The sequence below is a fragment of the Hyla sarda genome, chromosome 9 (assembly GCF_029499605.1).
Source record: "Hyla sarda isolate aHylSar1 chromosome 9, aHylSar1.hap1, whole genome shotgun sequence".
Lineage (NCBI taxonomy): Eukaryota > Metazoa > Chordata > Amphibia > Anura > Hylidae > Hyla > Hyla sarda.
Window position 1 is genome coordinate 149,582,927 of NC_079197.1, and position 282,750 is coordinate 149,865,676.

General features: G+C 44.3%; 4 protein-coding genes across 18 annotated transcripts in view; 1 reads left to right on the forward strand and 3 right to left on the reverse strand.

The window, feature by feature from the left end:
- Positions 1-1,156: 1,156 nt before the first annotated feature.
- LOC130290254 (HHIP-like protein 1) lies at positions 1,157-27,634 on the reverse strand. The gene is made up of 9 exons (XM_056537620.1): positions 26,045-27,634; positions 23,151-23,797; positions 18,716-18,859; positions 17,731-18,059; positions 9,828-9,954; positions 7,353-7,495; positions 5,493-5,574; positions 3,957-4,039; positions 1,157-3,145 (listed from the first exon to the last, which is right to left on the reverse strand). Exons 1-9 carry the CDS (start codon positions 26,306-26,308, stop codon positions 2,253-2,255), a joined length of 2,712 nt encoding a protein of 903 aa, XP_056393595.1. The 5' UTR covers positions 26,309-27,634; the 3' UTR covers positions 1,157-2,252.
- A 16,240-nt stretch (positions 27,635-43,874) lies between these two features.
- LOC130290255 (zinc finger FYVE domain-containing protein 1-like) lies at positions 43,875-68,958 on the reverse strand. Its single transcript, XM_056537621.1, has 11 exons — positions 68,803-68,958; positions 60,004-60,508; positions 59,694-59,911; positions 55,513-55,619; positions 53,181-53,289; positions 51,587-51,684; positions 50,377-50,494; positions 48,452-48,622; positions 46,868-47,045; positions 45,452-45,559; positions 43,875-44,371 (listed from the first exon to the last, which is right to left on the reverse strand). The coding sequence occupies exons 1-11, from the start codon at positions 68,896-68,898 to the stop codon at positions 44,139-44,141; spliced, it is 1,941 nt and encodes a 646-aa protein (XP_056393596.1). The 5' UTR covers positions 68,899-68,958; the 3' UTR covers positions 43,875-44,138.
- Positions 68,959-122,777: 53,819 nt separating this feature from the next.
- DPF1 (double PHD fingers 1) lies at positions 122,778-240,571 on the forward strand. 5 transcript variants are annotated; one of them, XM_056537626.1, is made up of 12 exons: positions 122,778-122,928; positions 170,323-170,483; positions 172,562-172,669; positions 198,802-198,929; positions 199,325-199,414; positions 201,409-201,487; positions 207,408-207,539; positions 215,683-215,733; positions 228,928-229,047; positions 231,141-231,253; positions 232,748-232,833; positions 239,832-240,571. In XM_056537626.1, the coding sequence occupies exons 1-12, from the start codon at positions 122,831-122,833 to the stop codon at positions 239,896-239,898; spliced, it is 1,233 nt and encodes a 410-aa protein (XP_056393601.1). In that variant the 5' UTR covers positions 122,778-122,830; the 3' UTR covers positions 239,899-240,571. The 5 variants fall into 5 exon arrangements, with proteins under 5 accessions (XP_056393601.1, XP_056393597.1, XP_056393598.1 ...); XM_056537622.1 differs by lacking the exon at positions 239,832-240,571 and having other exon boundaries at positions 232,748-232,853; XM_056537623.1 differs by lacking the exon at positions 239,832-240,571 and having other exon boundaries at positions 199,328-199,414; positions 232,748-232,853.
- Positions 240,572-264,534: 23,963 nt separating this feature from the next.
- The window catches only part of SIPA1L3 (signal induced proliferation associated 1 like 3), a 215,151-nt gene continuing 196,935 nt past the window's right edge, over positions 264,535-282,750 (reverse strand). For 10 of the 11 annotated variants that reach the window (XM_056537654.1, XM_056537652.1, XM_056537646.1 and 7 more), the window contains 6 exons: positions 279,594-279,759; positions 274,207-274,396; positions 272,237-272,374; positions 270,356-270,476; positions 267,572-267,653; positions 264,535-265,046 (listed from right to left, as the gene is read on the reverse strand). In XM_056537654.1, coding sequence (XP_056393629.1) covers positions 264,897-265,046; positions 267,572-267,653; positions 270,356-270,476; positions 272,237-272,374; positions 274,207-274,396; positions 279,594-279,759 — 847 coding nt within the window. In that variant the 3' untranslated portion in view covers positions 264,535-264,896. The remainder of the gene's footprint in view (positions 265,047-267,571; positions 267,654-270,355; positions 270,477-272,236; positions 272,375-274,206; positions 274,397-279,593; positions 279,760-282,750) is intronic. The other variant, XM_056537653.1, reaches the window with a different exon arrangement.

The following is a 282,750-nucleotide window of genomic DNA, read 5'->3' on the forward strand; positions in this document are numbered from 1 at the left end:
ATGCCCGGACAGCCTTTGGCTGTCTGGGCATGTTGGGAGTTGTAGTTTTACAACAGCTGGAGGCACCCTGGTTGGGAAACACTGGCTTAGGTGGTTACAGGCTTTTACCCATTTCGAAATAACTTTACTGTTGTCACTTATTGTGCGTCTTATGTTCACACGGTCAAAAATTTGGGTGCAGCAAGTGCCGATAAATCAAGGACCGCTTGGAAATGCACTCCATAGACTGCAATGCATTTCTAAGCTGATTCCACAGAAAGAATGAACATGTCAGATTTTTCTGTGGAGGCCTGAATCGCAATTCCTCTTTGTGCATTGTGTTACAGAATCCCACTGAAAATAATAGGATTCTGCTTCAACAGAATTTCCAAGCAGATTCTGCTTGGAAATTCCACCTTGTGAATGAGGCCTAAGCCAGAAGTAGATTCAAAAGGAAGGGGAAATATAAAAAAAGGACTTCTGTTGCCTCATGGATCCACCTCTGGCTTTGGTTAAAGGGGTACTCCCGTGGTAAACTTTATTTTTATTTATTTATTTTTAAATTAACTGGTGCCAGAAAGTTAAACAGATTTGTAAATTACTTCTATTAAAAAATCTTAATCCTTCCTGTACTTTTTAGGGGCTGTAAGCTATAGAGGAAATGCTTTTCTTTTTGGATTTCTCTTCTATCAGGACCACTGTACTCTCTGCTGACCTCTGCTGTCCATTTTAGGAACAGAGCAGGAGAAAATCCCCATTGCAAACATAGGCTGCTCACGACAGTTCCTAAAATGGACAGCAGAGGTCAGCAGAGAGCACTGTGGTCGTGACAGAAGAGAAATCCAAAAAGAAAAGAATTTCCTCTGTAGTATACAGCCCCTAAAATGTACTGGAAGGATTATAATTTTTTAATAGAAGTAATTTACAAATCTGTTTAAATTTCTGGCACCAGTTGATTTAAAAAAATAAAAATAAAGTTTTCCACGGGAGTACCCCTTTAAAAACTGCAGCCTAAGTATGCTGAAAGTTGTAGTTTTGCAACAGCTGAAGGCACACTGGTTGGGAAACACAGCCCTATACTATAGATAGGAAATAACTTTATGTTGCAGCTATGTTATAAGTGATTTTAAGGGGTCACATGACCTAGGGAGTGGGTGCAATAAAACAATTACGGCTCTGATTGTTCAGCTGACTATAAATTTTATTACACCAAGAGGACAATTTGTTCACTTTTGTCACCACAACAGGCAGTACTGCAGTCCCCACAGCTGACATGTGACCATCCAGCCACAGCTGAGTCATTTGCGCCTGAACTACGCTGAGCGTGCATCATATGACATAGAGGTTCGGGTGTCATATATATCTCGGCTTTCATCAGCAAAAAGCAACAATAACACTGATCCAGCAGATGGGCACAAAAGACAAAGAGTTGCAGACCTGCTGCGTTACCAAAGAGTATACATTACATTCCGCTATACTGTATTCACCCCATTTGTTTGCTGGATGTAGCGTTGCCCTGAGCCCAGCTAGGGACATTGTTCACCTTTTGAATAGGTAGTAGCATCTTGACACCTCTCTGTGTAAAGCGCAGCTTCCACTTTAAAGTGGACTTGTGGCCAACCCCCTAAAAATTAGATTACATTCGTATAAAATAGCACAGGGTACCCTGATCACATACCCTTTTATAGTTTCTTGATACGCCCTTCGGTTCCCAAGATAAGTGGATTTATAATTTGTCTGACAATTCAGTGAATAGTCAGGAGGGTGTGAACTTAATTTTAATATTGGGAGTGACTATCAGGTAATGGGCAGGGTTATACAGTCAGGGGGCGTGTATTAGGCATATACGCCCCTCAGTGTACAACATTCACACCCCCTGACTGTATAATCCCGCCCATCACCTGATTATTAAAATTAAGTACACGCCTATCTGACTGATTCCCTGAATTGTCAGACAAAATATAATCCCTGATATCTCCGGAACTGAAGGGCGTATCAAGAAACTGTAAAAAGGTGTATGATCAGGGCACACTTGGCTATTTAAGGACAGTTAAATCAGAATTTTTGGGTTGGCCACGGGTCCTCTTTAATGACCTCTCCTTGCTCGTTCCTTTGGTTCCTGAAGACATTTAATCTATCCCATCTTTCTAGTTTGGAAAAGAAGCTTTATATGGGAGAAAACCTTCATATATGTTGGATAATCTAGGGTAAGGGTTAAAAAAATCCACAAATTTTTATCAGTCTGAATGTCTCAGGAAAAAAAAAGTTATTCTCTATGTTGATTGGTCCTTGTCCAAGTATATGTCCTCCATCCCACACACCACACCAATGTCCTCATCATGGGCACAGTCATGTTCACCAATTTTCGATCGTTTGCACTCCAAAAGGGTTTTCTCCCACCCGTGACATTTCACTTCATCCAGAAGAATTTTCAGTCCCTTGCCCTCCCCGAATTCCGCTTTTCTGGCCACCTTCAATACATAGGGGTAGCCCAACTGCCTGCACACAACAGAGCCCGCCTTGCTGTCAAATCTGTCGTTGCAGATTGTCCCCCATTCTCCATTGATGTGGATCTCCACCCTTCCTCGGTCAGGTTGTTTATCTTCATTGACCAGACGGACAGTCCCATGTTTGATTTTCTTTACGATCTTTACTGTTTGCTTCTTCATGACTTTCTTCCTCATCCGCCTTCCCCCTGGACCCCTTTTGCCTACTTTGGTCCTTCTTGTAGGAGGTGGTGATGTGGTCTTTGAGCGGGGTATGGTTCTTGACTGTGACGATCCCTGGTTGGGAGTAAAGGTTGTGTCTGATCTTCCTTTAGGGGTGGCGAAGACATCTTTTAGTTCACTCTGCCAACCCTTGGTGGGAATCCACTGACTCCTAGGTCGGGAGGTCACGGTGACCCTCCCTCCCTTCTTAGCCAGAGTTACTGATTTCTCTGCCTTCGGGGCTGGTGTTGTTCCTTTCCTTGCTGTTGGTGGCTTAGGAACAGGAGCGGCGGTAACATATCCAGGGGTCGTCATTCTCCTGTGTGTTGTGCTGGCAGGAGATGTGGCAGTCAAGTGAGGTTCTAATGTTGTGCTGAACCTGGTTGTACTGTGCAATCTGTCTGAGCTTGAGGTTGGAGTAGATGCAGTTGTCAAGGTTTTGGACTTTCGAATGAGTTCTGTGGAGATCGAAGAGTGGACACATAAAGTTATTGTAGGATAACGGAGTCATATTCCACATTTTTGCATAACTCTGTGGATTTTCTTAATTGAGATACCCAGTAATATAGGATGTACAGTACAGCAGCTTGCCTTATCATTACTTAAAGAGGTATTCCGGCTTTATTCATCTACATAAGATATATGATTGCAGGCGTCCCACCGCTGGGGACCCCTGTGATCTTGGTGCAGCCCCAGGCATTCTGTGCCGGGCGCTGCCTCCGAGACAGGTAACTGCCACGCCCCCCTAGTTACATCATCTCACAACCCCTCCATTCATGTCTATGGGAGGGGCGTGACGGCCATCACGCCCCTCCCATAGACATGAATGGAGGGGGCGTGACGTCACTAGGGGTCTTGGTCATGACGCCACGTCCTTCGGATAGGGGATAAGATGTATAAAGCTGGAATACCCCTTTAAAGAGGACATTTGGCCAACCCCCATAAAATAAGATTGCATTATTATTTCATAGATTGGGAAGCCTTGATCACACACATTTTTACATTTTCTATATATTCAAGATATTTTGTCTGACAATTCACTGAATCAGTCAGGTGGGCGGGAACTTAATTTTAAAAATGGGAGTGAATATCAGGTGATTGGTGGAAATAAGAGTATACACCCCTCAATGTACCCCGACTGTATAATCCCGCCCACCTCACAATTTATCTTATGCTAGCTTTTCGTACCTTCCGCCCAGTCTTCAAATACAAACACATACAACATGACTACACCTGTGTCTGGATATTATCCCAGAAGACGTTACTCACTTTGCCTTGGATAAAAATCCACCAGTTTTCCTTTGACAGGAACAGATCGAGGATTAAGAGCACATTTTCCTGGAGTAGCTCTTCTGTGAAGACAAATGAGGAGAGAAGTCATCTGTTTGGGAGATGAAAATGTATCTGCATGAATAATGTTACTGTTAATAGACCTCAGAATTTATTAAATAAAACATTCTCCAAGGACAAAAAGGCAGTGGTCCATCACAACTAATGCATCTCCTTGTAACGGTCTGAGTAGTGGATCCGCTGTACCATTGGAGAAAGCCGCACCAGGGAGCGAAGTCTCAGGAGCCGCTGGTTTCCACCAGAGCCCGCCGCAGAGTGGGATGGACTTGCTGCGGCAGGCGAACTCCCAGGTCGCTACTCCTGGTACAACTAACCCACAGTGGTGGCCGAGGTGAGGCGTGATCCAATTCATAAGGAAATTCAGAGACATGGACTGGCAGGAAGGTCAGGGCTGGCGGCAAGGAGTGTGGTCAGGAAACGTAGAAAAACTACTGGTACACGGTATAGACAGGTCACTGCAAGATCCGCTTTCTCAATGGCTACAAGGCACAAAGATCTGGAAGGGGTCAAGAGGAAGTGCAGACACTTTATAGGGACAGCACCCAGCAAGGACCAATTACTGGTGCACTGGCCCTTTAAATTTCAGAGAGCCGGCGTGCCCGCCCTAGGAAACGGGTATGCGCAAGCTGGCAGTCAGAGCAAGCAGAGGAGCCAGGAGTGCGGTGAGGTAAGTAACCACTGTCTGACAGACGGCGCTGGCCATCCCTGAAGCTGTACAGGAAGATGGGCTGTGAGTACGCCCACGGCCAGCATGACAGGCCGCGGCACGACTCATAACATTCCTTTTTATAGAAATTACCCCTAGGACCACTAGGGGTCCCCATACCATCCAGAACATAATTCTGTCTGTCTGCAGCATCATCTTTGTCCAAGCCAAAATACAGGCTGGGACAAAGTCCAGGATGTGAGGGCGGGACTAGCACTCCTCTGTGCTCACTCCTGTCCTATCAGAATGCAGCATGAAAACACAGAAGATGGGGTTACAGCCTGAGGATAAGATGAAGAAACCCAGTACAATAGACGGAGGGAGTAATAAATGCATGGAGAGTGAGGGCGGGCTCAGTGCTTGCCTCAGACACTCCCCTTCTGAGAAGTGGATGTCAGAATGTGTGAGCAGCAGAACAGAGGGATTTGCGAGCTAAATACAGAAGCGAGACACATAAAAAAGAAATGTAAAGCATCTGCATGACGTAGTGAGTAACATAAGCATTATTTTTTTTTATATATGACAGGTACACTCTAAACAAGCGCTAATCTACTGTAGTCTTCTAGCTCCATGTACTGTACTGAATCATCCATAGCAGCTACAGGACTGAACATATGGACAATATAAAGAGATACGGTAGTAAATGTGATAAAATGTAATATTGTGACTCTATAAAATGAGCTCCTCCTATACCCAATGTACAGTGAGCCATTAAATATTGACCATTAAATACATGAGTAAAATAGTACTTTGCTGGGTCCACTATTTTGTACATGACTCCGGCCGCTACAGAAGCACTGGGCGTTCCCGTGGACAGGAAGTAGAGTTCACCTTTAAAGACAAAAGAAAGAATTGAAGATATAATTTGTGTTGTAATAAGTTCCTGTCCTTTAATAGTCAAAACTAAAAGACGAAAGCAAGAAACTGAGATGATATAACTCTAAGTCTTGATGCTTTGTATCTGGTGACCAGGACTGGCTTCAACTTAAAGGGGTGATCTGAAAAGAGTATTGGGAGTCTGAAAAGATGGTGCAAGACATAATAATTCCCTTTATCTGTGGAGACCATGGAACTTCGGAGAAACCGGGAGTTTTCGCGGAGCTGATCGGGTGTGTACGTCATGATAAAATTCCTTTAATGACCAGAATGCGACGTGTTTCGCTACGCTTGTGCAGCTTCCTCAGGCATCAAGAATGCCTGAGGAAGCTGCGCTTGTGCAGTGAAACACGTTGCATTCTGGTCATTAAAGAAATTTTATCTTGACGTACACACCTGGATTGTCTTTGTCCCGATCAGCGCCACGAAAACACCCAGTTTCTCCGAAGTTCCATGGTCTCCTAAAGTTTATGCGGGAAGGTTGCAGATGGGTCTCCGAATACATTGTTATTCACTAAGTGCTGTCCATTGTTGTGTATGTCGGTACACAACCAGAGCGGGTAAGAGGCTATCGCGGCGCCTCTGTATTATTTCCATTCAGCACGTGTGATCCTCCACAGGGAGCGCCTTTTGTAGCTTTTATATTCTAGCTTTATCTGTGGTGGCACTGTAGGTGAACAGAACAGTTCCTTCCAGGTTCCACCATAGAAAACTGCTGATTCCTGACATCTCACTACATTATCTCCGATATGTTCTCCAACTCTCTTCTGCTGCTCTATATAGCAATAGGTTTATTCCATATTTCTCTCCATATACTGTATATGTCCCTTCTTTTACACTCCACACATTACTACCTAGTTTACAGAAGCATAACTTAAAGGGGTATTCTACCCCTAGACATCTTATCCCTTATCCAAAGGATAGGGGATAAGATGTCTGATCACGGGGGGTCCCGCCGCTGGGGACCCCACGATCTCCCTGATGTATTGGGCGTTCATTAAGAGAGTCGGGTGCGGCGTCAGAGGCTTGTGATGTCATGGCCGCGCCCCGCTCGTGATGTCACGGCCATGCCCCCTCAATGCAAGTCTTTGGGAGGGGGCGTGATGGCCGTCACGCCCCCTCCCAAAGACTTGCATTGAGGGGGGCATGACTGTGGCGTCACGAACCTCCGCATAGCCAGTCATACGGATGTCTGGGGTGCCGCAGGCGAGATGGCGGGGACCCCCGCGATCAGACATCTTATCCCCTATCCTTTGGATAGGGGATAAGATGTCTAGGGGCGGAATACGCCTTTAAAGCTTCTAGGCCCAATGCAATATCTACTTACTGTATGCCGTTCATATGTCTGGGGACTTTATATATGCCAGTGAGGCCTTTGGACCCTCTATGGCATATGGGGTTATCCAGGAATAGAAAAACAGAGCTAATTTCTATTTTTTTTTCTTTTTCAAAAAAGCTTCACGTCTGTCCCCAGGTTGGGTGTGGTTTTACAATTTGGCTTCATATAGTTCAATGGAACTGAGCTGCAGAACCACCCCCAACCTGGGGACAAACGGGGAGCGATTTTTGAAAGAAATTAGCTCTGTTTTTGTATTGCTGAATAACCCCTTTAAGACCCAGGTGAGACTTCTACCTCTGTCCCCCATAGCTCTACCCTTACTATGACTTATAATCATTCCATTTATTTCCTTAGAGTATATATATATTCCATATGTATATAAGTAATGTGTTACCTGCCTCATCCTCCCCAAATGATATGATATAAGGGTAGTAGGCGTTGATGAGTTTTGGGAAGTTGCAGGTTTGACCGTTTCCCATACAGATTTCCGTGTAGTGCCACTTTCCATCCTTGTCTTCTTTTAGAGACATTAGACGTCTGGAGCAAAGTAAGAAAACGTGTCACTCCTTGATGGTGGGTGGAGATGTCTGTGTGTCTTAGGGTACTTTCACACTACGATTGTATTGTACGGTTGCCCCGTATACAGTTTTCTGACCGGACCTAAAACCGTGGTATACCACGGTTCTAGGTCCGGTCAGAAAACCGTATTCGGGGAAAAATGAGACAACCAGAGTCAGTGGTTGACTCCGGTCGGCTCATTGAAATGAATGGGGTTCGGGCCAGATCCGGCTGGGATACCGGAGCGGCCGGTTTTCGCCCCTCCCAACCGGATCCAGCAACCATACACTACAATCATAGTGTGAAAGCACCCTTACTGAGCTCTTACTGACATATGGATTATCAATAAGATTTACAAATCTTCCAATATGGCTGTTACATGGTTATTATGCAGATTGTACAATGTGAACTTTACAGATCCCTGGAATTATCTCTTTATGGTGTATTAACGCATAGAGTATCTTGCACATATTTGATGCGCAGAATTTGAAGCTGCAGATTTGATGCTGTGTTCAGTTATTTAGTTTACATTACATCTGCAGCTTCAAATTCTGTGCATCAAATATGCCCAGGATACTGTACATGTGAATAGACCTTTAAAGGGTAAAAACCAAATTTGCATTCTTTTTAATTGTTCCAATACGTCTACATTGGAAAAAAAAAAAATCCAATAAAAAAAAAAAAAAAAATCTGTTGTTTTGTGTAAACAGCTCCTAAAGAGATCTATTTGTCTCCATGGTAACAGACTAAAAAAAACTAAAATGTGCAGTCTGATTCTACATTCATATTTCCATCCATTTGCTAAATAATTATTCTTAAAGGGGTACTCTGCCTCTAGACATTTTATCCCCTATCCAAAGGATAGGGGCTACGATGTCTGATCGCGGGGTCCCACCACTGGGGACCCCAGCGATCTCTCTGCTGCACCCATTGTTCTTTTAGAGTGTTGGGTGCAGCGCCGGAGGCTCGTAACGCCATGGCCATGCCCCACTTGTGATGTCGTCACGCCCCCTACCATAGACTTGCATTGAGGGGACTTGGCCGTGACATCACGAGCAGGCCGTTACTGTGACATCACGAGCCTCCGCTCCACATCGCCAGTCATCTGGCACGGAGAAAAGTTCGCTTCATGCACCGGATGTCTGAGGTGCCGCAGCCGAGATCGCGGGGGTCCCTAGCGGCGGGACCCGCGCGATCAGACATCTTATCCCCTATCCTTTGGATAGGGGATAAGATGTCTGGGGGCGGAGTACCCCTTTAAAGGAGTACTCTAGTGCAGAGTATTTCTGCTCCGTCCTGCCCGGGCTGCAAAATAAATGAAAATAAACCATCGCTCACCTCCCTGGGTTCCCGCGGAACGCCACTACAGCTGATCGGTCCTCCGGTCCATCCTCTTCATACTTCCGGGTGTAACGAAGCGTCACATGCTGCTCAGCCTATCCCCGGCCGGCGATAGGCTGAGCGCCATGTGACTCTTCGTTACACCCGGAAGTATGAAGAGGATGGACCGGAGGACCGATCAGCTGTAGTGGTGTTCCGCGGGAACCCAGGGAGGTGAGCGATGGTTTATTTTCATTTATTTTGCAGCCCGGGCAGGACGGAGCAGAAATACTCTGCACTAGAGTACTCCTTTAATCTACCAAATGTATTTTAGTAAAAGTTCCACAGTCAGATGGAAAAAGTGTAAAACTGCACGATCAGGATTTGCATGCAATACGTTACCATGGAGACACATAAATCTGCACAGTAGACCCAAAATTCATATGATACTATTTGCCAAACAGATTCACGTCTAATTGTAGATGCAACAGAAAAATAAAAAATGGTTGTTAAGGTGGACCTAACCTTTAATATAACTTCTTTGTACAATAATGTCCTCTTAGACATAAAGTACATGGGTCCTGCTTATTCCTGGTTCTGCGGGCCAGCTATGACAATCGGGTCCCACCCCGGTACACTATACTGACTGTGACATTGTGGGGAGCAATGGGGGAGATTTATCAAAACCCGTTCAGAGGAAAAGTTGCTGAGTTGCCCATAGCAACCAATCAGATCACTACTTTCACTTTTGAAAAGGCCTCTGAAAATGAAAGCAGCGATCTGATTGGTTGCTATGGGCAACTTTTTCCTCTGAACAGATTTTGATAAATCTCCCCCAATATCTTTACATCTGCCATCATGTCCAAGACTTTGGGGATTCTGTGTGTTGATCCATAAACCTCTCTATAAGGAGTTGTGTGTGCACTTCTGCCTATAAGAACATGTTATCCAGGATACTAGTACTCAATGCCTTAGTCATAGGTATTCTCACCCACTCATGAAGTCCCCAAAGATGTAAAGTCCTACAAGATTGGGCATTTGACATCCACGGTAGATATAGCCTCCAGTCACTGACTTCCCAATTGAATGGGGATAGGCGAATATTGGTAAGATATCATCTGAAATAGAAAAAAATCTGTAAATGATAATTGTGGGTAAAAGCCAGGAAAACATACAAGCGGTCTTCAATCTGTGGCTACAGCTGGCCGTCAGGGAATTTAGTGAGTTGTTGTTGCACCACAGCTTTAAAGGGGTACTCCCCTGGAAAAAAAAATCTTTTAATCAACTGGTGCCAGAAGAGATGGTCAGGCTGGTGTGTGTATGTATATGTATATGTATATATATATATATATATATATATATATATATATATATATACACACACACACACACACATACACAAGCCCGATCACTACTTCTCGGATGGAGCGGTGGCCTGTAACCTGGGCAATGAGCTGTCAACAAGGGGAGTAAAGGAGCAGGAATATGATTAGAAGAAAGCAAATTTGCTAAATCAATATTGCAAAAATAGTACCCTTAATGTGCCCTACAGGTTTATCTTCATTGGTTGGGGTGAGAATACCCCTTTAATGTATATAAGAGTATCTTGGATTCCTTGCTTTATCTTTAGTGAATTGCAGGACAAGGTTTTACATGCAATAGACAGATGTGATGATGCTCAGTGACGTGGCTCAGTGTTGCAGGATGTACTGTACACTAAGACGATGGTGGACAGGTTGTGTAATCTCCCCCAGATTTTAGGAAATGCTTTTCCGTGACTCTGGATGACAGATGACTTTGTTGGATCCATATTGTACCACACTGTGTGCACGTCTGGAATATATCAGCTAACTGTACTGGGCATACCTCCAGTCATTCAGACATTTCAAAGCCAGAAACAATTGTGATAATCTTTATATTTTTTTTCTTAGACTTCAGGGAATGCCTGGTGTAAAGCAGTGGTCTCCAACCTGCGGACCTAAAAAAGTTGCCTTTATCTAGAGTCCCACTCCAATAATCGATGGGAAACCATGTTCTTACACTAGTCAGGGAACCAAATGCATTGCCCGAGGCCCTGGACCCTGAGAAGTTGCCTATTTACTTCTATCCCTCCTTGGACTGCACCAGACGATCCTCCAGCAGGCCCCGATTCTTCCACACAAAAAAAAAGGCCTCTACAACAACAGGGCCATATTGGTCCAGCAGGAGTCAACCCCATTTGAAGCGGACATTGGACGCAGTCACTTGTCTGGTTTATTGCTAATGGGCTGAATCACCAATAACCTATCAGTTCTTTTCGTGGAATAGTAAGTGCAAGGTTTTAATCTACTAGATTCTATTTTTGGGCCACTATCATACACATTAGCTAGTTTCCTTAAAGGAGTATTCCAGCGCAAAATAAATTATCCTCTATCCAAAGGATAGGGGATAAGCTATAGATCGCGGGGGGTCCGAGCGCTGCCCCCCCCCCCCCCCCGGGATCTCCTGGACGGGTTCACGGCAGTCTGCAGGAAGTGAAGTTTCGTCCCTAGCAGAAAGCCGTGGCAGACACGCCCCCTCCATGTATCTCTATGGGGTACATGGAGGGGGCGTCATGCGGGGACGGAACACCCCCTTTCCAGCATACTGCTGCGGCCCCGTCCAGGAGATCCCGGGGGGCCCCAGCGCTCGGACCCCCAGCGATCTATAACTTATCCCCTATCCTTCGGATAAGTTGTATTGCACTACAAATCTCCTTTAAAGGGGTACTCCGGTGAAAAACTTTTTTTTTTTTTTTTTTTTTTTTTTTTTATCAACTGGTGCCAGAAAGTTAAAGAGATTTGTAAATGACTTATATTAAAAAATCTTAATCCTTCCAGTACTTATTAGCTGCTGAATACTACAGAGGAAATTATTTTCTTTTTGGAACACAGAGCTCTCTGATGACATCATGACTGTATGGACATCTCTGTGTATTTTAGGAACTGTCCAGAGTGGGAGAAAATCCCCATAGCAAACATATGCTGCTCTGGACAGTTCCTAAAATGGACTGAGATGTCAGCAGAGAGGATTGTGCTCGTGATTCAGCAGAGAGCTCTGTGTGCCAAAAAGAAAATAATTTCCTCTGTAGTATTTAGCAGCTAATAAGTACTGGAAGGATTACGATTTTTTTATGAGAAGTAATTTACAATTCTGTTGATATAAAAAAAAAAGTTTTCCACCGGAGTACCCCTTTAAATGAAGAGTATATTGGCGAGCTTTTCTCTAGCGTGTATCAGGCATGGCTTGTTTTGGAGACATACAAGTAGATCACCATCCGGTGTGTAGGTTACCTAGCCGAATAGGCATAGGTAGCCCTGACTGTGGGGACGAAAGGGTTAAGAAGCAGGAAGAAACAGCAACCCTCCCACTCCAGTACCTTGGGGAGGGGTTTCCAAGGGGTGTACGCCCAGGGGTATTTACTGGGTGTCCTGCAAGCAGCTCTCCCTCTTGTGTTCCAGCATCCAAGGTGAGAGCATCCCCTGTGATGGCTGACGAACAGTTTTGGTGTGGTTTCCGGGAGCGGGTGCTGGCTGATGCTTCACTTATCCCCCGCATTTTAGCGGAGCTCGGGGACGCTGCTGCGATGCGTGCCCCGGCTCCTGTTAGCTCCCCTATTGCAGCCCCTGTTAATTTACTGTCGGCTCCGGCGGCGGCCCCGCGGGGCCGACGTACTTCTAGACAGAGGCGTCCCCCTTCCAGGCTTAGCCCCAGTCCCCCTCACCTTCCTAGCGGATCCCGGGCCTTCGCTGCCAGCATTGGCCCGGCGAGGTGTCGGGCGGTAGCTCCGCCCCTTCCGGTTTCGGCTCCTGGCACTTCCCGGCGCGCTGTCTCGGCTGCAGCTAGGGCTGAGCGTAGCTCCTCAGTGTTAGATCAGGTAATGGGCGCACAGGCCTCTCATAACTCGCAGGCATCCTCATCAGCTGATGAGGTGCCTGGTACCCCCCCTGTTTTCCAGGGTCCCAGTGTGATTCCAATAGCAGGCAGCAGCTCTACTAGTCTCCCTGCAAATGCCCCTTTGCTGCCTGCTGCAATAGATTCCATGGATGTGGGTAGTGAGCCTTTATTTGAAGATGCTGTAGAGGTGGTGGGGGTGGGGCAGGGTTTGCTTCCTCCTATCTCTCAGGCTACATTTTTAACCCCTGCACTACAGCCACATAGTGCCCCCAGCTCCTTGCATAACCCCCCCCCTCCTCCCCCCCCTCCCCCTGTGGTTGCTGCTGCACAATTGCCGGCGCCTATAGTCAGCCAGCCACCGCGTGACCGTGATGGTTGTGGGTCTGTGAGTCGGTCCCGTGGGCGTCGGTCCCGATCGTCCTCCCGGGGTTCTGGCCGATCGCGCAGGAGCAGAACTGCTGTGTCGCATCATGGGTGTAGGAGACGTTGTCGCCGGGAGTCCAGGAACAGGGACAGGTCCCGCAGGTCCCGTTCATCCCGCTGGCGTTCGCCCTCCTCCTCGGGGGAGAGTTCTTGGAGTTCCGTTAGCCCGGACAGGAGGTCTCGTAGGCGTTCGGGCAGGCGACACAAGTCCAAGCCTGCTCGGAGGTCTTCGAATGGAGCTGACCGACCTGGGGCTGTAGATACACCTGCACCCGTGGAGCGTGTGGACCCTGCTCCGGTTCCTCAGTGTGGACCTTCATCTTCTCCGACTGTTGTTCCTGCGCAGACGGGTGAGTTCAACTTTGCTGGGGTTTGGGGTGATGCGGGTTCTGATCTTTTGCCTACTCTTAAAGCGGTTTTGGCCAGGTTGGAGGGTTCGCAGGCTAGTCCGGCTCCCGTGGTTAGGAAGGTTTCCCCGGTACGGGCTGGGGTACATAAGGAGTCATTCTTTTGTGGTGTCAGTCCCCTAGGATCACATGTTGAGTTGGCTGTGAAAGAGAAGATTTGGGGGAACCAGTATGTTGATGTCTGGTCGTTGGTGTCGGTGGATCAGCACACCATTGATAAGGAGCGCAGGCCTCAGCCTGAAAAGTCTTTTCCAGCTAGGCCAAAAGTAGCTAAGACTATGGGAAATTGGGTTCAGGCTTTTGCTGTTTTGGGTTGTATAATGGGTGAAAAGCATCCTGAACGTTGTTCGGAGCTTTTTATTTATATGGACTCGGTATATAATGCCTACAAGTCTCATGGGGGTTCGGCCTGGTGGCGTTATGACGAAGAATTTCGTCGTCGCCTGGCTTTGGCGCCTGAGGTTGGTTGGGGAGTTAAGGCAACTGATGTTTGGTTGCGCTTGATGATGGCCCAGAAGGGAACCCCCTTTCAGTCTGGGGCCGCTGGCCCAGCGGGGACACCAGGGTCAGTGGCCGTGCGGCGTCCCGGCGCATGCTGGCTATTTAACGAAGGACACTGCAAGCTCCTTAACCTGTGCAAATACAAGCACGAATGCTCCGCTTGCGGAGGTGGCCACGCTGCAACGCGTTGTCCACGGGCCCCGAAGCTCCCGGGGCGTCCCGCAGCTGCTGGTGAGGGGAAGGACGCCGGTGAACGTGTCCGCGATGTCCCCGTGGTTAGAGCAGTACCCCAATAGGGAGTGCGCCCGAGTTTTGAGGGATGGTTTTTCTCAGGGGTTTTTTATCCCCTTTGTTTTGGGTTCTGATGCTGGGGAGTACCCTGACAATCTAAAATCAGCCAGGGAACGCCCGGATGTGTTGAGGGAAAAAATTGGAAAGGAGGTGGCCCTGGGGCGCTTTATGGGCCCGTACCGCCACCCTCCGCTGGCTATGTTTAGAGTTTCCCCGTTGGGTGTGGTGCCTAAGAAGGAGGCTGGAAAATTCCGAATTATCCATCATTTGTCCTACCCGAAGGGTACATCTGTAAATGACGGGATTCCGAAGGAGGATTCCTCGGTTTCCTACGTGTCTTTTGACAGGGCAGTGGCGCTAGTGCGGGGAGCGGGGCCTGCGGCCTTAATGGCGAAGTCCGATATTGAATCGGCTTTTCGCTTGCTCCCTGTACATCCGGAGTGTTTTCATTTGTTGGGTTGTCGTATGGATGGTGATTTCTATTATGATGTTTGTTTGCCCATGGGTTGTTCTATCTCATGTCACTATTTCGAAATGTTTAGTACGTTTTTGGAGTGGGTAGTACGTTTTGAGACGGGCTGTTCATCGGTGATTCACTATTTGGACGACTTTTTGTTTGTTGCCCCTGCGGGTTCCCCCAGATGTGGTTTCCTGTTAAGTACTTTTCGTTTTTTGATGCTGCGTTTTGGTGTTCCGCTGTCTGCGGACAAGACGGAAGGTCCGTCCACGGTAATGTCCTTTTTGGGTATTGAGATTGATTCGGTGGCTATGGTTTTTCGTTTGCCTCCTGCTAAGTTGGAGATTATGTTACAATGGGTTGAATGTTTTTGTGAGGCGAAGAAAGTTACTCTTCGGCAGATGCAGGTGCTCTTGGGGCACTTGGTTTTTGCCTGTCGGGTAATGCCGATGGGTAGGGTTTTTTCTAGACGTTTATCTTTAGCGACCAGGGGAGTTGCCCTACCTGGTCACCGGATCCGTATCTCTCGGTGTCTGAGATCTGATTTGTTGGTTGGAGTTTCTGCGGTGTTACAATGGCCATACCTGTTGGCAGGCGGAGGAGGTTTGCAGCGGTGAACTGCAGCTTTTCACGGATGCTGCAGGGTCGGTTGGTTTTGGAGCCTTTTTTGCTGGTGAGTGGTGCGCGGAGGCGTGGCCGCCGGATTGGGAAGAGAGGGGTTGGTGCCGGAACTTGGCGTTATTGGAACTTTTTCCTATCATTGTGGCTGTTGAGCTGTGGGGTGGTCGTTTTAGTAATCAAAGGGTTTGCTTTTGGACGGACAACGCGAGTGTGGTGCATTGCATTAATGGCTTGTCTTCCTCTTCTCTTCCTGTCTTATCGCTTTTACGTCACTTGGTTCTTCGTTGTTTGGAATGTAATATTTGGTTCCGGGCTCGGCATGTCCCGGGTGTTGATAATGTTATTGCTGATTCTTTGTCTCGATTTCAGTTCCAGGACTTCAGGAGGTTGTGCCCGACGGCAGAGCTGGAGGGTCGAGCGTGCCCGCCTTTGGTCTGGGGCCTAGTGACAGGAGATTGATGCCACTGCTGGAATCATCGATGGCGGCCTCTACGTGGTCAGGACATGGTAAGGCGTGGAAGGAGTGGTGTCTTTTGGTGTATGGGCGAAATGTGTCTGGGTGTTCTGATTCGAGATTGGAGGTAACTGTGGACTACTTATTGTCATTGCGCGCTTTACAATTTTCTGCTTTAGTGGCGCGGCGCAGGCTGGCGGGGGTTAGTTTTTATTTTCGCTTGCTGGGATGGGAAGATGTTACAAAACGTTTTTTGATTCAGCAATCACTGAAGGGATGGCAGCGTACTCATGTCCGCAAGGAACAGCGGCGCCCGGTTTCTTATCCTTTGCTTGTCTCGCTAGTACAGGCCTCGGTCAGTTGCTGTTGTTCCCCTTTTGAATCTGCCTTATACTCCGCTGCTTTTTGTGTTGCGTTTTTTGGTGCTCTACGGGTGGGGGAGCTGGTTCCTTCCTCTAAGCAGGGTTCTGGTGGTTTGCGTTTTGAGGATGTGGTTTGCTCCAACGGTGTTTTGCAGCTACGTATTCGACGGTCAAAAACCGATCAGGCGGGAACGGGAGCTTGGATTCGCCTTCAGTCGGTTGATGGCCCGGCCTGCCCGGTGCGGGCTGTCTCCTCCTATTTGTTGATTCGTGTTTCTGGCAGACAATTTTTCTCTCATGCTGATGGTTCGGCTTTATCCCGTTTTCAATTTCAGTCGCTGTTCAAGCGGTGTCTGCAATACGCGGGGGCTCCCCCTTCCGAATTCGGAACGCATTCCTTTCGGATTGGGGCGGCTACGGAGGCGTCCAGGGCAGGATTGTCCGTGTCTGATATTCAGCGTATTGGGCGTTGGCGCTCGGATTGCTATGCTGGTTACGTGCGCCCTGAATTGTTGCTTTAACCTGTTTTTCCTTTTAGATCCTCCGGTTGCTACGGTTGTGTTCTTGGGCCACTCCTATGTTCATCGGGCGGCACAGCGAGCGTCCTGCCGTCCTGGAGGGAGATCGTTGGGTTTCCATCAAGTCGATGCCCAATGGAGGGGGATTCCAGGTATGAGATGGCCTCAAGTGCTCTCGGAGACGGTGGACCTGTCCGTTAGGCTGAGATCGGGAGTTGTTTTGGTTGTCCACGCGGGTGGCAACGACCTATGTTTCACTAGGGTCCCCGAGTTGATAACCATTATGAAAGCAGATGTGGAACGGCTCGGGGGTTTTTTCTCCGAAATGGTTCTGGTGTGGTCGGAGATTGTTCCGCGGGTCAAATGGCAGGGTGCCAGGGATGCAGAGGCGATTGAGCGGTCCCGCCGTTTAGTTAATTCCAGGATGGCGAGGTTTGTTCGGTCTAAGGGCGGTGTGGTGGTTAGGCACAGGGAGCTTGAAGGGGATAATAGGAGGTTTATGATCAGCGATGGTGTCCACCTCAACGATATTGGGCTGGACATCTTCCTTTCTGGTCTTCAAGATGGCGTTGAACAGGCCCTTTTTGTATTGAGTGGGGGTCGGAGCTCCGTGTAGGAGTACACGGGCTCCTTCTGTGGCGTAAAGGAAGTTTATTTTGGGGAGTTTTGAGGTGCCGAAGGCAGCACATGCACGCTGTGGAGACAGTGGGGCATACTGCTTCGGCTGAAGCAGTACTTCGGCAATAAGAAGTTGTGTATTTCATGGTTACTGCTATGCAGTGTTATATTTATTTAACAGAGTTACATATATTTAAATAAACGAGCTGTGACCACCACCCAGCCCACTTAAAAGGTTCATGAGTGTCAGTGTTTTATTTCAGAGTGGGAGAATTTAGATTTAAGATCTGTTTAAAAGGTGTGTCCGTACAGTCTGAGAGGACTTACCAAGTGAAGCGTTGTTACATAACTTCTTATCGTAACACGAGAACCCTTCCTTTGCTCTCCAGCCGTAATTTCCTCCCTTCTGGATAAGATCCACCTCTTCAAATTTGTTCTGGCCCACATCACCGCATATAATGCGCCCACGACCCTTCCTGGTTATTGGATCTCCCCTATCCACTGAACATCTCCACATATTCCTGGCCCCATAGGCAAACACCTCGGGCCTCGCTGTCCGTTCTCGCAGAAAGGGATTGTCGACCGGTATGCGGTACGGAGGACCCTTGTCATTCCCGGTCACATTAATACGTAGAACTTTTCCCAGGAGAGAGGACCTGTTAATAGACACAGATTATGGGAGGATAGCTACAATGTGGGCGCATATCCCTTATCTTTTTCCTACTCCATAAGAAGCATATGGGGGAGATTTATCAAATCCTGTCCAGAGGAAAAGTTGCCCAGTTGCCCATAGCAACCAATCAGATTGCTTCTTTCATTTTCACAGGCCTTTTCAAAAATGAAAGAAGCGATCTGATTGGTTGCTATGGGCAACTCAGCAACATCTCCTCTGGTAGGTTTTGAGAAATCTCCCCCTAGATCTTTATTTCCTTAAATATATTTTTATTTTTTATGAGGGTACCAAATATTCAGTTTAAAGGGGTACTCTGCTGCCCCAGCGTCCAGAATATTTTGTTCCAAATGCTGGGTGCCGGCGGCGGGAGTCGTGACGTCACGGCCACACCCCTCATGACCACACACCATGCCCCCTCCATGCAAGTCTATGGGAGGGGGCGTGGCGAATGCCACGCCCCCTCCCATAGACTTGCATGGAGGGGGCATGGCCATGATGTCACAACCCCGTCCGCCGCTACCCAGCGTTCGGAACAAAATGTTCCGAACGCTGGGGCAGCGAAATACTCTTCAAAACTGAACACATTTCCCTATCTTCTTTTTTCTTAAGTATTCATACTGCAAAAACTATTTTACGCACTTGTTTTGCGCGTTCCCAAATTCTCCAAATGGGTCTCCAGCTCGTCCACCATCCCCAGTGAATATGTACAAATATCCATCTACTCCGAACAGGATCTGGCCGCCATTGTGGTTAGATGCAGGTTCTGTCACCTCTATGATGATTCTATGAAGAAGACATATTAGGTTATTGTTAGTAATATAAAATATTTAAATGATATTCAGATCTGAGGCCACAATTATGCATAAAAATTAATAATATCTGGGTAAACCTCTGATCATATAACAACATGGATGATGCGTAATGATTTCACATAATGGGGGTTGCTAGGTTTACAAAATTCACTTTCTGATGCTCTGTTAAATGGGCGCTGTCAGATACAATAACTTTTGATATGTTATAAAGCATGCAAGAACAATATGTTTTGCAATTGCTTTTATAGGAACATTTTCAGAATTTCATACTGAAAAAAGACAGTCAAAAAAGTGGCCACTAGGGGTGCCTCCTGGGACACATACCAGTCCTGCAGTGTCCAGTGGTCATCGACACGTCATGGACACCATGAGTGATTGACAGGGCTGCAGGCAGGTCTAAAGCTGCTGTGCTTGCTCCCGACCCTCTTTGAGTCAGAGCAGAGTGAGGGAGGGGGAGGAGTCAACACAGTGAGGAGAAGAGAGGGACACGCCCCATGCCTCTGCATGGACCAAAACCTCACATGGCAATGATGGCAAGTAAATAAAGGTAATTCTGAGAGAAATATAGGTCATTGACACATACAAATTAGATGTAAATGATCAGGATGAGGTACTGAGCAACATATAACAGTATTATTATTTTTTGTTTTCTTTTTTTTTGGGGGGGGGGGGATCTGACCGGTGCGCTTTAAGGAATTCTGAAACAGAGTTCTATACAGGACCTACAACAAAACAAAATCACTATAATGAAATCCTAATTTCATAGGTGATCTGAGGCAAACCTGGTGCCCGATATGGTGCCCATAATGTCAAAACTCTTTAAATGCTACTATAGGCCCCAATAATGATTCCATTACCCCTCATCCATGTATTGCCTAAGCAGGTTCCCTATAAAACGTGGTTTCTGGACAAATTTTTTTATACATTTCTCAAAATCAAGTAAATTTACACAACAGTCAAACGGTGAAAGACAGAAAAAGAAATCCTAGTGTATAATGTGTGAGGCGTCCTTGGTTATGTGCGGAGCTTTCTCCGCAGGCTGGGGGTATTTGCTGAGAACTGCATGTTGAGCTGTCCCTCCATCCTCCCTTCCTGCCCAGTATACGCAGACTCCTCACCACAAAGTATATATTACATCCATCCAGACAATTAATATGGAAACAGTCCCGTCACATTCCTCCTCTCGGATTACCCCAAGAAATAAATCAGGCAGTTCTCTGCAATTGTCACATACCAATGGCTATGCTGGCTGATATAGTGGCTAAAGGACTGGGGACAGACCACAGCTGTGGGCATTCTTAAGCCTGAAAAACCAAATTCCTCATGTATATGGTAATACGGCAAGACAGAGAACAGGCATGGTCTGTGTGAAACTAATGCGTCTCTTGTAGGGTTGCCTCCTTTCTTACAAAAAAATACTAATTTGCATCATTAATTATATATGCGTGACATCACAGGATACACATATGCGGGGGAAATTTTGTCCTATTCTGACCCCCATAACTTTTCTATTTCTCCTTATAGGGGCCTGTATGAGGGTCATTTTTTGCGCCCTGATCTGTAGTTTTTAACAGAACCATTTTTGGTTAAAGGGGTACTCCCGTGAAAAACTTTATTTTTTTTATTTTTTTTATTTTTTTTTTAATCGACTGGTGCCAGAAAGTTAAACAGATTTGTAAATTACTTGTTAAAAAACCTTAAAGGGTTATCCAGGAAAAAAAAATGTTTTAAATATCCACTGGCTCCAGAAAGTTAAACAGATTTGTAAATTGCTTCTATTAAAAAATCTTAATCTTTTCAGTACTGAGCTTCTAAAGTTGAGTTGTTCTTTTCTGTCTAAGTCCTCTCTGATGACACGTGTCTCGGGAACCGCCCAGTTTAGAAGCAAATCCCCATAGCAAACCTCTTCTAAACTGGGCGGTTCCCGAGACACGTGTCATCAGAGAGCACTTAGACAGAAAAGAATAACTCAACTTCAGAAGCTCATAAGTACTGAAAGGATTAAGATTTTTTAATTGAAGTAATTTACAAATCTGTTTAACTTTCTGGAGCCAGTTGATATATATAAAAAACGTTTTTGCCTGGATAATCCCTTTAATCCTTCCAATACTTTTTAGGGGCTGTATACTACAGAGGAAATGTTTTTCTTTTTGGATTTCTCTTATGTCACGACCACAGTGCTCCCTGCTGACCTCTGCTGTCCATTTTAGGAACTGTCCAGAGCAGCATATGTTTGCTATGGGGATTTTCTCCCGCTCTGGACAGTTCCTAAAATGGACAGCAGAGGTCAGCAGAGAGCACTGTGGTCGTGACAGAAGAGAAATCCAAAAAGAAAAACATTTCCTCTGTAGTATACAGCCGCTAATAAGTACTGGAAGGATTAAGAATTTTTAATAGAAGTGATTTACAAATATGTTTAACTTTCTGACACCAGTTGATCTAAAAAAAAAAGTTTTCCACAGGAGTACCCCTTTATTGTGACTTTTTGATTGCTTTTTTTTTTTTAATAAAATTTGGGAGTTCCAGTTAGTTACTAACTACAACTCCCAGCATGCCCTGATACAGTCTGTGGCTCATCAGCTGCCCCAAACGAAAACTACAACTCCCAGTATGTTGGACTATATAGTAATATATAGTGTAGGTCAGTTTTTTACAAACAGGGGTGCCTCCAGCTGTTGCAAAACTACAACTCCCAGTAGTATATAGTATAGGTCAGTGTATCTCAACCAGGGGTGCCTCCAGCTGTTGCAAAACTACAACTCCCAGCATGCCCGGACAGCCGTTGGCTGTCCGGGCATGCTGGGAGTTGTAGTTTTGCAACAGCTGGAGGCACCCCTGGTTAGGAAACACTGGTATAGGTTATGGTGCAACATTACAGGAGTTGGAGGATTGGTTGGATAAATATCGGCCATTGAGTTGCCGTTACTTTTAATATGAAGATACCGGCAGGGTGGCCAAAATACTGGCTGTGCCGGTAAAATACCGGCCAGGTGGCAACCATAGTCTCTAGCCCTTCACACTACCTCTGGAATCATAAATCTGGATAAGGCTATGTTCACATGGTGTATTTTTCTCATGGGGAATATTACACCATACAAGACATGACAGAAACCTGAATCTACCATCAAAATAAAACGCACTGCAATTGACAGTGTGACCTGAGATGTGAATTTCCATTGAAAACAAAATGAATGCCTAAGTACTATGATTTAATCTTAATAAATGTGCATGTTTTATCCCACGGAGCATGAACATTACGACCTTCAGACACATTAAGAATTAGAAAAAAATCAGCCAAACGTGCCGATATTGGTGGAGTAGGCCGACTGCCAAATGTGCATGGGGCCTCCCAACCCTCACCCAACAGATGATGTCAAGGGAGAGAAGGAAAAGGCATGTTGGATTTCACCTGTCCGATCTTTTTATTCTCAAAGTCATAAGTTATTGGAAGCGGCCTACGTCTCGGGGGGGTTGGGAGAGATAGACTAGTCTGGAAGGTATTGCATGTGTATGGTCACCTTAAGTGTTCATGCATGTACTGGTTTTCCTTAGTGAGAATCAGTATTTCTCCCAGGCATCTATTTCTGTCATTGGACCTGACGAAGAGGGGATCACGCCCCTTGAAACGCGTAGTCCGCCACTATCTATGTTTCAATAAACTTTTTTATTTTCTAAGTCCGTGCCTATGGTTAAAATTATTTATCACTGCTGGAGGAGCGCCAGGAAGACATCCTCTTTTTTTGCTGTGGGAACAGCATTCTCCTACCTGATTCTCAAGACCGCCCGAAGGACGGGATCGATGTCGGCAGCACCCCAGCTTCAGTGAGCCACGAATTTGGTTTGCTATATGCACAGAGTGGTGTAGTACCCAGAGTACAACACAACAGGGTGAGCGTACTTCACTATAGTACATTATACACCTCTAACCTATAAGGATTAACCGCACATAGCTGCGCTTCTTTCTGTCTTATTTTCTCTATACACGCATCCAATACCTTACAATGACATACGTGCATTATAGGGGTTGTATGAAATTAGAAAAAAATTTAATTTTTCCCCCCCATAAGCAGCGCCATTCAAGTCTACAGTATAAGATGTTTCTGAGCCTTATTCATTAGAACGGGAATGAGCTGCAATACCAGAAATGGCCCATTCACATGACTTGTCTGGTGGTTTCCATGATTACAATAACTATCTCTTTATAAGTCATGTAGGACCTCTCTTTACCACCATTTAGAGAAACTATGTATAAGTATATATACCGTTCAGAGTTGTGATCAGCCATGTTCATGTCTTCTGTAGACAGATGGAACTCAGAAATTCGTATCCTTTCCTCCTTCTTTGCGTAGATAGAATAGTAGACATAGAACTTCCCATTGTGCCGAAAAGAAGGATGCATGGCAATACCCAGAAAACCTCTTTCATCTCCAGCCCAGGGGGAGGTAAGTACAGCTTTGGAAACATTAAGAAAAGGCTTGTCCACTCTTGAACCATTTGGGAGATAGACCCATACATAGCCCATTTGCTCTGCTATAAAGAAGCGATGGGTTCCATCATTGGCGTGCACCATAGCAACTGGATTCCGTAGCCCATTGGCCACTTCTTGTAAGCACAGCTGAAGACATCCTTCCTCATCCTCTTTGGTGTTCCCAAGGTCAGTGTTTAGTTCTGCATTGGTCAAGACATTGGGGTAACAGTAATTTACATCATCTAATGTCAGGAGACGACAGAATTTACCGACATCATTTTCTATGTTGGATAGGTCCCGGTCCTCAATGATCAGGCTTAGTGTAGACCGGCATCGGAACCAGAATTCTGTACAGTAGTTGCCACATAGACCGGGAAGGTCACGGAGAGGAGTGTTGGCGTCTTCTGCATCATATAAATGAGCTGCGTAGGGTGAACATTCCTAGTAAACAAGATGACACCAGCTTATAATGGAGTTTATGGGTGTACCAAGGCCAACCAAAATGTACACATTTATGAACAGTAATATTAAGAACAATACAGAAAGAATGGTGATGTCCTGTTTCAAGCGCCAACCCCTAATCCTGTCCACCTAATATTTAAGGCCTTTTCAGTTCCTATCCCATGTTGGGAAAGCCTTTTGTCCAATCCCACCATTGCTTACTTACCTTGCCATGGTTCTTAAAAGTTAGAAGCCCAGCCCAGGTTCATACCAACGATAGGGAACATGGCACCAACCTAAGTGGCACATAATGTAGCTAGCTACATTGGCTGTCATTATGGTATATAGATGACTACTTATTGTTAGTACATTGGTAAAACTGTAGACAGATAATGTTATAGATAATGTTTTTTTCCGGGTATTTGGTATAGCAGGTGTAGGCACATGTTAAAATTGCCTGTACTTATTACTTATGCTATTACTATTTCTGAAGTGCTAGGATTAAGCAATCCCAATAGACAGCTGTTCCTGGAGGCGCAGGCAAACACGGAGTAGAATGAAAGAGACTATAGGACCTGCACTTATAATGGAAATACGGGGAAACAAACACTTGTTACTGGTTATATTCCCTGCAGGGGTCCCCCCCACCATCAGCCCCTTTCTCTAGTCTCTGGCCCCTGTGTATATATTTGGCTTCCAGATATAGCTTTCCTCTCATCCTCTCACAAGGGGTTTCCGTGAAGACCACAATGGGGCCTTGTGCTGCGTACTCTTTTACATGCAGAATATTCCCTGTCCGGACGCCAGCTGTAATATTAACTTTACAATCTGCTCCGCTGCCTGTGAGATGCAGTATAACGGAGTGGAAAACTGGGGAAACTCATCAATTATCCTCCGTGTCTGAATGAGACCAACAAATTACAACTTTACATGGTGCATCATATAAATAAGCTCACAAAGGTCTCACAGTCTACAAACCAACGTCAAGAATGGAAAAGTAGGAACGAAAGCAGCCAGGAGAGGTGTAGAAAGTGTAGTCGCTGGGATAGAAAGGAGGGGGTGAGGGACAGGACCAAGAGGGGGTCAGAAAGGCAGGATGGAGTCCCTCGCTCTCAGATGTGGGAAAAGAAACAGAGGGAAGGGTTTTTTTTAGAGGAAGCGGAGGAGGAGGGAGAGAGGCTGGATGAGAAGAAAGGAGAACAAGAGGGAAGGCAGAATAAAAGGATAAGGGGTGATGGCGGTCTGCTGTAAGACTACAAAGATATAAATGACAGGACCCCGAGAAGCGATATCATATCTACTATTCCTTCATGAACCTAGACTGCTGGAAACACTGAACCCAAACGCCTATAGGAATCCTGGACTGATTTATCCTGCTCCATCTCTGGAAGGAAAGCAAAATGCTAACTTGCATGGATAATCTATATTTACATGGTTACGAAACTATTGGTTTAGGCAAGAGGGGTGTTAGATGTTATTATGGAGTGAAGGGAAATTCGAGAGACAATGAAGAGTAGGATAATGGAGTTGGTGGGGTCTTCAGACGAAGAGACAGGTACGTGAGTTTACACTATGGAAAGACAAGGAGTGGTAGAGGCTAGAGGTCAGGGAAAAGGGAAAGGGGCAAGAGAGGCAGAGGAATGAAGACACGACATATAAAAGTGATCATGGGTGTAGACCGTGAAAAAGTGGAAGGGGAATTTAGAGGAAGGGGGAGTCCAAGAGAAAGTCAACTGAGGAGGTCCGATGAGATAATATGAGTGAAATATAAGATAAACTTTATTACATTTACAACATATCATACGGAGACATGTTAGAGAGAGGAGAAGGATTTGACCTAAAGTAGGGTTTGGAGGATAACTGAAACATGGAGTAGTGGTACAGCAGCTTTATCTATATAACTTGACTAGAAATTCATAGAAGTGGTCGGGATGGAAGTGACAGAAAAATTGTGTGTCTGGGGGGAGGGGGGGGGGGGCGAGAGGGTATAAGGGTAACCAGGCCAGGAAAGATGAAAGTGGAATGAATGTATTTATTTCAGAAGACACTGATGGCATGGGAGACACGCCAGGAATTCGATACATAAGAGATGGGTGAGAGGCACAGATGAACAGAAGAAAAGGGGATACATTTTTATATTTTGTTTGGAAAAAGGAATAACAAAGACAAAACTAATATTTAGAGTAATGGATGATTCATAGAAGATCATTGCCTCTGAGGGGGAGGGTTGAAGGATAAGTTCAGTACCTGGCAAAGGATGTTCCGGATATAGTCTCCACAGACGTTGACCCCAGTTTGGTCCAGGAACTCAGTGATGTAGCGGAACCTGTCAGCGATGGCTTTGTCCTGATGAACATCACAGCATCCAAAGGAGGAATAATCTGTGCAAAAGGCCAGGGGTTTTGATGGCTGAAATGGGGGTTTATAATCCAAACACTGTGGGTGGCCTCTCACCATCCAGGTGGTAGTGACCAGCACTAGCCAGAACGTGAGACCTGAAGGGATTGTCATGGATGCCAGCTGAGGTTTCTAGGAATGGCACAGTTTTTGTCTCCAGATGTCTATACGTCTCCTCTGACTTTTCGTGAACCCAGCTGCACTTTTCTTTGTTCCTCCCTTAAATTACTCATTCTCTTCTGCCTGCCTCCATCATATCTGTGGGAAACGCTCCCTCCATCCCTTCTGCTCTGATGCTAAGAGACAGACGTTATGCTTGGAGAACCCAGTGAGACACCGTGCCACCTCGTCGTCTATAGAAGTCTATCATTCCCATTCATACTCCTCTCCTCCCTCACCCCAGACTTCTCTTCTGTCCTCCCATCTTTCACACTGTTATATGACTACGTGTGTTCCTGTCTCTCCCGCACCTATTTCTCTCTTTCACTGACTTTTTGTAAGCTCCCTCTCTCATCCTCCCCATCTGTACATGGGGCTGCAGAATATGATCCAGTCCCCTCCTTCTCGTCCTCTTTAATCCAGCCCCAATTGTCTCTCATCACCTTTCTAGTGTATGTCTCATCACAGGCCGGGTCTTCTGGGAATACTGGTGCTCTAGAAATCCTTACACATTAGTATCCTGCTTTAGCATGTCACCTACTTAACTAAAATGACATTTAAAGGGCAAGGAATCAAAAATTTACATTTTACAAAATATGCTACTTACTGTATATCAAGTGTGTGTTAGAGTAGGGCTGCATGGGTAAAATTTATGGTTGTGCTAAAGGGGTTATCCAACATAAAGTGAATTTAGTTATTAAGTGTCATATAGTAATGGGCGTGCTTACCAAGGATCTGTGCTTGTGTTAGTGGTAAATGGCCATGTCCTGTGTCCCCCATCATGCTGCTAGCTTGTTTTTGGAAACTGTCTTCTTCCATGTTTCTGTGGCCTCCCTCAGACCACAATCCCCAGAATCCTTTGTTTCAAAGTGGGAAGTGACTTATTTCCCTCCCACAAATCGGCCAGCCCACCCATTGCAGCACAGCTATGCTCCCTTTGATCACATGACTTGCCAGACATCACCTGACACACAAGCTGTGGATCTGCGTGATGATTATTGCATGCACATGTCATCACGGGGCCGGCTTCACACAAAACAGACAAAGCAGCCAAGCTCCCTTTCAGCACCTGACTTGTGATGTATTGTCTCGGTCCACACAGCAAGCTGGGAAAGGTCAGAGACAACACTCATTTTATAGGCTGCAAAAAATAAAGACAAAGATATTATATACTGGCCACCAAACACAGGTAAGTGAAGTATATTAGTAACTAGACTAACTCTGCTGCCCCTGTCTTACATTCTAAGAATAAAAAATCCTGGAATATTCCTTTAATCACATATTGTTGCATTATCATGATTCAATTCTCTGTGTATTTTTTTTTAACTGAATAATATCTGAATAAATATCTGCCCCCCAAAGCCAACAGTTGTATTGTTAGGTACATGTACTTTGTCTGTGGTTGTTATGGGCCCATATTGTACTTCCATGTGTGTTCAATCTCATGTAAAATTCTGAACTTGAGAAACTGAAATGTTAATCCATTCTGCATTTCTTCGGGAAAAGAATAGAAGGCACTATATGGCAGAACATGGAGGCCCTATATGGCACTATATATGGCAGAACATGGAGGCCCTATATGGCACTATATATGGCAGAACATGGAGGCACTATATATGGCAGAACATGGAGGCACTATATATGGCAGAACATGGAGGCCCTATATGGCACTATATATGGCAGAACATGGAGGCCCTATATGGCACTATATATGGCAGAACATGGAGGCACTATATGGCACTATATATGGCAGAACATGGAGGCCCTATATGGCACTATATATGGCAGAACATGGAGGCCCTATATGGCACTATATATGGCAGAACATGGAGGCACTATATATGGCAGAACATGGAGGCACTATATATGGCAGAACATGGAGGCACTATATGGCACTATATATGGCAGAACATGGAGGCACTATATGGCACTATATATGGCAGAACATGGAGGCACTATATGGCACTATATATGGCAGAACATGGAGGGGTCTTTTTCATTAATAGAGATCATAGGGACTACTAGGTACTACTGCACAGAACCCAGACTGATGTCAGTATAGGGTGCATTCACACCACGTTTTTGCAGTACAGTTCCCGTATACGTTTTCAATGTTAAAACCGCACGGAACCGTATTGAAAACCGTATGCATTGACTCTACATTGAAAACCGTATGCCAAATGATGCATCAGGTTGCATCCGTTTTGCATCCTGTATGGTTTTGTCAGTTTTTTTTTTTCCTGTACCCAAAACAGTAGCCTATCACAGTTTTTGTCCGGATGAAAAACTGCATTAAACCATATACGTTTTTTTTTTGTTTTTGTTTTTTAACATGGGAGTCAATGGGAACCGTACAGAACTGTATGTGCATACGGTTCCATACGGTTTTGGACTTTGAACAGTTTTTTTTCTTGGAACTTCAATCAAACAAGTGAAACATTATTAAAAAAGGGAGTGAAAAGTTAAAAAGGTATACGTTTTTTTTTTTTAAACGGATGCAACCGGACATCATTTTTCAAACCGTATACGGTTTTTAACTGTATACGGGTTGAAATTTGTACACACGTTTTGATACAGTTTAGTCCGGTTTTGAGGAATCCGTTTTTCATCAAAAACCTGATACGGGAACTGTATTGCAAAAAACATGGTGTGAATGCAGCCTAAATCTACAGAAATTGCATTGTTGTGTACAATGAGCATAAAATCAGGGCAGCTGTGTTGCGGCCTCTTAGTGTTTTAGCTATGTACATTTTGACGTCCTAAATCCAGTGCATCTTTCTTCTAGAATAGTGTTTCCTATGTAGGGTGCCCCCAGCTGTTGCAAAATTACAACTCCCAGCACACCCGGACAGCCAACGGCTGTCCGGGTGTGCTGGGAGTTGTAGTTTTGTACCAGCTGCAGGCACCTTAGTTGGGAAAAACCATTCTATGAGTTAACCTCTATTGCCACCTATTTGTCCTATCATGTTCTGGGACAGGAAATACCTGTGAGGTGGTGATGAGTTTGTTAAAAACACAGTCACAGGAATTTTACATGAGTCAGAAAGAACTTTTTTTTTTTAACAAGCAACGCAGGGGTTACTGAACAGGCAATGGGCACAAACGTTTACCAGTTACATAATTGGGTGGAACTCTGACTTGAACGTTAGTAGGAACTTACTGAACAGAACTTTAATGCTAATACAGTGGGACAAAAAAGTATTTAGTCAGCCACCAATTGTGCAAGTTCTCCCACTTAAAAAGATGAGAGGCCTGTAATTTTCATCATAGGTATACCTCAACTATGAGAGACAGAATGAGAAAAAAATCCCTAACATCACATTGTCTGATTTTTACAGAATTTATTTGCAAATTATGGTGGAAAATAAGTATTTGGTCAATAACACAAGTTCATCTCAATACTTTGTTATATTCCCTTTGTTGACAATGACAGAGGTCAAACGTTTTCTGTAAGTCTTCACAAGATTTTCACACACTGTTGCTGGTATTTTGGCCCATTCCTCCATGCAGATCTCCTCTAGAGCAGTGATGTTTTGGGGCTGTCATTGGGCAACACCGAGTCAACTCCCTCCAAAGGTTTTCTATGGGGTTGAGATCTGGAGACTGACTAGACCACTCCAGGACCTTGAAATGCTTTTTATGAAGTCACTCCTTCGTTGCCTGGGCAATGTGTTTGGGATCATTGTCATGCTGAAAGACCCAGCCACGTTTAATCTTCAATGCCCTTGCTGATGGAAGGAGGTTTTCACTCACAAGCTCACGATGCATGGCCCCATTCATTCTTTCCTTTACACGGATCAGTCGTCCTGGTCCCTTAGCAGAAAAACAGCCCCAAAGCATGATGTTTCCACCCCCATGCTTCACAGTAGGTATGGTGTTCTTTGGATGCAACTCGGCATTCTTTCTCCTCCAAACACGACGAGTTGAATTTTTACCAAAAAGTTCTACTTTGGTTTCATCTGACCATAAGATATTCTCCCAGTACTCTTCTGGATCATCCAAATGCTCTCTAGAAAACTTCAGACGGGCCCGGACATGTACTGGCTTAAGCAGGGGGACAAATCTGGCACTGCATGATTTAAGTCCCTGGCGGCATAGTGTAATACTGATGGTAGCCTTTGTTACTTTGGTCCCAGCTCTCTGCAGGCCATTCACTAGGTCCCCGTGTGTGGTTCTGGGATTTTTGCTCACCGTTCTTGTGATCATTTTGACACCATGGGGTAAGATCTTGCATGGAGCCTCAGATCGAGGGAGATTATCAGTGGTCTTGTATGTCTTCCATTTTCTAATAATTGTTCCCACAGTTGATTTCTCCACACAAAGTTGCTTGCCTATTGCAGATTCAGTCTTTCCAGCCTGGTGCAGGTCTAAAATGTTGTTTCTGGTGTCCTTCGACAGCACTTAGTGGAGTTTGGAGTGTGACTGTTTGAGGTTGTGGACAGGTGTCTTTTATACTGATAACAAGTTCAAACAGGTGCCATTAATACAGGTAACGAGTGGAGGACAGAGGAGACTCTTAAAGAAGAAGTTACAGGTCTGCGAGAGCCAGAAATCTTGCTTGTTTGTAGGTGACCAAATACTTGTTTTCCACCATAATTTGCAAATAAATTCTTTAAAAATCAGACAATGTAATTCTATGGATTTTTTTTCTCATTATGTCTCTCCTAGTTGAGGTATACATACCTATGATGAAAATTACAGGTGTCTCATCTTTTTAAGTGGGAGAACTTGCACAATTGGTGACTGACAATACTTTTTTGCCCCACTGTAAATTACACTTGCAGGCCGATGTTGATCCAAAGAGCACTGTGCCCACTACACACCACCCCAAATTGCTCAAGCTAACCTATCCTATACTTTCAGACTGGCAGCCAATACAGTAGAAAGGGTCAGTACAAGACTCCTTATCCAGGAATAGAAAAACAGAGCTAATTTCTTTCAAAAACAGCTCCAAGTCTGTCCCTAGGTTGTCTGTGGTATTGCAACTTGGCTCCATTCACTTCAGTGGAACTGAGCTGCAGAACCACATCCAACCTGGAGACAGACGGGGAGCGGTTTTTGAAAGAAATTAGCGCTGTTTTTCTGTTGCTCGATTACCCCTTTAAACACTAACCCTTCCTTCTGTTCCCACTTGAATCATCATTCCAAGGCCAAACCCACCACGTAACACCCAGGCCTCAGGACGACCCCCTTTTGGGATTAGCTAGCCAGCAACAGCTACCTAGGTCCTGGCAGTGGACTCCTCAGGGTGTGGGCTATTATTTTGCACTCTTTAGCCTGGCACCTCTTGTAAACCAACAGACTCTTCCAAGACTCAACCCTTCAGATGGCTGAAGGAACCCCTCTGTCACCTACCTTACTACCTATCCACCTATCTACCTAATCCCCTCATCCTTAAGGGGTTAGGTCCTACCCTCTTAAAGGAGTAGTCTGGTGATATATAACTTATCCCCTATCCAAAGTTTCTCAATCTCTTGAACAGGGCCCCGGCAGTCTGCTGGAAGGGAGCGTGCTAACCCCCGCACGGAGCGCCGTCCGACACGCCCCCATCCATTTACCCCACACAGATACATGGAGGGGAGTGTCAGCCGCGGCTTCCTGCGGGGTTGAAACAGACATGTCCGGCAAACTGCCGGGGCCCCATGCAGGAAGTCACAGGGGGTCCCAGCACTCGGACCCCCCACGATCTATAACTTATCCCCTTTCCTTTAGAAATGGAATAAGTTATATTTCACAAGACTACTCCTTTAAGGGTGCAGGGATTTTTAATTCTTTTCCACAGACCTCTTGTCACTCCCAATGGACAGTCACCACAGCTGCCAGCCTCTCGCCAGCTAAGAATGGGCAAACCACATTAGGCCCCACTCACCCTCTGCCGAGGCAGATGGCCCAACACATTGGAGACATATGTTTCTAATGCTTTTTAGTTTACTTTCAACTAACAAACATTGATTGTTTACATTACAATCCCCTTCCAAGCCCTGAGACCCCAGAAGGTTTATTCAGCCCTTTGTATAGTGCAGCTCTGCCCGTAGGCTTCAGCCACATCTTGTAGCTCCCGGATTATGTGCAGATCATAGCCGCATTATAACTCATAGTCACAAGTATACTGCAAATCAGGACACCACCATGTAACAATATTTTTTATTATTCCAATGCATCTAAAATAAAAAATAAGGAAACGTTGCAATAGTCTTGATTGAAAAATGTACAGCTTTATTTTGTGCAGATCTGTGTCTCTATGGTAACAGACTACAAACAAACCCATTGTGTAGTCTGATCCTGCAATCTTATGATGTGTTAGCTTACCACGACTTACATGAAGTTATAAAACAATAAAAAAAAAGCTAAGTTTAGTTCCTAATTGTGCAGAAAAGAAGGGGTTAAAAGAATATGTGGCCTGAACTTGTCCAGGTGCCAAAAACTTCTTTGTGTTGAGCTCATCCTCCCCCTTCTTTGTCTGTACATCTACTACTCCGCTGAGTCAGTAACCTGAGGGAGGTCATATCTCATGTGCTTCCTGTGTTCATGCATGAAAAATGTTCTAAGAGGTTTCATAAGAAGAAAAAAAAGTGAGGAAACCTGATCCTCTATATCAGTGGTCTCCAAACTGTGGACCTCCAGCTGTTGCAAAACAACAACTCCCAGCATGCCCGGACAGCTAACGGCATACTGTAATATACTTGTAACCTATATACAAATACACAATAATTGATGCCTCACTCAGGCCTTGAGCCTGACATTTAGTAGTTGCTTTATTTATTTAAAGGGGTTGTCTCATCTCCTGATTACCTCTCTCTGCAGCTGTCTGTTCACACTTCCGAAATTGCTGGTGGACGGGCTGAGGTCAAAGGCAGGTCATTTGCTTTTGTGTCCGAAAGCTCCAAAGCTAAAAGGACTATGCCTGCAGCTGTCAGACATGAAGATTGTGCCGAGATAAGCCCAAAGCAGGGAGCACAATGTGCACTCAGGAGCTACTCCGGCCACAGGGGGTGATGTCACCACTGCTTCTAAAGCAGAGCTGGTGGACTGGATCCCAGGCAACCAGTTGTCAACAAGAGTGAGATAAGAAGAGATATCTACAGAATCAGGCAAGTTTGCTAAATGAAGCCAACTGCTAACTTGCTAATTCTGCCATGCTCTACACATAGAGACATGGTTAAGGAGATAGGAATGCCCCTTTAATTCAATCAACCTCACACACATCAAGCATGTTATCATAAGCAAATGACAGCATTTCTAAGCTTAAAGGGGTACTCCCGTGGAAAACTTTTTTTTTTTTAAATCAACTGGTGCCAGAAAGTTAAACAGATTTGCAAATCACTGCTATTAAAAATTTTTAATCCTTCCAGTACTTTTTAGGGGCTGTATACTAAAGAGAAATTAAAAAAAAGAAATACATTTCCTCTGATGTCCTGACCACAGTGCTCTCTGCTGACCTCTGCTGTCCATTTTAGGAACTATCCAGAGCAGGAAAAAGTCCCCATAGCAAACATATGCTTCTCTGGACAGTTCCTAAAATGGACAGCAGAGGTCAGCAGAGAGCACTGTGGTCATGACATCACAGGAAATGCATTTCTTTTTCGGATTTCTCTTTAGTGTACAGCCCCTAAAAAGTACTGGAAGGATTAAAAAATTTTAATAGAAGTGATTTACAAATCTGTTTAACTTTCTGGCACCAGTTGATTTAAAAAATAAAAAAAATTAAAAAAAAGTTTTCCACGGGAGTAACCCTTTAAAGGCAAGGGCTCCGGAAAAAACGTATTGCACGCGATGTGTGTTTAACCATCACCTTAGATCTGTATAGGGGAAGCATTTTTATTTCCACAAAGCAGTATGAGAAAAGGTAAATGGGATTTACATTACCTAGTGAAGATTTCCAGCATAACCCCTAGATCAGTGTTTCCCAACCAGGGTGCCTCTAGGTGTTGCAAAACTACAGCTCCCAGCATGCCCGGACAGCCGAAGGCTGTCCGGGCATGCTGGGAGTTGTAGTTTTGCAACACCTGGAGGCACCCTGGTTGGGAAACACTGCCCCTAGATCATCCTGCTTATTATATATACTGACAGCTGCCTATATCCTGATGTAGTCTGCAGCTCCATACAAGAGGAAAAACATGATCAGTATCTAAGAAAGTAATGAGGTGCCAGAAAGTTGGAAGAAATTTATTTTAAGACCCAAAAAAAAACCACACATAAAAACATAAAAAATATCAATGACTTTATACACAGCAACACAGATAAAAGGAATGTATCACTGATTGTATTGTGCATGTGTGACAATGTTCTTAAAGAAACAATGAAGACGTTCGCAACTACGATATGTGAATATCTCGGACTTCACAAATCTTTCCGTGGCTAAACTCAGGAGATGAGCGGAGAAAAGATACTGCATGTCTGATCTCTTTTCTCCGCTCAACTCCTGTAAAATATTGGAACCCGACCGCCCCCATTCAGGTCAATAGGATCGGTCGGGAGCCTGAAGTGTCTGTTGTCCAAGGGTTCGTTTTGCAACGTTGTTACTAAACGGGACTGTGCACAACAGCAGTGTGAATGGACCGTTGGGGTGCATGCACACTACGTTTCTTAAGATACGGGACCGTATACGGCTGGGGAGAGGGGGGCGGAGAGTCGGGGGCGGGGCAACCGCACGCTGCCGTATGCGGTCCCGTATCTAATGTATTTCAATGAGTGGCCGGAGTGAAATGCTGCCTCCGGTCGGCTCCGTGTTGCCCCGTGTACGGTTTCCCGACCGGACCTAAAAACGCTGTTGACTACGTTTGTAGGTCCAGTCGGGAAACCGTATACGGGCCAAAACGGAGCCGACCGGAGGCAGCGTTTCACTACGGTTGCTCATTGAAATACATTAGATACGGGACCGCATACGGCAGCGTGCGGTTGCCCTGCCCCTGACTCTCCGCCCCCCTCTCCCCAGCCGTATACGTTCCCATATCTTAAGAAACGTAGTGTGCATGCACCCTTAGATAACAAAGGACCAGCAAATTATTCTACAGCTGGGAGATCCCCCCCCCCATACACAATACATTGCTAGATGATCCTGCCGAAATCTTTAAAGGGGTACTCCGGTGCAAAACTTTTTTCTTTTAAATCAACTGGTGCCAGAAAGTTACAACAGATTTGTAAATTACTTCCATTAAAAAATCTTTACCCTTCCAGTACTTATTAGCAGCTGTATACTACAGAGGAAATTCTTTTCTTTTTGAATTTCTTTTTTGTCTTGTCCACAGTGCTCTCTGCTGACACCCGATGCCCATATCAGGAACTGTCCAGAGCAGGAGAAAATCCCCACAGCAAACCTATGCTGCTCTGGACAGTTCCTGACATGGACAGAGGTGTCAGCAGAGAGCACTGTGGACAAGACAATAAAAGAAATTCAAAAAGAATAGAATTTCCTCTGTAGCATACAGCTGCTAAGAAGTACTGGAAGGATAAAGATTTTTTAATAGAAGTAATTTACAAATATACAAAAAGAAAAATAGCCAGCACAACTACCTAATACACGGGTGCACGCTGCTGTGGCAAATACAGTATTTTAAGTTGATAATGGATCCAGCATGTCACCCAGTCAGAGGCTATATGCCCAGTAGAGGTGAGTGTTATGAGCATTAGGCTCAGTATGTGTGTTAGGGTCCCATCCGAAATGAGGCCACCTCCATGTGGTGGATGGGGGGACACACACGTTTTGATCAAAAAGTGCGCTAAAAGCCTCCATTTTTTTTTACCAAGAGTGCTGCTGCAACCTTCTTTTTTGTATAATTTACAAATCTGTTTAACTTTCTGGCACCAGTTGATTTCAATAAAATAAAAACATTTCCACCGGAGTACCCCTTTAAGTTCAGCAATGTGTGTGTCCAGTTATACGAATTGCCGACAGCATTTGGCACAGTGGTCAGTGTGTCCGCCCACAGTGCTAATGGTCATAATATACCAGTCTATTGGTAGACGACACAAGCTCCTCACTGAGAACGACAGGGTCCCGTACCGGTGATGGCGGGGGGGCCCCAGCGTACGAATCCCCTGCGATCAGCTACTTATCCCCTATGCTGTGGATAATTTTCGCCTAAGTACTCCTTTAATCTAATACATTTTTTCCAGACTCTATTGTAGTCCAGATGCTCGGTCACCATTTTTCGGGCTTTATTGCCGATATTTCCGATTATTCACTACTGCATCACTGTCTTCACTAGTTCCTTAATGTAAAGAAATGGTGCGGTCGGCACTACTAGTCCCAGCACTCACCTGGCTTTTCCTTGACTGTCTTCACTGGTGCTTTGCTTTCTAGGTAGTAGAAGGTAAACCTAATGGGTAATTCTCCAAACTGTTGACTTCCAGCTGTTGCAATACTACAACTCCCAGCATGCCCGGACAGCCAACGGCTGTCCGGGCATGCTGGGAGTTGTAGTTTTGCAACAGCTGGAAGCCAACAGTTTGGAGACCACTGGCTAATGCATTACAGAACCTCAGATAAACTATTAGGGCTGTGTCTGTCATCAAGCTTGTTGACTGTTTCCGCCGACAACCAGCAGAAACGTGACTACATCTCTAGACTACAACTCAGGACTGATACAAGAAAAGTAATACAATGTACTGACAATGTTACTTAAAGGGGTTTTCCAAGAAAAAAAACTCTTTTTTTTATATCAACTGGCACCAGAAAGTTAAACAGATTTGTAAATGACTTCTATTAAAAAATCTTAACCCTTCCAATAATTATCAGCTGCTGAAGTTGAGTTGTTCTTTTCTGTCCGGCAACAGTGCTCTCTGCTGACATCTCTGCTTGTCTCAGGAACTGCACAGAGTAGAAGAGGTTTGCTATGGGGATTTGCTTCTACTCTGGACAGTTCCCGAGACAGGTGTCATCAGAGAGCACTTAGACAGAAAAGAACAACTCAACTTTAGCAGCTCATAAATACTGAAAGGATTAAGATTTTTTTTAATAGAAATAATTTACAAATCTGTTTAACTTTCTGGAGCCAGTTGAGATATATATATATATATATATATATATATATATATATATATATATAAATTCCTGGATAACCCCTTTAACTTTTTACACTTTATCATATGGTACTTATAGATACTTTACACCTATATCATTGTGAACGTTAAAGGATGCCTTTCCCCTTTGAATTAAATTTATTTTACCATATAATCCCACACAAAGTGCCATCACTGCCGAAGCTTCATTTCATCTACAGGAAACCCATTTTTCCCATCATTTTCTGTTTTTCCCGACCATGAAGAATGAGATGAACTGACCTAGACTTTCCACATATTATTGTACATCTATAAAACCTGAGCTGGGATTGTTTAAAAATGATTATAGAACAATACAAAGCAAAGATAACAATCACAAAACCAGGATATTTAGTGATAAGTCCCTATAGGTCATGCATAGAGTTGTGCTAGGACCCCCTACGGCAGCCCACCCTTCTCTTTTCTCCTGGGCAACTAGCCTAATATTAGAGGCATAGGGGGCTCTATTGCAAAGATCAATAGGGGCCCCGATTACAGTGCGAGGTTGTGCTGCCCAGGACAGAAGGGTCTAGTGCAGTGGTCTTCAACCTGCGGACCTCCAGATGTTGCAAAACTACAACTCCCAGCATGCCCGGACAGCCGTTGGCTGTCCGGGCATGCTGGGAGTTGTAGTTTTGCAACATCTGGAGGTCCGCAGGTTGAAGACCACTGGTCTAGTGTTTATTTTTTACACTTTCCACTGCCTTTGTGCATGTTCCCAACAATACAGTAAGGCTTAGTTTCCACTTCCTTTTTTTTTTTTTTTAAATGACCAAAAAAAAATAATAATAAAACGCCACAAATGCCACACTGTGTTTTTTTTGGGTGGGAAAAAAAAAAAAACGTCACAGCTAGCTGTTAGCTGCAAGTCAGTAGGGATTTATGAAACCCCATTCCTACGTTCTTTGGCATTTTTTCACTCCTCTTTGGTGTTTTTCAGCATTTTTATGCTCAGTAAACGATTTTTAAAATCGCAGCATGTTGATACAATGGCGTTTTTTTTCCCCCCTATGAGATCTTCTATAGCAGTCTATGGGAATGCAAAAACGCCATAACAAAAAACGCCATGTGGGTTTACCATTGGCATTTCCCCACCCCTATTTTTAAAAATCATAACCCTTTCAATTTTGCACCTAAAAATCCATATGATGGCTTATTTTTTGCGCCACCAATTCTACTTTGCAGTGACATCAGTCATTTTACCCAAAAATCAACAGCGAAACGGAAAAAAAAAATCATTGTGTGACGAAATTGAAGAAAAAATGCCATTTTGTAAATTTTGGGGGCTTCCGTTTCTACGCAGTACATTTTTCAGTAAAAATGACAACTTATCTTTATTCTGTAGGTCCATACGGTTAAAATGATACCCTACTTATATAGGTTTGATTTTGTCGTACTTCTGGAAAAAATCACAACTACATGCACGGAAATTTATACGTTTAACCTCTTCAGGACACAGGGCGTATGGATACGCCCTGCATTCCGAGTCCTTAAGGACGCAGGGCGTATCCATACGCCCGTGGGAAATCCGGTCCCCACCGCTAGCCGGTTGGGGACCGGAGCCGGATGCCTGCTGAAATCATTCATCAGGCACCCCGGCACATTGCCCAGGGGGGTCCTGAGACCCCCCCCATGTCGGCGATCGGAGAAAATCGCATGTCAATTCAGACATGCGATTTTCTCTAATTCCGGGCTGATCGGGTCTCTGGTGACCCGATCACCCGGAAAATAGGACTGATCGGAGTTGTCAGCAACAGCCCCGATCAGCCTAATGGATAGGAGTGAGGTCGCAGAGCTGCGATCTCCTCCTATCCCCTGCCATTAGTCAGAACAGAGTTCTGACCAATGGCAGTGCAGGACCCGCCCCTGGATGTCAAGGGGATCTGGGAAGAAGATGGAGGCCGTACCTGCAGAAAAAGATGCCTGGGGACCTGGGATCTTCCCTGGAGCCTGCTGGATACTGGATCAGGTAGGGAATCGTTGTGGGGGGGGGGGAATTGAAAGTGAAAGTAAAACGATCTTTACTGTGGCAACCACTAGGAAGACCAAACTGCAACTCCCAGCATGCCCAGACAGCCAAAGGCTGCCTGGGCATCCTGGAAGTTGTAGTTTTGCAACATCTGGAGGGTCACAGTTTGGACACCACTGTTACAGTGGTGCCCAAACGGTAGCCCTCCAGATGCTGCCAAACTACAACTCTCAACATGCCTCGACTGCCCAGGCATGCTGGGAGTTGTAGTTCTGTAACATCTGTCCTTTCAAATTTAGCAATTTTCATGACATTTTTGAAAATTGCTGCTCTACTTTGAAGCCCTCTAATTTTTTCAAAAAGCAAAAGTATGTCCATTTTATGATGCCAACATAAAGTAGACATATTGTATTTGTGAAGAAAAATAAAATTTATTTGGAATATCCATTTTCCTTACAATTAGAGAGTTAGAAAAATGCAAAATTTTCCAAATTTTCATGACATTTGGGGATTTTTCACCTAAAAAGGATACAAGTAACGCCGAAAATTTTCCACCAAAATAAAGTAGAATATGTCACGAAAAAACAATCTCAGAATCAGAATATTCGGTAAAAGCGTTTTCGCGTTATTAATTCGTAAAGTGACGGTGGTCAGAATTGCGAAAAAGGGCTCAGTTCTTAAGGTGAAAAAGGGCTGCGTCCTTAAGGGGTTAAAATTGTCATTTTCTAACCCCTATAACTTTTTTATTTTTCTGCGTATGGGTTGGTATGAGGGCTCATTTTTTTTCACTTTTTTTTTTGCAGTGTTATAGCTCCCATAGGGACCTATAAAACTGCACACACTGATCTCCTATGCTGATCCCTGCAAAGCCATAGCTCTGCACGGATCAGCGAGTTAGGGGCTCGATTGCTCAAGCCTGTAGTTCAGGCTTGGAGCAATCAAACCCCGATCGGACGCCGCGGAGTCAGGTAAGGCTTTTAACACCAGGAGCGGGCTCAGGACATACAGGTACCTCCTAAGTCCTTAAGGGGTTAAAGGGGTACTCCAGTCAAAAACTTTTTTTTTAAATGAACTGGTGCCAGAAAGTTAAACAGATTTGTAAATTACTTCTATTTAAAAATCTTAATCCTTTCAGTACTTATTAGCAGCTGTATGCTACAGAGGAAATTACGGTTTTTTATTTATTTCTTTTTTGTCTTGTCCACAGTGCTCTCTGCTGACACCTCTGTCCGTGTCAGGAACTGTCCAGAGCAGCATAGGTTTGCTATGGGGATTTTCTCCTGCTCTGGAAAGTTCCTGATAGGGGCATCAGGTGTCAGCAGAGAGCACTGTGGACAAGACAAAAAAAGACATTCAAAAAAGAAAATAATTTCCTCTGTAGCATACAGCTGCTAAAAAGTACTGGAAGGGTAAAGATTTTTTTAATAGAAGTAATTTACAAATCTGTTTAACTTTATGGCACCAGTTGATTTAAAAAAAAAAATATGTTTTCCACCGCAGTACCTCTTTAAAGAGTACCTATCATGATCTTGCTATATTTTATAATCATCCCAGTTCACTGCCCCCATCATGATAAACCACCCCCTGCCTTTATTTTTATTATTTTGTAGACCCTCAGACTGGGAAGGGGCGTTCCCCAGCAGGCATGACATCATCTGAAGCCATACAGGGGAGAACTTCTTCCCTCACTCTGCTACACACAACCCAGAGCAGTTCAGTGTGATATGAGTTATGATTGGCTAAGGCTGCACACACCCCTCAACACTCCAGACTGCATTTCCAGATTTTTGGACTTCTGCCAGGCCAGCAGGTGTCCAAAGTCTGTGCAAAACATGGGGGGAAATGTGCTCTGGACAAGTAGGGAGACACATAGTGGCAACTTTTTTAAATACAAAACATAGAAAACTTTATTTTTTTAAACAAAGTGCACTAGAAAGATTTTTTATTTACCATGAGGAGTGCAATAGCAAAAAAAAATTTTATGACAGTGCCCATTTAAAGAGTACCTTTCATCAAAAAAATGTTTGATTATGTTGTAGCTTATTGTATGTATATAGAACAACTTTCTTTTACTCTATTTTATAAAATGCTTCCTTTTAGGTGTTTTTTCATTTTGAATATGTGGCCACTAGGGGTCTCCCTAGGAGTCCCTGGCTGCAAGCTTTTGCATTGATTTTGGACTCACGCCGGCCTGGCAGCGAGTACGAAATCGCAGAGCACTGGCTGAGCACGTGACAAGCTCAGCGCAGCTCCCATGTCAATCAGACAGGCGGGAGTGCTGTACTCACTCGCATACCCTATAGGGGTGAGGACAAGCAGGACTCTGTACAGTGAGGACAAGCAGGGATCTGTACACTGAGGACAAGCGGGGCTCTTTACACTGAGGACAAGCGGGGCTCTTTACACTGAGGACAAGCGGGGCTCTGTACACTGAGGACAAGCAGGGTTCTGTGCAGTGAGGACAAGCAGGGCTCTGTGCAGTGAGGACAAGCAGGGCTCTGTGCAGTGAGGACAAGCAGGGCTCTGTACACTGAGGACAAGCAGGGCTCTGTACACTGAGGACAAGCAGGGCTCTGTACACTGAGGACAAGCAGGGCTCTGTACACTGAGGACAAGCAGGGCTCTGTACACTGAGGACAAGCAGGGCTCTGTACACTGAGGACAAGCAGGGCTCTGTACACTGAGGACAAGCAGGGCTCTGTACACTGAGGACAAGCAGGGCTCTGTACACTGAGGACAAGCAGGGCTCTGTACACTGAGGACAAGCAGGGCTCTGTACGCTGAGGACAAGCAGGGCTCTGTACGCTGAGGACAAGAAGGGCTCTGTACGCTGAGGACAAGCAGGGCTCTGTACACTGAGGACAAGAAGGGCTCTGTACACTGAGGACAAGCAGGGCTCTGTAGACTGAGGACAAGCAGGGCTCTGTAGACTGAGGACAAGCAGGGCTCTGTACACTGAGGACAAGCAGGGCTCTGTACACTGAGGACAAGCAGGGCTCTGTACACTGAGGACAAGCAGGGCTCTGTACACTGAGGACAAGCAGGGCTCTGTACACTGAGGACAAGCAGGGCTCTGTACACTGAGGACAAGCAGGGCTCTGTACACTGAGGACAAGCAGGGCTCTGTACACTGAGGACAAGCAGGGCTCTGTACACTGAGGACAAGCAGGGCTCTGTACACTGAGGACAAGCAGGGCTCAGTACACTGAGGACAAGCAGGGCTCAGTACACTGAGGACAAGCAGGGCTCTGTACACTGAGGACAAGCAGGGCTCTGTACACTGAGGACAAGCAGGGCTCTGTACACTGAGGACAAGCAGGGCTCTGTACACTGAGGACAAGCAGGGCTCTGTACACTGAGGACAAGCAGGGCTCTGTACACTGAGGACAAGCAGGGCTCTGTACACTGAGGACAAGCAGGGCTCTGTACACTGAGGACAAGCAGGGCTCTGTACACTGAGGACAAGCAGGGCTCTGTACACTGAGGACAAGCAGGGCTCTGTACACTGAGGACCCTGTACACTGAGGACAAGCAGGGTTCTGTGCAGTGAGGACAAGCAGGGTTCTGTACACTGAGGACAAGCAGGGCTCTGTACACTGAGGACAAGCGGGGCTCCTTGCAGTGAGGACAAGTAAGTGAGAGCTTAAGTTCACATGGGCATATAAGTTTGGACATTAGTGCTTTACAAATAGGGTGCCTCCAGCTGCTAGTAGTAGTTTTGCAACAGCTGGAGGCACCATCGTTTTATAGCTGTATATAGGAAGAAGGGCAGAAGTGAGCCCGGCAAGGCTTCACATGACATTGTGCCTGCCGGGCCACTCCCCCTTCCTTCCTCGCACACAGCAAAAGGACTGAGCAGCCACAGTGAGGGGGAAAAAGGTATTTATTATCATTTTTAAATAGAAATAAGGACAGGGATACTGTTGGTGAGTGTCAGGGACAGATGGGGGCGGGGGGATTAGGGACAGTGTAACTGATGACAGGTACTCTTTAAGCCACATGATGACTTATGATAAAAAATACCAAAGAAAAGGATTTTTTTTTTTTTTAAAAAGGCACATTGGGAGCAAGAAATGACAGGGCAGTTTTTTGTGGCGTTTTTTTTTTTGGTAAAAAAAAAAACGCAAAGAGAAAACAATAAATAAGTGCAATCCTAGCCTTACTCAGGTGAATCCCGCACAAGGTTGCCAAGTGCATGGCACCAAACAGGGCTGGGACCCTCTTTCCAAGGGTCCCACTGAAGCTACATAGTTTGGATCTATAGTATGTACACTGTTCTATAGTATGTAAGTACCGTGTACGGTAGTTATGTAGCACATGATTTAAAGCTAAGCCTACCTGTATTCCCATTGCATAGGTGGTTAGTGCTTATATCTAAAGGGTTCATAGTAAGTTCCTCTATATCAGTGTTTCCCAACCAGTGTGCCTTCAGCTGTTGCAAGACTACAACTCCCAGCATGCCCGCACAGCCGAAGGCTGTGCGGGCATGCTGGGAGTTGTAGTTTTGCAACAGCTGGAGGCACACTGGTTGAGTTACACTGCTCTATATAGTGATCCAGTAAATCAGGAAGATAGGAAGAACATATTCAGGGTACCTGATTCCAGTTATTAAGATCATATGAATTATCCCTGACAAATAGATCAGAAGTGCACGGCAAGAAGCATGGTAAGAGGTTACGTGTCCCACAGCCGGCAGGTACTACAGGTGTCCACTAGGATTAATTCAGGTCTGTATTATTAGTTGATTAAGGATTCCAAGAGCCGCCCCCATCCGCTTTACAGGTCTTCCTTCTTAGTGTTACAACTCTTGCACACCCGGACAGGATGATACCACCCACGAGAAGGGACCGGTCGCTGGAAATCCGAGCACCCCTGGCAGAAACCCTGGCCGCACGCCCGGCAGTGATGTCTCGACAATTTAGGTGTGAATGTTTTTTTGCACCCATGGCAGTGGGTGATCTCTTGGTCCGATACCCAGTAGCTGGGGCGTGCCGCTTCCTTCACATAATCTGTAAATTATTAGAGAAAACCCAATGAGTTCAATTGAATGATTCCCCCCAAAAATACCACAGTGAGGGTGCATTCACGTCATGTTTTCACTCTCCGGCAGCCAGATACTTTGGGAGAATTTGAAAACTGTATAACATGTGTTCATCCTTTCGGCAGACCCCGAAATCCGAAATTTCGCCCTTTGCACGGTGCAACGGAATCCCATTGAAAACATTTAGACACTGTATCAAAAGAATTTTCAAGCTGAAATTTTCTGATAGATTCTGTTCGCCTAAATACTGAGCTATCTTGTCTGCTTCTAGTCATATGTAAGTGAATATTTAAAGGGGTATTCCAGGAAAAAAAACTTATATATATATATATACACACACACACATACATATATATATATATATATATATATATATATATATATATATATATATATGTGTGTGTGTCATCTGGCTCCAGAAAGTTAAACAGATTTGTAAATTACTTCTATTAAAAAATCTTAATCCTTCCAATAATTATCAGCTGCTGAAGTTGAGTTGTTCTTTTCCGTCTGACAACAGTGCTCTCTGCTGACAACTCTGCTTGTCTTGGGAACTGCACAGAGTAGAATAGGTTTGCTATGGGGATTTGCTTCTACTCTGGACAGTTCCCAAGACAGGTGTCATTAAAGAGCACTTAGACAGAAAAGAACAACTCAACTTCAGCAGCTCATAAGTACTGAAAGGATTAAGATTTTCTAATAGATGTAATTTACTAATCTGTTTAACTTTCTGTAGCCAGTTGATTATATACACATATATATATGGACATATATATATATATATATATATATATATATATTTATATATAAAAAGTTTCTTTCCTGGCTAACCGATTTAAACCAGTTTTTCCCAACCAGTGTGCCTCCAGCTGTTGCATGTAACAGTTGGAGGTACACTGGTTGGGAAACACTGATTTACACCCAAAACCCTGTGTGAAGCTTGACCCCCCCCCCCCCCCCTTTCTGGCCATAATAGTGTGAGTTTGTTGTGTTTCTTTATAAATTTATAAAATGATACTGAACATAAAAAGAAAGAAAAGAACATTACACAGAGGATATTCGATGACAGAAGACACCACGTTCAGCGTGCCCTGAGCCATCTCAGTCACTTTGCGAGGTAAGAGATTACTCCCATCATCTTCCCGTGCTGGACGATCTGTAAAGGACAATCACAAACATAGCAAAACAAAAATATATGTATGAATATATGTCCTGTTATATGTTATGTCATCATGCGGTTTTCACATCCCAGATTTACTTTAATAAAGAGTGACCATGAAAATGAGAACGAGAAGCCCTATTCTCAGTCTTGGCAAGGGCCATAGTGGCAAAACCATGCAGCTGCCATGGGTCCCTGTCTTAGGCTGGGTTCACACTACATTTTCTCCCATACGGGAGCACATATGGCAGGGGGGAGCTAAAACCTCGCGCTCTCGTATGCCTTCGTATGCGCTCCCGTGTGTCATTCATTTCAATGAGCCGGCCGGAGTGAAACGTTCGGTCCGGTCGGCTCATTTTTGCGCCGTATGCGCTTTTACGACCGGACCTCAAACCGTGGTTGACCTCAGTTTTAGGTCCGGGGGAAAAGTGCATACGGCGCAAAAATGAGCCGACCGGACCGAACGTTTCACTACGGCCGGCTCATTGAAATGAATGACACACGGGAGCGCATACGAAGGCATACGGGAGCGCAAGGTTTTAGCTCCCCCCTGCCGTATGCGCTCCCGTATGGGAGAAAACGTAGTGTGAACCCAGCCTTAGATGGTTCCTTTCCTTTGTCTAGGAAAATGTGGCAAGAAACTGTGCAGAATTTCTCTTTCCTTGGGGAACAATCAGACATCATATTAGGAGGCCCGTTTCTATACTTGTCTTGGACTACTCTGGAACCCCCAACCAACAGAAGAATGGTGATCCCCTCATCATATTCTGCATGTTAAAGCAATACTCCCCTGGAAACTTTTTTTTTTAATCAACTGGTGGCAGAAAGTTAAACAGATTTGTAAATTACTTCTATTAAAAAATATTAATCCTTCCAGTACTTATCAGCTTCTATTTGCTCCACAGGAAGTTATTTTCTTTTTGAATTTCCTTTCAGTCTGACCACAGTGCTCTCTGCTGACACCTCTGTCCATTTCAGGAATTGTCCGGAGCAGGAGAGGTTTTTCTATGGGGATTTGCTCCTACTCTGGACAATTCCTAAAATGAACAGCAGAGAGCACTGTGGTCAGACAGAAAGGAAATTCAAAAAGAAAATAACTTTCTGTGGAGCAAATAGAAGCTGATAAGTACTGGAAGAATTAAGATTTTTAAATAGAAGTAACTTACAAATCTGTTTAACTTTCTGGCAACAGTTGATTAAGAAAAAATGATTTCCAGGGGAGTACCCCTTTAAGGCTGCCACATACAGAGATAACAGAAACAGAAAGATCCCTTGACTTCACGTCACCATCATTCTGCCCCTCACCTTTCCCATGCCCTTTACTGTGACACTTTTCACAGACGCGTACAGGCGATGGACCCCAGCCTCTCTCAGGAACAGGCATTTTCTGATTGGAGCAGGTATGACAGAAGCCCTCGCCACACGCTCGGCAATGATGTTTCTGCTCAGCTGTCTGGAAGACTTTCTTGCACCCGTGACACTCCTTAAGGATGTAAAAAAGTAAAATGGAGAAGATATATTTTAATGGAAATATTAAACCATTTTCCTCACCTTTTGTTTTTAGGTGTGCATGGTGCTAAGCACCCTCTCACTTCCTGGTTTCAGTGGGGAGGGCTCTTGCACTGTGATTGACACCTCAGACACACTGGCTAGTTGTGTGCAATCTACTAGCACTTTGCATGACTCACTGGCAACTTGCACACAAGCAGCAGAGCAGAGCCCGTGTGTTTGAAGATAAGGTTCCTGGCAGATAAGGTGACAGGGGAGCCAGTGTATATGTGTAGGATCCCAGTCCTCTCCTGCTATAGGGAGAAGATGGTACATGAGCAGCAGCCCAGCCAATTTGATAAGAGCGGTAAATAAGGGACAGAGAGGAGCAACAGTAACATGAAAAGGAAGCAAGTTTGAAAATGATATAGATATTTACCACAAGTGTACAACTTTACATGCCCCACAATTTAAAAACTGATTATGGAGATGGGAATACACATAGGTATTCATTATACAGTGGTCCCTCAAGTTACAATATTAATTGGTTCCAGGACGACCATTGTATGTTGAAACCATCGTATGTTGAGATCATAACGCTATGGAAACCTGGTAATTGGTTCTGAAGCCCCAAAATGTCCTCCAAAAATTGGAAAAAGTGAGGATTAAAGAAAAATAAGTAGATAACTAATATAGATAAAGCAAATCCTTACATATAAAAGTAAGAAAGATCTGCTGGGAGCTGTAATCACTGTCTACTTCAGTGTTTCCCAACCAGGGTGCCACCAGCTGTTGCAAAACTACAACTCCCAGCATGCCTGGACAGCCGAAGGCTGTCCGGGCATGCTGGGAGTTGTAGTTTTGCAACAGCTGGAGGCACCCTCTTTGGAAAACACTGGTCTATGTAGAGGACAGAAGCTTCTTCAGGGTCCTGTACAGAACACGCAATGTCCTAAAAAAGTAAAATGGTGCCGCCCTCACCTGATGTCCAAAAGGAGCAGCTAACCCTGGTGCAGGTAAAGAGTACAGAACATGTAATACCTCCCTGTACTGTAGGGGGCGCTACCAGACACCAGTCAGTGCATGCACTTTAGGACTACAGGGGTTTTACCAGTGAAATGCCCATTCTGATTGGTCGGTTCTTCCAGCCATTGACACGTTTTGCAGATTCCATAGCATTGTATGTTGAGTCTGGTTTCAAGTTACAATGGTCCAGAAAAGACCATTGTATGTTGAAACTATTGTATGTTGAGGCCATTGTAAGTTGAGGGATCACTGTACTTTGAATATTAGAAAAAGGTAGAATTATAGATCACTGGACCAGATTAAGCACTGGAGGTAAATGGACCATAACCGCTTGCATGGTTTTATCATTTTTCCCTCTATAAAAGTAAAACCTACTGTAATCTCTGCATTGGGTCGCCAGTAGGAAGGAGCCACACGGTCAGTGACCCAGGAAGTGACTGCACGGGTGGGCCCGGCACTGTACTCATTCACTGACTGAAAGACGAGAGTCACCCCGTCCAGTACCCGCTGAGCTGCATTGTGTTGGTCCACGGAGCAAGAGTCACTCTGCAGGGAAATAAATAGATTTACGAGAATGAAACAAGCGGTCATGTTGTATTGGGCGATAGTTACTAGGTACAGATGTGACACGTGTGAGAAGGAACGCAGCACCCATTTTGAGTGCCTTGTCGTAACACAGGTTTACATGATTGGAAATCTTGTTTTGGTTTTGAGCCCTCGTAACAGCTGACTGTACCATAAAAAGGATGGGGAGAATAGTTCTATAATATGTGCGCTGGAAAGAGTTCCGGGCCATTATGCCCAGACTGGTTGATGGGGCGCAATGCAGTACACGGCTGCTCAGACTATCCTCGACCAAACCGCACATATTTCAGCATGAAACTTGTCCTATAAAGGGGTTCTCCACTGCTCAGTGTTTGGAACAAATTGTTCAGAACGCTGGAAGCTCGTGACGTCATAGCCCCGCCCCCTCATGACGTCCCGCCCCCTCAATGCAAGTCTATGGGAGGGGGCGTGACAACGTCACGCCCCCTCCCATAGACTTGCATTGAGGAGGGTGGGGCGTGACGTCATGAGGGGCGGGGCTATGACGTCACCAGCTCCCGGCACAGGCTCCAGCGTTCAGAACAGTTTGTTCCAAACGCTGAGCAGCGGAGAACCCCTTTAATGTTAAATGCCTTAAGCATTAAGAACTTCCCCCAGCCCTCCTCTAGCTCAGTGTGTGACAGCTCTAGCATCCAATCAGAAGACTGCAAGGGCTGTCACTTAAAAGGGAAAGAGGAGGGGCTCAGTGCACAGTGATCTGGGAACTTATGAAGGATCCGTCTACAGGGCACATGCGGGGGACATTACAAGATAAAAAAAAAATTCCGGTCATAGAGAAACTATGAGGGGAATTCATCAAGCTATTTAGAACCTTTTTTTAGTCTAAAATTGTCAGACAAAAAGTCTCAGTCACTTCCCATGTAACTTGTGTGAGACTTTTGCTTTTGACCATATTTGATCCACCATTTGCAGTGCTTTAGACTAGTTTTATGCAGTGGGCACTGATTCATTATGTGCGACTTTTCTCAGAAAGTCGCAAAAAAGTTGCAGCGGTCGTCTAAACGGGTACCATGGGGGTAGGAGCCATTAAATTCATCAAGTGGCATGCGACTTTTGATACATTTCGTGCAGGAAGGTAACATCAAATGTGACTTTTCTGCTCTAAAATAGTACACATACTAGACAACAATTGATGAATTCCCCTCTATATGTCTTAAAGGGGTTATCCAGGAAAAAACTTTTTTTATATATATATCAACTGGCTCCAGAAAGTTAAACAGATTTGTAAATTACTTCTATTAAAAAAATCTTTATCCTTTCAGTACTTATGAGCTTCTGAAGTTTAGGTTGTTCTTTTCTGTCTAAGTAATCTCTGATGACACCTGTCTCGGGAACTGCCCAGTTTAGAAGAGGTTTGCTATGGGAATTTGCTTCTAAACTGGGCGTTTCCCAAGACACGTGTCATCAGAGAGCACTTAGACAGAAAAGAACAACCTTAACTTCAGAAGCTCATCAGTACTGATAGGATTAAGATTTTTTAATAGAAGTAATTTTCAAATCTGTTTAACTTTCTGGAACCAGTTGATATATAAAAAAAAGTTTTTTCCTGGATAACCCCTTTAAGCTCTTTACCTTTCCTCTAAAGGGAACTGATATGAGGGATCAAAATTGCTAACAGATTCCCTTTAAACAGGGACTGAACATGATGTCTATGAAGTTAAACTAGAGAGCTAAAACCAATATTTCACAAGTACCTCAGACCAGACATGTCGAACCTCCTGTCGAACAACTGATCCATCTGGTTCTTTATTTCCATACCAATACTGTCGACTGCGGTAAACAATCCCACACACTCGGCATTCAAGAACATACCTAATAAAAAAGGGTTATGTACTTAAAGGGTGACTCCAGGTAACTAAAACGTATTCCCTATCCAACCATTGGGGCCCCAAGCAATATTCTGTGAGAAGGGCCCAGATACTCAGCTGTCCTCAGAGCAGTTTCTATCCTACCCTATGCTGGGGGTGACAACGCGCTTCATTCCGGAGATCAGGGGGTGGCGGGCCGAACACCCCCCCCAAAATACTGCTTGATGGGCTCCCTGTTAAGGAGCAAACTGGGCTATTGTCCAAAGCTCCCCAGTAACCCCAAGGGCTTTAATCAATCAGTACATTTTTTAGTGGAGTATGGTGGCATTATTTCATATATAATTATTTGGTATATATATATATCATAAATTTGAGTAGCCGTATTAGTCCAGTGATGCAGATGGAAATCATAAAATGTTGCAGAATCCTGTAATACCTTTTTTATTGGACTAACAGAATTTTGTAGAGACAAGATTTCGCAATTCCTCACTTTATCAAGTTGATAAAAGGAGGAACCGCGAAAGCTTGTCTCTACAAAATTCTGTTAGTCCAATAAAAAAGGTATTACAGGATACTGCTACATTTTATGATTTGCATCTATATAAAATTAATTTGCTACTGCTTATTATTCTTGCGCTATATGACAGTACACTTTGGGCTGAAACTCAGAGAAAAACTGTCTGAAATAGGGCATTAGGAGTAAGGAGCGGCTGTAAATGTAGCCAAATACCCCATTTTCTAAAAGATCTGCAATGCGCTCCATGTAGAGGATTTAGCACACAGCAAACACTCGTTACCTGTCAGCAGGAGAGGTGATAAATGTCTAATATGTGGGGGATGAACCACTGGGTGCTATACTTGGTTATCTTTATCTTTAGGTCTATAAAGTTAAATAAAGCGGCAACATATGTCTGACTGCAGCACCATTAAACCAGGGGGACATGGGACCCCAATCTTGTAATCAGTACGGGTCCTAGCGGTTGCACCCCCCCCTGATTAGAAGCACAACACTTGCTAGATGGGTGATGGCAGATTTCTATTAGGGCCAACATTTGAGAGGGTTTGCCTCTAGTATAAACACACTTTTGAAACTCACCCGGACCAAGCATACTTGGCCAAACCCATCCATGGGCTGTCTGTGGATGCCACCGTCTTTGGGATGACCAGCATTTCTCGTCCACTCTCATAACAGCGCTGTGAGAAAGAGACAGAATTAATAGGACATTTATTTAGTTTAATACTCACTTAACTGCCCCAAAGGTCCTTTTATGGGGCAAAGCTTTGGTTCTGAACAATATTTTTTTTCTCTTTTATTGTAATTCTAAATGTATGCAATCTTCCCCCGTAAGGAAACTAAATCTTAAGCACAAACTTTAGGAAATACAGAAAGGGGCTGCAAAGTGACCATGTGATGCGGCCCACAAGTGGACCAGCTAAGCACACATAGGGTGTTCCTAGACCTCTCTCTAAATGGCGCTCATTTACATAAAAACTTGAGCCATCAAACACGACTCTAAAATAAGGCTGCATTCACACCACATTTTTGCAATACAGTTCCCAGGTTGAAAACGGATTTCGGTTGAAATTCCGGTTGAAAAAATGATGTCCGGTTGCATCCGTTTTTTTCTTTAAGTTTTTAACTTTTCACTCCATTATGAATAAAGTTTAACTTGTTTGATTGAAATTCCAAGAAAAAAAACTGTGCAAAGTCAAAAACCGTATGGTGAAAACCAGATGCAACAGTACGATCATACGGTTCTCTACGGTTCCCATTGACTCCCATGTTAAAAAAAAAAACTTATACGGTTTCAATACGGTTTTTCACCCGGACCAAAAAACAGTGTTAGGCTACGGTTTTGGGTACGGAAAAAAAAACTGACAAAACCGTACAAGACGCAAAACGGACACAACCTGATGCCTCGTTTGATCGTTTGGCATATGGTTTACAATGGAGAGTCAATGCATACGGTTTTCAATGGAGAGTCAATGCATACGGTTTTCAATATGGTTCCGTACGGTTTTCATATTTAAAACGTATACGGGAACTGTATTGCCAAAACGTGGTGTGAATGCAGCCTAAGAGTAATGAAGGAAGAAACAAGCAGGAGAGAAGGACAGGTTGTAGTCTGTGAAGAGGAAGACAGACTCCAGGCCTCTCTCCAAGAGGGAATAACTAGGAAGCTTCAGAAAACATGACAGCCCCTCCAGCAGAGCGGGGATACAGAGGGGATCATTCTAGTAAAAGTAGCATGTGATCTTATACAGTCTTAGGGTACGTTCAGACGAGCGGATTTACAGTGTATTTTACGCTGCAGATCCACCGCTGAAGGATCCTTTACATATGCCTGCTAGGAGCGGCAATACGCTGCTACGTGCAGACACAATGAAGCGAAGTGCGAGTCGCTGTGCATGCGCGGTGTACTCACACACATCGCAGCCGCTCCCCCTGCTCAATGAGCCAGGCCGAGAGCTGCCCCCATGTGCGAGTATACTGCGCATGCGCGTCAACTCGCACATCGCAGTGTGTCTGCTCGTAGCGGCATATTGCCGTTCCGAGCAGGCACATGTAAAGGCAGCATACAGGAGGTCCTTCAGCGGCGGATCCGCAGCGAAATCCGCTCGTCTGAACGTACCCTTATAGCAATGCCCTCTATGTTCCTCTTTTTGTGCTGCTTACTCCTTGCACTCACCCTGCATATCAAAACTTTGTTGTTATATTCATGGGCATATTGGCACAGGCCATCTGCTCGGTGGGGGACGCCGTCCTTCAGATGGTTCATCCTGTTCTTGCATCGAGACCTGTTGGTAATAAATAACACATTTACAATAATAAGAGAGGAGGCAGTGACACAGGGAACTCATCCACCCACGAAATGTAACAGTTTCCCGTAATTAGATCCAGCAGGATTCCAGCTTCCATGTTTACTCGCTGGATAAGACATTTTGTTTCAACGTGGAACTAGTTAGTCAGGAGTTGGATGGTCATCAATGGAAAGAATTCAACATGATAAAAACTAGTAAAAAAAATTATAAATAAATATATTATTACAAAGGAAATCAACATTTTCTATCCCATGAACGAAGGTTAGGACTTTGCCTGACAATGTAATGAATCAGCAATCAGCTCCTCTGCCCCCTACTGGACGCTTCATTGCATCTAACCAACGATTGTATCACAAGGTGCCCAATCTGGACTGGCTCATAGAATGTGGTCTCAAGTATGTGGGGGGCTTCACGTCTCATATGTATATACACAGGGGGTTGTCATAGACATCAGGAGGTTGCCCATAGACATCATATCCCCTATACAAGGCATAGGGGATAAGATATCTGATCGCGGGGGTCCCGCTGCTGGGGACCCCCGCGATCTCGGCTGTGGCACCACAGACATCCGGAGTACAAAGCGAACTTCGCTCCGTGCCGGATGACTGGCGATGTGCAGGTTCATGATGTCACAGTCACGCCCCCGCTTGTGACGTCACGGCCATGCCCCCTCAATGCAAGTCTATGGGAGGGGGCGTGACGCCCCCTCCCATAGACTTGCATTGAGTGGGCATGTCCGTGACGTCCAGAGTGGGGCACAGCTGTGACATCACGAGCCTTCGGCGCTGCATTCAATGCTCTAAACAAACGCCCGATGCAGGAGGAAGATCGTGGGGGTCCCCAGCGGAGAGAGACATCTTATCCCCTATCTTTTGGATAGGGGATAAGATAGGGGCGGAGTACCCCTTTAATGAGCATGACTGCCCTGGAACGCCAATAGATCAGTAAGTTATAAATCTGCTGTTATGTTGTACCTTCATTTTTACAAGCATTTTGGAAAATCACTACAAAAACAGCTAAAATGCAGTACAGATGTGTGAAAAATGCATTACAAAATACACATGTGAACACAGCCTAAAGCTCAAATTTTCATTAACCACCTCAATTGTCATAATAGGTCAAATCATTTCGGCCTCATGGCAATATTTCTCTAAAAAACTAACTCTGAGAAGAAAACGCATCATAACTGCACAATGTGAACTGACAACAACCCACTTATGAATCTAATAAGTTGCCGCGGGTGACCGTACTAGCAGCCTGATGAGATGACCAGCTGCAGTGATCAAACACCACACCCAAAGCCAGAGGATTCATGGGAAATTGTAGGCTGAATTACAAAGTCAGGTCATCATTGATCAAGGGGGATCACCAGAATCTGACCCCCAGGAACCCGCCAATCAATGAAGTGATCTGTACATGTGACTGTAGCTTAGACCCATTTAACAACAAATCATTTTAGTACCTGAAACAAAAATGACTATTATTAACAATTGTAAAAGTGGCTTTTTAGCTACAATCCCTTTGTCTATGGCCTGCCTCACATATAGTAAGTTAAGGGGGTACTCCGGTGGAAAACTTTTTTTTTTTAAATCAACTGGTGCCAGAAAGTTAAACAGATGTAAATTGTAAATTAATTCTATTAAAAAATCTTAATCCTTCCAGTACTTATTAGCTGCTGAATACTACAGGCGAAAATTATTTTTGGAGTTCCCCGCCTCCTACCCCGCTCCCCCGCCTGTTAGACCGCTATGCTGGCTGGACAAGAACAGACCTGACTGGTGAGTCTGGCCTCTGTCTTTCTTTGTTTTTGAAAATGATTTTCTTTTTGGAACACAGAGCTCTCTGCTGACATCACGAGCACAGTGCTCTCTGCTGACATTTCTGTCCATTTTAAGAACTGTGCAGAGTAGGAGAAAATACCCATAGCAAACATATGCTGCTCTGGACAGTTCCTAAAATGGACAGAGATGTCAGCAGAGAGCTCTGTGTTCCAAAAAGAAAATAATTTCCTCTGTAGTATTCAGCAGCTAATAAGTACTGGAAGGATTAAGATTTTTTAATAGAAGTAATTTACAAATCTGTTAAAATTTCTGGCACCAGTTGATAAAAAAAAAGAAAAAAAAAAGTTTTCCACCGGAGTACCCCTTTAAGACTGTCTCCTTATAAAAGTAATAGTTAATAGCTGAGGCACAGGATTACCGGCAGCTCAGACAACGCAGAGAACAGGTGAAGTATTCGTCTGGGAAGAAAGAGGTGATATGAACCTGCTCGTCTGGAATATTCCCTGAGAAACGTTCGCTCAGGCTCTGCAAGGAAAATACAGGAGTTACTTAAAGCTTAATCATTGTAGAGTTAAATGTTTAAATGGGCACTGTCAGAATCAAAACCCTTTTTATATGTTGTACATCTTGGCAAAACATTAACCTTTCTAATATACTTCATAAAAATGTTATCTCCTTTATATAGAAATCATGGCTTATAAAAAAAAGACCACTAGGTGTCCCCATACCACCCAGAACATTATCCTGTCTGGCTGCAGCATTATCCTTGTCTCAGCTGAAGCGCAGGACAATGTCAAGGAAGTGAGGGTGGGACTATTACTCCTCTGTGCTCACTCCTGTCCTATCAGACTGCAGCATAAAAGCAGAGAGGAAGGGCAGCCTGCAGTGATTGGATGAAGAGATCCAGCACAGCACAGCAGACTCAGGGAGGAAGTGACTGCATGGTGAGGGCGGGCTCAGTGCTTGCCTCGGACATGCCACTTCCTGGGCGTTGGATGTCAAAATGAATGAGCAGCAGAACAGAGGGATTTTTGAGCCAAATACAGAAGCTAGACACATAAAAAACAGGTGTAAAATGTCTGCATGACCTAGTGAGGAACATATAGAAGCATTAGTTTTTTCTGTGATATGACAGGTATGCTTTAAAAAACTGTGTCTATCTTAGTGTTTTAGGGGGAGATTTATCAAAACCTGTGCAGAGGAAAAGTTGCCCAGTTGCCCATAGCAACCAATCAGCTCGCTGCTTTCATTTTTAACAAGGCCTCTGCAATATGAAAGAAGTGATCTGATTGGTTGCTATGGGCAAATCTCCCCCTTAGTGTTCAGTGATTTATGAAATCTGTGAGAAATATCATCATTGTGTTGTTTCCCGAGGATATGGGGGGAGATTTATCAAAAAGTGTGCAGAGAAAGAGTTGTGCAGTTGCTAATGGCAACCAATCAGATTGCTTCTTTAATTTTTAAAGAGACCTGAGAAAAATGAAAGAAGCGATCTGATTGGTTGCCATGGGCAACTGCACCACTCTTCCTTTACACAGGTTTTGATAAATCTCCCCCCATGGTGCCTCATAGAGCCTTACAGGTCGCGACCAAATATATGTACCAAATAATGACAAATGGAAAAGAAAATGACTGCACGATCAGACTACACAAGGTTTGTATGTAGTCTGTAACCATGGAAACACTCGGCTCAGCATAGGAGCTGTTGACACAATACTGTATGGGGTTTTTAATAAACATGATTTGCAAAGTTGTTTCATTTATTTATTTATTTTTATTTAGATTTGAAGAGAAGATGGCTGCAAAATAAAACATAGATTTTAAAGGGGTTATCCATGAAAAAACAATTTTTTTTTCATATCAACTGGCTCAAGAAAGTTAAACAGATTTGTAAATTACTTCTATGGAAAAATCTTAATCCTTCCAATACTTCTTAGCTGCTAAAGTTGAGTTGTTCTTTTCTGTCTGACCACAGTGCTCTCTGCTGACACCTCTGTCTGTCTCAGGAACTGTCCAGAGCAGGAGAAGTTTGCTATGGGGATTTGCTGCTACTCTGGACAGTTCCTGAGACAGACAGAGGTGTCAGCAGAGAGCACTGTTGTCAGACAGAAAAGAACAACTCAACTTTAGCAGCTGATAAGTACTGGAAGGATTAAGATTTTTTTTTTTTTTATAGAAGTCATTTACAAATCTACAGAAATGCGTGCAGCTCACAAACCACAATCCGAGGATATAATTGGTTATATGCCGAAACCCAACGGCCGGAAGAAAAATAATATACAAAGTGTATAACCAATCCTACAGGATTCTACCCCAAAAGGTACATAATGATGTTTAAATAAAATATAATAGCATAGGATGCTTTAGTTAACAGTTTTATTCAATATATAAAATGGTATATTATACCATATAAATATATTATTTATACCATTTTATATATTGAATAAAACTGTTAACTAAAGCATCCTATGCTATTATATTTTATTTAAACATCATTATGTACCTTTTGGGGTAGAATCCTTGAGGATTGGTTATACACTTTGTATATTATTTACAAATCTGTTTAACTTTCTGGAGCCAGCAGATATGAGAAAAAACATTTTTTTTTTTCATCGAATTAACCCTTTAAAGGGGTACTCCAGTGGAATAAATTTTTTTTTTTTTTTTAAATCAACTGGTGCCAGAAAGTTAAACAGATTTGTAAGTTACTTCTATTAAAAAATCTTTATCCTTCCAGTACTTATTAGCTGCTATATACTGCAGAGATATACTTTTCTTTCTGTCCAGGGTGCTCTCTGCTGACACCTCTGTCCGTATCAGGAACTGTCCAGAACAGGAACAAATCCCCATAGCAAACCTATGCTGCTCTGAACAGTTCCTGATATGGACAGAGGTGTCAGCAGAGAGCACCGTAGACAGAAAAAAAAAATATCCAAAAACAAAGGATTTTTTTCTGTAATATACAGCTGCTAAAAAGTACTGGAAGGATAAAGATTTTTTTTAATAGAAGTAATTTACAAATCTATTTAACTTTCTGGCACCAGTTGATAAAAAAAAAATGTTTTCCACCAGAGTACCCCTTTAAGTCCTAGAGTTGTCGTTTTGCAACAGCTGGAGGCACACCGGCTAGGAAACACTGTCCTAGGGATATGGAATAAGTCTTTATTGGTCAAGGTCTGAGTGTTCAAGAACTAGAGTTTTTCTCCCTAGTCTGTGTCTATGTGGGCGAGTCGATCCTATACACTTACAATATGAGACCTTCTTGGTCACGTGACACAAATTCGGGAGAGAACATGCTAATCGTGTTAGGCTCATTCTAGCTATTGGTCGGGGTCTGAACACTCACACCCCGACCAATCTAAACTTTTGATATGTCTATAGGACATATAAAAAGTGTTTTAGAATGACCCATTTAAAACAATTGTAAAAATGAGATATTACTGTTAAAATTATTATTTTGCGCCAAACTATTAATATTGAGAATATGGTGGTCAGAACGGACTCCAAGGGTGGAAGAATGTGTAAATTTGGTAAATGATATAAATAAATATGAAGTATTATTGGCCAATAGGAATGGGAGAAGGGAGACCAGGGTTAGAAGGTTATGGGAGATATGGGAGGAAGGCCTGTTGTTAAAATCAATATAGAGAATTAATTAAATAAGGGTTTTTTTTTTTCTCTTTTTCTCTCTTTCCTCGGGCTAGGGTGGGGTGGGGGGGGTGTCTGTTCTTTTTTGGTATGTGTAATTTTGTATATTGGATGACTGTGAGCTGATGAGTATGATATCCCTACAATTGATCCTTTTTCTTTGGATGTGTATTACTTAAAGGGGTTATCCAGGAAAAAACTTTTTTTTATATATCAACTGGCTCCAGAAAGTTAAACAGATCTGTAAATTACTTCTATTAAAAAAATCTTAATCCTTCCAATAATTATCAGCTGCTGAAGTGGAGTTGTTCTTTTCTGTCTGGCAACAGTGCTCTCTGCTGACATCTCTGCTTGTCTCGGGAACTGCACAGAGTAGAAGAGGTTTGCTATGGGGATTTGCTTCTAAACTGGGCGGTTCCCGAGACAGGTGTCATCAGAGAGCACTTAGACAGAAAAGATCAACTCAACTTCAGCAGCTCATAAGTACTGAAAGGATTAAGATTTTTTTTAATAGAAGTAATTTACAAATCTGTTTAACTTTATGGAGCCAGTTGATATATAAAACATTTTTTTTTTCCTGGATAACCCCTTTAAAAAAAAAATAAAAATAAATAAAAAAGGGGTTATCCCCGGACGCGTCAAACTTTGCCCATTCTTAACTGAAATTTTTGCATCATAATTCTTTTAATTGTTCTACAATAAGGTGACATTTCATTGAATTCTGGAGCGCTGGTTTATTCTATTTTTCATGCATTGTCTGCTGCTTCTTTGTATCCCCCCCAAAGGCACATTAGTAGTGAGCTTATTGAACTGTTTGTGTGTTTTCCTAGGAGATTAGTGTAGTCTATGCAAACCCCACCCAAAAATGCCCATTTAAAAAAAAAATAAATAAATAAATAAAAAAGAATAAACAAGTGGCGACCACAAAGTGTTCAGATTCTTTCATCGTACCTGTAAGGCCGTAAACATGTGGGCCAGCGGCCTGGATGACCGAGTGGATGTATCCAGCACCTGCTTCTTAACAGTCTCTTTTAACTTGGAGAAATCAGTGGGGGGCACTACTGTCTTGGCTCCCACATAGTGGATTGAGCTAAAGGCCTCTGGAGGGGTCCCGAGTTCGTGGAATCTCTTCAGAAGGTCGGTCTCTGCCTGTCCATGCACCTTACTGCCTGTAGAACAATGAAAGACAATGCACACGCCTATAAGGTTACCATTATAGACTACCGGATCTTCAATAGAGAGTAGTTCACAGGATTCTCACCGTGACCCAGTAGATCGGTCCTTGACGTCTCATGGAAAATAAGAAGAGCCGGACCAAGACTGGACAACGTGACCTCCAGACCACAGCGACTCGATAAGGCTTTTAGTTCCGGGGTAAAGAACTTCAGGTAAGCCTTGGAAGCATTTCCCAGAAACTGGAACATATCATTGTGTAACCTCTCGGCCCGCGTCCTATAGATCACCAGATCGGACACCGCGAGGACCTTCAGAAGGAGACGCAGCCTCTGATTCTGTTTATCAGTCATCCCAAGAAGACCTTCGGTGTCCAGCAGGACCAGAGACAAGGGTGGGTAGTACGCAGCCCACACACCTATGGTGCAAGAATCCTGAGAAGGGGATGTACTGAAGACCTCACGGCCCCCAAAAAACATATGGTTGAGCGTATGGGACTTCCCGTCTCCGGTGTTGCCAAATATGCTGAGGACTTTAACTGGTTCTTGTGGACTACAGCCAAGTTTGGTAAGGAGGTCTGACACATCTTTCACCTAAAAGGCAGAAAATAAAGAAGTTCTGCTGGTGGGTCCAATTCTTCGATGGTAGTCTACGTCATGGGTTCTTATATAACTTAAAAGGGGTATTCCATGAAAAAATTTTTTGTCTCCAGAAAGTTGGACAGATTTGTAAATTACTTCTATTAAAAAAATCTTAATCCTACCAGTACTTATCAGCTGCTGAAGTTGGGTTGTTCTTTTCTGTCTGACAACAGTGCTCTATGCCGACACCTCTGTCTGTCTCAGGAACTGTCGAGAGCAGGAAAGGTTTGCTATGGGGATTTGCTACTCTGGACAGTTCCTGAGACAGACAGAGGTGATAGCAGAGAGCACTGTGGTCAGACAGAAAAGAACAACTCAACTTCAGTAGCTGATAAGTACTGGTAGGATTAAGATTTTTTTAATAAAAGTCATTTACAAATCTGTTTAAAGGGGTTATCCAGGGAAAAAAAACTTTGTTATATATATCAACTGGCTCCAGAAAGTTAAACAGATTTGTAAATTACTTCTATTAAAAAAAATCTTAATCCGTTCAGTACTTATGAGCTGCTGAAGTTGAGTTGTTCTTTTCTGTCTAAGTGCTCTCTGATGACACCTGTCACCTGACACCTGTCTCGGGAACTGTCCAGAGTAGAAGCAAATCCCGATAGCAAACCTCTTCTACTGTGCAGTTCCCGAGACAAGCAGAGATGTCAGCAGAGAGCACTGTTGCCAGACAGAAAAGAACAACTCAACTTCAGCAGCTGATAATTATTGGAAGGATTAAGATTTTTTAACAGAAGTCATTTACAAATCTGTTTAACTTTCTGGAGCCAGTTGATATGAAGAAAAATGTTTTTTCATGGAATACCCCTTTAAAACTCCTGGTGTGCAATGCAACGGAGCCCCAGCAACCATGTGCTGTTTATAAATGACTCTATATCGTATCCTCTCATGGCTTCTATGGGCCCCATATCCTGGATCCTTATGATACAGATATGTAAGATGCTCATGTGCTTGAACCCTAAAATGTAGATATTAGTAAGGATGTGCTTGATGGTTAGTGAACAACTATATGGACAACTGCAAGATCCATTAGATTTCCATCCCATTCTATAGAGCATTACTATACAAAGGTTAGTCCAATACTGGGCCCTTGCATACTACAGAAATTCTGGTCAGAATATTCTACTTGCAGCAGCCTCTGGCGCAATTGGCGCTTAAAGGAGTACTCCGCTGCTCAGCATTTGGAACAAACGGTGCCGAACGCCTTTTGGATTTCTTTTCTGTCACGACCACAGTGCTCTCTGCTGACACCTCTGTCCATGTCAGGAACTGTCCAGAGCAGGAGAAAACCCCCACAGCAAACCTCTCCTGCTCTGGACAGTTCCTGAAATGGACAGATGTGTCAGCAGAGAGCACTGTGGTCAGACAGAAAGGAAATTGAAAAAGAAGATAACTTCCTGTGGGGCATACAGCAGCTGATAAGTACTGGAAGGATTAAGATTTTTTTTTATAGAAGTCATTTACAAATCTGTTTAACTTTCTGGCACCAGTTTAAAAAATAAAATAAAAAAGGAAAAAGTTTTCCACCTGAGTACCCCTTTAATGTAAACTAAATGAATGAACACAACATCAAATCTACAGCTTTAAAAGGGGTACTCCGCTGCTCAGCGTTTGGAACAAACTGTTCTCAACGCTGGAGCCGGCGCCGGGAGCTTGTGTCGTCACAGCCCCGCCCCTCATGATGTCATGCCCCCACCCCCCTCAATGCAAGTCTATGGGAGGGGGTGTGACAGCTGTCACACCCCCTCCCATAGACTTGCATTGAGGGGCGGGCCGTGACATCATGGGGGGCAGGGCTGTGATGTCACAAGCTCTTGGCTTGTTCCAAACGCTGAGCAGCGGAGTACCCATTTAAATATGACCCCAATTTTTGCAGGATTCTGATATAAGTATCAGGGGCAAATTATGATCCCATAAAGGCTATGAGCACTGGACTATGGCTCTGCAGCTGTAACAATAAGGGCCCAATAGAGAGAACATGGACTTGTGATACAGATTATATAAATATACAGTGACCCCCCGACCTACGATGGCCCCCGACGTACGATCATTTCACCATACGATCACTCTCAGAGGCCATCACATGTTGAAGGCAGCATCAACATACGATGCTTTTGTATGTCGGGGCCATCGCATAAGCGGCTATCCGGCAGCGCAGACTTCTTCACCTACCACCGGATAGCCGTTTACGGTGCCCCGTGTGGTCCGCTGACGATCACTTACCTGTCCTCGGGGCTCCGGCGCATCCTCTTTGGGGTCCCCTGCATCGTCGGCGCTCTCCATCATCGTCATCACGTCGCTGCATACGCCGTCCCATCATCCAATAGGAGCAGCGTGCATAGCGACATGATGGCGGCAACGGAGAGCGAGGATGCCCGGGAAGCAGAGACATTCCGGAGCGGCGGGGACAGGTGAGTATAACCTCCAATACTTTACATTGCACGGATCCCTCAACATACGATGGTTTCAACAAACGATGGTTCATTTGGAGCGGATTACCATCGTATGTTGAGGGATCACTGCATTTAAAAAAAAATCTGTTCCAATGGGTCGCAGATGCATCAGTACATTATATTAAACGTGTCAGTCAGTGACCCCATAAATGCCAGTGAGTAGCGTTTCTTTTGTTCCGATCCGACCAGGCAGGCGTCTCATGCTCAGCTGAACCTACAGCCCAGTTTTGTGTTTCAGATTCTCGCTGACAATGTGATTCCGATGAGCAGATCCCCCAGTGTCATTGTTCATCAGTGCATTTCCTCACTGGGACCCCACTAATCCCAGATGGCTTTCCCCAGGCTCAGTCCAAATGATTTGCAAGAATAAAAATAACCAAAATTCTAATTGTGAGCTATAAAAAACCAGAGAACATCATCTGTCCTATTTTCTTTATGACACACTTATAGGTTTCCAGAGCGCAGTTTGCTTCTTTTTAAAGGGGTTATCCAGGAAAAAACTTTTTTTTATATATCAACTGGCTCCAGAAAGTTAAACAGATTTGTAAATTACTTCTATAAAAAAAAATCTTAATCCTTTCAGTACTTATGAGCTTCTGAAGTTAAGGTTGTTCTTTTCTGTCTAAATCCTCTCTGATGACACGTGTCTCGGGAAATGCCCAGTTTGGAAGAGGTTTGCTATGGGGATTTGCTTCTAAACTGGGCGGTTCCTGAGACACGTGGCACTTAGACAGAAAAGAACAACCTTAACTTCAGAAGCTCATAAGTACTGAAAGGATTAAGATTTTTTTTTTTTATAGAAGTAATTTACAAATCTGTTTAACTTTCTGGAGCCAGTTGATATATAAAAAAAAATGTTTTTTCCTGGAATACCCCTTTAATCTAAGAAACTCATCTTCTATTAAAGGGGTACTCCGGTGCTTAGACATCTTATCCCCTATCCAAAGGATAGGGGATAAGATGCCTGATCGAGGGAGTCCCGCCGCTGGGGACCCCCGGGATCATGCACGCGGCACCCCGTTTGTAATCAGTCCCCGGAGCGTGTTCGCTCCAGGACTGATTACCGGCGACTACAGGGCGCGCGGCGTGTGACGTCACGCCTCCGCCCCCGTGTGATGTCACGCTCCGCCCCTCAATGCAAGCCTTCGGGAGGGGGCGTGACAGCTATCACACCCCCTTGCATTGAGGGGCGGAGCGTGACACCACACGGGGGCGGGGGTGTGACGTCACACGCCGCGCGCCCTGTAGTCGCCGGTAATCAGTCCTGGAGCGAACACGCTCCGGGGACTGATTACAAACTGGGTGTCGCGTGCAAGATCACGGGGGTCCCCAACGGCGGGACTCCCGCGATCAGGCATCTTATCCCCTATCCTTTGGATAGGGGATAAGATGTCTAAGCACCGGAGTACCTTTTTAAGGGATGGACCAGATACCCCCATTCCCCATACATTATATCAGTATTGCCTAGTGTGCCTCCAGCTGTTGCAAAACTACAACTCCCACCATGCCCGGACAGCTAAAGGCTGTCCGGGCATGGTGGGAGTTGTAGTTTTGCAACAGCTGGAGGCACACTGGTTGGGAAAGACTGGCTTAGACTGCCTTGACAGGTTTGGTCGCATTCATTTAGTGTGTATGGCCAAGGGTGCGTTCACACTGCGGAACCTCCGCTCACTGAATTTAGCGGGCGGAGATTCCGCCTGGCGGACGCTGCCGTGGATGCCGGGGCACTGAGCCGTCACCATTGACAGCTATGCAGTGCTTGCGGAATCCGCGCAAAGAATGAACATGTTCTTTCTTTGCGTGGAACAATTCCACCGCTGAAATTCCGCAGTGTGAACGGGTCACGAGTAGACCCATTCACACTAATGTTAAGTTCACACCGCGGAATTCTGTAGTGTGAACGTACCCTAACCGGTCATCAGGTTGTACCCTATATAACTTGTGGCAGTGATGTTAGTGGTGTCCAGGCTGTCAATCATGCCTAGTAGGCGGGGTTACAGTCCGACCAGCAGTGACTTACAAGTCAATACCAAACACTGTGGGACCATCCATTATCGCTGAAGGCCTGGAGGACATGGTAAAAATGCAGATTTTGCCTTATATAACATGTTGCCACCAGTTATATAAGGTAAAACCTTATGACAGGTTCCATTTAAAATGTACCTGTCCTAAAAAAAATTAAAAAAAAATTTTACATGTCAAAAGTTTTGATTGGTTGGGGGACCCCCACCGATCAGGAGAACAAGCGGGGTAGCGAGCTTTACTCATGCTGTCTTTTACACTTATAACAGGGCAGCAAGACAAAGATTGTTGATAGCTACCACACACTTAACCCCTTAAGGACCCTTAAAGGGTAGCTCCCACCATCCTATTTTTTTTTTTTTGCTAGCCCGTCCCCCCCCCTGCTACGGCACTAGCCCATTCCCTCCTCCCCCCCCCCCCCCCCGCCCCGCATACCCCGTTCCCTCATTACACTTGCAGTTACTGCAGAGTCTGGCAGCGGGCGTGCAGGGACAGCGGCGGCAACAAGGCGGCGGCGATGTGCGGGAGGAGTGGCCTCCCAGCCAGTGGCCGGGGAGCCAATGCGCTCGCTCCCGCCTGTCTGATTGACAGGCAGGGAGCGAGTGCAGCCTAACTGAAAAAGGACTGATTGCCACTCCAAAATCAGTCCTTTTTCAGTGCTCGGTTTTTAAATGTAAATGAAACCTTTTTAATGAAAAAAATTATAATAAAAGTATATTAGAGATATGTTGTAGTACATAAGTACTACAACATATCAAAAAATAAAGTTGGTGACGGTGCCCATTTAAGTTTTTTGCATTTTCATTTTTTCTTCAACACCTTCTAAAAATCATAACCCTTTCAATTTTGCACATAATATTCCATATTATGGCTTATTTTTTGTGCCACCAATTCTACTTTGCAGTGACATTAGTCATTTTACCCAAAAATCCACGGCGAAATGGAAAAAAAATTCATTGTGCAACAAAATTGAAGAAAAAATTTCATTTTGTAACTTTTTGGGGCTTCCGTTTCTACGCAGTGCATTTTTCGGTAAAAATTACACCTCATCTTTATTCTGTAGGTCCATACGGTTAAAATGATACCCTACTTATATAGGTTTGATTTTGTCGCACTTCTGGAAAAAATCATAACTACATGCAGGAAAATTTATATGTTAAAAATGTTCATCTTCTCACCCCTATAACTTTGTTATTTTTCGGCGTACGGGCCGGTATGGGGGCTCATTTTTTGTGCCGTCTTCTGAAGTTTTTAGCGGTACCATTTTTGTATTGATCGGACTTTTTGATGGCTTTTTATTCATTTGTTCATGATATAAAAAGTGCACGGTAGCTGGTTGTGGCTGGTACTGTGAGGGCACTAAGGAAGGTACTGTGAGCACTGTGACTGGTACTGAAGCCAATGAGGAAGGTACTTTGGGCACTGTGACTGGTACTGAGGAAGGTACTTTGAGCCGTGATTGGTAGTAGGAGTACTGTGGCTTGTACTGGGAGCACCGTGCCTGCTACTGGGAACACAGTGACTGGTACTGGGATCATTATCATGGGGCAGTATGGTTGGTATTGGGGGCACTGTGACTGATCAGGGGGCAGTATGGCTGGTACTGGGGGCACTGTGACTGATCAGAGGGCAGTATGGCTGGTACTGGGGGCACTGTGACTGATCAGAGGGCAGTACAGCTGGTACTGGGGGCACTGTGACTGATCATTGGGCAGTATGGCTGGTACTGGGGGCACTGTGACTGATCATTGGGCAGTACGGCTGGTACTGGGGGCACTGTGACTGATCAGGGGGCAGTACGGCTGGTACTGGGGGCACTGTGACTGATCAGGGGGCAGTACAGCTGGTACTGGGGCACTGTGACTGATCAGGGGGCAGTACGGCTGGTACTGGGGGCACTGTGACTGATCAGGGGGCAGTATGGCTGGTACTGGGGGCACTGTGACTGATCAGGGGCAGTATGGCTGGTACTGGGGGCACTGTGACTGATCAGGGGGTAGTACGGCTGGTACTGGGGGCACTGTGACTGATCAGGGGCAGTATGGCTGGTACTGGGGGCACTGAGACTGATCAGGGGGCAGTATGGCTGGTACTGGGGGCACTGTGACTGATCAGAGGGCAGTATGGCTGGTACTGGGGGCACTGTGACTAATCAGAGGGCAGTACGGCTGGTACTGGGGCACTGTGACTGATCAGGGGGCAGTACAGCTGGTACTGGGGGCACTGTGACTGATCAGGGGGCAGTATGGCTGGTACTGGGGGCACTGTGACTGATCAGGGGGCAGTACGGCTGGTACTGGGGGCACTGTGACTGATCATTGGGCAGTACGGCTGGTACTGGGGGCACTGTGACTGATCAGGGGGCAGTACGGCTGGTACTGGGGGCACTGTGACTGATCAGGGGGCAGTACAGCTGGTACTGGGGCACTGTGACTGATCAGGGGGCAGTACGGCTGGTACTGGGGGCACTGTGACTGATCAGGGGCAGTATGGCAGGTACTGGGGGCACTGTGACTGATCAGGGGGCAGTATGGCTGGTACTGGGGGCACTGTGACTGATCAGGGGGTAGTACGGCTGGTACTGGGGGCACTGTGACTGATCAGGGGCAGTATGGCTGGTACTGGGGGCACTGAGACTGATCAGGGGGCAGTATGGCTGGTACTGGGGGCACTGTGACTGATCAGAGGGCAGTATGGCTGGTACTGGGGGCACTGTGACTAATCAGAGGGCAGTATGGCTGGTACTGGGGCACTGTGACTGATCAGGGGGCAGTATGGCTGGTACTGGGGGCACTGTGACTGATCAGGGGGCAGTATGGCTGGTACTGGGGGCACTGTGACTGATCAGGGGGCAGTACGGCTGGTACTGGGGGCACTGTGACTGATCAGGGGGCAGTACAGCTGGTACTGGGGCACTGTGACTGATCAGGGGGCAGTACGGCTGGTACTGGGGGCACTGTGACTGATCAGGGGGCAGTATGGCTGGTACTGGGGGCACTGTGACTGATCAGGGGGCAGTATGGCTGGTACTGGGGGCACTGTGACTGATCAGGGGGCAGTATGGCTGGTACTGGGGGCACTGTGACTGATCAGGGGGCAGTACAGCTGGTACTGGGGGCACTGTGACTGATCAGGGGGCAGTACAGCTGGTACTGGGGGCACTGTGACTGATCAGGGGGCAGTATGGCTGGTACTGGGGGCACTGTGACTGATCAGGGGGCAGTACAGCTGGTACTGGGGGCACTGTGACTGATCAGGGGGCAGTATGGCTGGTACTGGGGGCACTGTGACTGATCAGGGGGCAGTACAGCTGGTACTGGGGGCACTGTGACTGATCAGGGGGCAGTACAGCTGGTACTGGGGGCACTGTGACTGATCAGGGGGCAGTACAGCTGGTACTGGGGGCACTGTGACTGATCAGGGGGCAGTACAGCTGGTACTGGGGGCACTGTGACTGATCAGGGGGCAGTACAGCTGGTACTGGGGGCACTGTGACTGATCAGGGGGCAGTACAGCTGGTACTGGGGGCACTGTGACTGATCAGGGGCAGTACAGCTGGTACTGGGGGCACTGTGACTGATCAGGGGCAGTATGGCTGGTACTGGGGGCACTGTGACTGATCAGGGGGCAGTACAGCTGGTACTGGGGGCACTGTGACTGATCAGGGGGCAGTACAGCTGGTAGTGTCTTTGTATCTGCCCCATGTGAACAGAAGTGCTGTGCCCTGTGGCCTCTCCTGGCAGACATGGTAATGCACTCTTCTCTTACCTGTAAGTTCTCGTCGTCGTCCACCAGTAAGAAGCTGCCCTCCCCCTCCTCCTCACTCTTCATCATCAGGGGATGCTCCAGGAGTACGGCAGACATGGTCCAGGCCGGGTCCAGGAGAGGAGACCACCTCTAGCCCGTACAACCAGCAGACATTGCCCTCTGTACTTTCACTTTCAGTGTTTACAAAACAGGGCTGCCTACAGTGCCATCTAGAGGCCAGCCAGTGTTACTACAAGGACGGCTGCTCACCTGGAGCAGCTTCAGTCATGTGCTCTGAGGTTATAATAATAATAATAATAATAATTACAACAGTGGTCCCTCAAGTTACAATATTGGTTCCAGGCCGACCTTTGATTACTTTAGTCTGCGTAAATTAGTTCAGCTTTCCAAGGCCTCTGGTTGCCTGGAAATGTCCGGAATGACGGTCTTAAAGGAGAACTACGGGATTTAACATTTTATCCCCTATCCTAAGGATAGGGGATAAGTTTCAGATCGCGGGGGTCCGACCGCTGGGGCCCCCCGCGATCTCCCGTACGGGGCCGCGGCTCTCTGCATGGAGAGCGCGGGTCGACCACCGCGCGAGGCGACGGCTGACACGCCCCCTCCATTTACTGCTATGGGAGAGCCGAAGCGCTGCCTTCTGCAATTTCCGGCTCTCCCATAGCAGTGTATGGAGGGGACGTGTCGGCCGCTGCTTCGTGCGGTGGTCAACACGCCCTCTCTAACCAGAGAGTCGGGGCCCCGTACGGGAGATCGCGGGGGGGCCCCAGCGGTCGGACCCCCCGCGATCTGAAACTTATACATTTTTCAATCCCGTAGTTCTCCTTTAAGTTTCCCAGGTCTGTATCCACCTTTTCCAGGCAACTGGAGCCCTTGGATAACTGAACTAATTTATGCAGATGTGGTGAGCTTGGGGGTGTAGGGTTAACAGGGGTGATGCTGAGTAGTGTTGCTGAGTATAGGATTATTTTAAGAACACTAGGAGGCGACTAGGGGCTATCCCACCAGGAGATCCCTATCATTACCATGCAGCACCTTTGTACTCTAGTGCAGTAAGGGTGTATACACACATAATATCCTGTGCATATTTGATGCTGCAGATTTTAATGATGCTTTCAGTCACTTACATTTTTCAAGTATAAATGGATCTGTTTTGAAGGTTTTTAAATTTGAAGGATGTCAATTTCTTTTATGACTTTTCCCTGCAGATTTCACCCCTTGTAGCAAGAAGAAGGAACACATAGGTGTTTGCAAAGTGTACGATATTTTGGCCTTGGTATAGGAGCAGTTCACATCACATTTTCAGTGTACATCGTTGGTGCCTTAGGCGGGCCGTGGCCTTACACAGTCACATGTCATCACATCTGAACTATGTGCTTCATTAGCTGCAGGCAGGAAAGAGAGTTCCACATGGGCACCAGTGGCCCCTTTGCTACTGCCAAGCCAACCAACGTGGGATTTGCAAGATAGGGAACTATATGTTGGTGGAAAAACCCACCAAATTCTGCTCCTCAGAAGAGTCTATGCCATGATCTATGGTATTCTTGTGAGAGAGTCCTTCCAAAGCCTCAAATAGTCACTATGATTTTAAACAACGTTCCTGCATGTGATTCCCAACATATCTGTAAATCACTTTATTTACCAAAAATGACTCCTTACACCCAAAAAACTGCTCCCTTTCTGCAATTTGCTGTTTACTGCAAGAATTCTGTGTCTAGTAACAGAGAGACTAGGACAGAACACAGAGGGGTGGGGCTTAGCTAGTGCTCTGTGCTGGAGAGAGAGCCTGGGCTGTGTAACTGCAAGCTGAGATAATCTCCTGAAGATGATCAACACTTCTCCTGACAGGTAATTCAAAGCTGTCTTCTCCTCGCTGAGCACCCAAAAAGCTCTGTGCAGATATCCCTTGTGTAAATACGAGTGTACCTACTGCTACATGTTCAGATTGCTGAAGTAAACCATTCGTTTACCTCTTTCTACAACCTCTCAGACTCTTGTGTTTAGTGTAACCCCTCCTTTGCGATGGTGCTGCAGTTTAAAAATTTTGCTCATGTGGTGTCCCGGTACCGTATTGCATACCGTACCTTGTATGGAGGTCCCCAAAGTCAGAGTTACTACGTTCAGGTAGGGTCCCCCAGGTGGGACAGCCCCTAGTCGCCTCCTCCTTTTCTAATTTCATGCTATTATGTATCTATTTAATAATGTGTATATTTAATATAGTGTATATTAGTCTACTTACCTTGTTAGTGTCGCAGGACCTTTGGTCATGTGACCATGTTAATCCCTCTATGGTATGTTGGAGGACCTTTGGAGGTCCTTGGGTCACATGCTTACCCATAACTCTCTGTACAGAAGATTGACAGTTGTTATGGACCAGTGAGCTTAAGTCCAGACCCTGCCCATATAAGGGAGCTGTAGCCAATGATCGCTCTCTTGGGTTGCTGCTCTCGTGGATGCTGGACTATCAGGATGGATCTGCGCAACTTTCAATGACAAGCTAGGCCAGAAGTCTGCCGGCCTCAGCCTAAACTAAACCGTGAGTTAACATCTCAATCCCTGCTAAAGCTAGCGTGATTACTGGACCGAATCTAAACCCCTAAATCCAGTGGATCACCGCAACAATTATCTTCCTAAGCTCAGTAGACTCACGAGGTCCCAACCACTTGTCAATCTCTAATAGACTTTGTTATATGGACTGTTCCTGTTCATTATTGCCTAAAATCTTCAGTAAAGGTTCCGACAAGTTTCTGCAAATCTCCGGTTGTGGACAATCAATTATTTCCTATCTCCCTATCGCTCTTGGGAAGGGTGGCGGTAGGACAAGCATACAGAAAATAGCCCTCACCCTGGCGTCACGAATAGAAAGGGTTAAGCAAGCACCCTTAGTAACCGGACAGCTACCCTCCCATATACCCTACTCCCCCAGGCTATCACATAGCTTTTTGGTGTCTCACGAACAGGGTACGGGTGTGTGCCTACAGCTGTTGCAGTGTACTCCCCCTATGTAAAAGACTTTATCAATGTGTTACGAAGCGCCATTTAAGTGTTCGGAATCGTGTGGATGGTGTTGCGTGCAGAGAGCACACGCAAAAAGTAAGGGGGGAGGCGAAAATGTATTGGCTGCAGAAATGTGTGAAGTGAGAAGTGAATACATGTTACGATCCTCTGGTCCGGTCAGCGATGCAAGAGTTAACCTGATGCTGGAAAAGCGTGCGAAAAAAGCCTGTGCTGCGCCACGAACCGCCCCTGGGCGTGGCTACCAAGTAAATGTATTGCAGCCGAAGGTGAACTTAAATTCACTGCTGTTGTTTCCGGGGGGACCGGAAGTCGGGGCTGCACCGATGACGTCCTTCCGGTCGGCAGTCATTTTGGAGAAGCCCATTGCAAAAGGAGCCCTGCACAGCGACCTCTTCAGTCTGCACGAGGAAGAGATGGAGAGTGCGGACATGGCGGAGAGCAGCGTTCCACGTGGTGAGAGTTCCAAGATGGCGCCGGAACAGGGGAAAGTTGCCGCGGCCGCATTGCAACTTTTCTACGAGCTTACCGACCGCCTGCAGCAGTTGTCCATCGGTACAGAGGACGAAGAATGGCCGGCTACCCTGACAGGGGAATCTTTAGGGACATCCAGAGCGACATCACCGATGAGATTGTCCCGTCACCCTGCTGCAGCACGCCGAGGCTCATCTTAAAGGGCCAGCGTACCAAAGTATCAAGCTGCATTTAAAGGGCCAGCGCACTCAAGCTCCATTTAAAGGGCCAGCGCACCCAATCAAGGTGACAAGATGTGAGTGTCAACCAGATGTTTCCACACCCTTCAAAGTGCACAGGTCTACTCTTACCAAAGAGGTGAGGCCTCAACTGCGGGCACCAACAACAGTGCCTAGGCCTACTCCCGTCACGGAGGTTTGGCCTGCCCACCAGATACCAACGAAAGTGCTGTGGCCCACTCCCGACGAGGAGGTGGGGCCAAATCAACCAGCACCAACTATTAATCTTAACCCTACAGTGTCACACTCTACCCTCACTAATGTGGTGTGGGAAAGCCACATCAATTCTTTGCCTGTTTGTGATCTTGAGAGGGGTAGAGGCTCCAGACAAGGAGCAGGACATCATCGCAAGAGGTTTGTCTAAAATGTGACACTTAATTTTCTTAAAGTTTTGTCTTCACAGACTTTTCTGCAACATTTAAGAAGTGTGCCTAGCAGGACTATGCTAAGACTGTAACCATTGAACTGAAACCGTAACCATTAAACTTTTGTGCCTGGTCCTTAGACCAAGAGACTCCTAGCTGTAGGAGATTCGTAAGTGTGTGCCCGGCTAAACAGCGATAGCCATGATCTGTGGACTCTTAGTGCAGGTGGACTGATGATCCTTGCACGTCTGTTTACATGTAAATAACTCAACAGTAACGTAATATTCTTTTGCTCAAATTGCACTTATCAGGTGAATGCACCCGAACCCTGTTGGAGTGTCTGATAAATGTTTATGCTAAGGTAACTAAATGTAAATGGTTATTGTACACAGAATTGTTTTTTGCTTTATGCACGTGTACACAAAAAGAAAAAAATGTAAGTAATAGGTGTTGTAGTAGTTGCTAGTAGGTGGCTCTCTCAGCTCCTCTGGTAGTAACATTTCTGTCACCCAACACTTACACCTTCTCAAAGGTCTACACAGGGAAAACTACCCTTAAGGTACCAAGACTGACCTCTCAAGTAGTGCTGTACACATAGTACCTCAAACTAATCACTCAAGTGTACTTACCTCACTTAAACTTAGTACACCAAACAACAAAAATATCTCACACTCAAGTAAACTCTTTAGGAATTGTAGCCTATGTCATTTTCCAATTCCTGCCACTGTTATGTACACTAACTGTTCTCTTGTTTCTCTTACGTGTGTGAGATGCCCTGCCCGGCCAGTAGGGGCTCTTGCGAGCTAAAAATAATACACGTAATTCAAAAGGTAACCTAGGTAAGGTTTATCTGTTGTGTTCTAGGGATAAGAGCGTGTAGCCAATGGACCCTAGTAGCTAGTTTATTGGTAGATAGCCTCAGGCAAGCCAGTAAAACCCTCAGTGTACTAAACAGGTAACTAGTGTGGCAAAAATGTCTAGTGAGATTCAAAAAATGTCTAGTGAGATTCAAAAAATGTCTAGTGAGATTCAAAAATGTCTAGCGAGATTCAAAAATGTCAAGTAGGATGTATCTCATGTAAATAATAGCATCCTGTTACTAAATTCATGAACCAAGTAATCCTGTTCATGAGTTTACCCATGCATATGTATGTACCTCAAAAAAAGTTAAATAACCTTATAGTGTTTATACAGCCTGACTAATGGACATTTGAAAAGTTATGCCCACGACTGTTATAAAGCAACCTTCACTTCGTCCCTCTGTCTTAGGGGACAGACATCGAGGCCGACTTATTTTAACCCCTTAAAGGGTAGCTCCCACCATCCTTTTTTTTTTTCTGTCCCTGCCTATTGCCAATCTATCCCTAACCCCCTCCCTGCTTTTAATTTTTATTTTTACTATATTAAAAATGCCTTTTGTCTGCCTGGCAGTGTGCTCACTACCAGGCAGACTTCCCCAGCAGGTACCACGTCACTGATGCCTGCTGGGGGGGACTTCTGCCCTTAGTTCATCTACACAGGGTGCCTCCAACTGTTTCACCACTACAACTCCCAGCTTGCCCTGACATCTATTGGCTGTCAGGGCATGCTGGGAGTTGTAGTATTGAAACAGCTGGAGGCACCCTGTGTAGATAAACTATTAGTTACATGCGGCGCTAGCCCGTCCCCTCCGTCTCCCTCCCCCCGCGCCATACCCCGTTCCCTCCATCACAACCCCCCCCCCCCGCATACCCGTTCCCTCCATCACAAACCCCCCTCCCGCATACCCCATTCCCTCATTACACTTACTGCAGAGTCCGGCAGCGGGCGTGCAGGAACAGCGGCGGCGACGATGCGGCGGCGATGTGCGGGAGGAGTGGCCGGGGAGCCAATGCGCTCGCTCCCTGCTTGTCTGATTGACAGGCAGGGAGCGAGCACAGGCTGAATGAAAAAGGACCGATGCCCGGCCGCAACAGTCCTTTTTCAGGCGTAACGTCACGCCAGGCTGCAGCCGACCACTCGGAGGGAGACCCCTAGTGGCCGGTTTTCAAATGTAAATTAAAGCATTTTAATAAGAAAAAAAAAATAAAAGTATATTAGAGATATGTTGTAGTACATAAGTACTACAACATATCAAAAAATAAAGTTGGTGACAGTGCCCATTTAAAGGGGTGCTCCGCCCCTAGACTTCTTATCCCCTATCCAAAGGATAGGGGATAAGATGTCAGATCGCCGCGGTCCCGCTGCTGGGGACCCCCGGGATCGCCGCAGCGGCACTGCACTATCATTGCTGCACAGAGCGAGTTCGCTCTGTGTGTAATGACGGGCGATACAGGGGATGGAGCAGCGTAACGTCATGGCTCCGCCCCTCGTGATGTCATGGCCCGTCCCCTTAATGCAAGTCTATGGCAGGGGGCGTGGCGGCCGCCTCCCATAGACTTGTATTGCGGGGGCGGTCCGTGACGTCACGAAGGGTGGAGCCGTGACGTAACAATGCTCCAGCCCCTGTATTGCCCGTCATTACGTGCAGAGCGAACTCGCTCTGTGCAGTAATGACAGCAGGGTGCCGCAGCGGCGATCCCGGAGGTCCCCAGCAGCGGGACCGTGGCAATCTGACATCTTATCCCCTATCCTTTGGATAGGGGATAAGTTGTCTAGGGGCAGAGTACCCCTTTAAGGACTTAGCCCTTTTTCACTTTAAGGACTCAGCCATTTTTTGCAATTCTGACCACTGTCATTTTAAACATTAATAACTCTGGGATGCTTTTAGTTATCATTCTGATTCCAAGATAGAATATGTCACAAAAATCTACTTTAACATAGTAGTAAATTTTTGTGGTAACTTGCATCCTTTCTTGGTGAAAAATCCCAAAATTTGATGAGAAAATTGAAAATTTTGCATTTTTCTAACTTTGAAGCTCTCTGCTTGTAAGAAAAATGGATATTCAAAATAAAAAAAATTTTGGTTCACATGTGCAATATGTCTTCTTTATGTTTGCATCATAAAATTTATGAGTTTTTACTTTTGGAAGACACCAGAGGGCTTCAAAGTTCAGCAGCAATTTTCACATTTTTCACAAAATTTTCAAACTCACAATTTTTCAGTGACCAGTTCAGTTTTGAAGTGGATTTGAAGGGCCTTCATATTAGAAATACCCCACAAATGACCCCATTATAAAAACTGTACCCCCAAAGTATTCAAAATGACATTCAGTCAGCGTTTTAACCCTTTAGGTGTTTCACAGGAATAGCAGCAAAGTGAAGGAGAAAATTCACAATTTTCATTTTTTACACTCGCATGTTCTTGTTGACCCAATTTTTGAATTTTTGCAAGGGGTAAAAAGGAGAAAATTTTTACTTGTTTTTGAAACCCAATTTTTCTTGAGTAAGCACATACCTCATATGTCTATGTAAAGTGTTCAGCGGGCGCAGAAGAGGGCTCAGAAGGGAAGGAGCGACAAATGGTTTTTGGGGGGCATGTCACCTTTAGGAAGCCAGAAAAGCAAAAAAAAAAAACACATGGCATACCATTTTGGAAACTAGACCCCTCGGGGAACATAACAAGGGGTAAAGTGAACCTTAATACCCTACAGGTGATTCACGACTTTTGCATATGTAAAAAAAAATTTTTTTTTTCCTAAAATGCTTGGTTTCCCAAAAGTTTTAAATTTTTAAAAAGGGTAATAGCAGAAAATACCCCCCAAAATTTGAAGCCCAATTTCTCTCGATTCAGAAAACACCCCATATGGGGGTGAAAAGTGCTCTGCTGGCGCACTACAGGTCTCAGAAGAGAAGGAGTCACATTTGACTTTTTGAAAGCAAATTTTGCTCTGGGGGCATGCCGCATTTAGGAAGCCCCTATGATGCCAGAACAACAAAAAAAAAAACAACACATGGCATACTTTTTTGGAAACTAGACCCCTCGGGGAACATAACAAGGGGTAAAGTGAACCTTAATACCCCACAGGTGTTTCACGACTTTTGCATATGTAAAAAAAATATTTTTTTTTTACCTAAAATGCTTGTTTTCCCAAAAATTTTACATTTTTAAAAAGGGTAAAAGCAGAAAATACCCCCCAAAATTTGTTAGGCAATTTCTCCCGAGTACGGCGATACCCCAAATGTGACCCTAAATTGTTGCCTTGAAATACGACAGGGCTCCGAAGTGAGAGCGCCATGCGCATTTGAGGCCTAAATTAGGGACTTGCATAGGGGTGGACATAGGGGTATTCTATGCCAGTGATTCCCAAACAGGGTGCCCCCAGCTGTTGTAAAACTCCCAGCATGCCTGGACAGTCAGTGGCTGTCTGGTAATACTGGGAGTAGTTGTTTTGCAACAGCTGGAGGCTCCGTTTTGGAAACAGTGGCGTACCAGACGTTTTTCATTTTTATTGGGGAGGGGAGGGGGGGCTGTGTAGGGGTATGTGTATATGTAGTGTTTTTTACTTTTTATTTTATTTTGTGTTAGTGTAGTGTAGTGTTTTTAGGGTACAGTCGCACGGGCGGGGGTTCACAGTAGTTTCTCTCTGGCAGTTTGAGCTGCGGCAGAAAATTTGCCGCAGCTCACACTTGCAGCCGGATACTTACTGTAAACCTCCGCCCATGTGAGTGTACCCTGTACATTCACATTGGGGGGGGGGGGGGGGGAATGCCTCCAGCTGTTGCAAAACTACAACTCCCAGCATGCGCTGACAGACTGTACATGCTGAGAGTTTTAGTTTTGCAACAGCTGTAGGCACACTGGTTGTGTATCACTGAGTTTGTGACCTAACTCAGTGTTTCACAGTGTGTCTCCAGCTGTTGCAAAACTACAACTCCCAGCATGTACAGTGCATGCTGGGAGTTGTAGTTTGCAACAGCTGGAGGCACACCGGTCGTGAAACACTGAGTTAGGTAAAAAAAACAACTCTGAATTTCACAACCAGTGCGCCTTCAGCTGTTGCAAAACTACAACTCTCAGCAGTCACCGACAGCCAACGGGCATGCTGGGAGTTGTACTTATGCAACCAGCAGATGCACCACTACAACTCCCAGCATGCACTTTAGCTGTTTGTGCGAGCTGGGAGTTGTAGTTATACAACAGCTGAAGGTACACTTTTCCATAGAAAAAATGTGCCTCCAGCTGTTGCAGAACTATAAGTCCCAGCATGTCCATAAGGGAATGCTGGGAGTTGTGGTGGTCTGCCTCCTGCTATTGCATAACTACAGCTCCCAGCATGCCCTTTTTGCATGCTGGTCACTGTTGCTAAGCAACAGCAGGAGGCTGTCACTCATCTCCAGCTGCTGCAAGCCACCGCATGCATGTCAGTCCCTCGCCGCCGCCGCTCCTGGGGCCCCGATCCCAACATTGACGCCGGGGATCAGGGTCCCCAGCTGCCGGGGTCCTCTTCCCGCACCCGATAACGTCCTCCGGAAGAGGGGCGGAGCGGGTTGCGGGAGTGACACCCGCAGCAGGTGCCCTGATTGGTCGGCCGGTAAACCGGCCGACGAATCAGGGCGATCATGAGGTGGCACCAGTGCCACCTCACCCCTGCTGGCTATGGCCGTTCGGGGCCGTCAGAGACTGTGAGACCCGATTGACCCGGAATCCGCCGCAGATCGCTGGGCTGAATTGTCCAGCGATCTGCGGCCATCGCAGACATGGGGGGTCATCATGACCCCCCTGAGCGATATGCCGCGATGCCTGCTGAACGATTTCAGCAGGCATCGGGCACCGGCTCCCCTCCGGCTAGCGGCGGGGGACCGGGATTTGACAGGACGTACTCAAACGTCCTGAGTCCTTAAGGACTCAGAAAAGGGGCCGTTTGAGTACGTCCTGCGTCCTTAAGGGGTTAAGTAAGGGGGTTTGTGGTATCCCTATACCGTATTGCATACCGTACCTTGTATGGTGGTCCCCAAAGTCAGAGTTACTGCGTTCAGGTAGGGTCCCCCAGGTGGGACAGCCCCTAGTCGCCTCCTCCTTTTCTAATTTCATAATGCTATTATGTATATATTTAATAATGTGTATATTTAATATAGTGTATATTAGTCTACTAACCTTGTTAGCATCACAGGACCTTCGGTCATGTGACCATGTTAATTCCTCTATGGTGTGTTGGAGGACCTTTGGAGGTCCTCGGGTCACATGTTTACCCATAACTCTCTGTACAGGAGATTGACAGTTGTATGGACCAGTGAGCTTAAGTCTAGCCCCTGCCCATATAAGGGAGCTGTAACCAATTATCGCTCTCTTGGGTTGCTGCTCTCGTGGATCCAGGACTAGCGGTACGGATTTGCGCAACTTACAAAGACAAGCTAGGCCAGAAGCCTGTCAGCCTCAGCCAGAAACTAAACCGTGAGTTAAAATCTCAATACCCGCTAAAGCTAGCGTGATTACTGGACCGAATCTAAACCCCTAAATCCAGTTGATCACTGCAACAATTATCTTCCTAAACTCGATAGACTCACGAGGTCCCAACCTCCCTTAGCAGAGAGGAGTATGTGCTGTATGGTCAGTATCGATAAGTAAGAGAGGAAGTTGTGAGTACTACTGGCACACACACCAGCTCTGGTCCCTACTCGTGAAATGGAAAGAATGTAAATTAGCTGTGTGCCATGAAGGGGGCTCAGTAAGAGCAGTGAGAGCACTAAAATCACTTATCACACAAAGCGTGGATTTTTTTTCTTTTTTAAATCTTCAGATGAACCCACTGATTTGGGCAGGACCAGCCGACTGTGTAATGTGTACAGGGATGCTTCGACTCTCCCTTAAAGAGTAGCTATCACTAAATTAAATGTCTCTATTCCCCCTCCCCATCTGTCCCTGACACTAACTACATCTATCCCTGTCTTTATTTGTCCCCAAATACACAAAAAATTACCTTATTTTGCAGAGCTGCAGGAGCTCGGAGTTCAGCTCTCTGGTTAGGGCAAAAAGTGGGCGGCCCCGGCATGCGCGATGTCATCTTAAGCCTGGCCGGGGCTCTCTTCTGCCCATCTCCTCTCTCTCTTCTGCAGCTCGCGCGCTGCAATGAATGAGGAGAGGGAGATGCAGGGGGCGGGGATATTAAAATTTTGCTTGCCGTGCGCGTACGAGCGCTGTGCTCGCTCTCTGCCTGTATAGGAAACAGGCAGAGAGTGAGCACAGCGCTCGTGCGGCACACAAAATTTAAATATCCCTGCCCCCCTGCATTTCCCTCTCCTCATTCATGTGAACGCGCATTTCGGACCACGCTGTGCCACGCTGCCCGGGGGGGGGAAGTAATCCTGAGCCATATAGAGTGACACCTAATGGCCAGGTTTACAAACGTAAAAAACAAATGTAAAACATGATTTTTTTTTAAATAAAATATATTACAAACATTTTGCTTTTTACATATTGTATTTAATTTAAAAAATTGGTTTAAGGAGAGTACCCATTTAACCTTTTTTTCTCCTTAAAAATAAGTTGCTGCTAGAGCAGTCTGGAGGCAGCTCCCCCTCATTGACAACACATACACGCTCTGCCAAGCTGAGCGTGCACGTGAATGTGGGAATTGAATGGAATAGCTGTTAGTTAAATGAGTAAGTACCTTATTTTGCCAACAGTGTGCAACCAAGCACATTGGCAGTTTTATTTTTTTGCACTTTAATTTCTTCCTCCCCTCTTTCTAAAAAACATGACGTTTTCAATTTTGCACCTACAGACCCATATAAGGGCTTGTTTTTTGCCTCACCAATTGTACTTTGTAATCACTAATTTTATATCAAAATCTGCAGAAAAAATAAAAAAAAACATTATTTGTGGGGTAAAATAAGAAAAAAAACACACCATTTTGTAAATTTGGGGGCTTCCGTTTCTACGCAGGGCACTTTTCGATAAAAATGACACCTTAGCTTTATTCTATAGGTCCATATGGTCACAACGATACCCAATTTATGTAGGTTTTATTTTATTTTACTACTTTAAAAAAATTCTAACTACATGCACCAAAATTAATATGTTTAAAATATGTTTAAAATTTCTGACCCCTATCACTTTTTATTGTTCTGCATACGAGGCTATATGAGGGTCATTTTTTGTGCCGTGATCTTTAGTTTTTATCAGTACCATTTTTATTTTGATGGGACTTTTTGATCACTTTTTATTCATTTTTTTATGGTATATGAAGTAACCAAAATTCACAATTTTGGACTTTGGTATTTTTTTTTTTTTTTTTACGTGTACTCCATTGACTATGTGGTTTAAAGGGAACCAATCATCAGATTTTACCCTATATAACGCTTGGCAAAGCGTTATATAGGGTAAAATCTTTATTTTCACCATTCCCAGGGGACGCACCTGCCCCCAGGGATGGTGAAGATATGAAGTTATAAACTAGTCACCGCCGCCGCCGTAAGTAGTCACCTGGGCGGGGAGCTCTTCTCATCTACTCCCGTTCTTCTGCAGGCAGCGACGCCCCCTCCGCTTGATTGATGGGCCGCGCCATTGTTCCGCTCACTGAACAGATGGAGCAGAGTGATGACCCTGCTATCAATCAAGCGGAGGGGGCGTCGCTGCCGGCCGAAGAACGGGAGTAGGGGAGAAGAGCTCCCCGCCCAGGTGACTACTTTTGGCGGCGGCGGTGACTAGTTTATAACTTCATATCTTCACCATCCCTGGGGGCAGGAGCGTCCCCCGGGGATGGTGAAAATAAAGATTTTACCCTATATAACGCTTTGCCAAGCATTATATAGGGTAAAATCTGATGTTTGGTTCCCTTTAACTAATCTTATATTTATTTTAGTTTTAATAGGGGCTATACCATGCAATCTTTCAATTGCATACACTGTTCAATGCTGAGCTTTGGCCGATCAGACCGTAAGGAGGTAAGGGCCCTTCCACCGTCCACTCAGCTGATTGGGACATCGCAATTTCACCTCAATTAATTAATGCCGGCTAGAGATAGCATTTGGGACCCACCGGGTTTGAAGCACGCTTAGCTCATACGCCTTTGGTCCTTAAAGGGGTACTCCACCCCTAGACATCTTATCCCCTAGGGGATAAGATGTCTGATCGCGGGGTCCCACCACTGGGGCCCCCCGCAATATAGCGTGCGGCACCCACCTGTTACTGCTCTGGAAGCGTTGGAGGGTCTGGCTCCCGACCACGGGAACGGAAGATCGTGACGTCACGACTCCGCCCCGTGTGACACCATGCCCCGCCCCCTCAATGTAAGTCTATGGGAGGGGCGTGACAGTCGTCACGCCCCCTCCCATAGACTTGCATTAAGGGGGCGGGGTGGGGCGGACATCACACAGCGGCGGAGTCGTGACGTCACGATCTTCCGTTCCTGTGGTCGGGAGCCAGACCCTCCAACGCTTCCGGAGCAGTAACAGGTGGGTGCCGCACGCTATATTGCGGTGGTTCCCAGCGGTGGGACCCCCGCAATCAGACATCTTATCCCCTAGGATAAGTCTAGGGGTGGAATACCCATTTAAGGTGTTATATATTTATTATATATTTTTTGTTATATGAGATAATCTTCAGCTCTTCTCTTCTATCTTTCTGATATACTGCAAAATCTGTTATGGCCTTGATACTTCTTGCACCTTTAATCTCCCTTCTTCACTCATTTACCACAATATAATCAAATATATGGGAATAAATAGTAATAAAACAACACAGTCTCCTCCCTGTCTGCACCTCCACAACAATAGCTTCATCTGCAGAGATGTGCTTGTCTGAGGTAAATGGCAGCATTCACTCAGTGATGCTGATCCTACATGGCTTATAAATGACATTTACTGATATTTGTATAGATTGGCATGAAAGAAAAATGTGTTGCCATGGCAACCAGCTATTCCCCATGCTTTATTAAAGAACATTTCACCCCTATATTGGCATTTTATGTCAGCCTCCTCCACAAACCTCAGAATTCAGGTGTAACCACATTTAACCCCAAATATTGTCCAAGAAACTAAGATAAGAGGTAGTGTTTCCTAACCAGTGTGCCTCCAGCTGTTGCAAAACTACAACTCACAGCATGCTTGGACAGCCAAAGGGTATGGGGTCTGTATTAGTTTAGGAGCTTTCGTCTGGGGTCTGTATTCATTTAGGGGCTCTGGTCTGGGGTCTGTATTAGTTTAGGGGCTCTGGTCTGGGGTCTGTATTAGTTTAGGGGCTCTGGTCTGGGGGTTGTATTAGTCTAGGGGCTCTGGTCTGGGGTCTGTATTAGTTTAGGGGCTCTGGTCTGGGGTCTGTATTAGTTTAGGGGCTCTGGTCTGGGGGTTGTATTAGTTTAGGGGCTCTGATCTATGGTCTGTATTGGTTTAAGGGCTCTGGTCTGGGGTCTGTATTAGTTTGGTGGCTCTGGTCTGGAATCTGTATTAGTTAAGAGGCTCTCGTCTGGGGTCTGTATTGGTTTAGGGGCTCTGGTTTGGGGTCTGTATTAGTTTAGGGTCTCTGGTCTGGGGTCTGTATTGGTTTAGGGGCTCTAGTCTTAGGTCAGTATTAGTTTATGAGCTCTGTTCTAGGGGTCTGTATTAGTTTAGGGGCTCTGGTCTGGGGTCTGTATTAGTTTAGTGGCTCTGGTCTGAGGTCTGTATTAGTTTAGGGGCTCTGGTCTGTGGTCTGTATTGGTTTAAGGGCTCTGGTCTGTAGTCTGTATTAGTTTGGTGGCTCTGGTCTGGAATCTGTATTAGTTAGGAGGCTCTCGTCTGGGGTCTGTATTGGTTTAGGGGCTCTGGTTTGGGGTCTTTATTAGTTTATGGGCACTGGTCTGGGGTCTGTATAAGTTAAGGGGCCCTAGTCTTAGGTCAATATTAGTTTATGAGCTCTGTTCTAGGGGTCTGAATTAGTTTAGGGGCTCTGGTCTGGGGTCTGTATTAGTTTAGGGGCTCTGGTCTGGGGTCTGTATTAGTTCCGGGGCTCTGGTCTGGGGTCTGTATGAGGTTAGGGGCTCTGCTCTGTGGTCTGTATTAGTTTAGTGGCTCTGGTCTGGGGTATGTATTAGTTTAGTGGCTCTGCTCTGTGGTCTGTAATAGTTTAGTGGCTCTGGTCTGGGGTCTATACTAGTTTAGGGGCTCTGGTCTGGGGTCTGTATTGGTTTAGGGGCTCTGCTCTGGGGTCTGTATTATTCTAGGGGCTCTGGTCTGGGGTCTTTTTTTAGGTTAGGGGCTCTGCTCTGGGGTCTGTATTAGTTTAGGGGCTCTGGTCTGGGGTCAATATTAGTTTAGGGGCTCTGGTCTGAGGTCTATATTAGTTTAGGGGCTCTGGTCTCAGGTCTGTATTAGTTTAGGGGCTCTGGTCTGGGGTCTTTTTTAGGTTTGGGGCTCTAATCTGGGGTCTGTATTAGTTTAGGGGCTCTGGTCTGGGGTTGGTATTAGATTAGGGGCTCTGGTCTGGGGTCTGTATTAGTCTAGGGGCTCTGGTCTGGGGTCTTTTTTTAGGTATTGGGGCTCTAATCTGGGGTCTGTATTAGTTTAGGGGCTCTGGTCTGGGGTCTTTTTTAAGTTAGGGGCTCTGATCTGGGATCTGTATTAGTTTAGGGTCTCTGGTCTGGTGTTTGTATTAGTCTAGGGGCTCTGATCTGGGATCTGTATTCGTTTAGGGGCTCTGGTCTGGTGTCTATATTAGTTTAGGGGCTCTGGTCTGGTGTTTATATTAGTTTAGATGCTCTGGTCTGTGGTCTATATTAGTTTAGGTGCTCTGGTCTGGTGTCTATATTAGTTTAGGGGCTCTGGTCTGGTGTTTATATTAGTTTAGGTGCTCTGGTCTGGGGTCTATATTAGTTTAGGGGCTCTGGTCTGGGGTCTATATTAGTTTAGGGGCTCTGGTCTGGTGTTTATATTAGTTTAGGTGCTCTGGTCTGAGGTCTATATTAGTTTAGGGGCTCTGGTCTGGGGTCTATATTAGTTTAGGGGCTCTGGTCTGGGGTCTATATTAGTTTAGGGGCTCTGGTCTGGTGTTTATATTAGTTTAGGTGCTCTGGTCTGGGGTCTATATTAGTTTAGGTGCACTGGTCTGGGGTCTAAATTAGTTTAGGGGCTCTGGTCTGGGGTCTATATTAGTTTAGGGGCTCTGGTCTGGGGTCTATATTAGTTTAGGGGCTCTGGTCTGGGGTCTATATTAGTTTAGGGGCTCTAGTCTGTTGTCTGTATTATTTTAGGGTCTCTGGTTAGGGGTCTGTATTAGTTTAGTGCAATCTTTCCCAACCAGTGTGCCTCCAGATGTTGCAAAACTACAACTCCCAGCATGCGCAGACAGCCAAGGGCATAGTAATCTTCACTGTTACATCCTAGTGCCAGACATTCATAAACCAGGAGGCTCTGGATTTGCAGCACCATAGGTTCCGCTTAAAATGTAGACGTGTTTAACACTATTTTGCTCTGTATTGATTTTTAAGGTAAGATGATGTGCCTAGAATGTATAAGGTATGAAGGAGTCCTTGAATCCTTGGTCGTACGCTATAAACCTCCTGGAATAGTTCTTTAACACTGACTTTTTCTCTGCACCAAAATTTACAAATCTTCGCTTTTATGTATGGATTTAAAATAAATAAATAAAAAAAAAACTGCATTCTGCGCAGTGCAGCATCAGAGTTTGTTCCTGCAGATTTATGAAGCAGACAGGTCTCAATTACCCGGGGAGAGCGGCAGCAGGAAGAGGAGGGGTATCTATTAAACCTGCACAGGTACCTGCAAACAAAAATACTGTTGTCCCCGGCTACCAATCACATTCATTAATCCTGAATACAAGAAATATGACAGGACTCGGATTGGTGGTGCAAGGCCTCCCGCCTCTCCTGCAGTTATCTCCGAATCCATTGTAATAAATGTCTCTGGGTAGACTTTGTATCCTGCCAGCAAAAACGTGCAGAGAAATATCAGAATAGATGCCACGACGTGTAGCCCAGGGCGGGGGATTTACTGAACCCTCTACCTTCTCCATGCTCGGCAGATAAGGTTGCCACCTTTCTTGCAAAAAAAAAAAAATACCGGCCATGCTAATTTGCATAATTAATTATGTATACGTGACATCACAGGATACACGTATGCGGGGGAAATTTTGTCCTATTCTGATGACTATAACTTTTTTTACTTCTCCTTATAGGGGGATGTGTTTGGGCTCCTTTTTATGCCCTTATCTGTAGTTTTTAAAGGGGTTATCCAGGAAAAAACTTTTTTCTATATATATATCAACTGGCTCCAGAAAGTTAAACAGATTTGTAAATTACTTCTATTAAAAAATCTTAATCCTTGCAGTACTTATGAGCTTCTGAAGTTAAGGTTGTTCTTTTCTGTCTAAGTGCTCTCTGATGACACATGTCTCGGGAACCGCCCAGTTAAGAAGAGGTTTGCTATGGGGATTTGCTTCTAAACTGGACGGTTCTCGAGACACGTGTCATCAGAGAGGACTTAGACAGAAAAGAACAACCTTAAAGGGGTATTCCAGGCAAAACCTTTTTTTATATATATCAAGTGGCTCCGGAAAGTTAAACAGATTTGTAAATTAGGAATATGGATGCGTAGCTCTACAACATAAAATGTACGAGGTTAACTGGATACCTCTCACCCAAAAGAGGAAAAAAGGAATTGAATCAAGGAGAATAAAATATACCAGTCCTCAGTGCACTAACTCACCATAGAGTTATATGGTGTCAGTCTGGGAAATGCCAAGAAAAGAAAAGAATTCAATACGATATACCAAAAATTATAAATGTATTAATGTACCTCAATATATAAGATATGAATGTCAAATGACAATAAAATATAATTTTAAAATATTAATGTTAATAATGTGCCAAACGTGGGGCCCCACGTTGGCACCTGAATATCCTAACGGATACCACCATAAGACTTGATAAAACCAATATGTGGATATGGTCACTATTCACACCAGGAATAGAAAAACGCACAATAGCTCAAATAAAGCCTAGAAAAAATTGTGTCCCCTATAAGGGGGTAAATTGTCCTACAATACAAGGAACAACCTGTAAATAAAAATACAGCCTACAAATAGGATATAGTGTAACAACCTGTAAATAAAATACAAATAAATACAATGTGAATCCTGCAATGAATCCAAGATAAAACGCTGATGATATCAAATGGTTGTGGTTTCCAGTAATAACCTGTAAATGAATATATCGCAGTCCTGATATAATCTTGTGTGAATAGTGGCCACTTTCAAAATGTTTGATCCTGGGAAGCCCAGGGTCACTGAAACCCTTATTATCTCCCACCCCTAAAATTTAACTTTTATTCATATATTATTAAAAGAATTAATAAAGTGAGTGTATAACTTAAAAAATATAGGCTTGTGTGTGCTTGATAGTATTGTTTTGTATTTCATCCAGTTGTCACTGGTAGGTGAATTGGTCCCTATGTGGACTGCAGTTCCACAATATATTGCACGCACAAGCTGACAATGTTAAAATGCTGAAAATGCCCCCTCTACATGTTTCACTACTTCCGTAGCGTCCTCAGGAGGGAAAATGGGCATCAACTCCTTGGTCTGCCTACTGAGTATTTATACCTTTGGGGAACTCCCACTTTCATGGATCCACCTATCATGAGTTCATTATTTGGTGTGCACCTGTGTAGCGCTGATTGGGACCAATCAGGTCCTGTTTACTGATCTTACCTATGTCACCATCAGCCTATCATCATTCCGGAGTTATCTCCTCGTCATCAAAGTGGACCGGCGCTGGGTAGTGACGCATGTGTCATCTGATTATTCGCGTCCAATCCTGGGCTTTAGATCGTGCACACCCTTGTTTGCGTTCCACATATCTGATGTTTGCGCTCCACTTCGGCATCTCGCCTCAATGCGCATGTCCGGAAATCGCGCTTGCGTGTTTGTTCATTACCCGGACTTAGCCCGATATACACGGAGAGCACTGCGCATGCGCAAAGGTATTCAAAGTTTAGGAATAACTGTAATAATGATTGTTAATTGACCAGCTGATATAGAAAGTTACTGTATTCCCATAGATAATATATTAGATGAAGTATTGAGTGTTTCTTCTATGGATATTTTATGGTAGTGGTGTATGAAGAAAAGATAATTATTATTGGCCCCACAGATTTAATTTGGCAAAGTTATCTACTCTTTATCAGGGCTATAAAGGAATGGTGCCTAGATCTGACCAGAGAGAAGCCTGTATTAGCTCGGGATATATAGATATAGTCCATATTATGTGTGACATGGGATATATATTGTCCCCAGGATGTATATGGGTTTCCCCAAGAGAGTGTTATATATCGTGTTTGGTGTAAGTTAAAGTTTCATTTTTACTAGTATATTACATATCAGAAATCCAGTGTCCTACATTCTTAGGGTAGTTCTAATATCTTTTGTAACCCTCTTTTAGATGTCATGGGGTCTCCCATTCGGACTCGAACCCGCGATCCATCCAGCCATCAGACCACACCACTCCATCCTTAGCAACAGTATACCTCCTCATGGTAAGTATCAAATTGTGTTGTAGGTAGTTATATGTATAAACCTGAATATTCTCTAAAGATGTTAGAGCTACATGTCTATCAGGTAAGTGCACTGATGGGTGGATCTTTCTATGAGTGTGGGTTATCCTATATTTTATGGTGACCTTTCGTTATCTCACTAATCTATCTAGTTATATTTCTTTATTATTGGTCCTGTCCATTCGCTCAAATGAGGAATGCTGCATAAGAGAAGCCTTCATTGAGGCCTCTCGGTGATAGACACTTAAGTCTGTATATCCATTTAGCTTCTTCCCTTAGAAGCATTCGGTCTATGTTGCCTTTTCTCGGGCCCAATCTCATATTGCAGATACCCCAGAATTTTAGACCAAGTAGGTTGTTGCTATGTATAGCATGCATATGTCTTGATATGGGTGTATCGGCTCCTGTCCTAATATTACTTAGGTGTTGACTGATACGTCTCCTAAACTCCTGCGTGGTTTTACCCACGTAGAGTTTTGGGCATTCACATTGGGCAACATAGACTATATTTCTTGTTTTGCAATTGATAAATTGTCTGATTTCATACTCCCGTTCATCCACTGGATTTTGAAATTTCTTTGTTTTTGGTAGGAACTTACAGAAACTGCAATTGCCACATCCAAAGGATCCCGTTATGCGATTGGACAGCCAGGTGGTTGGTCTGTTCTCTTGCCTCAGATGGCTGTTGACCAAAATGTCACGCAGATTGGGTCCTTGGCGAAATGTGACCTTGGGTTTTTTCCCAATCACCTCTTTTAATTCGGGATCTTTATAGAGTAGGTGCCAGTGCCGGTTTAGTATTGCCATTATTTTGCCACTTTGGCCATCGTATGTGCCTATGCAGCGTATCGGCTGCTGTCTAGCATCGTCTGTCCGTGAGTCTCTGAGTAGATCTGATCTGGCACTCCCTCTAGCCCGATGATAGGCTGCTTTGAGATGCCTTTTGGGATAACCCCTCTGTCTAAATCTCCTAAATAGTTCATTACACTCATTTTGAAATGAGGTCTCTTCTGAGCAGTTCCTCCTGGCTCTTAGATACTGGCCAGTCGGAACACTTCTCTTCAACGACCAGGGATGCCAACTGGTCCAATGAAGCAGGGAGTTAGAGGATGTCGGCTTCCTGTATATCCTGGTTTGTATACAGTTGTTTTCATCAACAAAGATATTGAGGTCCAGGAAGTTAATTGATCGGCCACCTATTTCATAGGTGAACAACATGCCAATGTTATTGTCATTCAGGGCCAAAATGAAATCCTTAAACAGTGCCCCATCACCATCCCACAAGATGAGGACGTCATCAATATAACGTCCCCAAAATAATATGTGCTCTGTGTATGTGCTCAAAGTGTCCCCAAAAACTATAGTGTCCTCCCACCACCCTAAAAAAAGATTTGCATAATTAGGTGCACATGACGCCCCCATTGCCGTGCCTTGTGTTTGGTGATAGAATTTCCCATTGAAAATAAAATAGTTATGTGTCAACACAAAATAAAGAAGTGAATAGACAAAATCATTGTGCTCTGAAAAATAAGTGCTCCTGGTGCTCAAAAAGTGTTTGACAGCTTCCATGCCTAGCTCGTGGCGAATGTTGCTATATAAGCTTTCCACGTCAATGCTGGCTAGTATCATCGATTCTGTGACAGTGATATCATGAATTTTAGTGAGGGTGTCCTTAGTATCTCGTAAATGTGAGGGTAGTGTAGTTACAAAGGGTGCAAGAACTTCATCAAGGTAGATACTCGCCCCCTGTGTCAGGCAATCATTACCTGACACAATGGGGCGCCCCTTGATAGGATCAGTGGATTTGTGTGTCTTGGGTAGTGCATAAAACGTGGCTATGGTGGGGTGTGGATTAAACATAAATTTGAATTCTGATTCTGAGATCAGTGATTTATCTCTGGCTCCGATCAATAACTTCCTGTATTCCTCAAGATACCCATTCGTAGGGTCAGAGCCCAGGATCTCATATTTATCCCTATCCACCAGTAGTCGCATCACCATTTCTATGTAGTTGGTTTTATTCAAGACCACAATGTTGCCCCCCTTGTCTGAGGGCTTGATGACAATAGAGTCATCATCCCTCAGACAGTCAAGGGCCTGCTGTTCTTCCTGAGTCAGGTTCATAGGGGTGTGTGATCTACTGGGATTGATTTTCTCAATTTCCTGTGTGACTAGATCAACAAATGTTTCTACATTTGGAAACTGTGAGAATTGTGGAACGACCTGCGACCTAGGTTTTAGTTCTGTAAAGGGGGCCGTGAACCGTATCTCATGTCCCTCACTTTCCAACCATAGTTCATGTAAATCGTGTCGTACTCTTTCCTCCCTCTCTAATAATCTTCTATCATTATGGTCAGACTGGAAATGCCACTTATGTAATGCCACCTTTCTAGCGAACAAGTTGATATCCTTTATCCAGGAAAATTTATCAAATTTGGGTACAGGCGCAAAGGTTAACCCCTTGCACAGTAGTTTCTCCTCTGTGCTGGTTAGTACCTTGGAAGACAGATTTATCACTTTCAAGTCATCGTCTAATCTCCCATTTGGGTTGCTATTGTTCCCCCCGCCTATGTCGCTGGTGGTATTCCTAAAAAAGATATGCCACTTGATTGTCCCTCTGTGGTTTGTGGTAGGAACATCGGTAATGTTGGTAGACCTATTGGGATACCATCCGATCTGTTGCCTGATTGGGTCATCTGGCTTCCCATATTCTGGCCAATACTTGTTATCGGTCCAGCTACATTGGTAGATAATAATCCACCCCCACCACCACCAAAATTGCCACATATCGGCTGTTGCAAGATGTTGCTTTGTGGTCGATGTGGTGTTGGATAGGCCACTTGTTGTTGTGGGGTTATTTGCTGTTGGGAGGGTACTGTATATGGTTTAGTTTGTGCTCTCTTGTTACCCTGCTGTCTACCTCTGTAGTATTTTGCTTTCCTTTTGTTTTGTGGGCGTGAGGTCCCACTGGTCTCTGAGGTGAACCCCTCTGTCCCCGAAGTATCGGATTCCGAGAAGGTCCTCACAGAGTTATTTGGTCCTATTGATGTTTGGAACCCACCACGACCACGATTTTGGCTTCTATAGGTATATACCTGTTCTGTCGCAAAGTCAGTATAGTCTCTCACAAATTTTTTGTGTTTCTTCTCTTTGATCTCAGTTTTATATTGATCTAGATGTGTTTTAAGTTTGTTCTCCAATATTACAAAATCAGGATGAGATGCAAAATTCTGAATATCCTTTACTTGTCCTTCTAGTTCTGTATTTGCTCGAACGAGATATTTTTTCTCGTATTCAAGCAGATAGGCTATAAGCCGCAGGGAGTTTTCTGTTTGCAATTGCTCCCAGCCTTTTATGAATGTTGTGTCTTCGCGATGGGAGTTGGGTGTTATGTGTATACGCAGCCCTCTATACACCAGCTTCTGCTGTAGATATGATTCAAGGCTGGCAACTTCCCACCACGACCTGATACAGTTCTTATAGGTCTTGGATAAGTTTTTAAAGGCTAGGTGTATATTGTGTGACTCTAAGGGAAGTCTATTGGTTGAAAAAACTTGAGATGCTTCTGTTACTAAGCTATCCAAGTTGATACGTTGTGACAGGAAACCCGCCATAACGCGGGAATAAACTACAAGGGGAATGAATAGAGAACTAAATCTCAAACAATCAAACCGCAACAACCAATTCCCAGGATGGGTTAGGGTGATAATGAATCAAAGAACTTTTGATCCTGGGAAGCCCAGGGTCACTGAAACCCTTATTATCTCCCACCCCTAAAATTTAACTTTTATTCATATATTATTAAAAGAATTAATAAAGTGAGTGTATAACTTAAAAAATATAGGCTTGTGTGTGCTTGATAGTATTGTTTTGTATTTCATCCAGTTGTCACTGGTAGGTGAATTGGTCCCTATGTGGACTGCAGTTCCACAATATATTGCACGCACAAGCTGACAATGTTAAAATGCTGAAAATGCCCCCTCTACATGTTTCACTACTTCCGTAGCGTCCTCAGGAGGGAAAATGGGCATCAACTCCTTGGTCTGCCTACTGAGTATTTATACCTTTGGGGAACTCCCACTTTCATGGATCCACCTATCATGAGTTCATTATTTGGTGTGCACCTGTGTAGCGCTGATTGGGACCAATCAGGTCCTGTTTACTGATCTTACCTATGTCACCATCAGCCTATCATCATTCCGGAGTTATCTCCTCGTCATCAAAGTGGACCGGCGCTGGGTAGTGACGCATGTGTCATCTGATTATTCGCGTCCAATCCTGGGCTTTAGATCGTGCACACCCTTGTTTGCGTTCCACATATCTGATGTTTGCGCTCCACTTCGGCATCTCGCCTCAATGCGCATGTCCGGAAATCGCGCTTGCGTGTTTGTTCATTACCCGGACTTAGCCCGATATACACGGAGAGCACTGCGCATGCGCAAAGGTATTCAAAGTTTAGGAATAACTGTAATAATGATTGTTAATTGACCAGCTGATATAGAAAGTTACTGTATTCCCATAGATAATATATTAGATGAAGTATTGAGTGTTTCTTCTATGGATATTTTATGGTAGTGGTGTATGAAGAAAAGATAATTATTATTGGCCCCACAGATTTAATTTGGCAAAGTTATCTACTCTTTATCAGGGCTATAAAGGAATGGTGCCTAGATCTGACCAGAGAGAAGCCTGTATTAGCTCGGGATATATAGATATAGTCCATATTATGTGTGACATGGGATATATATTGTCCCCAGGATGTATATGGGTTTCCCCAAGAGAGTGTTATATATCGTGTTTGGTGTAAGTTAAAGTTTCATTTTTACTAGTATATTACATATCAGAAATCCAGTGTCCTACATTCTTAGGGTAGTTCTAATATCTTTTGTAACCCTCTTTTAGATGTCATGGGGTCTCCCATTCGGACTCGAACCCGCGATCCATCCAGCCATCAGACCACACCACTCCATCCTTAGCAACAGTATACCTCCTCATGGTAAGTATCAAATTGTGTTGTAGGTAGTTATATGTATAAACCTGAATATTCTCTAAAGATGTTAGAGCTACATGTCTATCAGGTAAGTGCACTGATGGGTGGATCTTTCTATGAGTGTGGGTTATCCTATATTTTATGGTGACCTTTCGTTATCTCACTAATCTATCTAGTTATATTTCTTTATTATTGGTCCTGTCCATTCGCTCAAATGAGGAATGCTGCATAAGAGAAGCCTTCATTGAGGCCTCTCGGTGATAGACACTTAAGTCTGTATATCCATTTAGCTTCTTCCCTTAGAAGCATTCGGTCTATGTTGCCTTTTCTCGGGCCCAATCTCATATTGCAGATACCCCAGAATTTTAGACCAAGTAGGTTGTTGCTATGTATAGCATGCATATGTCTTGATATGGGTGTATCGGCTCCTGTCCTAATATTACTTAGGTGTTGACTGATACGTCTCCTAAACTCCTGCGTGGTTTTACCCACGTAGAGTTTTGGGCATTCACATTGGGCAACATAGACTATATTTCTTGTTTTGCAATTGATAAATTGTCTGATTTCATACTCCCGTTCATCCACTGGATTTTGAAATTTCTTTGTTTTTGGTAGGAACTTACAGAAACTGCAATTGCCACATCCAAAGGATCCCGTTATGCGATTGGACAGCCAGGTGGTTGGTCTGTTCTCTTGCCTCAGATGGCTGTTGACCAAAATGTCACGCAGATTGGGTCCTTGGCGAAATGTGACCTTGGGTTTTTTCCCAATCACCTCTTTTAATTCGGGATCTTTATAGAGTAGGTGCCAGTGCCGGTTTAGTATTGCCATTATTTTGCCACTTTGGCCATCGTATGTGCCTATGCAGCGTATCGGCTGCTGTCTAGCATCGTCTGTCCGTGAGTCTCTGAGTAGATCTGATCTGGCACTCCCTCTAGCCCGATGATAGGCTGCTTTGAGATGCCTTTTGGGATAACCCCTCTGTCTAAATCTCCTAAATAGTTCATTACACTCATTTTGAAATGAGGTCTCTTCTGAGCAGTTCCTCCTGGCTCTTAGATACTGGCCAGTCGGAACACTTCTCTTCAACGACCAGGGATGCCAACTGGTCCAATGAAGCAGGGAGTTAGAGGATGTCGGCTTCCTGTATATCCTGGTTTGTATACAGTTGTTTTCATCAACAAAGATATTGAGGTCCAGGAAGTTAATTGATCGGCCACCTATTTCATAGGTGAACAACATGCCAATGTTATTGTCATTCAGGGCCAAAATGAAATCCTTAAACAGTGCCCCATCACCATCCCACAAGATGAGGACGTCATCAATATAACGTCCCCAAAATAATATGTGCTCTGTGTATGTGCTCAAAGTGTCCCCAAAAACTATAGTGTCCTCCCACCACCCTAAAAAAAGATTTGCATAATTAGGTGCACATGACGCCCCCATTGCCGTGCCTTGTGTTTGGTGATAGAATTTCCCATTGAAAATAAAATAGTTATGTGTCAACACAAAATAAAGAAGTGAATAGACAAAATCATTGTGCTCTGAAAAATAAGTGCTCCTGGTGCTCAAAAAGTGTTTGACAGCTTCCATGCCTAGCTCGTGGCGAATGTTGCTATATAAGCTTTCCACGTCAATGCTGGCTAGTATCATCGATTCTGTGACAGTGATATCATGAATTTTAGTGAGGGTGTCCTTAGTATCTCGTAAATGTGAGGGTAGTGTAGTTACAAAGGGTGCAAGAACTTCATCAAGGTAGATACTCGCCCCCTGTGTCAGGCAATCATTACCTGACACAATGGGGCGCCCCTTGATAGGACAAGGGGGGCAACATTGTGGTCTTGAATAAAACCAACTACATAGAAATGGTGATGCGACTACTGGTGGATAGGGATAAATATGAGATCCTGGGCTCTGACCCTACGAATGGGTATCTTGAGGAATACAGGAAGTTATTGATCGGAGCCAGAGATAAATCACTGATCTCAGAATCAGAATTCAAATTTATGTTTAATCCACACCCCACCATAGCCACGTTTTATGCACTACCCAAGACACACAAATCCACTGATCCTATCAAGGGGCGCCCCATTGTGTCAGGTAATGATTGCCTGACACAGGGGGCGAGTATCTACCTTGATGAAGTTCTTGCACCCTTTGTAACTACACTACCCTCACATTTACGAGATACTAAGGACACCCTCACTAAAATTCATGATATCACTGTCACAGAATCGATGATACTAGCCAGCATTGACGTGGAAAGCTTATATAGCAACATTCGCCACGAGCTAGGCATGGAAGCTGTCAAACACTTTTTGAGCACCAGGAGCACTTTTTTTTCAGAGCACAATGATTTTGTCTATTCACTTCTTTATTTTGTGTTGACACATAACTATTTTATTTTCAATGGGAAATTCTATCACCAAACACAAGGCACGGCAATGGGGGCGTCATGTGCACCTAATTATGCAAATCTTTTTTTAGGGTGGTGGGAGGACACTATAGTTTTTGGGGACACTTTGAGCACATACACAGAGCACATATTATTTTGGGGACGTTATATTGATGACGTCCTCATCTTGTGGGATGGTGATGGGGCACTGTTTAAGGATTTCATTTTGGCCCTGAATGACAATAACATTGGCATGTTGTTCACCTATGAAATAGGTGGCCGATCAATTAACTTCCTGGACCTCAATATCTTTGTTGATGAAAACAACTGTATACAAACCAGGATATACAGGAAGCCGACATCCTCTAACTCCCTGCTTCATTGGACCAGTTGGCATCCCTGGTCGTTGAAGAGAAGTGTTCCGACTGGCCAGTATCTAAGAGCCAGGAGGAACTGCTCAGAAGAGACCTCATTTCAAAATGAGTGTAATGAACTATTTAGGAGATTTAGACAGAGGGGTTATCCCAAAAGGCATCTCAAAGCAGCCTATCATCGGGCTAGAGGGAGTGCCAGATCAGATCTACTCAGAGACTCACGGACAGACGATGCTAGACAGCAGCCGATACGCTGCATAGGCACATACGATGGCCAAAGTGGCAAAATAATGGCAATACTAAACCGGCACTGGCACCTACTCTATAAAGATCCCGAATTAAAAGAGGTGATTGGGAAAAAACCCAAGGTCACATTTCGCCAAGGACCCAATCTGCGTGACATTTTGGTCAACAGCCATCTGAGGCAAGAGAACAGACCAACCACCTGGCTGTCCAATCGCATAACGGGATCCTTTGGATGTGGCAATTGCAGTTTCTGTAAGTTCCTACCAAAAACAAAGAAATTTCAAAATCCAGTGGATGAACGGGAGTATGAAATCAGACAATTTATCAATTGCAAAACAAGAAATATAGTCTATGTTGCCCAATGTGAATGCCCAAAACTCTACGTGGGTAAAACCACGCAGGAGTTTAGGAGACGTATCAGTCAACACCTAAGTAATATTAGGACAGGAGCCGATACACCCATATCAAGACATATGCATGCTATACATAGCAACAACCTACTTGGTCTAAAATTCTGGGGTATCTGCAATATGAGATTGGGCCCGAGAAAAGGCAACATAGACCGAATGCTTCTAAGGGAAGAAGCTAAATGGATATACAGACTTAAGTGTCTATCACCGAGAGGCCTCAATGAAGGCTTCTCTTATGCAGCATTCCTCATTTGAGCGAATGGACAGGACCAATAATAAAGAAATATAACTAGATAGATTAGTGAGATAACGAAAGGTCACCATAAAATATAGGATAACCCACACTCATAGAAAGATCCACCCATCAGTGCACTTACCTGATAGACATGTAGCTCTAACATCTTTAGAGAATATTCAGGTTTATACATATAACTACCTACAACACAATTTGATACTTACCATGAGGAGGTATACTGTTGCTAAGGATGGAGTGGTGTGGTCTGATGGCTGGATGGATCGCGGGTTCGAGTCCGAATGGGAGACCCCATGACATCTAAAAGAGGGTTACAAAAGATATTAGAACTACCCTAAGAATGTAGGACACTGGATTTCTGATATGTAATATACTAGTAAAAATGAAACTTTAACTTACACCAAACACGATATATAACACTCTCTTGGGGAAACCCATATACATCCTGGGGACAATATATATCCCATGTCACACATAATATGGACTATATCTATATATCCCGAGCTAATACAGGCTTCTCTCTGGTCAGATCTAGGCACCATTCCTTTATAGCCCTGATAAAGAGTAGATAACTTTGCCAAATTAAATCTGTGGGGCCAATAATAATTATCTTTTCTTCATACACCACTACCATAAAATATCCATAGAAGAAACACTCAATACTTCATCTAATATATTATCTATGGGAATACAGTAACTTTCTATATCAGCTGGTCAATTAACAATCATTATTACAGTTATTCCTAAACTTTGAATACCTTTGCGCATGCGCAGTGCTCTCCGTGTATATCGGGCTAAGTCCGGGTAATGAACAAACACGCAAGCGCGATTTCCGGACATGCGCATTGAGGCGAGATGCCGAAGTGGAGCGCAAACATCAGATATGTGGAACGCAAACAAGGGTGTGCACGATCTAAAGCCCAGGATTGGACGCGAATAATCAGATGACACATGCGTCACTACCCAGCGCCGGTCCACTTTGATGACGAGGAGATAACTCCGGAATGATGATAGGCTGATGGTGACATAGGTAAGATCAGTAAACAGGACCTGATTGGTCCCAATCAGCGCTACACAGGTGCACACCAAATAATGAACTCATGATAGGTGGATCCATGAAAGTGGGAGTTCCCCAAAGGTATAAATACTCAGTAGGCAGACCAAGGAGTTGATGCCCATTTTCCCTCCTGAGGACGCTACGGAAGTAGTGAAACATGTAGAGGGGGCATTTTCAGCATTTTAACATTGTCAGCTTGTGCGTGCAATATATTGTGGAACTGCAGTCCACATAGGGACCAATTCACCTACCAGTGACAACTGGATGAAATACAAAACAATACTATCAAGCACACACAAGCCTATATTTTTTAAGTTATACACTCACTTTATTAATTCTTTTAATAATATATGAATAAAAGTTAAATTTTAGGGGTGGGAGATAATAAGGGTTTCAGTGACCCTGGGCTTCCCAGGATCAAAAGTTCTTTGATTCATTATCACCCTAACCCATCCTGGGAATTGGTTGTTGCACTTTCAAAATGTCCCGCATGTGATGATGCAGTCTTTCTTTGCCAATTGTATCCACTTGAGTGCATCAATGTTTCCGTATGCTGTACTCTCTAGGATTGCTGTATTATAGCTATGTTGGTATAAAGCGTAATAGCTGTAAATGAATTGTCGGCACTTTCGTGCCACTCACCGCTCCTATGATCTGGTTGACCGTGTAACGCTCAAGCTGGGGTGGCGATGTGCGGCCACGTCTCCCTCAGCGAGCTGCGAGGATAGCAGTGTTTGGCCGGTCAGCGTGTGTCTCGGCGGCACGAAATTCATTCACAGCTATTACGCTTTATACCAACATAGCTATAAGAGAGTACAGCATACGGAAACATTGATCCTAGAGAGTACAGCATACGGAAACATTGATGCACTTAAGTGGATACAATTGGCAAAGAAAGACTGCATCATCACATGCGGGACATTTTGAAAGTGGCCACTATTCACACAAGATTATATCAGGACTACGATATATTCATTTACAGGTTATTACTGGAAACCACAACCATTTGATATCATCAGCGTTTTATCTTGGATTCATTGCAGGATTCACATTGTATTTATTTGTATTTTATTTACAGGTTGTTACACTATATCCTATTTGTAGGCTGTATTTTTATTTACAGGTTGTTCCTTGTATTGTAGGACAATTTACCCCCTTATAGGGGACACAATTTTTTCTAGGCTTTATTTGAGCTATTGTGCGTTTTTCTATTCCTGGTGTGAATAGTGACCATATCCACATATTGGTTTTATCAAGTCTTATGGTGGTATCCGTTTAGCATATTCAGGTGCCAACGTGGGGCACCACGTTTGGCACATTATTAACATTAATATTTTAAAATTATATTTTATTGTCATTTGACATTCATATCTTATATATTGAGGTACATTAATAAATTTATATTTTTTGGTATATCATACTGAATTCTTTTCTTTTCTTGGCATTTCCCAGACTGACACCATATAACTCTATGGTGAGTTAGTGCACTGAGGACTGGTATATTTTATTCTCCTAGATTTGTAAATTACTTCTATTAAAAAAATCTTAATCCTTCCAATAGTTATTAGCTTCTGAAGTTTTCTGTCTAACTGCTCAATGATGATGTCACGTCCTGGGGGCTGTGCATGATGGGAGAATATCCCCATAGGAACTGCACAGCTCCCGGGACGTGAGTCATCAGAGAGCAGTTAGACAGAAAACAACAACTCAACTTCAGAAGCTAATAACTATTGGAAGGATTAAGATTTTTTAATAGAAGTAATTTACAAATCTGTTTAACTTTCTGGAGCCAGTTGATTTATATATATATATATATATATATATATATATTTATATAAAAGTTTTTTCCTGGAGGATAACCCCTTTAACTGTACGATTTTTTTTAATATGACTTTTTGATCTCTTTTTTTTTATTTTTTATTCAGGAGTTGCAGTTAGTTACTAACTACAACTCCCAGCATGTCCTGATACAGCATGTGGCTCAGCAGCTGCCCCAAACGAAAACTACAACTCCCAGCATGTTGGACTATATAGTAGTATATATAGTATAGGACAGTGTTTCCCAACCAGGGGTGCCTCCAGCTGTTGCAAAACTACAACTCCCAGCATGCCCGGACAGCGAACGGCTGTCCGGGCATGCTGGGTGTTGTAGTCTTGCAACAGCTGGAGGCGCTCGGGTTGGGAAACACTGGTATAGTATGTGTTGCAACATTCCGGGAGTTGGAGGATTGATTGGATAAATACCGGCCATTGCATCGCCGTGTTTTTTTAATATAAAAATGCCAGCAGGGTCGCCAAAATACCGGCCAGGTGGAAACCCTATGAGCAGATCTGAACTAACCTCTACTGTAGCAATAGTGGCAGGACCAAAATCTTTGTAAGTTTTGATGGCAACCATAAGGTCAATTTAGTATAGTATCTCATTTTATCTAAGACCCGAGGAACGTGCTCTCGAATCACCCAAAGTGCAAGAAAAAGTGCAAACGTGTTACACAAAAAAAACGTGCACAAAGGATGCGGTCTATCGCAAACCCTTCTCCGATAGGAGAGAGGCCCCCCCAACAAACCTTACCCTTCATCTCCGGACCAAAAGGTACCTGCAAGGTTCCAGGTTCGATGTCCCTTTTTGCCGAAGCTACTAAGGGACCCCAAATATTGCCATGAGGAGAAAGCATTTCGGTTGTTTTTGCAGGGTGATTATTTTTTTTTAAAAGATTATGGTAAAAATGACACATTTTCAAACCTCCCAACTTTAGCTCATAGCAAAGAAGGACACATATGGCGGCAAACTTCCGTGGTGGAATTTATGCTGCGGAAAATCCGCCACAGACCCTACTGACTTCAATGGGGCTTGAGGCGAATTTTCCGCAGCGTAAATTCCACTGTGGAAAATCTGCTGCGGATAGCCGAGAAGAGCCCGCCCCCTTTCAAATATGCAGCGGGAAACCTGCAAATAAAGCCGCACGTGTGAACATACCCTAAAGGGGTACTTTTTTTTTTTTAACAGGCAGTTAAACAGATTTGTAAATGACTTCTATTAACAAAAATCTTAATCCTTCCAGTACTTATTAGTTGCTGAATACTACAGTGGAAATTATTTTCTTTTTGGAACACAGTGCTCGTTGCTGACATCATGACCACAGTGCTCTCTGCTGACATCTCTGTCCATTTTTGGATCTGTCCAGAGTAGCATATGTTTGCTATGGGGATTTTCTCCTACTTTGAACAGTTCTTAAAATGGACATAGATGTCAGCAGAGAGCACTGTGCTTGTGATGTCAGCAGAGAGCTCTGTGTTCCAAAAAGAAGAGAATTTCCTCTGTAGTATTCAGCAGCTAATAAGTACTGGAAGGAATAAGATTTTTTTAATAGTAGTAATTTACAAATCTGTTTAACTTTCTGGCACGAGTTGATTTAAAAAAAAAAAAAAAAAGTTTTCCACCGGAGTACCCCTTTAAATTCAGGGAGTTTATTTGAAATATTTGATTGTTTTTTTACTGTTAATTTTTGCAATCCCAAAATCTAGTATGGCCTCCATGTTGGAAAAGGCCGTCCAGTGTGCATCTTGCACAATGTATGCAATTAGAGATGAGTGAAGTTACAGTAAATTCGATTCGTCAAGAACTTCTCGGCTCGGCAGTTGATGACTTATCCTGCGCAAATTAGTTCAGCCTTCAGGTGCTCCGGTGGGCTGGAAAAGGTGGATACAGTCCTAGGAAAGAGTCTCCTAGGACTGTATCCAGCTGAACTAATTTATGCAGGAAAAGTCATCAACTGCCGAGCCGAGAAGTTTGTGACGAATCGAATTTACTGTAAGTTCGCTCATCTCTATATACAATCCTTGAACAGTAGTTTGAGGGTGCATATTGTTGTGTGAGATGTGTGTGTGTTGTTCATTTGGAAGCCCAGATCCTGGATTTAGAGGAGCAACTGCCAACACTGAGACGCATTGACAACTTGGAGAGGAGTCTCCTGCTCACTGAGCAAATACTCTGGGGTAGAGGTGGAGGAGGATAGTGGGACAGAGGTGCAGGACAGTCAGGCAGTTAGGCCATTCGTTTCTGCTACAAAAATTGAAGTTTGTGCCACTTTAGTTTCCAAAATATTGCGCGCTCGATATGCTGAAACCCCGCCCACTTTCCACCCCATGTTGTTAAATTTTAAAAACAAATACACCATTTGTTTGTGCTGTGTTTCAGCTGGTTTGTGCCTCACAAATGAACGTTTGTGCCGCTTTGGTTTCTGAAATATTGTACGCTAGATTTGCTGAAAAAAAGTACACTATTCGTTTGGGCTGAGTTTGTGCTGCAAATCACTATCTGATAATAATAATAATAATGTATGGATAAAAGGAGAGAAAAAGAATTAGAAAACACTGCTTTGGTTTCCTAAATATTGGGCGCTCGATATGATGAAACCCTGCCCACTTTCCACCCCATGTTGTTAAATTTTAAAAACAAATACACCATTTATTTGTGCTGCATTTGTGCTGATTTGTGCTGCAAAAATGAACGTTGGTGCCACTTATAGAAATTCCTGGTGGAGATTCTGAGAACGTCTCTAGGACCGCACAGACATTGCCAGTCCCCATAGGTGGGTCATTGCAGTCACATAAGTTGTGGTTTGGGGTTTTGTACATCCATCAAAAAAGAATTACTACAACCAACCAAAGCTATCACCACTCAACAGCTGAGAGTGTCAACTAATACTGCTCAGCCAATAACCCCCATTCTGCATAATGAAATGTACACAGAATGGACATTAGCCACCACAGAATGCTGGTCCTTGGCTTATGACATCCTTATGACATCCTTATGACATCCCTATGACATCCCTATGACATCCTTATGACATCCCTAGGACATCCCTATGACATCCCTATGACATCCTTATGACATCCCTATGACATCCTTATGACATCCCTATGACATCCCTATGACATCCCTATGACATCCTTATGACATCCCTATGACATCCCTATGACATCCTTATGACATCCCTATGACATCCTTATTACATCCTTATGACATCCCTATGACATTCTTATGACATCCCTATGACATCCCTATGACATCCCTATGACATCCTTATGACATCCCTATGACATCCCTATGACATCCCTATGACATCCCTATGACATCCTTATGACATCCCTATGACATCCCTATGACATCGCTATGACATCCCTATGACATCCCTATGACATCCCTATGACATCCCTATGACATCCCTATGACATCCCTATGACATCCCTATGACATCCTTATGACATTCTTATGACATCCCTATGACATCCTTATGACATCCTTATGACATCCCTAGGACATCCCTATGACATCCTTATGACATCCCTATGACATCCTTATGACATCCCTATGACATCCCTATGACATCCCTATGACATCCCTATGACATCCTTATGACATCCCTATGACATCCCTATGACATCCTTATGACATCCCTATGACATCCCTATGACATCCCTATGACATCCTTATGACATCCTTATGACATCCCTATGACATCCCTATGACATCCTTATGACATCCCTATTACATCCTTATGACATCGCTATGACATCCCTATGACATCCTTATGACATCACTATGACATCCCTATGACATCCTTATGACATCCCTATGACATCCCTATGACATCCTTATGACATCCCTATGACATCCCTATGACATCCCTATGACATCCTTATGACATCCCTATGACATCCTTATGACATCCCTATGACATCCTTATGACATCCCTATGACATCCTTATGACATCCCTATGACATCCTTATGACATCCTTATGACATCCCTATGACATCCTTATGACATCCCTATGACATCCTTATGACATCCCTATGACATTGCTGGAGGTGGAAATACATCTCAGGTAGCAGAGATGCACATACAGACATAACCCCGTGTGCCAGGTATAACCTCTTCTCATCACTGACCGGTCACGGTGTATGAAGTACAGTGGTCCCTGAAGTTACAATATTAATTGGTTCCAGGACGACCATTGTATGTTGAAACCATTGTATGTTGAGACCAGAACTCTATGGAAACCTGGTAATTGGTTCTGAAGCCCCAAAATGTCATCCAAAAATAGGAAAAAGTGAGGATTAAAGAAAAATAAGTAGATAACTAATACAGATAAAGCAAGTCCTTACATATAAAAGTAATAAAGATCTGCTGGGAGCTGTAAATCACTGTCTATGTCAGTGTTTCCCAAGCAGGGTGCCTCCAGCTGATGCAAAACTATAGCTTCCAGCATGCCCGGACAGCCGTTGGCTGTCCGGGCATGCTGGAAGTTGTAGTTTTGCAACAGCTGGAGGCACCCTGGTTGGGAAACAATGGTTTATGTAGAGGACAGGAGCTTCTTCAGGGTCCTATACAGTACACACACTGTCCCAAATGGAGCCGCCCTTACTTGGTGTCCAAAGGAGCAGCTAACCCTGGCACAGGTAAGGAGTACAGAACATGTAATACCTCCCTGTACTGTAGGGGGCGCTACCAGACAGCCAGTCAGTGCAGGCACTTCAGTAATAGAGGTGATTTACCAGTAAAATGCTCACTCTGATTGGTCAGTTCCTCCAGTTGTGACAGGTATCACAGATCTGGACTGTCTGTAGCATTGTATGTTGAGTCTGGTTTCAAGTTACAATGGTCCAGAAAAAAACATTGTATGTTGAAACTATTGTATGTTGAGGCCATTGTAAGTTGAGGGATCACTGTAATAACCCTGTGTATGTCATAATAAACCATATAATGCTACGTTAATCCATAACTAACTTATCTGATGACTCAATTTTTTGGTGCAACGTTAATCCTTGCCTGGATGGGGTATCAGCGAATCTAGCGTGCAATATCTCGGAAACCAAAGCAGTAGAAACCCCCATTTTTGCGGCACAAACCAGCACAAACGAATGGTGTCTTTGTTTTAAAAATGTAAGCGCATGGGGTGGAAAGTGGGCGGGGTTTCAGCAAATCTAACGCACAATATCTCAGAAACCAAAGCGCCAAAAAAGCTTATTTGTGAGGCACAAATGCAGCACAAACAAATGGTGTATTTGTTTTTAAAATTTAACATGAGGTTGAAAGTGGGCGGGGTTTAGCAAATCTAGTGCACAATATCTCGGAAACCAAAGAGGCACAAACGTTCCTTTTTTGAGGCACAAACCAGCACAAATGCAGCACAAACAAATGGCGTATTTGTTTTTAAAGTGGGCAGGGTTTCAAAATATAGAGCGCGCAATATCTCGGAGACCAAAGCGACACAAACGTTCAGTTTTGCAGCACAAACCAGCAAAAACACAGCACAAAATTTGACAACATGGGGTGGAAAGTGGGCAGGGATTTAGCGTATTGAGCGTGCAATATCTCAGAAACCAAAGCGGCACAAATGTAAATTTTTGTGGCACAAAACCAGCATAAACACAGCACAAACGAATGGTGTATTTGTTTTTAAAATTAAACAACATGGGGTGGAAAGTGGGCGGGATTTCAGCATATCAAGCGCACAATATCTCAGAAACTAAAGCGGCAAAAAACTTTCATTTTTGCGGCACAAACCAGTAGAAACCCAGCACAAACGAATGGTGTATTTGTTTTTAAAATTTAACAACATGGGGTGGAAAGTGGGCGGGGCTTCATTAAAAACTTTAATGCGCAACATCTCAAGAACCAAACCGGCACAAGCGCTAATTTTTGTGGCACAAACCAGCACAAACGCACCACAAATGAATTGTGTATTTATATTCATCTTTTGCGTACATGGGGTGTCAACTTCACACAGGTCACACCCCAACAAGTTTGCCCGGTTGGCAGATGAGGGGGATGCCATTTCAGAGCTAGCGGTACTGCAGCAAGATACTGCCTCTGATCACCAGGGGGGTGTCTGCTCCAGTAAGGAAAAAAGGAGGAGTGCAGAGCAGGCCAGACAGGTACTAGTGGTGGGGGACTCAATTATTAGGGGGACAGACAGGGCGATCTGTCACAAAGACCAGGATCACCAAACAGTGTGTTGTCTTCCTAGAGCTCGGGTTCGGCACATTGCGGATCGGGTTGACAGGTTGCTGGGCGGGACTGGAGAGGACCCAGCAGTCATGGTACATATTGGCACCAATGACAAAGTAAGAGGTAGGTGGAGTGTCCTTAGAAAGGATTTCAGGGACTTAGGCCACAAGCTTAAGGCAAGGACCTCCAAGGTAATATTTTCTGAAATACTACCAGTACCACGAGCCGCACCAGAGAGGCAGCGGGAGATCATGGAGGTAAACAAGTGGCTCAGAAGCTGGTGTAGGAAGGAAGGGTTTGGGTTCATGGAGAACTGGGCCAACTTCGCTGTCGGAAACCGGCTCTACCGTAGGGACAGGCTGCACCTCAATGGGGAGGATGCAGCTGTGCTTGGGGAGAAGATGGCTAGAAGGGTGGAGGAGTGTTTAAACTACAGTGAGGATCAAAAGTTTGGGCACGCCATGGTAAAAGTTTGTATTAATATGCATAAAGAAGCCAAGAAAAGATGGAAAAATCTCCAAAAGGTATCAAATTACAGATTAGACATTCTTATAATATGTCAACAAAAGTTACATTTTATTTCCATCATTTACACTTTCAAAAATAACAGAAACAAAGAAATGGCATCTGCAAAAGTTTGGGCACCCTGCAGAGTTAATATATTGTACTGCCCCCTTTGGCAAGCATCACAGCTTGTAAACGCTTTTTGTAGCCAGCCAAGAGTCTTTCAATTCTTGTTTGAGGTATCTTTGCCCATTTTTCCTTACAAAAGTCTTCCAGTTCTTTGAGATTTCTGGGCTGTCTGTCATGCACTGCTCTTTTAAGGTCTATCCATAGATTTTCAATTATGTTGAGGTCAGGAGAGTGTGAAGGCCATGGCAAAACCTTGGTAGAAGCCATCCTCTCTTTAACTTCAGATTTTTCACAGATGGCATCAAGTTAGCATCTGAAATTTGCTGAAATTTTATTGAATCCATTTTTCCTTCAACTCGTGAGATGTCCCCTGTTGGACAGAGGTTCTTTTCATTGAATTCTGTTCCCCTTCTTCTCCAAACGTACCTTTGCTCATTCCGGCCAAAAAGTAAAATTTTAACCTCATCGGTCCACAGAACTTGTTTCCAAAATGCATCAGGCTTGTCTATATGTTCATTTGCAAAGTTCAAACGCTGATTTTTGTGGTGATGACGTAAAAGAGGTTTTCTCCTGATGACTCTTCCATGAAGACCATATTTGTACAAGTATCTCTTTATAGTGGAATAGTGTACCACAACTCTAGTGTCTTACAGATCTTTCTGGAGGGATTGTGCAGTCAAACGTGGGTTTTGAATTGTTTTCTCACAATCCTGCGAGTTGTTCTGTCATTTTTTGGTTTTCTGTTATTTTGAAAGTGTAAATGATGGAAATAAAATCTAACTTTTGTTGACATATTATAAGAATGTCTGATCTGTAATTTGATGCCTTTTGGAGATTTTTCCATCTTTCCTTGGTTTCTTTATGCACATTAATAAATGTTTTTACCTGGGGTGCCCAAACTTTTGATCCCCACTGTAGGGACTGGGGGGGGGGGGGGGAACCTACAAAATAGAGGGGGAAGATAGTGTAGATAGAGAGGGGGGACTTATTAATGTTCCCTGGGGTTAAGCTGAGGGAGGGGTTAGAATAGTTAATAGGGATAGGCATCATAGGTAGAAAAAACATACACCATTGAATTGCATGTTGACTAATGCCAGAAGTCTGTCCAATAAAACAGGGGAACTGAGTGGTTGATGTCTGAGGAGGATTATGACATATTGGGTATTACAGAGACTTGGTTGGACGATAGCTGTGACTGGGCGGTCAACATACAGGGTTATAGTCTATTCAGGAAGGATCGGACAAAACGGAAAGGGGAGGAGTTTGTCTTTATGTAAAGTCCAGTCTGAAGGCCGCACTGCGGGAGGATATACGGGAGGGAAACAATAATGTGGAGTCACTATATATGGAGATAAAAATAAAACATTCTGATAGGGATTTGCTATAAGTCACCAAACATAATGGAAGAGCCGAAGATCAATTACTGAGGCAAATAAACAAGGCAGCAAATCAGAATAAGGTGATAATAACAGGGACTTTAACTATCCTGATATAAACTGGAGACTGAGACCTGTGAATCTCATAAAGGAAACAGGTTTCTGACTATAACTAAAGACAATTATCTGTCCCAAATGGTGCAGGGCCCGACCAGAGGGGGCGCCCTACTAGACTTAATATTAACCTCCCTGGCGGTAATATTCTGTCTGGAAATTTGTACCAAAAGCGGTACAATTTTTTTTAACTGAATTTCACATCTCCCTCCACCCATTTCACATCTCCCCTGTCACATTCCCCTCTCCCTTGTCACATCCCCCGTCACATTCTCCCCTCTCCTTGTCACATTCTCCCCTCTCCTTGTCACATTCTCCCCCCTCCTTGTCACATTCTCCCCCCTCCTTGTCACATTCTCCCCCCTCCTTGTCACATTCTTCCCCCTGTCACATTCCCCCCCTTGTCACATTCCCCCCCCTGTCACATTCCCCCCCCTTGTCACATCCCCCCCCCCTTGTCACATCCCCCCCCTGACACATTCCCCCCCCCTGACACATTCTCCCCCCTCCTTGTCACATTCTTCCCCCTGTCACATTTCCCCCCTTGTCACATTCCCCCCCTGTCACATTCCCCCCCTTGTCACATTCCCCCCCCCCTTGTCACATCCCCCCCCCTGACACATTCCCCCCCCTGACACATTCCCCCCCCCTGACACATTCCCACCCTTGTCACATTCCCCCCCTTGTCACATTCCCCCCCTGACACATTCCCCCCCTTGTCACATTCCCCCCCCTTGTCACAACCCCCCCCCCCCTGACACATCCCCCCCTTTGTCACAACCCCCCCCCCCCCCCCCCCTTGTCACCTTGTCTTGTCCAGCAGCAGCATACACTGGGATTGCCGGCAGATTTCAAATCTAGTGTATTTCCTGCAGAACAAGTCCTTTCCCCTTCAGCCAATCACAGGCTTTACACCACTGCGGCCTGTGATTGGCTGAAAGGTGAAAGGTCCTAGAAGATGAATAGTGAAGAGAGGACACCCCGGACCGCACGGAGGGGAACGGCATCTGCAGGGACCCGGACTAGGTGAGCAAAAGGTTTTTTTATTTTACTACTTCTTCCTTTTACACTTAGCTTAGTGTTTTTCTAACAGGGGACCTCCAGCTGTTGTGAAACTACTACTCCCAGCATGCCCGGACAGCCTTTGGCTGTTCGGGCATGCTGAGAGTTGTAGTTTTGCAACAGCTGGAGGCCCCCTGGTAGGGAAACACTGACTTTTAGTATTTTTCTTTACCTGCTCTGGCCGGCCCCCGCAACGGGAGCCGACCAGAGCAGATAATCGCAAGTTTTCCCGGGGGCCGCATCGCTATATCGCATTGCTTTTGCGATATATCGTGCAGCCCGGCCGGGAACTCTGCAATTCTACCCCGAGCGTGACTCGGGGTTACCGATCCTGGCAGGGAAAATTAACCCCGAGTCACGCTCGGGAATAACGCTCAGGAGGTTAACCAACAGACCTGACAGAATAACTAATGTGCAGGTAGAAGGACACCTAGGAAATAGTGATCAGAATATAATACATTATAACTTGTTCTTCAATAAGGGAATCTCTCGAGGGGCCAAAAAAACAATGATCTTTAGGAAGGTTCGTTTTCACACTGTAATATTTACGGTAAAAATGACATGTGTTCTTTATTCTGTGGGTCAATACGATTAAAATGATACCCATGGCTAGATACTTTTATATTTTCTTTAAAAAAATCTAAAACTTTTTGTACAAAATCAGTAATCTAAAAACGCCCTATTTTGACCATCTATAACTATTTCATTTTTCCCTATTTAGGGTGGTATGAGGGCTCATTTTTTGCGCCGTCATCTGTACTTTTTTTCAGATACAACATTTGCATATATAAAACTTTTAGATCATTTTTTGTTAGTTTTTTTTAAATAAAATGTGACAAAAAAGCAGCATTTTTGGTCTTTTTTTATTTTTTACGTTTACGCCATTCACTGTATGGGATCATTAACATTATATTTTGATAGTTCGGACATTTACGCACGCGGCGATACCAAATATGTTTATTTTTTTTTTATTACGCTTTTTAAGGGAAAAATGGGAAAAACTGACAATTTTCAATTTTATTGGGGGAAGGTATTTTTCCCTTTTTTTACTTTTTATTTTTAAATTTTTCAACTTTTTTTTCATACACTTTATATGTCTCCATAGGGGACTATCTATAGCAATCCTTTGATTGTTAATACTGTGCAGTGCTATGCATAGGACACAGCACTGCTCAGTATTATCGGTGATCTTCTACTCTGGTCTGCTCGATCTCAGACCAGAGCAGGAGACCCCGGGAGATGGCTGGAGCCAGGTGACCTCTGGCCGCCATGCTGGATGATCGGATCGCCGCGGCAGCGCTGCAGGCGATCCGATCATCCATTCAAAGTACCGCAATGCCGCAGATGCCGTGATCTGGATGTCGGCCATTACGGGCGGGTCCGCGGATGTCGGCCATTACGGGCGGGTCCCCGGCTGCTGCTAGCAGCCGGGACCTGCCGTCATACAAAGGACGTAAATGTACGTCCTGGTGCAGGAAGTCCCGCCAAACCAGGACGTACATTTACGTCAGTGGTCGTTAAGGGGTTAACTATATCAATAGCAAAAAGGTCAAAAATGAAAGTGTTGGCCCTTTAACTCCTTGGGGACGGAGGGCGTACCTATACGCCCTCAGCCCACTCCCTGTCCATAACGAGGGGCCATGCCGTGGCCCCGCGTCATAGCGGGTCAGGCTCGGCCTCTAACAATGGCACGGCATTGATCGCGGTGCTGCGCACTATTAACCCTTTAGACGCGGCGTTCAAAGTTCAACGTCGCGTCTAAAGTGAAAGTAAAGCAGTGCTGGTTAGCTCAGGGAGCTCTTCGGGATCGCTGTGGCGAAATCGTGGCATCCCGAACAGCTTACAGGACAGCTGGAGGGTTCCTACCTGCCTCCTCGCAGTCTGATCGCCGAATGACTGCTCAGTGCCTGAGATCCAGGCATGAGCAGTCAAGTGGCAGAATCATTGATCAATGGTTTCCTATGAGAAACCATTGATCAATGTAAAAGATCAGTGTGTGCAGTGTTATAGCCACTATGGGAGCTAGAACACTGCAAAAAAAAAGGGGAAAAAAAGTGAATAAAGATCTTTTAACCCCTTCCCAATTAAGTTTGAACCACCCCCCTTTTCCCAATTAAAAAAAAAAAACTGTGTAAATAAAAAACAAAATAAACATATGTGGTATTGCCGTGTGCGGAAATGTCTGAATTATAAAAATATATTGTTAATTAAACCGCATGTTAAATGGCGTACGTGCAAAAAAATTCCAAACTCCAAAATAGCATATTTTTGGTAACTTTTTATATAATAAAAAAAAGAATAAAAAGTGATCAAAATGTCCGATCAATACATAAATGGTACCGCAAAAAATGAGCCCTCAGAAGATGACAATAGGGGTCAGAAGATGACAATTTTAAATGTATACATTTTCCTGCATGTAGTTATGATTTTTTCCAGAAGTATGACAAAATCAAACCTATATAAGTAGGGTATCATTTTAATCGCATGGACCTACAGAATAAATATAAGGTGTCATTTTTACCGAAAAATGTACTGTGTAGAAACGGAAGCTCTCAAAAGTTTCAAAATGGCATTTTTTTCTTCAATTTTGTCGCACAATTATTTTTTTTCCCGTTTTGTTGTAGATATTTGGGTAAAATGACTGATGTCATTACAAATTAGAATTGGTGGCGCAAAAAATAAGCCATCATATGGATTTTTAGCTGCAAAATTTAAAGGGTTATGATTTTTTAAATGTAAGGAGGAAACAACGAAAGTTCAAAAACTGGAAAACCCTCCGTCCCCAAGGGGTTAAAAAATGATGAGGAAGAAATTAGAAACGGAGATCAAGAAATAGCAAATATATTAAACAAATTCTTCTCCACTGTATTCACCGAGGAAAATGAAATGCCTGGTGAAATACAGTGAGATAAGGTAAACTCCCCAGTACAGGTCACCTGTCTAACCCAGGAAGAAGTACAGTTCCGCATACAAAAAAATCATAGTAGACAAATCACCAGGTCCAGATGGCATTCACCCCCGTATTCTATAGGAATTAAGTAATGTAATAGACAGACCCCTATTTTATATTCAGGGACTCTATAGGAACAGGGACTGTTCCCCAGGACTGGCGCATGGCAAATGTGGTGCCAATACTTAAAAAGGGGTCAAAAGGTGACCCTGGGAATTATAGACCTGTTAGTTTAACCTCCGTTGTATGTAAATTGTTTGAGGGTTGCTATTGAATAGATGCTATTTTTAAGTATCTTGATAAAAATAAATGTATGACCCCGTATCAGCATGGCTTCATGAGGGATCGGTCCTGTCAAACTAACCCGATCAGCTTTTATGAGGAGGTGAGCTCCAGCCTGGACCAGGGGCAATCGCTGGATGTCGTATATCTGGATTTTTCCAAAGCATTTGATTCGGTGCCACATAAAAGGTTGGTGCATAAAATGAGAAGGATGGGGCTGGGGGAGAATGTGTGTAAGTGGGTAAGTAACTGGCTCAATGATAGGAAACAGAGGGTGGTTATTAAAGGGGTACTCCGGTGGAAAAAAAAAATTCAAATCAACTGGTGCCATAAAGTTAAACAGATTTGTAAATTACTTCTATTAAAAAATCTTAACCCTTCTAGTACTTATCAGCTGCTGTATACTACAGATATACTTCAGAGAAATTTGTGAAGTTCTTTTCAGTCTGACAACAGTGCTCTCTGCTGACCCCTCTGTCCCTGTCAGGAACTGTCCAGAGCAGATGAGGTTTTCTATAGGGATTTGCTTCTAATCTGAACAGTTCCTGACACGGACAGAGGTGTCAGCAGAGAGCACTGTTGTCAGACTGGAAAGAATTTCCAAAAATTCTCTCTAGTACAGTGACCCCCGACCTACGATGGCCCCGACATACGATCATTTGAAGATACGATGGCCTCTCAGAGGCCATCGCATGTTGAAGGCAGCATCAACATACGATGCTTTTGTATGTCGGGGCCATCGCATAAACGGCTATCCGTCAGCGCAGACGGCTTCAGCTGCCACCGGATAGCCATTTTCAGTGCGCCGTGTGCCCCGACGATCACTTACATGTCCTCGGGGCTCCGACGCGTCCTCTTCAGGGTCCCCTGCTACGCCGGCGCTCTCCTTCAACGTCATCACGTTGTCGCGCACGCCGTCCCGTCATCCAATAGGAGCGGCATGCGTAGCGGCGTGATGGCAGTGACGGAGAGCGAGGATCCCGGGCAGCAGAGACGTTCCAGAGCGACGGGTACACCCTGGGGACGCCGCAACAGCGATGGAGGGCGACATCCAGGGCAGCGGTGACGGGTCCGGAGCGGCGGGGACATGTGAGTATTACCTCCTATACTTTACATTGCATGGATCCCTCAACATACGATGATTTCAACAAACGATGGCTCATTTAGAACGGCTTACCATTGTATGTTGAGGGACCACAGTATACAGCAGCTGATATGTACTGGAAGGATTAAGATTTTTTTAATAGAAGTAATTTACAAATCTGTTTAACTTTCTGGCACCATTGATTTGAAAACATTTGTTTTCCTAATGTTTCCATCGGAGTTCCCCTTTAACGGTACTTATTCTGATTGGGTGACTGTTATTATTGGGGTACCACAGGGGTCAGTCTTGGGTCAAGTTCTATTTAATATATTTATTAATGACCTTGTAGAGGGGTTGAATAGTAAAGTAACAATCTTTGCAGATGATACTAAACTCTGTAAAGTGGTAAACACTATAGAGGACAGTGCACTGTTACAAATGGATCTGGATCATGGTATAAACACGACAGCCTACCTGAGTATTGTTACTGACCATGTCCATCCCTTTATGACCACAGTGGACCCATCTTCTGTTCCAGCAGGATAATGCCCCATGTCACATGACATAATCTCATACAGGACAATGAGGTCACTGGACTCTGATGGCCTCCACAGTCACCAGATCTCAATCCAATAGATCACTGCTGGGATGTGGTGGAACCAGAGCTTCTCATTATGGATTTGCAGCCAACAAATCTACAGCAATTGTGTGATGTCATCATGTCTATATGGAGGAACCGTGTGATGTCATCATGTCCATATGGAGGAACTGTGTGATGTCATCATGTTCATATGGAGGAACTGTGTGATGTCATCATGTCCATATGGAGGAACTGTGTGATGTCATCATGTCCATATGGAGGAACTGTGTGATGTCATCATGTCCATATGGAGGAACAGTGTGATGTCATCATGTCCATATGGAGGAACAGTGTGATGTCATGTCCATATGGAGGAACTGTGTGATGTCATCATGTCCATATGGAGGAACTGTGTGATGTCATCATGTCCATATGGAGGAACAGTGTGATGTCATCATGTCCATATGGAGGAACAGTGTGATGTCATCGTGTCCATATGGAGGAACTGTGTGATGTCATCATGTCCATATGGAGAAACTGTGTGATGTCATCATGTCCATATGGAGGAACAGTGGTCACTGGACTCTGATGGCCTCCACAGTCACCAGATCTCAATCCAGATCTCAATCCAATAGATCACTGCTGGGATGTGGTGGAACCAGAGCTTCTCATTATGGATTTGCAGCCAACAAATCTACAGCAATTGTGTGATGTCATCATGTCTATATGGAGGAACTGTGTGATGTCATCATGTCCATATGGAGGAACTGTGTGATGTCATCATGTCCATATGGAGGAACAGTGTGATGTCATGTCCATATGGAGGAACTGTGTGATGTCATCATGTCCATATGGAGGAACTGTGTGATGTCATCATGTCCATATGGAGGAACAGTGTGATGTCATGTCCATATAGAGGAACTGTGTGATGTCATCATGTCCATATGGAGGAACAGTGTGATGTCATCATGTCCATATGGAGGAACTGTGTGATGTCATCATGTCCATATGGAGGAACTGTGTGATGTCATCATGTCCATATGGAGGAACAGTGTGATGTCATCATGTCCATATGGAGGAACAGTGTGATGTCATCATGTCCATATGGAGGAACAGTGTGATGTCATCATGTCCATATGGAGGAACAGTGTGATGTCATCATGTCCATATGGAGGAACAGTGTGTTGTCATCATATCCATATGGAGGAACTGTGTGATGTCATCGTGTCCATATGGAGGAACTGTGTGATGTCATCATGTCCATATGGAGGAACTGTGTGATGTCATCATGTCCATATGGAGGAACTGTGTGATGTCATCATGTCCATATGGAGGAACAGTGTGATGTCATGTCCATATGGAGGAACTGTGTGATGTCATCATGTCCATATGGAGGAACTGTGTGATGTCATCATGTCCATATGGAGGAACAGTGTGATGTCATGTCCATATAGAGGAACTGTGTGATGTCATCATGTCCATATGGAGGAACAGTGTGATGTCATCATGTCCATATGGAGGAACTGTGTGATGTCATCATGTCCATATGGAGGAACTGTGTGATGTCATCATGTCCATATGGAGGAACAGTGTGATGTCATCATGTCCATATGGAGGAACAGTGTGATGTCATCATGTCCATATGGAGGAACTGTGTGATGTCATCATGTCCATATGGAGGAACTGTGTGATGTCATCATGTCCATATGGAGGAACTGTGTGATGTCATCATGTCCATATGGAGGAACAGTGTGATGTCATCATGTCCATATGGAGGAACAGTGTGATGTCATCATGTCCATATGGAGGAACAGTGTGAAGTCATCGTGTCCATATGGAGGAACTGTGTGATGTCATCATGTCCATATGGAGGAACTGTGTGATGTCATCATGTCCATATGGAGGAACTGTGTGATGTCATCATGTCCATATGGAGGAACTGTGTGATGTCATCATGTCCATATGGAGAAACTGTGTGATGTCATCATGTCCATATGGAGGAACTGTGTGATGTCATCATGTCCATATGGAGGAACTGTGTGATGTCATCATGTCCATATGGAGGAACAGTGTGATGTCATCATGTCCATATGGAGGAACAGTGTGATGTCATCATGTCCATATGGAGGAACAGTGTGAAGTCATCGTGTCCATATGGAGGAACTGTGTGATGTCATCATGTCCATATGGAGGAACTGTGTGATGTCATCATGTCCATATGGAGGAACTGTGTGATGTCATCATGTCCATATGGAGGAACTGTGTGATGTCAATCCATATGGACCAATATTTCTGAGGAATGTTCTCAGCATCTTGTAGAAAGTATGTCACCAAGAATGAAGGCAAAAGGGGGACCAGCCTGGTACTAGCAAGGATTCTGTGTGACAAATTACACTGGATCTTTTCTATAACAACATTAACTATAAAACTAAAATGCAAAATTGCCATGACTAACTTAAATTAGTACAGAATTTAGAAAAAATTAAAATAAACCTATATTGTAGAATAGATCAAGAAAATACTCATGATAGTAAAATGTAATTCCTGCTGGCAGCCACTAGATGTCTCTGTGACCATAGTATTGTTCTGTACGTTCCATGTGGGTCACTTTTATCCTGTAAGAGGATCAAATCACAGAGTAGCACATCCTGCCATTAACCCTTCAGTTGCTATGGCATGTATGGAATGTACACTGCTCAAAAAAATAAAGGGAACAATAAGTTAACACATCCTAGTTCTGAATGAATAAACTAATCGTATGAAATACTTTCGTCTTTACATAGTTGAATGTGCTGACCACAAAATCACACAAAAATTATCAATGGAAATCAAATGTATCAACCCATGGAGGTCTGGATATGGAGTCACACTCAAAATCACAGTGGAAAACCGCACTACAGGCTGATCCAACTTTATGTAATGTCCTTAAAACAAGTCATAATGAGGCTCAGTAGTGTGTGTGGCCTCCACATGCCCGTATGACCTCCCTACAACGCCTGGGCATGCTCCTGATGGGGTGGGGGATGGTCTCCTGAGGGATGTCCTCCCAGACCTGGACTAAAGCATCCGCCAACTCCTGGACAGTCTGTGGTGCAATGTGGCGTTGGTGGATGGAGCGAGACATGATGTCCCAGATGTGCTCAATCGGATTCATGTCTGGGGAACGGGCGGCCAGTCCATAGCATCAAAGCCTTCCTCTTGCAGGAACTGCTGACACACTCCAGCCACATGAGGTCTAGCATTGTCTTGCATTAGGAGGAACCCAGGGCCATCCGCACCAGCATATGGTTCCAAAGGGGTCTGAGGATCTCATCTCGGTACCTAATGGCGGTCAGGCTACCTCTAGCAAGCACATGGAGGGCTGTGCAGCCCCCCAAAGAAATGCCACCCCACACCATTACTGAACCACCGCCAAACCGGTCATGCTGGAGGATGTTGCAGGCAGCAGAATGTTCTCCACGGCGTCTTCATACACTGTCACGTCTGTCACATGTGCTCAATGTGAACCTGCTTTCATTTGTGAAGAGCACAGGGCCCCTGTGGTGAATTTGCCAATCTTGGTGTTCTCTGGCAAATGCCAAATTTCCTGCACGGTGTTGGGCTGCACCCTCATGGAGTCTGTTTCTGACTGTTTGAGTGGACACTTGCACATTTGTGGCCTGCTGGAGATCATTTTGCAGGGCTCTGGCAGTGCTCCTCTTGCTCCTTCTTGAACAAAGGCAGAGGTAGCGGTCCTGCTGCTGTGTTGTTGCCCTCCTACGGCCTCCTCCACGTCTCCTGATGTACTGGCCTGTCTCCTGGTAGCGCCTCCATGCTCTGGACACTATGGACACTACGCCACAGCTCGCATTGATGTGCCATCCTGAATGAGCTGCACTACCTGAGCCACTTGTGTGGGTTGTAGACTCCGTCTCATGTTACCACTAGAGTGAAAGCACCGCCAGCATTCAAAAGTGACCAAAACATCAGCCAGGAAGCATAGGAACTGAGAAGTGGTCTGTGGTCACCACCTGCAGTACCACTCCTTTATTGGGGGAGTCTTGCAAATTGCCTATAATTTCCACCTGTTGTCTGTTCCATTTGCACAACAGCATGTGAAATTGATTGTCAATCAGTGTTCTTCCTGAGTGGACAGTGTGATTTCACAGAAGTGTCATTGACTTGGAGTTACATTGTGTTGTTTAAGTGTTCCCTTTAATTTTTTGAGCAGTGTATATGCAGATCTAAGATGGGCCCTGACAACATATTTCTGCATCTATACCGGTATTACACAACCTGAGGCTCTCCAGTTGTTGCAAAACTACAACTCCCATCATGCCCGGACAGCCGAAGGCTGTCCGGGCATGATGGGAGTTGTAGTTTTGCAACAACTGGAGAGCCACAAGTTGGGAAAATTGCTATATATGTGAATATAAATATATATATATATAATTTTTTTTTCTATGAGAGATGGTATATACCTATACCACAATGCAGATCAGTAGAGGATATCTGGTATTCTATTTAAGATTAGGGATCACAAGCCTGACACGCGGACACCTGAGCAGCATACTCGCAGACTAAAGCGATTCCATGTGCCGCACACGTATGCCTTCAGGCGGGACTATTACTTCTGGCTCGGTGCCAACTCACCAGTTCACAAATGGAGCTGCACTTTTAGGGCCCAATTCACACTATGTATTCTACGCTCAGAAAAAAACAGTGTAGCAGCCTACTATTGTTCTCAATGGGATTCTGCTGCACCATTCACACTACGGAATTTACAAAATTCCGGACCCCACATTCTGCCATCTTCATTCTTTCGATGGAATCCACTCTGAAGTGCAGGGTCGTCTATGGAGACGGGGCATTTCCGAGCGGTCCTAGCACCGCTTTGTTTTGCCTGTGCCCGCTCCAGACGGAATCACTGCCCAGAAAGGGAATCCATCACTTAAATCAAGTATGATCTTCAGGCATCATGTTATAGAGCAGGAGGAGCTGAGAAGACATTATATATATATATATATATATATATATATATATACCAAAAAAACAAAGAGAGCGGCACTCCAGGTACGTGTAACCCCGTGCGGGTATATTTATTCACACATCTGTAGAAAAGCGCAACGTTTCGGCCCCTCAATAGAGCCTTTCTCGAGCACGTGCTCGAGAAAGGCTCTATTGAGGAGCCGAAACGTTGCGCTTTTCTACAGATGTGTGAATAAATATACCCGCACGGGGTTACACGTACCTGGAGTGCCGCTCTCTTTGTTTTTTTGGTGAATTTCTTGGGGCCTGAGTCGGACCCTGGAGCTGAGCACCCAACAGGATCTGGAATCCTTGGCAACAGCCACGCATGGTGCTTCTTCATTTGGATTGTTACTATATATATATATATATATATATATATATATATATATATATATACAGTATATATATTTGTATGAAAAGATTTAGTAGAACTCATCATTTGGGCATCTAAACTTCTGCTCATTTTTTGGCTTAGGAGTCCAGTGGGAGGTTCTAACTAGTGATTAACAGCCTTTCCTATAAGAGTAAGAAGACATAGATAGACAATCACTGATTAGGACGACCCACTGGACTCCTAAGCCCAGATATAAGTCCTACTGAATCTTTTATTGCAAAATGATATACCGTATATACTCGAGTATAGGCCGAGTTTTTCAGCACGATTTTTCGTGCTGAAAACACCCCCCTCGGCTTATACTCGAGTGAACTCCCCCACCCGCAGTGGTCTTCAACCTGCGGACCTCCAGAGGTTTCAAAACTACAACTCCCAGCAAGCCCGGGCAGCCATCGGCTGTCCGGGCTTGCTGGGAGTTGTAGTTTTGAAACCTCCGGAGGTCCGCAGGTTGAAGACCACTGCGGCCTTCAACATCATCCAGCCCCCTCTCACCCCCTTTAGTTCTGAGTACTCACCTCCGCTCGGCGCTGGTCCGGTCCTGCAGGGCTGTCCGGTGAGGAGGTGGTCCGGGCTGCTATCTTCACCGGGGAGGCCTCTTCTAAGCGCTTCGGGCCCGGCCTCAGAATAGTCACGTTGCCTTGACAACGACGCAGATACGTCGTTGTCAAGGCAACGGCTCTATTCCGGGCCGGAAGCGCGGAGAAGAGGCGCCCCCCGGTGAAGATAGCAGCCCGGACCACCTCCTCACCGGACCACCTCCTTACCGGACAGCCCTGCAGGACCGGACCAGCGCCGAGCGGAGGTGAGTACTCAGAACTAAAGGGGGTGAGAGAGGGCTGGATGATGTTGAAGGCCGCAGTGGTCTTCAACCTGCGGACCTCCGGAGGTTTCAAAACTACAACTCCCAGCAAGCCCGGACAGCCGATGGCTGCCCGGGCTTGCTGGGAGTTGTAGTTTTGAAACCTCTGGAGGTCCGCATGTTGAAGGCCGCAGTGGTCTTCAACCTGCGGACCTCCGGAGGTTTCAAAACTACAACTCCCAGCAAGCCCGGACAGCCGATGCCTGCCCGGGCTTGCTGGGAGTTGTAGTTTTGAAACCTCTGGAGGTCCGCAGGTTGAAGACCACTGAGGGCGAATGATGAGAAGAGGATGATGAAGGGGGGGGGGGGGTGTGGGGATGATGAAGGGGGGTGGGGATGATGAAGGGGGGGGTGTGGGATGATTACAAGGGGATGATGAAGGGGGGATGTGTGGGATGATAAGGGGATGTGTGGGATGATGACAAGGGGATGATGAAGGGGGGATGTGTGGGATAAGGGGATGTGTGGGATGATGACAAGGGGATGATGAAGGGGGGATGTGTGGGATGATAAGGGGATGTGTGGGATGATGACAAGGGGATGATGAAGGGGGGATGTGTGGGATAAGGGGATGTGTGGGATGATGACAAGGGGATGATGAAGGGGGGATGTGTGGGATGATAAGGGGATGTGTGGGATGATGACAAGGGGATGATGAAGGGGGGATGTGTGGGATAAGGGGATGTGTGGGATGATGACAAGGGGATGATGAAGGGGGGATGTGTGGGATAAGGGGATGTGTGGGATGATGACAAGGGGATGATGAAGGGGGGATGTGTGGGATGATAAGGGGATGTGTGGGATGATGACAAGGGGATGATGAAGGGGGGATGTGTGGGATGATGACAAGGGGATGATGAAGGGGGGATGTGTGGGATGATGACAAGGGGATGATGAGGATGTTAATGACGGGTCTGGATGATGACAGGGGGGGATGAGGTATTTCCCACCCTAGGCTTATACTCGAGTCAATAACTTTTCCTGGGATTTTGGGTTGAAATTAGGGGTCTCGGCTTATACTCGGGTCGGCTTATACTCGAGTATATACGGTATCGATCTGCTCAGCTCCTCCTGTTCTAGGAGTCTTAGGGCTCATTTACACTACGGATTTTCCAAGCAGAATTCCTCTGGGAAAATACGAGGCGGCAGCCTCTCATTGTCTTCATTGGGATTCTGCTGCACCATTCAAACAACAGATATGCAGGATCCCAGAGCATGTTCATTCTTTCGGCAGGATTCGGTCTGAAATGCATTGCCGTCTATGGAGACAGCGCATTTCCGTGCGTCTACAACGCAGACTACAGATGGAATCTCCATTACGCAGTGTGAATGGGCCCCTAGCTCTAATGCTTTATTTAAAGGACTGGGCCCCACTGCACCCTCTACTTGTATGCCCCTGGAAGGACACCCCCCTCCCGCTCCAAGTCTGCCACGTTTTATAACAATAGCTAATCAGCGCTTTCTAAGCCAATGTTGCTCAAATGAATGGGACTGGAGTGGCAACACCGCATATGGCCACAGACAAGGGTGGCACTGTTTACAGAAATAAAAAAAAGGAGCCTCTATATATATATATATATATATATATATATATATATAAACCTAGACAACTCCCCTTATATAGAACTAACTGGATATGAAGAATTTGTCGCTCTCCTATCACAGACCAATTCCCAACCGGCTGTTGAAAAACTACAACTCCCAGCATGACCAGACAGTCTTTGGTTGTAGTTTCACACCACACTGGTTGGGAAGCATTGGGTAAGACAATTCTTTGTGTATATGTGTATATATATATATATATATATATATATATATATATATATATATATATATAATGTACAGCCGGAATGAACTACTTATTTTAGGGGGGGGGGGTGATTTTTCTGGGTCACACACGCAGGCATTATAGGATAAGCCGAGCTGTCTATATATCTCTGTATACCCCCTCAGTACCCCGTCCCTGCCCCTCTATACAGCGGTCTCATTCCTTCCCCACCTGTCTGCCTCATTCCCTCACACACCATGGCCGTCTCATTCGCTACCTGTGCGCCCAGACATCCCCCTCCCCTCAGTCTGTCTCCCCAGCACACCTCCTCTGCTCACTCCCCCTTCCTCCATTCTTGTAGTCTCTCCCTCCCTGTACCCCTTCCCGTCCCCCCTCCTTCCTGTCTTTCCCCTCTCTTTGTCACCCACCTCCCCCTCTTTACAGTACCCTAACCTTCTCAGCCAATCAGCGCCCTCCTCAGCCTCCCAGACCTGTCTTGCGCGCTGCACCCTGGGACTCGTAGTTCCCTCCCCAGCTCCTGCCCGTCAGCCCAACGCGCGCTCCGAACTACACCTCCCGGCGCGCCCCGCGGCCGGCTTCCCTCAGCTCCTGTCCTGTGATTGGCTGCTGTGTGCAGAATGAAATTGTACAGTATTGTGATATTAGAGGGGCTGCAGTGTTCCTGCTTAATACCCAGCAGCACCATGAACACAGCCCTGCACAACCCCCTCAAATCGTGAGTAAATATGTGTGTGGGGGGCCATGGCTGGAGCCCAGGTCCTTGCATGTATGTGTGTGTCTATGTGTATGAGTGCAGGCATGCATGCATGGCTAATAATATGTGTCTGCACTGGCAATGCTATTATCATGTAAGACTATATATATGTATAGGTAATAATGTATATATATGTGTGTAAGTGCATAGTGCATGTCTATGGAGATGATTGCATGTGTAGTGCATCATACATCATACATGTGCATCTAATCCAAGTGCCTATGGACCCTATGCACTGCACATACATGTAGCATAGACACCTGGCTGCCATTAGTCAGCAGTTCTGCACTGACTATACATTAAGGGGGGCCTCTATACAGAGGTCACATGCTCTGGCATCTGGATTGCACAGCAGTCTGTGTGCAGATGTCAGCCCCCCTATGTATGTAATGGACAGCAGACACTATAGGAACCCTGCATCTATCTAGTGCCCTTAATTCCCTAGTGCACATCTGGAGAGACTGCACCCCCCCCCCCTCCATGTGACTGTCCACTGTGCACCCCTTCACTGCTGGACTGTACATTGCTCAAGCTCTGGACTCCTTCATCCCTGCTGTGACATCCCCCCCCCCCCTTTCCCAGATCCTGCCTCGTCGTAGATTTTTACGAAAGTATTCTGAATGCACCAACTGGTACCCCCCCCCTTTTTGCAGAGCTCCACAGTCTCTAAATTGCCTTTTTACGCTACGTTCCCCAGAGCGTGAATACTTCTGCATCCCTTGTGTGTTATGTTCTCTGCACTTGGATATAGTGTCATTCTATTATTTTTATTTTTTTTGACAATGCAAAAAAAAAAAGTCACCGTAAACTAAAATTGTCTGCAAAATTACTATGGCAGTCGATACCGTATTCTATATCTATTGAGACGTAGCTTTCGCCTTCGCCGCGCTGCAATCTTTTTTTTAATGCAACAATCCGTATATCAAACAGATACCTAAAGCTGTCTGTGACCTGTCTGCGACTGCAGAACTAGTTCTGCCTTTGCGTATTCATTGGCTTTGCCTATACCGGTGTTTCCCAACCAAGGTGCCTCCAGCTGTTTCAAAACTGCAAATCCCAGCATGCCCAGACAACCGAAGGCAGTTTTGACACAGCTGGAGGCACCTTGGTTGGGAAACACTCCCCTATATGTACAGAGATGTTACTTGTGCTGGCATCTATAGATAAGCTTGCATAGATCAGATACATTTTACTATACTATATTTTTACTATATTATATACTATATTTTTACTATACTATATACCAGTGGTCTCCAACCTGCGGACCTCCAGATGTTGCAAAACTACAACTCCCAGCATGCCCGGACAGCCAACGGCTGTCCGGGCATGCTGGGAGTTGTAGTTTTGCAACATCTGGAGGTCCGCAGGTTGAGGACTACTGCTATATACTATATTTTTACTATATATTTTAGCTTACCGTACTATATTTTTACAAAATTATATACTATATTTTTATAATACTATATACTATACATTTTACTATAATATAAACTATATTTTAACTATACTAATATACTTTTTCCAATTCCAGGGTTTCCCAACCAAGGTCCCTCCAGCTGTTGCAAAACTACAACTCTCAGCATGCCCGGACAGCCGTTGGCTGACCGGGCATGCTGGGAGTTGTAGTTTTGCAACATCTGGAGGTCCGCAGGTTGAAGACCACTGCTATATACTATATTTTTACTATAGTATATACTATATAGTTTACCGTACTATATTTTTACTATACTATATACTATATATTTTACCTTACTATATTTTTACGAAATTATATACTATATTTTTATAATACCATATATACTATTTATTTTACTATAATATAAACTATATATTTGACTATAATCTAAACTATATTTTAGCTGTACTAATATACTTTTTCCTATTCCAGGGTTTCCCAAACAAGGTCCCTCCAGCTGTTGCAAAACTACAACTCCCAGCATGCCCAGACAGCCTTTGGCTGTTCGGACGTGCTCGGAGTTGTAGTTCTGCAACAGCTGAAGATGCCTGAGTTGGGAAACACTGGCCTATATGTACAAAGATGTTACTTCTTACAATGTGTGTGTGTATATATATATATATATATAATATATATATATATATATACTCTGACACAGGTGAGATGATTTGTACTATACTATATACTATATATTTACTATACTATATACTCATTTTTTTTTTTACCATACTATATTTTTACTATGCTAAGCACTATGGGGGAGATTTATCAAAACCTGTGCAGAGGAAGCGTGGTGCAGTTGCCCATAGCAACCAATCAGATTCCTTCTTTCATTTTCCACAGGCCTCTAAAGAGGCCTGTGGAAAATGAAAGAAGCAATCTGATTGGTTGCTATGGGCAACTGCACCACTCTTCCTCTGCACAGGTTTTGATAAATCTCCCCCTATATTTTTACTTTATTTTATTTTTATATGCTAATATACTTTTTACTATACCAGTGTTTCCCAACCGAGGTGCCTCCAGCTGTTGCAAAACTACATCTCCCAGCATGCCTGAACAGCCACCTTGGTTGGAGAGATGTTACTTGTGCCCGCATGTATATAAGCTGGCATAGGTCACATGATGTTTACCATACCATATGTTACTATACTATATTTTTTTTTATCATATGATATATTTTTACTATACTATATGCTTTTTTTTTTACTATAATAATATTCTATAATTAACTATACTAATATCCTATATTATTACTATTCACTATTGGGGAGATTTATCAAGACCTGTGCAGAGGAAAAGTTGCCCAGTTGCCCATAGCAACCAATCAGATCGCTTCTTTTATTTTTAAAAGGGCCTCTGGAAAATGAAAGAAGCGATCTGATTGGTTGCTATGGGCAACTGGTCAACTATCCCTGTGCACAGGTCTTGATAAATCTCCCCCATAGTATAGTTTTACTATACTGTAATACTATATTTTTACTATACTATATGCTTTTTTCTACTATAATAATATTCTATAATTAACTATACTAATATCCTATATTATTACTATTCACTATGGAGGAGATTTATCAAAAAGGGAGTAGAGGAAGAGTGGTGCAGTTGCCCATAGCAACAAATCAGGTCGCTTCTTTCATTTTTAAAGAGGCCTGTGAAAAATTAAAGAAGCGATCTGATTGGTTGCTATGGGTAACTGCACTACTCTTCCTCTACACAGGTTTTGATAAATCTCCCCTTATATTTTTACTATACTGTATACTATATTTTTACTATACTATATAGTCCATTTTTACTCCACTAATCCTACAACCACTCACCGTGGCTTAATCCATAAAGTCGCTTCTTCTATGAGGCGTATAGAGATTAGGCTGGGTTCACACTACGTTTTTCAACTACGGTTCCCGCATATGTTTTCTATCAAAAACCGTATGGGAAAAAAAACGGATGGAACAGTATGGGAAAAAGTAAACCGTATGCGTTTTTAAACAGTATACTGTTTTTAAAAGTGCATACAGTTCCATCAGTTTTTTGAAAATGTCCATTTTTAATGGGAGGGGTCTTGGGTGGGGACTTTAGGATGCAAATGCGCATGTGCAAAGTAAAAATGTATACGTTTTTACCGTATGGAACCGTATACATGTGCGTTTCCCATTGATGTCCATGTTTAAAAAAAATGTATGCAGTTGCAGTACGGTTTTTAAACCGGAGTCAAAACCGTGGTTGACCACGATTTTGTCTCCGGTTTAAAAACCGTACTGCAATCGCATACGTTTTTTTTTAACATGGACGTCAATGGGAAACGCACATGTATACGGTTCCATACGGGAAAAACGTATACGTTTTTACTTTGCACATGCGCATTTGCATCCTAAAGTCCCCACCCAAGACCCCTCCCCAACATTTTCGAAAATGTATGTTTTTTTTTTCTATAAAAACAGACGGAACAGTATGCACTTTTAAAAACAGTATACTGTTTAAAAACGCATACGGTATACTTTTTCCCATACTGTTCCATCCGTTCTTTTCCCATACGGTTTTTGATAGAAAACGTATGCGGGAACCGTAGTTGAAAAACGTAGTGTGAACCCAGCCTTACTCATTTATTCTCAGATAATTTGTGTAGTCGCCAATTGTAAAATCTTGCATATGTAAAATCTTTTGTCTGTTTTTTTTTGTTAACATTTTCATATTTATTTTTTATTTTGTTCAGGAGAAAAGTTATTTTTGCTGCCGGGAAATGGTCAACAAGCTGCTGTTGACAGATCTGATTTATTCTGTGTCTCTATTGAGTACTTTAGGTATCTCATGATTCCTTGCTGTGAATTGGTCTGTAGGTAATGTCCCGGAATACCCCTTTATGGTCTGTTCACACGTACAGTGTTCTGCACAGATTTGATGCGCAGGATTTGAAGCTGTGTTCAGTTGTTTAGTTTACATTGGAATCTGCAGCATTAAATCCTGCGCATCAAATGTGCGCAGGATACTGCACGTGTGAATAGACCCTTAAGCTTCCTTGCACTTCAAGTACGAACAATCGATTTTGTAGGTGACAAACCAGGATTTCTACGTCGTTGGCTCATTTATATGGCTAAACTTGTTACAATTAGCTTACATTTTTTTTTTAGCTAAAGGATAATTGATTTTTTTCCCCCTGAACGGCCCATGAAGTCCTGCTTATTACCGCGTTATTACTCAAGTGTTAGATATTCATAGGTTAAAGGATATCTGTAATGAAATATAACTTATTCCCTAGCCAAAGGATAGGAGATAAGTTATAGATCGCGTGGGGTCCCAGATGTTGGACCCCCTGCACCGAGCGGTGGCCGACACAACCCCTCCATGTATCCCATAGAGATACATGGAGGGGGCATGTTGGCAACAGCTTCCTGCAGGGTTCGGAACAGCCTCTTCTGGCACCGTTCAGGAGATCGCAGGGGGTCCCAGCGGTCGGACCCCCCATGATCTATAACTTATCCCTTATCCTTAAGATAGGGAATAAGTTATATTTCACTGCACTACTCCTGTAAACCACTTGGCTGTTGTATTAGTAGTTTACTAGTTGCTGATGGTTTCTACAGAACAGTAGTATACTATTGCTACACCGCACACACTCAATAGGCAAGGACATTGTATTCCCAAATTCTGGATCGTTGTACACATATATAATGCCATATACCAACATCCATCAGTTCATTTCTTTACTATGTTTGATCCACAAATACATCCAACTAAGTGTCCAGTTCATGTGCAAGTAAAAGTGCCCAATTAAAAATAAATGATTGTAAAGTATTGTTAAGCTATATGTCTTATTTATGGTCCTGTCCCTGTTGCTATAGAGCGAAGTTATGGTTGGATATTACTGTTATTATTATAAGCATACATTCTATACAATTATATATATGATCTCCTCCACACTGTACAATACAGGATCTGATCTCCTCCACACTGTACAATACGGGATCTGATCTCCTCCACACTGTACAATACAGGATCTGATCTCCTCCACACTGTACAATACAGGATCTGATCTCCTCCACACTGTACAATACAGGATCTGATCTCCTCCACACTGTACAATACAGGATCTGATCTCCTCCACACTGTACAATACAGGATCTGATCTCCTCCGCACTGTACAATACAGGATCTGATCTCCTCCGCACTGTACAATACAGGATCTGATCTCCTCCACACTGTACAATACAGGATCTGATCTCCTCCGCACTGTACAATACAGGATCTGATCTCCTCCACGCTGTACAATACAGGATCTGATCACCTCTACACTGTACAATACAGGATCTGATCTCCTCCACACTGTACAATACAGGATCTGATCTCCTCCACACTGTACAATATAGGATCTGATCTCCCCCACACTGTACAATACAGGATCTGATCTCCTCCACACTGTACAATACAGGATCTGATCTCCTCCACACTGTACAATACAGGATCTGATCTCCTCCACACTGTACAATACAGGATCTGATCTCCTCCACACTGTACAATACAGGATCTGATCTCCTCCACACTGTACAATACAGGATCTGATCTCCTCCACACTGTACAATACAGGATCTGATCTCCTCCACACTGTACAATACAGGATCTGATCTCCTCCACACTGTACAATACAGGATCTGATCTCCTCCACACTGTACAATACAGGATCTGATCTCCTCCACACTGTACAATACAGGATCTGATCTCCTCCACACTGTACAATACAGGATCTGATCTCCTCCACACTGTACAATACAGGATCTGATCTCCTCCACACTGTACAATACAGGATCTGATCTCCTCCACACTGTACAATACAGGATCTGATCTCCTCCACACTGTACAATACGGGATCTGATCTCCTCCACACTGTACAATACGGGATCTGATCTCCTCCACACTGTACAATACGGGATCTGATCTCCTCCACACTGTACAATACGGGATCTGATCTCCTCCACACTGTACAATACGGGATCTGATCTCCTCCACACTGTACAATACAGGATCTGATCTCCTCCACACTGTACAATACAGGATCTGATCTCCTCCACACTGTACAATACAGGATCTGATCTCCTCCACACTGTACAATACAGGATCTGATCTCCTCCACACTGTACAATACAGGATCTGATCTCCTCCACACTGTACGATACAGGATCTGATCTCCTCCACACTGTATGATACAGGATCTGATCTCCTCCACACTGTACAATACAGGATCTGATCTCCATACTGTACAATACAGGATCTGATCTCCTCCACACTGTACAATACATGATCTGATCACCTCCACACTGTACAATACAGGATCTGATCTCCTCCACACTGTACAATACATGATCTGATCTCCTCCACACTGTACAATACAGGATCTGATCTCCTCCACACTGTACAATACAGGATCTGATCTCCTCTATGTACAATACAGGATCTGATCTCCTCCACACTGTACAATACAGGATCTGATCTCCTCCACACTGTACAATACAGGATCTGATCTCTACACTGTACAATACAGGATCTGATCTCCTCCACACTGTACAATACAGGATCTGATCTCCCCCACACTGTACAATACAGGATCTGATCTCCTCCACACTGTACAATACAGGATCTGATCTCCTCCATACTGTACAATACAGGATCTGATCTCCTCCACACTGTACAATACAGGATCTGATCTCCCCCACACTGTACAATACAGGATCTGATCTCCTCCACACTGTACAATACAGGATCTGATCTCCTCCACACTGTACAATACAGGATCTGATCTCCTCTATGTACAATACAGGATCTGATCTCCTCCACACTGTACAATACAGGATCTGATCTCCTCCACACTGTACAATACAGGATCTGATCTCCTCCACACTGTTCAATACAGGATCTGATCTCCTCCATACTGTACAATACAGGATCTGATCTCCTCTACACTGTACAATACAGGATCTGATCTCCTCCACACTGTACAATACAGGATCTGATCTCCTCTACACTGTACAATACAGGATCTGATCTCCTCCACACTGTACAATACAGGATCTGATCTCCTCCACACTGTACAATACAGGATCTGATCTCCTCCACACTGTACAATACAGGATCTGATCTCCTCCACACTGTACAATACAGGATCTGATCTCCTCCACACTGTACAATACAGGATCTGATCTCCTCCACACTGTACAATACAGGATCTGATCTCCTCCACACTGTACAATACAGGATCTGATCTCCTCCACACTGTACAATACAAGATCTGATCTCCTCCACACTGTATAATACAGGATCTGATCTCCTCCACACTGTACAATACAAGATCTGATCTCCTCCACACTGTACAATACAGGATCTGATCTCTACACTGTACAATACAGGATCTGATCTCCCCCACACTGTACAATACAGGATCTGATCTCTACACTGTACAATACAGGATCTGATCTCTACACTGTACAATACAGGATCTGATCTCCTCTACACTGTACAATACAGGATCTGATCTCCTCCACACTGTACAATACAGGATCTGATCTCTACACTGTACAATACAGGATCTGATCTCCTCTACACTGTACAATACAGGATCTGATCTCCTCCACACTGTACAATACAGGATCTGATCTCTACACTGTACAATACAGGATCTGATCTCCTCCACACTGTACAATACAGGATCTGATCTCCTCCACACTGTACAATACAGGATCTGATCACCTCCACACTGTACAATACAGGATCTGATCTCCCCTACACTGTACAATACAGGATCTGATCTCCCCTCCACTGTACAATACAGGATCTGATCTCCTCCACACTGTACAATACAGGATCTGATCTCCCCTACACTGTACAATACAGGATCTGATCTCCCCTCCACTGTACAATACAGGATCTGATCTCCATACTGTACAATACAGGATCTGATCTCCTCCACACTGTACAATACAGGATCTGATCTCCTCCACACTGTACAATACAGGATCTGATCTCCCCCACACTGTACAATACAGGATCTGATCTCTACACTGTACAATACAGGATCTGATCTCCTCTACACTGTACAATACAGGATCTGATCTCCTCCACACTGTACAATACAGGATCTGATCTCTACACTGTACAATACAGGATCTGATCTCCTCTACACTGTACAATACAGGATCTGATCTCCTCCACACTGTACAATACAGGATCTGATCTCCTCCACACTGTACAATACAGGATCTGATCTCCATACTGTACAATACTGGATCTGATCTCCTCCACACTGTACAATACAGGATCTGATCTCCTCCACACTGTACAATACAGGATCTGATCTCCTCCACACTGTACAATACAGGATCTGATCTCCTCCACACTGTACAATACAGGATCTGATCTCCTCCACACTGTACAATACAGGATCTCATCTCCCCCACACTGTACATTACAGGATCTGATCTCCTCCACACTGTACAATACAGGATCTGATCTCCTCCACACTGTACAATACAGGATCTGATCTCCTCCACACTGTACAATACAGGATCTGATCTCCTCCACACTGTACAATACAGGATCTGATCTCCTCCACACTGTACAATACAGGATCTGATCTCCTCCACACTGTACAATACAGGATCTGATCTCCTCCACACTGTACAATACAGGATCTGATCTCCTCCACACTGTACAATACAGGATCTGATCTCCTTCACACTGTACAATACAGGATCTGATCTCCTCCACACTGTACAATACAGGATCTGATCTCCTCCACACTGTACAATACAGGATCTGATCTCCTCCACACTGTACAATACAGGATCTGATCTCCTCCACAATGTACAATACAGGATCTGATCTCCTCCACACTGTACAATACAGGATCTGATCTCCTCCACACTGTACAATACAGGATCTGATCTCCTCCACAATGTACAATGCAGGATCTGATCTATTCTGTACATGTGTTCTTCCAATTTAGTTTGGAGCTAGAAATTTGCTCTAAACGTCATTTTGAAATAAAATGAAACATAGTAAATGGATACACTAATTGGATCTTCAGAATAAAAATAGTGCTGGAGGCAATAGATATTTTCACAATAAGCTATTTCAGGCAGACCCCACATTGAATTTGATGCTTATTTTACCTCTAATTTAGCATAAATTTCACCTGAAATATGGCCCCTTATTGATTTCAATAGGATTTTCGCAACCATGTTTACACACAGTAATTTCAGCACATACATTTCGAATGATGATCCAAATTTCGTCCAAAGAATTGTCAATTCTTGAGGCAAAATCGGCGAGGAAAAATCCCATTGAACTTAAAGTATACCTCCCACATCCCACCCAAAAAAGTTATAAAAAGTTATCTGTTTCTCAGTACCTAAACCTGATCATGTACATATAATTTATATGTGTTTAGGACCTATATTTTTCTCACAGATACCTTCTATCTATTGCTCACTTGGTTTGTCATTCTGTGCTCTGGAGGGGGCGTGTCCCTCACTCTGCATGACTCAGCTACCTCTCTAAGTGCTGGGTCTCTTCATCCAATCACTGCAGGCTGTTTTGTAACCCTTCCTTCCTGCTGCAGTCTGATAGGACAGGAGTAAGAACAGAGTAGTGCTAGTCCCACCCTCACTTAGTGCACTTTGTCCAGGCCTGTGGACAAAGATGATGCTGCAGCCTAACAGGATTGTGTTCTGGATGGTATGGAGTGTTTTTTTTTTTTTCCCCCCCGTTTGTTTTTTTTGTTTTTTTTTTAAATAAGACATGATTTCTATAAAAAAGACATAACATTTTCTTATGAATTATATTAGAAAGGTTAAAATGTACTTGTCACCAAATAAACTGTTCAAAACTAACACAGGCTATGTTCCCTAACTACTTCTAACACCCCTCCTGCCCTTAAAAAAAAATTCAGAGCTTGTTGTGTATCTTACCATTCTTCTTGCTCACATAGTGCAATTTCCCAGCAGGAGAAAGTGGGTGTTTCCCTGCAGGCATGACATCACTGAAGTCTGCTGGGGGACTACTTCCGCCCTCCCATGGTTGCAGCAATGTGATGAATAGAAGACCTAAGGCTCTGTGCATGTTTCAGTCTGTGTTGCTATCAGTGAGGGTCTGTTCTGTGAGAATCTGACAAGGGTTACTCTGGTAGAAAACTTTTCTTTTTATAATCAACTAATGCCAGAAAGGGAAACAGATTTGTAAATTACTTCTATTAAAAAAAATCTTACTCCTTCCAGTACTTATTATCAGCTGTATACTACAGAGGAAGTTCTTTTCTTTTTGGATTTCTTTTCTGTCACGACCACAGTGCTCTCTGCTGACTCCTCTGTCCATTTTAAGAACTGTCCAGGGCAGGAGAAAATTCCCATAGCAAACATATGCTGCTCTGGACATTTCCTAAAATGTACAGAGGTGTCAGCAGAGAGCACTGTGGTCGTGATAGAAAAGAAATCCAAAAAGAAAAGAATTTCCTCTATAGTATACAGCAGCTGATAAGTACTGGAAGGATTATGACTTTTTAATAGAAGTAATTTACAAATCTGTTTAACTTTCTGGCACCAGTTGATTTAAAAAAAAAAAAAAGATTTCCAGTGGAGTACCCCTTTAAGGCTTTTCTTCCGGGTGGAGATCATGTCTGCAGCAGGCGCCGCCAAAAGACATAGGCGGTAGGATTGCGCAGATCTTTGCCGTCACCATAGACGGCAATGCAGTCTGTTGCCTAATTATGCCAAAAGAAGGAACGTGTTCCTTCATGTGGCGGGTCCTGAATCATAAATATCTGCTGGATAGTTTTCTGTTGCAGAATTTCTGTAGTGTGAATGATGCCGCAGAGATATTTGTGACAGTGACATTTATTTGGGTAGAAATTCAGCAGAAAGATAAATTCAGCTCCATAATTTCAGAGAAAAAAATTTTCCTTGTCATTTTCCTCTGTGCACAAGGCCGAACTGTAAACCTTTACGCTCATTTGCAGAAACACATACACATTTGTCCTATATAGGGCAAGGTCTTAATCTTTCCAGACCCCGCACAATCTGCCACCGTCTGCACAGATTATATAGTATTACCTCCGATTTCTCTTATACTTTCTGCAATTCAAAATTTAACCCTTTCTTGTCTTGCAAATATGTCTGGATGCAATAACAATAGAATTAAAGGGGTTATCCAGGATAAAACTTTTTTATATATATATATATATATATATATATATATATATATATACATATATATATCAACTGGCTCTAGAAAGTTAAACAGATTTGTAAATTACTTCTATTAAAAAATCTTAATCCTTTCAGTACTTATGAGCTGCTGAAGTTCAGTTGTTCTTTTCTGTCTAAGTGCTCTCTGATGACACCTGTCTCGGGAACCGCCCAGTTTAGAAGCAAATCCCCATAGCAAACCTATTCTACTCAGTGCAGTTCCCGAGACAACAGATGTGTCAGCAGAGAGCACTGTTGCCATACAGAAAACAACAACTCAACTTCAGCAGCTGATAATTATTGAAAGGATTAAGATTTTTTAATAGAAGTCATTTACAAATCTGTTTAACTTTCTAGAGCCAGTTGATATATATAAAACATTTTTTTATCCTGGATAACCCCTTTAAGTAACAGTGTCTGTAGTTATTCCTGATTTCTATATTTAGTGTTACGGCTTATACAGGTGAAAATAAAAACATTTGAATATCGTGCAAAAGTTCATTTATTTCAGTAATGCAACTTAAAAGGTGAAATTAATATATGAGAGACTCAGTACATGCAAAGAAAGATAGTTCAAGCCATGATTTGTCATAATTGTGATGATTATGGTTACAGCTCATGAAAACCCCAAATCCCCAATATATTATGTGATTTGGGGAGCCATGTCATCTGCTGGTGTTGGTCTACTGTGCTTCATTAAAGGGGTACTCCGCTGCTCAGCGTTTGGAACAAACTGTTCCGAACGCTGGAGCCGGCAGATCGTGACGTCATAGCCCCACCCCTCATGACATCATGCCCTGCCCCTCAATGCAAGTCTATGGGAGGGGGCGTGACAGCCGTCACGCCCCCTCCCATACACTTGCATCGAGGGGCGGGGCGTGATGTCTGAGAGGGCGGGGTTATGACGTCACAAGGTCCCGGGGCCGGCTCCAGCGTTTGGAACAGTTTGTTCCAAACGCTGAGCAGCGGAGTACCCCTTTAAGTCCAGGGTCAACGCATCTGTCTACCAGGAGATTTTGGAGCACTTCAAGTTTCCTTCTGAACTTTTGCACAATATTCCAATTTTTCGAGTTTCACCTGTATACCGAATAGGGAGAAGAGAGTAAACTGCTGCCAGAAACCTCTGACGGTTTTTAATCTCTCCTGAGATCAAAAGGATCGGACATATTGAAAACCAACTATCCAAACCGTCTCTCTCCTGACACCAACCCTACAAAATTAGATAGTTGGCCACATCTTCCAACGGTGTATGGCCACCAAGAAAAGAGGCCACTTATTATTCGCACCCTCTGAAACCATTATCTTTGTTATACTACACACTGGCCCTTATTTACTAAGAGTGTTGTGTAGGTTTCTTTGTGGGTTTTAATTCCCTACAATTTATTTTCCACGGTATTTACTAAGGTTTCCCTACATTTTGCTTTTTTTTTTTTTACACATGTTCTGACCTGTAGGGTTTTCCTCAGCTCAAATCCATCACATTTTCTGTGGAAACCTTAGTAAATCTGTTGGGTTTTTGTGAAAATGTCAGAAACACGCCCCCTTTTCACTGCGACCAGGCCCCTTTTTCGGGTTTTCTTAGCAAAATGGAGAGTTAGTTGTTTTTTTTTCAATTCTGGTGCAAATTCTGGCGCACAACCTGACAAAACATGTCGGGTTTGCAATAGTAAATGAGGGCCATAGCGTCTAGTCTATCTCTAGAAGGTGACTAAAAGAGTGGGGTCATGAAAGGGGAAACCCATCTATTAAGGAGTTTTGTAAAGTAGACAGCCCCTTTTAGTGCTGATATTGATTATGTCCTGTCATGTTTGCCATGATAAAAGGACTTTTCATTTTTATAAATGTGTTCCATTCTGTAGACACTGGCCCTCATTTACTAAGAAAATCGGGTTGTAAGTCTATGTTGCTTTCTTACCCGACTGCTTTTTTCCCTGGTATTTATTATTATGTCGCATCCTGTTTGTCGCACGTGGGTTTTGTAGGTTTTGGTTTCCAACTCCTCTGAGCTGTCGGGAAAAAATTCACAACAATTCAACAAATTCGGGTTGGAAACCTTTATAAATATGTGGTAAATCTCAGAAATGTCGGGTTACGCCCCTTTTTCGGGTTTGGGAGAATCCACATCGGGTCCGTCGGGAAAAAATGTCGCATCCTGTCGCAGACTGGCGCACGATGTCTGCGACATGGCGCAGACAAAGATGCGACAAAAAAACCCGACAAAAGAGGTCGGGTTTAGAATAGTAAATGAGGGCCACTATCTTCTCAAATAATGCAGGGACTCATTTTTTATTTTATATATATATATATATATATATATATATATATATATATAACTGTTTATTTATGATTTTATCATTTAACATTTTCAGAAAGACAATAACAATACACATAATAACAAATAGAAAGAGTATGCCCTCTAGATGCAGCATGGGCCACAATGTACCTGATGGGGTGAATGGTTTAACCATTCAGACAGATTTTCATATGACATACGAACAAAATTATAAAAAAATCAACAGGGGCCCTCTGAGTATAGTAACTCAATCACCAGTGAGTTATAGGACAAACAAATAGGTGTATTCTCATCTTTCTAGGTTGTGCTAATTCTAGACACAGCTCTGTCTAGGATTAAAGGGGTATTCCAGGAAAAAACTGGCCCCAGAAATATAAACAGATTTGTAAATTACTTCTATTAAAAAATCTTAATCCTTCCAATAATTTTCAGCTGCTGAAGTGGAGTTGTTGTTTTCTGTCTGGCAACAGTGTTCTCTGCTGACATCTCTGCCTGTCTCGGAAACTGCACAGAGTAGAAGAGGTTTGCTATGGGGATTTGGTTCTACTCTGGACAGTTCCCAAGACAGGTGTCATCAGAGAGCACTTCTCAACTTCAGCATCTCATAAGTACTGAAAGGATTAAGATTTTTTAATAGAAGTAATTTACAAATCTGTTTAACTTTCTGGAGCCAGTTGAGATATATATATATATATTAGGGATCGACCGATTATCGGTATGGCCAATATTATCGGCCGATAATCACGATTTTGGGCATTATCGGTATCGGCAATTACCTTGCCGATAAGCCGATAATGCCCCGCCCCCCTCACCGCCCCCACTGCACCGCGACCTCCCCCCCCCCCCCCCCCCGACCCGCTGCACCGCACCCCCGACCCACCGCACTGCGTCGCACCCCACACCGTGATGCTGGGCGGTATACCGGTATGGATTTTTGCCCATACCGCTATACCGGCCGGGCCCCTCCCCCACCCTCCGAGTCAATAAAAATTTTTACTTACCCGTAATGGGGGTGGTCCGGGCCATCCTTCCTTCCTTCCTGTAGTGTCCGGGGGCGTTCCGGGTGAAGAGTGAACCGGTCCGGGCTGTCCTTCTTCTCCGGGGGTCATCTTCTCCACTCCGGGCAGGCTCCGGCCTAGTACGCTGCATAGACGCTGCTACGCCGTGACGTCAGGTGCGTCGCTGCGCACGGGCGTCACTGCGCAGCGGCATCTATGCAGCGTACTAGGCCGGAGCCTGCCCGGAGTGGAGAAGATGACCGCCGGAGAAGGACAGCCCGGACCGGTTCACTCTTCCCCCGGACACTACAGGAAGGAAGGAAGGAGGGATGGATGGCCCGGACCACCCTGACAGGTAGGGGGAGAGAAGCGGGTGGCGGCGGCAGCCTATGGCCCCGCAAAAGCCACTGCAGATCATTGATTTAAAGCGCCCGCTTTAAATCAATGATCTGCAGCGGTGTCGCAGGGGGTTAAATAGCCGATAACTTATACCGGAATATCGGTATAAGTTATCGGCTATCGGCCCTAACCTGCACCGATTATCGGTATCGGCCCTAAAAAAACGATATCGGTCGATCCCTAATATATATATATATATATATGTATATATATATATATATATATATATATATGTATCTATCTAAGTTTTTTCCTGCCCATTGCCAGCATCCCAGTAGGTCCCTAGGGTGCCATTAAAGACATAAGTCCAAGAAAGGTAAACAGTAGCAAACCTGTATGCTGCTCCTATATCTCAAAATGATGCGGGGAAGTCCGCTAGAATCTTTTACAAAAGACTTCACCGAATAAACAGCACAACACGTTTCGACGCCAGAGTGGGGCCTTCATCTGGTACCTGATAAAGATCCCCTCTTCAGAGTGCAAACACATTATACTGGTTATCCAATAAAGTCAAGTGTAAATCACTCCTGGATCAGTACATTATTTTGGGATATATACCGTAATAGGAGCGACACCAAAATCAACATTATTTTGGGATATACAGTGGGGACAACACCAAGATTGTTTTTTTTTTTTCTTGTTCAAAATAAAAAAGCAAAAACAAAATTCTTGGAAATTTTTTAATTTGAATTTCAGATAACTTTGTTTTATACCTTGATTTCACCCGTTTTCTTTTAATATTGTTGCATATATTACTCCACAGCTGCTTATTACAGTGGTCCCTCAAGTTACAATATTAATTGGTTCTGGGATGACCATTGTATGTTGAAACCATTGTATGTTGAGATCAGAACTCTATGGAAACCTGGGAATTGGTTTTAAAGGCCCAAAATGTCATCCAAAAATAGGAAAAAGTGAGGATTAAAGAAAAATAAGTAGATAACTAATACAGATAAAGCAAATCCTTATATATAAAAGTAAGAAAGATCTGCTGGGAGCTGTAAATCACTGTCTATGTCAGTGTTTCCCAACCAGGGTGCCTCCAGCTGTTGCAAAACTACAACTCCCAGCATGCCCGGACAGCCAAAGGCTGTCCGGGCATGCTGGGCGTTGTAGTTTTGCAACAGCTGGGGCCACCCTGCTTGGGAAACACTCGTCTATGTAGAGGACAGGAGCTTCTTCAGGGTCCTGTACAGTACACAATGTCCTAAAAAAGTAACATGGAGCCGCCCTCACCTGGTGTCCAAAGAAGCAGCTAACCCTGGTACAGGTAAAGAGTACAGAACATGTAATACCTCCATGTACTGTAGGGGGCGCTACCAGACAGCCAGTCAGTCCATACACTTCAGTAATACAGGTAGAGAGTACAGAACATGTAATACCTCCCTGTACTGTAGGGGGCCCTACCAGACACCAGTCACTGCATACACTTCAGTAGTACAGGACAAGAGTACAGAACATGTAATACCTCCCTGTACTGTAGGGGGCACTACCAGACAGCAGTCAGTGCATACACTTCAGTAATACAGGTAAAGAGTACAGAACATGTAATACCTCCCTGTACTGTAGGGGGCGCTACCAGACACCAGTAAGTGCATACACTTCAGTAGTACAGGTAAAGAGTACAGAACATGTAATACCGCCCTGTACTGTAGGGGGCACTACCAGACAGCAGTCAGTGCATACACTTCAGTAATACAGGTAACGAGTAGTACAGAACATGTAATACCTCCCTGTACTGTAGGTGGCGCTACCAGACACCAGTCAGTGCATACACTTCAGTAATACAGGTAAAGAGTACAGAACATGTAATACCTCCCTGTACTGTAGGGGGCGCTACCAGACAGCCAGTCAGTGCATACACTTCAGTAATACAGGTAAAGAGTACAGAACATATAATACCTCCCTGTACTGTAGGGGGTGCTACCAGACACCAGTCAGTGCATACACTTCAGTAGTACAGGTAAAGAGTACAGAACATGTAATACCTCCCTGTACTGTAGGGGGCGCTACCAGACACCAGTCAGTGCATACACTTCAGTAATACAGGTAAAGAGTACAGAACATGTAATACCTCCCTGTACTGTAGGGGGCGCTACCAGACAGCCAGTCAGTGCATACACTTCAGTAATACAGGTAAAGAGTACAGAACATATAATACCTCCCTGTACTGTAGGGGGTGCTACCAGACACCAGTCAGTGCATACACTTCAGTAGTACAGGTAAAGAGTACAGAACATGTAATACCTCCCTGTACTGTAGGGGGCGCTACCAGACACCAGTCAGTGCATACGCTTCAGTAATACAGGGGTTTTACCAGTGAATTCCCATTTTGATTGGTCGGTTCTTCCAGCCACAGATCTGGACTGTCCGTACATTGTATGTTGAGTCTGGTTTCAACTTACGATGGTCCAGAAAAGACCATTGTATGTTGAAACTATTGTATGTTGAGACCATTGTAAGTTGAGGGATCACTGAACTTCTCAGGTGCCCCCGCCTTCGATCGCCCTAACTCCGTATAATAAGGCGCACCATTTGTTCTTTAGAAGCGCCTTTCAAGATCTTTCCTTTTAATTTGTCTAACTCCTTTCTATGACTAGATAACAGTGACCTTGTGTTATTCCTTATATGTCCCCTTGGCTCTAATTGCTATTATTCCTTTATGACTCCGGCATTAACTCTTCCAATTATTATATATAACCCTCATCGTCCTTCTTACTTTTATTCTTCTAATCCACAAAATCCACAGAGGTCTACGACTACTGTAATATTATTCCGTGCTCTCCTCCCTATAATTTATAACCTCTTCTCTCTGTGACCTCTCCTTGAATTTCTCGTATTGTCTTACAGTGTTCCTTAGAGGTGCACTTCTCAGCAGCCCCTTATTATACACCTGTCCCCACATTTATCTCTGCTGCAAATAATTGTATTTTTGGTTAGGTGTCAATCTGCTGCTTCTCTCCCTGATGCCAGGGCCTTTGAAATGTTAATGCACTTGTACTGCTGAATATATACATATATATTGGGATTTGATGCAGCAGGGTGTGCAAGTATTAATGTGTCAGCGCCCTGCCCCCCCTTACACCCACACAGCGATACGCCGGAGTCTTCTGTCTGTTCTGCAGGTTGGCTGTCTGGGGGAATATGTGGGTGGGGGAGCATAAAGAAAAGGGGAGTAAGTACATGGGCGAGTGGTGGGGGGGGGGGGGGAGGATTTTGGGAAATAAAATGTAAAAGTAGAGGAAGGAATCTGCAATCATATAAATACTTCATGGGCATATGGAGATTATCTATTTATTATACTACGTAGATATATTCTTAGCCATTTCTATTAGTAATTCACAGACTGCAGCCCCTCAGAAACCAGACCCAAATTCCTGCTTTTTTATAGAAAATTATATCCAGAATTTCAAGTTATACTTGAAAGCCCCTAATATTGTAAAATCCCTAATCCTGGGTGATCCTCCCATTTCTTTGTTGTCTATTGCTGGGAATGCTGGATGACAATTGTAGTGGCCATTACAGATGCGATAGCGGTCAGTCTGGTATCAGACTCGTATCCATAACGTTTTTTTGTTTTCTGATTTTATCTTTCCCATACTGAATTCTTTCATTCCATATCTTGGATCCCATACTTTGGTCATTTCGGTGTTCCTTATGGTGTATGTGATGTTCAAAGGGAGACAATCATGACTAAGGGCCACGCTGGGTCAGAAATGTGTCGGTTTTGTCTCTATTATACACAACTATGGTTTTAATGGCATAATAATAAAGGTGGACTGGTTTTATCTTCTGTTCTATGAATATGTAGTGCTGGAGCCGCATTCTCAGCATTGCTTACACCACCTCAAGGTTTGTAGTGGTTCTTCAGAATTTTACAGTAACACATTGCTGTGTCTGGGGAATTGTATAGGACTTACACTAAGTCCAAGTCTAAAGGTATTGGGTACGAGAGAAGAGCTCCTTTCTTAGAGCTGGTTCACATCCATACTACAGCAGTACCTTGTGAGATATGTTTAAAAGGTACCTAAATGTATGCTATGGTATACCCATAGACTTCCATTATGGCAGTGGTTATATGTCAGTTTTAGTAACACTTTGTCCCCTGTACTATTATTTACAATGTTTTTTAGTTGTATAGAAAAGTTCTGCACACCCCACTTTTCTGTACCACAAAAAATGGTATACGTATTAGGGATTGACCGATTATCTGTTTGGCTGATATTATCGGCCGATATTCACGATTTTCTAAGTTATCGGCAATTACCTTGCCGATAATGCGGGCGCTTTAAATCAATGAACTGCAGCGGCTTTTGCAGGGCCAGAGACCGCCGCCGCCCATTTCTCTCCCCCTACCTGTCCTAAGTCCAACCACTGCCGCTGCCCGATTGCCTCCCCCTGCCTATCTTCTGGCCAGAGACCGCCGCTGCTGCTGCCCCATTGCCTCCCCCATCCCCAGTTTTATAATTACCTGTTCCCGGGGTCCGCGCTACTTCTGGCTCCTGCAGCATCCTGCACTGTTGCAAAGATGAGTGACGTCCTCAACTCGACGCCACCGTCAGTGACCCGGCACAGAGTAACAGCTCAGGACGCCACCGGAGCCAGAAGTAGCGTGGACCCCGGGAACAGGTAATTATAAAACCGGAGATGGGGGAGGCAATGGTGCAGTGGCGGCGGCGGCGGTCTCTGGCCAGAGGATAGGCAGGGGGAAGCAATTGGGCAGCGGCAGTAGTTGGACTCAGGACAGGCAGGGAGAGAGAAGCAGGCGGCGGTCTCTGGCCCCGCAAAAGCCGCTGCAGTTCATTGATTTAAAGCGCGGCGTCTTCTGCAGGGCCAGAAACAGTTTATCAGGGTATACCCGCACACACACGCGCACCCTCATTTTACCAAGGATATTTGGGGGGGGGGGGAGGAAATTAAAATGCATGGAATATCGGTATAAGTTATCGGCCTGAAAGTTCACAGGTTATCGGTATCGGTATCACCTCTAAAAAAATCTATATCGGTCGATCCCTAATACGTATATATATTTTCTTGTATTGGAAAGTTTATGGCTTCTAGAGAAAAAAAAGTATTATTTTACCATTTTTATAAACCACTGGCATTGACCCATATTGAACATATAAGGGAGATTTATCAAAACCTACCTGTCCAAAGGAAAAGTTGCTGAGTTGCCCATAGCAACCAATCAGATCGCTTCTTTTATTTTGTGAAAAGGCCCCTGAAAAATAAAAGAAGCAATCTGATTGGTTGCTATGCTCAACTCAGCAATTTTTCCTTTGGACAGATGGGAGATATATCAAAATCTCCCCTATAGTAGTCCAGTATATGGGGCACCAGTCTATAAAAATGTAGAGCTAGGAAACGTTTCAGAAGGGCACTTTAATGTTGAGAGGCCCCATAGAGAATGAATGGAGTGCTCGCCGTGCATGAGTTCAGAGGAATATTCTCTCCTTTGTTCTCAGGATCGGTTTGGGTCAGAGCATTCGGACCCTTGCTGATCAGTTAGTTATCCATTGTGGATAGGAGATAATTTTGGATCTTGGGATAACTCAAGCAGAGACAATTTTAGCTGTCAAGACTTATTTCATTGACCCTAGAAGGCTGAGGGGTGATGTGAAATCTCCTTATAAATATGTAGGGACGTCCTGATACCATTTTTTTTTAAGACCAAGTACTCGCTGATACCAATACTTTTTTAAGAGTCAAACAAAGATGCTTTATTGATAGGCTTACAGATTACATACAAGGAAAAGCACTGATATGATGGAAAAGAACCAACGGCCCAGCGAGGCCATAACCAAAGTAACAAATGGTACAAAGTAACAATGGTACATAAGTGATGCATCAGATATTAACAGCACATTAACAATTGGCACAAAAACCAATACTTTTTTTAAATGTCTTGTGACAGTTTTTTTTTTTTAAATGTGAAAAAGGGGTAGTTTTTATTTGAGGAAGGGCTTTTTTTTATATAAAAAAAAATATTTTTTTATTTTATATAAACTTTTTGAAAAGGGGGTTATTCAAACTTTTATTAGGGAAGGGGTTAATTCACATTCATTTATTTATTTATTTTTACACAGTATTTTTTCACTATTTTTTAGTCCCCATAGGGGACTATTACATGCAATCTGTACATTTCATACTATGATCAATGCTATGCCATAGCATAGCATTGATCAGTGTTATCGGCGCTTCTTTACCACTGCTTGATCAATGCTATGCCATAGCATAGCATTGATCAGTGCTATCGGCGCTTCTTTACCACTGCTTGCCATGGTTGGTTGCAGTATAAGAGCGACGATCGGACAGCATGAAGCATGGTAAGGGACCTCCGACATCTGCATTCCTGAGCTAACTGGCAGTTATTTCAGGACTTATAGACGCCGCAATCAACTTTGATTGTGGCGTCTAAAAGGTTAATGCGGATATTTCCACAATCTGTGATGTTCAACATTAGCCACAGGTCCTGGCTATGACGCGTGCTGCATAGTTTGCACGCTGCAAAGCACAGGGCACCTCTTTGATACTTACCGGTGGGGGTCCAGCTGGCAGGTATCGGATAAAGTATCGGGGACATATGTACGAGCAAAAATACTTGTGCAGATGTCCAGTATCTTTCCCGATACCAGTATCTGTACTGGAACATCCCTGTAAATATGTCAATTGTAATACGATATTGTAACCAATATGGTAAGTTATTCTACAGGGGGCTTCTACAATCTACAGGGGCCTGCTGCTGTATACAGAGAGCTACTACTATCTACAAGGGATCTACTAGTATCTACAGGGGGGCTACTTCTACCTACAGGGGGCTTGTGCTATCTACTGAGTGGGCTACTACTATCTACAGGGGGCTGCTGCTGTCTACGGGGAGCAGATACTATCTACAGGGGGCTGCTACGTCGTGACGTCACGTTACTCCGGCCCCGTGGTCGCCACCCGGCTGTTTGTGAGCTGGCACCGTGGCATGCAGCTCAAACAGGTGGATGGTGAATACAAGATTGCGGGGGTCCCCAGCAGTGAGACATCTTATCCCCTATCCAAAGCATAAGATGTCTCAGGGCCAGAGTACCCCTTTAAGCCATGTAAAAGCTCTGTGAATGAGTGGCATATATACAAGTTTGGCGCCCGTTTATTTTAGGGCATGTGGTCTATTAATGGGGGCTCCCCTATTTGGGGGGATTTATCAAAACCTGTGTAGAGGAAATGTTGATCAGGTGCCCATAGCAACCAATCAGATGGCTTCTTATAATTTTTCAGGCCGTTTTAAAAATGAAAGAAGCGATCTGATTGGTCAACTTTTCCGGTGCACAGATTTTTATATATCTCCCCATTTGTTTTTGGCCAGAGGAGTCTGCAGCAATTATTTTCCCTTTCCCTGTTGAGAACACATGCAGCCTGTATAAAGGAGAACTCCAGCGAAAATTAACTTATCCCCTATCCACAGGACAGGGAATAAGTAGCTGATCACAGGTGGTCCGATTGCTGGGACCCCCGGGACCCCCCCCCCCCCCCGGGATATCTAGAACGAGACCCTGGCTCTCTCAGTGAGGAGTGAGTGTTCTCTACTGGTAGATGGCACAAGCCCCATTCATATCTATGGGAGTGCCAAGGATGCCCTAGTGCTTTACTCTGGTCTTTTTACTGCTCCCATAGAAGTGAATGAAGCGCACACGCCCCTCACTGAGTGCCGGGGCCCATTCAGGAGATTGTTGGGGGTCCCAACAACATATTCAATGTTTTTGCTAAAGTTCCACTGTGGAATTTCCTCCACGGAAATTCTGCCTTGTGAATGGGACAGCGGAATTCCTATTTAACACAAGGTGCAGTAAATTTAGCAGAATTTCCTAGAAGGATTTTTCCAGTAGATTCCGCAAGGAAATTCTGCTATGTGAACACACCCGAACAAGGATCTTCAGTAATCCTACTCAGGACATACCTACAGCTTCCCTTGAGTTTCACTGCAGCCTCTCTATCCCAACACTGGCTCTTATTAAAGGGGTACTCCAAAGGATAGGGGATAAGATGTCTCACCGCGAGGGTCCCACCGCTGGGGACCCCCCGCAATCTTGTATTCGCCACCCACCTGTTTGAGCTGAACAGCACAATGCAATGTCGGGTTTGTCGGATTTTCTTGGCGCACACTTACGGTTTTAGCTTAGTAAATGAGGGCCACTGTCTCTCATACCAGTATGTTCTCACAGGCCCGAGGGACAACCCCCAGAGATACCAAAAGTCCATGGAGATACCAAATTATAGCTCTACAGAGGCAGAACTTAAAAGTGAAGATTTGTCCTTTTATTCACACCAGCATCTATGATGTTTTGGCTGTATTAACCCCCTCAAAGCTACCCACACAGGCGGAAGACACATTTCATCCGTAAGTGTCCAGAATGCATCCTACATAGAGCACTCATAGGCCTATCTTATACGTGCACCTATCGGGTCATGAGCAGCTCACCGTCCACTAGGGTTGGCACCTTTCTTGCAAATAAAAATTCCATCCATGCTTATTTGCATAATTAATTATATATGCGTAACATCACAGGATACACATATGTGGGGGAAAGGCTCATTTTTTGTGCCCTGATCTATAGTTTTTAACAGAACCATTTTTGTTTTGATGTGACCTTTTGATCGCTTTTTTTTTTTTTTAATTAAATTCAGGAGTAGCAGTTAGTTACTAACTACAACTCCCAGCATGCCCTGATACAGCCTGTGGCTCAGCAGCTGCCCCAAAAGAAATCTACAATTCCCAGCATGTTGGACTATATAGTAGTATATAGTATAGGTCAGAGTTTTCCAACCAGGGCTACCTCCAGCTGTTGCAAAACTACAACTCCCAGCATGCCCGGACAGCTGTTGGCTGTTTGCAACAGCTGGAGGTGCTCTGGTTGGGAAACACAGGTATAGTATATGGTGTGACATTCTGGGAGTCGAAGGATTGGTTGGATAAATACCGTCTAGGTGGCAACCCTACCATTCACCTTGTGAACCTTGCTTTGAGGCCTTGACAGGTGAAGCATCCATAGTTCTCTCCTCTCAGGACACACCTTCTCTAGACAACCTCTTCTGCACACGACAATCACACCTGAAAGCAGATAAAAAGGAGAGAAGTTCACTTAGTCTTTTCATTTTGTGTCTGTGTGTGCCACACTAAGCATGGACAGCAGAAAGAGGAGAAGAGAACTGTCTGAGAACCAAAATTTTGGAAAAATATCAACAATCTCAAGGTTACACAGAGATCTAGATTTGCCTTTGTCCACAGTGTGCAACATTATCAAGAAGTTTGCAACCCATGGCACTGTAGCTAATCTCCCTGGGCGTGGACGGAAGAGAAAAATTGATGAAAGGTGTCAACGCAGCATAGTCCGGATAGTGGATAAGCAGCCCCAAACAAGTTCCAAAGATATTCAAGCTGTCCTGCAGGCTCAGGGAGCATCAGTGTCAGCGCAAACTATCCGTCAACATTTAAATGAAATGAAACGCAATGGCAGGAGACCCAGGAGGACCCCACTGCTAACACAAGACTACATTTTGCTAAAATGAACTTGAGTAAGCCAAAATCCTTCTGGGATAACGTCTTGTGGACAGATGAGACCAAGATAGAACTTTTTGGTAAAGCACATCATTCTACTGTTTACCGAAAACGGAATGAGGCCTACAAAGAAAAGAACACAGTACCTACAGTGAAATATGGTGGAGGCTCCACGATGTTTTGGGGTTGTTTTGCTGCCTCTGGCACTGGGGGCCTTGAATGTGTACAAGGCATCATGAAATCTGAGGATTACCAACGCATTTTGGGTCGCACTGTACAGCCCAGTGTCAGAAAGCTGGGTTTGCGTTTGAGATCTTGGGTCTTCCAGCAGGACAATGACCCCAAACATACGTCAAAAAGCCCCCAGAAATGGATGGCAACAAAGCGCTGCAGAGTTCTGAAGTGGCAGCAATGAGTCCAGATCTAAATCCCATTGAACACCTGTGGAGAGATCTTAAAATTGCTGTTGGGAAATGGCGCCTTCCAATAAGAGAGACCTGGAGCAGTTTGCAAAGGAAGAGTGATCCAACATTCCGGCTGAGAGGTGTAAGAAGCTTATTGATGGTTATAGGAAGCGACTAATTTCAGTTATTTTTTCCAAAGGGTGTGCAACCAAATATTAAGTTAAGGGTGCCAATAATTTTGTCCAGACCATTTTTGGAGTTTGGTGAGGACATTATGTCCAATTTGCCTTTTTTCCAAAAATTTTTGGTTTAGTTCCAATACACACAAAGGGAATAAACTTGTGTATAGCAAAACATGTGTTACTGCAATCCTTTTCTGTGAGAAATACTTTATTTTCTTGAAAAATTTCAGGGGTGCCAACATTTACGGCCGTGACTGTAGAAGGGTGTAGAGTGCCTACATATTACCATACTCAACCTTCTAGTCAATGCCAGACTCCCATCTTGCCAAGCTTTACCTCCAGGCCTCCCCCGTACCTGTCTATAAGATGGCATCTTGTCTACAGGGCGCTGTGACCTGCCACCAACCGGCAAAAGAGCACATATAATTGTGTGTGTGTGTGTGTATATATATATATATATATATATATATATATATATATATATATATAAGCCATTACTAATAAACTTAAGCAGTTATTCAGCCCATATCTGTCCAGTTAAATAAACATGCCACAAATAAACAAAACAGATTCAAATAAAGGTAGGGTATCTGGTTCACCTACCGTATTTGCCTATACCCCAGAAGTATACGCCACATCTCTAGGCTGTTTTCGCTTTGTTTTTAATAGGTGAAGCAATATGTATAATTATTGCCTAGGGTGTATTTTTATGTAGTTTGTTACATAGTAAAAAAAAACTTGGGAGTACTTGACTGAGATCATTTCTGTGTCTTTTTACCGATTCCATTTTTAATACAGTGATCCCTCAACTTACAATGGCCTCAACATACAATAGTTTCAACATACAATGGTCTTTTCTGGACCATCGTAAGTTGAAACCAGATTCAACATACAATGTACAGATTGTCCAGATCTGTGAAACGTGTCAATGGCTGGAAGAACTGACCAATCAGAATGGGCAATTTACTGGTAAAACCTCTGTATTACTGAAGCGTATGCACTGACTGATATCTGGTAGCGCCCCCCTACAGTACAGGGAGGTATTACATGTTGATCCCTCAACTTACAATGGCCTCAACATACAATAGTTTCAACATACAATGGTCTTTTCTGGACCATCGTAAGTTGAAACCAGATTCAACATACAATGTACAGATTGTCCAGATCTGTGAAACGTGTCAATGGCTGGAAGAACTGACCAATCAGAATGGGCAATTTACTGGTAAAACCCCTGTATTACTGAAGTGTATGCACTGACTGATATCTGGTAGCGCCCCCTACAGTACAGGGAGGTATTACATGTTCTGTACTCTTTACCTGTACCAGGATTACCTGCTCCTTTAGACACCAGGTGAGGGGGGCTCCGTGTTACTTTTTTAGGACATTGCGTGTACTGTACAGGACCCCGAAGAAGCTCCTGTCCTCTACATAGACCAGTGTTTCCCAAGCAGGGTGCCCCCAGCTGTTGCAAAACTACAACTCCCAGCATGCCCGGACAGCCTTTGGCTGTCCGGGCATGCTGGGAGTTGTAGTTTTGCAACAGCTGGAGGCACCCTGGTTGGGAAACACTGACATAGACAGTGATTACAGCTCCCAGCAGATCTTTCTTACTTTTATATGTAAGGATTTGCTTTATCTCTATCTACTTATTTTTGTTAAATCCTCACTTTTTCCTATTTTTGGATGACATTTTGGTGGTTTCAGAACCAATTACCAGGTTTCCATAGAGTTCTGGTCCCAACATACAATGGTTTCAACATACAATGGTCGTCCTGGAACCAATTAATATTGTAACTTGAGGGACCCCTGTACATTTTATGAGAAATTTTATATCACATTCATTTATTACAGTTATAGGATCCACCGTATATTCTTCCATCATAAAGCCCAATATTGAAGGAGAGTTGGGGCCTGCGAGACGGGTTCAGGTCAAGAACACAAGGAGGATAGTAAAGAAAGAGATATATGTAGAAGAGAACAGGCAGTCTTGGGAAGGAAGGGTGATATGGGGTGAGGGGGAGGAGTGTGCTTTAATACCGTAGAAATCCTGACACATACCACCCCCACCGCCCTCCCCCCATACACCTAGTATTATACAGTATTATTTGGATATTACAACTGTTCTCCATGGTGACAGATGACTGGATGGTAGCAGACTCGGATTGGGAATTACAGTCACCCCAGGCTTCAGGCCTGGTTGCACAGGAGTACGCTGGTGGTGGTGGTGGTGGTGGGGGGGGGGGGGTATAGGGGAGGTAGAGGGGGGGAACGAGGTCCTGATTGATAAGGGGGGGAAGGATGGGGGTAGACGGAGAGTGCAGACTGCCGAGACCTATAGAACCTGACACATGAGACATTTTGGTTGTACAAAAGAAAAAAAATCGGATATTGTAAAGACGTAAAGAAAAAGAAATATTCACCCCCCAAAAAAAAACCAGGCCGCAATAATTCAGTATTGATTGGATGCAAATAGTGACTGGTTAACGAAAAATAGAGATGCAAAAAAAAATAAAAAAAAATAAAATAAAAAAGCTGAAATACAGTATGTGCCATTTGCAATTTCTTGCTATCTTTTTTATGAATTGTGATTTTTGGACGAGGTTATAAGATGTATTTGTATACATAGCATGTGTATTCTTCTGATTGTATCCTAGTGAGCGACTCAGGAAATAGATATAAAACAATGTCCGATGCCATCCTATATAGTCGTCTTATCAAGAAACCTCTAAAGACCTCAGTCCTGTAACTCTAACCATCGGAGGACGGATCGTCGCCCTATATTTTACATGCAGTAGACACTTTTTTTTTCCTGTGAATTTTTATTGAAACTTTTTTTTTTTTTTATATCGGTACGAGGAATAAAAGAAACACAGACCAAACATTGAAGGCCTACAGGCCCAAACAAGAGCGTAATCATTACAGATAACAATATAAAATGGTATCAAACAATGTCCCAGTAGACACTTCTATGTTGGTAAGTCCATTAACATTTAAAGGGGTACTCCGGTGGAAATTTTTTTTTTTTTTATGAACTGGTGCCAGAAAGTTAAACAGATTTGTAAATGACTTCTATTGAATAATCTTTACCCTTCCAGTACTTATTAGGAGCTGTATGCTGCAGAGGAAATTCTATTCTTTTTGAATTTCTTTTTTGTCTTGTCCACAGTGCTCTCTGCTGACACCTCTGTCTGTGTCAGGAACTGTCCAGAGCAGCATAGGTTTGCTATGGGGATTTTCTACAGCTCTGGTGTTACGCCTAGCGCTCCGGGTCCCCTCTCCTCCCCGGAGCGCTCACGGCGTCTTTCTCCCTGCAGCGCCCCGGTCAGTCCCGCTGACCGGGAGCGCTGCACTGTTTTGGCCGTTGGGGATGCGATTCGCACAGCGGGACGCGCCCGCTCGCGAATCGCATCCCAGGTCACTTACCCGTCCCGGTCCCCTGCTGTCATGTGCTGGCGCGCGCGGCTCCGCTCTCTAGGGCGCGCGCGCGCCAGCTCTCTGAGACTTAAAGGGCCAGTGCACCAATGATTGGTGCCTGGCCCAATTAGCTTATTGGCTCCCACCTGCTCCCTGCCTTTATCTAGTCTCCTCCCTTGCACTCCCTTGCCGGATCTTGTTGCCTTGTGCCAGTGAAAGCGTTTAGTGTGTCCAAAGCCTGTGTACCTGAACTTCTGCTACCCATCCTGACTACGAACCTTGCCGCCTGCCCCCGACCTTCTGCTACGTCTGACCTTGCTTCTGCCTACTCCCTTGTACCGCGCCTATCTTCAGCAGCCAGAGAGGTGAGCCGTTGCTAGTGGATACGACCTGGTCACTACCGCCGCAGCAAGACCATCCCGCTTTGCGGCGGGCTCTGGTGAAAACCAGTAGTGGCTTAGAACCGGTCCACTAGCACGGTCCACGCCAATCCCTCTCTGGCACAGAGGATCCACTACCTGGAAGCCGAATCGTGACAGTAGATCCGGCCATGGATCCCGCTGAGGTGCCGCTGCCAAGTCTCGCTGATCTTCCCACGGTGGTCGCTCAGCAATCGCAGCAGATTGCCCAACAGGGACAGCAGCTGTCGCAGTTGACCGCCATGTTACAGCAAATTCTGCCTCTGCTACAGCAGCAACCATCTCCTCCGCCAGCTCCTGCACCTCCTCCGCAGCGAGTGGCCGCTCCTAACCTCCGCTTGTCCCTGCCGGACAAATTTGATGGGGACTCCAGACTCTGCCGTGGATTTTTGTCTCAGTGTTCCCTGCATATGGAGATGTTGTCAGACTTGTTTCCTACTGAACGGTCTAAGGTGGCATTCGTAGTAAGTCTTCTTTCAGGAAAGGCCTTGTCTTGGGCCACACCGCTCTGGGACCGCAATGATCCTGCCACAGCCACAGTCCAGTCCTTCTTTGCTGAAGTCCGAAGTGTCTTTGAGGAACCTGCCCGAGCCTCTTCTGCTGAGACTGCCTTGCTGAACCTGGTCCAGGGTAATTCTTCCGTTGGCGAATACGCCATACAATTCCGTACTTTTGCTTCTGAACTATCCTGGAATAATGAGGCTCTCTGCGCGACCTTTAAAAAAGGCCTATCCAGTCGCATCAAGGATGTGCTGGCCGCACGAGAGATTCCTGCCAACCTCCAAGAACTCATCCATTTGGCTACCCGCATTGACATGCGTTTTTCTGAGCGACACCAAGAGCTCCGCCAGGAAAAAGACTTAGATCTCTGGGCACCTCTCCCACAGCATCCTTTGCAGTCTTCGCCTGGGCCTCCCGCCGAGGAGGCCATGCAAGTGGATCGGTCTCGCCTGACCCAGGAAGAGAGGAATCGCCGTAGAGAAGAAAATCTCTGTCTGTACTGTGCCAGTACTGAGCATTTCTTGGTGGATTGCCCTATCCGTCCTCCACGCCTGGGAAACGCACGCACGCACCCAGCTCACGTGGGTGTGGCATCTTTTGCTTCTAAGTCTTCTTCTCCACGTCTCACGGTGCCCGTGCGGATTTCCTCTACAGCCAACTCCTCCATCTCAGCCGTGGCCTGCTTGGACTCTGGTGCCTCCGGGAATTTTATGTTGGAGTCCTTTGTTAATAGATTCAGCATCCCGGTGACCCGTCTCGTCAAACCGCTCTACATTTCCGCGGTCAACGGAGCCAGATTGGACTGCACCGTGCGTTACCGCACAGAACCCCTCCTGATGTCTATCGGACCCCACCACGAAAGGATTGAGTTCTTCATTCTCCCCAACTGTACCTCTGAGGTCCTCCTCGGTCTGCCTTGGCTCCGGCTTCATTCCCCCACCATTGATTGGACCACCGGGGAGATCAGGAACTGGGACTCTGCCTGCCACAGGAAGTGTCTCTCCCCCCCTCCCAGTCCCATCAGGCAAGCCTCTGTGCCTCCCCATGGCCCCCGTCCTGGTGTCACACTGCCCCGTGCCAGGCCTCGCCCTCTGCCCTCCCTCCCCATTCCCACTCCTGCTGTACTGCCTGCCGTTGAGGAAACCCTCCATTCTTTCCCGGTGTCCTCATCCCAGGGGAGGCAGTTACCGGACAAAGAGAAGGGGAGACCTAAGGGGGGGGGTACTGTTACGCCTAGCGCTCCGGGTCCCCGCTCCTCCCCGGAGCGCTCACGGCGTCTTTCTCCCTGCAGCGCCCCGGTCAGTCCCGCTGACCGGGAGCGCTGCACTGTTTTGGCCGTTGGGGATGCGATTCGCACAGCGGGACGCGCCCGCTCGCGAATCGCATCCCAGGTCACTTACCCGTCCCGGTCCCCTGCTGTCATGTGCTGGCGCGCGCGGCTCCGCTCTCTAGGGCGCGCGCGCGCCAGCTCTCTGAGACTTAAAGGGCCAGTGCACCAATGATTGGTGCCTGGCCCAATTAGCTTATTGGCTCCCACCTGCTCCCTGCCTTTATCTAGTCTCCTCCCTTGCACTCCCTTGCCGGATCTTGTTGCCTTGTGCCAGTGAAAGCGTTTAGTGTGTCCAAAGCCTGTGTACCTGAACTTCTGCTACCCATCCTGACTACGAACCTTGCCGCCTGCCCCCGACCTTCTGCTACGTCTGACCTTGCTTCTGCCTACTCCCTTGTACCGCGCCTATCTTCAGCAGCCAGAGAGGTGAGCCGTTGCTAGTGGATACGACCTGGTCACTTCCGCCGCAGCAAGACCATCCCGCTTTGCGGCGGGCTCTGGTGAAAACCAGTAGTGGCTTAGAACCGGTCCACTAGCACGGTCCACGCCAATCCCTCTCTGGCACAGAGGATCCACTACCTGGAAGCCGAATCGTGACATCTGGACAGTTTCTGATACGGACATCGGGTGTCAGCAGAGAGCACTGTGGACAAGACAAAAAAAAGAAATAAAAAAATAATAGAATTTCCTCTGTATATTAGCATATAGCTGCTAATAAGTACTGGAAGGATAAAGATTTTTTTTTTATAGAAGTAATTTACAAATCTGTTTAACTTTCTGGCACCAGTTGATTTAAAAAAATAAATGTTTTCCACCGGAGTACCCCTTTAAGGTAGCGATGCACCTATATCAGTAAGGCCATGTTCACACATCGAAATTCCGCTGCAGCAGATTCCCTTTGAATTTAATGGGATTCTGCTGCGCTGTGCACATGGCGGAATTTCTTTGCCAGATGTTTCCTGCACGGAAATTCTGTTTTCGGTTTTCACAGAAAGAATGAACCTGTTCATTGTTTCTGCGGACTCCACAAGGAATGCATAGCCATCTGTGAGGCTGCGCAGTCCTGTGCGGTCCTAGCCGCATATTATGCCGGCGCCTGGAGCCTCCGGAATGTCCTCATGGAGATTTTCTGTGTGGACATTCTGACGTGTGAGCATAGCCTAATAGACATTGGGGGGGGGGGGGGGGGGGTGTTCAAAGAATTTGACACTTATTTTTGCTTTAGCTCACTTAGTGCCACATATTCAGATATATAGCACCCGATTTAGCACCCTGTTAGCCAATTTATTTATTTTTTTTAAAGGGCCGTGGCTAGGCTATTAGCACCCTATTTTCAACGGTTTAGCACAACTTTCTGGTTGCAGTTAATACCAAGTGTACCTGGTATTAAATGAGGTGCTAATTGCCCCAAATTTTCAAAAGACCAAACACACTTCTGAAAATGAGGCACAGCTAACACTCTTTGAGGTGCAAAAAAATATATAACACAAGTCTTTAAATATTCCCCCCATTAGCTCAAAACCTTTTTCAGTACCTGCTGTCCTCTATCTGTGCCACAGGATCCGATAAGGATTGTCAGGGAACCAAATTGTATACAGGGGTGGACAAAGAGACGTGGCTACATGAAATGAAAAAAAAAGTATTTGGCGGTATGGCCAAATATGTGTATTGCGGTATTTTTGTAACTTATTGCGGTTCCACGGTATATAACGGTATTCCCCCCCTCGCCCAAAATTAATTATCAGCCCAGCGCTGTCCCCATCGGGGTACTACTCCCGTCACCCGCAAGCACTGCTTCCTCGTCCTGGTTGTTGTGGCCGCCGGTGTGACACTCTCTATACTGTATCCCTACGCCCGGGCTGCAAAATGTAAACAAAATAGAAACTAACGCACGTTCCGACGTCGGCCTTACGCTGGGGACGGGAACGTCGGAGAGCCATCAGCCTATCACCGGCCGCAGCGATGTTCTGCCTCGGCCGGTGATTGGCTGAGCCCACTGTCATATAAGAAGCCGGCTCCTTACATGACAGTGGGCTCAACCTATCAGCGGCCGAGGCAGAACATCGCTGCGGCCGGTGATAGGCTGACGACTCTCCGACATTCCATTCCCTGGGAAGCAGGTCCGGACCGACTGGGAAGGTGAGTTAAAGTTTATTTTGTTTACCTTTTGCAGCCCGGGTATAGGGATACAGTATAGAGCAGTGGTTTGCAATCTGCGGACCTCCAGATGTTGCAAAACTACAACTCCCAGCATGCCCGGACAGCCAACGGCTGTCCGGGCATGCTGGGAGTTGTAGTTTTGCAACATCTGGAGGTTGAAGACCACTGGTATAGAGTGTCAGCGCCGCAGCCGCAACAAACAGGAGGACCAGGAGGGCAGCGCTTGCGGGTGACATATGTGAGTAGTAGCGCTGGGCTGATAATTAATTGGGGGAACAGCGCTCGCGGGTCACATATGATTAGTTCCCCGATGTGGGGACAGCGCAGCGCTGATAATCATTCCCGGGGGGAGGGGCCAAACCGGTATTGCGGTATGGGTTAAAATTCATATCGTGCAGCACAGAAATTTCAGTATTCGGTATGAACCGGTATACCGCCCAGCCCTAGGTATCAGTAAGTATTTGAAAAAAGGTATCAGTAATCTAAGGCAGTTTAAGGCAGTTTTTTTTAAACACGGCTGGTGATTCACATTCACATTTGGTAAAAACCAAAAGTATTAAATGTGAGGTCTTCCCCCATCCCCCCCCCCCCCCCCCAGCTATTTACATCCCAAAAAACATGCTTTTCATATGTTTGGTCGCATATGTTTGGTACTAGTGTAAAAAGTAAAAACATGGCCAAAAACAGACCAAATGGTTGAAAAATGCATTAAAGGGGTACTCCGGTGGATAACAATTTTTTTCATATCAACTGGTGCCAGAAAGCTAAACAGATTTGTAAATTACTTCTATTAAAAAATCTTAATCCTTCCAGTCCTTATCAGCTGCTGTATACTACAGAGGAAGTTGAGTTGTTCTTTTCAGTCTGACCACAGTAGTGCTCTCTACTGACACCTCTGTCCATATCAGGAACTGTCCAGAGCAGGAGAGGTTTGCTATGGGGATTTGCTTGTACTCTGGACAGTTCCTGACATGGACAGAGGTGTCAGCAGAGAGCACTGTGGTCAGACAGAAATGAACAACTCAATTTCCTCTGTAATATACAGCAGCTGATAAGTACTGGAAGGATAAATATTTTTTTAATAGGAGTAATTTAAAAATCAATTTATGAAGCCAGTTGATATGAAAAGAAATATATATATATATATATATATATATATATATATATATATATATATATGTTTTCCACCGAAGTACCCCTTTAAAAAGTACTTTTTGAGGCTGAAAATCTGAAAATGGGCCAATGAGTGTGCACATAGTCTAATACAGGGGTACATTGGGGGGGGGGGGGGAGGGAGCAATGTCTGTGTGAGAAGGAGGTTGTATTTAGCCGTGCTGGGTTATAGAGGAAGGAGTAATTTTTTTTTACATGTTTTTATGTAATATTTCGACATAATTTTTCCTTTACTTGACTAATATAGCACAGGAGCAGCAGTATATATTCTGGATATGGCTCGGGAGTGTTATTTTAAATATAGTTGCATTTCTCCATTATCTTCTTTAATGCACTTCTGATTCCTGCAGAGTAAATCCAGCCTTGAGGGTCAGTATATAGTGGAGAGTTCTATTAGCCTCGTAAGGAGAAATGGGGTAAGTAGAGGGTAAGGACGTGAAGATTTCATTTTCCCCTAGGGTCAATACTTAGGGGTAAAAGAAAAAGAAAGAATTTATGGAGATTTTTTGGGAGAAGATTGAACACTCAGAGAGGGTAGATATACCGTAGACCTCGCTCAAGCAATTTGTCATTGTCTGGACTCGTTTGCAATGTGAATAATTGAATTGTTCGATCAGCGATCATTTTATAAGGGGTACAGCTCTATACAGTGCCTACAGGGTCCATAAAAACATCAACGTCATTGGGCCCAAAGAGAAGGACATATAGTGATTTATATGATGCTAAAACAAAGGAAAGCGCTCCATAGTGTAATACCATATGTATACATGGAAGGTGAAAGATATACAAATCTGCTCACTGGCGGTAGTGGTACTCAGCCAAGCACAACAATGGTATAAGCATGTAGAGAGGGGAACTCTCTCCAATCTAGCAGCCACTCCTGGGATAGATACAGCAACCACAACATTTTCCCCCAAAAGAACCACAGGATCAGGCAGGCGCTTGGATCTTGTTTGAAGCAAACAGTTTATATACCCACAATGCAAAGCGTTTCGCGGCAAACCGCTTCATCAGGCAGATGCCTGATGAAGCGGTTTGCCGCGAAACGCGTTGCATTGTGGGTAAATAAACTGTTTGCTTCAAACAAGATCCAAGCGCCTGCCTAATCCTAACAGTTTATTTACCCACAATGCAATGCGTTTTGCGGCGAACCGCTTCATCAGGCAGATGCCTGATGAAGCGGTTTGCCGCGAAACGCGTTGCATTGTGGGTAAATAAACTGTTTGCTTCAAACAAAATCCAAGCGCCTGCCTAATCCTAACAGTTTTTTTTACCCACAATGCAACCCGTTTGGTGGTGAACTGCTTCATCAGGCAGATGCATTTTGGGTAAATAAACTGTTTGCTTCAAACAAGATCCAAGCGCCTGCCTGATCCTAACTGTTTATTTACCCACTATGCAACGCATTTTGCGGTAAAACGCTTCATCAGGCAGATGCCTGATGAAGCGCTTCGCCACGAAACGCGTTGCATTGTGGGTAAATAAACTGTATGCTTCAAACAAGATCCAAGCGCCTGCCTAATCCTAACAGTTTATTTACCCACAATGCAATGCGTTTTGCGGCGAACCGCTTCATCAGGCAGATGCCTGATGAAGCGGTTTGCGGCGAACCGCGTTGCATTGTGGGTAAATAAACTGTTTGCTTCAAACAAGATCCAAGTGCCTGCCTAATCCTAACAGTTTTTTTACCCACAATGCAACCCGTTTGGTGGTGAACTGCTTCATCAGGCAGATGCATTTTGGGTAAATAAACTGTTTGCTTCAAACAAGATCCAAGCGCCTGCCTGATACTAACAGTTTATTTACCCACAATGCAACACGTTTCGTGGCGAACCGCTTCATCGGGCAGATGCCTGATGAAGCGGTTTGCCGCGAAAAGCGTTGCATTGTGAGTAAATAAACTGTTTGCTTCAAACAAGATCCAAGCGCCTGCCTGATCCTAACTGTTCATTTACCCACTATGCAACGCATTTTGCGGTAAAACGCTTCATCAGGCAGATGCCTGATGAAGCGCTTCGCCACGAAACGCGTTGCATTGTGGGTAAATAAACTGTATGCTTCAAACAAGATCCAAGCGCCTGCCTGATCCTAACAGTTCATTTACCCACAATGAAACGTGGTTCCCTGCGAAATGCGTTGCATTGTGGGTAAATAAACTGTTTGCTTCAAACAAGATCCAAGCGCCTGCCTGATCCTGTGGTTCTTTTGGAGGAAAATTTTGTGGTTAAGATTATATGATGTCCCACATGCCCTCTATTGCCTGTACAGGAATCTTGTCACAGTACGTATAAAATATGGAAAAAGTCAAGTTTACCATATAGTATATAGGGGACCTGAACAATCTTTGCAAACTATAAGACCACGTTTACCATAAGAGGTCCTAATTCTGCCCAGGACCAACATATCTGACTGCCTTTTCCCCCCCTGTGTCCTGGGTGATATTCCTCCCCGGATAGGGATGGGAGCGGTTAATGGTGATTTTTAAGGCTTTGCAGAAATGAATAATTCATTTCATACCTGAATCTCTTTATGCAGCAAATGCAATTTGATGTTCCCTCAAAGCTCCAATCAGTCGTCCCAGAGGAATTCATTGGGGATGCAAAGCTCAGGCTTATATATACCAGGGCTGGAATCTGCATATAGATTTGTGTATACATATAAATGCATAGGTCTGTATAGGCACTCGTACTTTGCATATTCCATATGGGATGTCAGAAGGGATTATACAATTGCCTCACATTCACCCATGATGGATTCTGATTTCTTAGATTTGTCCTTGGAAGTCTTTTGTGACATTGAAAAAAGAGGTAAGAATAGTAGTTCTCTAAGAGTTCTTTAGTGGTGCTCTACGAAAGATGACTATTCTCACCACGATTAGACCTTCCGATGCACAGATACAATTTCGGAAGCTCAAATCGCCTGAAATGGTATCTGTGCATGGATAGGTACGGACGGATATGGAGCCATTAACTATTATGGGGCTGAGGACCCGATCGTAGTCAGCTAGTGGTCTGCCATCTGGTCATTTTCTCAGCATGTCAGATTTTTGACACTGACTGAAAATAGTGGCAGACCACGATATTCAGTCCGAGTCAAAAATCGGATCCTCTGATCCACTAGCTGACTACGATCGGGTCCGCAGCCCCATAATAGTTAATGGCTCCATATCCGTCCGTACCTATCCGTGCACAGATACCATTTCAGGCGATTTGAGCTTACGAAATCGTATCTGTGCATCGGAACATCAAATCGTGGTGTGAACCCAGCCTAATACTAGGACATTGCTAATGGAAGAGATGACATAGGAACATCTGTAGGCTAGGAGACACCAGAAGAGATCAAGAGCAAATCCTGGCAAACTACATTGGTATACAACTAGACACTGGCAGCAGTAGTTCATTGGGAAGAGGATTGCCACCTTTCTTGCAAAAAAAAATACCGGCCATGCTAATTTGCATAATTAATTATATATGCGTAACATCACAGGATACGCATATGCGGGAGTTGTGTTGTCTTGTCTTATTCTGACCCCTATTACTTTTTTATTTCTCCTTATACGGGGCCTGTATGAGGGTCATTTTTGCGCCCCGATCTGTAGTTTTTAACAGAACCATTTTTATTTTGATGTGCCTTTTTGATCGCTTTTTTAAATTAATTTCGGGGGAGTTGAGTTGCAGTTATTTACTAACTACAACTCCCAGCATGCCCTGATACAGCTTGTGGCTTAGCTACAACTCCCAGCTTTTTGGACTACATAGTAGTATATAGTATAGGTCAGTGTTTTCCAACCATGGGTGCCTCCAGCTGCTGCAAAACTACAACTCCCAGCATGCCCTGATACAACCTGTGGCTCAGCAGCCGCCCCAAACGAAAACTACAACTCCCAGCATGTTGGACTATATAGTAGTATATAGTATAGGTCAGTGTTTTCCAACCAGGGGTGCCTCCAGCTGTTGCAAAACTAGAACTCCCAGCTTGTTGGACTATTTATTAGTATATTGTATAGGTCAGTGTTTTCCAACCAGGGGTGCCTTCAGCTGTTGCAAAACTACAACTCCCAGCATGTTGGACCATATAGTAGTATAAAGTATAGGTCAGTATTTCCCAACCAAGGGTGCCTCCAGCAGTTGCAAAACTACAATACAACTCCCAACATGTTGGACTATATAGTATTATATTGTATAGGTCAGTGTTTTACAACCAGGGGTGCCTCCAGCTGTTGCAAAACTACAATTCCCAGCTTTTTGGACTATATAGTAGTACAGTATATAGTATAGGTCAGTGTTTTCCAACCAGGGGTGCCTCCAGCTGTTGCAAAACTACAACTCCCAGCATGTTGGACTATATAGTAGTATATAATATAGGTCAGTGTTTTCCAACCAGGGGTGCCTCCAGCTGTTGCAAAACTAGAACTCCCAGCTTGTTGGACTATTTATTAGTATATTGTATAGGTCAGTGTTTTCCAACCAGGGGTGCCTCCAGCTGTTGCAAAACTACAACTCCCAGCATGCCCTGATACAACCTGTGGCTCAGCAGCCGCCCCAAATGAAAACTACAACTCCCAGCATGTTGGACTATATAGTAGTATATAGTATAGGTCAAGTTTTCCAACCAGGGGTGCCTCCAGCTGTTGCAAAACTAGAACTCCCAGCTTGTTGGACTATTTATTAGTATATTGTATAGGTCAGTGTTTTCCAACCAGGGGTGCCTCCAGCTGTTGCAAAACTACAACTCCCAGCATGTTGGACCATATAGTAGTATAAAGTATAGGTCAGTATTTCCCAACCAAGGGTGCCTCCAGCAGTTGCAAAACTACAATACAACTCCCAACATGTTGGACTATATAGTAGTATATAGTATAGGTCAGTGTTTTCCAACCAGGGGTGCCTCCAGCTGTTGCAAAACTACAACTCCCAGCATGCCCGGACAGCCGTTGGCTGTCCGGGCATGCTGGGAGTTGTAGTTTTGCAACAGCTGGAGGCGCTCTGGTTGGTAAACACTGGTATAGTATATGGTGCAACTTTCCGGGAGTTGGAGGATTGGTTGGATAAATACCGGCCATTGCATTGCCGGTATTTTTTATATACAGAATGCCCGCAGCGTGGCCAAAATACCGGCTGTGTCGGTAAAATACCGGCCTGGTGAAAACCCTTATTGGGAGAGATAAAATTATTACTCTAGTGCACTGGTGGAGATACAGACGGGAAACTAGTGAAGTTGGAGCTACAGGTGGTCATTGACTAGGTAAGATAAATAGGCAACACATATTCAAAGTAGGGGATGAAGAGTCTACACCAGTGGTGAAGGAGACATTTTGGGGTGGCACTAATCTATTGGGAGAGCTGTATTGGTGAAATAAGTGATCTCCAAAAAGATAAGGTACCACTATTGCGCAGTGAAAGATGAATAGCTCACACTTGTGCATCTAATGGGATAAAGAGACAATCATTTTGTTGTAGAGGCAAAGAGGCGGCACAGCTGGTTTAGAAGAGATGAAGTAACCTTAATGCACCAGACGATGAATAGGTGATACATACGCATTGTGTGGGATGGAGATGTGACTTCAAGGACCTAGGAGACATTGAATGGCTCTAATGCACTAGGAGATGAATAGGCAATACATTTGGATGAAGAGGTGATACCAAGGTTCTGGAAGAGATGAAGTGTTGGGACAAATATAGTGAAAGAGATAAATTGCTGAAACCAATGATCTACAAAAGAGGAAGCGATGACACCAGTGGTCTACAAAAAAATGAAGAGCTGCCTCTAACAGGAAAAGATCAATATATGACACTTATGCATTGGTTGGGAACAAGAGTTGATGCTAGTACTTGAGGAGAAATTAAGTGAGCTTACTATACGAGGAGAAAAATAGATGATACATACGCATTGTGTGGAATGGAACAATGACACCCATAGTGTAGGAGAGATGGAGTGATGCCATATATTTACCAGAAGAGGTGGAAATGTAAGAACATTCACCTACAAAACATCTGACTCCATTGGTCTACAAAAAAAGAAATTTTGACACCAGTATTCTTATCTACATGATGAGATGGCAGTAATGAACTGGAAGGAGTATCCGTGAAACAACTGGTTTATAAAAGAGATCACACAAAGGGGACGCCGGTGGTCTACAAGAAATGAAGAGGTGACGTTAATGGTTTAGGAGAAATAATAACCAGTGTTCCAGGATTGATGAACAGTTGACACCAGTGGTCTAGGAGAGACAAAGTGGGGACATCAGTGGTCTAGGAGAGACAAAGTGGGGACATCAGTGGTCTAGGAGAGACAAAGGGGGGGGGGACATCAGTGGTCTAGGAGAGACAAAGTGGGGAAATCAGTGGTCTAGGAGAGACAAAGGGGGGACATCAGTGGTCTAGGAGAGACAAAGTGGGTACATCAGTGGTCTAGGAGAGACAAAGTGGGGACATCAGTGGTCTAGTAGAGAAAAAGTGGGGACATCAGTGGTCTAGGAGAGACAAAATGGGGACATCAGTGGTCTAGGAGAGACAAAATGGGGACATCAGGGGTCTAGGAGAGACAAAGTGGGGACATCAGTGGTCTAGGAGAGACAAAGGGGGGGGGGACATCAGTGGTCTAGGAGAGACAAAGTGGGGACATCAGTGGTCTAGGAGAGACAAAGGGGGGACATCAGTGGTCTAGGAGAGACAAAGTGGGTACATCAGTGGTCTAGGAGAGACAAAGTGGGGACATCAGTGGTCTAGTAGAGAAAAAGTGGGGACATCAGTGGTCTAGGAGAGACAAAATGGGGACATCAGTGGTCTAGGAGAGACAAAATGGGGACATCAGGGGTCTAGGAGAGACAAAGTGGGGACATCATTGGTCTAGGAGAGATTAAGTGGGGACATCAGTGGTGTATGAGAGACAAAGTGGGGACATCAGTGGTCTAGGAGAGACAAAGTGGGGACATCAGTGGTCTAGGAGAGACCAAGTGGGTACATCAATGGTCTAGGAGAGACAAAGTGGGGACATCAGGGGTCTTGGAGAGACAAAGTGGGGACATCAGTGGTCTAGGAGAGATTAAGTGGGGACATCAGTGGTCTAGGAGAGATTAAGTGGATACATCAGTGGTCTAGGAGAGACAAAGTGGGGACATCAGTGGTCTAGGAGAGACAAAGTGGGTACATCAGTGGTCTAGGAGAGACAAAGTGGGGACATCAGTGGTCTAGTAGAGAAAAAGTGGGGACATCAGTGGTCTAGGAGAGACAAAATGGGGACATCAGTGGTCTAGGAGAGACAAAATGGGGACATCAGGGGTCTAGGAGAGACAAAGTGGGGACATCATTGGTCTAGGAGAGATTAAGTGGGGACATCAGTGGTGTATGAGAGACAAAGTGGGGACATCAGTGGTCTAGGAGAGACAAAGTGGGGACATCAGTGGTCTAGGAGAGACCAAGTGGGTACATCAATGGTCTAGGAGAGACAAAGTGGGGACATCAGGGGTCTTGGAGAGACAAAGTGGGGACATCAGTGGTCTAGGAGAGATTAAGTGGGGACATCAGTGGTCTAGGAGAGATTAAGTGGATACATCAGTGGTCTAGGAGAGACAAAGTGGGGACATCAGTGGTCTAGGAGAGACAAAGTAGGAACATCAGTGGTCTAGGAGAGACAAAGTGGATACATCAGTGGTCTAGGAGAGATGAAGAGATGACATCAGTGGTCTAGGAGAGACAAAGTGGGGACATCAGTGGTCTAGGAGAGATTAAGTGGATACATCAGTGGTCTAGGAGAGACAAAGTGGGGACATCAGTGGTCTAGGAGAGACAAAGTAGGAACATCAGTGGTCTAGGAGAGACAAAGTGGATACATCAGTGGTCTAGGAGAGATGAAGAGATGACATCAGTGGTCTAGGGGAGACAAAGTGGGGACATCAGTGGTCTAGGAGAGACAAAGTGGGGACATCAGTGGTCTAGGAGAGATTAAGTGGGGACATCAGTGGTCTAGGAGAGACAAAGTAGGAACATCAGTGGTCTAGGAGAGACAAAGTAGGAACATCAGTGGTCTAGGAGAGACAAAGTAGGAACATCAGTGGTCTAGGAGAGACAAAGTGGATACATCAGTGGTCTAGGGGAGATGAGGAGCTGACATCAGTGGTCTAGGGGAGATAAAGTTGTGACCCCAGTGGTCTAGGGAACATGAAGAGGTGACATTAGGCAATGAGGGAAGAAGAGGTGACTACTACACCAGGAGAGATGACTAGTTGACACAAGGTTGGATTAAGTGAAGAGGTGAAACTAGTGGTATATGAGAGCAGTTTTCCTTGGGGTCATTCATACATGCAGTCTAATTCAGGTTATACTAAATAGAAATATCAATGTATAATATAGGGGCATTAAAACCTAAACAGAAGATTGTGGTGGTGCTCTTGTTCTCCTGGGGTAGTTTTTTCAGTATTGGAGCTCATAAGACTCATTGAAGTTGTTAATAGGCGTGTTAATTATTCAGGAAATATTTCACACCCGAATATTTTATCGCTCCATAATCTGCACCTGGCCTGGGTAAACTGAAATGTTCACACTAGCAGATGTGACAAGAGCTCTGTAGTAGAGGCTTTACGATTGTACTCGAAATAAAATCTTCAGATTATAACCAAAGGAGAATAATCTGGTCTTGTCTCCAGCGCTGTAAATCAGTTCGGGGGCTGGGTGAAATGCTAAATGTTCAGATATCGAGGTAGTGTTCTGGAAAATTATATTGTAAAAACTTATATGACGGTATGTAGAAATACAGGAATGTGCACACGGTGCGTATACAGTCACAGGTTTACATAAAGCAATGAAAGCCCTGGACGGAAATTCAAAATGATGCCCCCTGCTGGTGGATTAAGTCACCACATATGTGCATTAAGCTTGTTGTAACGCTCTCCTTTCTAGCAGAGAAGGTTGGCGTATGTTACTGGCTGTTTTCCCATGTACAGTGGTCCCTCAACCATCGTATGTTGAGGGATCCGTGCAATGTAAAGTATAGGACAGTGGTCTACAACCTGCGGACCTCCAGATGTTGCAAAACTACAACACCCAGCATGCCAACGGCTGTCCGGGCATGCTGGGTGTTGTAGTTTTGCAACATCTGGAGGTCCGCAGGTTGTAGACCACTGATAGAGGAAGTTGTACTCACCTGTCCCCGCCGCTCCGGACCGTCACCGCTCGTCACCGCTGCCCGGGATGTCGCCGTCCATCGCTGTCGCCGCGTCCCCGGGGTGTCCCCGACGCTCCGGCAAGGCCTCTGCTTCCCCGGCAACCGCGCTCTCTGTCCCCGCCATCACGTCGCTACGCACGCCGCTCCTATTGGATGATGGGACGGCGTGTGCAGCGACGTGATGACATCGATGGAGAGCGCCAACGATGCAATGGATCCCGAAGAGGACGCACCGGAGCCCCGAGGACAGGTAAGTGACCATCAGCGGAGCTCACGGGGCACCGTAAACGGCTATCCGGTGGCAGCTGAAGCAGTCTGCGCTGCCGGATAGCCGTTTATGCGATGGCCCCAACATACAAAAGCATTGTATGTTGATGCTGCCTCTGAGAGGCCATTGCATGTTGAAATGATCGTATGTCGGGGCCATCGTAGGTCGAGGGGTCACTACATGTTTACTAAGGTTGCTATGATATTGGAGATGGAGTCACATGCATGTTCACTTGGTCCATAGTGAAGAATATTTACAGTTGATCTACGTTAAGCTGGGCTCCATTATTTTATACGCCATCTTTATTTTATATGCCACCAATATTGTTATCAATAGATATTATATATCTAGTTGTGCTTAACAGTTTGAATACCCTGGCAGAAATGTGAAATTTTGGCACTGATCATGCCAAAAACCCTGTCTAAATGCATATCTCCTTAAAGGGGTACTCCACCCCTAGACATCTTATCCCCTATCCAAAGTATAGGGGATAAGATGTCTGATCGCAGGGGTCCCGCCGCTGGGGACCCCCGCAATATAGCTTGCGGCAACCACCTGTTTCTGCTCCGGAAGCGCTGGAGGGTCTGGGTCCCGACCATGGGAACGGAAGATCGTGACGTCACGACTCCGCCCCGTGTGACGTCACACCCCGCCCCCTCAATGCAAGTCTATGGGAGGGGGCGTGACGGCCATCCCATAGACTTGTATTGAGGGGGTGGGGTGTGATGTCACACGGGGCGGAGTCGTGACGTCACGATCTTCCGTTCCTGTGGTCGAGACCCAGACCCTCCAGCGCTTCCGGAGCAGAAACAGGTGGGTGCCGCATGCTATATTGCGGGGGGGGGGCAGCGGCGGGATCCCTGCGATCAGACATCTTATCCCCTATCCCCATAGACTTGCATTGAGGGGGTCGTGGATGTGACGTCACAAGGGGGCGTGCCCATGATATCACAAGCCTCCGATGCAGCAGCCAGCATTGTAAACGAACACTAGGTGCTGCAGGGAGATCGCAGGGGGTCCCAGCAGTGGGCCCCCATGATCAGACATCTTATCCCCCTATCCTTTGGATGGGGGATAAGATGTCTAGGGGCAGAGTACCCTTTTAATGGTAAGGAGGACAGTACACAGTGTTCAGAACTAAGCAGGGCTCAAGTCCTGCAGGAACACATGGAAACTGAGTTCCTGCACTTTTTGCACAGCAGGAACACCGTTTCCATTAACACCGGTTTCCTTTTTTTATTTGTTGCCATGTTTTGTTTTATGACCTGTAAGGAGATTGTTGTATTATATGGAGATTGATTGTGCTTGATACATTTTGTGGACATTGTTTTAGTGTTAACTACTTTTTTCGGAACTTTTGTCTGATATTATTATTGGAGGCACAGTTTTATATTTATTACTGTGCTGGCATTACTATTCTGCTAACTCGTCTATATGCAAACAGAAATTGCCAATTATAGGGGATCCTACGGATATACCATATACCATAGAATAACAAGTGAAAAACTAGGCGTAGAAGATCCAAATTTTTTTTTTTTTTTTTACATTTTATTAAACATGAATGCATTAAAAAATCACTAAAAGATATAGTTGTATCAGATCAGTTGTAAACAGAGACTAATCTATCAAGTGCAGGGCAGGAGGTCTAAAAAACATATATATCAAATACCATGTAGGCTGTATAAAACGTACAACAAAGGGAGACATACAAAAATTACCCTGAATACTGCAAGTAACTAAGTCATTATCAGTAAAGAATTACAGCATTAAAGGTATTTACAAGTATCACCTAGTGGGAGCACAAAAAGACCTCCAGCATCACCCAACGTTTCGCTTAATCTGCTTCGTCCGGGGCATACGCCGAGTTTTTCTCTTGTTATTAACTCATCTATATGGATAATATGTGAGGGTGGCATCACTATGTACATAAGCACTAGGGTTCATAAAACAAAAACATTGTAGGAAAAGAGTGGACCCACGCCCACCCCGCGATCAGACACTTTTGATAGGGGATACCTTTCTTTAATGTTGGAGTAACCCTTAAAGACCTGCATGTTAACCACGAGTTTTAGCAAATTCTCCCCTGTGCAATTTCACAGTGTTGGAAGATTGGTGCTATGAAGAGCAAAAGAACCCAATGTACCGTATTTTTCGCCGTATAAGACGCACTTTTTCTTCCCCAAAACTTGGGGGTAAAAGTTGGTGCGTCTTATACGGCGAATACCTGCGGCCATCAACGGCCGGGACCCGCGGCTAATACAGGACATCACCGATCGCGGTGATGCCCTGTATTAACCCTTAAGACGTGGCGATCAAAGCTGACCGCCGCGTCTGAAGCCAAAATAACACTAACCCGGCTGTTCAGTCGGGCTGTTCGGGACCGCTGCGGTGAAATCGCGGCGTCCCGAACAGCTTACAGGACGCCGGGAGGGACCATACCTGCCTCCTCGGTGTCTGCTCCGTGCCGGGATCCCCTGCATGGCCGGCGCTCTCCTTCGACGTCATCACGTTGTCGCGCACGCCGTCCAGGAGCGGCGTGCGTAGCGACGTGATGACGGCGACGGAGAGTGTGGATCCCGGGGAAGAAGACGTCCGGAGCGTCAGGGAAACCCCGGGGACGCGGCGACAGCGATGGAGCGACATCCAGGGCAGCGGTGACGGGTCCGGAGCGGCGGGGACAGGTGAGTACTACCTCCTATCCGGCGTCTTCAACCTGCGGACCTCCAGATGTTGCAAAACTACAACACCCAGCATGCCCGGACAGCCGTTGGCTGTCCGGGCATGCTGGGAGTTGTAGTTTTGCAACATCTGGAGGTCCGCAGGTTGAAGATCACTGTTGGGTGCAGAATCTTTTTTTTCTAGATTTTGCACCTTTAAAATAGGGTCCGTCTTATATGCCGGTGCGTCCTATAGGGCGAAAAATACGGTAACTAGGACAAATGGATGTCGAAGCCTAAAAATGAGCCTAGCTCTCATAAAAAGTCAATTTTTCGTTCTTATCTCAGAAAATCGTGCAGCCTTTATGAATCTTGGCCAGTAGACTAATACTTGGATTCACTTAGACATTCATTATTAATCAATACTTTATTAAAAACTATATAACTCCTTAATAACAATGAAACATTAGGGCTTTGGGATTTGGCACTTCAAGAAAATTCACACAATTTCACATTATGAAAATAATTCTTAAGATCTATGGTCTGTAAGCTGAATAAGAGCAGAAATCTCCTTGTGTAAAAGCGGTCTACGCTGTGCATAGATATAATGATCACCATATCCAATACAATAGTGGCCATTTTGTTACGTTTGCAATCATTTTTGCTGAAAAATTGTCCATTGAGTAATCCAGCATGATAATACATTGGATACATTGTACTGGTGAGATGGTGAACATAAATTAATTTGGAGGTTTTTTTTGTGTCCCTGCAGGCTGGGAGAGGACTTCTACCGGGAGGCCATAGAACATTGTCGCAGTTATAACGCACGTCTGTGCGCAGAGAGAAGTATGAGGCTGCCATTCCTGGACTCCCAGACTGGTGTGGCCCAGAACAATTGTTATATCTGGATGGAAAAAACACACAGAGGACCAGGTGAGAACTGTATAAAACACTTATAAAATAACAATATGATACCTTAAAGGGGTTCTCCACCATAAGGTGATTTTAGTACATATCTGGCAGATAGTAATGGACATGCTTAGGAAGGATCTGCGCTTGTCTTGGGGCTATCTTGGGGCTAAATGGCTCCATATACCATAACCCAGTGGCTAGCTTTTTGTGAACTGGAATTTCCTGTTTGACTTTTCTTATTTTGACTACAAATCCCACAATTCCATCTTCCTCCCTCCCACACATCAGCCACCCCACCCATTGAAACATAAATGAGCTGCATCCATTCAAAGACCTGTGGTTTTCAATCAGGGTGCCTACAGCTGTTGCAGATTGATCTCTCTCCCTCTAAGCGATCGCTCCACCCATTGAAGCAGACAGGCTCCCTGTCATCAGCTGACTAGTGAGTCATTTTGTATGCTGATAAAAATAAATATTGGTTGGGAAAATCACAGAAGAATTGTGAGTAAACCGTCACACACAGGTACAGACACTATATTATGTACTACACTAACTTTACAGCCCCTGTAACATAGTCAAATAAAAAAAACAAGTCCTGGAATACCCCTTTAAAGGCTCAGTAACCAAAGCGCCAAATGCATATAAAATAGGGATCGACCGATATCGTTTTTTTAGGGCCGATACTGATAATCGGTGCAGGTTAGGGCCGATAGCCGATAACTTATACCGATATTCCGGTATAAGTTATCAGCTATTTATCCCCCCGCGACACCGCTGCAGGTCATTGATTTAAAGCGGGCGCTTTAAATCAATGAACTGCAGCGGCTTTTGCGGTGCCATAGACCGCCACCGCCGCCCGCTTCTCTCCCCCTGCCTGTCCAGGGGGCCTGAGTCCTATCATCGCGACCGCCCCCTACCGCCGCGTCGCACCCCCCACCGCACCGCCTCGGCCCCACTGCCTCCCCCATCCCCGGTTTTATAATTACCTGTTCCCGGGGCCCACTCTACATCTGGCTCCGGTGGCGTCCTCCTGAGCTGTCACTGTGCGCACTGACGGTGATGTCGCGTCACGTCACTCATCATTGCGCACAGCGTAATGCAGGACGCAGCAGGAGCCAGAAGTAGCGTGGACCCCGGGAACAGGTAATTATAAAACCGGGGATGGGGGAGGCAATGGGGCCGAGGTGGTGCGGCGGGGCGGTGGGGGCGGTGCGGGGGGCATTATCGGATTATCGGCAAGGTAATTGCAGATACCGATAATGCCCAAAATCGTGATTATCGGCCGATAATATTGGCCAAACCGATAATCGGTCGATCCCTAATATAAAAGCATATTTTTTATAAGAGAACTAGCAGAGTACCCTGCATTGTCCAGTCTTGTTAACTTAACTTTGTGGAAAAGGATGAGCAACAATAGCGCTCTCGTCCTCATTCATATCGCCCGATGCGCGGGACATGCAGTTCCGGGCGCCAGGCAGGTGAATTTTTCAGGCCCTTAGCACGGCTTCGTGCAAGCAGGGCCGGACCTGACAAGTGCTGCGGCGCTCTGCAGTCTGTATGAAGTGGGCTCCTAAATCGTGCCCACTCCGTACTCTGCAGCCCCCATCTGTAAAAACTTGCGTCCTCCGAATGCAGAGCAGGGGGAGGGGAGATGAGAAGCTGTGCAAGTCCTATCTCCCCTGCTCTGCCTTCTTTCTCCCCGTGCAGACCTGCGTCCTCTGCCTTCGCTCCACACAGCTCTAAGGCTGAGTTCCCATTACGTTTTCCCCCATATGGGAGCGCATACAGTAGGGGAGAGCTAAAAACTTGCGCTCCCATATGCCTTTCTATGCGCTCCCGTATGTCATTCATTTCAATGAGCCAACCGCAGTGAAACGTTCGGTCCGGTCGGCTCATTTTTGCCCCGTATGTGCTTTTACAACCGGACCTAAAACCGTGGTCGAGGGGGCGCAAGTTTCCAGGCAGCATGCGGCGCTTATCAGTCTGCATACAAGAAACTCAGTTCACTTATTCTCCAATAATAGCTTATACTGCAGTATATAAGCAAAATAGTTCAAGTGCTTCTTTAACACCCCAAACTTCTCCTGTGTCATATGTAGGCTTGTCACCGGGACAGATCTATACGTATCCTGCTCGTTGCTGGAGGAAGAAACGGCGGCTGGACATATTGGAGGACCCTCGTCTGAGGCCCTGTGAGTTTAAGCTTGGTAAGAAGTTAGTTTGGGGGGCCCAGGTGTTATCATGTTCTGCCATCGTGGGACCTGCAACACATTGGCCATCAGGTATGAGGAGAAAGGTTGAGGCAAATGCTGTAAGTAATCAAGTAACCCAAACCATGCCCATATCATAGTACAGCTACATAAATGGGTGGGTAAGATGCCCTAAAAATGCCCTTCACTATTAGACTCGTGGTAATAGAGGACAGTACATAAAGATTTAGTTACATGGAAGGAACATAAAGAATGGCATGGCACACCGCGAGACAGTAATAAGAGTGGAAGGGGGCCAGGAAGGATTTATTATGAAGTCTACCAGATGTTTGCCATGAGAATGACCGTGCAAAAGATAAAGGAGTTAGTGGTCCGTAGACAATTCTTAGAACGTGCATTGGAGGTTGGATAGGGGTATTGCATGCTGAAATGCCGAAAATCTGAGGATATAGAGCAAGAGGGTGCAAGCTGGTGGTTTGATATGGAGGACATATGGAGGAGGCTCGGCAAAGAGAGTGTGAAATGGAGGTTACAATTAGTAGGGAGCTTCTAAGATAGCGTGAGGTTAGTCAGTAAGAATGCACCAGTCTATGGAGGTCAATAAGGGGGAGCTTTAAAGCTTTAAAAAAAACTTTTTTATATATATCAACTGGCTCCAGAAAGTTAAACAGATTTGTAAATTACTTCTATTAAAATATCTTAATCGTTTCAGTACTTATGAGCTTCTGAAGTTAAGGTTGTTCTTTTCTGTCTAAATCCTCTCTAAACGCCCAGTTTAGAAGAGGTTTGCTATGGGGATTTGCTTCTAAACTGGGCGTTTCCCCGAGACAGGTGTCATCGGAGAGGATTTAGACAGAAAAGAACAACCTTAACTTCAGAAGCTCATAAGTACTGAAAGGATTAAGATTTTTTTAATAGAAGTAATTTACAAATCTGTTTAACTTTCCAGAGCTAGTTGATATATATATATATAATATATATATATATATATATATATATATATATATAAAAAAGTTTTGGCCTGGAATACCCCCTTTAAGCTTGTAGGTTGGTCATTGTCCGCACGAGCCTGGAAACAAGTTAGTGAAGTTGCATGCTTGGAGGGTGGTCAGGACGGTGCTATCTGGGAAGCAGCCAACTTTAGAGTCAGTCGGAGGATATACAATTAAGACTGAGATGGTTTGTTAGCCGTGTGTTTTGGGTCCAGCTGTTGTCTAGAAGGAATAATAGGCACTGAAGAATGTACGGATTACATTTCATGCAGTTTTAGGGAAGTCTCACATTTCTTGTCTCATTCGTCTATTACTATGCACTTATATCTTTACTGCTATTTTTAAATAAAATATATAGTGAAAATGAATGGTACTTTATTAAACGTGCATAGTTAAAGGGGTATTCCAGGCAAAAACTTTTTTTTATATATATATATATATATATATATATATATATATATCAACTGGCTCCGGAAAGTTAAACAGATTTGTAAATTACTTCTATTAAAAAATCTTAATCCTTCCAATAGTTATTAGCTTCTAAAGTTTTCTGTCTAACTGCTCAATGATGATGTCACGTCCCGGGAGCTGTGCATGATGGGAAAATATCCCCATAGGAGCTGCACAGCTCCCGGGACGTGAGTCATCAGAAAGCAGTTAGACGGAAAACAGCAACTCAACTTCAGAAGCTAATAACTATTGGAAGGATTAAGATTTTTTTTAATAGAAGTAATTTACAAATCTGTTTAACTTTCCAGAGCCAGTTGATATATAACAAAAAGTTTTTGCCTGGAATACCCCTTTAAAAACATTTAAAATAGGACAGCAACAAACAAAGAAACACTGACTGCTGCATACACATGGTATTTGGATCCTCAGGGGAAGGAAGCCTTCACGGCGAAACGGCGTTGGGGTCTGACGTGCTACATTGGGTATGTGTTGTGCGACTCACACTGGGGTAAATTTTTTTGTATGCTTCCGAGCGGACCTGGGGTGAGTTCTTTAGGCTAACCCCCCCCCCCCCCCCCCCCCCCTCACCTCTGGTCTTCCTATTGCCCTGTGTGTAGGTGGAACAGTTACCCATTTTGTTCTCCTGTTATCTTCATGTCACCTGGGATATGTCCAATATATTTTTTGTATTTGCCTGGTATTGAAGTGTCCATACTGTTCACATCTATTGCACGCTGCACTTCAGTAGCCTTATAGATAGCAACAGTCACTTTAATACAGCGGTCCCTCAACATACGATGGTAATCCGTTCCAAATTAACCATCGTTTGTTGAAACCATTGTATGTTGAGGGATCCGTACAATGTAAAGTATAGGACAGTGGTCTACAACCTGCGGACCTCCAGATGTTGCAAAACTTCAACACCCAGCATGCTGGGTGTTGTAGTTTTGCAACATCTGGAGGTCCACAGGTTGAAGACCACTGTTAGTGTAAGTTGTAATCACCTGTCCCCGCCGCTCCGGACCGTCACCGCTCGTCACCGCTGCCCTGGATGTCGCCGTCCATCGCTGTCGCCGCGTCCCCGGGGTGTCCCCGACGCTCCGGCAAGGCCTCTGCTTCCCCGTCATCCTCGCTCTCCGTCGCCGCCATCACCTTGTTACACACGCCGCTCCTATTGGATGACAGGACGGCGCGCGCAGCGACGTGATGACGACGATGGAGAGCGCCGACGATGCAGGGGATCCCGAAGAGGACGTGCCGGAGCCCCGAGGACAGGTAAGTGATCGTCAGCGGACCACACGGGGCACCGTAAATGGCTATCCGGTGGGAGCTGAAGCAGTCTGCGCTGCCGGATAGCCGTTTATGCGATGGCCCCGACATACAAAAGCATCGTATGTTGATGCTGCCTTCACCATGTGATGGCCTCTGAGAGTGATCGTATGCTGAAATGATTGTATGTCGGGGCCATCGTAGGTCGGGGGGTCACTGTATATGTATCTCCCTTCTATCCATGTACCATGTGTATGCAGCAGTCAGTGTTTGGTTGTTGCTGTCCTATTTTAAATGTTTTTAACTATGCACGTTTAATAAAGTACCATTAATTTCCACTATATATTTTATTTGTCGTGGTGTGTTTTTGGATATAATCAGTTGTTAGTGACACATCAGCGGGTCATTCAGCATTTCATAGTGCCCCTGTTTTTTGGATTACATTGCTATTTTTAAATGCATATCTAGTTTAGAAAATGCAGTCTTATACATTTTGAAGTTAATAGAGGGCAGTTTTCCTTCCAGAATGGCTACAAAAAGTGTTTCCCTCACTTTTAAAAAAGATAGCACATTGAATCCAGTGTGAGCTGTGTAATGCTTCATTTGTCCTGTGGGGGCACCATAGGGCGAATGAACATTTGATTGCACATTGAATCCAGTGTGAGCTGTGTAATGCTTCATTTGTCCTGTGGGGGCACCATAGGGCGAATGAACATTTGATAGCACATTGATTCCAGTGTGAGCTGTGTAATGCTTCACTTGTCCTGTGGGGGCACCATAGGGCGAATGAACATTTGATAGCACATTGATTCCAGTGTGAGCTGTGTAATGCTTCATTTGTCCTGTGGGGGCACCATAGGGTGAATGAACATTTGATAGCACATTGAATCCAGTGAGAGCTGTGTAATGCTTCACTTGCCCTGTGGGGGCACCTCAGCGAGAATGAACATTTCCTCGTAATATTTCTTTAATATAACATTACTTATTTTAATGTCTTCAACCACTTGCCTTTGCTTCCTATGTATGAGCCTTAAAGGGGTACTCCGGTGGAAAAAAAAAAATTCAAATCAACTGGTGCCAGAGAGTTAAAAAGCTTTGTAAATTACTTCTATTAAAAATCTTAATCCTTCCAGTACTTATCAACTGCTGTATGCTCCAGAGAAAGTTGTGTTGTTCTTTTCTGTCTGACCACAGTGCTCTCTGCTGACACCTCTGTCCATGTCAGGAATTGTCCAGAGCAGGACAGGTTTGCTATGGGGATTTGCGCCTACCTTGGAGAGTTCCTGAAACGGACAGAGGTGTCAGCAGAGAGCACTGTGCTCAGACAGAAAAGAACAACTCAACTTCCCCTGGAGCATACAGCAGCTGATAAGTACTGGAAGGGTTAAGATTTTTTTTTATAGAAGTAATTTACAAATCTGTATAATTTTCTGGAGCCAGTTGATAGGAATTTTTTTTTTCCCACCGGAGTACCCCTTTTAATACTAGTATAGTGCCTTGCAGGTCTCTCTGAGTGCAAATCCTTTTAACACCAAGGCCATTTTTTGAGGTGATCATGTTTTTGGGGGTTCAGATTTTTCGTAACTGACTTCCTCCTCAATTTTAATGTTATTTTTTTTTTTTTAAACTCTTTTATCCAAGTCTTATTTTTACAACCTGCTGCAAGTTTGAATCATTTTGTGAGTATCTATAGGTTGCTAGACTTTATGAATATGTTATATATTTATATGTGTTATATATATTTTTTTATGTTATATATATGTATATATATATATATATATATATATATATATATATGTATGGTGTCATCATGTTCTGCAGCGCTGTACACAGGATTGAAGCTTTCACATCAGCCATAGTTTAGCTTATACTTAAAGGGGTTATTCAGGAAAAAAACTTTTTTTTATATATCAACTGGCTCCAGAAAGTTAAACAGATTTGTAAATTACTTCTATAAAAAAATCTTAATCCTTTCAGTACTCATGAGCTTCTGAAGTTAAGGTTGTTCTTTTCTGTCTAAGTGCTCTCTGATGACACGTGTCTCGGGAACCGCCCAGTTTAGAAGAGGTTTGCTATGGGGATTTGCTTCTAAACTGGGCGGTTCCCGAGACACGTGTCATCAGAGAGCACTTAGACAGAAAAGAACAACTTTGACTTCAGAAGCTCATAAGTACTGAAAGGATTAAGATTTTTTAATAGAAGTAATTAACAAATCTGCTGAACTTTCTGGAGTCAGTTGATGCACAAAAAAAAGATTTTTCCTGGATAACCCCTTTAATTTCCTTCTCTTAACATACACCAGTGTTTTCCAGCCAAGGGGCCTCCAGCTGTTGCAAAACTACAATGGGAAGGAAAATACGCATCAGCGAATACGCAGCAAAATTCAGCACGTGTTACCCTACCCTTATTAGGCATTCTATGTAGCATATTACAAGATTTGATTAAGTGGTGAATTACTAGAACAGTGTTTCCCAACCAGGGTGCCTCCAGCTTTTGCGCAATTATAACTCTCAGAATACCCGGACAGCACTACAGTACAGTCTTTGCAGAGTTTATTTTCGAGTGGTAAGTCTTAGGCTATGTTTGCACAGAAAATTCTGCAAAATTTACTGCACATTGTGTTGAATGGGGATTCCGCTGTCCCATTCACATGGCAGAATTTCCGCTGTGAAAATTCTGCAGCAGAAATTTTTTTATTACGGTTTCTCCAAAAACGTTGAACCTGTCAATAGATTTCTCAGAATTCTGCGCAGAGCCCCATTGAATATGTGTGCTTAGGGCACAGAAATTCAGCATAACAGCCACACACATTCTGCACAAATTCCGCAAAACTTAAAAAAATCTGCAGAATGGAATTTGAGCAGAATCACAGAAATTCCGCCGTGTGAACATAGCCTAAGGTTATGTTCACGCAACAGAATTTCTGTGCAGAATCCAGTGGAAAAATTCAGTTCGAAATTATGTTACATAAAGTTAACATTGTGGTGAATGGAATTTCTGCTGTCCCACTCACATTCCGGTTTATCCGCTGCGGAAATTCTGCATTCCGGATCCCGCATAAAGAATAAACAATTCTGCAATTGAAGTCAATGGGACTCTAAATTCCGTCTAGAATCTTTGTGTTGAGTACAAGATTCTGCATAAATTCCGCACGGAATCCACAAAACTGCAACAACATCAAGAACGGATTCTGAGTGGAAGCACAGGAATTCAGCTGTGTGAACATAGCCTTATGGTCTATGTCCGCAAGCGGAATTCCACCTCAAGTGAAAGTCCGATACACTTCTATGGGATTCCGCACTCCCATTCACACCTCTGAATTTCCGTCATTCGGTCGTGTGAATAAAACCCTTAGGCTGGGTTTACACTGCGGAATATCTGGGAAGAATTTCTGCCGGAGATCAAGCCGGTTGGCACTAGGACCGTGTGGACTGCATTGCCGTCCCCATAGACGGCAATGCATTTCTGGGTGGATGTTTTGGGAGATCTGCTCAGAAATGCATATGACATTTATGGGGACGGCAATGCAGTCCGCGTGGTCCTAGTGCCGCCGGCTCGATCTCTGGCAGAAATTCTGCCCAGAGATTCCACAGCGTGAATCCAGCCTTAGGGTTGACATGAGGGTAAACAGAGTTCTTCTGCTAGAATATCACTAGAAATTTCCTGCAGGGTATTACCAGAGTGACTATTAGACATCCCACCCAGACAATGTCTTTGGTGTATTTCCTTTGTGTATTACTACAAATACTCACTATTTCTGACAATGCTGTCATTACTCTTTACATATACCGTATATACTCGAGTATAAGCCGTCCCGAATATAAGCTGAGGCCCCTAATTTTACCCCAAAAACCCAGGAAAGAGTTTTTGACTAGACTATAAGCCTAGGGTGGGAAATACATCATCCCCCATGTCATCATCTCCCCCTGTCATAATCCAGACCCCCGTCATTAACACCCCCATCATGATCACCCTCATCATCACCCCCGTCATCATCAACCTCATCATCACCGCATGTCAATCCCTTCTCAGTGGTCTTCAACCTGCGGACCTCCAGATGTTGCAAATCTACAACTCCCAGCATGCCCAGACAGCCATCGGCTGTCCGGGCATGCTGGAAGTTGTAGTTTTGAAACATCTGGAGGTCCGCAGGTTGAAGACCACTGCGGCCTTTGTCATCATCCAGACCCCCCTTTTGTTTTCTACTCCCCTCCTCTCGGTGGGAAGGCAGGGTGAGCTGGTCCGGGCTGTCCATCTTCACCGGGAGGCCCTCTTCTCCGCTCCGGGCCGGCCCCGGACTAGTGACGTTGCCTTGACGACGATGTGCAGGGACGTCCGTGCGCAGCAGGCGTCCATGACGTCCCTGCGCATGAACGTCCCTGCGCGGTGTCGTCAATGCAGCGTCAATAGTTCGGGGTTCAGCTCACCCTTCCTTCCCACCGAGGGGAGGTGAGTAGAAAACAAAAGGGGGTCTGGATGATGACAAAGGCCGCAGTGGTCTTCAACCTGCAGACCTCCAGATGTTTCAAAACTACAACTCCCAGCATGCCCGGACAGCCGATGGCTTTCCGGGCATGCTGGGAGTTGTAGTAGGTTGAAGACCACTGACAAGCGGAGATGGAAAGGCAGAAACGTTTTTTTTGTTCACTCGAGTATAAGCCGAGGGGGGGCGTTTTCAGTGCTGAAAAACTTGGCTTATACTCGAGTATATACGGTATATCCTATTATATTCTATGAAAAATGTCATTATTGTTAATTTAAATGAAGCTATCATTTTCATCATCTCATTTTTGTTGTAACTAATCCATATATTGCCCCGGTCTTGCTGATTCGAGTGTAGTTTGTAATACTTCAGTCTGACAGTTTAATCAGGTAAGAGCATACGGCAGTGGTCCTCAACCTGCGGACCTCCAGATGTTGCAAAACTACAATTCCCAGCATGCCCGGACGGCTGTCCGGGAATGCTGGGAGTTGTAGTTTTGCAACATCTGGAGGTCCGCAGGTTGAAGACCTCTGGCATTGGGTGTAATAGAGCCCCCTCAGGAAATAAGACCCCGTATCTCTGATAATAAACCCACCATGCAGTCCTCTCCGCGTTACCATCTCTGCTCTTGCCTTCTCAGACATTACTTTGCTTAATTTATTTCCTCACTCCCCCTTGCCCCCCTTACTCACAGACCCCCCCCCCCCACGCTTTCTTTCCAGTCTCAATCTCCTTCCAGTCGCTCTGTTGCTTATTATCCATTTCTTTTCTTCTATTCCCATCTCATTTTTTCTTTACTGCTTTCTTTATATTCCATCTCTTTTTTTCTTCCCTTCCTCACTCTTCCTCTCCCCCCCCAACTCCCTTTCTTTTCCTCCCTTCCCCCTTTTTTTTTTCCTCTCACATTTTTCTTCCGTTTTTTTTTTTTTTTTTTTTTAATTCAGCTATTCGGTAAATGAAAAAAGCAGTTGCCATGGAAACTATCAAACCACATGACCAGACGTATTAATGCCCTTTTTTTTTTTTGTATACTTGTCTGGAAAGAAAATGCAATTTCACTTCTGATATATATATAAAAAAAAAAGGAGTCCTACTGATCAGAATATAAAAACCATATATAAAATGAAATTAAAAAAAATGCAGATATATATAGTTTTTTTTCGTCACAAAAATTATTTACATTTAAAATATATTTGTTATATTTTTTGGATTCAGTGTAAAAACTAGGAGCCTAGGCTGTTAGAGATGGAAAAATCACAGATTAAAATCTGGGCCCGGCTACGGTCTGTGAGCCTCATGACTAGGCCAGTGTCAATGCTAATATTTAATGATTGGCCAAAGTGTGTGCCGGCAGATGGATGTTAGATTATACATTAATTTACAAGACCTGTTTATAAGTCTAAAAGATCTGGTACTGGGTCCAGTTTGGAGTAACTCATTCATAAGGTTCCAATATCAGGTCAGGCATGTTACCTTGTCAGGTAATATGCCTGATGAAGGGACCTAGGAGGTCTTAAAAACTTGCTTATCTCCCATTTTTCTAAGGATAACACGATACCAGCTGTTATCTAATATCAGGCCAAACAAAGAATAAGAACAATATGGAATGATCTCCAGCTCCAAAATCCAAAATTTTATTACCACATCATTAAAAGTAAAAAAGATAAGGACAAAAAAAAAAAAAAAACACAAGAAAACTATGACTTGTTTTGAACCACATGGTTCTTAGTCATGGCATCTGACTAATTAGGGTATTTGACAATGGACCATATCATTATGAACCAAGATCATGCATGTCTTGCAACACTTGATTCCCTATGTTTTATACTTCATCAGTAGTCCACCTAGAAATTATTGCAAACCATTGTAAAAATTGTGAGCAAACTTGCTTAATCTTCACCTTTTGAGGTGCATTTTACCAGACCATACCAACAGGTATAGATCAATAGACGGGATGATTGGTTGAAGGTATGGTCATTAAAACTCTAAGCTACAGCCAGTACAGTGATCACTCAACTTACAATGGCCTCAACATACAATAGTTTCAACATACAATGATCTTTTCTGGACCAATGTAACCTGAAACCAGACACAACATGCAATGCTACGGACAGTCCAGATCTGTGAAACATGTCAATGGCTGGAAGTACCGACCAATCAGAATGGGCATTTTACTGGTAAAACCCCTGTATTACTGAAGCGTATGCACTGACTGGCTGTCTGGTAGCGCCCCCTACAGTACAGGGAGATATTACATGTTCTGTACTACTCTTTACCTATGCTACATTTAGCTGCTCCTTTGGACACCTGGTGAGGGCGGCTTCATGTTACTTTTTTAGGACATTGTGTTTGTACTGTACAGGACCCCGAAGAAGCTCCTGTCCTCTACATAGACAGTGATTTACATGTTCCAGCAGATCTATCTTACTTTAATATGTAAGGACTTGCTTTATCTCTATTAGTTATCTACTTATTTTTCTTTAAACCTCACTTTTTCCTATTTTTTGGATGACATTTTGGTGGCTTCAGAACCAATTACCAGTTTTCCATAGAGTTATGGTCTCAACATACAATGGTTTCAACATACAATGGTCGTCCTGGAACCAATTAATATTGTAACTTGAGGGACCTCTGTAATAATATTATGTAGGAAGGAAATTCACTTCTACATCAGGATTGCTAACCTAAATTTTTTTTTCTGGAAATTACCAAAAAATCATGGACGGAGAAAATGTTATATGGCCAAATTGGAAAACCATAATGAACAGAAGAGATTCTAATTATTTTTTGTCTATAGCTCATCATACTAATAACATGACTTTGATAATGAAAGTCAAAATGACCTACTCGAATACCACCAAACATGAAAAAACAAAACAAAAAAAAAACAATGGACTTATAATTTTTTTCACAGACTCTAAGAAAGAGTTTCCTGTCGTACATAAGATCCACAACATTACAACGGCTAAAAAAACTAATTGGAATGGATTGTATTTCCATATAAGAATTACCATAAACTTGGCTAATTTTTTTTTCATCCAATTCAAATTTCAATGATTGATGCATCAGTTTCCAATTTGATGGAAATGAAAAAAGGTTAACACATTGAATTTGTGGAAGTTAAAGGGGAGGTCCACTTGCTTTTGGAATTCAGGAAATTAAGGTGAGACGTGTGTGTGTTCCTGATGCCCCTATTAACCGACGGTAAGGTAAAGGAAGTTCCTTGCACTGTGCTTGCAAGCATCACATTTGCAAGACATGTCCCCATCCTCCAGGCACTAGCTTATTAGGGGAAAAAATATACAGGTGAAACTCGAAAAATTTGAATATCGTGCAAAAGTCCATTGTATTTAATTAATGGAAAGGAAGCATGAAGTGCTCCAAAATCTCCTGGTAGAGGGATACGTTGACCCTGGACTTATTGAAGCACAGTGACCAACACCAGCAGATGACATGGCTTTGGGGTTTTCATGAGCAGTAAGCCATAATCATCACAATTATGACAAATCATGGCTTGAACTTTCTTGCTTTGCATGTAATGAGTCTCTCATATATTAGTTTCACCTTTTAAAGGGGTATTCCAGGAAAAAACATTTTTTTATATATCAACTGGCTCCAGAAAGTTAAACAGATTTGTAAATTACTTATTATCTTAATCCTTTCAGAACTTATGAGCTTCTGAAGTTAAGGTTGTTCTTTTCTGTCTAAGTGCTCTCTGATGACACCTGTCTCGGGAAACGCCCAGTTTAGAACAGGTTTGCTATGGGAATTATCAGAGAGGATTTAGACAGAAAAGAAAAAAACTTAACTTCAGAAGCTCATAAGTACTGAAAGGATTAAGATTTTTTAATAGAAGCAATTTACAAATCTGTTTAACTTTCTGGAGCCAGTTGATATATAAAAAAAATTTTTTTCCTGGATAACCCCTTTAAAGGGGTTCTCCGGTGCTTAAACATCTTATCTCCTTTCCAAAGGATAGGGGATAAGATGCCTGATCGCGGGAGTCCCGCCGCTGGCAGTCACACGCCACCCGCCCTGTAGTCGCCGGTAATCAGTCCCGAAGCGAACACGCTTCGGGGGACTGATTATAAACAGGGTGCCGCGTGCATGATCCCGGGGGTCCCCAGCAGCGGGACTGCCGCGATCAGGCATCTTATCCCCTATCCTTTGGATAGGGGATAAGATGTTTAAGCAACGGAGAACCCCTTTAAGTTGCATTACTAAAATAAATGGACTTTGCACAGTATTCTAATTTTTCGAGTTTCACCTGTACTTGGCTGATACTGGTAAGCAATGTGCAGCAAGTCATTCATCAGCTGATTGGGTCCTTTTGACAGGTAAAAAAGAATCATCTCCCCTTGTAACAGGCGATTGGCTGCTTACGGTCGATTACAGCAACGACTACCGAGCCGTGTAATAGGCTCTTTTTACAATGTGGCCTGGGCAATCTATTACAGGCTTATAAATTAGGCTATGTTCACATGATGAAAATACTGTGATTCCGCTTAAATTCTGTTCTGAAAAGCTTGCTGCAGAATTTTTTTTTGCAGTTTTCCGGAATTTGGGCGGAATTTCTGTGCGCTCAACACAAAGATTCTGGCCTGAATGCAAAGCCCCATTGACTTCGAAGGAATTCCGCCGCAGAATTCCATGAAATTTAAGGACATTTTTTTTTTGCAGAATCCAAAATGTGAAAATTCTGACGTGTGAATATTACAGCGGAATCCCCATTTAACACAATGGCCTTGATCTACTAAGAGTGAAGTTTAGTTTTCTTTGTGGTTTTTTTTTTCCCCGACAGATATTTTTCCACGGTATTTACAAATTTTTTTGCTACATTTAGCACTTTTCCCTTTTTGCTTTTTTTTTTTACAACTGTTCTAAACTGTCTGCTTTTCCACCTTATTTTCTGTGGGAACATTAGTAAATATGTTGGGATTTTTCAAAACTGTTGGGACACGCCCTTTTTTAATTTTTATTTAAATTTTTTTTTTTTTTAGTGACCACGCACCTTTTCATGGCAGACATGCCCTTTTCTCAGGTTTTTGGATGAAAATGAAGTGATGGTTGGGTTTGAAGGGTTTTTGGTCACAGATTTAGGCACATGTAACGCTTGCCGAATTTCTGGCGCAAAACCCAAGAAAAAAACGTTGTGAAATCTTTAGTAAATATCCCCCAATGTGCAGTAAATTTTGCAGAATTTCCGAGCAGAATTTTTCCAGCAGAATACAGCTCGGAAATTCCGCAGCGTGAACATAGTCTTATATATCTGCTCAGCTCTTCTGCTCTATAACGTGCTGCCCGTAGATGAGATAGAATTTTAAAGATGATGGGTTACTCTAAAGCAGTTTCTTCAGCTGTCCGGCCATGCTGGGAGTTGTAGTTGTGCAACAGCTGGATGCACACTGTTTGGAAAACACTGCGTTAAAGGGATATTCCGCTGCTCAGAGTTTGGAACAAACTGTTCCCAATGCTGGAGACGGTGTCGGGAGCTTGTGATGTCATAGCCCCACCCCCTCAATGCAAGTCTATGGGAGGGGGCGGGACACGCCCCCTCCCATAGACTTGCATTGAGGGGGCGGGGCATGGTATCATGAGGGGGTGGGTTGTGACGTCATGAGGGGGCGGGGCTATGACGTCACGAGCTCTCGGCGCCGCCTCCAGCGTCCATAACAGTTTGTTCCAAACGCTGAGCAGCGGAGTACCCCTTTAAAGACTTTGTGGAGAGTTCTTGATTTTTTATTTTATTTTATTTGTATGTCACTATTGTCAGCATATAACTGACTGGGAATCAAAGGCTTTTTATTTTTACAAATACTAAAGCCGGGATAGTGCAAGGAAACATGTCTCAAGGTCAGGCCAAAAACACAGAATAACATCACTTGATTAAACTGAAGAAAGTGAAGAGGTTTTTTACCAACTCCTTCTGCTGTATGGGGGTCAGCTGCTGTCATGAAAAACTGCAGATCCCATGCAAACCTCGAAAGGAGCCCCTGCTCTCCCTCCCCTCTGCACTGATTACTCGCCGCCTACACGCTGATTGGCTTTTTATGGCTAATTGCAGTGAGAAGTGTCTTTTTATGGCATTAACTCTGCTAATGATAGCTAATGGCTCTCCAAGATTACTGTGCCTAATATGAAGGGCAGGAGACAGTCCTGGATTGTACCGAAAGGTATACATCCACAGTCCCCATTTCCCTTTCTCATGTCCCCTTTTATGGACGTCAATTTATGACGTCTAATTAATGTAATCAATTTATTTAAACTAAAAGAAAGTAACCATAATGTAATTAATTATGGAAACTGATTTTCCAAAAATGTTACATTTTTGGGGGTCACGTTCACTTTTTGAACTCCATTATTTGTGTTTTGTACTGTATTCAGATGGCAGTAAGTGAGTTAGTCGAGGTAGCTTGATTTTCAATAGGCCTTGTAAGGCCCCCTTTACATATATCAGTCGTCCGGCAGCTTCTCCCCTCCTGGGCGCACCAGAGGGAAACTGATTGCAGAACTGATCCCATTCATTTCAATGGGACAATTCAGAATAATTTCACGGGTGATGGACGGGGGAATGCATCTTGCTGCATTCCCCTGTCCGGCATACACAATAACTTATGCCAGATCCTATGCATGTGATGCACTTCGTCAGTTGTGGTGAGTTTCGGCTAAGCCAGTGTAACATGCTGCGCTCCGGCCGCTGACTCCGGCCGCGAGCGCAGCATCCCCGTGTCCCCTACTCCCATCGGGGCCGGTGATTCGCATCCCGGCTCGTCCATTACCGCGCTCCGCTCCTGCTGCTTCCTCTCAACCTCGGTGTGCACGTCCCCGTCCCTTAGGGCGCGCAAGCAGCGGTGCTTTGAAATTTAAAGGGCCAGTGCGCCCATAATTAGTAATGCACCTGAACAGCACATTATAAATTGTTGCACCTCCCACACCCCCCTGCCAGATCTTCAGTGATCATTGCCTAAGAGAAAGCGTTCCCATAGCCTGTTTTTGCCATACCAGTGTTCCAGACCTTCCTGCTACGTTTACTGACTCCGAACCTTTGCCGCCTGCCTTGACCTTCTGCTACGTTGACTACGCCTATGCCTCATCCTCTGGTACCTAGCCTTGCCCAGTTACCTGTGTGGTCGAGCCGTGTCGGGGGTAGCGACATGGGTGTCGCCTGCCGCAGCAAATCCATCCTGCTTTGCAGCGGGCTCTGGTGAAGACCAGCGGCACCTTAGACTCCGCTCCCCGATACGGTCCGAGTCATCAGCCACACAGGTAGAGGATCCATATCCAGTTTGTGACAGCCCGTATTCAGGTGCGTGACAGCCAGATGCCGTACATATGTAAATCAAGCCTTAGCGATGTTGAGTTCTTATGATCAGAATGTCGATCAATAATCCACTAAAAGATTTTTCAGAATGTTGCAAAATTTACCTGTGAAAACTGATCTTTACCTTTTTTTCATAAGAAAATAATGAATCAGTCTCCCAATGGGAAGTATACAAGTCATGCAGAGAATTGGAACATTATGTTGACGTTTCCTAGAGGGAGTGTGTCAGCAGATTTATGCTGCCTAAACCATGGGCAGCATCAGTTCCCTACTGGCTCATTCATCATTGCCAACTAAATTTTACTTTAAAATGCTGCTGAATTTCATAGAAAACTGTAGCTTTGCACCGAGCTGTTGTATCAGGGAAGTGTCCAGAGGGAGGTGTCCTTGGCTTTCCCCAAACCCAGCCCAGCTTTATTGACAGGTCTCTCCTGGCTTTGTGTATAAAGAGAAACCAGTCAATCAAGCTGTCAGGCAGGATGGAGGAAAGCCAGAGAGACTGCCTCCCGGACACTTCCTAAAGTGTACATGTCATTTGCAAACTTTTTAAATAATGTAGATAATAACATTCTACGTACAGTCATGGCCGTAAATGTTGGCACCCCTGAAATTTTTCAAGAAAATGAAGTATTTCTCACAGAAAAGGATTGCAGTAACACATGTTTTGCTATACACATGTTTATTCCCTTTGTGTGTATTGAAACTAAACCAAAAAGGGAGGAAAAAAAGCAAATTGGACATAATGTCACCAAACTCCAAAAATGGGCTGGACAAAATTATTGGCACCCTTTCAAAGTTGTGGAAAAATAAGATTGTTTCAAGTATGTGATGCTCCTTAAAACTCACCTGGGGAAAGTAACAGGTGTGGGCAATATACAAATCACACCTGAAAGCAGATAAAAAGGAGAGAAGTACACTTAGTCTTTGCATTGTGTGTCTGTGTGTGCCACACTAAGCATGGACAACAGAAAGAGGAGAAGAGAACTGTCTGAGGACTTGAGAACCAAAATTTTGGAAAATATCAACAATCTCAAGGTTACAAGTCCATCTCCAGAGATCTAGATTTGCCTTTGTCCACAGTGCGCAACATTATCAAGAAGTTTACAACCCATGGCACTGTAGCTAATCTCCCTGGGTGTGGACGTAAGAGAAAAATTGATCAAAGGTGTCAACGCAGGATAGTTTGGATGGTGGATAAGCAGCCCCAAACAAGTTCCAAAGATATTTAGGCTGTCCTGCAGGCTCAGGGAGCATCAGTGTCAGCGCGAACTGTCCATCGACATTTAAATGAAATGAAACGCTATGGCAGGAGACCCAGGAGGACCCCACTGCTGACACAGAGACATAAAAAAGCAAGACTAAATTTTGCCAAAATGAACTTGAGTAATCCAAAATCCTTCTGGGAAAACGTCTTTTGGACAAATAAGACCAAGATAGAGCTTTTTGGTAAAGCTCATCATTCTACTGTTTACCGGAAACAGAATGAGGCCTACAAAGAAAAGAACACAGTACCTACAGTGAAATATGGTGGAGGGTCAGTGATGTTTTGGGGCTGTTTCGCTGCCTCTGGCACTGGGTGCCTTGAATGTGTACAAGGCATCATGAAATCTGAGGATTACCAATGGATTTTGGGTCGACTGTACAGCCCAGTGTCAGAAAGCTGGGTTTGCATCCGAGATCTTGGGTCTTCCAGCAGGACAATGACCCCAAACATACATCAAAAAGCCCCCAGAAATGGATGGCAACAAAGCGCTGGAGAGTTCTGAAGTGGCCCGCAATGGGTCCAGATCTAAATCCCATTAAACACCAGTGGAGAGATCTTAAAATTGCTGTTGGGAAAAGGCGCCTTCCAATAAGAGAGACCTGGAGCAGTTTGTAAAAGAAGAGTGATCCAACATTCCGGCTGAGAGGTGTAAGAAGATTATTGATGGTTATAGGAAGCCACTGATTTCAGTTATTTTTTTCCAAAGGGTGTGCAACCAAATATTAAATTAGGGTGCCAATAATTTTGTCCAGTCCATTTTTGGAGTTTGGTGGGACATTATGTCCAATTTGCTTTTTTTCCTCCCTTTTTTGGTTTAGTTCAAATACACACAAAGGGAATAAACATCTGTATAGCAAAACATGTGTTACTGCAATCCTTTTCTGTGAGAAATACTTCATTTTCTTGAAAAATTTCAATGGTGCCAACATTTACGGCCATGACTGTATATTTGTAATAAACATTGCTTAAAAAATGTTTATATTTTTGGTTAAAAAAATGCTGTCTTATTCCTGTAGCTATAGCGTGTGTGTTTTGACTGGGACAAAATACAAGTGTGGGTGGGACAAGCAGGGATCTGTGCAGGCTCCTGGCTTGTCAATCATCCTGCTGTGTGAGCCGGGAGCGTGTAACAGAGCCTTAGTGCACAGAGCCCTGCTTGTCCTCAGTGTAAAGAGCCCTGCTTGTCCTCAGTGTACAGAGCCCTGCTTGTCCTTAGTGTACAGAGCCCTGCTTGTCCTCAGTGTACAGAGCACTGCTTGTCCTTAGTGCACAGAGCCCTGCTTGTCCTAACTGCACAGAGCTGTTTGTCCTCAGTGCACAGAGCTCTGCTTGTCCTCAGTGCACAGAGCTCTGCTTGTCCTCACTGCACAGAGCCCTGCTTGTCCTCACTGCACAGAGTTCTGCTTGTCCTCAGTACACAGAGCCCTGCTTGTCCTCAGTGCACAGAGCTCTGCTTGTCCTCAGTACACAGAGCCCTGCTTGTCCTCAGTGCACAGAGCCCTGCTTGTCCTCAGTACACAGAACCCTGCTTGTCCTCACTGCACAGATCTCTTCTTGTCCTCAGTGTACAGAGTCCCTCTTTTCCTCAGTGCACAGAGCCCATTATTGTCCTCACTGCACAGAGCCCTTCTTGTCCTCAGTGCACACAGCCCTTCTTGTCCTTAGTGCACACAGCCCTTCTTGTCCTCAGTGTACAGAGCCCTGCTTGTCCTCAGTGCACAGAGCACTGCTTGTCCTCAGTGCACAGAGTTCTGCTTTTCCTCAGTGCACAGAGTTCTGCTTGTCCTCAGTACACAGAGCCCTGCTTGTCCTCAATACACAGAGCCCTGCTTGTCCTCAGTGTACAGAGCCCTGCTTGTCCTCAGTACACAGCGCCCTGCTTGTCCTCAGTGTTCAGAGCCCTGCTTGTCCTTAGTGTACAGAGCCCTGCTTGTCCTCACTGTACAGAGCCCTGCTTGTCCTAACTGCACAGAGCTCTGTTTGTCCTCAGTGCACAGAGCTCTGCTTGTCCTCACTGCACAGAGCTCTGCTTGTCCTCACTGCACAGAGCCCTGCTTGTCCTCAGTGCACAGAGTTCTGATTGTCCTCAGTACACAGAGCCCTGCTTGTCCTCAGTGCACAGAGCTCTGCTTGTCCTCAGTACACAGAGCCCTGCTTGTCCTCAGTGCACAGAGCTCTGCTTGTCCTCAGTACACAGAACCCTGCTTGTCCTCACTGCACAGAGCCCTGCTTGTCCGCACTGCACAGAGCTCTGCTTGTCCCAGTGCACAGAGCCCTGCTTCTCCTCGGTGTACAGAGCCCTGCATGTCCTCGGTGTACAGATCTCTTCTTGTCCTCAGTATACAGAGCCCGGCTTGTCCTCAGTGTACAGAGCCCGGCTTGTCCTCAGTGTACAGAGCCCGGCTTGTCCTCAGTGTACAGAGCCCGGCTTGTCCTCAGTGTACAGAGCCCGGCTTGTCCTCACTGTACAGAGCCCGGCTTGTCCTCACTGTACAGAGCCCGGCTTGTCCTCAGTGTACAGAGCCTCCTTGTCCTCAGTACACAGAGCCCTACTTGTCCTCAGTGTACAGAGCCCGGCTTGTCCTCAGTGTACAGAGCCCGGCTTGTCCTCAGTGTACAGAGCCCGGCTTGTCCTCAGTGTACAGAGCCCGGCTTGTCCTCAGTGTACAGAGCCCGGCTTGTCCTCAGTGTACAGAGCCCGGCTTGTCCTCAGTGTACAGAGCCCGGCTTGTCCTCACTGTACAGAGCCCGGCTTGTCCTCACTGTACAGAGCCCGGCTTGTCCTCAGTGTACAGAGCCCTGCTTGTCCTTAGTGTACAGAGCCTACTTGTCCTCAGTACACAGAGCCCTACTTGTCCTTAGTGTACAGAGCCCTGCTTGTCCTCAGTGCACAGAGCCCGGCTTGTCTTCAGTGCACAGAGCCCGGCTTGTCCTCAGTGTACAGAGCGCGGCTTTTCCTCAGTGTACAGAGCCCTGCTTATCCTCAGTGTACAGAGCCAAGATTGTCCTGAGTACACAGAGCCCTGCTTGTCCTCAGTACACAGAGCCCTGCTTGTCCTCAGGGTACAGATCCCAGCTTGTCCGCAGTGTACAGATCCCTGCTTGTTCTCATTGCACAGAGCCCTGCTTGTCCGCAGTGTACAGAGCCCTGCTTGTCCGCAGTGTACAGAGCCCTGCTTTTCCTCAGTGTACAGTACAGAGCCCTGCTTGTCCTCAGTGTACAGATCCTTGCTTGTCCTCAGTGTACAGAGCCCTGCTTGTCCTCAGTGTACAGAGCCCTGCTTGTCCTCAGTGTACAGAGCCCTGCTTGTCCGCAGTGTACAGAGCCCTGCTTGTCCGCAGTGTACAGAGCCCTGCTTTTCCTCAGTGTACAGTACAGAGCCCTGCTTGTCCTCAGTGTACAGACCCTTGCTAGTCCTCAGTGAACAGAGCCCTGCTTGTCCTCAGTGTACAGAGCCCTGCTTGTCCTCAGTGTACAGAGCCCTGCATGTCCTCAGTGTACAGAGCCCTGCTTGTCCTCAGTGTACAGAGCCCTGCTTGTCCTCAGTGTACAGAGCCCTGCTTTTCCTCAGTGTACAGAGCCCTGCTTGTCCTCAGTGTACAGAGCTCTGCTTGTCCTCAGTGTATAGAGCCCTGCTTATCCTCAGTGTACAGAGCCAAGATTGTCCTGACTACACAGAGCCCTGCTTGTCCTCAGTACACAGAGCCCTGCTTGTCCTCAGGGTACAGATCCCAGCTTGTCCGCAGTGTACAGATCCCTGCTTGTCCTCATTGCACAGAGCCCTACTTGTCCTCAGTGTACAGAGCCCTGCTTGTCCGCAGTGTACAGAGCCCTGCTTGTCCGCAGTGTACAGAGCCCGGCTTTTCCTCAGTGTACAGTACAGAGCCCTGCTTGTCCTCAGTGTACAGATCCTTGCTTGTCCTCAGTGAACAGAGCCCTGCTTGTCCTCAGTGTACAGAGCCCTACTTGTCCTCAGTGTACAGAGCCCTGCTTGTCCGCAGTGTACAGAGCCCTGCTTGTCCGCAGTGTACAGAGCCCTGCTTTTCCTCAGTGTACAGTACAGAGCCCTGCTTGTCCTCAGTGTACAGATCCTTGATTGTCCTCAGTGAACAGAGCCCTGCTTGTCCTCAGTGTACAGAGCCCTGCTTGTCCTCAGTGTACAGAGCCCTGCTTGTCCTCAGTGTACAGAGCCCTGCATGTCCTCAGTGTACAGAGCCCTGCTTGTCCTCAGTGTACAGAGCCCTGCTTGTCCGCAGTGTACAGAGCCCTGCTTTTCTTCAGTGTACAGTACAGAGCCCTGCTTGTCCTCAGGGTACAGATCCTTGCTTGTCCTCAGGGTACAGATCCTTGCTTGTCCTCAGGGTACAGAGCCCTGCTTGTCCTCAGTGTACAGAGCCCTGCTTGTCCTCAGTGTACAGAGCCCTGCTTGTCCGCAGTGTACAGAGCCCTGCTTGTCCGCAGTGTACAGAGCCCTGCTTTTCCTCAGTGTACAGTACAGAGCCCTGCTTGTCCTCAGTGTACAGATCCTTGCTTGTCCTCAGTGAACAGAGCCCTGCTTGTCCTCAGTGTACAGAGCCCTGCTTGTCCTCAGTGTACAGAGCCCTGCATGTCCTCAGTGTACAGATCCTTGCTTGTCCTCAGTGAACAGAGCCCTGCTTGTCCACAGTGTACAGAGCCCTGCTTGTCCTCAGTGTACAGAGCCCTGCTTGTCCTCAGTGTACAGAGCTCGGCGTGTCCTCAGTGTACAGAGCCCGGCTTGTCCTCAGTGTACATAGCCCGGCTTGTCCTCAGTGTACATAGCCCGGCTTGTCCTCAGTGTACAGAGCCCGGCTTGTCCTCAGTGTACAGAGCCCGGCTTGTCCTCAGTGTAAAGAGCCCGGCTTGTCCTCAGTGTACAGAGCCCGGCTTGTCCTCAGTGTACAGAGCCCGGCTTGTCCTCAGTGTACAGAGCCCGGCTTGTCCTCAGTGTACAGAGCCCGGCTTGTCCTCAGTGTACAGAGCCCGGCTTCTCCTCACTGTACAGAGCCCGGCTTGTCCTCAGTGTACAGAGCCCGGCTTGTCCTCAGTGTACAGAGCCTACTTGTCCTCAGTACACAGAGCCCTACTTGTCCTCAGTGTACAGAGCCTTGCTTGTCCTCAGTGTACAGAGCCCTGCTTGTCCTCAGTGCACAGAACCCTTCTTGTCCTCAGTGCACAGAGCCCGGCTTGTCCTCAGTGTACAGAGCCCGGCTTGTCCTCAGTGTACAGAGCGCGGCTTGTCCTCAGTGTACAGAGCCCTGCTTATCCTCAGTGTACAGAGCCAAGATTGTCCTGAGTACACAGAGCCCTGCTTGTCCTCAGTACACAGAGCCCTGCTTATCCTCAGGGTACAGATCCCAGCTTGTCCGCAGTGTACAGTTCCCTGCTTGTCTGCAGTGTACAGAGCCCTGCTTGTCCTCAGTGTACAGAGCCCTGCTTGTCCGCAGTGTACAGAGCCCTGCTTGTCCGCAGTGTACAGAGCCCTGCTTTTCCTCAGTGTACAGTACAGAGCCCTGCTTGTCCTCAGTGTACAGATCCTTGCTTGTCCTCAGTGTACAGAGCCCTGCTTGTCCTCAGTGTACAGAGCCCTGCTTGTCCTCAGTGTACAGAGCCCTGCATGTCCTCAGTGTACAGATCCTTGCTTGTCCTCAGTGAACAGAGCCCTGCTTGTCCTCAGTGTACAGAGCCCTGCTTGTCCTCAGTGTACAGAGCCCTGCTTGTCCACAGTGTACAGAGCCCTGCTTGTCCTCAGTGTACAGAGCCCTGCTTGTCCGCAGTGTACAGAGCCCTGCTTTTCCTCAGTGTACAGTACAGAGCCCTGCTTGTCCTCAGTGTACAGATCCTTGCTTGTCCTCAGTGAACAGAGCCCTGCTTGTCCTCAGTGTACAGAGCCCTGCTTGTCCTCAGTGTACAGAGCCCTGCATGTCCTCAGTGTACAGATCCTTGCTTGTCCTCAGTGAACAGAGCCCTGCTTGTCCTCAGTGTACAGAGCCCTGCTTATCCTCAGGGTACAGATCCCAGCTTGTCCGCAGTGTACAGTTCCCTGCTTGTCTGCAGTGTACAGAGCCCTGCTTGTCCGCAGTGTACAGAGCCCTGCTTGTCCTCAGTGTACAGAGCCCTGCTTGTCCGCAGTGTACAGAGCCCTGCTTGTCCGCAATGTACAGAGCCCTGCTTGTCCTCAGTGTACAGAGCCCTGCTTGTCCTCAGTGTACAGAGCCCTGCTTGTCCTCAGTGTACAGAGCTCTGATTGTCCTCAGTGTACAGAGCTCTGCTTGTCTTCAGTGTACAGAGCCCTGCTTGTCCTCAGTGTACAGAGCCCTGCGTGTCCTCAGTGTACAGAGCCCTGCGTGTCCTCAGTGTACAGAGCCCTGCGTGTCCTCAGTGTACAGAGCACTGCTTGTCCGCAGTGTACAGATCCCTGCTTGTCCTCAGTGTACAGAGCCCTGCGTGTCCTCAGTATACAGAGCCCTGCGTGCCTCAGTGTACAGAGCCCTGCGTGTCCTCAGTACACAGAGCCCTACTTTTCCTCAGTGTACAGAGCCTTGCTTGTCCTCAGTGTACAGAGCCCTGCTTGTCCTCAGTGCACAGAACCCTTCTTGTCCTCAGTGCACAGAGCCCGGCTTGTCCTCAGTGTACAGAGCCCGGCTTGTCCTCAGTGTACAGAGCGCGGCTTGTCCTCAGTGTACAGAGCCCTGCTTATCCTCAGTGTACAGAGCCAAGATTGTCCTGAGTACACAGAGCCCTGCTTGTCCTCAGTACACAGATCCCTGCTTGTCCTCAGTGTACAGAGCCCTGCGTGTCCTCAGTATACAGAGCCCTGCGTGTCCTCAGTGTACAGAGCCCTGCGTGCCCTCAGTGTACAGAGCCATGCGTGTCCTCAGTGTACAGAGCCCTGCGTGTCCTCAGTGTACAGAGCCCTGCGTGTCCTCAGTGTACAGAGCCCTGCGTGTCCTCAGTGTACAGAGCCTTGCTTGTCCTCAGTGTACAGAGCCTTGCTTGTCCTCAGTGTACAGAGCCCTGCTTGTCCTCAGTGTACAGATCCCTGCTTGTCCTCAGTGTACAGATCCCTGCTTGTCCTCAGTGTACAGAGCCCTGCTTGTCCTCAGTGTACAGATCCCTGCTTGTCCTCAGTGTACAGAGCCCTGCTTGTCCTCAGTGTACAGAGCCCTGCTTGTCCTCAGTGTACAGAGCCCTGCTTGTCCTGCCCACATTTTCTGCATTTTGTCTCTGCACAGAGACACACAGACAATAGCTGCTAATAACAGCATTTTTTTACCCCAAAAATATACACATTTTTAAATCAATGTATATTACAAATATACATATGATATTATCTACATAATATAAAAATTTTATTGCAAATGACTAGAGATGAGCGAACTTACAGTAAATTTGATTCGTCACGAACTTCTCGGCTCGGCGGTTGCTGACTTTTCCTGCATAAATTAGTTCAGCTTTCCGGTGCTCCGGTGGGCTGGAAAATGTGGATACAGTCCTAGGAAAGAGTCTCCTAGGACTGTATCCACCTTTTCCAGCCCACGGGAGCACCTGAAAGGTGAACTAATTTATGCAGGAAAATTCATCAACTGCCGAGCCGAGAAGTTTGTGACGAATCAAATTTATTGTAAGTTCGCTCATCTCTACAAATGACAGTGCACATTTAAATGCCACAGCTTGGTTTAAAGCTAGGTTTTTCAATGAAAAGCCACAGTAATAAAAGAGTCTTATAGACTTCAATTAATACAGTGAAGCCTTTTTCTAGAGACCGCCTCTTTGAGAAGACCACTCCCTTATCCAGGCGATATTTCACATGACAGATTTTCAGGCCACCACAAATTATTCTCAAATATCTTTATAGTGGTTAGCAATTTAGTTTTCTGTTAGAGAGTTTCCAAAATCTCTACATATCTATAGAGCAGTGGTCTTCAACCTGCGGACCTCCAGATGTTGCAACACTACAACTCCCAGCATGCCCGGACAGCCAACGGCTGTCCGGGCATGCTGGGAATTGTAGTTTTGCAACATCTGGAGGTCCGCAGGTTGAAGACCACTGCTATAGAGTTTAAATAAGCAATTGGCCCACAGCCACCACAAGAAGTAGCTTACACATGGTGGCAAAAATAGATGATAAACCCTACTGGCACCAGGAGCCAATGTGAAAGAATACAATCTGTGTACAATATTGTAGAAAATATAGTGGCTCTCCATAAGCAGTGGGAGAGTAATACATACAATTGACTCTGCTTCTCTTTTTCCTTAAAATTTGCGCTGGCCAGGTTCTCAAATTTGGTCAGCACATCCAAAACAACTGTTAGGAGTGTGCAGGTGCACGCTGCCAAAGACACAAAAATGACAGCACCACACTGCAAGCACTAAGATACATGTATAATAGGAATCAATTAGAATTGCATTGCTGTTATATTAAAATAGTTGAGGTTCTCTGAATACAATTTGATCCGATAGTATGTACCGTCCCGCGCCCGTGGCGTGCAGGGTAATCAGAACACCAGCTGTGTACAGTACTGTTACGCATTGCCACTTATTTTACCTTTTTAGTGAGGGCACCACCACACCTACCTTGTGGTAGCGCCGGCCTTGCCATCCTGCCAAAATGAGGGGACCTCATCAGCGTGCACCCTTTACTTTATATATGTCTGTCCTGGGTTAATACTAAGCCTATTAGTTCAGGGCCTCTTGATGAGATCTCCTTACCATGGTGAGATGGTACACACATTGGGGGGTATTTATACAATACTTTGGCGCAGTGTCTTTTTGCGCCAAAGTTTGGCGCATGTTCTCCACTGTCATTTTTACAACTTTTTCAAAATCACACGGTCCTGTGTGTGATTTTAACTTTAGTCAGTAATTCATCATTTGCGCCAATCGATATTTGGTGCAATTTTGGTGCAAATCCTGTTTTTTTTTGGCGCAAATCCCTGCCAAGAAATTTTGCACATGGAAAACACACTTGGCAATGTCAGAAAATGTAAAGGCCTCAAAATACACAAAAAAATGTTTTTTTGTGAAAGCAGCGACGCCTCCAGGGCTGCTCAATACTGTCCTGTGACATAGTTGTCTCGGAGGAACCTTCACCCTCCGTTGAGCCAGAATTGGACATGGCCGCACAGGTTCAGGAAAGGTAAGTACTAAAGCAGTGGTCTCCAACCTGCGGACCTCCAGATGTTGCAAAACTACGACTCCCAGCATGCCCGGACAGCCAACGGCTGTCCGGGCATGCTGGGAATTGTAGTTTTGCAACATCTGGATGTCCGCAGGTTGAAGACCACTGCACTAAAAAAAAAAAAAACAAACTACCCAAGTTGAAAATAAAATCCATTTCACATGGCGGCTATAAACCCCACAAAAGAAAATAACTCACGTCGCTTGCTGATATACTGCAGGAGGGACTCCGAAATGGCTGCACAAGGGGTAAAATACGCGTCCTCTGTGGGGGTAAGTTCTGTGTAAAAGGCGCTGTGAACAGCTGATTTCAACATTTGAGCCAAAATTACTACCAACTTGCACCAAATGATAAATTTGATGCATGTCCACGAAAACCAAAGTGAAAAAAAAGGGTAAAAAGAAACTGTCAACAGGCAAAATTGATAAATATGTACCTCAACTTTTTCTATAGCAGTAAAGCAATTGTAATTGATTCATAATATAATAATATACATATATATATAACCAAAGAATAAGTTGGCCAGCACTATTGATTCCAAACTATTATATGGACCTGGCTTACAGGTGCAGGCTGCTGGGCTAAATATACAGCAACAGAAGAATACAGAAGCACACTGCTAGCACAAAGATATAGATAAAACATGAGTATATAGATGAAACATGAGTATATAGATAAAAAAAATGAAAAGCTATACAGCTGTAGTGCAATAAATGAAATTATGAAACAATGAGGTACTTGGCTTGCAAATTTGGCGGCCAAATAGCTTGGACCGTCCCACCACGGTAAGGTGACCTTGGTAAGGTGGGACGGTTCAAGCTATTTGGCCGCCAAATTTGCAAGCTAAGTACCTCACTGTTTCATAATTTCATTTATTGCACTACAGCTGTATAGCTTTTCATTTTTTATCTATATACTCATGTTTCATCTATATACTCATGTTTTATCTATATCTTTGTGCTAGCAGTGTGCTGCTGTATTCTCCTGTTGCTGTATATATATATATGTGTTTGCAGTGTGCTGCTGTAAATTTATTGTCTTGTCTATAGCAGCTGAAGGTTACCATAAGTATATTTATCTTCAACAATATTTCTTAACAGGCTCAGGCCTTCTTACTTTGAGGCTTATTCATGTCTTATTTTTGTCTTAGACTATGAGATTCCTATGAAAAAGGAAAGCAGTTTACCGGAGGGACCCGTCTTAGAAGCCTTACTATGTGCAGAGACAGTGGACAAGAAGTTGGAACTCAAAGAGGAGGAGATAGTTAGTGACTGTCAGGTGAGATTAGCTTCTCGGCTGTTCAGGCGTAGTCTTCCATCGTCATGATCGTCATTTCATTATGTCGTGTTGTGTATTGTCATTGTTCATCCATTGTTTCATGTCTGTGTATCCGTTAATTCTACGTGACAATTGAACTCGTGTCTCCTTTCTCTGTGTTATCAATCCCACTGTCATCTACGTGTCCACACCGATGTAAACTGATGACCTATAGAAATATGGAAGTAATAATTCCATACAAAAGTATGGTGATCTTCTAGTATTCGACATCTAAACTGTCCTCAATCTTGGTTCTTTTTCCATCCACTTGTCCAACACCAATCTTTCTCCATCTAAGGAATTGTACAGTGAATAGTAGGGGAGGGAAATTTAAAGTTTGGTTCCCATGTTTCCAGAAGACACAGGTGGGAGATGTCCCACATGAAATGGAAGGCGAGGACCTGGAAGATGACACGCCAAAACGCAAGAACAGAGCAAAAGGAAAGGTAAGAAAACAGTGAAAATGGGCAGACGGGAATGTGAGATACTTTACATAAGGCTAAAAATGGAATTTGAGCGTAGATTACATATGATGAAGAATCTCGGAGGACATGGGTGGCTATACTATATATAAAATTGTACAGGGTTAAAAGATATTTGGAAGTGGCTATACATTGGAAAATCAATTGATGAGCTCCACCTGTAAGACAAGTATAGATAGTATGAAACATGATTAATGCATTTTGGGGTCCATCTATTGACTAGACAGTCGTCTCTCTCGTCTGATGGCAAGTGAGGTACTGCATCAGTGGCAGGTGAGGTAATGCTGCTTCTTTGTCACTAGTTTCTGACCTCAAATAAAGCAGGCAATACCTAATGACAGAGTAATTCCAGATACATAGGAATTCTAGATACATACATTTTGTAATACATTGTATGGGCCACTATGAAGATTAAAAAATGCATACTCCCCCACCTCCCCCACATCGGAGCTCCCCCTGTCACGTCTTTTGGTTTCCTGCTCGTCGCTTTGCTTGTCACTTTGAGACGGACTTGACTCAGCAGAGAAACAAAACGGACCATCACAAGATCAGTCTGCCGGCAAGCAACAAGTGGGGAATTTGAAAATGTCATAGAGGGAGCCTCGAGTAGGCAAGGTAGATAAGTACTGTATATACTCGAGTATAAGCCAACCCTAATATAAGCCAAGGCCCCTAATTTCACCCCAAAAACCCAGGAAAAGTTATTGACTCGACTATAAGCCTTGGGTGGGAAATACATCATCCCCCCCATGTCATCATCCCCCTGTCATCATCCAGACCCCCGTCATCATCACCCTGTCATCATCCCCCCCTTCATCATCACCGCCTGTCATCATCCCCCTGTCATCATACCACCACCCCCCCCCCCCCTTCATCATCACCGCCTATCAATCAAGTGGTCATTAACACCCCCATCATCATCACCCTCATCATCACCCCCGTCATCATCAACCTCATCATCACCGCATGTCAATCCCTTCTCAGTGGTCTTCAACCTGCGGACCTCCAGATGTTGCAAAAACTACAACTCCCAGCATGCCCGGACAGCCATCGGCTGTCTGGGCATGCTGGGAGTTGTAGTTTTGAAACATCTGGAGGTCCGCAGGTTGAAGACCACTGCGGCCTTCATCATCATCCAGACCCCCCTTTAGTTTTCTACTCACCTCCCCTCGGTGGGAAGGAAGGGTTAGCTGGTCCGGGCCATCTATGCTGCATGGACCGTCCGGTGGGGAGGGTTAGTCGTTCCGGGCTGTCCATCTTCACCGGGAGGCCCTCTTCTCCGCCGTCCGCTCTAATAACGTTGCCTTGACGACGCACAGAGACGCGCATGAACGTCCCTGTGCGTCGTCGTCAAGGCAACGTCACTAGTCCGGGGCAGGCCCGGAGCGCGGAGAAGAGGGCCCCCCGGTGAAGATGGACAGCCCGGAACGACTAACCCTCCCCACCGGACGGTCCCTGCAGCATAGATGGCCCGGACCAGCTCACCCTTCCTTCCCACCGAGGGGAGGTGAGTAGAAAACTAAAGGGGGTCTGGATGATGACGAAGGCTGCAGTGGTCTTCAACCTGCGGACCTCCAGATGTTTCAAAACTACAACTCCCAGCATGCTCGGACAGCCGATAGCTGTCCGGGCATGCTGGGAGTTGTAGTTTTGCAACATCTGGAGTTCCGCAAGGTTGAAGACCACTGAAAGGGATTGACAGTCGGAGAGTTCACTCGAGTATAAGCTGAGGGAGGTGTTTTCAGCACGAAAAATCATGCTGAAAAACTCGGCTTATACTCGAGTATATACCGTATGCATTTTTTTTAAATCTTCACAATGACCCAAACATCATATTAAGAAATGTATGTATTCCGCTTAAACGGAAATTTAGAGCTGTATTGGGCCAGTTATATTATGTGTGTGGCTACCTATAGACTAAGCGTGGATTTCCTTTTATAGCTATTTTCTTTCCTCAGGCCTGTGGGATTGGGGGCATGAAAAAAAGACAGGATCCTTCAACATTAGAAGATCGAGACAAACCCTATGTGTGTGATAGTAAGTTTCACCCCATTGTTTCATATTACAAAACCATGTGAATGACAGCAGAAATGTAATGTCTCATTTACAACATTAGTGGATTTCTTGTGCTGAATATTTCCAGTTAGTTAAAACATATATACTTGGCTTGTATGTGTTTTTTGCTTTTATTTATTTATTATATTGGCCCATGCACATGACATAAATTCAGTGTGCAGCATGTACCAACGTAATGAATCAACACTATGACAGCGCGGGCCTGCGTTGTCCCCATTGACAGCAATGCAGTCCGGGCAGAATTCTGCTGAAAGAATGATCATGTTCTGTCTGTTGCCGAAATTCCACTCAGAAATCCTGCTCCAGAAATGCCAGTGTGTGCACAGGTCAGTGAAAATCCCATAGTTTATGGAAAATGTGTACATGGTCCCTTAAAGGGCTTTATAAAAGAAGCTGGTCTGCATTTGTTCATATACCGTATATACTCGAGTATAAGCCGACCCGAGTATAAGCCGAGACCCCTAATTTCAACCCAAAATCCCAGGAAAAGTTATTGACTCGAGTATAAGCCTAGGGTGGGAAATACCTCATCCCCCCCTGTCATCATCCAGACCCGTCATTAACATCCTCATCATCCCCTTGTCATCATCCCACACATCCCCCCTTCATCATCCCCTTGTCATCATCCCACACATCCCCTTATCATCCCACACATCCCCCCTTCATCATCCCCTTGTCATCATCCCACACATCCCCCCTTCATCATCCCCTTGTCATCATCCCACACATCCCCTTATCCCACACATCCCCCCTTCATCATCCCCTTGTCATCATCCCACACATCCCCTTATCATCCCACACATCCCCCTTCATCATCCCCTTGTAATCATCCCACCCCCCCCCCCCCTTCATCATCCCCACCCCCCTTCATCATCCCCACCCCCCCCCCTTCATCATCCTCTTCTCATCATTCGCCCTCAGTGGTCTTCAACCTGCGGACCTCCAGAGGTTTCAAAACTACAACTCCCAGCAAGCCCGGGCAGCCATCGGCTGTCCGGGCTTGCTGGGAGTTGTAGTTTTGAAACCTCCGGAGGTCCGCAGGTTGAAGACCACTGCGGCCTTCAACATGCGGACCTCCAGAGGTTTCAAAACTACAACTCCCAGCAAGCCCGGGCAGCCATCGGCTGTCCGGGCTTGCTGGGAGTTGTAGTTTTGAAACCTCCGGAGGTCCGCAGGTTGAAGACCACTGCGGCCTTCAACATCATCCAGCCCCTCTCACCCCCTTTAGTTCTGAGTACTCACCTCCGCTCGGCGCTGGTCCGGTCCTGCAGGGCTGTCCGGAGAGGAGGTGGTCCGGTGAGGAGGTGGTCCGGGCTGCTATCTTCACCGGGGGCGCCTCTTCTCCGCGCTTCCGGCCCGGAATAGAGGCGTTGCCTTGACAATGACGCATAAGTACGTTGGCAATGAACGCACCTCTGCGTCGTTGTCACGGCAACGTGACTATTCTGAGGCCGGGCCCGAAGCGCTTAGAAGAGGCCTCCCCGGTGAAGATAGCAGCCCGGAACCACTATGCCACCGGACCACCTCCTCTCCGGACAGCCCTGCAGGACCGGACCAGCGCCGAGCGGAGGTGAGTACTCAGAACTAAAGGGGGTGAGAGGGGGCTGGATGATGTTGAAGGCCGCAGTGGTCTTCAACCTGCGGACCTCCGGAGGTTTCAAAACTACAACTCCCAGCAAGCCCGGACAGCCGATGGCTGCCCGGGCTTGCTGGGAGATGTAGTTTTGAAACCTCTGGAAGTCCGCAGGTTGAAGACCACTGCGGGTGGGGGAGTTCACTCGAGTATAAGCCGAGGGGGGTGTTTTCAGCACGAAAAATCGTGCTGAAAAACTCGGCTTATACTCGAGTATATACGGTACTTTAAAAGCCGCGGTCCACTGCAAGGAAAATTTAGCCTTACATGCTGACCATTCACATAAATGACCAACCGTAGACGGCCGGGTGTTCCCTATTGGGAGCTGCTCTTACAGAATGGGTTGATACATGCAGGGCCGTTTGAAGGAATTTGGGGGCCCCAAGCAAAATGGACATGGAGGGCCGCCCCCCCCTTGATGTTCACGCACGTCACGCTCTAGGTCCGGTGTCAGGACGTAGTAACCCCACACATTAGGTGCAGCAGAATTCCCCCCACATTCGGTGCAGCAGAGTTTCCCCCACATTAGGTGCAGTATAGTCCCCCCCCCACATTAGGTGCAGTATAGTCCCCCCCCCCACATTAGGTGCAGTATAGCTCCCCCCCACATTAGGTGCAGCAGAGTTCCCTCCACATTCGGTGCAGCAGAGTTCCCCCCACATTAGGTGAAGCATATTTCTCCCCACATTAGGTAGGCAGTGTTCCCCCCACATTAGGTTCAGCATAGTTCTCCCCACATTAGGCTGGCAGTGTTCCCCCCACATTAGGTGCAGCATAGTTCTCCCCACATTAGGTGCAGCATAGTTCTCCCCACATTAGGTGCAGCATAGTTCTCCCCACATTAGGTAGGCAGTGTTCCCCTCACATTAGGTGCAGCATAGTTCTCCCCACATTAGGTAGGCAGTGTTCCCCTCACATTAGGTGCAGCATAGTTCTCCCCACATTAGGTGCAGCATAGTTCTCCCCACATTAGGTAGGCAGTGTTCCCCTCACATTAGGTGCAGCATAGTTCTCCCCACATTAGGCTGGCAGTGTTCCCCCCACATTAGGTGCAGCATAGTTCCCCCCACATTAGGTGCAGCATAGTTCTCCCCACATTAGGTAGGCAGTGTTCCCCTCACATTAGGTGCAGCATAGTTCTCCCCACATTAGGTAGGCAGTGTTCCCCTCACATTAGGTGCAGCATAGTTCCCCCCACATTAGGTTGGCAGTGTTCCCCCCACATTAGGTGCAGCATAGTTCTCCCCACATTAGGTTGGCAGTGTTCCCCCCACATTAGGTGCAGCATAGTTCTCCCCACATTAGGCTGGCAGTGTTCCCCCCACATTAGGCTGGCAGTGTTCCCCCGCATTAGGCTGGCAAAACATCTTTCGGGACACAGGCATGTCCTTAATAGTGATGGGGGGAATTGCCCCGTCGCTACAGGACGGGCAAGCACCGGCTCTGCTCGGGGCCCCTGGCCAGCTCGTGGCCCCAAGCAATTGCTTGGTTTGCCTGTCCTGTAGCGACTGGCCTGGATACATGTACAGGCTGGGTACATTAGAGAAAGGGATCTTCTTAGAGTGTCTTCCCATTCTAGCTCATAGAGGAGGGCTCTGCATGAGGGCTCTTCTTTTGACATCCATATTTCTTAAATAATCATATAGACAGGGGCTGCCTGAGCCACAAGCAGCATGAAAAACTGACATACTACCTCTGTACAATCATGTATAATATACTCTGAAATACTGAGCCACTCTGGCTGCTTCTGCCCTCCCTGCTGGCCTTGATTGATAGATCTCTCCCGTTATAGGGGGATATAGATTTAACAGGGTAAGCAGGACAGAAAGAAGCCACTAGGACTGTTCCAATGAGTTCAATTCGAGATGGATCAGTGTTTCATGCTGCCCGTGAGTCAGCCAGTGAGAAACAGGTTCCCTTTAATGTGAATTAAACATTGAGGATTAACTTGTTAATGGGGTATTTCTTTTTCAGACAAAAAAAAATTCTACCTAGATATCTCAAAGGGAGATTATTGACCTTGTTTCTTTCTTTAATGTTCAACTAGATTTATCAAAGAGAAGCTCGTAGCCTAATTATAGCGTTATTCCGCATTGTGTTTTAATAATAATCAGTAGTAAAAAAAAAAAAAAAGTAGCTGACTACTCACCTTTCCTGCTCCCCCGCTGTTACCGTTCTGTTGGAGCCAAGTCCTGCTGCTTTACAATAACTGGTGTCGGTCTTAGCACAAGGAATTGCCTGCTTAGCTATGTGGGCAGTTCCTTGTACTGACACAGGAAGTTCTGCGCCGCAGGACGGGGCTCCGTTAGAAAGGTGACAGGGGTAAAGGTGAGTATAATTTTTTTTTTCCTCTTTAATACCAGCTTGAATATACTTATTAATAAAAAAAAATACTCCCTTTAAGGGGTATGGATACCACTTTAATGCTTTTTTTTTTATTAGTATTGCTTTGTATGTATTAATAGTACAAATTTTTTTACTACATATATTTAATAATTCTACTTAGTTTCTCTTTTACAGCCTCATTGTTTTACCAAATAATCCTATTCCCTGTGTCCCATTCTGTTGGAGAAGCAGTCCATTGGTCCTTCTTTCAGCCCCTCTCTCTCTTCTCTCCTAAATAATCTTCTAAGCTGATTTATGACCAGATCACAGTTCAACTTTGCTCTGGTCATAAATGAGCTTAGAAGATCATGCAGGACTGAAGAGATAAGGGCTGGAGACAAAGCCCACAGACTTCTCTGATGAAACGGGACACAGCTGATAGCCCTGTAGGTCACAACAAAGTTTCTGTGGTATGGAAACACTATGAAGAATTGCGCACGCTGGAGAGATATGAAGAAAGACGCGGATCACTCACCACTGTTCCCATGCTGTGTTCTTTATTCAGATGGTAAAAAGGTGGCTATACATGGACAGATGGTATGGCAGGGCAGTGGATCGTAGGGAGCTCCGTCCGGAGCGACAGGGCCGTTTCATGCCCTTCGGGCATTTCCTCAGCCCCAGAATTGTCAATTCGGGCCTTGAGGAAATGCCCAAACGGTGTGAAACGGCGCTGTCGCTCCGAAGGAGCTCCCTACGATCCACTGCCCTGCCATACCATCTGTCCATGTGTAGCCACCTTTTTACCATCTGAATAAAGAACACAGCATGGGAACAGTGGTGAGTGATCCGTGTCTTTCTTCATATCTCTCTAGTGTGTGTACACAGTGACTATTTAGCGAGAGCGCCACCACCATAATGCTAGTGTGAATAGTGCTCAACACGCGACCACAAGATATACCTATTGATTGCCCAGAGCCACAGAGCAGTGGTCTTCAACCTGCGGACCTCCAGATGTTGCAAAACTACAACTTCCAGCATGCCCGGACAGCCAACGGCTGTCCGGGCATGCTGGGAGTTGTAGTTTTGCAACATCTGGAGGTCCGCAGGTTGGAGACCACTGCTCTAGAGACTTAGTGTTACACTATGAAGAATTGATTGGCTGTAATTGAATTTGTTAGGAGTCATTCAGATAGCTCATCATTTGTGTATTACCATGAAAAGTGTGTGTGTGTGTGTGTGTGTGTGTGTGTGTGTGTGTGTGTGTGTATATATATATATATATATATATATATATATATATATATATGGGAATATGCAAATCAGCTCATTACGTTACCTTTTCAGGCGATGTTCCCTGGAATCAGCTTAGCTCCAGTTACGGAATATAAAAAGCTAATCGGGATTAATGCCAAGCCAGAACTCTCTGTCCAGAAGGAAAGAGCACCCATCTGGAGACAGCTGTTTCTGGGTACTTGCCCCTCGTCAGTACAGAGCAGGGTAATCTGGCTTGGCTGAGATGACCAACTAAACGGGATGAGTATTTAACTTGAAAGCTCCGTCACACCAGGAGTGGTAAACTCTCCCTGAGTTAAATACTCATCCCGTATATCTATATCTATATCTATATATATATATATATATATATATATATATATATATACTAAAACAAAGCAATGGTGCAGCACTCCAATTCCAGTAAAAAAAAAAAAAAATTGTGTATTTATTCACCACGTCTCAAAAAAAAAATAAAAAAAAAAAAATATATATATATATATATATATATATATATATATATCATTGCACATGGGCAGCGTGTACATGCAGTATATTTAGAGCACATAAGTTGTATACATATGTTTGATATTGTGCTGGTGTTATTATTGTCATTAATCAGTACTTATAATATCGTATCTCCAACTCTAGTCTGTGGGAAGAGATACAAGAATCGGCCCGGCCTCAGCTATCACTACACCCATACTCACCTGGCTGAGGAAGAGGGAGAAGAGAATGCTGAGCGATATCTAATCCCTTTCCATAGGAAAAACAACCACAAACGTGAGTACCAAGGATTTTATGAGTTTCCTTAGGAGGCATACTATGAGGGAGGGTCATATTTATCAACCCTATTCCAAAAACATGAAAAAAAAAGGGATAATATGGAAACCAGCAGAATATAATGGATCTATGGATCTCACTGTGTGGATGGAATATGGTTCAAGTGGTTAGTGGAATAGATTTACGTGCTATTCGGGTACCTGGGATCCTATGGGTCTATTCACACGGCGGAATTCCACATTAAATTAAAGCCCATAGACTTCTATGGGATTCCGCATTCTCATTCACACTCCTGAAATTCCGGAATTTCAGAAGTGTGAATGGGAGTGCGGAATCCCATAGAAGTCTATGGACTTTAATTTAAAGGGGTTATTCAGGAAAAAAAATTTTTTTTATTTTTTTTTATATCAACTGGCTCCAGAAAAATTTCAAATAAAAAAAAAATCTTCATCCTTTCAGTATTTATGAGCTGCTGAAGTTGAGTTGTTCTTTTCTAAGTGCTCTCTGATGACACCTGTCTCGGGAACCGCCCAGTTTAGAAGCAAATCCCCATAGCAAACCTCTTCTACTCTGTGCAGTTCCCGAGACAAGCAGAGATGTCAGCAGAGAGCACTGTTGCCAGACAGAAAAGGACAACTCAACTTCAGCAGCTGATAGTTATTGAAAGGAATAAGATTTTATTAATCAAAGTGTATATATATATATATATATATATATATATATATATATATATATATAAAGTTTTTTTCCTGGAATACCCCTTTAAAGCCCATAGACTTCAATGGGATTCCGCACTCCCATTCACACTTCTGAAATTCCGCCTGCGGCATGCCGCAGGCGGAATTTCAGAAGTGTGAATGGGAGTGCGGAATCCCATAGAAGTCTATGGGCTTTAATTTAATGCAGAATTCCGCCGTGTGTATAGACCCTATTGAGCTCAAGCACAATTGTAACCTATATAAAAAAAATTTTTTTTAAGTGGTTCTACCGGTATATAGAAAATATAAAATGAGCTCGCCTCATCCCCCTAGTGTGTTCATGGGTATGAATTTGAGAAGTAATATAGCATAGAAATTTTGAATGCAAATGACTCCAAAGCCCCTCATGTGGACATTCTGTAATACTTATCCGTAATAAGAAGTGAGTCTGGAGCAGAGCTGTATTTGCCATTAGGCACTTGTGGGCCTGTGCTTAGGGCAGCAGTATTGAGGGGGGCAGCCCTTTATTTTTTGCTATGTATTTGTGATAGATCTGCAAATTCTGATGCTTAAAGGGGTATTCCAGGAAAAAAAACTTTTTTCCTTATATCAACTGGCTCCAGAAAGTTAAACAGATTTGTAAATTACTTCTATGAAAAAATCTTAATCCTTTCAATAATTATCAGCTGCTGAAGTTGAGTTGTTGTTTTCTGTCTGGCAACAGTGCTCTCTGCTGACATCTCTGCCTGACTCCGGAACTGCACAGAGTAGAAGAGGTTTGCTATGGGGATTTGCTTCTAAACTGGGTGGTTCCCGAGACACGTGTCATCAGAGAGCACTTAGACAGAAAAGAACAACTCAACTTCAGAAGCTCATAAGTACAGGATGGATTAAGAATTTTTTAATAGAAGCAATTTACAAATCTGTTTAACTTTCTGGAGCCAGTTGATATAAAAAAAAAAAAAAAAGTTTTTTCCTGGATAACCCCTTTAAGAAATTACCCTAATGGGATGTATTCAGTCCGAATATTTAGTGCAGCACGAGCTGTGCATACGGCCCTGGTCAGGGGCGGTCTACCTAACAGTGCACAACACTATGTGCTAGAGTAGCTATTGTTCATTTGGCGTATGATCGTAAAGAAATCACCTGTAAATATGATGGGACATTATCTTGTCTAAGCCTTGTATTACTACATGCATTTTGTGCCGCCATCATTGATAACGCTGATCGCTGAAGCTTCTTTTGTTTTTAAAGAAAGCCTCATAGGAACGGATTTTATAGAAAACCACAATTTTTGAAATGCAGGTTTTCTTCATGTTTTTTTTTATATATTTATTTTTATTTTTTCCTTTGAAGTCAAAGCAGAAAATAACAGGCTGTGGGTTTTATAATGTTGTGCACTTATCGTTTGCTACTTTTGGGAAAACAACATGAAAAGAAAAAAATATAACTAAGAAACTGCTGAAGGGAAAAAGAAAGACACCAGAGGACAAGTCAAGGACATTAGGTGGCAGTGCTTCTTAAAGGGGGATTCCAGGAAAAAAACTGGCTCCAGAAAGTTAAACAGATTTGTTAATTACTTCTATTAAAAAATCTTAATCCTTTCAATAATTATCAGCTGCTGAAGTTGAGTTGTTCTTATCTGTCTGGAAACAGTGCTCTCTGCTGACATCTCTGCTTGTCTCGGGAACTGCACAGAGTAGAAGAGGTTTGCTATGGGAATTTGCTTCTACTCTGGATAGCTCCTGAGACACGTGTCATCAGAGAGCACTTAGACAGAAAAGAACAACTCAACTTCAGCAGCTCATAAGTACTGAAAGGATTAAGATTTTTTAATAGAAGTAATTTACAAATCTGTCTAACTTTCTGGAGCCAGTTGATATATATAAGAAAGTTTTTTTCCTGGATAACCCCTTTAATGTTCACACTGTGGCCCTCAGTTATCACTAATTTAATGGGGGGGGGGGGGGTTGGTGGTTCATTTCCATCTGAAATTTCTATTGAAGTTTCCCTCATGTTCCTAAATTCCTAATTTTTGGATGTTGGAAACTCTTTTGGCACAATGTACATGCACCAAAGTGCGCCCAAATGACCAAAAGAAAATCACAGGGGGAAAGGCTGCAAAAAACAGGGTGGAAAAATGTAATGAATGGCTCAGATTTCCACATTTCGGATAAAAAAATAAATAAAATAAGCTAAAATTGACCACTGGAAAAAAAAGGAAATGTTGGTGCATGTTTGGCACAAGATGTAATAGAGTGAAATTCTTTTTACCATATTTTTGTTTCACCAAACTTTAAATGGAACTTAAAGGGGTACTCCGCTGCTCAACGTTTGGAACAAACCGGCGCCAGGAGCTCGTGACGTCATAGCCCCGCCCCCTTATGATGTCACGCCCCACCCCCTCAATGCAAGTCTATGGGAGGGGCCGTGACAGCCGTCACGCCCCCTCCCATAGACTTGCATTGAGGGGGCGGGGCGTGACATCATGAGGGGGCGGGGCTACTATGTCACAGGCACCGGCTCCAGAGTTCCAAACGCTGAGCAGCGGAGTACCCCTTTAAAAAAAAGGGCCTTTATCTCATCTGGATCCAAATGTAAGCTCCTTTGCCACCTCCACCATAGTGACCTGGAAAACAAAATCATCCAAAAGACCAGTGCAGTAGCTTATGCAGATACGATTATCTTATATAATAGTTCAAGGTCAAGGAATTACTCACGAACATCTTCTGTGGAATGTCCAAAATTTTTGTTTTTATGTATAACGTACCTCGGTCAGAGGGAGAGAGACACGAGTACAAACCTGCCGCGCTACGTTTCGGGGGCATGCCCCTTAATCATGCATGATTTGATTAAGGGAGCGTGCCCCTGAAACGCATCGCGGCAGGCTTGTACTCGTGTCTCTCTCCATCTGACCGAGGTACGTTATACATCTTGTGTGAAAACTGTAAGAATCATGTAAAGTACGTTATGAGCGAAGAAAATAAAAACTAAAATTTTGGACATTCCACAGAAGATGTTCATGAGTAATTCCTTGATCTTGAACTATTATTTAAGATAACCTTGTCTGCATAAGCTACTGCCCTGGTATTTGGATGAATATGGTACTTGGAGGTTCATAGAGCCTGACTACCATGGGTCTGTGCCATATTCTTTTGTAAGGAGAGTATTGTGCAAAGGTAACTACGTTACCTAAAAACTAAAACTAACGAAAACTAAAACCTTTTCACTGGGAATGTCAACTTTGGAGGAAATTATTATTTTTATTTTTTTTCAAATCAACTGGTGCCAGAAAGTTATGCAGATTTGTAAATTACGTCTATGTCTATATAAAAATCTTAATTCTTATAGTAATTATCAGCTGCTGTATGCACCAGAGGAAGTTGTGTAGTTCTTTCCAGTCTGACCACAGTGCTCTCTGCTGACACCTCTGTCTGTGTTAGAAACTGTCCAGAGCATGAGCAATCCCCATAGCAAACATCTCCTGCTCCGGGCAGTTCGTGATATGGACAGAAGTGTCAGACTGGAAAGAATTACATAACTTCCTGTGGAGCATACAGCAGCTGATAAGTACTAGAAGGATTAAGATTTTTAAATAGTTGTGATTTACAAATCTGTATAAAATTCTGCCACCAGTTGATTTGAAAACCTAGTATTTGCATACAGTGACCCTCATTTACTATTGCAAACCCGATATGTTTTGTTGGGTTGTGCGCCAGATTTTGGCGCATTGCGCCAGAAATTCTGTCTGCGTCAGATTTGAAAAAACCCCGACTAACTCTCCATTTTGCTAAGAAAACCCGAAAAGGGTGCGTGGCTGTCGGGAAAGGGGCTTGGTCACAGACAAGGGGCGTGTTCCCGACATTTTCACAAAAAAACAACATATTTACTAAGGTTTCCAGAGAAAATGTGATGGATTTGAGCTGAGGAAAACCGCACAGATCAGAGCAGGTGTAAAAAAAGCAAAATGTAGGGAAACCTTAGTAAATACCGTGGAAAATAAATTGTAGGGAATTAGAACCCACAAAGAAACCTACACAACACTCTTAGTAAATAAGGGCCAGTGTACGCTTCCTTTGTACCTATACTTAAGGCTTTGGTGCTTTTTTATGCATTTGGTACTATTGTACCAATTAGGTTATTGTTATTAGAGCTCACAGATTCCCTAATGTGAAGAGAATTGTCACCTTTTAGTACCGTATTAAAATGTAGTTATAGTATACTTAAAAGTAGACCGACTTTTTAATGGTGGAGATTTGTCATAGCCTTTAATTAGCAAATTTTTGGTTATGGAATCTGCACTTATATTGCCTAAATTGCAGTTTTATTGGGCAAAAACTTGCTAGTTACACGCTATGCGGGAAAGTATTCACACAGCAAGTTTGTGTGATCGCACCCTCAAAAAGGAAAGCTGGAATCTGACTGGTTGCTATGGGCAACTGCTACAATGATCCTTTGCTCAAGGTTTAATAAACCTCCTGCATTCTTTTCCTTAGTTTGTACAACGTGTATTATAATTCAATGCTGCATTCACAATGTAGCTGGTTGCTATGGAAACAGTCAGCATGCTTGTTGACAGGCGTGTTTGTAGCGGTATAGCTGAGCTCATCAGTTTTACCTAAATCAGATGATTGTAGACTGGGTGGTAGACACCTCTAAGGCTATGTTCTCATGGTGAAATGTCTGTACGGAAATTTTCCGTCCGGATATTCCACCGATGGCGGTAGAATATGCCAGCACTAGGTCCGCTCGGAAGTGGGCCATCTCATAGACGGCAAAGCATTTCCGTGCAGACTCCACAGAAATAATTGACATGTCTATTCTTTCTGCGGACCCCGGAATCCAGATTTCCATGGCAGAAACATATGTTGCGGAAATTCCACTGTGTGCACAGTGTAGCAGAATCCTATTGAACTCATTGGGACTCTGCTGCTGCAACATGTCCAGGCGGAATTCTTCTGCAGAATTCCATACGGAAATGTAATCGTGTGAACATAGCCTTGTTCACATGGCAGAATGTCCCGTGGGAAAAATACCGGGCAGACATTCCGCAGACATCGGGCGCTGGCAGAAAATGACGGCGCTAGGACCACTTGTAAATGCGCTGTCTCCATAGACAACTGTGTATTTACGAGCAGATTCCTCAGAAAGAATTGACGTCAATTCTGCTGAAATTCTGCCGTGTGCACGGTGTAGCAGAATCCCAATGAAAACAATTGGACTCTGCTGCAACGAGCGGAATTTTTCCACAGGATTCTGCTCCTAAATTTTGCTGTGTGTACATAGGCTAAGGATCAGCCACTAGTCACCAGATGGGGTGCAGCATCCCAGCCCTTTCATTGTGGATCCAGACATAGCATAAGTTACACTATTGCTCCTTTAAAGGGGTATTCCACCACAAAAAAAAAAAACGTATTCCCCTATTCACAATCCCAGATGTCAGAACAGTTCACCCCCAATCACCCCCTCCCGCAATCTCTAGAATGGAGCCCTGATTCTCCACACTAAATTGTGTGGTAGGATTCAATGCATTCATTGTCTATTGAGCGCTGGAGATACCTAGTAATGTCCTCTTGGTATCTAGAGCGCAAGCTATCTACCGTATCTCCATTGAGTCAGGGGGGTCCCAGAGGCCAGATAATTATTTATTAGGGTTGGAATAATCCTTTAAATGTGCATTATGTTAAGGATCCCCAAATGCACACCATGGGGGAGATTTATCACAACCTGTGCCGATGAAAAGTTGACCAGTTGCCCATAGCAACCAATCAGATCACTTCTTAAATTTCTAAATAGGCCTCTGGAAAATGAAAGAAGTGATCTGATTGGTTGCTATAGGAAACTGGTCAACTTTTCATCTGCACAGGTTGTGATAAATCTCCTTCCAAGTGAATGAATTGGTTTGTATATATCTCGTGTCTTTGTCAGTGTACATACGGGGGACTACCCAACGTATACTTCACAGTAAAACCTCTTTGAAAAGATCGCCTAACATTGCATCACATGTTGGGTGACCACAATACAGAGGTGGTATTCTGGAGAGGTTTCCCTGTACTTATGATGGACACTGGATCCAACTCAATGGTGTAGCTCAGAAGTCTGTGCTATTCCATCCAGCAAACCCTGTAAGCCAGGACGTAACTATAGGGGGTGCCGACGTAGCAGTCGCACCGGGGGGCCCTGGTGCCTAATGCTTCCTTTACATATATGCGCCGTCAGTTTTTTTTTCCCTCCAGAAAATGCACCGGAGGGAAAATAAAGCAAGAGCTGATCCTATTAATTTAAATGGGACAGTTCACAATCATCCGACATCTATGTTTGGACGCCGGATGATTGGATTCGCCGGACCGGCACAGACAGTGGAACACATCTTGCTGCGTACCCCCGTCCAGCAATCACAAACAATGAATGCCGGATGATGCACTTCTGGCATCAGTTTTGGCAATTTTCACCCAGTTTCTCCGGAGCCCCAAGGCACATCTGCCCCATAAAAGACCAGTATTCTAAATTACATATGGGGCCCTATTGCAGATTTGTCATTGGGGCCCAGAAGCTACAAGTTACGCCTCTGCCTGAAGGATACCACCCCATCGGAGGCCTCTATCCTTTAAAGGGGTACTCCACTGCCCTAGCGTTCGGAACATTTTGTTCCAAAAGCTGGGTGAGGGTTGCGGGGGTCGTGATGTCATGGCCACACCCCTTGTGATTTCACTCCACACCTGCTCAATGCAAGTCTATGGGAGGGGGCGTGGCGGCTGCCATAGACTTGCATTGAGGGGGTGTGGTGTGACAGCGTTCGGAACAAAATGTACTGAACGCTAGGGCAGTGGAGTACCCCTTTAATGAAGGTCTATGGATTTATTTATCCCATACAAAGGGACCTATCCTGACACCGTGTTACATTTAGGCCTATGGTTCATATTCAGAGGCCTAACAGAATATATAAGCCGATATGGTTGTATATGTACCGATACTTTTGCACTGGGGCAGATACATTGACATATCTAGAATGGTGGTTTACAGGAATCCTTTTCCAATTGTCTGTAGAATACAATGCAGTCCTGATCCCTTCAGCCTTCGCTATGGAAGTTTCTGTAGTATTGCACGGATGGTTCCTGGCTTTCTAAAAGCTCCGATTTTTTTTTTTTTTTACCATCCCCCATTTCTATGTCTGTTTCTCTAATTGAAACAATAAATCAGAGAGAGATATGTTAAATCCATGCTGCATGTTTTTTGGCGGTCCCTCGGATGCAGACAGTTGCTATGGAAACAGAGGAGTGACAGGGGTAGGTTATCAGTTTGGGCGATGGCAATACTCCCCCCTCCCCTCCTTCCCCGCTTCCCTAAAATAATCATGCCACCCACTTAACCCCTTCCGTGCCTGTGTCTGCAACAGCTGTGGAAATTCCGCACAGTTCTGATTTCAACTTTTTCCCCCCTTTCAGACTTCTACAAAGAGCTGAACTGGGTGCCAGAGATGCAGCCGCGACATACAGGTGAGGACTCGGCTCCTCTGCTGGGCCGGACGTGTAAAGTTTTCCATCCATCCTTGTATATATCAGAATTACGATTATTTAATGGTTATTACAGCGAATAAAGGGTATTCATTGCATGACAAAAAGTTATACAGTTTTTTTTTCAGCAGAAACCGAAATACAGATGGGCATATTCCCCTTCCTTTGACTTGAAATTCCTGGTAGTTCTAGAATAGTGGTCTCCAAACTGTGGACCTTCAGCTGTTACAAAACTACAACTCCCAGCATGCCAGGACAGCCAACGGCTGTGTGTTGTTGTTTTGCTGGGTGTTGTAATTTTGAAACAATTTGGAGACCACGGATCTTGAAGAATATGACATTAATATACATTTGTCAGGACTGGAGAATTTTTCTAAATCTTATGAAATTTCTCTTTAAGAGTAAATAGCGCCGAATTGCGTGTTGGAATTCCGGGGTGTGATCTCCTAACATTAATGCGAATGGGCACTTCACACATCTGCAACTGAGGAAGGGTGGTACAACACCCGAAACGCGTCTTGCTTTTTGATGTAGTCTGTTATTTTATCTTTTGTTTAAGTTTTATTGGATTAAGAGGATTCTCCTCATTTTTATTTGTTCCGCTGGAGATAGCGCCTGGTGGGGATTGTTTTTTCTACCTCCTCTCTTTGCACTGTTCACACTGCGGAATTTCAGCGGCGGACAATTTTGCTGCCGAAATTGATCTGCGTAAAGAAAGAACATGTTCATTCTTTGGGCGGAAGTCTGTGAGCACTGCATAGTCGTCAATGGTGGCGGCGCAGTGCCGTGCAGTCCTACCACCAAAGTATTTCGGCGGCGGCCTCCAGATGGAATCTCTGCTTGCAGAATACTGCGAGCAGAGATTCTGTTCACATTACGTAGCGTGAACATACCCTAAGTCTGGTGCTTTTTAAAAAAAGTTTGAGCAAAATATTTTATGCTTTTTATGCTTTTATGCTCGTTTGGTGAAAATTTTAAAGGGGTAGTCCAGTGGTGAAAAACTTATCCCCTATCCTAAGGATAGGGGACAAGTTTGAGATCGCGGGGTGTCCGACCGCTGGGGCCCCCTGAGATCTCTCTGTACGGGGGCCAGGCTCTCTGGCCAGATAGCGGGTGTCGACCACCGCACGAAGCGGCGGCCGACACGCCCCCTCAATAAATTGCTATGGCAGAGCCGGAGATTGCCGAAGGCAGTGCTCCGGCTCTGCCATACAGTTGTATTGAGGGGGCGTGTCGGCCGCCGCTTCGTGCGGAGGTCAACACGCCCCCTTCCCGCGGGCTGTTGGGGCCCTGTACAGGAGATCGAGGGGGCCCCAGCGGTCGGACCCCCGCGATCTGCAACTTATCCCCTATCCTTAGGATAGGGGATAAGTTGTTCACCACTGGACTAATCCTTTAACTCAAATTTCCCCGTCTCCTTTAGTTATTTCCCATTCTCTGGATAGGGGATAACACAGTGGTAGGTGGAGGTCCGGAACGAATAGCACTCACCACACGTGCTGGCAACACCAGACACAAAAACAAAAATCACAAAATAAAAAGTTGGCAGCCCAAAGCTATACGAGATTAAAAACAATGCCAGAATATGATGTTACTTTCACACTGGGGCCAGTTTCCCCCTCCTCCTAGACCTGACACATTTTCAGTGTTTTCAGTACTTATGCTGCATTTTTTTATGTGATACGTAAGGTGCCAAATTATTTTTCATTGGTAAATTTAAATTTTTGGGGAATATCAGAGGAAAATATAAAAAAAATAAAAATAAAATGGTGGAGATTTAACACACTTGTGCGAAGAAACAAAGGAGCAGTTGCCCATAGCAACAAATTACAGTGCTTAAAAAGTCCTCTGAAAAATAAAAGCTTGAATTCGATTGGTTTCTATGGGCAACTGCTCCACTGTTCCTTTGCACAAGGTTTGATAAATCTCCATTTACAGTGTGTAATATATATATATATATATATATATATATATATATATATATATATTTATTTATATTGAAACCTCTTTGAGTGGTCTTTTATGGGGGTGGTCCTTTCAATGAACTGTTTCCCCATTTCATTCTTAGTCAACAGCATGGTTCCTCATCTCATTCCTAATCCCCAGCATGGCTTCCCATCACATTCCTGGTCCCCATCATAAGTAACCATCCTATTCCTGTCCCCAGCATGATTCCCCTTATAATTTCTAGTCACCAGCATTGCTCCCCATCTCATTCCAAGTTCCCAGAATGGCTCTCTTTACTAACGTCTAGTACACAGCTTGACTCCCCTCTAATTCCTAATCCCCAGTATGGCTCCCCATCTAATTTCTTGTCCCCAGCATGACTCCCCATCTCATTCCTTGTCCCCGGTATGGATCCCCATCTCATTCCTTGTCCCCAGTATGGCTCCCCATCTCATTCCTTGTCCCCAGTATGGCTCCCCATCTCATTCCTTGTCCCCAGTATGGCTCCCCATCTCATTCCAAGTTCTCAGCATGGCTCTCTTTACTAACGTCTAGTACACAGCTTGACTCCCCTCTAATTCCTAATCCCCAGTATGGCTCCCCATCTCATTTCTTGTCCCCAGCATGGCTCCCCATCTCATTCCTTGTCCCCAGCATGGCTCCCCATCTCATTCCTTGTCCCCAGCATGGCTCCCCATCTCATTCCTTGTCCCCAGTATGGCTCCCCATCTCATTCCAAGTTCCCAGCATGGCTGCCCATCTCATTCCTGGTCCCTAGCAAAACCACCCATCTTAGCTCTGGTTCCCAGCTTGGTTTCTCATCTCAGTCTTGTCCCCAGCATGGCTCCCCATCTCATTCATATTCCACAGCATGGCTCCCCATCTCATTTCTATTTCACAGCAGGGCTCCTCATGTCATTCCAATACTAAGCATAGCACTCCATCTGATTATTGTTCTTCTACATGGCTGTCATATAAGTCCTAGACCCCAACATGGCTCCATATTCAGTTTAATTTCCCATTAACATGCTGATACATGCTAATAGTGTGGAAGATGCCGATTCCAACCCTGTTTACCTTTTTCTGATACGTGGCGCCGTTTTCGAGTTATGGCTGAAAATTAAAATATGTAAATGAAGTGCTTTGATGCACTCGGGGAATGCACTCGTATGCCCACCCGACTCGTCCCTGTACAACACCCCCTCCATTCGCTGCTTTTGAAAGTAGTGTGGAAACATTGCATGCACAGTAGTGGTATAGGCCGGCTGTGCTGGAGATCTTTTGTACAGGACCGGGTGGGCACAAGAGTGCACCAAGCAGCCCCTGTCACCTGTCCAATCGGCACTTCCACAGTGTGACTACATGGCAGCTGGATGCCTCTCAGCTGGCCACTCAGTACTCTACTAATAGAGTCTTCCTCAGGCGGACTCTATTAGCACAGCACAGATCTCACTGAGCAATGCAATGCAAGTGCATAGCATTGTTTAGTATAAGGAATCCAAGCATTGCTTACAAAAGTTCCCTAAGGGGGCTTAAAAAGGTGTAAAAAAAAAAAAAAGAGTTAAATTCACCTCCCTTTTCCCTTTAAAAAAAAAGAAAACATTTTTTATAAATTAATTTAAAATAAAATAAATACTGTAAATAAAATAAATAAAAATAAAGATATTTGGTACTGCTGTGTGTGGAAATATCGGAACTATTAAAATCAACGACATAAACGCAAAACAATACTGAAATCCAAAAAGTGCAGATTTTTGGTGGCGTAACATCCCCAAAAAAATGGAATGAAAATTGATCAGAAAGTCCCATCTGACCAAATGGTACCAATAAAATCTACAGCCCCATAGGCCAAAAAAATAAAAAAGTTATTGGGGTCAGAAGAGGACAGTTTTAAGCATTATTATTTTGTTTAAACAAGTTTGACTTTTTTTTTTTTTTTTAAAGTAGTACGATAGAAAAACATTATACATTTGGTATAATTGTAATCGTATCGACCCAAAAAATAAAAATGATAGTTTTACCATATAGTGCACTGCATAAAAACACCCTCTCCACCCCAAATATTTTTTTATTTTGCTGTAAATTTTGTGGTAAAAAGAAATTTGTGGTTACAGAGTACAATTGGTCCTGCAAAAAACAAATCCCCACATGGCTCTGTGAATTGAAAAATAAAAGCGTTTTATCAAATGGCGAAGAGGGAAAAATGAATATGCAAAACTTTTAATTGGCCCAGTCCTTAAGACCAAATTGGACATGGTCATGAAGAGTTTAAAGGGGTACTCCACCCCTAGACATCTTATCCCCTATCCAAAGGATAGGGGTTAAGATGTCTGATCGCAGGGGTTCCGCCACTGGGGACCCCCGCCATATAGCATGCGGTGGAGGTTCTGACTCCCGACCAGGGGGACGGAAGATCGTGACATCACAACTCCGCCCCCGTGTGATGTCACGCCCCGCCCCCTCAATGCAAGTCAATGGGAGGGGGCGTGACGCCCCCTCCCATAGACTTGCATTGAGGGGGCGGGGCGTGACATCACACAGGGGGCGGAGTCGTGACGTCACGATCTTCCGTCCCCGTGGTCGGGAGCCAGAACCTCCAGCGTTTCCGGAAGCAGATATGGTGGGTGCTGCATGCTATATTGCGGGGGTCCCCAGCGGCGGGACCCCCGCGATCAGACATCTTATCCCCTATCCTTTGGATAGGGTATAAGATGTCTAGGGGTGGAGTACCCCTTTAAAACACTATTCACTTCAAACTAGTGCACACTCACAAGCTCCCATACTCACTTAGCCTCTTGTCCTCTGGCTGTGATCCTGAATAAAATCAAAACCTTTATTTGCTGATACCGTAATACACTTTTAGGATGAATGAATATTTAGCAGAGTTACATGTCACTTCCACTACGTTGATCTATGTGAATTCATGGATAAAAATTCATGAATAAATTGTAGCTTCTGACCTGTTAGTTTTTGCAATTTTATTAGAGAAGTGCACTTATGTATGAGGTAGGTGGTGCAGTACTGCAGTCACACCACAAAAGCCACATGGCAGTATACACAATTTTATTACAGTCTGTAGTTATTTATTTAAAAAAATAATAATAATATTTGCATTAATTGTCATTTTCACTTTTTTTTTTTTTGCTTTGGAAAAAAAAAATATCACAAACTCCACCACAGGAGGTTTTAAACATAAGGGCACTCATGTATACAGTGGGGTAAAAAAGTATTTAGTCAGCCACCAATTGTGCAAGTTCTCCCACTTAAAAAGATGAGAGAGGCTGTAATTTTCATCATAGGTATAACTCAACTATGAGAGACATAATGAGAAAAAAATCCATAAAATCACATTGTCTGATTTTTAAAGAATTTATTAGCAAAATATGGTGGTAATAAGTATTTGGTCAATACCAAAAGTTCATCTCAATACTTTGTTATATACCATTTGTTGGCAAAGACAGAGGTCTAACGTTTGCTGTAAGTCTTCACAAGGTTTTTCACACACTGTTGCTGGTATTTTGGCCCATTCCTCCATGCAGATCTCCTCTAGAGCAGTGATGTTTTGGGGCTGTCGCTGGGCAACACGGACTTTCAACTCCCTCCAAAGATTTTCTATGGGTTTGGGATCTGGAGACTGGCTAGGCCACCCCAGAACCTTGAAATGCTTCTTACGGAGCCACTCCTTCGTTGCCCGGGCGTTGTGTTTGGGATCATTGTCATGCTGAAAGACCCAGCCACGTTTCATCTTCAATGCCCTTGCTGATGGAAGGAGGTTTTCACTAAAAATGTCACGATACATGGCCCCATTCATTCTTTCCTTTACATGGATCAGTCATTCTGGTCCCTTAGCTGAAAATCAGCCCCAAAGCATGATGTTTCCACCCCCATGCTTCACAGTAGGTATGATGTTCTTTGGATTGAACTCAGCATTCTTTTTCCTCCAAACACGACAAGTTGAGTTTTTACCAAAAAGTTCTACTTTGGTTTCATCTGACCATATGACATTCTCCCAATCCTCTTCTGGATCATCCAAATGCTCTGTAGCAAACTTCAAATGGGCCCGAAAATGAACTTGCTTAAGCAGGGGGACACGTCTGGCACTGCATGATTTGAGTCCCTGGCGGCGTAGTGTGTTACTGATGGTAGCCTTTGTTACTTTGGTCCAAGCTCTCTGCAGGTCATTCACTAGGTCCCCCCGTGTGGTTCTGGGATTTTTGTTCACAGTTCCTGTGATCATTTTGACACCACGGGGTGAGATCTTGTGTGGAGCCCCAGATCGAGGGAGATTATCAGTGGTCTTGTATGTCTTCCATTTTCTAATAATTGCTCCCACAGTTGATTTCTTCACACCAAGCTGCTTGCATATTGCAGATTCAGTCTTCCCAACCTGGTGCAGGTCTACAATTTTGTTTCTGGTGTCCTTAGACAGCTCTTTGGTCTTGGCCATAGTGGAGTTTGGAGTGTGACTGTTTGAGGTTGTGGACAGGTGTCTTTTATACTGATAACAAGTTCAAACAGGTGGACAGAGTTGAGTGGAGGACAGAGGAGACTCTTAAAGAAGAAGTTTCAGGTCTGTGAGAGACATAAATCTTGCTTGTTTGTAGATGACCAAATACTTATTTTCCACCATGATTTGCAAGTAAATTCTTTAAGAATCAGACAATGTGATTTTATGGATTTTTTTCTCATTATGTCTCTCATAAATAGAGGTATACCTATGATGAAAATTACAGGTGTCTCAATTTTTTAAGTGGGGGAACTTGCACAATTGGTGGCTGACTAAATACTTGTTTGCCCCACTGTATGTACAAAGAGTTGTTTGTCATAAAATGGAGCAAAAAATGCATAACAACCACAAAATCCTAAAAATTGTCACTTCTGCGTGGAGAAATTTCCATACAAAATCTGCACTCAGATTGTTCTCCCCCTGTTTGCACAGGTCTTTCTGGGTACTCCTTTCATTCTGATACAAAGCTCCAAATCCTCTTCATAGATAAGAATTTAAAAGAGAACCTTCTGCCTACCTGCAGCTGCCACTAAGGGGCGCACAGGAGCTGACTACATTTGTGAATCTCCTGTTAAAAAAGTCTAAACATCAAAAACAAACGTAATCATAAATTTGTATCACCACTTGGGATTTGTCTCAAGTATTAAAGTTATGCTATTGAATCTGCACCATGAGGGCTATAAACAAACAATATGCAGTGCCAGAATTGCTGCTTTTTGGTCACATATGGGCCAGTTAAACTGCACAGTAAATGGCATACTGACCTGAGGAAAACAAATAACATCAGTTTTACCTCATAGTGAGCTGCTTTAATTTTTATTTTTTATTTAGTTTTCCCTCATTAATTTTCTGGGACCCTTCGTGATATCCATAACTGGGCCCCAACTCTCCCTGCTGCATTGAGTGGTGGGTTGGCACACGCTCCATGCATTGTCTGTGGGAGTGCCAGAGACACCCCATAGTCAGTGCATTAAGCAAAAGCTGACCCATCACTCCATGCAGCAGTCGGGGGCCCCACCGATAAAAACTACAGATCATGGCAGAAAAATTAAGATCACACAACTCTGCAGAAAGAGTTAAAGCATTACTGTTATTTTAATATGACATATAACGTTTGACATGTCGTCCAGACATGTAAAAAATTTAGACTGCGCTGGGTCTTACTCCTGACACCTGCTAAAATCACATGTTCTAACCCGGTGAAGTGCACAGCAGCCCTTTTCGCTCCCCGGCAGGCCGCTTTGTCTGACCTTTTCACTTCATAAACTTATGCAGTAAAAGGGTCATGAAAGGGGAGCAGGGAGTTAGTGAACCCTAACTGTCCCTACAACCGCTGTCTTCCTATTGCCCATCCGCCCTAAACCACAGATCGACAACCACGAGGAGGGACCCTATACTGGGCTAAAGTGCATGGGCGTAAGAGTCAAACAAAACAGACGAAACTCTATATGTCGGGAAACAAATCAGGAACATAAAGGGAATACTACAAAGCTACAAACAGAAATGCCAGGCAGGATATAGCATACTAACATACAGTTCAAGAACCAGGATCAAGATTAACAGCAGAAATGATAATATGAACAAGACTAGATAGGAGGATAAGTTTACATCAGACAAAACCAGGGGATGAATAGATTAACTGATTGTAAGAACACTAAACGGGTCAGGAAATCAAGAGCACTGTTCACACTGGACTCATGGATCATGGAGGGACAACAAAACTAAAGCCAAATAGGCTCCTAGCTAGCGGGCACACTCCACAGTGTGAACAGGATACTAGCCTAGGGGAAACTAAAATCCTAAATACAAGCAAACACTGGTACAGACACAAGACTTACTCACTCCTAGATAGATAGATTAGCACAAGGCTCAGAACAGGAATCTATCCTAGGATCAAACAAGGGTAAAAACAGGACTGACAAAACGCACAGTGTGAACATGGACTTAGGAAACACAAAGCATATGCAGAACGAACAATACAAGAATGCTAAAACCCAACAAAGGTGCTAAAACAAGGCAAGCTAAAATCTATATATCAACCAAGACAGAAAAACATGGTTAAAACTCAGGATACATGTGCTCAGACAGACATAGTGAACATAATGCAAACATGGTCGGATTAACAGGTGTAATTACCAGCCCAAAGCAGCACCTGAAGAGGCCATATATATCCTGCCAGTGCTGAAGAGCTGGAAGGTTAACTCTTCCTTAACCAGGGGGAATAAACACAGAAACTGTTCAGACATAAACATAATGTCTGAATAGGACCCAAAGCAGAAAAATGCTAAATACAGATTAACAGACATTACAAAAAGGGTCCAGTTTAAGTAACAGCTGGGAAGTGAGGCGCACGCTGCCACTTAATTCACCCGACAGTAACTCACCATCTTAGGTGAAGTCTCCACTTGGTTTTTTGCACTGCGTTTTTAGGGATTAAAAAAACGCCTGAAAAATCGTCAGTGCAAGTGACGTCATCATGCGTTTTTTCTTGCGTTTTTTCCAGTGTTTTTTTCATTTGTGTGGAAATTGCACCTTGGCGTCTTTTTTTGGTACCCAAAATTTCTTGGGTACCAAAAAAAAAAAAAAAAAAAAGGAAGTGATGGAAAATTTGTTATTAAACGCAATGTATATATTTTAGAACCCAATTTTTATTATTTTTTAATAAAGTGTGTGTTTCTCTTTTTTTAAAATACATTTTTAACATTTTTTTTATGTAGTACTACTACTCCCAGCATGAAACAGACTGTTCCATGCTGGGAGTGATAGTACCTGTACTATAGACATATCGCCCCAGGTGTCAGTCCTGACACCCGATGCGATCGTCCATAATATAGCAGAGAGGCGAGCAGGTTTATACATCGCTCGCCTCTCTGCACTATACTCCGGCCACTGATGTCAACAGAAATTCATATTTCCCACCCAGAGCTGTGATTGGCCGGATGGTTGCAGCCAATCACAGCTCTGAGGAAAAGATGAATGAATGAGTGGCCGGCCTGGAGTATAGTGCAGAGCAGGGATGTGAGCGATGTATACAGCCGCTCTGCATCTCTGCTATAGACAGGACGATCACAGAGGGTGTCAGTAGTGACATCCACTGTGATGTGTCCTTAAGCAGGCACTACTACTCCCAACATGGAGCACACTCTGCTCCATGCTGGGAGCTGTAGTACCTGTATTAATAGACAGATCGCAGCGAGTGTAACTTCTGACACCCGCTGCGATCTGTCTATTAATGCAGATACTACAGCTCCCAGCATGAGGCAGAGTGCGCTCCATGTTGGGAGTAGTAGTAGCTGCAGTTATGGAAAGATCACAGCGGGTATCACTTCTGACACCCGCTGTGATCCTCCTGTATAATGTATAGATGCAGCGGCCGCTCTCCTATGGTCCCCTGCATGGCCGTATATATACACATGTTCCTATTACTCACAGAGAGCTGTGATTGGCTGGAACCAGCTGGCCAATCACAGCCCTGCGGGAAATATGAATAAGTGTATATATACGTCAGGGCAGGGGACCATAGAAGAGCGGCCGTCGCATCTATATATTATACAGAAAGATCGCAGCGGACGATCTGTCTATTAGTACAGGTAGTACTACTCCCATCATGGAACAGTGTGTTCCATGCTGGGAGTAGTAGTACTAACTAAAAAAAATGTAAAAAATAAAGCAAAAAAGTGAAAAACACACACACAATACATTTTTATAATTGTCGGCTACATTTTTATTTCCCCGCACACATAAATTGATCCCTGTTTAAAAAGTAATAGTTTTTTTTTCAATAATATACATTTCGTTAGATACAATTTTTTCCTTCACTACTGTATATTTTTGAAAAAAAATTTTTAATGGTACCCTACGAAATTTTATTAAAAACAGGTATCTACATCACTTTTTTGGATCGCTAAAGTCCAAAAAAGATTAAAAACCGCCTGCAAAAACGCCAAAGTTAAAATCCACATAGCGTTTTTCTTGGCATTTTCTCACTCCCATAGACTTCTATTGGAGCAAAACGCCACGATTTTGACAAAAAAAACGCCGGTTTGAGGGAACTACAGCGTTTTTTTCAAAACGCCAAAGAGCGGAAAAAAACGCTGAAAAAGTGAAAAAACGCCAAAAGGATTTAAAAAAACGCCAAAGTGAAAAAACGCAAAGTGGAATTCGAAATTTGCGATTTCTCATTGACTTACAGCTAACACCTGGCCGCAGCGTTCTTTGACAAAAAAAAAGGCCATGCGGCAGAATTGGCGTTTTTCTTTGCGTTTTGCAAAAAAAAACAAAAAAACAAGTGGAGACATAGCCTAAGGAGCAAGACCTGGTGTGATCTAAACTTTTGACGCATGTGGGCAACATGTCAAAAGTAAATTTTATTGACAGTGACGCGTTAAGCATTTACATTTTTTTAAAATAGTAAAAGGTAACTGATCCACATAACGGCAGTTTTATGTCATGATGAACAGTGTAAAAACAAAACCCCTCCACCCTCCCAATTTGCTAAATTTCGTTTTTTTTTTTCTTTAACTACATCTCACAAATGTTTTTTTTTTTTTTTTTTTTTTTCAATTCTATTGTTATTAAAAAAATGTATACAATTACAAACATAGAAAGGAATATCCCAAGGTGGAGGAACATATACAGCATTGGTCATGTGATCACTGGAACGTCCCTGAAATCCACCCAAAAAGGAAGCATATAAAAACCTCAAAAAAGCCCTCAATGGGGGCACAGAAAAACAACCTGTAGACATGACGAGACAAACATTACACAAAACACAGAGGGAGACAGAGAAGGAAGAGGTAGAGGAAAGGGAAGCAGTCAAGGGGGTTGTGGATCCATAAACCATGGTTCCCATACTGTAGTGAATGCAAGTGTAGAATTATTTAAAGAGGCAGTAAGGGATTCCAGGGACCTAATCTCTCCAATAAGGGCCAAAAGTTCATGTCAGGAAGGAGGAACAGTCCTCCTCCAGTCTTGGCAGCCAACAGAATATGGCGGAGAAGCTTCACCTGTTTCTTGCCCAGGGACGTTGTTTTTTTTATTTTATTTTTATTTGTTTCGCAGTATATTTTATGGTAAAATGAAGGGTGCTGTTACAAAGTACAATTGGTCATGAACAAAACAAGCCCTCATATGTCTGTGTATGGAGAAACTAAATCTTATGGCTCTTGAAAGGAAGAAAAAACTAAAATTGGCAGTAATATATCTTATCAGAGAAAAAATGTCTGAACAAAAAATGTATCTGAACATCACTAACAGTGCATATGCATTAGCAAATACCTTGGGCTGCACTGTTCCGCGATTCTCTCCAAGTTGTGGCCATTATATACCAGCTGACTGTCAATAAAGCAGGGACAGGGAGGGGGAGCGAGGTTGCGTTCCAGCCCTCATAACTTCAGGAACCTGGAAACGCCTCTTTGACTCTTGGCACCAGAGTATAAAAGCATTTTTTTCTATGTTATGAAAGCAGGGACATATATGTGAAAGGTACAATGTGTCTCCTTGTCCTGACAGCTGTCTAATAGTGTCAGCAACATGGAACGTGAATGGCAGCAGACAGATTCCCTTAAAAGGGGTACTCCGCTGCTCAGCGTTTGGAACAAACTGTTCTGAACGCTGGAGCCCGCTCCCTCATGACGCCCCGCCATCTCAATGCAAGTCTATGGGAGGGGGCGTGACGGATGTCACGCCCCCTCCCATAGACTTGCATTGAGGGGGCGGGACTATGACATCATGAGCTGCCGGCTCCAGCCTTCAGAACAGTTTGTTCCAAACGCTGAGCAGCGGAGTACCCCTTTTAAGGCCTAGGTGGTCACTTCCAATGTTGCAGAATACAGTATGTACTGATATAAAAGCATGTACTCTCGATATAGGGAGAGATTTATCAAAACCTGTCCAGAGGAAAAGTTGCTGAGTTGCCCATAGCAACCAATCAGATCGCTGCTTTCATTATTCAGAGGCCTTTTCAAAAATGAAAGTAGTAATCTGATTGGTTGCTATGGGCAACTCAGCAACTTTCCCTCTGGACAGGTTTTGATAAATCTCCCCCTATACAACTAGTATTTTTCTACAGTGATTGGAGTATTTGGACAGAGTAGGTGAAGTTATTAGAAGTAAACAGGAACTATGGTAATGTATATACTGTATATAGATGTAGATGTTTCCTTGGTGATATTAATATTACAGTACATACATCTCACCCGCACATTACAGAAACTGATCTACACTTTTTATTAGACATTCCCATTTACCCTTTTGAGGTCAGCCCAAAAAATCTGGGAGAGAGAGACAAAAAAAAATCAGTAAATCCAATGGCGGCAGCTGTCACAGGTATCAATACTGACAGCTGAGGCCGAAGTAGCAAATCCAGGAAAGGAGCCAGAATAAAACCATACAAACATAATACAAGCCATAGGGGAGCTCCGGGCTGCGAGACGCTGCCCGGGCACACCAGGGGGCATGGGAAAACAACACGGAGGTTTATACACGGTACTTGTGCTCAGGAACAAGTCACTGAGGTCTCATAACAATCCAGAGTATCTGATACTATTGTGTTGTGGGCCTATAAATACAGATAATATGTGGTTAAACCAGTGAAATAGAGGGAAATAGATAAACGAGCACTAATATCGTCAATCATAACAGCTCTAACCATGAAATCCATGACTGAAATGCTGAACGTGTCTCCCTGGTCATTCATTCATCCTCTCTTTACGGTATTGCAGTAAAGAAAGCTCCTGACGGCTCGGTCATTGCCAATGGTTATTGTGACTTCTGTCTAGGAGGGGCCAAGAAGATGGGATGTCCCGAGGACCTGATCTCCTGTGCTGACTGTGGGCGTTCTGGTAAGATGAGGCTGAAGAGTCCCCCCTTTTTAAAGGGGTACTCCCGTGAAAAACTTTTTTTTATTTATTTATTTTTTTTATCAACTGGTGCCAGAAAGTTAAACAGATTTGTAAATCACTTCTATTAAAAAATCTTAATCCTTCCAGTACTTTTTAGGGGCTGTATACTAAAGAGAAATCCAAAAAAGAAATGCATTTCCTCTGATGTCACGACCACAGTGTTCTCTACTGACCTCTGCTGTCCATTTTAGGAACTGTCCAGAGCAGCATATGTTTCCTATGGGGATTTTCCTCTGCTCTGGACAGTTCCTAAAATGGACAGCAGAGGTCAGCAGGGAGCACTGTGGTCATGACATCACAGGAAAAGCATTTCTTTTTTTGGATTTCTCTTTAGTATACAGCTTCTCAAAAGTACTGGAAGGATTAAGATTTTTTTAATAGAAGAGATTTACAAATCTGTTTAACTTTCTGGCACCAGTTGATTTAAAAAAAAAAAAAAAAAAAGTTTTCCACGGGAGTATCCCTTTAAGAGTCTATATAGTGTTTAGACTTCATAGAAGAGTGGGTGGATTTTGGGTTGACTTTTCATTTGACATGCTTCGTCTTTGGAGATGGTGTTTTGCGTACCCTTCTGGTAAGGCTGGTTTCACACCACGTTTTGTACTTACGGTTCCCGTATACGGCTGGGAGGGGGGGGGGGTCTTAATCGCGGCGCCCGCACTCAGCCGTATAGGGGAACCGTATTTAATGCATGTCTATGAGCCGACCGGAGTGAACCGCAGCCTCCGGTCGGCTGCGTTTTGGGCCGTATGTGGTTTCCTGACCGTAGGCAAAAACGCAGTCGACCACGTTTTTGCCTGCGGTCGGGAAACCGCATACGGCCGAAAACGCAGCCGACCAGAGGCTGCGGTTCACTCCGATCGGCTCATACACATACATTAAATACGGTTCCCTTATACGGCTGATTGCGGGCGCCGCGATTAAGCCCCATCCCCTAGCATATGGTTATTCAAGTTACGCTCACCAGTCAGGGGGTTGTCTAGGTGGAAAAAAAATTGCTTATTATGTAGCTGGGGTTATGTAAAAATAAAAAAAAAGTGATACTTACCTACCCTGATCCTCCGCAGCTGCCAGTTCCCTTTGGTCACCACTTCTTAATGGTTACTGTTATGTGTTGCCTGCTATGCCAGTCATGCTGTGGCCATGCTGTGTGTGCACACTTCTTAAAGGGGTACTCCACTGGAATACATTTTTTTTTTTTATCAACTGGTGCCAGAAAGTTAAACAGATTTGTAAATAATGTCTACTAAAAAAATCTTAATCCTTCCAGCACTTATCAGCTGCTATATGATCCACAGGAATTTCTTTTTCTTTTTGAATTTCCTTTCTGTCTGACCACAGTGCTCTCTGCTGACACTTCTGTCCATTTTAGGAACGGTCCTGAGCAGGAGAGGTTTTCTATGGGGATTTGCTCCTATTCTGGACAGTTCCTAAAATGGACAGAGGTGTCAGCAGAGAGCACTGTGGTCAGACAGAAAGGAAATTCAAAAAGAAAAGAACTTTCTGTGGATCATATAGCAGCTGACAAGTACTGGAAGGATTAAGATTTTTTTTTAAATAGAAGTAATTCACAAATCTGTTTAACTTTCTGGCACCAGTTGATTTAAAAAAAAAAATATTTTCCAGTGGAGTACCCCTTTTAAAGGAACAACGTGTCACAGTAACCAGGAAGAGGAGGTGATGAGTGGGAACCAGGAGCTGTTAAGGAGGATCAGGGTAGGTGAGTATCACTTCTTTTTGATTTTGACACCACCCCCTGCCATATATAAAAACAGTGTGTTTCCAGCTGTTACAAAACTACAACCCCCAGCATGCCCGGACAGCCAAAGGCTGTCCGGGCATGCTGGGAGTTGTAGTTTTGCAACTGTACTTTGACCAAATATGCAGTACATTGACCAAATAAACTGGTCTATATGTAAGGGCTTAGCTAGTACTCTGTGGGCTAGGAGGGGCGCTAACAAGTCACTCTGCCTTATCCAAGTGTTTCATACCCAGTCGTGTTGTGCCATGACTATAACTCTCCTCTCTTGTAGGTCACCCCTCATGTCTACAGTTCACCGTCAATATGACAGCCGCTGTTAGGACTTATCGTTGGCAGTGCATTGAGTGCAAGTCCTGTATTCTTTGTGGAACTTCGGAAAATGATGTAAGTACCGTATTTATCGGGGTATGCCACGCATCGTCCTAAAACACGCACACTCATTTTACCAAGGATATTTGGGTAAAAAAAGTTTTTTACCCAAATATCCTTGGTAAAATGAGGGTGCGTGTGTGCATGTGTATACCCTGATAGACTGTTTCTGACCCCGCAGAAGCCCCCAGGAAAGGCAGGGGGAGGGAAGCCGTCGCTGCCCGATTCTCTGCCCCTGCCTATCCTGGGGTCCAGAGACTGCCGGCGCCGCTGCCCCATTACCTCCCCCATCCCCCCCGGTTTTTCTGACCCCGCAGTAGCCCCCAGGAAAAGCAGCGGGAGAGAGGCCGTCGCTGCCCGCTTCTCTCCCCCTGGCTATCGGCGCAGCTGCCCCATTGCCTCCCCCATCCCCGGTTTTATAATAACCTGTTGTCGGAGTCGGGTCCGCGCTGCTTCTGGCTCCGGTGTGTCGTCTCCTGTGTCGTTGCTATGCACTGCGAGGCGCAATGACGAGTGATGTCTTCAACGCGACGTCACTCGTCATTGCGCAGCGCATAGCAACGACGCAGGAGACGCCACACCGGAGCCAGAAGCAGCGCGGACCCGACTCCGACAACAGGTTATTATAAAACCGGGGATGGGGGAGGCAATGGGGCAGCTGCGCCGATAGCCAGGGGGAGAGAAGCGGGCAGCGGCGGCCTCTCTCCCGCTGCTTTTCCTGGGGGCTTCTGCGGGGTCAGAAAAACCGGGGGGGGATGGGGGAGGTAATGGGGCAGCGGCGCCCGCAGTCTCTGGACCCCAGGATAGGCAGGGGCAGAGAATCGGGCAGCGACAGCTGGTCTCTGGACCTGCAAAAGCCGCTGCAGTTCATTGATTTTATGCACCCGCTCTAAATCATTGAACTGCAGCGGCTTAACGGCGTATAACACATAGACTTTAGGCTAAACATTTTAGCCTTAAAAATGCGTGTTATACGCCGATAAATATGGTATATTTTATTATATATATATATATATATATATAAATCAATAGTAAGCAGCACATCCAGTAAAAGAGTCCCAGGGGTGCACGCCAATTGGATCTCGGTGCTCCGATCCCACTTTAGATAAAGATGATAATAGTCAGCACACCAAAGTTAGTGCAAATAAAAGGTGTTGACAACATTTCAGCGATCTCTCATCGCCATTGAAAATTGCACTAACTTTGGTTTGCAGACTATTATCATCTTTATCTATACATATATTAAATAAAAAAAAATTTTTTGCAGCATTTATATATATATATATATATATATATATATATATGTATTATTATGCACCACACCCTATGACGTTCAGTCTTTACATATGTACAATGTACAGGGCATCAGCTCATGAGTGTTTACTGTTGCTGTAAATATGTAGGGTAGATGGAAGGGTTTTGTTCACGGATTATAGGGCTGCTTATTTTGTATATTTTTTTAGTTTGGGGTTCAAATGTCCTAAACCACTTCCCCTTCTCTTACCACAGGACCAGCTGCTCTTCTGTGATGACTGTGACCGAGGTTATCATATGTATTGTCTGAGCCCACCAATGTCGGAGCCCCCAGAAGGCGAGTAGTATATATATATATATTTTTACTAGAGATATGCATGTTAAATAGAACCATTGGTCTGGGAGTCTCTCCTGGAAATTAGTGAATAAATAAATCTACTATCTTTGTACATACCACTATGTGCCATGAATTATAACTATGAGGAACAGCTTCCTTCCGTATGACAGACACGTCAATGTGTAGCAATGAGCGGATCATATTATTTAATTGTTTAATTTTACAGGGTTTACATGATATTCACTTTGATGAGAACGTTAGTCTTTGAAGTCTTCTCTTGTGTTGCACATACAGTGGTCCCTCAAGTTACAATAATAATTGGTTATGGGGCGACCATTGTATGCGGAGACCAAAATTCCATAGAAACCTGGTAATTGGTTCTGAATCCCTAAAATGTCATCCAGAAATAGGAAAAAGTCAGCATTAAAGGGGTAATCCAGGAAAAAAACTATTTTTATATATATATATATATATATATATATATATATATATATATATATAACAACTGGCTCCAGAAAGATAAACAGATTTGTAAATTACTTCTATTAAAAAATCTTAATCCTTTCAGTACTTATGAGCTTCTGAAGTTGAGTGCTCTTTGATGACACCTGTCTCGGGAACCGCCCAGTTTAGAAGAAAATCCCCCATAGCAAACCTCTTTTAAACTGGGAGGTTCCCGAGACACGTGTCACCAGAGAGTACTTAGACAGAAAAGAACAACTCAACTTCAGAAGCTCATAAGTACTTAAAGGGGTATTCCATGAAAAAACTTTTTTTATATATCAACTGGCTCCAGAAAGTTAAACAGATTTGTAAATTACTTCTATGAAAAAATCTTAATCCTTTCAATAATTATCAACTGCTGAAGTTTTCTGTCTGGCAACAGTGTGCAGTTCCCGAGACAAGCAGAGATGTCAGCAGAGAGCAGAGTTGAAGAGGTTTGCTATGGGAATTTTCTTCTAAACTGGGCGGTTCCCGAGACACGTGTCATCAGAGAGCACTGAGACAGAAAAAAAACAGCTCAACTTCAGCAGCCCATAAGTACTGAAAGGATTAAGTGTTTTCAATAGAAGTGATTTACAAATCTGTTTAACTTTCTGGAGCCAGTTGATATATAAAAAAAAGTTTTTTCCTGGAATACCCCTTTAAAGGAGAACTCCAGAATATAAAAATTGTCCCCCATACTGCCGGCAGTAAAAAAATAAAGAGGTACATAACTTCCTTCGCTCCCCCGGGCCTCCGGTAACTGACTCCGGTCTCCACCGCGATCCTCTTCCTGGTTGCGGGTGGTCGGTGAATCATACTGCGCTCAGCCAATCACCGGCCGCAGTGAAGTCCCGACTCGGCCGGCGATAAGCTGAGCGGCAGTGTGACGTTTTCGGCCCCGGCAGCAGGTGCTGGTGTAGTGAAGAATTGTGTGTCTTGAAGCATTCTCACACTGCCGCTCAGCCTATCGCTGGCCGAGTCGGGACTTCACTGCGGCTGGTGATTGGCTGAGCGCAGTATGATTCATCCGACCACCGGCAACCAGGAAGAGGATCGCGGTGGAGACCGGAGACGGTTACCGGAGGCCCCGGGGGAGCAGAGGAAGGTATGTACCTCTTTATTTTTTTACTGCCGACACTATGGGGGACAATTTTTATATTCTGGAGTTCTTTAAAGGATAAAGATTTTTTAATAGAAGTAATTTACAAATCTGTTTAACTTTCTGGAGCCAGTTGATATATAAAAAAAAGTTTTTTCCTGGATAACCCCTTTAAAGGAGTACTGCAGCAGTATATATTCGCAGGTTAGGGGATTAGTATTTGATCACGGGGAGGTCCAACCGCTGGGAGCCCACGCAATGTCCCATACCGGGACCTGGCACTGCTGTGTCTCTGCGCAGCTAGTGCTTGTGTCGTCGACCTCACTGAGGTCAATAGACACACCCCCTCTATTCAGCTCTATGGGAGGGGCGGGGGTGCACGAGCGGCGCTGCATCTCCGCCTCTCCCATAGAGATACATGGAGGGTGCGTGTTGGCCGTGGCCGACACACCTCCTGCACGGGGAGAGCTGCGGCAGAGACGTGGGGCCCTGTACAGGAGATCGTAGGGGGTCCCAGCAGTTGGACCCCCCACAATCAAACACTTATCCCCTATCTTGCGCATAGGAGGTAAGTTATATACCGCTGCAGATTTCCTTTAAAGAAAAATAAGCAGATAACTAATACAGATAAAGCAAATCCTTACATATAAAAGTAATAAAGATCTGCTGGGAGCTGTAATCACTGTCTATGTAGAGGACAGGAGCTTCTTCAGTACACACAGTGTCCTAAAAAAGTAACATGGAGCCACCCTCACCTGGTGTCCAAAGGAGCAGCTAACCCTGGTACAGGTAAAGAGTATAGAACATGTAATACCTCCCTGTACTGTAGGGGGCGCTACCATACACCAGTCAGTGCATACACTTCAGTAATACAGTAGTTTTACCAGTGAAATGTCCATTCTGATTGGTCAGTTCTTCCAGTCAATGACACATTTTGTAGATCTGGACTGTCTGTAGCATTGTATGTTGAGTCTGGTGTCAAGTTACAATGGTCCAGAAAAGACTGAAAATATTGAAACCATTGTAAGTTGAGGGATCACTGTACAGGGTGGGCCATTTCTATGGATACACCTTAATAAAATGGGAATGGTTGGTGATAGTAACTTCCTGTTTGTGGCACATTAGTATATGTGAGGAGGGAAACTTTTCAAGATGGGTGGTGACCATGGCAGCAATTATGAAGTCGGCCATTTTGAATCCAACTTTTGTTTTTTCAATAGGAAGAGGGTCATGTGACACATCAAACTTATTGGGAATTTCACAAGAAAAACAATGATGTTCTTGGTTTTAGCGTAACTTTTATTCTTTCATGAGTTATTTACAAGTTTCTGACCACTTATAAAATGTGTTCAATGTGCTGCCCATTATGTTGGATTGTCAATGCAACCCTCTTCTCTATATACTGCTATATACTACTATATACACCGCAGGAGAAATGCTAGCACAGGCTTCCAGTATCCGTATACACTGCTATATACTACTATATACACCGCAGGAGAAATGCTAGCACAGGCTTCCAGTATCCGTATACACTGCTATATACTACTATATACACTGCAGGAGAAATGCTAGCACAGGCTTCCAGTATCCGTATACACTGCTATAAACTACTATATACACTGCAGGAGAAATGCTAGCACAGGCTTCCAGTATCTGTATACACTGCTATATACTACTATATACACCGCAGGAGAAATGCTAGCACAGGCTTCCAGTATCCATATACACTGCTATATACTACTATATACACCGCAGGAGAAATGCTAGCACAGGCTTCCAGTATCCATATACACTGCTATATACTACTATATACACCGCAGGAGAAATGCTAGCACAGGCTTCCTGTATCCATATACACTGCTATATACTACTATGTAAACCGCAGGAGAAATGCTAGCACAGGCTTTCAGTATCCGTATACACTGCTATATACTACTATATACACCGCAGGAGAAATGCTAGCACAGGTTTCCAGTATCCGTATACACTGCTATATACTACTATATACACCACAGGAGAAATGCTAGCACAGGCTTCCAGTATCCGTATACACTACTATATACTACTATATACACAGCAGGAGAAATGCTAGCACAGGCTTCCAGTATCCGTATACACTGCTATATACTACTATATACACCGCAGGAGAAATGCTAGCACAGGCTTCCAGTATCCGTATACACTGCTATATACTACTATATACACTGCAGGAGAAATGCTAGCACAGGCTTCCAGTATCCGTATACACTGCTATATACTACTATATACACTGCAGGAGAAATGCTAGCACAGGCTTCCAGTATCCGTATACACTGCTATATATTACTATATACACCGCAGGAAAAATGCTAGCACAGGCTTCCAGTATCCGTATACACTGCTATATACCATATACACAGCAGGAGAAATGCTAGCACAGGCTTCCAGTATCCATATACACTGCTATAAACTACTATGTACACCGCAGGAGAAATGCTAGCACAGGCTTCCAGTATCAGTATACACTGCTATATACTACTATATACACCTCAGGAGAAATGCTAGCACAGGCTTCCAGTATCCGTATACACTGCTATATACTACTATATACACTGCAGGAGAAATGCTAGCACAGGCTTCCAGTATCCGTATACACTGCTATATACTACTATATACACCGCAGGAAAAATGCTAGCACAGGCTTCCAGTATCCGTATACACTGCTATATACTACTATATACACTGCAGGAGAAATGCTAGCACAGGCTTCCAGTATCCGTATACACTGCCATATACTACTATATACACCGCAGGAGAAATGCTAGCACAGGCTTCCAGTATCCGTATACACTGCTATATACTACTATATACACCGCAGGAGAAATGCTAGCACAGGCTTCCAGTATCCGTATACACTGCTATATACTACTATATACACCGCAGGAGAAATGCTAGCACAGGCTTCCAGTATCCATAGTTTCAGGTGCTGCACATCTCGTATCTTCACAGCATACACAATTGCCTTCAGATTACCCCAAAGATAAAAGTCTAAGGGGGTCAGATCGGGAGACCTTGGGGGCCATTCAACTGGCCCACGACGACCAATCCACTTTCCAGGAAACTGTTCATCTAGGAATGCTCGGACCTGGCACCCATAATGTGGTGGTCACCATCTTGCTGGAAAAACTCAAGGAACGTGCCAGCTTCAGTGCATAAAGAGGGAAACACATCAAGTGGATTGGTCGTCGTGGGCCAGTTGAATGGCCCCCAAGGTCTCCCGATCTGACCCCCTTAGACTTTTATCTTTGGGGTAATCTGAAGGCAATTGTGTATGCTGTGAAGATACGAGATGTGCAGCACCTGAAACTATGGATGCTGGAAGCCTGTGCTAGCATTTCTCCTGCGGTGTATATAGTAGTATATAGCAGTGTATACGGATACTGGAAGCCTGTGCTAGCATTTCTCCTGCGGTGTATATAGTAGTATATAGCAGTGTATACGGATACTGGAAGCCTGTGCTAGCATTTCTCCTGCGGGGTATATAGTAGTATATAGCAGTGTATACGGATACTGGAAGCCTGTGCTAGCATTTCTCCTGTGGTGTATATAGTAGTATATAGCAGTGTATACGGATACTGGAAGCCTGTGCTAGCATTTCTCCTGCGGTGTATATAGTAGTATATAGCAGTGTATACGGATACTGGAAGCCTGTGCTAGCATTTCTCCTGCGGTGTATATAGTAGTATATAGCAGTGTATACGGATACTGAAAGCCTGTGCTAGCATTTCTCCTGCGGTGTATATAGTAGTATATAGTAGTGTATACGGATACTGGAAGCCTGTGCTAGCATTTCTCCTGCGGTGTATATAGTAGTATATAGCAGTGTATACTGATACTGGAAGCCTGTGCTAGCATTTCTCCTGCGGTGTATATAGTAGTATATAGCAGTGTATACTGATACTCGAAGCCTGTGCTAGCATTTCTCCTGCGGTGTATATAGTAGTATATAGTAGTGTATACAGATACTCGAAGCCTGTGCTAGCATTTCTCCTGCGGTGTATATAGTAGTATATAGCAGTGTATACGGATACTGGAAGCCTGTGCTAGCATTTCTCCTGCGGTGTATATAGTAGTATATAGTAGTGTATACGGATCCTGGAAGCCTGTGCTAGCATTTCTCCTGCGGTGTATATAGGAGTATATAGCAGTGTATACGGATCCTGAAAGCCTGTGCTAGCATTTCTCCTGCGGTGTATATAGTAGTATATAGCAGTGTATACGGATACAGGAAGCCTGTGCTAGCATTTCTCCTGCGGTGCATATAGTAGTATATAGCAGTGTATACGGATACTGGAAGCCTGTGCTAGCATTTCTCCTGCGGTGTATATAGTAGTATATAGCAGTGTATACAGATACTGGAAGCCTGTGCTAGCATTTCTCCTGCGGTATATATAGTAGTATATAGCAGTGTATACGGATACTGGAAGCCTGTGCTAGCATTTCTCCTGCGGTGTATATATAGTAGTATATAGCAGTGTATACGGATACTGGAAGCCTGTGTTAGCATTTCTCCTGCGGTGTAAATAGTAGTATATAGCAGTGTATATGGATACTGGAAGCCTGTGCTAGCATTTCTCCTGCGGTGTATATAGTAGTATATAGCAGTGTATACGGATACTGGAAGCCTATGCTAGCATTTCTCCTGCGGTGTATATAGTAGTATATAGCAGTATATAGAGAAGAGGGTTGCATTGACAATCCAACACAATGGGCAGCACATTGAACACATTTTATAAGTGGTCAGAAACTTGTAAATAACTAATGAACGAATAAAGTTAGGTTAAAACCAAGCACATCATTGTTTTTCTTGTGAAATTCCCAATAAGTTTGATGTGTCACATGACCCTCTTCCTATTGAAAAAAGAAAAGTTGGATTCATAATGTCGGACTTCAAAATGGCCGCCATGGTCACCACCCATCTTGAAAAGTTTCCCCCCTCACATATACTAATGTGCCACAAACAGGAAGTTACTATCACCAACCACTCCCATTTTATTAAGGTGTATCCATAGAAATGACCTACCCGGTATATCTAGAGGTTCTCTCTCTCCCAAACACTTACTACGTGAAGCTAAACTTATAATAGGTCAGTGACAAATCTGTCTTCTAATGGATCCCCTTGACCCATATTTTGAGGGGGGGTCTGTTTTTTTGGACAGTATGGATAGGGCTGCATGTTGCCGTACCATATAACCTAGTGTGAATAGACAACACTGTATCACTACGTGAATGGAATGCAGTCCGAACACCTTCCGTATGAAAGGCTTCCACACATATATTGTAATATCAGATATATAAGGGGGCAAATACTTTTCTCTTTCCTTTGATAATTAAACCCTAAACGTTTCCTAAGAACAAGATCTTCATTTTGCAGGTAGCTGGAGTTGTCACTTGTGCCTGAGACAACTGAAGGAGAAAGCATCGGCCTACATCACATTGACCTAAAGCCATTGGAGGCAGAAGATCACTGATGCCCTCAGACTGGTCTTGCTTATTCCCAGAATCCTCTTCTATCATTTCAGCACTATGGTCCTTCCCCCTGCTCAGCGTTCTGAGCGGTGTAAAGTAGTTTGATTGGTTCGGCTGTGTATTAATACTATGAAGTACTTACATTCTGCTCCTATTTATTTCTCTGCTACTTCTTTATCTCTGATAATGGTCCGTTCCCTCCTGACCCGTCCACTACAGCCCTGTGGCCCAAAGAGATCGAGCCGCCCTGACCCCTTCACTTTTAAGTGTTCTTTAGTTCGCAGGTCCGCTGCTTTTGAATTAAAGGGGTACTCCGTTGGAAAACATTATTTTTTTTTAAATCAACTGGCGCCAAAAAGTTAAGCAGATTTGTAAACTGCCTCTATTAAAAAAAAATCTTAATCCTTCCAGTACTGATTAGCCGCTGAATACTAGAGAGGAAACTCTTTTCTTTTTGGATTTTGTTTTCTGTCTGACCACAGTGCTCTCTACTGACACCTCTGTCCATTTTAGGAAGTGTCCAGAGCAGGAGAGGTTTGCTATGGGGATTTTCTCCTGCTCTGGACAGTTCCTGACATGGACAGAGGTGTCAGCAGAGAGCACTGTGGACAGACAGAAAATAAATCCAAAAAGAAAAGAATTTGTAATATACAGCCACTAATAAGTACTGGAAGGATTAAGATTTTTTTAATAGAAGTAATTTACAAATCTGTTTAACTTTCTGGCACCAGCTGATTTAAAAAAAAAAAAAATAAATTATCCACCGGAGTATCCCTTTAAGTTTCGGCTTTTCTCCACAATTCTTGGTCTACCTGTTCACGTCATCATTCACATATGGTTACCATTATTTAGTACGGTAAAATTCCTTTAATTCCGCATTAATTGAACCGCAAAGTTGCCTGAAATATCACTACTTCCAAACCAGGCTGCCTCCAGCTATTGCAAAACTACAACTCCCAGCATGCCCGGACAGCCGAATATCTGTTCTTACAACCCGTATCATTCCAGTTATATAGACTGCAAAAATTCTCTCTTTTCATTTGACGGCCTAACAGGCTAGCGCTGGTGTCACGGCAGATACATTGGGGCACATGTATTGATATGATGGTCGTTATAAGTAATTTATACAACTCTTAATGGGTTACCCCCCTGGGGGAAAAACCCTTACTAGAGGCCCCCCTAAAAACATTACAATTTTGTTAAACTCTTTAAAGCTACTATTATTACCCTATAATAAACTTAAAATTACAGTGGAATCCTATTGATGGCAATAATTAATGTGCTGCTCCCACTAGCACCTACTATGTATCACCTCTTGGCAGTAAAATGGTGTATTAATGGCTGCCATCATTTTATTGCCCCATTCACACAGTCCTGAAATGTATTGGTATATATTAGAACAGTATCCTGCCTAGGGTGTCCACTGATATTAAAACCCACTCTTATAGCCTCCCCGACGTTTCACCGGCATACTGGCTTTGTCAAGGGCTATGAGGCTAGTGAGCCTCTTAGCCCTTGAGAAAGCCGGTACACCACAGGGGGGTAACCCCTTAAGGGTTGTATAAATAATTTGGATTGCCCTGGGATCTTCAGGGTCTTTGGGTTATTTTGAAGGTTATAAGTGTCATTGTGGACTGGCAACACATTTATAATTGCATTTCTCCTACCTTTTCTGTCTATTTTTGGGTTAAACACAGGATTGGGGTTACACATGCTGTGTCTACTTTTGAACCAAACATGGTGCCAATTATCCACATCTCATGGAAGTGTTAGTAGAGTATGTGCCAGTAACAGCAGTTGAGACATTTTCTAGAAAATACTTGTGCCCTTTTGTGTCTGGCAAGGTCTTATGGATGTTTTGGGTCAAAGTAAAAAATTTACAGTAGAGTTCCTACAATTATATTGGTGTCTCCTGATGGGCTCTTGACCCACCAGGCACCAGAATTTGGTAGTGACTGCTACTTTTGCACCCCTTGTAGTTACAATCCCGGTTGGCTATGAATGCTATGTTCACATTGTTGTGATTTGATTTTCTTATCCTTCTTCTACTACAATTTCCTGCAGTGGACCGGGCCATAGTGGACGGTAGACCTTTCAATGAGCAGTGTTAGTACATCTCCATATTTCTCCAATGCTTATCAGTCCGTTATCAGTCTTAACTGTATACATTTTATCCTGCAGACAACTAGGAACCCGTACGTAAATGTACATCACCGAAATTCATCACCTGTAAATACACTCTTCTTTGTCTGTAGCGCCCCCTTTATATCAGTCTCCCTTTCACCGTCTCATTCCCAGCCATTGACATATTGTCACGCAGTATCAAGTGGGGGGGGGGGGGGGGAGAGGGAGACGCAGCCTGAAGTATAGGACATTAACCGTCCTTGAATATCAGATGCACAATTTTCCAGTTTCATTGTTTCTATTGAAGAAGGGGCTATGTTGTCTCCAAAGCTCGCAACTCAAATGTATTCCATTATGCCAGTGAAAGGTATCACTTGAATTCTGCCTCATCGCTCCTTACAATGGCCGCTTGTAATTTAATGATTATGCATTCATGCCGTGAGCGTCCCGCCATTACGATTCCAGAATCCCTGATAACCTGGTTAATACAATGCACAATGCTTCTTTTAGCTGTGGACCCCAGATTTCCGCATGACTGTGAACTGTACCTGGGGTCAACATGAAGTCTAGACTCGCCGGGGATCATGGGACCTTGACATTAAAGCTATGGTGCTTGGAGTGATCGAATGCTGAGCATGTGTGTCGCCGAGTACTACAAGAACACAAAGCACTTACTGAGAGCCTGAATGAGGAACATGGGTGTGACTGTCCTGATAAAGTTTGTGCACCCCACGCATTCTGCCCCTTCCCCGTTATTAATAATATGGTGTAAGCCACACTTTTGTATGCGTTATACTTACAGTGCATTACATTTTTGTGTATCCCTACAGAAAAAAACAAAGCGTTGCAAAGACGAGTAGTCCATAGCTTCTAATGTTACTGCGCATTTCTTATGTATTTCCTATGCAATGGCAGCTGTTATTGTCCTCCCTTGTCTGCCATTACTCTGAGGACCCCATTGTATGCGCCATCCGTTATGTAGACAGACAATTTAACTTGTGTCATTGAAGTCCGTAGGGGAAAAAAAAAAAAAAAGAGTATACTGTATGACCTGTATCTGCTTTATCCCAATAGTAAAGTGCTACAGTTTGTAGATCATGTGATGGCAGGGAATAGAGACTGCCCCTTATAAGCCATTACTGCATTATTACATCCAGTACAACAGTATCACAGGGTTCCCATTGAAGGAATATAATCCATAAATGCTTCTTAAAGAAAGTTCCGCCATCTTACATCATATATGTTGCACATTTTAAAGGGGTATTCCCATAACTTTATGGCATATCGCTAGGTCCCCCCACGATCCCTCAAACAAAAAGGACTGTGGTCCTAGGTGGGAAACTCAAGTCAAGTGATTTGGGGATATTCCTTGCATATCGGAAGCTCTGCCTGGAAGAAGCCATTACCTAACACATCAGCTTCTTTATTGTGAGGATTGTAGAAGGTCAAAGTAATACACCATCGCTTCTAATGGTGGGAAACCCTTTCATGGCTTTCTCCTGCTTAGTCAGGCATGGGGAGATGTTGGATGGTACAATTGCGAAGGAAACTGTTGGATGCCTTTGGGTTTTGTGAACTTAGCCATTTCTGGTTAATAGGGCTTGGTGCATGGAACTCACTGCGTCATTGTATGGTTGTCTCACCGGGCCATCGTAGGTTTGTCTCATCGGCCCATTGTATGGTTTTCTCACTGGGAAATCTTATGGTTGTTTCACTGGGCCATCGTATGGTTGTCTTCCTGGGCCATTGTAGGGTTGTCTCACCGGGTCATCGTAGGGTTGTCTCACCGGGTCATCGTAGGGTTGTCTCACCGGGTCATCGTAGGGTTGTATCACCGGGCCATCGTAGGGTTGTATCACCGGGCCATCGTAGGGTTGTCTCACCTGGAAATCTTATGGTTGTTTCACCAGGCCATCATAGGGTTTTCTAACCGGGCCATCATAGGGTTGTCTCACTGGGTCATCGTATGGTTGTCTCCCTGGGCCATCGTATGGTTGTCTCACCGGGCCATCGTATGGTTGTCTCACTTGCAAATCATATTGTTGACTCACTGGACCATCGTATGATTGTCTCCCTGGGCCATCCTATGGTTGTCTCACTGAGCCATTATATGGTTGTCTTAGCAACCTGACCACCCAGAAAGACCTCACATCTCTCCACACTCGTTCTAAAGATGGAGCAAGAGATTACAGATACACTTTATAATTTTATACAGTGTTAAACTTCCTCAGAGAAAAGCTAAACGTCAAAAATCGGGGTTTTTTGTTACCAAAGAGCAGTGCATTGTGGGAACTCAGAAGGCAGGGCTGAGCTGAGGAGTTGCAGATGAATCACATACAGATTCCAAATAGAACACAAAAGTGTAAACAATCATATAGTTCAAAATATGGCAGTGACATCACGAGGGGTGTGCCCAACCCCCCGCAGCGTGAAAACAGTGTTATTGTGGTTGTATCCATTATAGAATGCTTACTGGTATACTAACCCGCAGCAGCCAATCAGATGTTTGCTCTCATTCGCTAACTGCACTAAACAGATAAGAGCTGCTGGCTGATTGGTTGCTGTTTAAAAAAAAATAAAAATAAATCCCCATTATGGAAATAGTAAACATTTCATCATCTTGCATGCATTATTTGTTCCTTATTCTTGCAGGGGTCCTGCCCATTGATAGTTGTTAGCTAGATACAGTGGTCTCCAAACTGGGGCCCTCTAGAAGTTGCAAAACTACATCTCCCAGCATACTGGGAGTTGTAGTTTTGCAACACCTGGAGGTCCACGGTCTGGTGACCACTAAGCTAGAAAGAGGATGTTTGTGACCTGTCCCTAAGGCTCTCATATATATATATATATATATATATATATATATATTATTATTATTTTTTATTTTTTTTGCTCAATGCTGTGAGGTCTACATAGATTGTAGCTGATTTTAATGGGGGCTATTCTTATTGACAGTGTTTGGGGTTTCAGGGCTCTGGTGTGATCTGTGAGCTGTGCTGTGAACCAAGCCTTTGTGGTATGACCTAGAATGCCACGCCCATGAGGAGCTTAAAAAATATATATATATTTTAGTCTTCTGATTGGTTGATGTGGGACTGCATATCCATTTGGCTTCTATTGTTTAAATGCATGTGGTGGCATATACTAAGGTATTATATATTATAACTGCCTCCATTGCATTAGCTTATCTCCCCCTTGTGATTTATAAAAAAAAAAAAAAGTGATACAAATATCCAAAGATGTAGGCAAGGCTGTTTAAAAGCTCAGTATTTGGTCACCCTAGTAAACATCATCTTGCTCAGCAGTCCTTTTAGGGTTCAATTCTCTATTGACCCTGTTATGTTCATATAGCCACCGGTAATAAAGCCCTCAGTCTAAAGACTATAGGATATATTCGGTGAGCTGAGCAGATTGATATATAGTTTTGTAGGAAAATTTACAGAATACCTCGTCATTTACCTATGTCAATCTCTTACTCTGGGCTAAGTAGTCATGTGGGTGGTGCTACTCAGCAGTAGTCATGTGGGCGGTGCTACTCAGCAGTAGTCATGTGGGTGGTGCTACTCAGCAGTAGTCATGTGGGTGGTGCTACTCAGCAGTAGTCATGTGGGTGGTGCTACTCAGCCATGTGGGCGGTGCTACTCAGCAGTAGTCATGTGGGAGGTGCTACTCAGCAGTAGTCATGTGGGCGGTGCTACTCAGCAGTAGTCATGTGGGCGGTGCTACTCAGCAGTAGTCATGTGGGCGGTGCTACTCAGCAGTAGTCATGTGGGCGGTGCTACTCAGTGATTGACAGTAATCTGTGCGCATATCAAAAGCTGTCAATCACCAAGCAGGACCACCCACATGACTACTTGTACTGGGCCCAGAATAAGCAGATAGATTTATATGTGACAAATTATCCTGACACTTCTCCCACAAAACTATATATCAATCTGCTCAGCTCCTCCTGCTCAATATTATGATGCCTTCAGATCGGTATTTTCAATTAAATAGGCTTATTACCTTGCTGCGTTGTATGTAGATCCTAAAGCTGCCATCTTGGTTGCATGACCAAAGGTGGACTTAACCCACAGCCCTCCATTCGATTTTCATCAGCAATGACAAGCCAGCGATTCCAGAGCTCCGCCGCTTTGGCGCAAAAATAATATCTATGGCTGTTTATTATGAAGTTACCAGTCACTCGCTTTACTTCTGCTGCAAATTATAATTTCCGCCTGTTTTGCAGAAAAATCCCTTGAGGGGGGCTAATTTGTTTGACAACCAAAGGGGAGGATATGGTCAGCACTTTGCAGATAGCACTTTGTCGCGGCAATAGGAGGCAGCCATTTTGAACCAGGACCTCCGTATTTTAAAATGGTTTTCAAGACACCCAGACAGAACAGAAAACAGAACTTTTTTTCCCCTTTTTTAAAGATAGTCCGCGATAAACATTGCCAAAATGTAAATCTTTCTTTTTTCCTCACAAGAAAGAGCGTTCTTTATTATACCAGAGGAGAGGAGACCCTATTTTTTCGCTTTAATGCCCGGCCTCTTAACAACCGTCACTCGTGTTTGTGTTTCTGTAAAAAATAAAAGTAAGCTGGCGGACAAGAACTTTGCACAGATGTACGTGTTACTTCAATGGTGCTGCAAAACCTGATGTAAAAAAAATTAAAATGAATAAACTTTAAAAAAAAAAAAAAATATGACAAAAAATTTAATTTAAAAAAAGAAAAAAAAAAAGAACATTTGTGGCGGGGTTTGAACTGCCAAGCATTTGATATTTTGCCGCTATCCGGCTGTTTGTAACGTCGTTGTGGTTTCTTTCTGTCGCTTGCATTAGTAACAGTTGTTATTGTGTGTTAATAAACCATTGGATTGAGATTTGGTACTTGGAGTCTTTATTTTCATGGGGTTCACGTGAAAGATCAAGGGCCAGATTGACCATCCGGGCATCCGAAGGATAGGGGATAAGTTTTAGTTTGCAGGGTGTCCAAGTGCTGGGGCCCCCCCCCGCGATCTCCTCTTTGGAGCCTGGGCTCTTCTTCACAGCGGCGTGGCGCGACCCCCGCCCGAAGCGGGGACCGCAACGCCCCCTCCATATAGCCATTCAACAATCTTCGTCTCTCCCATAGAACTATATAGAGGGGTCGTGACGCGCCGCTGTAAAGGAGAGCAAGTGGACCCCCCTCGATCTAAAACTTATCCCCTATCCTTTGGATAGGGGATACGTTTTTTCCATGATACTTCATTTTTAATGCTTTCAGGATCTCTGCTTGCTGTCAATGAATGAAAATGCTCTGGTTCTGGAAGCCCATCCTGGTATGGAACGTTTTCTAACTGTCCATAGAAGGGTTTTCGCTTCTCCTAATGTTTATGTGTGAAGGTTGTTTCATGTTGCATCATATTAGGGTTTTAGAATTTTGAGGTCATAATCCACAATGTTTGCACAATTTTGACCAATGTACTTAGGTTTTCTTGTAGATCTGGAAATGTAACTTTAGGTAAGCAATGCAAGTCATAAGAACAAGTAGAAAGTGAGTGGTGAACGGGCTAGCAAAAAAAATAGGATGATGGAAGCTACCCTTTAAGTCCCAAGACGAAAGCCTCTCTGCCGGCCGGCACGATCCGTGCTCTGTACTGACAAGAACCCCAAAACAGATGTCTACAGAGGAGATTCTAACTTGGCTGGTAATTCCCAGTCATGTTTCAAGGCTTTGTAAAGGGTCAAGCGTTGACTTTCAGGGACACTACCTCCAATAGCTAGCACCAAAGAGCACGCTCTCTTCCTTCTGGAGGAAGGCTGCTTTGCATATTTTTTTCCCCAGTGAAGCATTGCATGGCCCAAAGGATTCTATGTATCCGGTTGACATTTTCTCCTCAAGGAGAACCTTTTCTCCATTAGTTCCCCGACGACTCTATAAAGGGGTACTCCGCTGCCCCAGTTTTCGGAACATTTTGTTCCGAATGCTTGGAGCGGGCGGCGAGGGGTCGTGACGTCACTGCCACGCCCTCTCAATGCAAGTCTATGGGAGGGGACATGACAGCCGTCACGCCCCCTCCCATAGACTTGCATTGAGGGGAGCGTGGCGTGACGGTCACGAGAGGACGTGGCAGGGACGTCACAACCCCCACCACCCATTCCAAACGTTCTCAACAAACGCCGGGTGCCGCACAGAGATCTTATCTTTGGATAGGGGATAAGATGTCTAGGGGCGGAGTACCCCTTTAAGAAATTTAGCTAAATTTAACCCCTTTCCTGATATTGTTCTCCACCTTTCGCGAACCACAAGTCCTTTGGATCAACAAGAGGAATAGGAAAGCAGGGAAGAGAACAATCTCCTGACCTGTCTAGAAGACTATGAGCAGGCCTCCATTATAACCTCAGGCAGGTCATAAAAACTAGATTAGTGGCCGGAGGCTTTGCCGTGACAACAATTGGAGCATGATCGGTGGGTTCGTTGTATAAGCCGGGACCTTTTAATGCCCTATGACTACATTATAGGGGTTTTATACTTCAATGGTCCTGGTTTCCAGGCTTCTCTTGTAACATGGCTTCTGCAGGCCTCAAACCCCCGGCCTTGTTCTGTCTGCACAATGCCAGCTCCCTCCCTTTCTGCCCAGCAACCTGGCCTCAAATTGCAAATTTCAGGAACCCAGTGAAGGGAGGGAAGGTAGATTTGATGGATAAAAAATCCCATTAAATATTCATTGGTATTTTTGCTGATATTTGTTGAAATTCACTGTTGGTCTGAAGCACGAGTTACACTTAATGAGCAGAAAGTGTCAGAGGGAGATGGGTGAAGGGAGCGAGGGGTGTGGGGGAGGTGAGGGAATTGATTCTAGATTTAACTGTTCAGGAACTGGAAGAAAAAGCAGCATTTTATGAAACCTAAATCCCTAGGATTAGAGATAATGCAAAAAAAAAATGTATATGGTAAAAAGGTGCAAATTATGACATTTGTAGAATTATTATTTTTTCGCCTTTGAGACAATGAGCAGCAAAAACTCATTCTCCTGGAAGGTTTTTCCCAATGACTTTCTTGATGAACCCGCTATAAGGAATGGTTCGCTCCACCACGGCTCACGTTTTTATGTGACAAAAAACGATTGGTTTTCATAAATTTTCAGGCTATACTGTTTACAAGAAATGGCCGACAGAATTACATATCCATGCGAAATGAAATGTCTGCCTTTCTCCGTCTGATCATGGAAACCCCCTCTACGAGAAGAGACATCCCCTCCGTTGTGCACCACTGTAGCCTGTATACATGATATGTTCTGCAGTGTCATAAATGGGACCGGGACAACATAGACATCAATAATGGTGGCATGGTTTATTCTGTAGAAGTATAGTTCCATAATGCCAAGGAAACAGAAATGTCAGCTGAACACTTATACAAGTTGGAAAAAAAGTCAGCTAAACCCCCAGATTTTAGTGAGGCTGTCTAATGTGTATGGTGGCCTCCCGACTCTCCTCCGATAGATAAAGTCAAGGAAGAGAAGGATCAGCCATGTTGGATTTCAACTGCCCGATCCTTTCGTTCCCGAAGAGATAAGCTGTCACCAGATGAGTCTGGCAGCGGCTTACTACTCCTCATCTCTTCATTCATAATACGCAAAACGTTCATGTGTAAGGAGTGAATGGAAGAGAAAGCTGTCAGCCAAACGAACGTCCGAATGTGTATGGCCGCCTTTAGGATGGATTGGCCAGATGAGAGCAGATGTTGGGAAAAGAAGGATAAAATCCAACTTGCCTAATCCTTTTATTCCTGTGGGGAATTGGCCACTGCTAGAGTTTTGGTAGAATGGAAATAGCTGTCCACGGAATGATGACATGGCCCCAGCTGTCTTCAGTGTATGGACATCTTTAGGTCAAGGTTCCACAATGAGACAATGTTAAACATAAAAATTTTTTTTTTTATTTAAATCTTACATATATGCTCGGGTAACTAGTAGAGAGGTGTTTGGATCCTCTTACGATGGACCACGGATATCGTCCACTCCTGTAACTCCACATACCTGTACTTATATAATACTGAGGGCATCCTCATCATAAGACACATGGGTGAGAAGTTTTTTTTTTTTTAGCTGAGTGTGGCTATAGTGGCGGGTAGCGGTAGCACTCATACCTGGTGCTTTGGGGGGGGGGGGGGTGTTTGAAGGCCTTTCTTATAAGACACAAGTATTAGTTTTTTTATTTAGGCCTAGGAGCATCAAGTTATGCCTCCAGGTCCTAAATGGTCTGTTGTTTCAAAGTTTATACCAAAGCGAATAAAATAATCTTTGTAAAATATCTTATCCGAGAAAGATGCCTCTTTCTCCACTAATTGGGCTTATTTCCTGTTCTCCTGCCATTTTTGACGCTACGGGCCTATTGGTACTGCCCCTATGGTGGTGGGTAACAGGGCAATAATAAGGGGTTAGCGCTAACAGTTTTTGGGGCTAACGCTAAGCCCTGGCTTAGTAGTGGAAGCTGTCTTATAGACGGAACCCATTACTAAGACTGTAAAGTAAATAAAAATAAACATTTTAAAAACTTTTATTCCAAATTACACTCCCCCACAAAATATTGTTAATATTAAACAAAAACAAAAAAAACACCACATCTGAATTATCACACAGGATAGACGGATCTGAAAAGAAAAAAAAAAAAAGGGATATCCCAGTTGCCTCACAATTTTTTTTAAATTTATTTTAAGTCCTATTTTTATGCCCTAAAAATAGGAGCTAAATCACCGTTGCGTAATTAATGGCTTCCATTAGTCGGACATTTAGCTTTTCCCAGCAGAATTCATCAGGATTTCCCTTTCCACAAACATCTTATTCCTTATAATCCCCCATCCTTTATAAATAATAATATAATGCCCCCATCCTTTATAAATAATAATATAATGCCCCCATCCTTTATAAATAATAATATAACCCCCCATCGTTTATAAATAATAATAATCCCCCCATCCTTTATAAATAATAATATAATTCCCCCCCATCCTTTATAAATAATAATATAATGCCCCCATCGTTTATAAATAATAATATAATTCCCCCCCATCCTTTATAAATAAAAATATATAATATAACATAATATCATTTCCCCCATTCTTTATAAATAATGTATAATATAATTTCCCCCATTCTTTATACATAATAATATAATACTATAATCCTTTATAATAATAAATTCCCTACCTGTCTGTGAAATCCAGCACGACCTTTTAAAAGAATTTGCGCAAACTACCACTTTGCGAAAAAATTTAATATCAAAATTGCACAAAACTTTTGCGCAATTTTTCCATTCAAATCTACCTTCCCTCCCCCCTCCATAGTATCTGCTAACAGATTTATCAGATCAATTGTATGCTTTAAATAATTCGGACATCCAACTTTTCCAGAATCCTGAGTGGTGAATCCTCACATTTACTGATTACAGTCTAGAGCAGTGTTTCCCAACCAGTGTGCCTCCAGCTGTTGCATAACTACAACTCCCAGCATGCCCGGACAGCCGAAGGCTGTCCGGGCATGCTGGAAGTTGTAGTTTTGCAACAGCTGGAGGCACACTGGTTGGGAAAAACTAGCCTAGTGCCGAAGGCTGTCTGGGCATGCTGGAAGTTGTAGTTTTGCAACAGCTGGAGGCACACTGGTTGGGAAAAACTAGTCTAGAGCCGAAGGCTGTCCGGGCATGCTGGAAGTTGTAGTTTTGCAACAGCTGGAGGCACACTGGTTGGGAAACACTAGTCTAGAACTTGAGGCTGTCCTGGTATGCTGAAAGTTGTAGTTTTGCAACAGCTGGAGGCACCCTGGTTAGTGGAAAGCTGGATCACAGCACCACTGGAACTCCGATGGCAACCGTCATATGCATCAAAGAAACATTATAACCGAAAGACAAATGAATATTTACGCTTTTATCTAAGGATGATTAAAGGAGATGTCTGCTTTCTGACAATCCCTTTTATTAGGGGGTTCTCCGGAGAATAAGCTGATCACAGGGGTTACCGCCAACAATCAGCTGCAATCTACAGGAGCATCTACAGCAGCAGTAAATGTTTAATTCCACTACAGCACCCCCAGAGGGGAAATGTGGTATAACATGCTACTTTTTTTTTATTTAAATTTTTTTATTTTTTTTTTACAATAAACGGGCTGTATCTGTAATACACATCCGCCATAAACTCAGCATTTCATACTTGGCACATTCGAAAAATGTAGACAACCCCTTTAAGGAGGAGGCAGCTCCAGAACCGGTGCCATCAGACATAAGGGACCGTGTCACAACCGATATGGACATTTTGGGTCCTGGAATTCAAGCGATGAAAACCAGAAGACACATGAAATCCATAATAAAAGCCAACAGAAATTGTCAGAAACAGATTGATCGGGACTAGAGGGACCAGAATTCAGTGCGGCGGATGTAGCATTCATTATTCTGCTCCGAGATCTTGGATTATTATTATTTTTTTTCCTTAGGGAAATCTGCGCACAGTGGAAGTCAGCAGGGGGGGGCTACTAGGTCTTCTGTCCGGGCCAATTATACATGTAGAGACCCCAGAATGTGGGTTTATCAGGATTATCCGCACCCAGTGACAGGAGGGGGGGCTACGTATTATCCGGAGGTTGTATCTTTTAATAATAAGGGCACAGCTGAGACCATACAAGTCTATGTCATTCATCATCTGAATGGAGAAATACATTATTTATGTGGCTAATAATGACCGGTCACTCTCCTCCGCCATTACGCAGCAGAATAAACGGCGTCAGCAATTTTTTTTAGTATTGTAATATGGTGAAATTGCGCGCTATAGAGGAGATCCTGCCTGGGGCTAATCCTCACTTTATCCCGGATACAAGTACATTACGGCCAGGAGACGTGCGGACAAGCATTTTTTTTTTTTTCCGCCATGTGGCGGTTAGACGGAAACATTTATTTTCTCCATAATCCGTATTTGTGTATGGATTGCAGGCTAGGGATGTCCTGTGATAAAGATGGGGATATTAACGCTAAGAGAACAGGTCAGGGTCACGGAATTTGAAGCTTCTACTCCACAACAATGGCCTCTCTCCTGGCAGCCCAGGAGTTAAGGTCCTGCTGTTCAGATAAGATACAGATCCCTATAGGCAGTGAATGAATTACAGGAGTCATTTAAGGTGAGGGCTCCTAATGGAAATGCTACAAAGAGTGCCACCCGGTGGCGAAGATGGGGAACTGCAGGTGTTCAAATATTAATGGCTGATTAAGTGGTTTATTGGAAAGGTTGTTAATCAAGGGTGTTATGGGGAATTTGGAGAAAGGGGCCCATCTTGGTTGGTCCCATTCCTTGGTAAGAAACTGTGCAGAACTCCTCTCTCTAGGGAACTGCATTACCAGCATATGAATGGAGGACGTATTGACCAATGGGGTCATGGAAAGCAAAGGGAAAATACACACCAGACCTTTCTGTACTGGGGTCAAAATCAGACGCCATAATAGACCCAATTCCAGTATTTGCTATGGGGCCTCTTATCTTCTATGTACGCCATTGGTGTTATTTTCTATTGCGGTAAATGAAGTGTAAGAAAATGAACGCAATCTTATTACGGTTTGAGGTTACATGGGATTCTGACACTCAAGGTCAATGGTTGTAATGTGATTTCTAACAGTCAGTTGGATCTGAGAAGATGTAGACTACATGGAGATGATAGGACGGGGGCTTTCACTGTGTGATCCCTGATGGAAGTTGGTTGGGTCACATGATGCAAAATTTTTTACATGTATTTAAATTCGACATAATATAAGCCTTGTGGAAATGCTTCACATCTGCCGCAATCACATTGGTATTTATTGGATTTCAAGTAACTTGTGTTGAAGTTGACTTAGATCAGTGGTCTCCAACCTGCGGACCTCATGATGTTGCAAAACTACAACTCCCAGCATGCCCGGACAGCCAACAGCATGCTGGGAGTTGTAGTTTTGCAACATCTGGAGGTCCGCAGGTTGGAGACCACTGCATTAGACCATACACATCATACAAGTGCATGGAATTTCTGAAGAATATGCTAAGAAAACATGAAGCCATTTAGTGGGGCTCTACTATATATACATACAGTACAGACCAAAAGTTTGGACACACAGACTCATTCAAAGAGTTTTCTTTATTTTCATGACTATGAAACCCACTGAAGGTATCAAAACTATGAACTAACACATGTGGAATTATAGACATAACAAAAAAGTGTGAAACAACTGAAAATCTGTCATATTCTAGGTGGAAAGTGTCCCCAAGTGCAGTCACAAAAACCATCAAGAGCTACAAAGAAACTGTCTGACATGCGGAGCGCCCCAGGAAAGGAAGACCAAGAGTCACCTCTGCTGCGGAGGATAAGTTCATCCGAGTGGAATTATAGAAATAACAAAAAAGTGTGAAACAACTGAAAATATGTCATATTCTAGGCTCTTGCCACCTTTTGCTTTGATTACTGCCTTGCACACTCTGATGAGCTTCAAGAGGTAGTCACCTGAAATGGTTTTCCAACAGTCTTGAAGGAGTTCCCAGAGATGCTTAGCACTTGTTGGCCTTTTTTGCCTTCACTCTGCGGTCCAGCTCACCCCAAACCATCTCGATTGGGTTCAGGTCCGGTGACTGTGGAGGCCAGGTCATCTGGCGCAGCACTCCATCACTCTCCTTCTTGGTCAAATAGCCCTTACACAGCCTGGAGGTGTTTGGGGTCATTGTCCTGTTGAAAAATAAATGATGGTCCAACTAAACGCAAACCGGATGGAATAGCAGCCGCTGCAAGATGCTGTGGTAGCCATGCTGGTTCAGTATGCCTTCAATTCTGAATAAATCCCCAACAGTGTCACCAGCAAAGCACCCCCCCCCCCCCCCCACCCCCACACCTCCTCCTCCATGCTTCACGGTGGGAACCAGGCATGTAGAGTCCATCCATTCACCCTTTTTGCATTGCACAAAGACACGGTGGTTGGAACCAATGATCTAAAATTTTGACTCATCAGCCCAAAGCACAGATTTCCACTGGTCTAATGTCCATTCCTTGTGTTCTCTCTTCTGCTTGTTGCCTGTCCTTAGCAGTGGTTTCCTAGCAGATATTCTACCATGAAGGCCTCACACAGTCTCCTCTGTTGTTCTAGAGATGTTTCTGCTGCTAGAACTCTGTGCGGCATTGACCTGGTCTCTAATCTGAGCGGCTATTAACCTGCGATTTCTGAGATTGCTGGTGACTCGGATGAACTTCTCCGCAGCAGAGGTGACTCTTGGTCTTCCTTTCCTGGGGTGGTCCGCATGTCAGCCAGTTTCTTTGTAGCTCTTGATGGTTTTTGTGACTGCACTTGGGGACACTTTCCACCTAGAATATGACATTTTTTCATTTGTTTCACACTTTTTTGTTATGTCTATAATTCCACATGTGTTACTTCATAGTTTTGATGCCTTCAGTGTGAATCTACAATATTCATAGTCATGAAAATAAAGAAAACTCTTTGAATGAGAAGGTGCGCCCAAACTTTTGGTCTGTACATATATATATATATATATATATATAGTCTTGAGAAAGACTGCAATTGGGCAGTTGAAACGTTGTTCTTGATGTAGGGTCAATAAATCCTATTCACTTTGTACCTTGGAGTGCTGCGGCTTTTGTTTCTTGGAGTATATATGTATGTATGTATGTATGTATGTATGTATGTATGTATATATATATATATTTATATATACATATACACACACACACACACACATAGACACACACACACAGACACACACATAGACATATATATATATATATATATATATATATATATATATATATACACACAGACACACACAATGCATTTAGACGTTTTCAGACTCTTACTTTTTTCACATTTGGTTATGTTAATAATAATAATGTTTCCCCCTCTATCATTCTGCACTCAATACCCCAATACCCAATGGCAAAATGAGAACGGAATGTAAGAAATATTTGCAAATTTATATATAAAAAAAAAAAAAAAAAAAAAAAAAAAAAAAAAAAGGTTGAATATTGCATTAACCAGTGGCATTTCTAGGCAATATGATTCTGGGAATATGCCCCAGATAAAAGGATTAGTGCCCCAAATTTTTGGCCTAGTGCTTCACTCACCAAGTACCCAATGACAGCTCTGTGTGCCCGTGCAGCTTTCATTCCGGCTCTGGCAGGGGATGGTAGCTAATTACCCCTTCCCACCATTGGTGGCGCACACTGCCTCCTGTCTGCGTCTTACAAGGAGCAGGAAGTCTGGAGGCCTATTGTTTATAAACAGGTATAGTGGCTACTGGGGGACCTGACTACCTAATGGGGGAAACTAACCACTGAGGTGACATGGTTATCTAAAGGGGGAAGAGTAATGAGGGGACCTGGCTGCCTAAAGGGGAAAAATACCTATTTATGTACTGGGGCAAACTACCTACCCCACTTACCTACCTGCTTTACTGTACTGGGCATCAAGCGGCATTATTCCTGATTGGGGCACTATATGTGGGGAGTCTGAATAAAGATGGGAGGCTGCTGGAAAAGTGCATATCTTATAATGGTTTGTCCAACAATTTATTGTGAAGTAACTGCACAGAACCCTGACCCGGGGTCACATTACAGTGCAGAGACAATCTGTGGAGCCGCTAAAAGCCATACCATCTTTGTCTACCATAAGGGAGGTGTTGGATTGCTGGATGCGCCTGTATTTGGAAGGGAGCAGGGCTGCCATTACAGTAGTCCCTCAACATACGATGGTAATCCGTTCCAAACGGACCATGGTTTGTTGAAACCATCGTATGTTGAGGGATCCGTGCAATGTAAAGTAAAGGACAGTGGTCTACAACCTGCGGACCTCCAGATGTTGCAAAACTACAACACCCAGCATGCCCGGACAGCCAACGGCTGTCCGGGCATGCTGGGAGTTGTAGTTTTGCAACATCTGGAGGTCCGCAGGTTGAAGACCACTGGTATTGGAGGTTATACTCACGTGTCCCTGCCGCTCCGGACCGTCACCGCTCGTCACCGCTGCCCTGGATGTCGCCCTCCATCGCTGTCGCCGCGTCCCTGGGGTGTCCCCGACGCTCCGGCGAGGCCTCTGCTTCCCCGGCATCCTCACTCTCCGTCGCCGCCATCACGTCGCTACGCACACCGCTCCTATTGGATGACGGGACGGCGTGCACAGCGACGTGATGACGACGATGGAGAGCGCCGATGCAGGGGATCCCGAAGAGGACGCGCCGGAGCCCCGAGGACAGGTAAGTGATCATCAGCGGACCACACGGGGCACCGTAAACGGCTATCCGGTGGCAGCTGAAGCAGTCTGCACTGCAGGATAGCCGTTTATGCGATGGCCCCGACATACAAAAGCATCGTATGTTGATGCTGCCTTCACCATGTGATGGCCTCTGAGAGTGATCGTATGCTGAAATGATCGTATGTTGGGGCCATCGTAGGTCGGGGGGTCACTGTATATAACACTGTAGACTTTTGTTTTGTTTTTCCCTATAGGGACCCATCTCCTCTATGTATGATCCAGAGTGTAAACTTTGGGAGTGGATACGGTAACAGGAAGCAAATAATATAATTGGCGGTGACCTCCCTATCATGCAGTCACCGGAATGTTCTCTACATGGGATTTATAGTATAATATTGCGATATATCGACTTTTTAAAAGACCACCACCTTCATCTAGGACAGGTTTTCAGTTCCATTATTTACTATCCATCCTCTTCAGCAGGTTTGGGGTTTCGCAGTAAACGGTTTTCAACGTCACAATGTCAAATCCGCAACTTCATTCTTGGGTTCTTCTTCATGGGAAGTTCTCTTGAGTAAGTAGAGTGTGAGGCATCCGGCTGTATCCAATGATTGGGTTATATCCACTGGGAAGGTAAACAGGACATTGGGGAGGATTTGAGAATACACTCACCTCTCTTTCTAGTCACTAGATATTTGCCTTTACATTAAAGGGGTACTCTGCCCCTAGACATCTTATTGCCCATCCAATAGATGTCTGATCCCCCCCCCCCCCCCCTGCAATCTCCGTACAGCATCGGGCATTCTAAACAATATGTTTAGAACGTTGGGTTCCAGCAGCGGAGGGGATAAGATGTCCATAGGCAGAGTACTCCCTTTAATCATATCCATCCAGATCAGTGGTTTCCAAACTGTGAACCTCCAGCTGTTGAAAACCTACAACTCTTAGCATGCAGAGGAGTTGTAGTTTTGCAACATCTGGAGGGCAACAGTTTGGAGACCACTGCACCTCAAACTTTCCCAAACTGCACCTCTTCAGTTAGTGTAAAACTCCAATTCCCATCATGCCCTGATCCTAAATGCTGGAAACAGACTATGGTCCGAAATTTACTACAACAAATGTGAAAGAATTCTGATGCAATTTGTGCCAAAAACTCACAAAACAAGAAGAAAAAACTCTGACATACCTTATGACACATATATAATGTATTTTAAACACTTTTTTAGGTACTGGTGTTGGAAAAAGGGGTGTAGCCTTTGTTGCAGCACTGTGCCCCAAAATTGTGATGCATTTTATGCCAATAGTTGGTCTAATCTGAGACAGTCTGAGAATGTGATTCATCAAATAGCCTGAGCCCGGTGATAAACCTGGCCTGTTATTAAGGGAGTACTTGGGGTTAGAGAAATGTATCCCCAATCCTAAGGACAGAGGATAAGTGTCAGATCGCGGGGGTCCGACTGCCAGGACTCTCCGCAGTCTCCTGCCCAGCACACGAAGCTATGGCTGACACACCCCCTTCATGCATCTCTATGGGAGAGCTCGAGATACCCGAGTACAGCGCTCCAGCTTTCCGAAAGAAGTGTGCCGGCTACCGCTTCATGGGGGTCTACACAGCTCTTTTATGTAGAGAATCGGGGCACCGAATGGGAGATCGCGGGGGTCAGACTGCTGACACTTATCCCCTATCCTTAGGACAGAGGATAAATTTACCTAACCCGGAGTACTCCTTTAACCCCTTAAGGACACATGACGTACTGGAACGTCATGTGTCCACTCCCGATCTATAACGCGGGGCCACGGCGTGGCCCCGCGTCATAGCGGGTCGGGCCCGGCCTCTAACAACGGCCGGGACCCGTGGCTAATAGCGCGCGGCATTGATCGCTGTGCCGCGCGCTATTAACCCTTTAGACGCGGCGTTCAAAGTTGAACGCCGCGTCTAAAGTGAAACCGAAAGCATCCCGGCTAGCTCAGTCGGGCTGTTCGGGATAGCCGCGGCTAATCGCGGCATCCCGAACAGCTGACAGGACAGCGGGAGGGCCCCTTCCTGCCTCCTCGCTGTCCGATCGCCGAATGACAGCTCAGTGCCTGAGATCCAGGCATGAGCAGTCATCCGGCAGAATCGTTGATCACTGGTTTCTTATGAGAAACCAGTGATCAACATAGAAGATCAGTGTATGCAGTGTTATAGGTCCCTATGGGACCTATAACACTGCAAAAAAAAAGTGAAAAAAAAAAGTGAATAAAGATCATTTAACTCCTCCCCTATTAAAAGTTTGAATCACCCCCCTTTTCCAATAAAAAAAAAAACACAGTGTAAATAAAAATAAAAATAAACATAAATGGTATCACCGCGTGCGGAAATGTCCGAATTATAAAAATATATCATTAATTAAACCGCTCGGTCAATGGCGTGCGCGCAAAAAAATTCCAAAGTCCAAAATAGTGCATTTTTGGTCACTTTTTATATCATTTAAAAATGAATAAAAAGTGATCAATAAGTCCTATCAATGCAAAAATGGTACCGTTAAAAACTTCAGATCACGGCGCAAAAAATGAGCCCTCATACCGCCCCATACACGGAAAAATAAAAAAGTTATAGGGGTCAGAAGATGACAATTTTAAACGTATTAATTTTCCTGCATGTAGTTATGATTTTTTCCAGAAGTCCGACAAAATCAAACCTATATAAGTAGGGTATCATTTTAATCGTATGGACCTACAGAATACATATCAGGTGTCATTTTTACCGAAAAATGTACTACGTAGAAACGGAAGCCCCCAAAAGTTACAAAACAGCGTTTTTTTTTTCAATTTTGTCGCACAATGATTTTTTTTCCCGCTTCACCATAGATTTTTGGGCAAAATGACTGACGTCATTACAAAGTAGAATTGGTGGCGCAAAAAATAAGCCATCATATGGATTTTTAGGTGTAAATTTGAAAGAGTTATGATTTTTTAAAGGCAAGGAGCAAAAAACGAAAATGCAAAAACGGAAAAACCTCCGGTCCTTAAGGGGTTAAAGGGGTACTCCGGTGGAATTTTTTTTTTTAAATCAACTGGTGCCAGAAAGTTAAACAGATTTGTAAATTACTTCTATTAAAAAATCTTAATCCTTCCAGTACTTATTAGCCGCTGAATACTACAGAGGAAATTCCTTTCTTTTTGGAACACAGAGCTCTTTGCTGACATCTCCATAGAGTGCACTTATTATATAGCTCCTCCTGGGTGCAAAACTACAACTCCCAGCGTGCCCGGACAGCCTCCGGCTGTCCGGGCATGCTGGGAGTTGAAGTTTTGCAACAGCTGGAGGCACACTGAGATAGCAGAACATCCCTGCACATGGCGTGGTTTAAGGGGTACTCCACTGGAAAACATTTTTTTTTTTTTTAAATCAACTGGTGCCAGAAAAGTAAACAGATTTGTAAATTACTTCTATTAAAAAATCTTAATCCTTCCAGTACTTATTAGCTGCTGAATACTACAGAGGAAATTCCTTTCTTTTTGGAACACAGAGCTCTCTGCTGACATCACGAACACAGTGCTCTCTGCTGACATCACGAACACAGTGCTCTCTGCTGACATCTCTGTCCATTTTAAGAACTGTCCAGAGTAGGAGAAAATCCCCATAGCAAAAACATGCTACTCTGGACAGTTCCTAAAATGGACAGAGATGTCAGCAGAGAGCACTGTGCTCGTGATGTCAGCAGAGAGCTCTGTGTTCGTTCCAAAAAGAAAAGAATTTCCTCTGTAGTATTCAGCAGCTAATAAGTACTGGAAGGATTAAGACATTTAATTGAAGTAATTTACAAATCTGTTTAACTTTCTGGCACCAGTTGATTTAAAAAAAAAATTCTTCCCACCGGAGTACCCCTTTAAACCAAGTTTACACTATGTCAGAATTAGACAGTTTTAGCAAATCTGGACCTATGGCTGTGGCAAATTAGAACTTTTTGGAATCTCCGGGTCTAGTAATAGTAGACAACTTCTTACCTGGATTTATACCAGCGTTTCCTCAGATGTATCTACCGTATATACATTTCCCTTGTTCCACAGAAGCCGATCCTCCATTCTTGCTGAGCTCATTTTCTCAGGATAAAGCAAACCTCTATGTCCTGCTGGTGCGGGGGGTTTGACATAAATGTATAGGTAGGTGGTGGGAGAGTTTTCTTGACATGCTCAGTGTCCTACGCAGAAGTTAAAGTGTTTGGGGGGAAGGTGAACTCTGACCATCACCTATTGCGAATGTCCTAAATCAATCTTATCCATATACTGGTGTCACCTTTCATTGTACTCCTGTCTGTACTGATAATGAGAAGACTGCTGAAAACTTTTCACTACAAAATGGGAAGTGTCGGCTTATTATTAGGCTTAGTGGCCAAACTGCAAGATTTCTGAATTATTTTATTATATAGACAGTAGAAAATGAGAAAACGTTCATTGTTTAAATGAAGGCAAAGAAGAAAAACGTTGACCCTCGCAAAGGCGCTGCTGGTTCCAAAATAACGTGGATGCCAAACCAAAGGTATTAGTAGAAACAGCAGAAAGGTTTATTAGGACATAAAAAAACAATAAAGTACAGGGATGACGCATTTCGGGGGAGCCACCCCCTTCCTCAGATCAATTGGTACATTGATCTGAGGAAGGGGTTGGCTCCCTCGAAACGCGTCATCCCTGTACTTTATTGTTTTTTATGTCCTAATAAACCTTTCTGGTGTTTCTACTAATACCTTTGGTTTGGCATCCACGTTATTTTGGAACCAGCAGCGCCTTTGCAAGGGTCAAAGTTTTTCTTCTTCGCCTTCACTTCTATCAGGATTGGCTTATTCCTCTCCCTGGGACCCAGGCCCAGCAGCTGTTCCTGTCTCTCTGCCACCCACGGCGTGGGTTATATGCGAATATTCTATTCGCTCAAGGTGAGCGGCCACTACCTAGGGGCAAGCCTCGCCCACTTACGGTCAACTTGTCTTAATTTACCATTCTGTTATAGTGGTAACGCACGAGGCGCCCTTGTCGGTCTCTTTTCTTTTTTCCATTTGCAGGTACATTGTTTAAATGGGCACTGTCACTTAAAAAAAAAAAAAACTGTTGACGTCTTGAGAAGTTTTGATCCGTCAGGGTCTGAGTGTTCAGACCCCGACAGATGTCTCGCTCAGCACACTCTTCTAGTTCGAGCTAACTTTACAATGTATGTCTATGGGATGGTCTCGGTCAGCTGCACTTTTCTGCTGGATCATTCTAACAATTGGTCGGGGTCTGAACACTCAGACCCTGACCAATCAAAACTTTTGACATGTCTCTCAATAGGGGGGATATAGACTTTGGATGTCACATGATTTAACACCGTGTTTCCCAACCACGGTGCCTTCAGCTGTTGCAAAACTACAACTCCCAGCATGCTCGGACAGCCTTCGGCTGTCCGGGCATGCTGGGAGTTGTAGTTTTGCACCAGCTACCTGACACTATGTTAAACTCACTACAGACTCTTCATTGGTTCACAGATGGACTTTTATTGCGGCACCACATAACCCCCGCCCTGAAAGAACTCAGACGCCGACACCATAGAAAGGGTAGATCAGTTTATACAAATAAAACCGTATACAACTCTCAGTCTGGCAGCCCTCATTTAGAAAAAAAAAAAATTAAGGTTTTTATAGTCCTTTAAGGGTTGTTTCCACACCATCATGCGTTTTTCACAGGATTATTACAGTATGTCGTACAGCGTGGCGAGAAGGCAATGAAGGTGGGTGAGGTCCAAGTAGCGAATGTCATCCGTAAGGCAAGCTTCACGGAGGATCAAACATGGCTGCCCGAGCATGATGACCGGTTCTTGTCAAGACCTGATAGTTGGAGGATGGCTGGTGATGGAGAAGACTATCTACAGGGTTTAAGGGGCTCCTTAGATGAATGAAACACTAAAGGGAAGTTTAAGAAGACTGGAAGGTATAGAAAGTGCATTGTATTCCATAGGTCGGGTCTGTATAGACTGTATATTAAATCGCTGCTCAAAAATAGAATGTGTTTAGGCTTCCTGTGATCTCGCGCGTAGAAAAAAAATAAAATAATAATAATGGCAAAAGCAAAAAAAAATAAAAAAAAAATCCTAAAGTTCAAGTATAAATAATCTCCTTTACTCTAACATTAGGCATTTACATTGTGTAGAAGGTATCTGTATGTAAACTTTGCAGAATTGCGCAAAAAGTCCATTCAAGTGAACCAGTCATGAGATGGGAGGACACATATACAATGTCCATAGAGTGCACCCATTATATAAGCTCCTCCTGGGTGCAAAACTACAACTCCCAGCATGCCCGGACAGCCTCCGGCTGTCCGGGCATGCTGGGAGTTGAAGTTTTGCAACAGCTGGAGGCACACTGAGATAGCAGAACATCCCTGCACATGGTGTGGTTTAAGGGGTACTCCACTGGAAAACAATTTATTTTTATTTATTTTTTAAATCAACTGGTGCCAGAAAAGTAAACAGATTTGTAAATTACTTCTATTTAAAAAAAAAAAAATCTTAATCCTTCCAGTACTTATCAGCCGCTGTATGATCCGCAGGAAATTCTTTTCTTTTTGAATTTCCTTTCTGCTCTCTGCTGACACCTCTGTCCATTTTAGGAACTGTCCAGAGCAGGAGCAAATCCCCATAGAAAATCTCTCCTGCTCTGGACAGTTCCTAAAATGGACAGAGGTGTCAGCAGAGAGCAGAAAGGACATTCAAAAAGAAAAGAACTTCCTGTAGATCAATAACAGCAGCTGATAAGTACTGGAAGGATTAAGATGTTTTAATAGAAGTAATTTACAGATCTGTTTAACTTTCTGGCACCAGTTGATTTAAAAATAAATGTTTCCAGTGGAGTACCCCTTTAAACCCTCTACTGTCACAGTATAGCGCACCCGAACCATGACGGTCTCACTTTAAAGATATAATAAAAGTCAATTACGACTCGTAACTCAGAATCGTCAGTTGTTCCCAATAACGAAAAAAAAAAAAGATGATTTCTATTTACAGGTCATATTAACAAAATATACACGGAAATATCCTGGTTTTTTTCCAGTCAGACCGGCATCATATTAAAATAAACTCGTATGAAATTTTAACATTACTTAAGGGTTTCGGCCAAATACTATTTGCCCTCAATATATATAATTTTTTTTCCTATACAATTTAAATATATTTATATTTATATATATTTATATAACATTACTTTCCGGAAAGTTCGAGATGCGGTATTTTGCGCTATGTCTGCCTGCGAGTCTGTCCGTTTTTGTTTTTTTTTTGCATAATTCCTGACGGAAACTTGTGTGCAGACAATATGGCGAAAAAAATACATCCCGTTCCTCCCTCCTACTCCTCAACTTTCTTAATTTTTACAAATCTACAAAAGGAGGGGAAAAAGTTGTTTTCTGTACATGAAAAAGAAAAATATATTAATGCAAAAAAAGTGACAACGGAGAAAACTTTGCATCCATCATGATAAAAAGGAACAAAAAATTATGATTCCAGTCTTACAGTGCAGGGCATTTTAAGGGGAGAGACCACCCCCTCTGGTGGGATGTACCATATTGTGAGCTCTGTGTTACCCCTGTTACCCCCCTCTGGGAGTCTCAGTCACCTCCTGGGACCTCAATGATCCTTTTTCTCCACAGTATTATGAATGATTTTTGCAAATTTCCTCAGCTGCTCGCTGGCCGAGTGCGATTCTGCCTGAAGTCGCTGGTTGTTCTGCCGGAGACTCGCCACTTCTACCTGCAGCGCCTCTTTATCCAGTTTTTCCTGTAAGATGACAAAATGGAAGGAGGAGTCACGGAAAGACAAAACTTAAAGGGGCAGTCCATAAGGGGATAAGTTTCAGATCGCGGGGGGGTCCGACCGCTGGGCCCCCCATACAAAACTGTCCCGTAGTAGAGCGGCAGCATGTTGGGACTGATGTGCTCTGTGTCCCGACGTGCTGCCTTGCTACATTCCGGGCTGTCCATTTTCACCGGGAGGCTCTCTTCTCTGTGCTCCGGGCCTGCCCCGGACTAGTGACGTTGCCTTGACGACGACACAGAGGGACGCGCATGAATGTCCCTGTGCATTGTCATCAAGGCAACGTCACTAGTCCGGGGCAGACCAGGAGCGCGGAGAAGAGGGCCCCCTGGTGAAAATGGACAGCCCGGAACGACTTACCCTCCCCACCGGACGGTCCCTGCAGCATAGATGGCCCAGACCCGCTCACCCTTCCTTCCCACAGAGGGGAGGTGGGTAGAAAACTAAAGGGGGGGGTCTGGATGATGACGGGGGTCTGGATGATGACATGGGGGATGATGTATTTCCCACTCTAGGCTTATAGTTGAGTCAATAACTTTTCCTGTGTTTTTGGGGTGAAATTAGGGGCCTCGGCTTATATTCGGGTCGGCTTATACTCGAGTATATATGGCAGATTTTGGCCATTGCTAACAATCTTATTGTTTCTTACATCTTTACCATTCCTTTTTTTGTACCTTAAAAAAATATATCTGATTGTTTCATATGGACAACTGCTTTACTTTTCATTTGCACGTTTTTTTTTTTTTTTTTTACATTTTTCACGTCTTTAAACGTTCTTATTCTGTACCTTATTCTCTCTCTCACTCTGGCTGAAGATTTTATTTTTTTTATTTTTTTGGCAAACAGACAGGAGTTGTAATTCTTTTTAGACCTGGTCGGGAGATGGTCTAGATTAAAGTTTTTTTTTTTTTGCAAGTTGCGGCAAAATTGGCACAAAAATCTAAAACACCCAGATAATAAATTAGTGACCTCTGCATCAGTCACTTTAAAAAATGGTCTAGCAACACCAAAAGGGAAAAAATAACAGATTTTAGAACTAAAAAAATTACCGCAAAAAAATAATAATAAAAAAAAAAAAAAACTGCAATTAGAGCAAAAATTTCTGAAAATCGCAAATGTAGACCCAAAAAAGCCATAAAACACAATGATAACAGTGACTTGTGCCGCATCCTACAGGTTTGTTCAGGTAATACTGCTTCAGCACGTTTCTTAGGACTTATGTCCCCGCATGGGCTTCAGCTACAGAAGAGCGCTGTGGACTGTCTCTGAACTGAGACATCGGTCTTGTCACGCTTGCTCTGTCAAATGATGGAGCCAAAACCACCCACAGAAGGAACACAGAGGTGGCTGCACATATACATATCTTGTAGATATACCGTGTTTTTTCGCTGTATAAGATGCACTTTTTCTTTCCCAAAACTGGGGGGGAAAAGATGGTGCCTCTTATACGGAGAATATACACCTATCACGGCGGCCCCTGCGGCCATCAACGGCCGGGACCCGCGGCTAATACAGGACATCACCGATCGCGGTGATGCCCTGTATTAACCCTTCAGACGCGGCGATCAAAGCGAAAGTGACACTAACCCGGCTGCTCAGTCGGGCTGTTCAGGACCGCCGCGGTGAAATCGCGGCGTCTCGAACAGCTTACAGGACACCGGGAGGGACCTTACCTGCCTCCTCGGTGTCTGCTCCGTGCCGGGATCCCCTGCATGGCCGGCGCTCTCCTTCACGTCGTCGCGCACGCCGCCCCGTCATCCAATAGGAGCGGCGCGCGTAGCAACGTGATGATGACGACAGAGAGCGTGGATCCCGGGGAAGAAGAAGTCCGGAGCATCGGGGACACCACGGGGACAGCGATGGAGGGCGACATCCAGGGCAGCGGTGACGGGTCCGGAGCAGCGGGGACACGCGAGTATTACCTCCTATAACAGTGGTATTCAACCTGCGGACCTCCAGATGTTGCAAAACTACAACTCCCAGCATGCCCGGACAGCCGTTGGCTGTCCGGGCATGCTGGGAGTTGTAGTTTTGCAACATCTGGAGGTCCGCAGGTTGAAGATCACTGTTGGGTTCAGAATCTTTTTTTTTCTAGATTTTGCACCTTTAAAATTGGGTGCGTCTTATATGCCGATGCGTCCTATAGGGCGAAAAATATAGTACTTTAAAGTTCTAGATGGGTTTATGACATTAATAAAGCTGCATGATTACAAGTGTCTGAGCGATAAGACATTTTCTCACCGTGAGAACGTTGTCTTTATTGTTAATTGTTGATGAACCATCTTCACCCGTCTGGCCCTCAGTAACTTATAGGTGTCTTAGGTTTACAATAACCCTATTATAGTGAGCGTAAAGTGGGGGATTTACAACAGGTTATTACCAAATTATAACCAGGCTATAGGCAAGTAAATGGCCCGGCTGGCTGACATTACTGGATGCTATCATTAAAGGGAAGCGGCGGCGGCGGCGGCGTCCTGGCTCATCATTACCTTTTGAAGATCTGTGTGGAGCTGTTTCAACATGACCTCAAGCTGTAGAACCTTCCCTGTGAGGTCAGGAATCACTTCTTCACTAAAAAAGAACACAATATAACATGGAATTATCTCAATGGCCAGACTGTTCAGTGAACTGACCTACATACAGAGCTTGGCAGAAATGAGCTACAAAATGTACCAGGCCCGGTCCCCGGGGATCGCTGTAAGCGAATGAACACTGGGATTTATTTGTAATGAAGGGAATATTAATGGTTGATGTGATGCGAGTTATATATACAGATACAAACTAACTGTTCTCGATTTGTCCTAGTCAGAAAAATAAATAATAATTTCTAATTCTTTGTCATGTCTATTCTCTGGGAAGCTAGGTGACAACTAATATGGCAGCCTGGGAAATACTGGAAAATATTTGGAAGGACATTACTGGCAGACAACCCTATCAGGACATATGGCTATAACAGAGAGGGGTCCTCTATTTGGGACCCTCCTCTATAAGATGCAGATGGTCAGTGTACTACATGGCTGTCCATTCAGTTAGAATGTAATACTTTATTTATGGCCAGACACTGTCTCTCCTTAATAGGACATCGGACCCCCATTTTTTCCCCCCATAACTAGTGTTTCTTGTGCCGGTTGTTTCTGTCTGACTTATTGTGTGTATCCTGACCTTTGTTTGTGACTTTCCTCTGCTTTTCAGTACTGATTTTGTACTGTGTTGCTATCTATGTTTTACCAATTTGCCTGCTCTGGCTTTGCCTTTGTTCGTGATTTTGTACTATGGTTACTAAAGAAAAAAAATCACTGAAAATGGGACAAAAATCACTCAAATTAACAGAAAAGAGGCCACACTTACTGGTACAAGGGCAAGTTGGAGGTTTGGGCTGGGAAGTGGCAGATGAAGTTCAACACTGATAAATGTAAGGTAATGCACATGGAGAGGAAAAATCCAGGCTGGGATTATGTTTTAAATGGGAGCAGACTTGGGACGACTGACATGGAAAAGGATTTAGGAGTCTTAGTTAATAGTAAATTTAGCTGTAGTGACCAGTGTCGGGCAGCTGCTGCCAAGGCAAATAAAATCATGGGGTGCAGCAATAGGGGCATAATCGCCCACGACAAGGAAATAATTCTACCGCTGTACAAATCACTAGTCAGACCACACATAGAATACTGTGTACAGTACTGGTCAGACCACACATGGAATACTGTGTACAGTACTGAGCACCAGTGTACAAGAAAGATATAGTGGAGCTGGAGAGGGTTCAAAGACGGGCAATCAGGGTAATACGGGGAATGGGAGGACTACAGTACCCAGAAAGATTTTCAGAATTCGGGTTATTTAGTTTAGAAAAATGAAGGCTTAGGGGAGACCTAATAACTATGTATAAATATATCAGGGGACAGTACAGAGATCTCTCCCATGATCTATTTATACCCAGGACTGTATCTATAACAAGGGGGCATCCTCTACGTCTAGAGGAAAGAAGGTTTCTACACCAGCACAGACTGGGGTTCTCTACTGTAAGAGCAGTGAGACTGTGGAATTCTCTCCCGGAGGAGGTGGTCATGGTGAACTCTGTAAAATAGTTCAAAAGGGGCCTGGATGCATTTTTGGAGAGTAAGAACATTGCTGGTTATGTATATTAGATTTATAGGGACAGAACGTTGATCCAGGGATTTATTCTGATGTCATATGTGGAGTCGGGAAGGAATTTTTACCTCTAGTATGAGGGTTTTTTGCCTTCCTCTGGATCAACTGAGTAGGGACTCATTAGGGTGATAGGTTGAACTTTATGGACTCTGGTCTTTTTTCAACCTTATGAACTAAGTTAGACCTCTATTCCCACTATGAGGCAGATCAGCCACAATGCTATATAGGGTCGCACAGGTGCAAAATACTGATGAACAACCACTCACACGCCTACTATTCATGAGGGGGTAGTTGCTTAGTATTATAGTTGCACACAGATAAGGCATATACAGGGTATATAAGGCATATCTATAGCGTGTAGGGCCCCACGCTGGCTTACAACCTATTAGTGATGCCCATACTATTCGATCAGTCGGGCTGGCCAGCATCTTATATGTGTACACGACAATGCACTGACACCCCAGGCATCACAAGGCCAGACCACATCGTAAAAAAAAAAAAAATATATATATATATGTATGTATATATATATATATATATATATATATATATATATATATATACTCCATATGATAAAAATTACCGTAGGTATAAGTTGATATTTTGACCAAAATACTACATCAGGGTGTCATTTTTTGTTTTCCTGTAATATTAGTGTAGGGAATCGCATGAGACTGATGACCCTTGACGTGGGTTGCAAGCTTCCGTATTTTTGCCAAAATATCAACTAATACCTCATGTTTATCATATGGAGTATATATATATATATATATATATATATATATATATATATTTTATGATGTGGTCTGGCCTTGTGATGTTGGGGGAGCCTGGGGTGTCAGTGCATTGTGGTGTACACATATAAGATGCTGGGCAGCTCGCCTGATCAAATAGTATGGCCGTCACTAATAGCGTTATGGCACCATGCTGGCTTACAACCTATCAAGTAATTGTCACCCTGTATATGCTTATCTGTGTGCAAGTAAAATACTAAGCAGCTACCCCCTCATGAGTAGTAGGCGCGTGAGTGGTTGTTCATCAGTATTTTGTACTTTGTGATAAGATTTTCAACCTATAGTTTTAACAGGAAATTCCAAAACACAGTTTAGGACAGCCGTGCCCCATACCTGGAGGTGGGGGTGGTGCGCGGTGTGTGCTGCCTCTCCAGGCTAAGGTGAGCGGTGCCACCACTTTGCACAGGACTCAAAGCTGTTTCGTTCAGAGAGAAGAGTGAGGCGGCTCTTTGCACTGTAAAGAAAGACAAAAAAGGCTTATTACATTGATCACACATTACTGCTACCTACACGGTAAATACATTGGTCGAAATCAGTGTTTCCCAACCAGTGTGCCTCCAGTTGTTGCAAAACTACAAGAAACGAATCAGTCGGCTGTCGGAGCATTCTGGGAGTGGCAGTTTTGTAACAGCTGGAGGCACACTGGTTGGGAAACATTGTTGTAGAAGTTCATCCTCTCTCATCAACCATACATCATTCATTACTGATTAATTTTAACCCTCTATGCTATTGTCAGTGAATGAGCATCTCTCCCTTTTCTTACATGTTGTCATAATATCTGCCATTACTACTTTACATTCCATAGCCTTACTGCTCTAGCTGTAAAGAACTCTTTCCAATAATGTTCCCTGGTCCCTTGTAAAGTCCTTACGAAGAATATATCATCCGCTAGTTTTATGTATGGTCCACACATATATTTGTATAATTACTTTTTTAATCTCCCTTTTTACACACCCTAAAATCTTATTTGCTTTCGCAGCTGCTGCTTGACATGGAGTCCGCTCCTGATTAGTTTAGTTGTTACCAAAATACCCAAGGGCGTTGCTTGCTCTCAGTTTTATTCTATTTAATGTCTTTGTATGAACAGGATTTAAATTAATCTGCCATTTTTTGAACCATGCTGCCAGCTTATCAAGGTCTTTCTATAATATTTTACAATTAAGCTGAGATTTAGGATTTTTCAAAGTTTGGTATCATCAGCAAAAACTTGAGTTTTTTAAGCCATACTGATTTATATTCCCCCCTTGAAATTATTTTCTAATGGTGTCTACTTTTTTATGAACCCTCTGACTTTTGCAGAGAGAGGGTGTGGAGTCTCATCACTGCACCTGGTCAGCTTATCGCCTGACTACACTGTAGCAGCCTAAACTGCTGAGACTGACAAGTGGGCTGGTGTCAGTTTAACTGGTGCGCAATATAGCTTTTTCCTATTTAACCCCTAGAGGATGCAGGTTGTAAATGTACATGCTGGGTGCCTGGTATGTATATTTAAAGCGTAATTGTCATGAAATCTGGGTGCAATAACCTACATACAGCCTTTGTACTGTGTGCAAGTGGTGTGTATAGCAATGTTTTTACCTAATATTTGCAGGCTTTCATGAACCCAAAAAATGCTTTTGATCAAAGCCACTGACGGTCAGATAGGCATGGCGCGAGGTACGTGATGCCCCGCTGCAGCCACGCCCATCCCCTGTATGTCAGCGCTGGGACCGCTGTGGGATTGACACACAGGTCCCAGCGCATGCACCCTTCAGCTCATCTAAGGTGCACTTCCCCAGCGAGTGCTCGCTCCTGCCGCTGTCTTCCTCCTCAGTGCGCCTGCGCAGTGCTAGGTGCAGAGAGCGCACTTCCTCTCTGCCCCTAGTATAGGGAACTGTCCTGCTTGTGTGAGCGTTTCCGAAGAGAGGAGAAGAAGAGGTTCCAGCGCTTACATACAGGGGGCGGGCGTGGTGGTGGCGGGGCATCGCTGACCTCGCGCCACGCCTATCCAACCGTCAGTGGCTTTGATCAAAAGCATTTTTTGGGTCATGAAAGCCTGCAAATATTAGGTAAAAACATTGCTATACACACCACCTGCACACAGTACAAAGGCTGTGTGCAGGTTATTGCCCCCAGATTTCATGACAGTTGCGCTTTAACCGCAGATAATTAACAGCATATAAGTAATCACAACCTCAAACTAGTCTTCCAGGTAGCACTTCACACACATTTTACCTTCATAGGCTTTGGCTGCACTGACAAGACTTGACCACTCTAGGCCTGATGCAGTGTCTGGCAGCGGCATCATACCTGGGTCAACATGCCTGGACTCTCGAACCTCTGTAAGTGACAGCTCGGAAGACGAGATGGTGGCTATGGAAAGAAACAACAATATGAGATGGTTACGGAACTAAAATAATGTTCATCTTTTTTTCCTTTTAAATGTATTCACTCAATGACCATGTAGAAAGTCATAAATACAGAATCAGCCAGTCACCGTCAGAGACCAGAATAATGGCCCACATTTACTGTGGCTGTTGCGTCATGATTATGGACCAGAATGCATGTAAAGTTGTGGCGCACAGCAATTGATAAAAATGTATTATATTCACGTGTACAGTTTTTTCAAAAGGAACGATCCAGCAAAAGAAAACTTTTTATGGAACATCTTTAAAAACCTGTACATCCATGGGCACAAGAACTATAACACAACGTGTTTCGGTGACTGCATGATATTAATCATGGATCATGTCCATGATTAAAGGGGTATTCCAGGCAAAAAACATCTAATCCACTATCGAAAGTATAGGGGATAATATGTCTGATCACGGGGGGCCCGCCACTGGGCCCCCCGCGATCTCCCTGCAGCAGCCCGCATTCTATGCGTAGCTGTCTCTGAAGTTTCAGAAACCTCCGGTGGCGTGACGTCACGTCCCCGACTCGGAAGCCCGGAGGTTTCCGAAACTTCAGACGCAGCTATGCATAGAATGCGGGCTGCTGCAGGGAGATCGCGGGGGTCCCACCGGCGGGCTCCCCGCGATCAGACATCTTATCCCCTATTGAAGAAAGATGAAGATGATCCAGCAGAGTCTTGCAAATTCAGTTTATTCAGTATAAAATCAATGCATCGACAACAGTGGGGTAATACTGGATGCATTCAGGACAGCAATCTGCTGTGACAAAGGACAGATTGCTGAACGAAACCGCGTCCAGTATTACCCCACTGTTGTCGATGTATTGATTTTATACTGAATAAACCGAATTTGCAAGACTCTGCTGGATCATCTTCATCTTTCTTCATTACGTTGTGCACCTGGTCCAGGCGGATCTGTGCAGAGTCACCAGGGGAGGTGAGCTGACTCACATTTGTGCATCTTATCCCCTATCCTTTTGATAGGGGATAAGATGTTTTTGTCCGGAATACCCCTTTAAGGTTCTGCATTGACCGAAACGCATCAGTCTAACTGTGCATTTGGATTAGTGGCTGTGACTTCAGGCTATCCGTGCAGGAGGAACATCAGAGAGGGTGAGAGTTGGTGTGCACTGTCTCTGGGTTTGCCAAATTATATATTTATTATGTTGTGTGCACCAAAAAAACAGGAAAATGCGCCTTATCGTGGATCATGGCCATAAAGGCGTTGGGTTTGGCTCGCTGTAGTATAAGGTGTATGAACTAAACTAAAACTGCACAATGTAAACTTAGACTAGACAGTTGTGACACATATGTCAATCAGCCTAAACCACCGTGTTTTAGTATATACCCCCAATATATCTCTGCGACTACATGCATGGGACAGAATCATGTAAGGCAGTCCCATTCCATGCATAAGTACAGTTGTAATTAGAGATGAGCGAACTTACAGTAAATTCGATTCGTCACAAACTTCTCGGCTCGGCAGTTGATGCCTTATCCTGCATAAATTAGTTCAGCTTTCAGGTGCTCCGGTGGGCTGGAAAAGATGGATACTGTCCTAGAAAAGAGTCTCCTAGGACTGTATCCACCTTTTCCAGCCCACGGGAGCACCTGAAAGCTGAACTAATTTATGCAGGATAAGTCATCAACTGCCGAGCCGAGAAGTTCGTGACGAATCGAATTTACTGTAAGTTCGCTCATCTCTAGTTGTAATGGTGACTCCATGTATCCTGGAGAAAAACAATACGCACAATTATGTACGTTATCTATGTTACATAGCTTTTATGCTTACCGGATTTCTCTGGCATGCCAGGCTGGTGCTGGCGGCGCACAGGAAGAGTACTGGATGGGTATGGGTTCGTAAAGAAGACATCGCTGCTCCGAGAGGAGTCGGCCGACGGGGAGCAGGCAAACCCCGCGTCTCTGCGTCCGCTGCACAGGCTCTCGTCGGAAAGTGTTCTCTGCAGGGTTTTCTGAGGAGACTGTGGGAGCAAGTTAACAGCATTAGAAACCGGTTAGAGGATTTGCAGATTCTGAGTATTATCCTCTACACTTAATGAGGTAATGCAGGGTACACAGGCAGGAAAGGAACAGATTAGAGCTGTGTGGTGCGCCTCCAGCTGTTGCTAAACTACAACTCCCAGCATGCCCGGACAGCCTTCGGCTGTCCGGGCATGCTGGGAGTTGTAGTTTTGCAACAGCTAGAGGCACCCTGGTTGGGAAACACTGGATTAGAGTAACATTTTAAGGGGTACTCCCCTGGGAAACATTTTTTTTTTATCAACTGGTGCCAGAAAGTTATACAGATTTGTAAATTACTTTAATTAAAAAATCTTAATCCTTCCAGTAATTATCAGCTGCTGTATGCTCCACAGGAAGTGCTTTTCTTTTTAAATTTCCTTCCTGTCTGAACACAGTGCTCTCTGCTGACACCTCTGTCTATGTCAGGAACTGTTTGCAGGATAGGTTTGCTATGGGGATTTGCACCTACGCTGGACAGTTCCTAAAATGGACAGAGGTGTCAGCAGAGAGCACTGTGGTCAGACAGAAAGGAAATTCAAAAAGAAAAGAACTTCCTCTGGAACATACTGCAGCTGATAAGTATTGGAAGGATTAAGATTTTTAAATAGAAGTAATTTACAAATCTGTTTAATTTTCTGGCACCGGTTGACAAAAAAAAAAAATAAGGACTCGGCCCATTTTGGCCTTAAGGACTCAGACAATTTAATTTTTACGTTTTCATTTTTTCCTCCTCGCCTTCTAAAAATCATAACTCTTTTATATTTTCATCCACAGACTAGTATGAGGGCTTGTTTTTTGCGCGACCAGTTGTCCTTTGTAATGACATAATTCATTATATCATAAAATGTATGGCGCAACCAAAAAACACTATTTGTGGGGAAATTTAAAAGGAAAAACGCAATTTTGCTAATTTTGGAAGGTTTCATTTTCACGCCGTACAATTTATGGTAAAAATGACGTGTGTTCTTTATTCTGAGGGTCAATACGATTAAAATGATACCCATTATTATATACTTTTCTATTATTGTTGTGTTTAAAAAAAATTCACAAACTTTTTAACCAAATTAGTACGTTTATAATCCCTTTATTTTGATGACCTCTAACTTTTTTATTTTTCCGTATAAGCTGCGGTATGGGGGCTCATTTTTTGCGCCATGATCTGTACTTTTTTTTGATACCACATTTGCATATAAAAAACTTTTAATACATTTTTTATAATTTTTTAATTAATAAAATGTATTAAAAAAGTAGCAATTTTGGACTTTTTTTTTTTTCGTTCACGCCGTTCACCGTACGGGATCATTAACATTTTATTTTAATAGTTTTTTTTACACTTTTGGGGGGTAAAATAGGAAAAAACGGACGTTTTACATTTTTATTGGTGGAGGGGATTTTTCACTTATTTTTTACTTTAACATTTTTTTACACTTGAATAGTCCCCATAGGGGACTATTCATAGCAATACCATGATTGCTAATACTGATCTGTTCTATGTATAGGACATAGAACAGATCAGTGTTATCGGTGATCTTCTGCTCTGGTCTGCTCGATCACAGACCAGAGCAGGAGACGCCAGGAGGAGGACGGAGGAAGGTGAGGGGACCTTCGTGCGGCTTTATGAATGATCGGATCCCCGCAGCAGCGCTGCGGGCGATCCGATCATTCATTCAAATCGCGCACTGCCGCAGATGCCGGGATCTGTATTGATCCCGGCACCTGAGGGGTTAATGGCGGACGCCTGCGAGATCGCGGGCGTCGGCCATTGCCGGCAGGTCCCTGGTTGCGATCAGCAGCCGGGATCAGCCGCGCATGACACGGGCATCGCTCCGATGCCCGCGGTTATGCACAGGACGTAAATGTACGTCCTGGTGCGTTAAGTACCACCGCACCAGGACATACATTTACGTCCTGCGTCCTTAAGGGGTTAAAGGCCATCTGTGGCCGAAAACAAGTTTAAGTTATGTGTTTGATCGCGGTGGGTCCGACTGCTGGGACCCCCCACAATCTCCTGCATGGTGCCATGGCTCTGCCCGCAGCGTGACGTCGCAGCCGACACGTCTCCTATATAGAGCTATATGGGGAGGGCCGTGGAGGGAGTGTACTGTAGACCTCTCTAGGTCGACGCTACGTGCATTAGTGCTCTCACTGAGCGCTAATGCGGGGGCCCTGTTCAGGAGATCACGGGGGATCCCAGCGGTCAGACCCCCATGATCAAACACTTATCCCCTATTTTGCAGATAGGAGATAAGTGTTAAAACGCTGAAGATGTCCTTTAAGGAAGTCCGTATAGTGATGTATAGTCCGTATTGCAATGTATAGGGTGAAATCTGCTGCAAAATCCCCAATACATGCAGATTGTGTCAGAATTGTCAGTGCTTCCACTACTAGAACATTATTATATTTCCCTTTGCATTATCAAAAATACTGTATTCGTTCTCCCTTTCTAGCGTCACTTTGTCCCTTTTCTGCATTTAAAACCAATATATCATTAATAATTCCTAAATCCAGCCCCGACCACACTATCTGGGGGAATATACGACGACACGTGTACAGTTCTCTCTGCACTAATAGAATCACACCCCAGCCCTCCTGCTTGTAAACTTGTAATGTGAATTCAGGTCAATGTGGCTTAATGTGCAAACAGTCACTTTAATATGAGAGACCCTCCAGCAAACAGCAAATTTTGCCTTTGGCTACAGGCAAAAACGTAGTACTACATGCAGCCAGTCAAATCCGCATTACATGTAAGAGTTGGTTTGACAGGGCAGGAGTCTTTGCCTGTTCATGGATTTCTGATCCGGCTGGTAGACCGGATCCTAAGCGTTCATATTCCATAACTGGACGAGAATGAAAATCAATTTTAGGGTTATGTTCACATGCAGCGTATGTGCTAAAAATGTCATGCATGTTTTCTCTGAATAAAATCTGCACCCAAGGCTGTGGGTTTGATGTTGAGGATTTCATTGCAGCTTTGATGCTGCGGCCAATGAGAGAAGAATACACGCTGCAGATTTTACCTGCAAGTTCTTTTTGTGAAAAACACAGCACATACCCTATGTGTGAACATACCCTTAAGATGAAACAATTATTTTTTGATGGAGCTTTGCTGGGAATTGTAGTTTTACAATGGCTGGAGGCACACTGGTTTGAAAGCACTGGTTTAGGGGTTCTGGTCTGGGGTCTGTATTATTTTAGGGCAGTGTTTCCCAACCAGTGTGCCTCCAGCTGTTGCAAAACTACCACTCTGAGCATGCTGATAGATCACACCCCAGTTCAGGGGCTCTGGTCTCAGGTCTGTATTAGTTTAGGGGCTCTGGTCTTGGGTCTGTATTAGTTTAGGGGCTCTGGTCTGGGGTCTGTATTAGTTCAGGGGCTCTGGTCTGGGGTCTGTATTGGTTCAGGGGCTCTGGTCTTGGGTCTGTATTAGTTCAGGGGCTCTGGTCTGGGGTCTGTATTAGTTCAGGGGCTCTGGTCTGGGGTCTGTATTAGTTCAGGGGCTCTGGTCTGGGGTCTGTATTAGTTCAGGGGCTCTGGTCTGGGGTCTGTATTAATTCAGGGGCTCTGGTCTGGGGTCTGTATTGGTTCAGGGGCTCTGGTCTGGGGTCTGTATTAGTTCAGGGGCTCTGGTATGGGGTCTGTATTAGTTCAGGGGTTCTGGTCTGGGGTCTGTATTAGTTTAGGGGCTCTGGTCTGGGGTCTGTATTAGGTTAGGGGCTCTGGTCTGGGGTCTGTATTGGTTCAGGGGCTCTGGTCTGGGGTCTGTATTGGTTCAGGGGCTCTGGTCTGGGGTCTGTATTAGTTCAGGGGCTCTGGTCTGGGGTCTGTATTAGTTCAGGGGCTCTGGTCTGGGGTCTGTATTAGTTCAGGGGCTCTGGTCTGGGGTCTGTATTAGTTCAGGGGCTTTGGTCTGGGGTCTGTATTAGTTCAGGGGCTCTGGTCTGGGGTCTGTATTAGTTCAGGGGCTCTGGTCTCAGGTCTGTATTAGTTTAGGGGCTCTGGTCTGGGGTCTGTATTAGTTTAGGGGCTCTGGTCTGGGGTCTGTATTAGTTCAGGGGCTCTGGTCTGGGGTCTGTATTGGTTCAGGGGCTCTGGTCTTGGGTCTGTATTAGTTCAGGGGGTCTGGTCTGGGGTCTGTATTAGTTCAGGGGCTCTGGTCTGGGGTCTGTATTAGTTCAGGGGCTCTGGTCTGGGGTCTGTATTAGTTCAGGGGCACTGGTCTGGGGTCTGTATTAGTTTAGGGGCGCTGGTCTGGGGTCTGTATTAGTTTAGGGGCACTGGTCTGGGGTCTGTATTAGTTTAGGGGCACAGGTCTGGGGTCTGTATTAGTTTAGGGGCTCTGGTCTGGGGTTTGTATTAGTCTAGGGGCTCTGGTCTGGGGGCGGTATTAGTCTAGGGGCTCTGGTCTGGGGTCTGTATTAGTTTAGGGCAGTGTTTCACAACCAGTGTGCCTCCAGCTTTTGCAAAACTACAACTCACATACAAAATCACACACAAAAAGTACCTGGTATCTATTATAGAAGAGGAAATATGTCTTGCATGAAACATAAAAGCCTGTTTGAAAAGTTTGTTCTCCTTTGTCAGTGCTTTGTTGTGTCTGATACTGTGTAAGGTTATGCCTTAAAGTGGTTATCCAGGATTCAGATTTTTTCCAAAACAGCGCCACGCCTGCCCTAAGTTTGTGTGTGGTACTGCAGCTCAGTTACATTGAAGTGAATGGAGCCAAGCTGTAATACCACTCACAACCTAAGGAGAGGCATGGTGATGATTTTGTGAAATATTTTTTTTTAAATGGAAGCCAATGGGACGTGAAGAGAGAATATTGTTGAAAAAAAAAAGAAGGGTGACTGGAAAAGTATGCAAAAATGAACAGGCCCCACACAGGTAGCCGAGAGTGCAATGAAAGGTGGTATAGGAGGGGGAAAAAAAAAATAAATAAAAAAAAAAATTTATATTTATATATATATATATATATATATATATATATATATATATATATATATATATAAAGTGTCATAAAGCTGCCAGTGAAAGTAAAACTAGAAAGGTCGACGACAAAGGATTCAACACAAAGAGGAAAGATAAGTGGCATTACAAAGGGCAGAGCAGACGGTGTGTCAGAGCCCTGATCTTCCAGGACAGGGACATCTGTCATCTCACCATGCAGTCCTGCTCCTGCTCTGGCCCCAGATTGTCCATAATAATCAGCCGCTTCAGATCATCCTCAATGGTTGACTTGTAATTCTTGCGAGGCGACCGGAGATCCCGCAGCGAGGCCCGTAGCCTGGGCTGTCCGAAGACGTTCTTTGTGTTAGGATCTACTTGTCTAATAATAAATAAAACGGGAGAGAAAGAGTTAAAATTCACAAACCCCTCCAAGTAACATACACGGCACACTTCTATATACTACATATACAGGCCGCCCTGCTTCTGCATACACACAACAGATGTTCACGTAATCCTCTCTCTCCAGCATTTTTTGTCTCTTACAACTGACCTAAATACTTCAGACAATGGAGAGAACCCCGGGCTCCGAACTGTCTCATCACGTGACGCCACAAGTGCTAATGCACCAGTCGCTGGCAATTTAAAGGGACGTTACACTTTAGGGGGGCAAGCTTTGCTCATTCTGCATGGTGGTGTGAAAAATCAAGACACTAATGTTGTTCTAGGACTGAAATGCCTTTGTTTAATTCAGCGTTTCCCGACCAGGGTGCCTCGGGCTGTTTCAAAACTACAACTCCCAGCATGCCCGCAGGCATGCTAGGAGTTGTGTTTTTTTTTTTTTTTACAACTGGAGGCACCATGGTTGGGGTAACACTGAATGGATATGGAGTGAGTGCAGAGGAGCTGGACAACCCCCTTAAAATAGAAAAAAAGGTAATACTTATGTTCTGCTATAACCCTATGAAAGGAAAAGATGTTTAGCAGGAGATTATATATATATATATATATATATATATATATATATATATATATATATATATATCGATAGAGCATATATAGATAGATAGAGCATATATAGATAGATACAAAAATATAGAAGCAGCACACCACAGGTAGATTTCAAAGGAACGGTGAATTTATTCCATGATGTGAGAGACTACGTTTCTCCAGCCTCACGCTGGCTTTCTCAAGTGCTTAATGAGTGACATATATGAGGCTTAAATAAGCCAACCAATTACAGAGTTTGTGACATCATCACATAGTGATCATATATAAACAATGTATAAAACCATAAATTATTAAGACATCGTATACAAAAATGTGTTACATAAATACAGATATATGTGTGTCCAGTGCAGATCCACACCTATTTGTCACCCGATCGTGACGTGTAATAAAGTGTCCATAAAAAAAGTTCATACTTCTACTATATGTAGAATACCTTCTGAGCCGCTCTCATGACACCATCCTTCCGGGACGCCGATATCTCGTGGTTACAGCTGATTAGGCTTCCGGGATAGAGGTACGTCACCAAGCGTCTATAGCAACCTCGAGACTGGCGTGATGATTCGGAGGTTGCTATAGACGCTTGGTGACGTACCTCTATCCCGGAAGCCTAATCAGCTGTAACCACGAGATATCGGCGTCCCGGAAGGATGGTGTCATGAGAGCGGCTCAGAAGGTATTCTACATATAGTAGAAGTATGAACTTTTTTTATGGACACTTTATTACACGTCACGATCGGGTGACAAATAGGTGTGGATCTGCACTGGACACACATATATCTGTATTTATGTAACACATTTTTGTATACGATGTCTTAATAATTTATGGTTTTATACATTGTTTATATATGATAATCACTATGTGATGATGTCACAAACTCTGTAATTGGTTGGCTTATTTAAGCCTCATATATGTCACTCATTAAGCACTTGAGAAAGCCAGCGTGAGGCTGGAGAAACGTAGTCTCTCACATCATGGAATAAATTCACCGTTCCTTTGAAATCTACCTGTGGTGTGCTGCTTCTATATTTTTGTATGCATTGAGGAACCAGTGGACCGAGGTTCAGAATATGCGGGCACCCCAATTTCTTTTTTTCTTGACACTTCTGGAGGTGCTGTTCTTATTGGATATTTAGATAGATAGATAGAGAGAGAGAGAGAGAATAGAGTGTATATATATATATATATATATATATAGATAGATAGAGCATATAAATATATATATAGATAGATAGATGGATAGATAGAGAGAGAGAGAATAGAGTGTATATATATACACATATATATATATATATATATATATATATAGAGCATATAAATATATATATATATATATATATATATATATATATATATACAGATAGATGGATAGATAGAGAGAGAGAATAGAGTGTATATGTGTGTGTGTGTATATATATATATATATATATATATATATATATATATATATATATAGTTTATATATATGAGTATATAGTACAATGACTTGGTGACATGTGTAAAGCTGGGAATACATTTTAGATCCCGATCCCCTTCACACACGCGCTAGGCCAGGCATGTATTTTAAATAGGGGCCCACATATACATTATATCAGTGGATGTCGAGGCAGCATGCATTTTAGGCCTCGGCTTTACTTACTGTCTATGGCAGTGTTTTCCAAAACAGGGTGTCCCCAGCTGTTGCAAAACGACAACTCCCAGCATGCCCGGACAGCCTTCGGCTGTCCGGGCATACTGGGAGTTGTAGTTTTGCAACAGCTGGAGGCACGCTATTTGGGAAAACACTGCATTAGATTGTAAGCCACCTTTAATGTTTATGGCCAACTTTTTATCCTGTTCAGCAGTGATACAAAAGCCAAAAATATTAGAAAAAAAAAATATCTGTTGTGTAAAGGACAACGATGATCCCTGGAATAATGTGTAAGTGCTGTGCCCCTTTACACATGCGACATGAGGCCAGCGGGCACATAAAGACATCTAGATAGTCTACTTTAGGGTAAACATTGGGTCATTTGTGACCCCAAAAGCAATGCAACAGACAAATGAATGCGCTTCAAAGACAAAGAGACATCTATGGACGTGTTAATTGTTCACTATTTCAAACTTCCCTCCATGTGATAGCCTAGGTGATTCCAAATATTTCTGTAAACCATTTAAAATCGTTCCTGTGATCAATGGTAATAATTTTTGACAAGACGTTCAGATAAGTCAAAAGTTGTTGATCGCATCAGGTCTTACTGCTGAGACCCACTAGGGTTATTATTATTAGCCAGGGGAAGCGGGCGGAATTGCGCTCCACTCCATGACGGGCCGAGAGATCCATACATTTCTCTGTATAATATGGATCTGCATGTATGGATCTTT

What these genes read in the sequence shown, in the direction of transcription:
- LOC130290255 (XM_056537621.1), bottom strand. Translation starts at nt 68,898, where the DNA reads ATGTCTGCCGTACTCCTGGAGCATCCCCTGATGATGAAGAGTGAGGAG. An exon ending in GACCGATCTACTGGGTCACG is followed by an intron (nt 59,912 to 60,003) that starts GTGAGAATCCTG and finishes ATTGTTCTACAG; the next exon opens with GCAGTAAGGTGCATGGACAG. An exon ending in GACCCAATGCAGAGATTACA is followed by an intron (nt 47,046 to 48,451) that starts GTAGGTTTTACT and finishes TACATCCTTAAG; the next exon opens with GAGTGTCACGGGTGCAAGAA.
- DPF1 (XM_056537626.1), top strand. Translation starts at nt 122,831, where the DNA reads ATGAAATTGTACAGTATTGTGATATTAGAGGGGCTGCAGTGTTCCTGC. An exon ending in AAAAACACACAGAGGACCAG is followed by an intron (nt 170,484 to 172,561) that starts GTGAGAACTGTA and finishes TGTCATATGTAG; the next exon opens with GCTTGTCACCGGGACAGATC. An exon ending in AGAACAGAGCAAAAGGAAAG is followed by an intron (nt 199,415 to 201,408) that starts GTAAGAAAACAG and finishes TTCTTTCCTCAG; the next exon opens with GCCTGTGGGATTGGGGGCAT.
- LOC130290254 (XM_056537620.1), bottom strand. Translation starts at nt 26,308, where the DNA reads ATGACAATCCCTTCAGGTCTCACGTTCTGGCTAGTGCTGGTCACTACC. An exon ending in GCTGATCACAACTCTGAACG is followed by an intron (nt 18,860 to 23,150) that starts GTATATATACTT and finishes TCTTCTTCATAG; the next exon opens with AATCATCATAGAGGTGACAG. An exon ending in AAAATAGTGGACCCAGCAAA is followed by an intron (nt 4,040 to 5,492) that starts GTACTATTTTAC and finishes TTGTCTTCACAG; the next exon opens with AAGAGCTACTCCAGGAAAAT.